The following is a 243,793-nucleotide window of genomic DNA, read 5'->3' on the forward strand; positions in this document are numbered from 1 at the left end:
GCCTTCACTCTCAGGCCAGGGGCCCCAAAGACAATATTTCATACAGCCAAAGTTCCAGAACTGAATAGGATCTCCCTCTAGTTGAGTCTCCTCACTGTACAGTTGTACAGGGACTGAGGCCCAAGGAGGTTCCAACTTACTCAAGGTCACCCAGGTGGTCAGTGTCAGAGGCTGGATTCAGCCCCAGGATGGTAACTATGAGTGGACCACTGACCAAAAACACACCCACTCTGTACTCCCGCCACTTGAGAAGTGGAGCCATTCGTGATCCCACATGCACATAACTCAGCAGGACTGAAGCAGATCCAGGCCCCATGTCTGTGGGCCTAGGAACCGAACTGTAGTCTGCTTCTTAAACATGATGCTGTTAACCCCAGTGCAAACAATCCACATGCTCTCTGATCAGAAGTTAAAATGAATTTGAGTGGGGCAGCTAGGTGGCACAATGGATAGAGCACCAGCTCTGGAGTCAGGAGGACCTGAGTTCAAATCTAGCCTCAGACACTTGGCACTTACTAGCTGTGTGACCCTGGGCAAGTCACTTAACCCCATTTGCCTCAACAAAAACAAAACAAAAATGAATTTGAGCAGCGGCTTGCTGCTTGGGAACAAACACTTCCCGATGGACATGGAGTTAGCCTGACTGTGAGAAGATAATGGGGTTTTAGGGACTCAGACCACCCCCTCCCCCCCACTCCCCACACACACATAGGAACTCTGGCTGGTTTTGTAGGGCCAGCCCAGAGTCAGGAGAATTTCAAAGGAAATGTAGATCAACCTTCCTAACTAATTAAAGGAAGTTAACTAACTTAAAAGCACCTTCAAGTCATGTCAATCAATGGACTTGAATCCTACCAGCCAATTAGCTTAGAGCTGTGTGTAGGGACTGCCTCTCTTCTGGATCGCAGGTAGCTTCGGCTCTCACAGGCACAGGATCTTCCTCTTTTTGGCCTGAGTCTCGTAGGTGAAGGGGCTCTTTTGTTCTCTTTCTCTTAGATCCTAGCTAGGCTTTCCTATCTTTCAGAGGCACATGTTCTCGCTTTACTAATATCTAATATACTTTAATAAATGCTTAGTGACCAAAACTTGTGCAGTAGACTCTAATTTCTAAGTAACAAATATATTAGAAGCCCCAGCTAATTTTCCCTACACTTGGGACAGGAATAGGCAACCACATTTAATTTTACATGTCACATGGCACAGAATTGCCAGCTCGGGACAGACTCTTGAGGCATTCTTTCCAAAACCACAGTCCAATCTCTCAGTTCCTGTCGGACAGCCAGCATCTGCGCTCAGCCCCTGTGGGACTTTATTGTTTAGTTTAGTTTTTTTTTTTGGTAACAACAACCTTCAAGATAAAAAAAAAACCACACACAATGATAACAGCTATCCTGCTCCCAGGCCAACTTTTCAGCTTTGTTTCACATTAGCCCCTTTCACGTACCTACCCTACAGGCCGCTCAAATGCTTTCTTCTTGTTCCTCACACCAAGCACCCCCGTCTCCCATCACTGTACTTTTGCACAGACTGTATGCAGACCCCTCCTCCTTCTTCACTTTTGCCTCATAGGTTTCCCAAATTCATTTAAAATTCAGCTCACATGTAACCTGTAGTAATAATAATAACTACCATTTATGTATTGATTTAAAGTTTTCATAGCATGTGCTACCTCATATAATCCTCACAATAACCTGATGATGTTATACTATTATTCTACCCACTTTAGAGATGAAACTGAAGCTGGAGAGTATTATTATTATTATTCCCATTTTATGGATGAGGAAACTGAAGCTGGGAGCAGTTAGATGACTTATTTAGCCTAGTGTCTCACAGTTAATAAGTGTCTGAGACAGTATTTGAACTCGTGTTTTTCCTGACCCCACTTCCACTGAACCACTTTCGTTGCCTTCTGTGTGTGATATTTAAAATCTAAATGTGTGGTCGCCTTAAATTAGAAGCTTTAGCACCAGTCTTTGTGCATTAAGCATTTATTAAAGCATACTAGGTATTAGTAAAAAGGAAAACACGTGGAGTTCAGAAAGTTAAGAAAAGGCCTATCTAGCCTAGAGTTCCAGCCTGGTCTGGTTCTTCCTCAAGTCCTCCATCACAAGCCTGCTTCAACCACGAACTGCCCTAGCCAACTGAGTGTGGAAGCTTTTTATAGGTCTGGAGCAGAGGCGGTTCTTACTCATTTCTTCAAGCTGATTGGTTTGTGTCATCCAAATCCATTGGTTCACTGTACTTGAAGGTCGTCTCATGTTGAGTTCAAAATCCTTAGCTTTTGAGAACAATACCCTTTTTTTTTTGGTGAGGCAATTGGGGTTAAGTGACTTGCCCAGGGTCATACAGCTAGTAAGTGTCAAGTGTCTGAGGTAAAATTTGAACTCAGGTCCTCCTGAATCCAGGGCCTGTGCTCTATCCACTGTGCCACCTAGCTGCCTCAAGAACAATACCTTCTTTTTTTTTTGTGAGACAATTGGGGTTAAGTGACTTGCTCAGGGTCACACAGCTAGTTAAGTGTCAAGTGTCTGAGGCTGGATTTGAACTCAGGTCCTCCTGACTCCAGGGCCAGTGCTCTATCCACTGTGCCACCTAGCTGCCCCAAGAACAATACCTTCTTAAGGGCCAGCCAGGTGTGTTTACAATCTAATTAACTTTAAGTAGGTTAATCAGCAAAGTCAATCACTCTCACTTAATTCTACCACTTTAATCTCCAGGTGGGCCTTTGAGTATCTGCCAAATCCCATTATTTTCTCACATGTGGAAGTCCTTTCCCAACTCATACAGACAGACTCCCAGGCTGCTCCTCCCTGATCTCTTCACAGAGCCCCTTGCAGCAGGACTGTCTCTGTGTTGTACCTGCCTGTGTTTGCACATGTTGTCTTCCCTCCATAAACACAAGGGCCAGCCCACTTTGGTCTAGCTCAGTGCCTGGCAGAGTCAGTGCTTAACTTAGTAAGAACTTTGTGCTGGACAAAGCCTTGTTGACAGTCCCAGGGGCTTTTCTCAAGAAGAGAAACAGAGTGTAGGAGAAAAGATCAAGAGGGTAAAGAATAGATAGTATTGGAGGGCAGCTAGGTGGTGCAGTGGATAAAGCACTGGCTCAGGAGTACCTGAGTTCAAAACCGGCCTCAGACACTTGACACTTACTAGCTGTGTGACCCTGGGCAAGTCACTTAACCCCCATTGCCCCGCAAAAAAAAAAAAAAAAGGATAGTATTAGGTAGGGTAGGATATGCAGGTAAATGGCAGCCCATTGCAGCTGTCAGTATTTCTAGATATATGTGTGTGCACATCCACATATAATACACACGTATGTATACACACATATAAGTATAGATGATGTTGTTCATTCAGTCATGTCCAACTCTTTGTGACCCTATGGACCACAGCACACCAATACCGTCCATGGGATTTTCTTGGCAAAGATACTGGAGTGGTTTGCCATTTTCTTCTTCAGTGGATTAAGGCAAATTGAGGTTGTGACTTGCCCAAGGTCACACAGCTAGTAAGTGTCTGAGGCTGGATTTGAACTCAGGTCTTCCTGACTCTAGGCTCAGTGCTCTATCTGATGAACCACCTAGCTGCCCAATATTTAGCAAAGACAGAACCAAATATTATACCTGGAAGCAGCTGGGTGGTACAATAACTAGAGCATGGGACCTACTTAGGAAGACCTGAATTCATATACAAGCTCAGACACTAGCTTTAGTGTGATCCTGGGCAAATCACTTTGCCTCTGTCTGCCTCAGTGTCCTCATCTGTAAAATGGGGATCATAGTTGTTCCTATCTCCCAGGGCTGCTGTGAGGATCAAATGAGAGAGTATTTGTCCCAGTGCTATTATTATTATGATGCTTGTCCACAAATTACTGAAGGACCCAGCAGATGGACCCCAATCTTTAGATGGACACACTGTAGATGTTTTATGGAAGGACATGGACAAGATGGAGTGGAGAAGAAGATGTGGATGAGTGGTAATCTGTACAAGATCACACTTGTCACTTAGGGTCTTGCAGTGGAAAGAGGGCTTGACAGTTACAAGAGCTGGGTCTTAATCCTGCCCTGCTACTTCCTGTCTATGTGCCCTTGGGTAAGTCATTTAATGTCTTGGGCTTCATCTTCCTCACCTGTCAGATGGAATGGGTGGGGGGGGCAGATGACTTCGAAGGTGTCTAGTAGCCCTAAGTCGATGACCCTGTAACCTTTAGGCAAATGCCATTCGAACGTTCAGGCAGACTTTAAATCAAGTGTAATGGGGATCTGGCATGTGCTCAGACCTCATCAGTGATCTTGGCTGATGTAGGAACTCCAAGTGGAGAACGTGGGAAACTCACAATTGTAAGGACAGGGATGACACCTCTGTGGGAAGACAAGGCTCTGTTTAGAAAACATTCTCTCCCCATCACATGGGGAAGGAGAGGTGTTGATTGCCCTCAGAGGCATCCCAAAGGGCCTGTCAGCTTTGGCTCCTGCCCCTGTGCCCCATTCACATCTCAGGGAGCTCTCAGCATCCAGTGAAAGCCTGTGGTAGGGCCTTCTTTCCCTCTGAGCACACAGGACCCCCAGGAAGTGAGCCTCAGATCTCGAGCTTCTGGTTTGTTCTCTTTCCATTCTGGGTGATACAAGTGGAGCCTCACAACCTAGTGGGGTCAAAGTAGGTGATGAGGGCCTTCTGGCATCCTGGCATTCTAGATCCTAGGTTCTAGGCTAAGTGTTGCAGACAACCTAGCACGGATGCCCAGGGGAGGAGGGAGTGATCTTTAGGAAAGACTTTCCAAATCCATGTCCGCAAAGGCTAAAATGAAGACTCATCTGGCTCCTTTTGGTTGTGAATGTGCTGGGACAAATGCAATGTAGGAACTGAACCTTCTCCCCAAGAGACTTAGGTGGCTTAGGGAAGAGTATGCCTTGAGGGCATTAGGCGACTCTGTTTGTACTTGCTATGTCTTTGAAGCAAATTTCCCTTTACAAAAGCTACTTCTTGTCAAGTGGTTAAATGGAACTGGGAGTGATGGTCACTGCCTGCCCCCTGACAATGGGGAGAACACAGCTGGTGGGTACTGAAGGGCAGATGCAGCCAGGCTGGATCTGGGAGAGGAACCAGGTTGTACTTGTAATATAACTTAGCACCAATTTCGGAAATAAAATTGCAGAATGTTTGAGCTAGAAGAGGCTTTAAGAACCTCCTAGTTCAACCCTTCCATTTCACACATGGGAAAACTGAGGTCCAAATAGCTGTCCTCAAGTATTCTATACCTGGAAACTTCAAGGCTGGAAAATGCGGGCAGCCTCACTAGATGGTAACTATGACGCCATTGGTGGCAAAGCAATAAGACTGCCCGAGCCAGACTCTCCCCACAGAAGCACCTGGCCTCCTTCAGCTGCCCTGAGATACTTTGATCCCCTGAGCTGTCCTAGTACACAGAGTGAAGATGCATTCACAAGTCCTACCCGTGAAGCCACCAAGGGTTTTGTGTGATGCGTTGTCTCTTACAAGATCATCATGGGGGCAGCTAGGTGGCACAGTGGATAAAGCACCGGTCCTGGATTCAGGAGGACCTGAGTTCAAATTTGGCTTCAGACACTTGACACTTACTAGCTGTGTGACCCTGGGCAAGTCACTTAACCCCCATTGCCCTGCAAAAAAAAAAAAATAATAATAACAAGATCATCATGGACTCCACTTTCCTGCCTTGGCCTGAACACTTCTGTGCGGAAGGCTCTCTGGGGACATCTCTTGCATCCATCTCTTGCCTTTCCCTGGTCTGGTTTAGAGGGGTCAGTCCTGGTCCCAGTGTTGGGGAAGTTGTTGAGACATCCTAGTTTGGAGGTATCGCTTGCCATCTCAGCCAATACGACTAACTTGCTGTTCCCTGTAAGTGATGTTGCATCTCCTAGGTCTGTACCTTTTCAAAGGCTGCCCTCCATTCCTGCCTGGAGTGCTGTCCCTCCCAGCCATCACCATTTAGAATCATGTGCTCCCTTCAAACACTTGCACATGGTCTTTCCTGATGCCCCCAACTGTTAGTGTCTTCTCCTCCCCTCCCCCCAAATTACTTTGTATTCACATGGTATATAGTTTGTATCACTCAGCTGTGGGACCATATCTTCTGGTAGACAGTACCAGTAAGATCCTTGAAAGCAAATAGATTGACCTTTTCCTTTGACCTCAAAGGGCAGAACCGGGAGCCATAAGTAGAATTTGAGGAGAAGCAGATTTAGGTTGGATTTACAAGAAAACATTTTACCAGTGGGAGCTTTACAAAAATGGGAGGGGTCCCCTCAGGAGGCCAACCCCGGGGGTCTTCAGGCAAAGGCTGGATGCTCGCTTGTCATGGAGGTTGTGGAGGGAACAAGTCTGAGATAAGAACAACTCTGAGATTCTGTGATTCTCTGTCTAGGGTGTTTTATAAGTATTTATTTAGCTTTTATGCATGGCTAACCTTGGGTTAGGTAAGTACTTTGGGCAGGGCACAAAATAAATGTAATATAATCTTAAATGTAAAAAAATGTCAGCTTCCCCCACCATAGGATGGGACAAGTATTGGTTCTGGCATCTGGCATTTGGGTTCAAATCTTGTCTTTGTTGCTTACTGCTTGCGTGACCGTAACCAAATCATTTACCCTCCCTGGGCCTCAGTTTTCTCATCTGTCAAATGGAGGGGGGGTTGGATTTCTAACTTTAGATATCCGATCTTATCTGCCCTCCTTCCCCATTTTGGTTCACAGACATTGCATTATGGTCTTTGACCCAGAAGAGACCTTAGAGGTCACAGCACATCTTTATTTCACGGAAAAGGGAATTCAGGACCAGAGCAATGAAGAAAACTGCCTGGGATCACACAGGTGGTAGGTGGTGATATCAGAAATGGGCCTAGTTGACTTTCTTTCTTTCTTTCTTTTCTTCCTTCCTTCCTTCCTTCCTTCCTTCCTTCCTTCCTTCCTTCCTTCCTTCCTTCCTTCCTTCCTTCCTTCCTTCCTTCCTTTCTTTCTTTCTTTCTTTTTAGGTAATTGGGGTTAATTGACTTGCCCAGGGTCACACAGCTAGTAAGTGTCAAGTTTCTGAGGCCTGATTTGAACTCAGGTCCTCTTGACTCCAGGGCTGGTGCTCTATCCACTGTGCTACCTAGTCCCCCTCCCCCCAAGTTGACTTTCAATCTAGGGCTTGTTCCTCTTGGAAGGCATCCCTTCTTTCCTGTGACATGATCCCCTTCTCTCCTTCCGATTCACCCTCCCCTTTGTAAAATAGGTCCCTGGCATATGCAGTACACAGCTTGGGTGAGGTGGGACAGAATGTTCTCATTGAGGATGCCGGGGCACAAGGTGCTACCACAGGAGTTACCTTGAAATGAGCCCTGGGCGTCATATCTGATTAAACTTTCAAATGCAGACCCCCTTCATAGCATAGTTTTCTAGGGGAGGGAATCCAAGCCCCTTATGTCCTATGGACCAGAAAGCTCAACAGGAATTCTATGGCTCAGTGAGAATAGGCCCCAAGGAAGTCAGGAACAAGGGCATGGTCTATCTGTATTTCTTCATTTGCCTCCTCCAGTCATCTGACTCCACATTGAATTTTTAGAACAGAAATCAGTGTTCCACGGCTTACCTCTGAACCCTGTAACCTAAGGGAAGACTAAGACACAGCTCCTGATGCTACCTGATGCCGCCAAGAATGAATCCCACCCTAAGTATCAGTATTCATAGCCATGGAAGGAAAATGTCAATATGGGATAGGGATTCTCCAGGTGTGATTTACATATCCTTGTGCCCAGTGTCAGAAAAACCAGAATTCAAAACCAGCCTCAGACATATAATATCTATGTGACCCTGGGCAAATCATTTAACCTCTATTTGCCTCAGTTTCCTCTCCTGCAAAATGGAGGTAATAACAGAAACTACCTGACAGAGTTGTCGTGGGGATCAAATGAGATATTGTAAAGTTCTCAGCACAGTGCATGGGGCATAGCAGGTACTAAATAAGTGCTTATTCCTGCTTCACTTCCCATTGTTTTCATCGAGTTCCAAAACACAGATCCCATAGAAATGTGATTTTGAACTACATTCCATGGAAATTTTAAACCTGTGTCAAAAGCACAATTCAATTCAGTAAGCATTTTATTTAGAACTTGCTGTGCTGAGCACAGACAAAAATAAAATAGTCTTTGTCCACAAAGAAATTACTTTTGTTTGTTTGGGGGCAGGGCAATGAGGGTTAAGTGACTTGCCCAGGGTCACATAGCTAGTTAAATGTCAAGTGTCTGATGCTGGATTTGAACTCAGGTACTCCTGAATCCAGGGCTGGTGCTTTATCCACTATGCCACTCAGCTGCCCCCAAAGAAATTACCTTTGATCATGTACACAGCTAAGCCTATATAATAAAGTATATTCTACAAAGATTTTTTTTTCAAAAGAGGCCAGGTCATGGTTATTTTCTTTTTAAAACTATCTTCTTTATTATGCACCTAGTGATAAACAAACACAGACAGTCCAAAGAAGAAGAACAAAAATACTCATGTAAAAACTGAACTTATGTGGAGAAAAAATATATTAAACTTAACAAAGTAATAACAAAATTCTCCTGTTTGAATTCCCTTCTGAACTTTTCCCCTGTGTATTTTTGATTCATTGATACTTTAGAGGGGACTAACCAACCTCTACAAATACATCAAAAGAAGCCCTTGTAACAAGCAAATAAAATCTGGTAAAACAAATCCACACATTAAGGCTAGAGCTGAAGCTACTCCATCTCTCTCTTTTTTTTTTTTTGTGAGGCAACTGGGGTTAAGTGACTTGCTCAGGGTCACGCAGCTAGTAAGTGTTAAGTGTCCGAGGCTAGATTTGAAACTCAGGTTCTCCTGACTCCAGGGCCAGTGCTCTATCCACTGCACCACCTAGCTGCCCCACACTCCATCTCATTTTAGCCTTGACATCTTAGTTAGATGAGAACATATCTCTGTTAGCCAATCAGTCAAAGACTTCAGACTTAGTGGGAAGATTTTTGAAAGCTACTGGATGAAGTGAAATAAGACAAGAGAGGAAGCCTGTTCCAATTGGCTAAGGAATTTCATCACACCCTCTGGGTCTGGTATAAAAACTCCTATTTAGCTGGAATTGGGAAATTACAAGGAGTGACAAATGAAGAGATGGTATTCCAGCTATACCTCCTGAGAAGAAGATGAGAGCACTTCAGGCTGGCCTTGGTCTCCCTGCCCCCATCCCTACCTTTTGGCTAGAGGAGAGCCTTGGACTCTTGGAGTTCCCACTTAGCAGCATTCCCAGAAGAATCAATGGTGGTGTCTATATAGGGACCCAAAGACACACTGGATGTAGATTCATGGTTCCACAAGGACCAAAGCAAAGCAATTACACTGTGTTCAAGGAAGACTTTCTGAGCATCCCAGGTATGGGGGGAAAAGGACTTTTAGCAATCAGGATGTGAGTTGCCTCTTTGCTACATGTTGCCCACCAAGCTAGAGCCCTCTTTTCCCTGACATTCTATATGTGTTTGTGGGAGAAGGGTTGGGAAGAGTATGTTTTGTATCATCTATTATTGTATGTTTATTTAATTGTTTCAGTTGTGTCTGACTCTCAGTCTATGTTGGTATCATCTATTACCCCTCCAGATTTTATGAACTTAGTCTTTTGGGGGCCATTGGTTCAATGGGTGGTGATTTGTTAGAATAATATCTTAATCTCCTTACAAAATTCCAATCATGAGATGCATCACCCACATGCCAGTCTCCACTAATCCTTCTCAGGTTTAGGTTTATGGGGAATATTTTCTGGTAGGTACATCCCTATTGCTTCAAGTCCCAAACACAGTCTAAAACGGGATCTCTAAAGTTAAACTGGGATTAGGCATTCGGTTATTACTGGGCTAATAAAAAAACTAAATAAACAACAGTATCAAATCTAAAATCATTTAACCAGAACAGAATAGGAATTTTAAAAAAATTAGACACATTCTCAGCAAATATTTCAGTACTTTCCCATTTTTCTCTTTGCCAATATGATTAGAATAGGAAGTCCCCACTCTTGTCTATTCCCTCCAGACTCTTACCTGAAAAATGGGTAAAAAAGCATAATATCTTGGTAGCCTTGAGCATGCACTTCTCCTAGCTCTTGGTTGGCAGCTCTCTGCAGGCTCTCTGCCACTGGCAGCCCTGGAAGATTCTTTGGCTTGGCTAGCCCATCCTATTCTAGCTTGACTGGCAGCCTACTCAGCTAGTCTTAGTCAACCTTTGGCTCCATTTCTGTTTGGCTCCATGATTCAGAATCCTTTCTTTATTCACTGACTATTCTAATTCACTAATGCAGCATCCCTTCAGAAATTTGAAGTCATAGTATTCTGACATAATGCACAACTCTTGGGGCCTGGGGCCTCATGGGAAATGTAGCTTCCAATAAGTTGTTGGGGTTTTTTTTTTTTTTTTTTTTTTTTTTTGCTCATTGTGTACCATGCTCGGAAATACAGGTTTCCCTTTACCTGACCTCTATTATGTGCATAATTGTGAATTGTTCCATGTGACATAGCCTGTCATTGAGATCAGTACTTCTATATAAAATCTAATAGGTAGAAGACAGGCATATAAGAGGTTGGGAAGACATAGGGATAGGTACTGAGAAAATGTGTATGGTGATACCCTAAGGAAATCAAAGACAGGGGAAAAAAATCTCATATAAGCCAAAATATTTATAGCAGCATTTTTTTAGGAGAAAGAAAGATGAAAAAGTGGGTGCTCATTGATCTGGGAGTAGCTGAACAAACTGTAGCATATTAATTTAATGGAATACTCTTGTGCCTTAAGGAATGATGCATGTGGGGAAGTGAGAGAAAATTGCTAAGATTTGTTCAACCAATGAAGTGAGATGAGTAGAACCAAGAGAACAATACACACAATGATCACCAAAATGGAAAGAATACAATGTTAACATACTTCAGAATTCAAGTTAATCAGTTAACAAGAAGTTAATTAAGCATTTACTATGCTAGGAATACAAAGAAAGACAAAAACCTGTTGAAGAATTTACATTCTAACAGGGGAGAGAGCATGTAAATGGCTTTGTACATACAAGATAGATACAGTGTAGATAGGTGGTAATCCCAGAAGAATGACACTAGGAAAGGGAGTGGTGGGAGAGAGCCCAGGAAAGGTCCCCTGGGGAAGATGAGATTGGAGCTGAGCCAAGGAAGCTGGCCTGCAAAGGTTGGGAGGAAGAGCATTGCCAGGCATGGGGGCAAAAGGCACAGAGATGGGAAGAGGATTGTGTTTGAAGATCAGCAAGGCTGGATTTTAAAGCACACAGAGGGAAGTAAAGTGTAAAAAGCCAAGAAAGAAAGGAAGGGGCAAAGTTATGAAGGGTTTTAAACAGAGGATTTTATATTTGTTCCTGGAGGTAATAGGGAATGACTTCAGGGAGAGACTAGAGGGGAGGGATGGAACCAGAAGAATTTTACAATAGTCCAGGCATGAGATGATGAGGGCCAGGGGAGTGGCCATGTGAATGGAGAGAAGGGGAAGCAAATGAGAGAGGTCTTAAAAATAGAAACTTATAAGACTTGTTGCAGATTGGAGTCAGAAGCACCTGAGTTCAAATCTAAACTCAGGTACTTCCTAGCTGTGTGACTTTGGTCAAGTCACTTAACCCTGCTTGCCCCAGTCTCCTCATCTGTAAAATGAGCTGGAGAAGGAAATGGGAAACTACTCCAGTATCTCTGTCCAGAAAACCCCAAATGGAGTCACAAGAGTTGGACATGACTGAAATGACTAAGCAACAACAATATAGCTAAAAAAACCCTTATTAGATAGAAGATAAATGACTTGCCCAAGGACCAGTTTTGATTCCAGAGACCAGATGATGAAATATACCTCCCCCTCTCAGTAGAGAGGTGGTGGACTATAGGTATAGTGAGTCATATATTGTCAAACTTGACCAATGTGCTTTTGCTCAATTGGAATTCTTTATTACAAAGGAAGATTCTAAACTCAGTATTTGACAAAAAACTTCTGGAAAAATTGTAAGATAGCATGGCAGAAACTAGGCATAGACCAACATCTTACACCCTATACCACAATAAAGTCAAAATGGGTACAAGATATAGACATAAAAGGGTGATACCATAGATAAATTAGGAGAGGAAGGAGTAGTTTACCTCTCAGATCTATGGAGAAAAAAATAATTTATGTCCAAACAAGAGATAGAGAATATTATGAAATGCAAGGTGGATGAATTTGATTACATTAAATTAAAAAGCTTTTATACAAACAGAAGCAATGCAGCCAAAATTAGTAGGGAGGCAAAAAGTTGGGAAACAATTTTTACAGCCAGTATTTCTGATAAAGGCCTCATTTCTAAAATATATCAAGAACTAAATCAAATTTATAAGAATCCAAGTCATTCCCCAACTGAGAAATGGTCAAAGGATATGAACAGGCAGTTTTCTGATGAAGAAATCAAAGCTATCTATTGGCATATGAAAAAAATGCTCTAAATCACTATTGATTAGAGAAATGCAAATTAAAACAACTCTGAGGTACTACCTCACACCTATCTGATTGGCTAATATGACAAAAAAAGAAAATAAGAAATGTTGGAGAAGCTGTAGAAAAATTGGAACACTAATGCATTGTTGGTGGAGCTGTGAACTGATCCAGCCATTCTGGAGAGAAATTTGGAACTATGCCCAAAGGGATATGGTACTGTTCATACCCTTTGACCCAATGGAACCACTGTATTGCAAAGAGATCATAGAAGAGGGAAAAGGAGCCACATGTGCAAAAATATTTATAGCAGCTCTCTTTGTCGTGGCAAAGAATTGGAAATGGAGGGGATACCCATCAACTGGGGAATGGCTGAACAAGTTGTGGTATATGAATGTAATGGAATACTCTTCTGCTTTATGAAATGATGAGCAGGAGGAGTTCAGAGAAACCTGGAAGTACTTACATGAACTGATGCTGACTGAGAGGAGCAGAACTAGGAGAACACTGTACACAGTAACAGCAACATTGTGCGATGAACAATGGTGATAGACTTGGCTCTTCTCAGCAGTGCAATGATCCAAAACAATTTCAAAGAACTCATAATAGAAAATGTTCCCAACATCCAGAAAAAAATAACTGTGGACTATGAATGCAGATTGAATCATACTGTTTCTACTTTTGTGCTGGTTTTTTTCCCTTCTTTTTTGATGTTTTTCCCTTGTGCTCTGATTCTTCTTTCACATCAGATTGCTTTCTGTCTTGGGGAGGAGGGAGGGAGGGAGAAAAATTTGTAACTAAAAATCCTATGAAAACAAATGTTGAAAATTATCCTTACATGTAACTGGAAAATAATAAAATACTTTTATTTAAAAAAACAAAGGAAGATTCTAATGGGGTGAGGCTTAGTTATTGGGAAATGACAGAAATATGGTTTTTTTTTGGACTGGGCAATGAAGGTTAAGTTACTTGCCCATGGTCACACAGGTAGTGTCAAGTGTCTGAGGCCGGATTTGAACTCAGGTTCTCCTGAATCCAGGGCCGGTGCTTTATCCACTGCATCACCAAGCTGCCCCCAGAAATGTTTTTTTTTAATGCAATAATAAACCTTAAAAATTAAAAGCAATTGAATACCAGGGATATTCAGCGGCATGTTCAAAGTCACCCAGGATATCATAAGCATAGCTAAGACTAAAACTCAAGTATCTTGGTGCCTGGGCAGGAGGTGGGACAGTGAATAGAGTGCTGAACTTGGAGACAGGAAGACTCATCTTCCTGAGTTCAAATCTGGCCTCAGAGACTTCCTAGCTGTGTGATTCTGGGCAGGTCCTAGTTTTCTCGTCTATAAAATGGTTTGGAGAAGGAAATGGCAAACCTCTGCAGTATCGCTGCAAAGAAAACCCCAAATGGGGCCATGAAGAGTCAGACAGGGCTGAAAATGGCTAAACAACAGCTCAGTGCCCAGTGCTTTCTCCACAATCCCATGCTGCAGATGGCTACCTCTCTCAGAGCTGATGACCCTGAAAACATAACAGGTAATTATAGGTTCAGAGGGCTAGAAGCCCCCCTCAGAGGCCATCTCTGATTTTACAGTTGAAGATTGAAACTATTATCCACTCTTATAAAGGCTTCATGCTGGAGGACTCTTGCCTTAGGGTTTACTGTTTTTAATCTCTTTTCTTCTTTAGGAAAGGGAACAAGATTGAAATTTAAAATATGTCGATGTATTGGTATCAGGAAAAACTGCCAAGATTATAGAAGACCTTCTGTGATTCCTGGAGGGTACTGTGATAGAGGCTCATTGGGCAGGACTCAGCCCTGAAGGTCCTGCTAAAGAGAGATGCTAAAGGTTGCCAAGGGAGCTACAAATGGCCAGACAACCACCAAACCAGCATACCTGCAACTAGAGTGGAGACTCACCCTAGCTGACCCTCTAGGAAACCTGAGCCCCAACTGCCCTACTGTGCTATATTCTAAATACCTCTAGACAAGTGACAGGTGTCATCTCTGCACAAACTTGCAATCAGGCCTGATGGGACTCTCTACCTACTAGGCTGATAAAAGTCACTTGGTGCCCAGAGTCAGGTGTTGTACTTGGGGCCAGGAAGGCCTCCATTTATATCCTACCTCTGACAACTTACCAGCTATGTGGTGATGGGCAATTTGATGGTGATGAAGATGGTCTTTTTTTGGGGGGTGGGGCAATGAGGGTTAATTGACTTGCCCAGGGTCACACAGCTAGTAAGTGTCAAGTGTCTGAAGATGGTGCTTTAATGTCATTGAGTCTCAGTTTCTTCATCTTAGAAATGGGGATGATAATACCTCCCAGGGTTGTTGTAGGGCTGAACTCAGATAATGAGTGTGAACTGCTTGACAAGCTCGAAGTTAGACATACATAGAGTGAGATAATTAATAATGGCAATAATAATCATAATAACTAGCATTTTCATTGAATAAGAATATCTTTTATTGAGAATATTTAAATGAGAAAAATAGCACTTAATGTTTGTGATTGGAACTCAGGGTAGAATGGAATTTTTTTCACTTCATAGTATTTTATTTTTTCCCAATTACATGTAAAGATAGTTTTGAACATTCATTTTTATAAGATTTTGAGTTCCAGATTTTTCTCCCTCCCTTCCTTCCCTCCTCCCTCCCCAAGAAAGCAATCAATCCAATATAGGTTATTCATGTACAATCATGAATAACTAGCATAGAGCTTTTAGGTTTGCAAAATTCTTTACAAACATCTTATTTGATGCTCACAAAACCCCTGAGAGATAGGTCCTATTATCATCCCCATTTTGCAGATGAGAAAACTGTGGCAGACAGGTTAAATGACTTGTCCTGTATCACACAGCTAGTAAATGTCTGAGGTCAGACTTGGACTCAGGTCTTCCTGACTCCAGGTCCACCATTCTATCCATTTAGCTACCTGCCTGTCTAGTTATAGACAGACAGACAGATGGCAATAGATAATTATAGATTTAGCAATTGCTAGTTTGATAGGAAGTTAGAAAGAGAAGAGAGCGAGAAATAGAGAGAGAGAGAGAGAGAGAGAGAGAGAGAGAGAGAGAGAGAGAGAGAGAGAGAGAGAGAGAAAGAGAGAGAGAGAGAATGAGCTCTACATAGAAGAGGGACAATTAGGTAGTGTAGTGGATAGAGTTCTTGGCCTGGAGTCAAGGAAGAGGACTTGAGTTCAAGTATGTCCTCAGACACTTACTAGCTACATGACCCTATTTGCCCAGTTTCCTCATCTGCAAAGTGAGCAGGAGAAGGAAATGGCAAACTACGGCAGTATCTTTGCCAAGAAAATCTCAAAATGAGGTCATGAAGTTGGACCCAATTGAAAGGACTGAACAACAACAAATATAGAAATATAGAATAGCTCATTAAAAAGTTTATAATATATACGTATATCTATACATAGAGTTATTCATAGCTCTATATTTACTTTTGTGTGTGTGAGGCAATTGGGGTTAAGTGACTTACCCAGGGTCACACAGCTAGTAAGTGTTAAATGTCTGAGGTCGGATCTGAACTCAGGTCCTCCTGAATCCAGGGCCGGGGCTCTATCCACTGCGCCACCTAGCTGCCCCTCTATATTTACTTTCAAGGAAAAGGAACTGATGGTAGACAAGGCATCCTTTGGAGCATGCTGATACTTCCTTGAGGAAGCATAGCACCCAATCATTACATGCCCTGACATTCAGAAAGAGTATTTCCAGTCTATCAGGTAGTTAGACCTGAGACAGACCTGGGTCTTTAAAAATTCCTCCCCAGAATTCAGAACCAATGGCTAAAGCCTTCTTCCTCCAATTCCCACCCTCTCCCAAATACCTTGTATCTCATTATCTGACAAGAGTGAATCAGCCTTGGTATTTACATCTCATCAGTACCCTCTGCCCCTCTGACTGGAGAGTAGCTCCAAAACCTTTCATCTTCCTTTTGTATGTTTTCTTTCCTTATTGGATTGTAAGCTCCCTGAAGTCAGGGATTGTCTTTCTTTTGATTTGTATTTGTATTCCCACTCTTAACACAGTGCCTGGCACATACCGGGCTTAACAAATCACTGTTGACTGACTACATTTACTTTGTACTTATAAATCGTACATACAATTGTACATTTGTATTTTATGTTGTATGATTATATGTGTACCTTTTCTTTTCCAATTAGAGTGTAAGCTCCTTGGGGGTAGCTAGGTGGCGCAGTGGATAGAGCACCGACCCTGGAGTCAGGAGGACCTGAGTTCAAATCCAGCCTCAGACACTTGACACTTACTAGCTGTGTGACCTTGGGCAAGTCAACCCCAATTGCCTCACTTAAAAAAAAAAAAGAGTAAGCTCCTTGAGGGCAGGGTGGCCTTGTTTCACTTTTGTCTTTATGTCCTTTTTATCTAGTTCTGCACCTGGAACAAAATAGGGGCTTAATGAATGCTTTCTACTAATTGAATAAACACTTTCATCAGGAAAGCTAGAGGCAGGGGGCACCTGGAAAAGGACCGATTCCTACAAACCTTGGTTTGTCCTGAGAATCTTATGGCCATCCAACTTTACCTTGACCTTGTTGACCCTCAAGAGAGGACCTGTACACCTTGTATCTGCTCACCGTCCTTCCTGCCCCCTCCACCCAGGACTCTCTGTCCATGCCTCCAGAGAAGAACAGACAAAACCTCCAGTACATATCTCGAGGGCATGAACGAGCAGTTATGATCCAGTTGTGCCACAGTGGGTGAGCAGGCCCATTATGTTAGAGATTTTAAGGCCCCATAGTTGGACACCCAAGACTTTTGGTGACTCTGGCACCATCTTGTATATATGTGAGGCATATATGGCCAACTGCCTGCAAGACACCTCTTCTCTGATGCCCCACAGACATCTCAGACTCAACATATCCAGAACTGTGTCGTCTTTTCCTTTAAATCTACCGTTCCTCCTAACTTCTGCCTCCTCCCTCTGGGGAGAGCACCACCATCCTTCTACTCTCCCAAATTCTCAATCTCATCAAAGTTATCTTTTAATTCGAGGTCTTTGTTACACTTCTCCCTCCTGGCCCCACCTCTACCTTTCAGACCACCCCTTCTCCTCTTGATGGATCTTCATCCAGGCCATGTCCATTAACTAGAAGTGTCCCCTAAGGTACTGTCCTGACCCCTCTCCTCTTCTCCCTCTAAATCATTTTACTTGGTTATCTCATCAGCTCCCATGGTTACAATGATTTCTATGTAGATGATTTTCAGATTTATTTGTCCAGCCCAAGCTTTTCTCCTGACTTCTGGTCTAGTATCTCCTCCCAGAAGCAGCTGGGTGGTTCAGCAGGAAGTCAGGAAGGCCTGAGTTCTAATTCAGCCTTGCACAATGACTAGTTGGGCAGGTCTATTAATCTCTTTCTGTCTCAGTTTGCTCAACTGTAAATAAAGATAATAATAATATCACCTGCCAGGGTTGTTGTGAGACTCCAATGAGATAATATTTGTAAAATGTTTTAGGGGCAGTGAGATGGCGCAGTGGATAGAGCACCAGCCCTGGATTCAGTAGTACCTGAGTTCAAATCCGGCCTCAGACACTTAATACTTACTAGCTATGTGACCCTGGGCAAGTCACTTAACCCCAATTGCCTCACTAAAAAAAAAAATGTTTTGGAAACTCTAAAAAGTGCTTTATAAATGCTTACTATAATAAGAGAGCCTCAAGCTTCCCTTGATGAGTTCCCATGACTCAATACAGTACTCCTGATGTGGTCTTACCCATCTATTTTCATCTGGCAGATCGGTGCTCAGGTTCAAATGATAAGGCACTGGAAATAGCCACAGTCTAACTTACAGCTACCAGGCATGAGGGATTTATTCCAAGAGCCTCTGTTTCCACACTAGTCTGGATCATTTGGAGCAGTGGTGATTGGTCACTTCTGGAGAAGGTCCCATTCAGAATGGAGTGTGCTCATGCACACTTAGACCAGTAAGTAAAGGCAGTCTCCTGTCAGGCTGTTCTATCAAATGACATTATCGAGTTTGCAAATCTCCCAGTTGATGTGAGTTCTCATCCATGTGAATACACATTGCAACCCATCCATGCTTGTCCATCTTGGGCAACTGTTGTCCATGCCCTTTGCTATATTCACCACTAAGGGTCATCTTAATATGTGAGAGAAATGGTTTTCAAGTGTTTTAGTCTCAGGACTCCTTTATATTCTTCTTTTTGTGTGTGTGTGAGGCAATTGGGGTTAAGTGACTTGCTCAGGGTCACACAGCTAGTAAGTGTTAAGTGTCTGAGGCTGGATTTGAACTCAGGTCCTCCTGACTCCAGGGCCAGTGCTCTATCCACTGTGCCACCTAGCTGTCCCGGGACTCCTTTATATATATATAAAGAGTCAGACAGGGCTGAAAATTTTTTTTGCAGAGCAATTGGGGTTAAGCAACTTGCCCAGGGTCACACAGCTAGTAAGTGTTAAGTGTCTGAGGCTGAATTTGAACTCAGGTCCTCCTAAATCCAGACCAGTGCTCTTATCCACTGTGCCACCTAGCTGCCCCACTCCTTTATATTCTTGAAAATTATTGAGGATCCCAAAGAGCCTTTTTAAAAAAATGTCTATTATAGCTACCAATATTTCCTGTGTTAGCAATTTAAAATGGTAAAAGTTTAAAATAGTTATTTATTTTGAAATAACAATAAATCCACTTTGTGTAATATAAATAATATATTTTATTTTTAAAACCCTAAATTTTTTCAAAACTAAAAATCTTAGGTAGAAGAGTAGAATTGTTTACACATCTTTGCAAATTTCTTTCCTATTTGGCTGAATAGAAGACACTTGAATTCTAATATCTGTTTCTGCATTGAATCTGTTGCATTGGGATGTTATGGTTGAAGCATATGAAGAAAATTCACCTTCACACAGTTATGTCATTAGGAAAGGAAAGGACATTTTAATAGAAAAATAATTGCTTAGTATATTAACAAAAAGAGTTTTGACCTTGGAGACCTCTTGAAAGAGTTCAGAATCCCTCAAGGGTCCTTGAACCACACTTTGAGAACCTCTGTGCTAGCAGCTTTACCTTTTTGTAGATGGGGACAAATGCAATAGTGGGAAGAACATTGAACTTGGAATACTAAGACCTGAGTTTGAATCCTGAATCATGGTCTTGCTTATTGTTACCTAGATGACACTGGGCAAGTCATTCTTTTTAATTTTTGCAAGTCTTTCTTTGGGGCCTCAGTTTCCTCATTTGTAAAATGGGGAGGTTGGGTCGAATGACCTCTAAGGTCCCTTACAGTTTTAGATCTATGGTCCTTCTGGCTTTCCTGTCTTCTTTCAAGTCTCAGCTAATGACCCACTTTCTGCAAGGACTTTCCCAGTCCTCTTTTTAAAAAAAAAATTTATTTTTAATTTAGGGAAATAACACAAGCATTTCTATAACATAGTAGAATAATAAAAAGATGATTGCACTTGAAACTGCAAATCTATTTTGAACAATTTCCTATTTTCCTTTTAAATATATACTAAATTTATCATGTAAGTTTCTTTTTTTTCTTCCCTCCCTCCCCTGCTCCAGAGATGGCTACTATTGGACAAAACCACACACACATGTGTATCCATGTGTATTGTGCATGTATGCACATGCGTGTATATGTGTGTGCACATATATGTAACACACACATATATATGTAACACCATTCTATACATCCTATTTATCAGTTCTTTTTCTGGATGCAGATAGCATCTTCCTTCATATTTCCTTTGTCATTAATTTGGGTACTTATAATAGTTTAAATGACTGTGTTGCTCAAAGTTGTTCTTACAACACTATTGCTGTTACTATATACAACATTCTCTTGGTTCTGCTCATTCTGCTCTTTATTATTTTGTGCAAGTCTATCCATGTTTTTCCTAAAATCGACAAGCTCATCATTTTTTATACCACAGTAGTATTCCATCATGATCATATACCACAACTTGTTCAGCCGTTCCGCAATTGAAGGGCATTCCTGCAGTTTCCAGTTCTTTGCCACTACAAAGAGAGCTGCTATAAATATTTTAGAATTTATAGGTTCTTTTCCTTTTCCCCTAATCATCACGGGAAATAGTCCTAGTAGTGATATTGCTGGGTCAAAGAGTATAGACAAGTTAATAACTCTTTGGGCATAATTCCAGATTGCTCTCCAAAATGGTTGGATCAGTTCACAGTTCCAACCAACAGTGAATTCGTGTCCCAAAATTTTTCCACAGCCCTGCCAACATTTGTTACTTTCCCCTTGAACCATTTTAGCCAATCTGATAGGTGTAAAATGATATCTCAAGGTTGTTTTAATTTGCATTTTTCTAATCAGTAATGATTGATAGCATTTTTATATGACTATAAATTATTTTGTTTTCTTCATTGGAAAACTGCTGCTATATTCTTTGACCCTTTATTAATCAGGGAATTACTTGTATTCTTATAAATTTGAGAAAGTTCTTAATATATTTGAGATGTGAAACCTTTATCTGAGAAACTGCCTCTAAAATCCCCAACCCCCCCCATTTCCTTTTTTCCTTCTGATCTTGGCTATATTTGTTTTATTTGTACAAAACTTTTTAATTTAATGTAATCAAAATTATCCATTTTATACCACACTCTGCTCTCTCTCTTGTTTACTCATAAATTACCTATCCATAAGTCTGATAAGTAGTATGTTCTTCAGATGTTCTTATCTCTCTCTAAAGGTCATGAATCCATTGATAGATGGTATATGATATTGGTCTATGCAGAATTTCTCCCAGACTGCTTTCCAGCTTTCCCAATTTTACCAAATAATGAATTCTTATCCCCCAAACTTAAGTCTTTATCCCTGTCAAACACAAGATTACTATATTTATTTGTGGCCATAAATTGTATGTCTACTCTGTTCCATTGATCTACCTTTATATTTCCTATCCAGTACCAGATAGTCCCAATAATCAATGTCTTATATTATAGTTGAAGTTCTGGTACTGCCAAATCTCCTTCCTTTACATTTTCCCCATTATTTCTTTTGATATTATTGACTTTTTGCTTTTCCAAATGTTGTTATTATTATTTTTTCTAATTTAGTAAAAAAATTTTCTTTGGTAATTTAATTGGAATGGCATTGAATATACAAATTGGTTTAGGTAAAATTGTCATTTTTATTATATAAGCCTTCCCTTCCCATGAACAATGAACATATCTCCAATTATTTAAATTTGATTTTATTTACATAAAAACTTTTTTTATAATTTTGTTTATATAGTTCCTGAGTTTGTTTTGGCAGGTGTACTCCCAGATATTTTTTACTGTCTAGAGGGTTTTTTGGGGTTTTTTTTGGTGAGGCAATTGGGGTTAAGTGACTTGCCCAGGGTCACACAGCTAGTAAGTGTCAAGTGTCTGAGACTGGATTTGAACTTAGGTCTTCCTGACCAGAGTTATTTTAAATGGGACATCTCTAATCTCTTCTTGCAGAGTTTTGTTTGTGATATATAGGAATGTTGATGATTTATGTGTATTTACTTAATATCCTGATACTTTGCTAAAATTATTAATTGTTTCACCTAACTTTTTTAGTTGAGTCTTTGGGGTTTTCCAAGTATATCATCATATTATCTGCAAAAAGAGATAGTTTTATCACCTCATTTCCCATTCTGATTCCTTCTATTTCTTTTTCTTTTCTTATTGCTAATACTAGGATATCCAATACAATAATAAATAATATTTGTGAAAGTGGGCATCCTTATTTCACACCTGATTTTACTGGGAAGGCTTCTAGCCTATCTCCATTACAAATAATGCTTGCTGATAGTTTTAGATAAATATGTTTTTATCAGTTTAAGAAAAAAATCCAGTTAATACCTATGCTTTCAAGTGTTTTTTTTTAATAGAAATGAGTGTTGAACTTTATCAAAAGCTTTTTCTGCATCTATTTAGATTTAATCATGATTTTTAAAACTTTCATTATTTATCTGATCAAAATAGTTTTCCTTATGCTAAACTAACTGTGCATTTCTGGTATAAATTCCACTTAGTCATAATGTCAACTCTTTGTAATATATTGTTATAATCTTTTAGCCAGTATTTTATTTAGGATTTTTGTATCCATATTCATTAATGAAATTTATCTATAATTTTCTTTCTCTGTTTTAACTCTTCCTGATTTAGGCATCAATATCATTATCTTTGTGAGGCATTTGGGGTTAAGTGACTTGCCCAGGGTCACACAGCTAGTAAGTGTCAAGTGTCTGAGGCTGGATCTGAACTCAGGTACTCCTGACTCCAGGGTGAGTGATTTATCCACTGTGCCATCTAGCTGCCCTTCCAATTAGTTTTTTTTTTTAAGTTTTATAATCTTTATTGACTTTTTTTTAATGGTTCTGGTTTTGTGTTCCAATTAGTTTTTAATCTGTGTTTCCATGGCCCCTTGTTAAATGTAATTTTTATTGCATTGTAATCTGAAAAGGATAGTTTTAATTTTTCTGCTTTTAATTATAAAATTTTTGTCCTAATATATGAACCACTGAGAAAAAGGTATATTCCTTTCTATTTCCATTCAGTTCTTTCCAGATATCTATTATATCTAGCTTATCTAAAATTCCATTCACTTCCTTGACTTCTTTCTTACTGATTTTTTTTGTTAGATTTATCTAGTTCTTAAATCAAATTTATAAGAATGCAAGTCATTCCCCAATTGAGAAATAGTCAAAGGATATGAACAGGCAGTTTTCTGATGAAGAAATCAAAGCTATCTATTGGCATATGAAAAAATACTCTAAATTACTATTGATGAGAGAAATGCAAATTAAAACAATTCTAAGATACCACCTGACACCTATCAGATTGGCTACTATTACCAAAAAAAATAATAATAATAAATGTTGGAGAAGCTGTGGAAAAATTGGAATGCTAATGCATTGTTTGTGGAGCTGTGAACTGATCCAACCATTCTGGAGAACAATTTGGAACTATACCCAAAGGGCTATGGGACTGTGCATACCCTTTGACCCCATGATACCACTACTAGGTCTGTATCCCAAAGAGATCAAAGAAGAGGGGAAAAGACCCACATATGCAAAAATATTTATAGCAGCTCTCTTTGTGGAAATGGAGGGGATGCCCGTCAACTGGGGAATGGCTGAACAAGTTGTGGCATATGAATGTAATGGAATACTATTGTGCTGTAAGAAATGAGGTGCAAGAGGATTTCAGAGAAACCTGGAAGGACTTACATGAACTGATGCTGAGTGAGATGAGCAGGATCAGAAGAACATTGTACACAGTAACAGCAACATTGTATGATGTGGTAGACTTGGCTCTTCTCAGCAGTGCAATTATCCAAAAAAATTTCAAAGTACTCATGATAGAAAATGTTCTCCACATCCAGAAAAAAGAACTGTGGATCCTGAATGCAGGATATGGTTTCTACTTTGGGGCTGTTTTTTTCTTTTTTTGAGGTTTTCCCCTTGTGTTCTGATTCTTCTTTCACAATATGACTAATGCAGAAATATGTTTAATGTAATTGTACGTATATAACCTCTATCAGATTGCTTTTCATCTTGGGGAGGGGGGAAGGAAGGGAGGGTGGGAGAAAAAAAATTGGAACTAAAAATACTATGAAAGCAAATGTTGTAAACTATAGTTACATGTAACTGGAAAATAATAAAACACTTGAAAAAAAGATTTATCTAGTTCTGCAAAGGGAAGATTAAAGTCTCTAACTATTCTAACACTACTATATAGCTCTACCTGTAATTCATTTAACTTTTAAAATTGTATATGCCATAGTATTTGGTCCATATATGGGTTCAGTGATGATATTGTTTCATTGTCTGTGGTACCTTTTATCAAAATGTAATTACCCTGGGGCAGCTAGGTGGCACAGTGGATAGAGTACCAGCCCTGGATTCAGGAGAACCTGAGTTCAAATTTGGCCTCAGACACTTGACACTTACTAGCTGTGTGACCCTGGGCAAGTCACTTAACCATAATTGCCTCACTAAAAAAATGTAATTACCCTGTTTATTTCTTAATTAAGTTAATTTTAGTCATAACTAAATCATGATTGATACCCCTGCCTTTTTTTTTTGCATTAGCTGAAGTATAATAAATTCTACACCAACCCTCCTTTTTAACTGTATTTCTCATTCTTAAATGTGTTTCTTATAAATATATTGTTGGATTCTGATTTTTAATCCATTCTGCTATCCATTTACCTTTGATGGGTGAGTTCGTCCCATTCACATTCAGAGTTATAATTACTATTTGTGAATTTTCCTCTAACCTATTTTTATTCACTAATGCCCTTCTCAGCCTCTCTTTTTCACTCTAGCCTTGCTACCTTACCCTCCTATTCCTTATCCTCTCCAGCCCTCTAAAAGTCTCCCCATTAACCTATCCCTTAATCCTCTTGTTTCTTTATAAATTTAGAAGACTTTTATGCCCTTTTAGATGTATGTTATTCTCTTTTTGATGAGAATAAGGTTCCAGCACTTCAAAGTCTCCACCCCCACCTGATTCTTCTGTACCAGTTTTTCCTATCATGCCCCATTTGTATGAGGTAATTTCTCCTTTTTACTTTTTCCTTCCTAATTTTGTTAAGAATTCCAGTCCTCGGGGCAGCTCGGTGGCACAGTGGATAGAGCACCGGCCCTGGAGTCAGGAGGACCTGAGTTCAAATTTGGCCTCAGACACTTAACACTTACCAGCTGTGTGACCCTGGGCAAGTCACTTAACCCCAATTGCCTCACTTAAAAAAAAAAAAAAGAATTCCAGTCCTCTTTAATCTTCATGCCTTCCCTCCAGTTTTTCCTGTCTATATTTCATTTGTACATAGTTGTTTGGATTAATAGACTCTGAGTTCCTTGAGAGCAGAGACAATATTTTCACCTTTCTTTATACATCCAGAGCTTAGTATGGTGCCTGGCACATAGTAGGCATCTAGTAAATGCTTGTTGACTGACTGACTGATCCAATGACATTTTCAAGATTCCTAGAGAGAACATGGACTATCCCTGAGTCAGGCAGAGTCAGGATTTGAACTCAGGATTTATGATTGGAAATCCTGTTTTCTCTGCATGCCACCATGTTACTGAACCATAAATATGTGTAAAATGACAGGTGAGCCAGACAGTATCTTTCCTTCTAGTTCAGCAGTTTGTGAGTTCTGTGTGGAGTGGGGAAAATACAACACATTGCAGCCATGAAAATTAATGTAATCTTTTTTAGTAAGACACAGTGTCCTTTGCCCCTGGTGTAGAAGACAGCAGTTGTATTGTGGCCTTTGAATTCTCTCTGAGGCCCCAAACTAATCCCAACTCCACCGACCTTCTGTATGAACATAACACATCCCACATGTCTTGAGTTCTGGTTTTTTTCCCTCTTGAGACCCCATTCTATAGTTGTTCAGCTCATCCCCTCCCAAGATAAGACTGACACATTCTTTTATTTTCTTTCTTTCTTTCTTTCTTTCTTTCTTTCTTTCTTTCTTTCTTTCTTTCTATCTATTCATTCATTCATTTATTCATTCATTCATTTATTTTTGTGGTGTAATGAGGGTTAAGTGACTTGCCCAGGGTCACACAGCTAGTAAGTGTCAAGTGTCTGAGACTGGATTTGAACTCAGGATCTCCTGAATCCAGGGCCGGTGCTTTATCTACTGCGCCATCTATCTGCCCCCCAGACTGGTACACTCTAGTCCCCACTGCCTCCCCAATTCCTCCCTAGCTCCTGTCTGCCTCGTAATTTCCTCTCAGATACCATGCAAGGCCATCTCAGAAGAAAAAAACATGCTGCAAACCGACTGGGTACCTATCTATTGGCACCCATATCCAGCCTTGAAGTGGTCAGTGAATTCTCTTCCTGTTCAGAATGATGGATGGTGGCTAGAGCTCACATCCTGCTAATTAGTAAAAGCAAAATATATTGATTTAGAACCTCTGAAGGATTAAATATGAATACCACTGAAAGGGCAATGGAGAAATTCAAGGTTGAAGTGAACTGCCTGAGAAATAAAAACCTATAAAGAATCGTGATAAATAAAGGATGTCAAATGAGCAGTCAACGAACCTTTTGTTAAGTCCTTATTAAATCTGCACTGTGCTAGGTGATGGTGATGGAAAGGTAAAACCACAGTTTTTTTTTTTTTTTTTTTTTAGTGAGGCAATTGGGGTTAAGTGACTTGCCCAGGGTCACACAGCTAGTAAGTGTTAAGTGTCTGAGGCCGGATTTGAACCCAGGTACTCCTGGCTCCAGGGCCGGTGCTCTATCCACTGCGCCACCTAGCTGCCCCTAAAACCACAGTTCTTAACCTCAGGTTTCTAAAAGTCTAATGGGGGACACATGTAAACATCTAAAATATGTATAAGAAGTGTACATACAGTTGTAATGGGGCCATGGTTTCCTGTTTCCCTGGAATAGGGATTACTTTTCTCTAAAAGGAAACAAAACTGCTGTTCCTGGAATTTGATTGGTTTCTGCCTGCCTTGATGTCCCGCCCACATAAAATCACTTAACATCTTTTTGCCTCAGTTTCCTCATCTGTAAAATAACAACAATAATAACACCTACCTCCAGAGAGTGTTTTAGGGATCAATGTTGATAATCCAGAGCCTTCTCTCTGTTAATTACTTCCTATTTATCCTGTATATAGCTTGCTTTGTATTTATTTGTTTGCCTGTTGTCTCCCCCATTCGATTGTAAGCTCCTTGAGGACAGGGACTATATTCTGTCTCTTTTCATATCCCTAGAGTTTAGCACAGTTTGTGGTACATAATAGGTACTTAATAAATCTTGTTGATTGATTGATTTGTAAACCATTTTTCGAACCCTAAAATTTTACATAAATGTTAACTTGTTATTATATCTATCAGAATTCCTAAATCTTTCAGTTGTTTGTCTTTTTAATATTATTACTATTCTATATCTGATTGCTTAACACCTCAGGGAGGAGGGAGGAATAGAATTTGGAACTCAAAACTTTAAATAAAAATGTTTATTAAAAATCTTATTGTTATTATAGGCATTGTTCTGCTTTTTTTCATTTTGTGCCACTTCATACAAATATTCCCAGGTCTTTCTGAAATTATCATTTCTTGCAATACAAGGGTACTTCATCACATATGTATCCCATGACTTGTTCTGCCATTCATCAATTGATTCCAGCCCTCCCTCTCCCCAGTCTTGCTTTTAAGGCTCTGTGACTCAGGCTCTCAACCCCCGGAGTCATCCTTAATGTCCCTCCCCGACCCCCAAACCCGAGGAAGCAAGGCACCCCAGGGCTGAGTTTTGTGTTACATAGAAGGCACATGTTTTATTTATGAGATCAAATTAAGATGCAGAGTCATGGACCAACCCATTAGGACCTGCTAACAGTGCTAAAAAACTGGGACTGTCTGGTTACCTAGGAGACCTCCGCCCTGGCTGCCGCAGTTTGGGGGAGAAGAAAGGAACAGAATGACAAAAAAGACCCAATCAATGTGGCTGCTTTCCCAGGTTATTATATTCCCAACCAAACCCTTTCAGGCAGTTACCAGGAGCAGTAGATAGAGTGCTGGGCTTGACAGGAAGACCAGATTTCAAAGCCGGTCTCACTACCGGTATGAACCTGGGCAAGTCATTTTACATCTGTGTGCCCCAGTTTCTTCCACTGTGAAATGGGAATGATAATAGCACCTACTTAAAATGAGATATTTGTGAAGTGCTTGGCACATCAGAAAGAACCGAATGCTCTTTTCTTTCCTTTCTTCAAGGTGTACAAATTGGAATCTTGTTCCCCCTAGATTTATAGAGGTAGGTATTGTTATTATCCCTATCTTACTGATGAGGAAAATGTGGACTACAGAGATGAAGTGACAGTGGTCACTTCAACCTGTTTGCCTCAGTTTCCTCCTCGATAATGCCTCCCAGGGTTGTTGTGAGGATCACATGAGATAGTAATTGTAAAGAACTTAGTAAAGTGCTTGGCATGGAGCAAGAGCTATAGAAATGTTCACTATTATTATTATCTAGAATTTGAACCCAGGGCCTCTGCATACCTGGCTCTCTTTCATTGCCCCACGTCATCTCACACATCTTTCCATAACCTCAAATGAGGAAAAGACATGGAGGAGCCTTACTCCTTCTCCCAGTATGACAGTGGGACCTTGGACTGAATGCTTTCCAAGGAGTGTTTGATGGGCTGAGGATAATTTTATTAATTTCTTGATGCTCCCACCCAATAGTGGTGCCTGATTTTATTAACCCAATTTAGAGTTGAGTGCTTTACCATCCAAGCCCACTAGAGGGCTCTCCATAAAGCAGTGTGGCATTTCCCCCAGTGGAGTGGATAGAAGTGTCAGAAGCAGGGATGGAGAAAGAAAGGTTAGCAGGTGGGACAATCCAGTTGGAATGGGGGTGGTTGGTTCTAATGACCCCTTCTGTTGTGGGAGAGGAATCTGGGGACTAACCAAAGTTGTGGAAGTCAAGGAGAGTGGGGATTTGGGAGGCCAGGGTGTTAAGAGGAGAGGCAATGTCAATAAAGCACCTACTGTGTGCTAGGTGCTGTGCTAAGTGCCAGGGAGACATAGATAGGCACAAGAACATCCCTGCTCTCTTACAGTCTAATGGAGGAAGAAAAGAAGCTGAAAAGGGGAGGACACCCCAAGCAGGGCATGATGAAATCCTGCAGCTAGAATGGAAAATGATCTGGGTAGAATTTGAGCTTCTCATGATGAGGACATCCAGGAGATCAGTGGGTGGAAAATGATGAGGAGAATTCACTGGGCTCCATCCTTAAGTGGTAGCAGATTTGGGAGGAGCTGTCCAATGTGCCTGCACTACTGAAGGGAAGTGAGTATAGGAGGCAGAACTCTTTGGAATAAGCCCGGTATGGAATCTATGCAGGAGGAGTGAGCTCTCCCTCTTGTCATCCCTCACCTCACTGAAAACTCTCTTTGGGCAATGAGAGAAGGGGTAGTTGATAGGGCATCGGACTTAGAATCAAGAAAATCTGAGTTCAATTCTTGCTTTAGTCACTCAGTAGCTGTGCTACCTGGGGAAAGTCACTTGATCTTTGTCTGCCTCAGTTTCCCCATTGCTAAAAAGGGGATAAACAAGAGGAGCTACCTCCCAGGATTGATGTGAGGCTCCAATGAGGTCATTATAAAGTGCCATACAAGGGGGGGGGGCAGCTAGGTGGCACAGTGGATAGAGCACTGGCCCTGGATTCAGGAGGACCTGAGTTCAAATCCAACCTCAGACACTTAACACTTACTAGCTGTGTGACCCTGGGCAAGTCACTTAACCCCAATTGCCTCACCAAAAATAAATAAATAAATAAAGCTTTAAAAAAGTGCCATACAAGGGTTAGATATTATCACTGGGGTGGCAGAAGGAGGGTCTGAAAATGGCAGTGCGGAGCAAGGGGTGTCACTTCCCTCTCCTGGTCCTTTGTTTCAAGATTCTGTGCAGCCAGCCTTGGAGAAGGGCCAAGAGCTGTGTTTTCCAGAAAAGCTAAGTCACAGTGAGTCCCAGAAGGTGGAATGAGAGAGGAAGAGATCTGGGATGAAGGAGTTTGTTAACAATAAAAAAGAGGGAGGGGCTCCCGTGGGCAGAATGGAAAAGGAAGGCAGAGCAAGGTAGCACCTGGGGAGGCCTAGGGGCGAGTTTACTTTAGAAAAGAAGGTGGGGGCAGGGATTGTGGCTAACTTGTATTGCCTTCACTGTTGATCCCTCCCTCTATCCCTCCCCCACTGATCCACAATGTCCCACTAGTAAAACGAGTCCCCAGAACAGATGGCATGTTAAGAGCAGTGTAGCCTAGAGAGAAGGGAGGCCCTAGGAAAGAAACATAACAGCCACAGTATGGGGGTAAAGGGGCGGGGCAGCTCAGGGGCCAGACTGGGAAGGGGGAAGGAAAGCCTGCTGCTTACCAAATTTTTAGAACATGGGTCAGTCCCATCATTGTTCAATAATTTTTTTTTTTTGGTTGTGTCCAACTCTTCATGACCCCATTTGGGGTTTTCTTGGCAAAATTACGGGAGCGGTTTGCCATTTCCTTCTCCAGACCATTTTATAGATAAGAAAATTGAGGCAAACAGGGTTAAGTGATTTGCCCAGGGTCACAAAGCTAGTAAGTTTCTGAGGCTGGATTTGAACTCGGGAAGATGAATCTTCCAGACTTCAGGCCCAGAGCTCTGTGCACTAATGGCACCACCTAGCTCCCTCAAAGCCACATAGGCTCAATCCTAATTCTAGCTCTAGTTAGAATGACCTCTATAAGCTTCACTTTCTTCATCTGTAAATGGGTATAATAACACTTACGCTCCCAGGCTTGTCCTAAAGCCCTCATAGAAGTGCTCTATTATAGGCTAAAGTATTCTGTGTCTCTTTCAGAATTCAAATATACTGACAGTCATTATTACCATTAATATCTTAGCAGGGTTATGAGACTGCTTTCAGCTGAGTATATGACCTGGTCCCATCCTACCTTTTCAGTCTTCTTCATTACTCCTGAAAGGGGCCTAATCGCTGGTCCTCAGCCACAATGCTCCATCTCTTCTCTGTGCCTTGGCCTGCCTGCCCCCACCCCCATGCCTAGAGTGGTCTTCCTCTTCACCTTCCTGGTTTTATCCAAGACTCAGTTCAGGTTTGAAATCCTGGTCCCCTCCCTCTCCTCCCCAACCCACACCAATTGACTTGTGCCTTCCCCTCCAGTGTTTCTTTGTTGTATCTGCTTTTCTTGTGTATAGAATATGCCTGTACATGTGCATTGCTTCTTGAGGGCAAGGACTGGTTGTTTGTTCTTGGGGTCCTGACTGGGAGTGTCTGAGAAGCCAGAAGCACTGGGGTGTAGGGCAGAGGACAAAGTTTAAATCACCTTCATCAAGTCATGGAGCATTTGTGTGTGTGTGTGGGGGGGGCAACGAGGATTAAGTGACTTGCCCAGGATCACACAGTCAAGTATCTGAGGCTGGATTTGAACTCAGGTACTCCTGAATCCATGACCAGTGCTCTATCCACTGCACCACCTAGCTGCCCCACTGAGTATTTCTTCTTTTCTTTTCTTTTCTTTCTTTTCTTTCTTTTTTTGGCAGGGCAATGGGGGTTAAGTGACTTGCCCAGGGTCACACAGCTAGTAAATGTCAAGTGTCTGAGGTCGGATTTGAACTCAGGTACTCCTGAATCCATGGCAGGTGCTTATCCACTGCGCCACCTAGCCGCCCCCCGAGCATTTCTTAAATGTCTGCTAAGGGCTGTGCACCTAGGTGGTGTAACGGACAGAGTCCCAGGCCTGGAGTCTGGAAGACTCATCTTCCTGAATTAAATTTTGACCTCAGACATTTCCTAAAAGTGTGACCCTGGGCAAGTCACTTCACCCTGTTTGCCTCAGTTGTCCTCATCTGTAAAATGAACTGGAGAAGGAAAACAGCAAACCATTCCAGTGTCATTGCCATAAAATCCCCCTCAAGACTGAACAACAATTAGTGGCAGGCTTAGTTCTAGACACAGTTGGGATTTATACAACACTCTCAAGTTTGCAAAGCAATTTTTTCCCCCACCAGGACCCTGCAAGGTATCTTCATTTTGCATGTGAAGGGATTAACCTAGACCAGTAGGGAACAGCTTGGGGAGAATCTTTATGGAAGTGTCCTGGCATTTTAATAACGGTCACTGCTTCTAGCAACAAAAGAATCAAGCATATGGGACTACCAGGAGACATCAGGAACCCTTTATATTTCCATAACATCCCCAAATCATGTGCTACCCCAAGCACGTACCTGCTATCCGTGTAAAAACGTTGACTAGTTTTCCTTTTTCCCAAGCTCCGACTTCAAATTAGACCTGGTGTGCTGAGGAAGCCAAAGGAAGGGGTTAATGACCTCTTCCTTCTAGCATACCCCTCATCATTTGAGACAGGAACCATCAGTGTACCAGGAACAACATGGTTTTCTATCTCAGTTTCGTGGACGTTTTCTTGGGTGTTAAAATAAAGTCAATAATTTTAATACAATCATGATCCTGAGTGTGGTCAGGATTCTCATGGAGAATTGTCAGGGAGAAAAGTGGCTGGGTGGAGAGCTCTACATTAGGTTTGGATAGTAGAGAGATTTCTAATCCTGCAAGACAGAGACTATTGGCTGATATCAGATGTCCTAAAAACTTGAAACCTGAGAACAAGATACTTTGTGGCATTTGAAGAAGGAGGTGAGAAAAATGGTATGAGCTTTTGAAGACTGGAAATCTAGGGAGCAAAGGAGTAGGTCATCTACATATTGGAGAGGGTGGAGCCTATAGGAAACTAAAGGTCAGCAAAACTGCTTTTAAAATTTGTGAAAAGTAGCAGAGGCTTTCTGAGGCAGAACTGTCCAAGTGTATTGCAAGCCCTCCCAGGTAAAAATAAAGTAAAAAGTAGAAACTGACAATAGTGATATTTATAACACTGTATCATTAACCACGGGGCAGCTAGGTGTTACAGTGGTTGGAACACTGAATCTAGAGTCAGGATGACCTAAATTCAAATCCTGCCTCAGATAAGTACTAGCTGAGTGACCCTGGGCAAGTCACTTCACCTTGTTGGCCTCAGTTACTTCATCTATAAAATAAGCTGTAGAAGGAGATGGCAAACTATTCCAGTACCTTTGCCAAGAAAACCCCAAATGGGGTCACTAAGACTCCGAAAAGACTAAACCAATCATTTACCATTTCTTAGGTGAGGTAGAGTCGCTCTCCCGGGTCACTTATAAAGAGAATGTATATTTGTTATAACAAAAGAGGATACTTATCACTTGTTACAAAAGAAAGAATGTGTCTTTGTTAGCCAAATACTTTGGCTTTTAACAGGTGTTTAAAAAATGTTTTGTTTGGATTTGACTTTCTGTTGTTGCCCAAAACAATGAGTAAGTGACCAGGTTACTTTGATGTTTGAATTTTTAAAAATTTAAACAAGGATTGCATTGATATTTAAATATTTAGCTTACAAGTTACAGTGTTTACTTTTTCTAAGGAAGTTTGATAAAGATAGGATACTTGATTACACTCAATTCTGGGGCTGAGAGACCCCATAGGGATTTGAAAATCAATAGATAGCCTTGGGGCTCAGAAGCATCCTAAGGTACATAAGCAATTTGCATTTTAAGGTCTTTTAACTTTGCAAAGAAAGGAAGCCCAGAAGAACTAAAACACAGGCTAATCTCATTATCTACAAGCAGTCAGGTTTTTGTTTATTTGTTTTCCTCCAGGACTGGGGAAGGAGAAGGGGAGTAGAGACCTCTAGAGAAGGTCACTATCTGAGTTATCTACACGATGTGTGTCTGTTGCCCCTAAATAAATTGTTGTTCAATCATTTCAGTCTGGTTGACTCTTCATAACCTCATTTGGGGTTTCCTTGGCAGAAACAGTGAAGGGGTTTGCCATTTCCTTCTCCAGCTCATTTTGCAGATAAGGAAACTGAGGCCAACTGGGATAAGGGACTTGCCCAGGGTCACACAGCTAGTAAATGTCTGAGGTCAGATTTGAACTCAAGAAGAGTCTATCTGTCTCTAGGCCTGGCACTTTATCCATTGTGCCACCTACCTGCCTATAATGTGAATACAAGGTAGATTTAGAAGGGAGTGACCCAGTACAAGGGATGACCAGGAAAGGTGACCTTTGAGCTGAAACTTGAAGGAAACCAGGATCCCAAAAGGTGAAGATGGAGTGGATTCCAGTTATGGGAGACAGGAAGAAAACAAGCATTTATTAAGAAGCTATTATGGGGGCAGCTATGTGGCGCAGTGGATAAAGCACCGGCCCTGGATTCAGGAGTACCTGAGTTCAAATCCGGCCTCAGACACTTGACACTTACTAGCTGTGTGACCCTGGGCAAGTCACTTAACCCCCATTGCCCCTCCAAGAAGAAGAAGAAGAAGAAGAAGAAGAAGAAGAAGAAGAAGAAGAAGAAGAAGAAGAAGAAGAAGAAGAAGAAGAAGAAGAAGAAGAAGAAGAAGAAGAAGAAGAAGAAGAAGAAGCAGCAGCAGCTATTATGTGTGGAGAAGGAGATGGCAAACCAATCGGGTCAAGAAAACCCCAAATAGTGTCGCAAAGAGTCAGGCAGGACTGAAAAATGTATAAACAACACTGTGCTAAGCACTTTTATAAATATTATATTTGATTTTTCACAACAACCCTTACAGGTCCTATTATTATTATTATCCCACTTTTGCTGTTGTTCAGTCATTTCAGACTCTTTATGACCCCTTTTGGGGGGTTCTCTTGGCAGAATGGTTTGTCATTTCCTTCTTTTATAGATAAGGAACTGAGGCAAACAGGGTTAAGTGACTTTCCCAGGATCACGCAGCTAGTAAGTGTCTGAGGCTGGATTTGAACTCATGAAGACCAATCTTCCTGATTCCAAGTCCAGTGCTCTATCCACTGTACTGCCACCTAGATACCCATTTTACAGATAAGGAACTGAGTCAAACAGAGGGTCAAACAGCTAGTAAGTTTCTGAGGCTGGATTTGAACTCAGATATTCTTGACTTCATGCCCAATATTCTGTTCAGTGTACCACCTAGTTTCCAAGGCAAAGGCAATAGAAACTATCTTTACATGTAATTGGAAAAAATAAGATACTATTAAGATGGAAAAATAAATAAATAAACCTGTTGAATAAAAAAAAAAAGATGACTGGTGGTAACCCGGGATGCAGTGAATGACTTTGGTGTCTTCCATGTCTGACCAAACTCTAAGCCTTCAGCCACTTTTGTGGCCATTGGAACAAATTGTTTTCATCCACCCATTGCACTGGGGAAAGTCCTCACATGCTCCGAGTAGACATCTCCCGGACTCACCAAGGGGTTTGAGGGCTTTCAAATATAAATACCCATCTCGGGCACTTGAAACTCTTTATGTTGTAGCTCTTTCCTTTGCTGTTATTGTTCAATCATGTCTGACTCTTTGTGACTCTGTGGACCATATTGTCCTTGGGGGTTTTCTCAGCAAAGATACTAGAATGGTATGCCATTTCCTTCTCCAGTTCATTTTACAGATGAGGAAACTGAGGCAAACAGGGTTAAGTGACTTGCCCAAGGTCACATAGCTAAAAAATGTCCAAGGTCAAACCTGGTTTAGATTTCTGCCAACAGTGACTGGGGTGTGACTGCTACACATATTACAGCTTTTTGGAGGCACTGTGCCACCTAGCTGCCCCTAGTCTCTCTCTATTCTATTCTCTATTCATCCTCCACTCAGCTGTTAGTGATTTTCCTAAAGGACAAGCCTTCCCATGTCACTCTACTACTCAAGCAATGCTAAGGGTTCCCTATGACTTCCATTACATTTTTTTGTGTGTGAGGCATTTGGGATTAAGTGACTTGCCCAGGGTCACACAGCTAGTAAGGGTCAAGTGTCTGAGGCCAGATTTGAACTCAGGTCCTCCTGAATCCAGGGCTGGTGCTCTATCCCCTGTGCCACCTAGCTGCCCCTTCCCTATGACTTCCAATGTCAAATATCAAGTCCTTGGTTTGGCCTTTAAAGCTTTTTCACAGTCTGGCCCTTTCCTACCTTCCCTATACTCATACACTTTGCTCCCCATGATCCAGACACATCGGCTTGTTTCTTGAACTTGATGCTCCTCCTCCCATTCCAGTGCCGTTGCAGGCTCTGTCCCTCATGCATAGAATCCTTCCCCCTTCAGGCTTTTGGGATCCCTGAGTTTCCATCCAGACTCAGTTCTGTAAGAATACTATTGTGGGCCCTTCTCCTTCCTCCCCTCCTCAGCGGCTTTCCTCTGAGCTCATCTTCCATTTCCTCTGGTATGTAATGAAGGTATTTATGTCAAGTATCCCTCACTAGGAAGTGGGCTCTTTGAGTATAGTATGGTGTTTCTGTATTTCTTCATATTCCCAGGGCATGGACTGTTTTGTTGCTTCTCCTTCCTTCTAGAAGAGGACCTGACATCAGGGTGATGTCATGACTTGCACTGAATTGCGTTTATGTGAGGGAGGGCTGTGCAAGGTCACCAACCTCACTCTCTTCTCCAAAGCAATCTGGGTCTAGTGGCAAGATATATATATCAGAATGACTGGATATGGCCCCGAAGTCTGAGGCAACCAGGGTTAAGTGACTTGCCCAGAGTGTCGCGAAAATTTCTACATCTGACAAGGAACAGAAACAGCAAAATCTCCAAGCCATAGAAAATAGGTTTATTGAGAGAGGGCCTATCTCACAATAAAGCTGGTCTTGGGTCTAAGACCCAAAGACCCCGAGTATAGGGATCCCAGTGAGCTTTGAACTCTATCCACTGTACCACCCGGCTGCCCCCAGGGGTTAATACAGTTCCTGGAAACATATTAAGTACTTAATATGTGCTAGTTAACTGATGGGCTGCTAGGTGGTACAGTGTATAAAGTGCAAGGCCTACGGTCAGCAAGACCTGAGTTCCAATTTGACTTTGGACTTTTACTAGCTATGTGACCCTGGGCACTTGACCCTGTTTGCCTCAGTTTCCTTCCCTATAAAATGGGCTGGAGAAGGAAATAGCAAATTACTCCAGTATCTTTGCTGAGAAAACCCCATGGACAATATGGTCCACAGGGTCACAAAGAGTCAGATATGATTGAACAACAACAACACAGAAAGGAGCTGCAACATAAAGTGTCTCAAGTGCCCAAGATAGGTGTTTACATTTGATCCAAGAGGCAACAGTGGGTCAGGTCAATAGAATCTATTGGTTGGGGAGTGTCATGGTCAGACCTGCCTATATAGTACAAGGAGATCATTGACCACCCCTTGGACCCCAACCCAAAACAACAAAAAGACTCCATATGTACCCAAATGTTTATAATAGCACTTTTTGTGAAAGTAAAGACTTGGGAACAAAGTAGATGCCCATTGATTAGGGCATGAGGAAACAAATTGTGGTACATGAATATGATCTAATATCATCGAGTTTTAAGAACAATGAATAGAATAATAAATAATAATAGCTAGCGGGGGAAGCTAGGTGGTGCAGTAGATAAAGTACCTGACCTGGATTCAGGAGGACCTGAGTTCAAATCCAGCCTCATACACTTGACATTTACTAACTGTGTGACCCTGGGCAAGTCACTTAACCCTCATTGCCCTGTAATAATAATAATAAGAATAATAATAAGAAGAAGAATAAGAATCTGATTAATAAAGAGAAACATAGAAAAACTTACATGAACTGATACGAAGTAAAGGCAAGAACAAAGAAATACACATTGGCCACAACCATGTAAATAGAAAGAACAGCTACAAAATAATCAAAAGTGAATGTTGAAAAAAAAAAAAGGAAAAAAAAGGAAAGGAAAAGAAATTTAAAACACAGAGTTGAAAGTGTAGGGTCCAGATTTAATATGGGGAGAGTTAATTGGGTGGCTCACCATAATATTGGGGTTCAGAAAATAATGAGGGACCTCTAGGTCCAAAGTTTCCTCCCTTCCAAACTGCCTTTTTAAGTTATTTCTCCCAGGCTAATAAGAAAGGAGATTAACAGCCTCTTTTCCACAAACAAATCAGGTTTTATTAATGGGAATAAAATATATAACAAAGGTGAAGTTAATAAAGCCAGGGATTAGGGAATAGGGGAAGAGAAAAATGGATAAGCTCCCTGGCTCTAGCAAAGACTGACTCAATCCTCAAACTTGCTTCCAGCTCATCTAATTCGAAGAGGTGGCCTTATTTCTATTAACTCACCACCTGGGGTCTGTAGTTTCTATGGGAGTCAGCTGTGCAGCTCCTCTCCGGTCCCCTCTCAGAAACTCACCAACAGGAAAAGAGAGCTCCCAGCCTCAGCGTTCTCTTTTCTGCCTTTTCTCTCCCTCCCCCAAAAGAGAGGTCCTTCAAGTTGCAAGGCTAAGATTGGTCCCCCTGCTGACATCAGCAGTATAAGTCACTCAGGAAAGGTCAGGTGTGGCCTATATCTAATCATCCCAAGTAGGTACTTAGTCGGTTTCTCTAACAATACTAAATCAATCAGCTGGGAGATAGAAAAAGATACCTTCCCCCCTCCAACTCCTTGGCAGAGGTAGGAGTTCCTCTGATACAAAATATTGCATAAGATGTCATTTAAAAATGTATCAATTTTGCTGGTTTTTCCTTCTCCTCTTCCTCTTTTCCTCTAAAAATAAATTCTTTGTTATATGGGATGTCAAGGAGGGATATCAAAGGAAATTTAGATGAAGTAGAAAATAAGAGATATCAACAAAAATTATTTTTAAAATGCAAGTTTAAAAATGAAACACAAAACACAAAATTATTTTTTGAGACATTAGAATATGCAAGCCTTCAAAGATGTTCATCTACATCTGTGCTCCCAAATCTTCTTTTCTCTTCTGAATTCCTTTCCATGGACAGCAGTGATAAAAATACCACCTGAGCCTCTTTTTTTTTTTTTTTTTTTTTTTTGCTCTCCAACTCCACAATCCTTAGTATTATTTTCTAAGTTTCTTTTAGGCAATTTTATTATAGAGCGAATAACATCTAGGACAGAGCTTTGGAGGACCCCAAACAACCTAGCTATCATTTATATAAAAATACATGCGTATATACATTATATCTTATTTGATCCTCATAAGAATACTGTGAATTGGGTACTATTAGTATTCCCATTTTATAGATGAGGTAACTGAGGCTCAGTGACTTTCCCAGGGTTACAAAGCTAGTAAATGTCAGAGGCAGGATTTGAAATCAAGTCTTCTTCTTCTTCTTCTTCTTCTTCTTCTTCTTCTTCTTCTTCTTCTTCTTCTTCTTCTTCTTCTTCTCCTCAGGGCAATGAGAGTTAAGTGACTTGCCCAGGGTCACACAGCTAGTAAAGTGTCAGGTGTCTGAGGCCGGTGTCTCAGGTCCTCCTGAATCCAAAGCCAGTGCTTTATCCACTTTGCCACCTAACTGCCCTGAAATCAAATCTTCTTGACCTAAGTCCACAAGGACAATCATGGATGCCTAGGAAGTCAGCTACCATTGTTGTTATGGGAGAAAAATGTGCCCTCAGTTTCAAACAGCTGAGGAACTTTCATGATACAGTGGTACAGCTAGTATACCAAATGGGCAGCCTGTAAATAATACAGCCTGTATTATAACTCACTTTAATTAATATAGCAGCTTTAAGCAACCCATGTCAGAGTCATGAACTCATCCAAGAGACTCAGGATCTGTTATTAAATCCTACCCTCAGGCCCATGCCTGGGGTCCAACACAGGGGGATGCTCCAAACATTACACCTCTGACCAGCTAGGGAGTTTTCTCCTCCAGAAATCTTTTTAAAATGAGCCATTTTTTTCTAAGGCAATGCAAATATGACCCTGGCAGACAAGGCATTTCCTGGCCCTTTCAGATCTTGGGATCCTAGGATTGTATAATCAGCAGGTTCTCAGATTCAGGAGCATGTTTTTCCCCCTTGTTTTTCCTTAGTTTGGGGCCAGGGCTACTGAAACAATAGGTCTGGGGGGAAGTGTGAACTTCCTTTCCTGTTTGCAACTGGCCCATTTCCCTCTGAAATTCAGTGATAGCCCAAAAGCATCAATCCACTGATCCTATCACAGTTGGAAGAGCTGAGCTTCATAAGGGGAGGGAGCAGGCATTTCTTTCCAGCTCAACCTGCTGCCATAGCAGGACTTCTTTGTTACCTTGATGCCTAAGAAGGGGGAATAGGGGAGCAGAATGACTGCCTAAGAATGAAAGTAGGGGCAGCTAGGTGGCGCAGTGCATAGAGCACTGGCCCTGGAGTCAGGAATACCTGAGTTCATATCCAGCCTCAGACACTTAACACTTACTAGCTGTGTGACCCTGGGCAAGTCACTTAACCCCAATTGCCTCACTAAAAAAAAAAAAGAAAGAAAGAAAGAAAGAAAGAAAGAAAGAAAGAAAGAAAGAAAGAAAGAAAGAAAGAAAGAAAGAAAGTAACTTGGAAAGGTTAAATCATTTTAACTATGATACAACTGAAGAATTTAAAGCTGGTCCAGTCCTTAATAACCACTCAAGAGAATTCTACAGGATGGCTTCCCTAACCCCTCTTGTTTGTGTGTGTGAGGCAATTGGGGTTAAGTGACTTGCCCAGGGTCACACAGCTAGTGTCAAGTGTCTGAAGCCAGATTTGAACTCAGGTCCTCCTGACTCCAGGGCTGGTGCTCTAACCACTGTGCCACCTAGTTGCCCCCAATAACCCCTCTTAATTCCAATGCTGTCCCTCTTTTCATTATTTCCTATCTATCCTATATATAATTCGCTTTGTATATATCTGTTTGCATGTTGTCTTCCCCATTAGATTGTAAGCTCCTTGAGGGCAGGGATTTATTTATTTTTTGCCTCTTTTAGTATCCCCAGCTCTTAGCACAGTGTCTGGCACAGATTAGGCACTTAAATGATTATTTAATCCAATTAATTAATTACTTGATTAATTGAATTGAATTGATTTATTGAATTGAATTGATTTATTGAATTGAATTGAAAATAGCAATGTCTATCTTCTGTGTGTGTATTTAAAAACAGTATTTTATTTTTTCCAAGAGCCATGACTTTAGAGTCAAAAGACTTGGGTTCAGATTTCACCCCTACCACTTACTGCCTGGGTGATCTTAGGCAAGTCATTTAACTTCTGTCTAAATACAAGTTTGACCTATATTGTGTTGTTTAATAGTTTCAGTCATGTCCAACTCTTCATGACTCCATTTGGGGTTTTCTTGGCAAGGATACTGGAGTGGTTTGCCATTTCCTTCTCCGGCTCATTTTACAGATGAGGAAACTGAGACAAACAAGGTGAAGTGACTTGCCTTGAGTCACACAGCTTCTAAGTGTCTAAGGCTGGATTTGAACTCAGGAAGGTGAGTCTTTCTGATTCCAGACCTGGGGCTCTATCCACTTGCTGCCACATATGGCACCTATATCAACACTTCAAGAATGTGGCCCAGACACAAGCCCAGGGGCAATGTGGGATTTGTTTCTACTATTTGCTCTTTGCAGTTTGCTTATAGCTTTAGAGAGCTCTTGTCAAGGCATTCCAGCCCACCTTCTCTATTGAACATTACATTTAGAAATCTTCTGAGAAAGTATGGAGGTAGCAGACAAGGGTTTTAGCAGGAAGAATGAGTTCTTGCCCCATCTTTTCAGTTTCAGAGTAGTAGAAAGTGCACTGCTTTTGAATCAGAATACCTCTCATCAGGGCCTCAGGTTGCTACCTGTTAGAGGCCTTAGGCACTCTCCACACCTCACTTTGCTACTTTTTACTGCAGGGTTATAAGGGACTCTGAGGGGCTGAGAAGGGGGTCTGTCTTTCTTTTAGGTGACTTTTGGGGGGGGCAGGGCAATGAGGGTTAAGTGACTTGCCTAGGGTCACACAGCTAGTAAGTGTCAAGTGTCTGAGGCCGGATTTGAACTCAAGTCCTCCTGAATCCAGGGCCAGTGCTTTATCCATTGCGCCACCTAACTGCCCCCTGTCTTTCTTTTAAATAAGTTATTTTATTGTGTTTTATTTTATTTTAAAACTCTATCTTTCATTTATTTTTTTTCTTTTAAAATTTTCAATCAACAGGCATTAATTCTCTCTGTCTCTTTCTTTCTCTGTCTCTGTCTCCCTTCCTCTCCTCTCTTTCAGAGTGAAAAAAGAATAAAGGAAATTCTTGTAACACCTATGAATGGTTAAGCAAAACACATTTCTGAATTGGTCCAAAATACATGTCTCATTCTGCATCTTAAGTCCAACACCTCTGGCTATTTAAAAAAAGCATATAATGAAGTCAACATGTTAGTTTCAAAGCTATCCTGCTTGTCAGTCTCCCTCAACTCCCTTCTCTTCTTGCTAGTGTCCTTTTTAATGCTTCAATGACCTCTTCTCTTCTCTTTTTTTGGTATCCCTATCAGTTGACCCCTTTTGCCCACCAAACCCCACACTCCAAAACCATTTTTTAAAAAAATCATCCATTGTGGCAAAAAAAAAGGTGTAATTATGCAAAACAAAAACTGTTGGTGACTTCCTAAAATGTGTATCTCATTCCGCTTCTCAAGTCTGTCATCTCTCTGTCAGTGTTTAGCACAGTGCCTGGCACTTTGTAGTTATTATCATCTTTTTTTCCTTTCTTTTTCTTTTTCTTTTTTTTTTTTTGCGCAGGGCAATGAAGGTTAAGTGACTTGCCCAGGGTCACACAGCGAGTAAGTATCAAGTATCCAAGGCCGGATTTGAACTAAGGTACTCCTGAATCCAGGGCTGGTGCTTTATCTACTGCACCACCTAGCTGCCCTCTATTATTCTCTTTATCCAGATGATTCACATGCCCAGCTCTATTTTCTCTTGAACTTCAATCCCTCATCAACTGCTACATCATTTATCTGATAAACATTTAAATCTGATAAACCTACAGCCAAGGTCAGCTAGGTAGCCCAGTGGATAGAGCACCGGCCCTGGAGTCAGGAGGACCTGAGTTCAAATCCAGCCTCAGACACTTAATACTTACTAGCTGTGTGACCCTGGGCAAGTCACTTAACCCCAATTGCCTCACACACACAAAAAAGAACCCACAGCCAAGGAACAGCTGAGTGGTGCAGTGGTTACAGTGCCAGCCCTGACTCAGGAGGACCTGAGTTCAAATCCAGCCTCAGACACTAGCTGTGTAACCCTGGGTAAGTCACTTAATCCTGTTTGCCTCAGTTTCCTCATCTGTAAAAGGAGAAGTAAAGGGTAAATCACCATAGTATCTTTCCCAAGAAAACCCCAAATGGAATCATGAGGAGACAGATACGACTGAAATGACTGAACAACCACAAAAACTATGTGGCAGGCATTGTGCTAAGAGCTAGGGATACAAAAAGAAGCAAAATCCAATCTCTACCCACCTCTTCCCTCAAACACCTTACAGTCTAATGGGGAAGATAACGTGCAAATAAATACATATAAAGCTTTGAAAAGAGGGAACCTAGTGGAATAAAGAGGGGCTATGGACATTCCCAACTGCATTTTGGATATTTCAAGCTTGATGTCAGATGGACATCTCAAATTCAATGTGTCCAAAACAGAATTTTTTATCTTTCCATCCAAACCCATCCTTATATCAAATTTCCCCTATTTCTACTGAGAACACCATTCTCTTTCTCATTTCCCAGAATTAAAATCTTGTCATTCTTCTGGACCTCTCACCCTCCTTCCTCCTACATATTCAATTAGTTGCCAAATCTTGTCATCTCTTACATTTGTCTCCTCTCCACTCCTAGAGCTGCTATTTTAGTTCTAACTCTCATCACCTCTTGCCTGGATTATGACTATATTCTAATTGGTCTCCCTGCCCCACTCCAATCCATCTTCCAATTGACAAAGTGGTTTTCCTTAAACTCTGATCATGTCAATCCCCTCTTTTGGGGTGGGCCTAAAACCAGCACCCTGATCAAATTTGATTCTGGAACAAATAAGGCATTTACAAGTCATTGTAGTTAACAAAATGAGGTTTACTATACATGAAATGATGAGGGATATAACCTAACAACATAGAATACAATGGCACTTGGGTTTTGTAGGTCAGCCCCCTGGGCAGGGTATGGTCCTGCTTAGTATGAAGACTTCTGTAGTCTTGGGACACATCAAATCAGAAAGGAGAACTTTTTATGTGCTTAGGTGACCAGGAAGCTATGTCAAGGGAGGCAGGACCCAATCAGGTCCTTGGGACAGCCTTGGCTGCCTTTTAGGGAAAACCAATCCCTATTTTGATGAAGTTGGAACCCTGGTCCTATCACACTCCTCCTAATAAACTCTAGTGGGTCCCTATTGCCTTTAGCATAAAATATAATCTCTGGGGCAGCTAGGTGGCGCAGTGGATAAAGCACCAGCCCTGGATTCAGGAGGACCTGAGTTCAAATCCAGCCTCAGACATTTGACACTTACTAGATGTGTGACCCTGGGCAAGTCACTTAACCCCAATTACCTCACCAAAAACCAAAACACAAACCAAAAATATAATTTCCTCTGTTTTTTAAAGATCTCCAATTTGGCCCCAGCCTATCTTTCCACCCTCACTATACATTACTTTCCTTCTCACACTATATAGTGCAACCAAAACTGGTCTCTTCTAGTCTTTATATTCCTATCTCTATATCTTTGCATAGTCCATCCTTCATGCCTAGCATACACTCACTCCTCACCACCACCTTGTAGAACCCTGTACTTTCTATAAGAAAAGACTCAAATGTAAGCTTCTTCATGAAGTCTTTCCAGATTTCCACCCAGTGTTAGTGCTCTCCCACCCTCCTCCCTATCTTTTCTTTCTTTCTTTTCTTTTCTTCTTTTTTTTTTTTTTTGGTGAGACAATTGGGGTCACACAACTAGTAAGTGTTAAGTGTCTGAGGCCAGATTTGAACTCAGGTCCTCCTGACTCCAGGGATGGTGCTCTATCCACTGCACCACCTAGCTGCCCCTCTTTTATTTCTTTAATATTTGTTCTCATTTGTTCTTTTTTTTTCTTTTTCAGGGCAGTGGGGGGTAAGTGACTTGCCCAAGGTCACACAGCTAGTAAGTGTCAAGTGTCTGAGGCTGGATTTGAACTCAGGAACTCCTGAATCCAGGGCCAGTGCTTTATCCACTGAGCCACCTAGCCGCCCCTTCTCATTCGTTCTTAACTCTCAAAATGTAATTTGTTGTAGAAAAAGGTCTGTGGAAGTTTCCTTTTCCTCCTTCATATTTTCATCAAGAATATCCTTTAAGGGGCAGCTAGGTGGCGCAGTGGATAAAGGACTGGCCCTGGATTCAGGAGGACTTGAGTTCAAATCCGGCTTCAGACACTTGACACTTAACTAGCTGTGTGACCCTGGGCAAGTCACTTAACCCTCATTGCCCCACCCCACCCCCCAAAAAGAATATCCTTTAAGTCAATGTAGAACATTCTCATGAAGATTTTATAGAAATAAAATAAAACTATGGCTCAGTAGTTGCTAAAGCCTTTTGGGTCATTTTTTGGGGTGGGGTAATAATTCCATTTGTGATCTTTTCATTCTTTGGGATTTATTCCCTCTTTTGATACCTTAAAAAATTGACCCAGAATTAAAAAAAAATATACAGCGTCCCACACAGATTAGATAATTCTCTAAGGTTTGCAAAATGCTTCAGATGATGACGATGGTGTTAAATGCTAATGACTAAAAGTCACATAGTGCTTACTATTTGCCAGGTACTATGCTAAGTGCTTTACAATTCTTATCCCATTTGATCCTCAAAACAACCCTCTCTTATTCTTCCTGATCCAACTGTGGACCAACTGTCCATGGTGTTTTTTTGGCAAAGATACTGGAGTGGTTTGCCATCTCCTTCTCCAGTTCATTTTATAGAAAAGGAAACTGAGGCAAACAGGGTTACGTGACTTGGTTAGAATCACAGAGCTAATAAGTGACTGAGGCCAAATTTGAACTAAGGTCTTCCTGACTCCAGACCCGGTGCCACTGTGCCACCTTGCTACTCCTCAAAAATAAAAAAATTTTAAAAAAAGAATACTGTACTCAAAATGTAGTTGTTTCTGTGGCAGCTTTTACTTCCAATGCTGACTTTGCTCATTGCCCAATCCTTCCTCCTTCCTCTCCTTTTTCTCCCCACTCTCCTTTCAGGGGGCAAAAAAGCTTCTTACTTCCTACTTGTGTTATCAAAGAGAGGCTCCCCAGTCACTCTTACCTTCGCATGAACCCTAGAATTAACTGCCTGGGGGTGGTTATCAGTTCTTATCCTCCTAGAAAGCTGAATGCCCCTATAGCTTCTTTTATCTCCCAACCAGACTGTGAGGCCCCTGGGTGGAGAGGGCTGTGCCTTTGCACCATCCTGTTTCAGCACTGGGGGAACCACATGGAGGTCATATACCATCTGCCTCATAAATACTTGATTGATTGATCCCAGCTTCTGCCCTCTCATTTTCCCCAGGAAGGAGCTGAAGTCATATGCCTGGGCCTGCCAAGGTTTGATGAATTCTTCACAGTCTCTCAGCCTGGTGGGTGTGACTGGCATGAGAGATAAGGCACAAGAATCACCCCCCAGTGAGGGAGCCAATAAAAACCACCCTCAGCTCTTTAGACCTCATGGCTTGGTCTTGTTCCAGCTCTGAGAGAAGTCCCTGGGCCCCCTGTCACAACTTGGTCAATATTGCCCAGGAGAGAGACACTGAATAATGCAGCTCATTCCTTCCCCACAAGCCCCCAAGGCCGGGTCAGGTCTCCAGGCCATTGAGCAGCTATGCTTCCCTAGGAAAATGGGGAGGTGCCAGATTAAGAACAGGAAGATCTGGGTTCAAATCCCAGCCAATCACTTTCATTCTCTGAGCCTCAGTTTCTTCCTCTGTAAAACAAATGAGTTGGACTGGGTGATCACTAAGTTACCTCCCACCACCCACTTCTGTGATCCTAAGATCTCTTTCTGGAGTTTTTTGTACTCTTAGCAAAAAGCACAGGAGTCCCCAGTGCTGCAAGTCAGCTGGACTAGGATGTCCCTATATTCATTTTTGTCAGGGTCTACATGTGTGATGACAGGACTATTCTAGCAACTAGAGTCTGTCCATCCATCTATACATCCACCGTCCATCCAGCCATCCAGCCATCCATCCACCATCGATCCATCTATTCCTCATTCTTTCTCCCCCTACCTCCCTCTACCCTTTTATCAATCAATAAATATTTATCGAGACTAGACATTTATCAAGGCCAGACACTGGCCTCCCTACCTAAAACACAGGGACAGAAGTGAATGTTCAGGGCAGCTAGGTGGCGCAGTGGATAGAGCACCAGCCCTGGAGTCAGGAGTACCTGAGTTCAAATCCGGCCTCACTTAACACTTACTAGCTGTGTGACCCTGGGCAAGTCTCTTAACCCCAATTGCCTCACTAAAAAAAAAAAAGTGAATGTTCTCTGACCTCAAGGTGCTTACATTTGTTTGTTTGTTTGTTTTTTGGTGGGGCAATTGGGGTTAAGTGACTCGCCCCAGGGTCATACAACTAGTAAGTGTTAAGTGTCTGAGGCCGGATTTGAAGTCAGATCCTCCTGAATCCAGGGCCGGTGCTCTATCCACCGCACCACCTAGCTGCCCCAAGGTGCTTACATTTGAATGCAGGAGACTTGTGTATGAAATACATATAGGTCATTGGGGGAGGGGATATCACTAGCAATTGGAGGGTCAGAAAAGGTTCCTTGTAGAAAGTGGTGATTGAATTGAATCTTGAAGGAAAGTAGGGATTCTAAGCAGTGGAGAAGAGGTAGGAGAGCATTCTAGGCCTGGAGAACAGTAGTATAAAAGTACTGCTCTACATAGAAATAAAGACAGGTAGGTGGCTCAGTGTATAGAGCACCAGGACTGGAGTCAGGAAAACCTGAGTTCAAATTTGGCCTCAGGCACTTACTAGCTGTGTGACCCTGGGCAAGTCACTTAACCCATTTGCCTCAGTTTCCTCATATGTAAAACGAGTTGGAGAAGGAAATGGCAAGCACTCCAGTATCTTTGCCAAGAAAACCCCATGGACAGCATTGGGTCCTGAAAAGTCAGACGCAACTGAAAGACTAAACAATAACAACAACAACAATGTGGAGACAATGTGTTGTGAATGAGAAATAGTCAGAAGGCCAGTTTGGCTGGACCACGGGATACATGATGGTGAGAAACAAGTCATAGGGTTGGGAAGGTAGTAAAGGTTGTGAAGGGGTTTAAATGCTAAACAGATGAGGCTATATTGAGTCCAAGAGGTGATAAGGAACCACTGCAGTTTATTAAATAGGAGATTAATATGGCCAGACCTATGCTCTAGGAAAATTACTTTGTTACCTTTGTAGAGGATGGAGTAGATTAGAGAGAGAGGGAGGCAATGAAACCAATTAGGAGGTGATTGCAGGAGTACAGGAGAGAGGTTGCTGTTCATCCTTCATTTTCTTTTTTTTTTCCTTTTTCCTTTTTTTCCTTTTTTTGTGGGGCAATGAGGGTTAAGTGACTTGCCCAGGGTCACACAGCTAGTAAGTATCAAGTGTCTGAGGTCAGATTTGAACTCAGGTCTGCCTGAATCCAGGGCCGGTGCTTTATCCACTGCACCACCTAGCTGCCCCCCATCTTTCATTTTCAACATTTGTTTTCATAGGATTTTTAGTTCCAAATTTTTCTCCCACTCTCCCTTCCCTCTCCCCTCCCCAAGATGGAAAGCAATCTGATACAGGTTATATATGTACAATCACATTAAAAATATTGCTGTATTAGTCATATTTCCCATCCTTCATTTTCAAAGAGGATCAAGGATATCATGGGATGATGTCTCTTGACTCATGGGTGAATTAGATTTAAGTGAGGCAGAATCGTACAAAATAGGGTCTCATTCCTTCTTCCAGAGTCATCAAAGTCCAGTGGTAAGACTGAAGTCAAGATGATTAGTGATGACCCAGGATGCAGTGGATCACCTGGAATCTTCCACATCTGACCAAGCTCTGAGTGCTCCTAATACCTGCTTCAGTCACTTCATGGCCACTGGAACAAATTGTTCTCATCTGCCCATTCTACCTAGGAAGTTTTCACATGCTTAGGGTGGCCATCCCCCTAATTCACCATAGGGTTTGAGGGCTGTTGGTCACCCTCCACCTGATTTAGCTCATCTGCTGAGATGGTTTTTACCTGGGTGTGGCTGCTTCACATGCTCCAGCTCTTTAGAGCCACAGGTGAGAGTTGGGTGGCAGGTGGACACCAGAGGTGAATGAGCAGCCCTGAAAGGGCTCAGCAAGCCCTCACACCAGAGATGCTAGTTCTCCTGAATACCCCATACACCCCCAGCAGAGGGGTGATAGGGCTTGACCTAGGGTGGTGGCTGTGTGAGCAGAGAGAAGAGAACAGATGAGAGAGACATGGTGGTGTTTGCAGCAAAAACGTTTGGCAACTGATGAGATACATGAAAGGAGAAGAAGAAGTGGAAGGTGGCAATGATGCTGTGAACCTGGGTGATTGGCCAGGTAGTGGTGCTCAGTAGGGAAACTCAGAAGAGGAGTGGGGCTGGGGGGGGGGTGTGTGTGGAGGGAAGATCATGAGTTCTGTTTTGGACACATTGAGCTGGAGATAATAACAATAATAGTTGTTTTGTAGTGCTTATTTATATAAATGTGTTGTATATAAGCCCTATGTGAAGCATCTGATGCTTTATAATTATCATTTCATTTGATCCTCACAACAACCCTGGGAGATAAGTTCTATTATTACCCTCTGTTTTACAGATGAGGACATTGAGGCAAACTTGTGACTTGCCCAGGGTCACACAACTAGTAAGTGTCAGAGGCTGGATTTGAACTCAGATCTTCCTGACTCCAGGCTGGAGCTCTATCCACTGCTCTATCCACTTTGCTACTCCAGGATATCCAGTTGGAAATGCTCAGTTTGCAGAGATTGATAAAGGATGAGGGCTCAGTAGAGAGATAAGGACCGAGGACTGGCAATATTGATTTGAGATGCATCTGCCCAGAGAGAGTCATTGACCTCCTGGGAGATGATGAGGTCTTGCAGAGGATGGAGAGGGAGAGAGAGAGAGAGAGAGAGAGAGAGAGAGAGAGAGAGAGAGAGAGAGAGAGAGAGAGAGAGAGAGAGAGGAGGGTGGAGCTCTGATCAGCAGCACATTGTCAGCATCCTCAGTAGAGTCCTGGAAGGGCCACTAGGTGGGGCGGTGGAAAGAAATCCAGGCCTGGATTCTGATTGTGCTGCAATCTACAAGATTAGCTCCTTGGAACACGATCATCATGAAGCTACTGGAATTGGGGCTGGGGGACTTTGCTACTACTTTCATACATAAAATGCAATAGGCACACATGCTTCCTTCACTTGGAACATAAACTCTTACATGAGTCTGTACAAGTAGGACTCTTCCAAAGTGGCTAATTAGCTTGTATTGCAATATCTAAATCAGCCACCAGATGGCACCCTACTCAATCCGTACCTTGGGACCTGCCATTATTGTTCAGTAGGGGGTTTTCTTGGTAAGGATCCTAGAGTAATTTGCTATTTCCTTCTCCAGAAGTTAAGTGACTTGTGACTTGCCCAGGGACATACTACTAGTATCTGAAGCTGTATTTGAACTTACGTCTTCCTAATTCCAGACCCAGTGCTCTATCCACTGATCCATCTAGCTGCCCTCTAGATTTGTCATATTTGTTACTTTTTAGCCACCAGGAAGACCTGGGTTCAAAATTATCCTCATACATTATTCTCAGGGTGACAACAGGCAGGTCACTTAACCTCTATCTGCCTCAGTTTCCTCATCTGTAAAATAATGGTAATGGTAGCACCTACCTCCTGGGTTGTAAAGATCAGTGCAATGATATTTGTAAAGCACTTTGCAAAATTTAAAGTGCTATATAAATGCTAGCTATTATTAGCAGTACTGATAACCTAAAAAGCTTAGGAAGGCTTCCCCCCATTCCTAACATAAATCAACTGGCATGTACAGCTTTCTGATGGGTTTCAATCTCATTAGGGAGCCACTAGGTGATATGGTGGATAGAGCATCAGGTCTGGAATCAGGAAGACTCATCTTCCTGAGTTCAAATCTAGCCCCAGGCACTTACTAGCTATGTGACCCTAGACAAGTCACTTTACCCTGTTTTGTTTCAGTTTCTTCACTTGTAAAATGAGCTGGAGATAGAAATGGAAGAACACTCCAATATTTTTGCCAAGAAAACCCCAAATGGGGTCACAAAGAGCTGGACACAATAGAAAATGACCAAACAACAACAATATCATCAAGGAAGTGAGAAATTGCTCAGATGCTAGACCATGAAACCCCCCAAGATGTTTAGTAGTGTCATGGAGTTTAGCCTTCCAATAGGGAAGGTCACCATATGCTGGGGATTCATAGGAAAGTGTAAGGAGGATCTTGCCTATTCAAAGAGAATTTCAGATGGTGCCTCCCCTTGTAATCACTTTCCTGTCTGACATGCACTATCCTCATGACAATATCACTAAGTGACAAGTGACAATCTCATATTTATCCACTCCTCCCAAAATGGAATTAGTCTTTTCTCTACAGAAACCACATTGGTGATCATCTTTCTTCTTTAAGAAATAACCTGGGGCAGCTAGGTGGCGCAGTGGATACAGCACCAGCCCTGGATTCAGGAGGACCTGAGTTCAAATCCAGCCTCAGACACTTGACACTTACTAGCTGTGTGACCCTCAGCAAGTCACTTGACCCCAATTGTCACTTGACCAAAAAAAAGAAAGAAAGAAAGAAAGAAATAACCTGTTGGAGGGGCAGCTAGGTGGCGCAGTGGATAGAGCCCTGGCCCTGGAGTCAGGAGGATCTGAGTTCAAATCTGGCCTCAGACACTTAATACTTACTAGTTAAGTGACACTTAACCCCAATTGCCTCACACACACAAAAGAACCTGTTGAGGGGCAGCTAGGTGGCACAATGGATAAAGCACTGGCCCTGGATTCAGGAGGACCCGAGTTCAAATCCAGGCTCAGACACTTGACACTTACTAGCTGGGTGACCCTGAGCAAGTCACTTAACCTCATTGCCCTGCAAAAAAAGAAAGAAAGAAAGAAAGAAAGAAAGAAAGAAAGAACCTGTTGAAGAGGTCTTCTCTATCTAAAAGACCAGTTCTAGACTCCAATTTAGGGATTCTTTTATTGGGGAACTCCTGACCTTGGGATTTTTCAAACTAGGTAACCTTTAAAGTGGGTTCCTCATTGAGGCCAAATGAACCTATATATATCTACTTCTGCTGGAAATCTCTCAGTACTCTAGCTGCTACCATCTCTTGATCTGGGAAGATCCACTCTTGGGTTCTCTCTTCTCAAACCATGTGCAAACACACACAATTCTCTGTGTTGCTCTGCCCCAGTTCCCATTCCTTGTGGGGATTGGGAGTGGTCTGTCAGAGGGGGTGGCTACTCTAACATCTTCCTGGGTCCCAGTCAGCCAATCATCAAGAGTTCCCTGTGACATCTCAGCAAAGAGCCACAAGGCCTGCACACAACCCACAGAAAAGTGTCCCCTCAGATGCCTCCAAACAAGAGTTATTCCCTGTAACCTCCGTGGCTTGTTTGGGGGACTCTAGCTCCATGTGTGTTCTATGGTGTTTGTCAGGAGCAGGCTTCCTGGTCGTCTCCATCTGGAATGGACTCTTCTATTCTCCATCCAGTGGCACTGGGGCCTTTCTGATTCACTCAGAGCACTTCTTTGTACTTCATTAAGTGGTCACCTGATGTAGTTAACAATCTCCTGATTCGGCCCCATTTCCTGACTCAGTGCATTTTTATTGGCTATCATACCTGGCTGGAATTTTCTCTTTTCTTATCTCTGACTCCTGCTTTTCCTGGCTTCCTTCAATTCTCAGCTAAAGCATAGCTTCTGGAAGAAGTCTTTTCCAGTCCTTCTTAAGCTTAATACCTTTCCTCTGGGATTGTCTCTAATTTATTTCGTATATATCTCGTTTGTAAATAGTTGTTTGCTTGTTGTCTCTGTGGTCTCCTTGAAAACAGCCACTGTGTTTGCCTTTTCTTTTGTCTCCTCAGCAGTTAACACAGTGCCTAGGACACAGTAGGTCCTTAATAGGTGATTATTGACTAAGTGATTTGCACACAGACAGTGACAGAAACAGGATTCACACTCAGGTCTTTTGGCTTCTAGGAACTGACTGACTGTGCTCACTTCTTTTTTTTGTGTGAGGCAATTGGGGTTAAGTGACTTGCCCAGGCTCACACAGCTAGTAATTGTTAAGTGTCTAAGGCCAGATTTGAACTCAGGTCCTCCTGAATCCAGGGCCGGTGCTCTATCCACTGAGCCACCCAGCTGCCCTGTGCTCACTTCTATGAAAGATCATCTCCATTTTACCAGAATCTTAGAATTTGTTCCTCCAGCATCTCTTGAAATTGTTTCTAGTCAATGGGGGAAAAAATTGCTAGAGGTATTAAAAACAAAGCAAAATCCTTCTAACTCCATCCTTGGCTCTAATTGGTTCCAGGTGGTCACACCCTATGTGAAAACTTTCCTGGGCCCACTAAATGTCAGTGTTCATTTCCTTCTCAAATTATAGCATACTTCATTAGCTGGACAATGGGGAGGAACATGGCGGGTGTAAGTTGCGACAGAATAGAAATAAAGAATTCCACAGGAGAAGTGACCATAAAGAAGGTTGATGAAGAAATGCATGACCAGGAAAAAAGGGATAACTGATAGCCAGCCAGCTAAGTATCCACTCAAAATCAAAAGAATGCAAGAAAGGACCAGAAAGTGGCATGTTGTATGTGGCCCCCTTGTGGCAAACTGGTGGGAACACATGGATGAGAGTCTCCAAGGATGGACCAACTTTGGTGGGTCAGTGGAGGGTGACCTCTCATTCATGCCCTGCTGCCTCTGGAGGCAGCCCAGCCCACTGCTGGAAAAAAGGGCTTATATACTATAAACATATAAAAATTTTATTAATGCTTTTTGTTTCTATATCACAGTCAAAGAATTACAGAATTTCAGAGCTAGGAGGAGCCCCCTAGAATCAAAATGGTGGGAACTGCCATCTACCTACCTCCAAGGCCCCCCTCTTCTTTGCTCAGTAAGTTAAGTGCCAGGCTCACAGTCTTTCTCTCTTCTCCACCTCCACTCATCATACTAGGGGATTTCAATATAGATATAGATAGATAGATAGATAGATAGATAGATAGATAGATAGATAGATAGATAGATAGATAGATAGATAGATAGATAAATAGATAGATAGATATAGATATATATAGATACTTCTTCAAACAACCCTCACCTCCCACTTCCTTAAGTTACTCATTCCCAAGACCTGCTCCTCAACCCCACCTCAACTACATGAGGAAACCCATAAATGTTCCACTTTCACATTCATGAATGCTGAAATTCCTTTATCTGCTCACAATCTGTTACTGTTCCACCTTCCCCATGGCCCTACAAGAGCTAACCTTGTCCTTTGACCTAATTGTGACAAACACTCCTTCCACCTCTCAGTTCACAGGTTATCACCCCTGCATTGGCTGTACTCACCTCCCTTTCCCGTATTGATCTCTTGAAAAACCAGTTCACCTTTACCCTATAATCTTTTCTCGAGTTCCTTGCCCTCTGGTCCACAGTTGTGGACCCTGAACTGGCTCCTGTGGTATTGACCAAAACTGGAGAAAAGCAAACACTGTATTGAATGGATTCTCTACAGATTTATGTTACACAATTTCACCTGAGCACGGGGCCTGGAGTCAGGAAGACTCATCTTTGTGAGTTCAAATCTGACTTCAGACACTTATTGTGTGACCCTGGGCAAGTCACTTGACCCTGTTTGCCTCGATTTTCTCATCTATAAAATGAGCTGGAGAAGGAAATGGCAAAGCACTCCTGTATCTCTGCCAAGAAAACCCCAAATGGGGTCAGAAAGAGAAGGACATGACTGAAACGACTGAACAACAACATGCTTCTCGTTATCTCTAGGATCAAATATAAAATCCTGTTTGGCTTTTAAAACCCTCCATAAGCTGGTCCTTTCCGACCTTTTCAGTTTTCTTACCCCTTACACTCATCCTCTCTATGATCCAGTGACATTGTCCTAGCTGTTTCTTATCTTCCATTTTCTGATCCTGAGTGTTTTCTCTGGCCTGGAATCCTCTCCTTCCTCATCTCTGCCTCTCGGCTTCCCTGAGTTCCTTCAGGTCATACTTCAAACCATGTAGTTTGGAGGCAGTTGGGGTTAAGTGACTTGCCCAAGATCACACAGTTAGTAAGTGTCTGAGGATGGATTTGAACTCAGGTCCTCCTGAATCCAGGGCTGGTGCTCTATCCACTGTGCCACCTAGCTGCCCCTGACTAGTCAAAATTTTAAAAAAGACTGCACTATCAATACCCAGCTACCAATCATCTTGCTTTTCCTCGAACATCTTCTAAGAGGTGGAACCTACCACCCGAGGCAGCCCATCTCACTTCTGGATGCTCGCTTTGTTGGCAAGGTTTCACTGACAGTCTTCTGACTTCTCTGCCTTCCAAATGCTCCCTGAGAATGCTGCTGCCCTGCACCCCTTCTTTCTGATTGGCCAGTCTCTGGCCAAGACTATCATTTCATCAGCCTTGCAGGCTCCCCTCTTCCCTCTCTGGTCTCTCTACCTCATTTTGTGTTCTCCATGACCCATCATGTCCTCACCCCCAAGCTCCTTTTGGGTTTGGCTTCCACATTGGGATATAATCTCCTTTAAGGGACAGACTGCTTTTTTAGTTGTATTTGTCTCTCCAGTGCTTTTTCACAGTGCATGGCACATGTTCACTATGAGTGAACACTTAATAAATATTTTATCTACCCATCTACCTATCTACCTCCCTATGTATTTATCTATCTATCTATCTATCTATCTATCTATCTATCTATCTATCTATCTATCTATCTATCTATCTATCCCTACATCCATCTACCTATCCATCCATCCATCCATCCACCCATTCACCCATTCTCTCTCTTTCTACCTCTCTCTTCCCCTCCCCCCCTCCCTAAAACTCTCCCTTTCCAACTCCTACCCATTCCTCTTAGTTCTGCCCTGTGGGGCGAAGCAGAGAAATCTCATCCCTCTACCATGACACTCATCAAGTGCTTGAAGGAAGCTCTCGGCCCCTCTTGAGTTTTTTCTCCTCCAGGTAGAGCAACCCTCATCCAGCCTCAGAGGCCCCTTGATCCCCCTTGGGTTCTGAACCATTAGCAAATAGTCTCACCCTCCTCCCCTCCCCGGAGACTTCCTTGGCAAAAGAGGCTGATGTTGGTGTGTTTTCACTGCCTTTCCCCAGGACTCCCATCTATAGTGCCCTGAGGGAACCTGAGCCAGTGAGGCGTCAGGCAGTTCCACAGTCCCTGATGGCTCTGGCTCTGCTGCTTCAAGTCCTTAGCACTCCAAAGAGGTGTGGGTGTCTCAGAAATGGTGATCTGCAGGATAGGAGCCTTCCCCGCCTCTTGCTCTGTTTATTTACTGTGTTGCTGTTACTATTATTTCCCATGATGCCATGGAGTCAGGGCTCTTGTGTCCAGAGTCAAGCTCTTTTACTTGCTACCTGCGTGACCTTGAGTGAGTCCCTTAACCTTGGTCTCCTTACTTGTAAAATGAGAGCCCTGGCCTTAGTTGACCTCTTAGGCCCCTTCCAGTTCTAAATTTATGATTCTTGGCAGTTTCTCAGGCTTGAGGCAGCATCTGAGTGAACCCTGGGCTGGGGTGAAGGCTGAGATGATTACAAATTGTCATCCCCATGCTTAGGGACGCCGTTGCAGGCAGTACATCGCTGCATAAGGATGCAAGGCATTCTGGGAGTGGTACCTGAGACCATCATGGAGGGCTTCTTCTCTGTCCTACTCTATGGAACATCACACTGTCATGGAATTATGGATTCAGAGCAGGAAGGAGCCTTGGAGATCATCTCATTCAACCTCCTATTTTTACAAATGAGGAAGCTGAGGGGCAGCTAGATGGTGCAATGGATAGAGCACTGGCCCTGGATTCAGGAGGACCTGAGTTCAAATCCGGCCTCAGACACTTGACACTTACTAGCTGTGTGACCCTGGGCAAGTCACTTAACCCCAATTGCCTCACCAAAAAAAAAAATTCAAACAAATGAGGAAGTTGAAGCTCAGGGAGGTTATTAAACTGTGAACTCCAGGAAAGCACTAATTTCTTTGTTTCTGCTTGTCTTTGTATCACAGTACCTGGTACTGTGACATCTAATAAATGCTTTTTCACTCACTAACTGGTTAAGGGACAGGCAGTAGCAGAAACTGGATTCTTTTTTTTTTTTAGTGAGGCAATTGGGGTTAAGTGACTTGCCTAAGGTCACACAGCTAGTAAGTGTTAAGTGTCTGAAGCCAGACTTGAACTCAGGTACTCCTGACTCCAGGGCTGGTGCTCTATCCACTGCGCCACCTAGCTGCCCCAGAAACAGGATTCTAACCCAGGTCCTTTGATTCCACATCTAACAGTTATTCCTTTGTACCACAAGGCTACCTGACTTTTTCTTCTCTTTCCTTCCTTATCTCCCTCTCTTCTCTGGTGGGGCCTTTCCCCACCCTTCTAATTGCTAATACCATCTCATTCCCCTCCAAATCACCTTCTGTCTATTTTGTTGTTGTTATTATTTAGTCATTTTTCAGTTGTTTCTGACTGTCTGTGACCCCATTTGGGGTTTTCTTGGCAAAGATACTTCAGTGGTTTGCTATTTCCTTCTCCAGTTCATTTTACAGATGAGGAGAGTCAGGCAATCCGGGTTAAGTGACTTGCCTAGGGTCACACAGCTAGTGTCTGAGGCTGGATTTGAACTCATGAAGATGAGTCTTTCTGACTCCAAACTCAGTGCTCTATCCACTATCCTTGTGGACTGTTTCCCCCTTATCTTCATATCACCAGTGGCTGGCACATAGTAGGCACTAAATAAATGCTTATTGATTTAACTGGTCTATGTGGTCTTGGTATCAGAAGTTTCAGATGTCAGGCTTGGTTTCAGCAGCTTGACACTTCATAGAGAAATAGATGAAATGCCGGTGACACACTGCGGCTGATTTCTTCTTTAAATTCTGCTATTGCAGTAGGAAATTCTGAGCCTGATATTACACACTTGCCTGGTTGGGGGTAGGATTGAGGCTACCCCAAGGAGTAGCCTCAGGGCTGGGCTAGTTCGATTGGTGATTTGGAAGCCTAGAGTGAGGTTGAGTGAAACCAGATGGGGGAGAGCCCAGCAGCTGCTGCCTGGGTGGCATCTGGAAGTGGGTTCCAGGGTATTGGGGAATGAGACAGTTGATGCCAGAGAATGTGAATGTGATTCTGGGACTTGGTGTGAGAACCAGAGGGAATGTGAGTGGGGAGGAGAGCTTGACCAGCTCAGGGCATGTTGGGAGCCCCCTGAGAGAGAGCAGGGAAGAGAGACTAGAGGACCAAGGTGACAAAGGGCTTACAATCTTTTGTTGTTGTTGTTGTTGTTTATGGAATAGAATTTTATTTTCCAAAATATATGTAAAAACAGATTTTAACATCAATTTAAAAACAAAAACTTTATGTTCCAACTTCTCTTCCTCCTCCATTCCCACCCGCCACCCCCAAGAACTCAAGCATTTCAAAATAACTTATACATGAGTAGTCATGGAAAACATTCCCACATTAGCTAGGTTGTGAGAGAAAACAGTCAAACCCCTCCCAAAACTTCAGATTGAGGAATTGTCAAAGAGAAAAAAAATGGGAAAAAATGTATTTCCATCTGTTTTCAGATACTATCAGTTCTTTCTCTGTAGATGGGTTGCCATTTTCATAAGCCCTTCAGGGTTATATTGGATCATTGCCTTGCTGAAAATAACCACATGCTTCCCAGCAGATCATCTTACACTATTGCTGTTATTTTGTATACAGTACATTTCACTCTGCTTCAGTTCATGTAGGTCTTTCCAGGTTTTTCTGATAGTATCCTGTTCATCAAAACCTGTATATAGTACCTTAAACTTGACAGAGAATTTTCTTCATAATAGCCCAGAAAGATAGGTACCGTACATTTTGCCATTATAATCAATCATCATAACTATTTCTCTCCATCCTATTCCCTTCCCATGATATTTACTCTATTTTCTATCTTCTTTTAACCTATTCCTCCTCAAAAGTGTTTTACTTCTAACTGTCTCCTCCCCTGCTCTGCACTCCCTTTTTTTTCACCCTTCCTTCCTTATCCTCTTCCCCTCCTACTTTGCTGTAGGGTTAAATAAATTATTCCTCCCAATTGGGTGTGAATGTTATTCCCTCCGGGAGCCTACTCTGATGAGATTAAGGTCTTTGAGCTAATTCTGTGTTCCAATTTTCTTCCTCCCTCCCTCCCTCCTCAACTCTCCATATGAAATCAAGCAATTCAATACGTCATACTTGTGCAGTAATGCAGAACGTCTTCACCTTCCTCGAAAGTGTTTTGCTTTTTACTGCTCTCTCCCCCAATCTGCCCTTCCCTCCTTTCCCTCCCTCCCCACCACCTTATCTCCTTCTCCTCCCTCAGGGCAAAAATATATTACTCTATCTACTTGAGTATGTTAGTCCTTCTTTGAGCCAATTCTGATGATATTAAAGTTCACTCACTCCCCAATTCCTTTCCCCTCTTCCCCTCCCCTCCATAAGCTATTTTTCTTGTTTCATTCATGTGAACTACCTCTCCCCAGACCATCTCTCCCCTTCCCCCTCTTCCAGTCTATTCCTCCTACACCTTAACCCTATTTTAAAGATTTCATCATGGGTTAGTTAGGTGGCACAGTGGACAATGCACCAGCCCTGGACCCAGGAGGCCCCCAAAAGGGTTTACAATCTCTTTGCCATCTACCCGCCCATAAGCAGTGTAGGACAGAATAGAGTGAGTAGTGATGACAAGCTGTAGGATCAGAGCTGAAGGGTGGAGAACTGAGCTCCTCCTGGTTTCTGATTCAAAAAACAAGTTCCTGAGGGACACAGGTGTCTGGAGGGCACTGGGTGATGGGCCAGTGGGTTGGATTAGGCAGCTAAGAGGAGTGCTGGCTTTGAATTCTGTCTCAGGTGCTTAGTGGCTGTGGGACCCTAGGAATGTCAAATGAGTCCTCAACCTCAGTTTCCCTATCTGTAAAATGGGGCTAATAATGGCTAAGGATCACTAAGAGATAGTACTATGTGAAAAGCTTTGCAAACTTTAAAGTGTTTTATAAATGTTTGCTCTCGCCATCATCATCGCCCTTATTTAATTCTGTGACTTTGGACAAATCCATTGAGCCTATTTCTTCATTTGTAAAAGGGAGACAGTCATAATTCCACCACCAGTCTCGCTGGATTATTACAAAAAGAATCATATTAAGTGTCTTCTATGAGCCAGGCCCTATGCTAGCCAAGGGCGAGTAAAATTCAGAGGAAAGAGAGCAGGTAAACATCCTTGTCCCCTGAGAAATGTTGTACACATGTGACTTGTCTATATTCTTCTCTACTATTCACTGATACTCAGCTTTTTTTCCCCCTCTTCTTCCTTCTCCACTGAGGACAGCTCGGTAGCACAATGGGTAGTGCTCTGGATCTAGTAGGATTCAGACACTACTAGCTATGTGACTCTGGACAAGACATTTAACCTCTGTCAGCCTCAGTTTCCTCACCCGTAAAATGGGCATAAAAATGGCACTTACCTCCCAGGATGATTGTGAGGATGAGATAATATATGTAAAGCACTTGGCACAGTGTCTGGTAAGCACTAGAAAGCACTTCATAAATGCTTCATGTTTCCTTCCACCTTGGGTCTTTGGTCTGCCAGTGGCAGCCAGGGAAACTGCTTGATTCCAATGGTGCCGATCAGAAAACAGCATCACTTCACTCTATCTCTAATTCCAATACCTTCTTCAACAAGCAAACTGCAGGTCTTTTTCAAGGCAAAGTGTCATATTTATTGTATATGTTCTGGTGCAGTAGGAGCTGTGGGTGGAAGAGGGCTGATTCTCACCCAAATATTCCCTGCCATGCCCCTTCACTGTCTACCTTGGCCCCCCCACACCCCTGAGTTGTAGTTCACCGAGGCTACCCTTTCACCCATAGCCATTGACTTTGCTCTCCTGGCCTGTGGGGATTGAGGTTCAAGAAGAACATGAAGGGGGCAGCTAGGTGGCACAGTGGATAAAGCACCGCCCTGGATTCAGGAGGATCTGAGTTCAAATCCAGCCTCAGACATTTGACACTTACTAGCTGTGTGACCCTGGGCAAGTCACTTAACCCTCATTGTCTCACCAAAAAGAAAGAGGAGGAGGAGGAGGAGGAGAAGAACAGGAGGCCAAGACTTTACCACTACTTATTATGGTATTTTTATTTCTTAACCATTTAACATATATGCTGCTACTGCTTTTATTACATTCCTATCTTTTTTTTTTAATTTATAGGCAGCTAGGTGGTGTAATGGATAGAGTGCTAGACTTGCAGTCAGGAAAAATTGAGTTCAAATGCAGCCTCAGATACTTATAAGCTGTGTGACTGAAGACAAAATAAGTCACTTAACCCTGTTTTACCTCAGTTTCCCCATATGAGCTGGAGAAGGAAATGGCAAACCACTCCAGTGTCTCTGCCAAGAAAACCCCCAGTGGGATCACAAAGAGTCAGACATGACTGAACCACAACAGTCTTTTTTTTTGTATATCACTAAAGAAATTTCCGTGTTGTCCCCTAACCCCATTTTCCCTGAGCCCTGTAGTTTTTATTGCTTGGGTTTGGTTTTGGTTTTTTCATTTTCTTTCATTTTTTCTTTTATTCAAGTTTTCTTATACAAAATCACTAACATGGTAATATTTTAGATAATTGCACATGTATGCCCCATATCTGATTGCTTACCACCTTAGGGAGGAGTGAGGGGAAGGAGGGATAAAATTTGGAATTCAAAACTATAAATAAAAATGTTTGCTATTTTTTTTAAAAAAGAAACGTCCCTTCCCTTTTCTGGCTCTCAGCATCTTCCTCTGTAAAATGAGAGATCAGATTAGGCGTCCTCAAAGTTCCCTTCCAGTTCTAACTCCTACGACTATGACATAAAGGGAAAGGAGGAAGAATTTGAAGGAGGAAGGATTCCCGTGAGAAAAATGATCAATGTAGCAGTATGCATGATTCCAGACTCAGTAAATTATCTATTCTGCCTGGGACAGAGGATTCCAGCCTATAGTGGGAGATGCACTCAGAGAAGCAGCTAGGTCATCTGACTGCAGATTCTCTGACCTCACACATTTTCTGTTTTCTCTGTCTCTCCTGCTTTGAAACCCGAGTGAGTTCAGGATTGCATGCTTCCATCCCCCTCCAGGACTGTGTGATGGGTTCTAAATAGTCTATTTGGGAAGTAATAGCATATTTTGGGCTGTTGCTTGTCATATGTAATTTAGAACAGTGCTTTTTAAGAAATTTGTATATCCTGTTCAAGAAGAACTTACTATTTAGAAGTGTACATTCCTAGTTAGTTATACCTACATAAAAAGCAGGATGTGGACTCATGGGCAGAGCAAAGCTTTGGGGGGACCTGCATGTTCTTGGTTGGCAATGTTTAATGTTGAGTCCTTGCAAGGATCCACAAAGCTAATTGCCCCACCAACCCACTCTCATAGAGTTGAACATTGAGTGGCAAATAAAGCTATGTCAAATGCTTATATAACAATAACAAATGACACTTAAGGTTTGCAAAACATGTGGTGTACATTATCTCAGAGGATCATAAAACCTCTGTCACTCTGGGCCCCCAGGATCAAGACTCTAGGAGAGGTTGAGAACTCATATATTGACCTAGTCAGCAATTCTAATTCCTGAGTAAGCACCACTAAGAATAAAGTAATCAATGGTCAATGAACTTGGCAATATACTGATGGATACTGGATTAGACAATGAATTGTTGGAACCTGGTCTTGGTAGAAAAGGGACTAGCAGATTTTAACTAGACTATTAGTATGTGGGTTAAAGAAACGGCAAATCACTCCAGTATCTTTGCCAAGAAAACCCCAAATGGAGTCATGAAGAGTCGGACACTGCCGAAACAGCTCAACAACAACAAATGTGCATTAATGGATTCTGGCCTAGGTTGGATGGTCAGCCTGCAGATTCCAAAGGTGGGAGGGAACTAGCCTTTAGCTAGTTATTCAGGCTTAAGGTGCTGGGTCTCTCTTGGACATAAGACCTGTTTTGACTGGTCAGTGAATTGTTTTAGGTGACCAGAATTAAATAAGGGCTCAGAGGACCAACTGTTTGGGGTGTGCCAGTGATCATAGGATCATTGACTTGGAATTGTAAGTTACCCAAGAGGACATCTAGTACAATTCTCTCATTTTACATATGAAGCAACTGAGGACCAGAGACATTAAGTGAGTTGCCCATGCTCAAGTGACAAAAGTAGGATTCAAATCCAGGTCTTCTGGACTCTTTCCATTGCAACACTCACTCAACGTTTTCCAAAGTAAGTCTCATTGAGACTTAGATTTATGACCCCTGTCTTGGTAGGTGGGAGCTTGGGAGATCTGGCTAAGCTAATTGCTCAGGCTAACTTTCCTATATTCCAAAGAACAAGAGGGTTTGAGGGGGTGGAGTCTTCCTCAAATAGGTCAAGTACTAGTCTCCATTAGAAGAGCTTCATACCTTATACCTCCAGAAGTTCAATGGTTCTTTCTCCCTTCCTTCTCTGTATCACATTCTTCCAACTTTTTGCCATGTTAGGATTTCCGTCTATGGATTCTCTGTTTCGTTTTTGTTTTTTGCGGGGCAATGAAGCTTATTAAGTGACTTGCCCAGGGTCACACAGCTAGTAAGTATCAAGTGTCTGAGACCAGATTTGAACTCAGCTCCTCCTGAATCCAGGGCCAGTGCTTTATCCACTGCACCACTTAGCTACCCCAATTCTCTGGTTTTTGTTTTCTCTCCGAAGCCTTTCTACCATTCTTTTTTGGTAAAACTTCATTATTCTTGACAAACTGGAAATTAGGGATGTGTTACCCATGTCCTTCCACCTTCTCCTCTTGAAGGGAGATCAGTCTATGCTTTGTGTACATAGAGCTGTTGTTTGACCTTGGAAGAAACAGAATCATGGTGCACTCTTTGCAGGTCATTGCAAATTCTTCCTTTTTCTCAAAAGAAGGAAGCACAGAAGGGCAGGACAGCTTTTTTCCCCATATAAATATTTTATTATTTTCTAGTTACATGTAGAGATAGTTTGCAACATTTGTTTTTATAAGATTTCTAGTTTCAATTTTTTCTCCCTCCCTCCCCTCCCTCCCCCTCCTCAAGACAGCAATTAATCTGATATAGGTTATATGTGTACAATCACATTAAACATATTTTTGCATTAGTCAAATCAGACCAAAAAGGAAAAACCTCAAAAATAAAAACCCCCAAAATAGAAATAGTATGGTTCAACCTGCATCTAGATTCCATAGTTCTTTTTTTTCTGGATTTGGAGAGCATTTTCCATCATGAGTCCTTTGGAACTATCTTGGATCATTGTATTGCTGAGAAGAGTCAAGTCTATCATAGTTGATCAGCACATAATGTTGATGATACTGTGTACAATGTTCTCCTGGTTCTGCTCATCTCACTCAGCATCAGTTCATGTAAGTCCTTCCAGGTTTCTCTGGAATCCTCCTGCTCATCGTTTCTTACACACAATAGTATTCTATTACATTCATATACCGCAACTTGTTCAGCCATTCCCCAATGGATAGACATCCCCTCAATTTCCAATTCCTTGCCAACACAAAAAGAGCAGCTATAAATATTTTTGTACATGTGGGTCCTTTTTTCTTTTTATGATCTCTTTGGGAAAAAGACCTAATAGTGGTATTGCTGGGTCAAAGGTTATGCACAGCTTTATAGCCCTTTGGGTACAGTTCCAAATTGCTCTCCAGAATGGCTGGATCAGTTCACAGCTCCAGCAACAATGCATTAGTGTTCCAATTTTTCCACAGCTTCTCCAACATTTATTATTTTCCTTTTTTGACATATTATCCAATCTGATAGATGTCAAGTGGTACCTCAGAGTTGTTTTAATTGCATTTCTCTAATCAATAGTGATTTAGAGTGTTTTTTCATATGGCAATAGGTAGCTTTGATTTCTTCATCTGAAAACTGCCTGTTCATATCCTTTGACCATTTCTCAATTAGGGAATGACTTATATAAATTTAAATTATAAATTTGATTATTTCTCGATATATTTTTAAAATGAGGCCTTTGTCAGAAATGCTGGTTATAAAAATTGTTTCCCAGATTTCTGCCTCCCTTCTAATTTTGGATGCATTGCTTCTGTTTGTACAAAACCTTTTTAATTTAATGTAATCAAAATTATCCATTTTGCATTTCATAATATTCTCTATATCTTCTTTGGTCATAAATTATTCTCCTTTCCAAAGATCTGAGAGGTAAACTATTCCTTCCTCTCCTAATTTACCTATGGTATCTTTTTTTTTTTTTTAGTGAGGCAATTGAGGTTAAGTGACTTGCCCAGGGTCACACAGCTAGTAAGTGTTAAGTGTCTGAGGCCAGATTTGAACTCAGGTACTCCTGAATCCAGGGCCGGTGCTTTATCCACTGTGCCACCTAGCTGCCCCATGGTATCACCTTTTATGTCTAAATCATGTACCCATTTTGACCTTATTTTAGTATAAGGTGTAAGATGTTGTTCTATGCCTAGTTTCTGCTATACTATCTTCCAGTTTGCCCAGCAGTTTTTGTCAAATACTGAGTTCCTATCCCAGAAGCTGGAGTCTTTGGGTTTATCAAACAGTAGATTACTAAAGTCATTTACTACTGTACCTCCTGTGCCTAACCTATTCCATTGATCCACCACTCTATTTCTTAGCCAGTACCAAATAGTTTTGATGACTGCCACTTTATAGTAAAGCTTCAGATTTGGTACAGCTAGCCCACCTTCCTGTGCATTTTTTCATTAGTTCCCTTGATATTCTTGACCTTTTGTTTTTCCAGATGAATTTTGTTATTACTTTTCCTAACTCTATAAAATAATTTTTAGGTAGTCTGATTGGTATGGCACTGAATAAGTAAATTAATTCAGGCAGAATTGTCATTTTTATTATATTAGCTCAGCCTATCCATGAGCAATTGACATTTTTCCAATTATTTAGATCTGATTTGATTTGTGTGTAAAGTGTTTTGTAATTGTGTTCATAGAGTTCCTGGGTTTGTCTTGGCAAGTAGACTCCCAAGTATTGTCTACCATTACTTTAAATGGAATTTCTCTTTCTATATCTTGCTGCTGGACTTTGTTGGTCATGTATAGAAATGCTGATGATTTATATGGATTTAATTTATATCCTGCAACTTTGCTAAAGTTGTTAATTGTTTCAAGTGATTTTTTAGTTGATTCTCTAGGATTCTCTAAGTATACCATCATATCATATGGCAGGACTGCTTTGAAAGTGATGTGTTGGAATTTGTTACATAGGTAAAAAAAAAAAAACCCAATGTGCATGGGACAGATTAATTGTTTTGTATATAATCCTTTTTATGTCCTACTTTGCATATGAACATGCTTATTTTTTGTATTTGTTAAATTCACAATAAAAGTTTTAATTTAATTTTTTAAAAGTTTCCCTTGCTCTACACTTGTAAAGAAGTTTTGTTTTTTTAAATCTATCTTTCTGATAGAACAGTATCGGTAAAGAGAGTTATCACATATTTTACCTGTGATGGTAGATTGGCCAATGAGGACCCATCCTGGGAGCTTGCCCATGGGACCTACATGGTAGGGTGAACCATATAGTAACCACAACTGAGGGAACAGGACAGCCATCCAAACAGCAGGAAAATTAGAGGATAACTCATCCATCATCTGAGAACCACAGAGTTCTGGATGTTTCCCTCCCCAGGGCTTCCCCCCAACAGTTTGGAGACTCATTCTCCCAGAGTCTTACCATCTTTGTTAAATAGGGCCAGGGGAGTGACTGGCAGACTTCGTGACCCTGCTTCCAGAAATCCATGATGATGCATCATGGGAGGGTCCTGCTCTTCACTTCAGAGCATGAACAGCTATTCACTAATTGTTGCCTACCCATGTGCTCTAGGATAATATCTTAGACTATAAATTTCAAAGAAAGTACTGACCATAAACAGCTAGGTAGCACAGAGAGTAGAGCATTCACTGGTCTTAGAATCAGAAGGACCCGAGTTCAAATCCAGCCCCAGACACTTCCTACCTATGTGACCCTGGGCAAGTCACTTAACTTCTGCCTCAGTTTCTACATTTGTAAAATGGAGATAACAACACCTACTTTCTGGGATTTTTGCGATTCTCAAATGGAGATATTTGTGACATGCTTAGAAGAGTGCCTGATACACAGTCAGCATTATATGAATGTGAGTTATTATTATTATTAATTATTATCATCATCAGATATTATGACCTGCTTTGGAGGAGAGGATTTTTTTCTTTTATTTTTGGTGAGGCAATTCGGGTTAAGTGACTTGCCCAGGGTCACATAGCTAGTAAGTGTTAAGTGTCTGAGACCAGATTTGAACTCAGGTCCTCCTGACTCCAGGTCCATTGCTCTATCCACTGTGCCACTTAGCTGCCCCAGGAGAGGATTTTTTCAGTTGCAAGTCCCCAATACCAATGAAACCAGAGAGCCAATCCCTATGGTCTTATTGTTATTATGAAATGCTGTTAATATTTTCCTCCACTGAAGTCTTACCCTGATGCCTCCCTGTGATATGGAGATGACCCTACATTCCTGAAGGCTAGGGCAGCTCTAGCACGTCCTACCAAGCAGGAAAAGGTTTCCTGGCAATGAACTTTGTGTCTGTCTCCTAAGAACCGGCTTCTCCCCGGCAAGTTAGCTACCAGGTGATTAATTTTGGGGACCACGGCGGCTCCTGAAAGATCACTTATTAAGGGGTTTAGAAGGCTTGATTTGTGTTGGGAGAGGGAGTTTCTGGAGAAATAAAGAGAGACAGTGAGGTGGTGTAGTATATAGTGTATATATTTGTATATATAGTATATATATTTGAGTCAGGAACACCTGAGTTCAAATCTGGCCTCAGACAGTTACCAGGTGCTCAGTTATGGGAAAGTCACTTTAACTCTGTCTGCCTCAGTTTCCTCAACTGTAAAATGGGGGTAACAATAGCACTTACCTTCAAGGGTCGTTGTGAGGATCAACAAGAATATATCTGCCAAACACCTGGCATATGGTAGGTGCTTAGTAAATGCCATCCCCTTTCCCCTTCAATTTATTAAGAATGAACATTTCATTAAAAAATTATAGGGTTGGGGCAGCTGGATGGTGCAGTGGATAGAGCACTGGCCCTGGATTCAGGAGTACCTGAGTTCGATTCTGGCCTCAGACACTTGATGCTTACTAGCTGTGTGACCCTGGGCAAGTCACTTAACCCCAACTGCCTCACACAAAAAAAAAATTATAGGGTTTTTTTATTTTTTCATTTCATTTCAATTAGCATTTAGTTCAAGGCCTTATGCCAGGTGTTAGGGATACAAAATCAAAATGAGACATTCCCAGCCTTCAAGGAGATTATATTCTGTTTTTTAAAAAGTTAATTTTTTTTTTTTTGGTGAGGCAATTGGGGTTAAGTGACTTGTCCAGGGTCACACAGCTAGTAAGTGTTAAGTGTCTGAGGCTGGATTTGAACTCAGGTCCTCCTGAATCCAGGGCCAGTGCTCTATCCACTGCGCCACCTAGCTGCCCCATAAAAGTTCATTTTTATCATAAACTTGACAATTGTAAAAATGGTTGTTGTTTGTTCTTTGTTTCTGAAGAGAACCAATGACATCGGGGCTGATGTTTTAACTTGGATTAAGGCAGATTTGCACACAGTCATCAACCTCACTCTCTCTTCAAAGTCCAGTGGCAGGACAAAAGTCAGGATGACTGGTGATGGCCTACGATGCAGTGATGACCTTGGCTGACCAAGCTCTAAGCACCCCACAGCACCAGCTTCAACCACCTTCATGGCTGAATGAATTGGAATACATTGTTCTCATTTGCCCATTCGACTGGAGAAAGACTTCATGTGCTTAGGGAAGACATCCCCAAACTCACTGATGGGTTTGACGCCTGTTGGTTACCCTCAACCAACCTTGGTCCATCTGCCAAGAGGGTTTTACCAGGGTGTGACCACTGCACATGCTACACCTTCTTGGAGCCACAGGCGAAGAGTTGGGTGAATCAGGCAGACACCAAAGGTGGATGAGCAGCCCTGAAAAGGACCTGGCAGCCCTTGAACCAGAGGTGCTAGTCCTCCCTGGACACCCCAAAATGAGGATAATAATAGCACCTACCTCCCAGGGTTGTTGTGAAGATCGAAACATCTTACCACAGGGACTGGCACGTAGGTGGTACTAGACACATTTATTCATTTATTCATTCATTCATTCATTCATTTATTCATTTATTTATTTATTTATTTGTTTGTTTGTTTATTTGTTTATTTACTTACTTACTTACTTATTTATTTATTTATTTGTGGTGCAATGAGGGTTAAGTGACTTGCCCAGGGTCACACAGCTAATAAGCGTCAAGTGTCTGAGGCCAGATTTGAACTCAGGTCCTCCTGACTCCAGGGCCGGTGCTCTATCCACTGCGCCACCTAGCTGCCCAGAGGCACTACATAAATGTTAGCTATTATCATTATTATTGATATAGTTTGTTTTTATATCATCAAATAGCAAAGAAAAAAGAAGAAAAGCAGTTCAACAATGCCAAGCAACAAATCAGCTGCCGATAGCATACACAGTTCTCCACGCTGCCTCTGAAGAACAGAGGAAGGTTCCATTTTTCACCTCTTCTTGGGGTCACATTTGGCCCTTCTAATCACACGGCATTCAGATTTGTTTTGGTCTCTGTTATTCTTTCCATTTCCATTGTGGCGGTCACTGTATTTGTTGTTTTCTTTATTCCGCTTACGTCACAAGGAGATTGCCTTCTCCTGGACAATACAACATATACCCATATATATATTTGGTGGTAAATTGAAGGAAGAGAGCATTGCATTTTTTATTTAGTGAGAGGGAGCAGGGAAGGCTTCAAGAAGGAGATGGTGCCTGGACTGAGAAAACTGAGGATTCCGAGAGGCAGAGGTGAGGAGGAGGTTCATTCCAAACCTGAGGGATGTCTGGGGCAAGTGCAGAGAGGTGACAGATATGGTCCTGGTACCCAAACCAGAAAGAGACAGAGCAGAGAAAGAGAACACTAAATTCATGAATGAATATTAAGGCAAGCTTTTTAAATATTAAAATCTTTTCAAGGAGAATACAATAATATGCTTGGAAAATAATTAACTGTGACCCAGTCAGATTCATACCAGAGTTGGGAGGAAGATCCATAGATCAAGATGAGAGATTTAGAGCTACCAGGGTAATTATAGAGATTATCTCATTCAATCCCCTCATTTCACATGAGGAGAAGCTGAGACACAGGACTCAAGGTTATACCAGTATTACCACTGCATGTATAGTACAGCTAGGATTTGAACCCACGTTCTCTGATTACAAATTAATTGCTCTTTCCCATTAGGAAAGCATTAGCATCATTAATCATATAAACCACAAAAAAATAATAATGACAACATGCTTATTTCAGTACATGCTGAAAAGCTTTTGCCAAATGCTACCCTCATTCATGTTCCAAGCCAGAGGCATGGAAGGGCCCTTCTTTAGTATGATGAAAAGCACATTTTAAAAACTAAGAACTGGCATTATTTATGTAACCCTGCCCCAGGCATGTTGCCATGGAGACCAGTGAGCTGGAAGATGTGTGCCCATGAGATAAAAGTGTTTTGGCCAAAATGGCAACTTGGAAACTTTTAAAAGAGCCCAGTAAAGCTCTAAAAGGGCAACAGAGAAGTGGGCTACACAATTGCATGCACACACACACATATACACATACACATAAACGCATACACATATACATACACACACACACACACACACACAGAGCCAGAAACTTGCAGGAGTACAGAAGTCAGTGCAAGCTCTGGCAAACTGGACCTGAAGTCAGAGGGATCAAGGCCTAGCCTGTCAGAATAACAGCGGGGGACAGGTTACTACAAAGGGGAAATAGGGTTCAAGACCCTTCAAGAGCTCTGAAACCATCCTTCCTCTCAGAGGTACAGTAGGAGAGAGGTCTAATGCCCACCCTCAGCCTAAATATCAGGGGACCTTCCAGGAGGCCTGAGACCATCAAGACCTCTTGAAGGGGAGGGGCTTGTTAGGACCATATCAAGGGATGGAGTTGACCCATGTTTGAGGATTGTGTAAGAAGAAGAGGGAGATAGGGCCACGGCCAGCACCCATATTGGGCCACCAGGAAGTCAAAGCAGAGGGCAGGGATTGTGATAGAGGGCAGGGTTTTGCCTTGGCCACCACATGTAGAACTGCAGTGGGATTGGCATTCAGACCACAGAAAGGACAGGATCAAAGAGGATCTATGCGCCCCATCCATGAGTGTGGGAGGGGAAAAGAGCCTAGCACACAGGAATCAAGGGTGGAGATATGAATCAACAGAAGAAAACTCTGAATATAATGATGAAATTGGTAGGTTGGTAGGAATCCCAGACGTAAACCTAGAAGAAGAGAGTAATTTCACAGTAAGTACAAATAGAGCCTTTGAGGAAAGAATGGGTTGGTACGCCAAGAGTGGCTAAAAGAAATAAAGCAAGAGATAAAAGAAAGAAAGAAAGAATGGAACTGGATTGGCAGTAGGAAATTTCATTGGCGTATGGAATTTCCAAATGAGGAAACTCCCTCTAACAATGCAGGTTGACACCTGTGGAACTTATAGGCTTAGAGAGTTGCTCATGGCACTGAGAAGTGACGCAGCCCTTATGTGTCCGTGGTGGAGCTCAAACACAGGTCTTCCAAATCTACTGCCTCTTACTCCCAAGAAGTGGATTCTATGAAAAATGGAAAGGAGCAAACAGAAAACAATCAATCCACTACCACACTTGTCTCTTAACTGGACAATATCCCTTCTAAAATATGGTGCCCAGAGTTGATAACGATACTCCAGCTGCTGTGTGATGAGAATGGCATACCATGAGCTCGATCATTCCATCCCTCAATCTGGACATTGTATTTCTAGCAAGACAGCCCTTTATTCCACCTCCCAGCCCATCCCCATCCCTTACATACAGATCACACATTATTATCACTGTTGGTATGCCCTTGTTTATAGGTTAGTTTGCCTTCATCTTTCGTCTTTTTCATGTATATATATGCGCTCTTCCCAACCGAATTGTCGACAGGAAAGTCAGGCATAATTTCTATTTTTGTTGTTGCTCAAAGGTGGCAGATCAGGTTAGAAAGGTTGGCTGGGGCCAAACAGACACACAGTCTAGGGTTCTAAGTGAAAGGGTTTTGACTTTATCCAAGAGATACAAGGGTGGTTTTTGATCAGGGGAATGGCATATTGAAAGTGTCCAAGTTAATTTGATGGCATAAGAAGGGAAAAGGCAGGCTGTCAGGAAGTTCATTTGACAGCAGACCTCATCTTTACAGAGACTGCAATGTGTAGAGACAACAAACTCCCACTGTGCTCATTGTCTGCTGCCTGTATAAAAAGCCATTTGATTCAGTGAAGATAAATGTCTCTTAGAGGATCTTCTTTAAGGTTTTTCCCATTCATGGGGCAAAATAGTACAAGTTTTCTCAAAAGATGTGGCCACAGAGATCATTTTGTTTAGTCAGTCTGAGATCATCATTATCAACCAAGACACGAAACGGCGATGAGGGAGGCTTGCCAGGGTCGTTTGCCACCCACGTGAAGGAGGGGGTCTGGGGGACAATTCAAGTGCAAGAGGGATGAGATGCATGGGAACACATGTGACTGAGGTATAACTCACAGCTCTGGAACTTCAGGGTCCCATTGAGTCCTTTCTTTCCCATGGAGTTCTCCCAAGGCTCACTCCTGGGCACAACATCTCTGCTAGGCTCCCCAGGGTTTGTGTATCTCTGAACCTCAAATCTCCATTGCCAGGGGTAGCTTCCTTTTGATCTCTCCTTTGCTGACAGAGCTCATTGTCCTTGAAGCTTTTTCCGGCCTCGAGTCACTGCTTCTCTGTATCTGAGTCTGCATCTGTGTCTCTGTTCTTTCAGGTGGGCCTTGAACTCTCCAGCTGCTGGGTGGCGTGTCTCCAGAGGACTGTCAATAAATGTTTAACAACTGGCTTCTCTCTCCAGCAAAATACATACTGGACACACTTTTAAGCTTAATCTTCATCACTGACATTTTCTCCATAATTTTAAATGTATGTTTTATAATATATATGTAGCATATTATATCTAATATTTATATATACAATAAAAGGAAATATAAAATATAATTGGCAACATAAGAAACCAAGCCCCGATTTGTAGTGTTTGCTGATTTCTAAGGTGTAAATGCTCACACTGAAAATTTAATGAACAATCACTAGGTAGGTGTTGTCTCTGGTATCTCCTTGGTGTCTCCCTCTGGGTGAGCAGCTCTGATGCTATATGTCATGGTTAAGATGGAGGGGGAGGGGGGCAGCTAGGTGGCACAGTAGATAGAGCACTGGCCCTGGATTCAGGAGGATCTGAGTTCAAATCTTGCTTCAGACACTTAACACTTACTAGCTGTGTGACCCTAGGCAAGTCACTTAACCCGAATTGCCTCACCAAAAAAAAAAAAAAAAGATGGAGGGAGGAGGGAGGAAGAAGGATAACATTCCCCTTATCACCCCCAAAAGTCAAAGAAAGAGTGAAGCTCTTCCTTTACTGTTGGCTCCAGCCTCAATTGATGAACTCCGATTCTTTGCCGAGCTTAGCTTGTTGTTATTGTTGTTCATCCTTCATTCTCAAAAAGGGCCAATGATAAACAAAAGTTAAGAACTATCTTTACATGTAACTGGAAAAAAAATTTTAAATTTTAAAAAAGGACCAATGACACAAGGAAGGTGATGCCTTGACTTGCAAGTGAATTGGATTTAAGGGAGGCAGAGCCATGCAAAGTCATCAGCTCCACTCTCTCCTCCAGAGTCATCGAAGTCCAGTGGCAAGACATAGGTCAAGATGGCCCACATTAGCCCAGGATGCAGGATGGGAAACTCTGGCCTTTTTAAGCTAAGGTCTGAAGCAACACCCATTCAGTAGTCAAAAGCTACGTAGGAATTGAGGCATAAGATGGCCTAGTTTGCCTTCACAAAAGAATCCTGGACATAGCTATTTGAAAGCCCCAAGGAGTTTGGCCAATTTTATTTTATTTTCTCCACCTCTCACACTCCCTCGGTTAATCCTGTCACTGCTTCTGCCCTGATCAGATAGGGTCTCTTCATACTTCCTAATGGAATGATTGGTTCTTTTTTTTTTTTTTTTGGTGGGGCAATGAGGGTTAAGTGACTTGCCCAGGGTCACACAGCTAGTAAGTGTCAAGTGTCTGAGGCCGGATTTGAACTCAGGTACTCCTGAATCCAGGGCCGGTGCTTTATCCACTGCGCCACATAGCTGCCCCTGGAATGATTGGTTCTTAACACTGTTAGCATCTCAACACCCTGTTATTTGTGATCACATCCCAAGACTCTATCAACTGGGGGGACTCAAGTTCTCTCCATCCTCCCCTATCCCATATAACCCATATACGAAGTAATTTCCAAGACTCTGAGTAGAGCCGTTGGGCAGTAGATTGTTCACAGTAGCAGTAGTGATTTTCATTTGATTGTTAGTCCCTAAGCAAGAAGAGTTAGGGTGTAAATATGGTCATCAGAGAGCCATAAGACCAGAGAAGAAGGTGGGTTGGTCAAATGGCAAGATTAAGGGATAAATGCCGGATAACCCTTGTATGCCATTGAAATTCATGCAATGTGAAAGTGCTTAGAGGAAGGCCAGCAGCACATTGAGGAGGATTCAGTCATACAGGATGAGAAGGAAGATAGATTGTATTCTACACCATTGGAAGGAGGAGCCATAGTAACAACACCACAGGTCCACTGAGGTAATTGAATGACAATTGATTAATGTAATTGGATGACAGTATGCCAAATGAATGGGGAGGGGGGGCAGCTGGGTAGTGCAGTGGATAAAGCACCCGCCCTGGATTCAGGAGGACCTGAGTTCAAATCCAGCCTCAGACACTTGACACTTACTAGCTGTGTGACCCTGGGCAAGTCACTTAACCCTCATTGCCCCGCAAAACACACAAACCAACCCCCGAAACCAAACAAATGGGGAGGGGAGGAATGAGGCAAAAAGACCGGTGAGGAGGCTCATGGAGGTAATCCAGGCATGAGGCTATATATGATAGAAGTGGTAAGAATGGAAAGAGATAGATGTGAAAATGAGAGAAGGAAGGAACAATCAGAAAGGAAGGAAGAGAGAAAAGGAGGGAAGGAACAAAGAAGGAATGGAAGAAGAAAAGGAGGGTAGGGAGAAGGGATGGAAGAAATAAGAAGGAAGGAGGAAGGAAGGAAGAAAGAAAAAGGAGTGAGAGAAAACTAGAGGAAGAAAGACAGGAGAAGTATTTTGAAGGCTGTATTGGAGGAGGAAGAGAAAGGAATCCAAGATGATTGGTATTTCCAATACAAAGTAAAACAAAACAATCCCTGCCTTAGAAGTGTTCATATTCTATTGGGGGAATGCAACATGTAAATAGAAGAGTATAGACATGCTTATTGAAGAAGGGAGAGACCAATAAAAACTAGGGGTATATGGTGTCAGGAAAATCTTTCTGTCAGAGATGGCATCTAACCTGAACCTTAATGGACCATAGCTCTAGCGATGGAATCTAGAGATTCTAATAAGTTGTGGTGAGAAGAAAGTGCATTTCAGGCATGATGCAAAGGCATGGGGGCAGGAGATGGGATGCAATGCTTGGGGAATAGCTGGGCCAATCGATTGGGATGTAGAATACATGAGAGGGAATAATCATGAAATAAGCCTTGAAAGGTAGGCTAAATATCTTAAATGCCAAACTAAGGAGTTTGTCTTTTATTCCAGAAGCTTACAGAGAGCCAGTAAAGCTTCCTGAGCAGGGTAGTGACACTGAGAGGATGGCTTGATGAGGGGAGAACCTGAGAAAGGGGCATCCTATTAGAAGGTTGTTGCAATAATTCAGGGGAGGCTGTGTGACCCTGGGCAAGTCACTTAACCCTCATTGCCTGCAAAAAAAATAATTCAGGGGAGGAGTGATGAGAGTCTGAACTAGGGCTGTAGCTGTGTGAGGGGAGAGAAAATGATGGTGGTTCAAGATGTTGTTGAGGTAGAATACACAAGAATTGGCAGCTGTTGCATGGATGGATTGGGGGAGAGGGAGGAGCCAAAGATGACTTGGAGATTGCAAAACTGGATAACTAGAAGGATGGTAGTGTCCATTGGCTTGGTTAACAGAGATTGGGAAGACAAGAGTGAGAATTGGTTTAGAGTGGAGGAGGAAGTGGAGATGGGGTGGGAATAAGTCAAGACTTTGGTGTTGTACAGATTGTATTTGATATTGTTTGTCCTTCATTCTCAAAGAGGAGCATGATAACAGGGTGATTTCTTGCAGGGAATTAGATTTAAGTGAGCAAAGTCACCAACCTCAGTCTCTCTTCCAGAGCCAGATGGGTCCAGTGGCAAGACATTTATCAGAATGACTGGAGATGATCCCACATATTGGGGTTAAGTGACTTGCCTAGGGTCACACAGCTAGTAAATGTCTGAGGTGAGATTTAAACTCAGGTCCTCCTCACTCCAGGGGTAGTGTTATATCTACCGTGCCACCTAGCTTCCCTGATTGAATCTGAGGTGGCAGAAGAGAGTCAAGGGAAACATCCAACCATTCATTTGGAAATATGGAGCTGGTGCTCCAGAAAGAGGTCAGGGCTTGGGGGCAGCTAGGTGATGCAGAGGATAGAGCACTGGCCCTGGATTTAGGAGTACCTGAGTTCAAATCCGGCCTCAGACACTTAACACTTACTAGCTGTGTGACTCTGGGCAAGTCACTTAAACCCAATTGCCTCATTAAAAATTTAATTTAATTTAATTTTAAAAAAAAGAGGTCAGGGCTTGAAAAGAATCTAGAACATATCTCTAAAGCTTCCAACTGATATAAGCTGTGTATACTCTCCAGAAGTCTGGGTCATATCAAAGTCATACAAATTAACACAGTCCCTTAGGACCAAGAAGAAGTAATAAATCATAGTTAACAGTTACAGCAACTTGAATTCACCACTTCCAGGTACTAGGTTAAGGTGTTCATTGCCTTAGGTCTCCTCACCATGATACTGGTAAAGATTCAACTGGTCAGCATTCATTTTATTTCATCTTATTTTCTATAGTATAAGATGTCTTATATGTGTTTGGTGAGGTTGCTATGTACATCTTTATGTCACACATAGTAGGTACTCAATAAATGCCAATTTGAATGGACTCAACACCTTCTCCACTCCCTCAGTTGCTTCTCCCTCCTGATTGGCAGGCTAGAGGGTAGAATAATAAACTTCTCCCAGAGTCTTCCTTTATAGTGACAAGATCAGAACTTGCCAGCTAATCTTTTATTTTCCATCAGCACGACATCATAGCCCCTTGTGCCTCACCCTCCTTTCAACTATCTTTTGTCTTACCTACCCCATTAGATTGTAAGCACCTTGAGGGCAAGAACAATCTTTCTTCTCCATTTTTTGTATCTCCAGTGCTTAGCACAGTGCCTGACACATGGTAGGTGCTTATTAAATTGGATATAATTGTGGAAATTTATTTTGATTTGGGGACCCTACCTTTGGGCTGAGATTAAAAAACCTTAGGCCCTCAGGATCTGTTCTATGTGAAGGGCTGGTGCTCCCCCCCCCCCATTCAGCTGAGCCAAAAAGCCCTGTGGGCTGTACAAGACGCCAGGTCAGACAGCTGGGAGGAGGGAGCCCCAGCTCCCTCCGCCCTGAGCAGATCTATCTGAGAGATCCTGGGCTCGTCCAGCATGGGGCCCTGGGTATGGTATGCACAAAACACTTGAGTGTCCCCATCCCCCCAGCTACAGCCCTGGCTGGTGGATTAGCTTGGGGTGTGTGGTGGCGCAGGAAGCCCCAAGATTTGAGTGAAGAGAAGGAAGATATATATAGACCTGGGAGTTAGACAGCAGGGGACTGACAAGATTAGAAGAACATGGGGAAGCCGAAGGACAAGATTAAGGGGGCCTGACAAGATTAAGAGGACTGAGGAAGGAGAGCTAAGATCAAGAAGGGACAGAGGCTGATACATAGCAGGGGGCTTTTCAGTGAGGAGAAGGCTAAAAAAGTTCCAGGCACAGCAGGTGGAAAGAAAGAGACGCGCCAGAACTCAGTCAGGTTGTACATTTTATTTCCCTGTATTCTTAATTTTAAATAGTATCTCATAAATAAACTCTGCTTTGATTATTTAGTTAAGAGGCTTCTTAATCTTTTGCTTGTCAATTTGGGGAGTGGAGCAGTGTGGTGGAACTTTATAAATGGCCCATATTAAATTAATAGCAGTCAGATAGTCAGTTAGTCAAAAGTCCCCAGATTAGTCCTCCAGTTAGATTAGGCCCCCCAAATTAGGCAAGTCAGTCAGAATATTTCTACATAATAGTATAACCAATCAAGTAAGAAGCATTTATTAAGTGCCTGCTGTATTCCAGATACTGTACTAGGTTCTGGAGATGTAAAGACAAGAGTGAAACAATCCTTGCCCTAGAGGGGATTATATTCTATTAGCAGAGACATGTCCACATGTGATTATGTATAAAATATGGAAGTGGACCTGTAATTTCACTGGTATCAGAAACTTCCAGGTGTGGAAACTACCTTTAACAATGCAAGTAGGGGGGCGGCTAGGTGGCCCAGTGGATAGAGCACCGGCCCTGGAGTCAGGAGGACCTGAGTTCAAATCCGGCCTCAGACACTTAACACTTACTAGCTGTGTGACCCTGGGCAAGTCACTTAACCCCAATTGCCTCACTAAAATAATAATAATAATAATAATAATAATTTTTAAAAAAACAATGCAAGTAGGCTCCTTCTCCACAATTTATAGCCTTAGAGAGTCTCAAGGGCCTAAGAGTTTAAATGACTTGCCATCAGTCACATAGACATGTATCAGAGACAGAACTTGAACCCAGGTCTTCTGGGCTCCAAGACTGTCTCTCTATCTACTATATCATGTTGCCCCTTACACATGCTATGTATATATACCAGGGTGGTATAGTGGATAGAGAACAGTCCTCAGAGCCAGAAAGAACTGGGTTCAAATGTTGTTTCTGGCACATAGTGACTGTGTGGCCCTGGGTAAGTCACTTAATTTCTTAGTGCTCTAGGCCAAAGCTTCTGAAACCATGGGTTGCAAAAAATGTGCAGTGTTTGATTTGCATGCCTATTTTACATACCTATTGCCCCAGGGTATGTACAAATTTCTCAGGTGAAAGGGGTTCATGAGGGAAAAAAGTTTAAGAAGCCTTGCTCTAAGGGGCAGCAAGGTGGTGCAGTGGATAAAGCACTGGCCCTGGATTCAGGAGAACCTGAGTTCAAATTCAGCCTCAGAAGAAGAAGGAAGAAGAAGAAGAAGAAGAAGAAGAAGAAGAAAGAAGAAACTGGTAAAGAAACTCATTTGTGATTTCCCAGAAGCTCCCCATACAAGTGCTTTAGGAATGTCACTGGCAGAGGTGTGGAGGATATATTGGAGAGGGGAGAGACTTGAGGAAGGGACACCAATTAGAAAGCCACTGCAATAGTGAGAAGTGATTGGAGCTTGCTCAAAGGGAGTGGCCTAATGAGTGGAGACTGGAGGGATGGAATCAAGAGATATTGGGGGCCTGAATCAGCCTATGACAATTTGCTCAAACTATGCAGTGAGGGAGAGAGTAAGGAGCCTGGAAGAACAGAGGTATCTTCAATAAAAATAGGGAGATCATGAAGAGAGGTAGAAAGATAATAAAGTTTTATTCCGGACATGTAGAGATTGAGATTCTCCAGCACATCGAATGTGAAATGTTCAATAGGCATGGAAGCTGATGAGGTCATTAAGAGATAAAGTGGAAGGGGCAGCTAGGTGGCGCAGTGGATAGGGCACCAGCCCTGGAATCAGGAGGACCTGAGGTTGAGTCTGGCCTCGGATACTTGACACTTGCTGGCTGTGTGACCCTGGGCAAGTCACTTGACCCCAATTGCCTCACTAAAAATATATATATATAAAGTGGAGACAGAGAAGAGAAGAGGGCCCAGGTCAGAACCCAGGTCAGAATGCCTATATGGCATTATGGAGTAGTGAGTGGAAAGAGTGCTGGGTTTAGTGTCAAGAAGACCCAGGTTCAAACCCTACCTCTGACTTTGATTACTTCATGAGCATGGGTAAGTCACTTTACTTTTGTGTATCCCATATTTAAATCATAGGTAGCCTAAAACTTGGTCAGGCAATAGAGACACCAAGGTTATCCTAGGGCCATCACCAGTCATCTTGACTTTTGTCTTGTCACTAGACTTCAATGACTATGGAAGAGAGAGTGAAGCTGACAACTTTGAGCAGCTCTGCTTCACTTAAATTCAATTCACACCCAAGTCTAGACATCATCTGTGATGTCACAGGTCCTATTCAAAAATGAAGAACAAACAACAACAGACAGAACTTAAGGAAGGCATCTCCTATACTTGAAGTTCCCTATGCCACAAGACATTATTAAGTTTTCGGAGACCTGTGTTCTGATTGTGAATCTACCATTAGCTAGCTTTGTGTCCCAGGACAAGTCACTTAACCTTTAGATTTACTAAAGTTCCCTAGGTGTCAGGTTTCTCTTCTGTAAAATTCAAAAGCTGGACCAAGTCAATCAATTAGCAACCATTTATTATGTACCTACTGGGTGCCAGGCACTGGGCTAGGGGCTGGAGATGCAAATACAATAAAGAAACGATCTCTACAAATAAGGGTTAGAGTGAGGCTGACGACTTTGCAAAGCTCTGCCTCACTTAAATCCAATTCATGAGCAAGTCAAGACATCACCCTCATGATGTCATTGGTTCTCTTCCAGAATGAAGGACAAATAACAACAACTAACAAGTAGTTTACATTCTAACCAGGGACAAGCACAGGTTTAAATATATGCAGAATAAATATAAAAGGAATAAAAAGTAATTAAATAGAAGCTAGTTGGAAAGGGAAGGCACCAGAAGTTTGGGAAGAGGTAGGTTAGGAAAGGTTTTATGTAGAAGATGGACTTTGAGCTGCATCTTTTTTTTTTTTTTAGGGGCAATGAGGGTTAAGTGACTTGCCCAGGATCACACAGCTAATGTCAAGTGTCTGAGGCCAGATGTGAACTCAGGTCCTCCTGAATCCAGGGCCAGTGCTTTATTCACTGCACCACCTAGCTTCTCCCTTGAATTGCATCTTAAAGGAAGAAGGGAATTCTCTGAGGCTGAGGTAAGGAGGGATTCCTGCCATGGTCAGATCTATGCTTAAGAAAAATCACTTTGGCAACAGTACATAGGAATGGAGAAAAACTTGAGGCAGTTGTAATTATCTAGGTGAGAGGTCATCTGGACCTGAACTAAGGTAGTGGCTACTGTAGAGATGTGCTGAGGTAGAAACATCACAATTTGGCAGCTGATTGGATATGTAGAGTAAGGGGAAATGGGGTTATCAATCTGAGAGAATGAAAGAAATGACAGAAATAGGGAAGTTTGGAAGACGAGTGATTTGGAGAAAAGGCGATGAATTCTGTTTTGGCCATGTTGAATTCGAGATAGGACCTCCACTTTGAAATGTCCAAAGGAAGGTGAATTAAAGCTCAAAGAGAGACTGAGGATGGATATGTATAGGTAGTGATAATAACATTCGTTTTAGCCATCGTACTGGTTTTGTAAGGATCAATGAGACAATAGGTAAAGCTTTTGGTAAGCTTTAAAGTTATAAATGTCAACAGCTATTATTAAATCCCTTCCCTGTTCTACATCTTGTGGTGTGAGTGATGGACTATTTTCCTTATCTCTAAAACAGCGTTAAAATAATACCTGTAGTTCCTGTCAGGGCCATTGTGAAGATCACATCACACAATACATGCAAAGCTAGTGTGAAATAAATTCCAGCTAATGTTATGCATATGTATATACATACACACATACATACACATATATGCATACATTTATGCATACATTCCACTGATTTGCCATCTGTCTTAGTGAGGGAGTGATCACACCAATAAAATATCATTATTTTCCTCTTACAGAACAATAAATTAACACTAGAAGGACCACAATTTAGGAATATTGGAAGATACAGGCCAACAGTGCTTTTTAAAATCTATGAAGCAAAGAAAATAGAGATAGTAGGAAGAACATTTTTATTTCAAAATAATATTATATTATTTTTGCATCAATTATCTGTTCTTTCTAACTTTATTATGCACCTACTATGTGTCAGGCAGTTAGGCAACCCAGTCCTCTTTGCCAGGCCTGGAGTCAGCAAGACAACTTCCTGAGTTCAAATTTGGCTTCAGACACTTAGTAGCTGTGTGGCCCTGGGCAAGTCATTTCATTCTCTTTGCTGCAGTTTCCTCATCTGTAAAATGAACTGGAGAAGGAAATGACAAGCCAACCACTCCAGTACCTCTGCCAAGAAAATCCCAAATGGGGTCTTGAAGAATTGGACCCACTGAATAACAACACATATTGTTATTTGTGCTAGGCATTGGAAATTCAAAGTAGAAAAAAAATAGTTTCTGCCCTCAAGGAATTTGTAATCTACCAGGGAAGACAGTTTATATAAGCATATATGAGCTTATATAAGATCATAGAGCTGGAGCTGGAGAGGATTACTAAAGCCACCTAATGGAGGTCATCTTCATAAATAGATATTAAGTGACCATATATAGGAAGTTAAGTGATTTTCCCAAGGTCACACAAGTTGTGACCGAGCAGAGATTTTAAGCCAGGCCCTCTAACTCCAATACTCTTTCCCTTGGACATCCAATATATAAACAAAATTATTTCAAGGTAATTTAGTGGAAACACCAGGATTTGGCGAAGGGGCTATTTAGGAAAACTCTCCCTTTGGAAGTGGGAATTCTAAGAGGTTGTGGGGAGGTGGAAGGGCAGCAGAGATGAGAGTGTGTGAGGGCACACCCTCAGAGAAGTCAAGTAACTTGTATCACACTGTTAGTAAGGATGGAAAAAGCCACTGGATTTGTAGTCGGGATTCAAATCCCACCTAAGACACCAAACTGGCTGTGGGTCCCTTGGCAAGTCACTGAACCTTCTGAGTGCCTCAGTTTCCTTATTTGTAAAATAAAGGGGTTGGTTTCAATGACCTTTCAGTTCCTCAGCAGCTGCTAATCTAGAATGCTGTGATATTGTCACTGCCACAAGTGTGTGTGTGTGTGTGTGTGTGTGTCTATGTGCTGTGTGCGTGCGCTTGTGTGTTTGTGCGTGTGTGCGTGCCCACATATATGGGGAGGGGAGAGGAGGGGAGGCCCGCCCTCTCCTCACACCTCTCTCCAGCAGGCGCTTGCATCCGCCCGCAGTTTGACAGCTAGTGGGTGCAGGCGGCCGGGGGCTGGACGAGGGCCCCCCGAGGTGCCGAGGCTGAGACGCTGGCTGGCTCTGTGCCGCGTGCCAGCAGCGCCCCTGGCTCTCACCCGCCCGTGCGTCCTGCCCAATCGCTGGCTCGGCCGCCGCCGCCCCAGGTCCCCGGGGGCAGAGCAGCCTCTGCCGCTGTCCTGGGAACCTGCCGCGGCTGCGCTGACGGCGTGCCCTGCTAATGGCTGAGCCGCTGGGCTGCTCAGTGTGGCTGTAGCGGACGGACGCACTGCCGAACGGAGCTAGCGACGTGCCCGGAGCCCCGAAGCCCTCAGCCGCCGCCTCCTAGCGCGCTGCGCCCAGCCCAGCCCAGCCCAGCCCAGCCCAGCCTAGCTCAGGCCGGGCCAGGCCAGGCCAGTCTTGGCCGCGGCAGCCTCTCCTCTTCTCGCCTCGCCTCGCCACGCCGTGCCCCCCGCCATGGTGTCCTGGATCATCTCCAGGCTGGTGGTGTAAGTAGCCTTCCTTCCTCCCCGGCTCTCCCCTCTGGCTCCTCTCGTATTCCGCGCGCCCTGCCCCTGCCCCTGCCCGGCCCTGCTGTGCCGTGCCTCTGCTATTAATACCCGGAGGGACCGCTAAATTTAGGAGGGGAGGTACAGTAAGGAGCGGGGCTGTGGGCACCGGGACACGGGAAAAGGCAGAAGCAAGGAGGGGCACGCGGGTACTGCATTGGGGAAGCAGGGGCAGAGGCGCGCCCTATTTCTGCAGGGTCATTTAAAAGGGCTCCCTGCTGGTTGAGGAGGGGACACTGGGGGAGACCACCGGGTGGAGAAGGTGAATGGATTTCTTTGCCCTGGGGTGGGTGGCAAGAGCCTTCCTCCTCGTTTGAGGGTTGTTTCCCTCCACTTCCTTCACCCGGGTCTTTGTCTTCCTAGGCTGGGCTTTTTGTTTGCTGTCTTTATTGAGGATGGCGGGGGTCGGGGAAAGGGGGAGTGGGCAGCAGTTCGTCTTCTTTAAGAGAAATATCCCGATGGGTTTGTCCAGTCCTGCCAACAAGCTTTGTCACGAGAAATTGACAGACAGGGGCTTGAAACTGACTAGGGGGCGCTGCCCGGTGGGGTCTGCCTGGAGACTGGGTGGGGGAGACGGCGGCGGAGGCGGGGCTCTCCTTGTGTGGTGGATTTTTTTCTCCCCTGTTGTTGTTGGGTGTTGTTTTTTTTTTAATGACCTCCTTTATGTCTCACAAAATGGCAAATCTTAGTTTCCCCTGTCTCCGTCTTCATTCTAATGACCCCCTCACATTGTGGGGGAATCCTATAGGAGGGCCCCCTGTTTGAAGCGCCCTCGTTGTGATAGGAGCTGGGTGGGGTGGAGGGGTGACGGCGCTACTTCGGGTGTCTGCAGGAATGTGTCGGACGGGAGTGTCTTTTCCAGTGACAGAGACAGACAATGACAATTGGGACCTCGAGAGTGGTGTGACTAGCGAGGAAGGGGATGGGAATGGGGAGGAAGAACCTGTGGGAATACCCTGAAGGGTGTGTTCCCTCTCATCTTCCCCCACACCCAGGCTTCAGAGGTGGGGAGTGGGTGGCTAGGTCACCTCTTCTAGGCAACACTCATTCATAGATTATTTCTCTTGGGAAATAGCCTTGGTGGGTCTGGATCTGGCATTTTGTCTTGTAGATCTCCGCCTGGGTACAATTCTCCCTCCCGCACAGTTGCAGCCCTGATCTTAAGTCTGCCTTTTGGAATTGAAGAAGTAAGCCCTGGGAAGGCCTCCGGGCTTTTTCTTTGTCTGAGGGAAATGTACATGGGCTCTCTGATACAATATCATTCATTACCTGTATCTTCCATCGTCTTTCTAATGCTTTCGTTCTACCCTAATAGACCTTCCTTCCCTCCCTCCACCCCCCCCCTCCCTTTTCTCTCGAGATCTACACAAGGGTAGCTTGTCTGATTCGATGTCTGGAAGGGCAGGCCACCACTGCTTAGCGTCTGCCATTTTTCTAGGCTTTCCAGACCAAGATGGGTTGGTCTCTTTCACTTTAAACCCCCAAGTCATTTGATCTGGGTGCATCTGCAGCTGTTGCTAACTGCTGTTAGGTTTGTGTGTTATTCCGAGGAGGCATGTTAAATATTTAGACGATTTCATATGGACTGGAGAGCTCTGCATGAATAATACAGGGAAGCACAGCTCTGGGACGTTTAAAAAAGAGGGTCGGATTTGAGCTCCTTCTGATGCTCTGTGGCATCCTTCCCCACCCCGCTAAGAATGCTTCTGTGATCTTATCTGCCAGTAACTTCAGGGGGATAGGGATCCCCTGGAACGGAAAGGAGGGCATTTGATCTCTGAAGTATTTCGGTTTTGGTAGCAGAGAGGGATGAGGGTTATGTTCCCAGCCTTCTCACCGCCCCCCCCCCCCCCCAGAGGACAAGCTGGAAATATGGAAAAGGTGTATGAGGTAAAGAATCACAGGATTTTAGAACTGGGAGGGACCTCACCACCAATCTAGTCTAACCCTACACCCAACAACAAGACAAGGTGAAAGCTTAAAATGGCACCAGGACTTTTGGGATGCCATACAACAGAGTACTGATCATCTAGCTTCTGCTTGGAAACCTCGGGTGAGAGAATATTCACTCCCCCCAGAAGCAATTCATTTCGATTTGACATCCCTCTGGTTTTTTCCTGACATCAAGGGTCAATTTATTCATTGCCCCATATTTTGCCTTCTGGGATGGATAGAACAAATCTAATCTCCCTTAAGTGTGACAGCCTTTCAGATATTTAAACAAAGCTTGTCTCGTGTGCTCCCAGAATCTTCTCTTTTACAGGATAAACATGTTGTTGTCCAGTCGTCTTTGACTCTTTCTTTTTTTTTTTTCTTTTTCTGTTTTGTTTTTTTTTAGTGAGGCAATTGGGGTTAAGTGACTTGCCCAGGGTCACACAGCTAGTAAGTATTGTCTGAGGCCGGATTTGAACTCAGGTACTCCTGACTCCAGGGCCGGTGCTCTATCCACTGCGCCACCTAGCTGCCCCATCTTTGACTCTTTCTGATCCTATTTGGGGTTTTGTTGGCAGAGATACTGGGGTGGTTTGCCATTTCCTTCTCCAGCTCATTTGACAGATGAGGAAACTGAGGCAATCAGGGTGAGGCAATCACACAGTTTCTGAGGTAAAATTTGAATTCAGGTTTTCCTGACTCCATTACTGTATTCCATCCACTGCAGCCCCTAACCATCTTCAGGATAAACATACCTAGCTCCTTAATGGAACTCAGCAGTCCCTATTGGGTGCAGTGGGAGAGCAGGTGTTGGGAGCTATGTGCCATTGGCCTCTGTGTGCCTCAGTTTTCTCAGCTAGAATGGAGACAACAGTAACACCTACCTCCCAAGGTTGTTGTGAAGATCAAATGAGATAACAATCATAAAAAGTGCTTAGCACAGTGCATGGCACTTGATAAACAATTAATAAATAAATGCCTCTTCCCTTCGTGATCTTAGTTACCCTACTCTGAACACTCTAGTTTATTAATACCTTTTTAAAAATTTAATTTAATTTTTTTTTTTTGTGGAGTAGTGAGGGTTAAGTGACTTGCCCAGGGTCACACAGCTAGTAAGAATCAAGTATCTGAGGCCAGATTTTAACTCAGGTCCTGCTGAATCCAGGACTGGTGCTTTATCCACTGCACCACCTAGCTGCCTCCTACCAATACCTTTTTATAACTGTGGTGCCCAGAACTGACCACAATATTCTGGGTATTGGCTGCAGATCTCTCACCTCCTTATTCTAGGAAGCTTCTATTGCCTCTCACTGCAACCCCAGTTTGCTTTTTTGGTTGCAGCACCACACAGCGGACTCTTAGCAACCTTTAAAAATAATAATAACTCACAATTCCATTATGCTTTTAAGGTGCCCCACCTGTGGTCCTCACAACAGTACTATGAGGGAGCTAGTGTAATTACCGTTACATCATTTTATAAATAGGGAAACTGAGATTCAGAGTCCAGCTAGGAAGTTACTGAGACACTGGTGAAGATTGGTCTCAGATGCTGCTCAGTCAGTCAGTCAGTCAGTCAATAAACATTTATTAAGAGCCTACTATTGCCAGGTTTTGTACTAAGCATTGAGGATATAAAAACAAGCAAAACACAGCCTAGGGTTTCTTCTGCTCTGCTGGGCTGCTTCTTATGGATTTGGAGAAGGGTTTATGAAGTTTTCTGTTGCTGTTCAAAATAAAGATCAAACAGCAACCTGGGATTTCATCGGTAGAGGAAATTCTTAGTAAGAAAACTCCCTTTACCAATTCAAGTCAGTTCCTTCTCTACAACCTAAAGTCTTTGAGTTGCCCAGAGTGCTAAGAGATTAAGTGGTTTGACCAGTCTTGATCGATCGAATCGGGTTTTGAGCTCAGATCTCCTTTGCTTTGAGGCAATTGTCCAGCTGTTATATGTCATGTTGCCTCTCTTCAAAATAACATAGTTAAATTATTCATTGGAAGACCTATGCTCACCAAAGTTGACAGTGGTTTTTCAGGATATCTTGCATGAAATCCAGATAGAAGCAGGACTTCTTATAGATGGAGTTTCTTCAGAGAGTTGTCCCTTCTACATCATTACTTTCCCCATCGAGGTTTGGATGGATCACAGGTCGGCATAAGAAATTAAATGGGAATTTTAGGGGAGTTTTGCAGAAGCTGCAGATGACACGGGAAGGCCAAAAGATGACAGAGAAAAAGTTTAGAAACTCAGACATAAATAAAACATATGTATAGTACTATATAATAGCAACATATTTTATCTTTTTTGTTTGTTTGGGGGGTTTCTGTAGGGCAATGAAGGTTAAGTGACTTGCCCAGGGTCACACACCTAGTGTCAAGTGTCTGAGGCCGGATCTGAACTCAGATCCTCCTGAATCAAGGGCCAGTTCTTTATCCACTGCGTCACATAGCTGCCCCCTATTTTAACTTTTAATATCAAAATAATTCAGACAATTCTTCTCTGCTACAAAGGGAGAGCCAAAAATTTTATGCACATTTTCCAGATTGCAGAGGCAGCTCCTTGCTCTTGCAATCTGGAAGGGATAACTTTACTCTTATTTGCTGAAGACCCACTGCCCTAAGGGCCTCTGTCAACAGGGAGGTAGTGGATGATGGGTGTGGAAGATGCGCCCACTTTCCAACATGAACGATATGTTGCTTTGCTTTGTTTGACTACACATACTTGTTACAAGGGAGATGGTCATCGGGAAATGACAATGATTTTTAAAAGGATGAATGAAAACATTTAAGAAGAAGAAGAAAAGAGTGCCTATAATAAGATTCAGGGGCACTCTTACCGTCAGTCAAATAATCCATACAGGAAAAATTAAGTGGGTGAAGAATGCATACTGCCCATGTTATGACATCAATTAACCAACAAGCATTTATTTATCACCTCCTATGTGCCACACACTTTCTAGACAGTGGGGAATCCAAATACAAAAGTAAGGCAGTCCCTGCCCTCAAGCAGCTTATAGTCTATCAGGAGAAACATGTGCACACATATATATACATACCACATATGTGCATTGAACAGGCAGCCCACTGAGCTGGTACATCAGCGTGCGTATATTGGACCTCACTGCAGAGTGAGCGTGAGCTGGGCCCAGAAGTGGGTAGAAGGAGGAGACTGAGTTGGTTACCTTGAAATTGTTCTATGCTTTCAATGATGCCATGCTACTCTCTGTGATAGCACCAATATTCCCTTAGGGGAATGGCACCATGATATGATAAATAAGAGGGCTGGATTTGTGGTCACAAAGACCTAGACTCCAGTCTTGCCTTTGAAAGTGACCATGGGCAGTGGTCTCTCTTTTGAGGGAGGGCCTCTACCATCACAGGTCTCAGGGCAGCTGGTCATCAGCACTCTGATCACTCAACCTCCAGGGTCTCAGGTTTTGTGACTGTGAATCACAGATGAGTTGTCAATATGCATGGGGGAGGGAGTTTCCATACCAGATAGTCTCTACATGGATAAAGTCTCAGGTCTGGGCCCCAAACAAAAATAAAAACACAGGTCTGACCCAGACCTGGGAATTCAACTAAGGGGTAAATTTTCTTTTCTTTTCCTTCTTTTTTTTTTTAGTGAGGCAATTGGGGTTAAGTGACTTGCCCAGGGTCACACAGCTAGTAAGTGTTAAGTGTCTGAGACCAGATTTGAACTCAGGTACTCCCGACTCCAGGGCCGGTGTTCTATCCACTGCACCACCTAGCTGCCCCGGGGTAAATTTTCTTAAGTGCAGATCTGACCATGTGATTCCCCTACTCAATTCCAGGGACTTCCTATAGCCTCTAGGATAAAGTATAAATTCCCCTTTTAAAGTCCTTTACAACCTGGTCCCAACCCATCTTTCCAGTCTCATTTGGACTGTCTAGCCAAATTAGCCTTCTCTCTGTTCCTCATAGAGGGCACTCCATTTCCTGTCTCCAAGCCTTTCCTTGGCTATCCAACATGCCAGGAATGCCCTTCATCCTTACCTCCATCTCCCAGAGTCCCTTTCTTCCTGTAAGACACAGCTCAAGCACACAGATTTTCCTGATTTCTCCAACCACTAGTGCCCTGCCTCTTAAACTACCTTGTACTTGACTACTTTGCATTTATTACAAATCCAGATATATTTGTATTTATTCTCTTTATTTTTATGCTGCAAATATTTATATATGCTTGTTACCTCCTTTCTATTGCCCTTTTAGAATATGGGGTCTTTAGAGTAGGAGATATTTTATTCTTTGTAATTATATTCCCAGTAACTGGGAATGGGAGTCTGGTATGTAGTTGGTGTTTAATAAATGCTTGTTGGGGGCAGCCAGGTGATACAGTGGATAAAGCACCAGCCCTGGATTCAGGAGGACCTGAGTTCAAATCCAGCCTCAGACACTTGACACTTACTAGCTGTGTGACCCTAGACAAGTCACTTAAACCTCATTGCCCCACAAAAAAATGAATGAATGAATGAATGAATGAATGAATGCTTGTTGACTGATAGAGAATGCCTACATTGGAAACATTATGGTCTGAGAGCATGGGGTACTGAGTGCTTCATGGCTTAATCATGTTCACACAACACAGCTTGTACTAGCATAGGCAAGGCTTGAACCCAGGTCTTTCTGGCTTGGAATCATTTCGTAATGAAACCTGGATGCAGGTTATGGAAATCCATGATGTCAGAAGAAACCCAAATGCAGCTGACCCAATGGGCAACTGATTGACAAAGATTGACAAAGAGGGTGGATATACAGGCCAGAGGTATCGTAGACAATATCTTCAAGGGCAGCAGTGATGGGAAAAGGAGGTGGGAGGGTCATGTCATGAGAATGAAAGATCTCAGAGAGGTCTGAATTTTGCATGGGCATCCATAAAATATTGAAAGAATTGGTGCACTGTGGGTAGATCCTTTGTAGAGGATTTATGGAAGGCCATAGGCTAAAATCACAGTTTGAGGAGGGATAACCAGCTTCCCTTCTTGGTGCCAAGGTCAATAAGGTATTCATATGTATATATGTCCCACCTCCCACACTTGGTGTCATAGAAGACCTAGATCTAGATTAGAACTAGACTTAGACCTCTGAGGCCTAGATTGGACCTCAGAGGACCTGGGTTCATCACCTTCTCTCAAATTAATTCGTGTGTGGAAGGCAGCATGGTAAGAGCTCTAATTCAGTCAAAAAAACTGAATTTTAATCTTGGGTCTCTCATTTAACACCTATATGACCTTGGACAAGTCACTTAAATTCTTGGCCTCAGTTTCTGGTGACCTCTGAAGTTCTTTTCAGCAATGTTGCTGTGATGCTGTGACCTTGGATATGTCCTTTACCTCTTGGTGCAATGAAAAAGGGTAAAAGTTTAGAGTCTGAGAACTTGGGTTTGAATCCTGGCTTTGCCTTTTATTGCCTGTGTGACCCTGGGCAAGTGACTTCCCCTCTTCAATTTCTCCATTTGTAAAAATGAGCAGGCTCAGAGTGCCACGGGTCTAAGATTCCTTTAGCTCCCTCCTCTCTATGGAATTATCAAGGGCATGAACAGATGAAAAGAGAGATTAAGAGGAGAGAGGGTTTTCTATTGCCAGGGGGAAGGAATGAATGAATCAGTGAAACACTCTGATCCTTTGAAGACTTCCTTGAGCCTCCATTTCCGAATCTATACAGTAAAAGAGTTGAACTAAATGACTTCAAAGGTCCCCTTCCAGGTTTAAATCCTACAATTCCTCATTTCCCTACTAACTACCGTCCTTACATCTGCTATGACTCCATCTAAGCTGTCTCTAAAGTTGTTTCTATCTTCAGCCTAGAGTACCATCCCCCGGAAGAAAAGAACCCCTTTATTTTGTCTGTCCTAAACTTATCTTTAAGAGTCAAGGGGAAGGTATACTGCTCTTTAGTAATTTCTTTTTAACCGTATGCTGCCCCAATCTGTTCTCCTTGTCTAAGTAAATTGCTAACATATCTAAGAATTTTAAAGGTTCATAGATCTTAAAATGCAAAGGAGATTATGAGGCCCTGTCCTTTGAGGGGAGAGGAACGGATCCCCTACTTCTTCAGCAATAACACAGCCCCTGATACTGTGTAGGAAGCAAATTTGTTTTGTTTAGGAGAGACCAGATAAGCTCTCACTGGACAGACATACACAGGGACAGAGAAACCAATGGCCAGTGAGTTGGACTTTAAGTCCTAGCAAAATTCTAAAGTGGCTAATTAAGGAGATTTCTGGAAAAAATAGAAAAGAAATCAGTGATCACAAAACCAATGTAGCTTTGTGTCCAGCCAAATCAACAGGTGCCAATTACATGCCTACTATGTGCCAGGTACTTTGCTAAATGTTTCAGCAAAAACGAGTCATTCTAGATTAACCTTATTTCCTTTTTATCAAGATCACCCAATTACTGATTGGGGAAATGTTATAGAGGGAGTTTGCTTAGATTTTAGATATTTGGTAAAATGTCTCATGTCTTTCTTGCAGAAAAGATAGAGACACATGGGTGAGATGATGGTGCAATTAGCTGTATTTGGAAGTGGTTAAATGGACAGACACAAAGAGTAGTTAAGGTCCCCATATTATTTTGGCAGGAGGTCTCCAATGGACAGCTCCGGGGGACTTCTGCTTGGCTCTGTGTGCCACATTGTTTTTAACAATGATTTGGATGAAGTCATAGATGGCATGCTCATCAGATTTGCAGATGACAGCAGCTGGGAGGGATAGCTAACAAACTGGAACAGACTCAGGATCAAAAGGGATCTTGATAGGCCAGAACATTGGGTTGAATCTGATAAACTGAAATTGAATAGAGTTAACACGAGTTGGTTCAAGAAATGGATTTCACAAATCGAGCATTTATTAAGCACCTACTTTGTGCTAAGTACTAAAAATACAAAGCAAGGCAACCCCACCCCCCCAAAAAAAAAACCCACAACCTATCAGTGCCTGTCCTCAATGAGCTTATAATCTAATAGGGGAGAAAACATGCTAACAACAATGTACAAACAAAATAATCTTAGAGGAAAAGCACTAGGGTTATTTCAGATCAGGAAAAGGCTTTTTGCAGAAGATGGGATTTTAGCTGGGATCTGAAAGGAGTCAAGGAAGCTGAGAGGTAGAGATAAAACAGGACCAAATTCCAGTTGTGGGGTAGGGGCAGCCAATGAATGGAGGATGACATGGTCAGAGCTACACTTTAGGAAGATCAGTTTGATAGATGAGTGGTGGATGGGCTTGAGTGGAGAGAGACTTGGGGCAGAGAGAACCAGCTCTTGTAATAGTCCAGGCATGAAGTGATGAGGTCCTTCACATAAAGGAGGTATGATGAAACCTCAGTTTGCCTGAAAAAGATTTGGGGTTTTTATTGGCCTACAAGTTGGATATGAGTCAACAGTGGGATTGCTAAGAATGTGAATTTGATCTGGGGCTGCATTAAGTGGCTTAGCTTCCAGGAATAAAGAGGTCTCTGTTTTCTGCCTTGATCTGTACTCATCAGGAATATCGTGTTTAGCTGTGTGCCCCACAGTTTCTGAAGGACATTCATAAATTGGAGTGCATCCAATGGAGGCAACCTTGGTGAAAAAGGCCCTTGAGCCCATGTTGTATGGGGATCCGCTACAAATACTGGTGATGTTTGGCCTTGAGAAGGTAGCTAGGCAGCACAGTGGATAGGTTGCCTGTCCTGGAGTCAGGAAGACTCATCTTCCCAAGTTCAAATCTGACCTCTGACACTTACTAGCTTTTTGACCCTGGGTAAGTCACTTTGCCTTGTCTGCCTCCGTTTCCCCATCTGTAAAATGAACTGGAGAAGGAAATGGCAAACTACTCCAGTATCTTTGTCAAGAAAACCCCCAAATGGGGTCACAGAGAGTCGGACAGTACTGAAAAGTGACTTAACAACAACATTTTTGAGAAGTTATGATAGTTCATGACAAATAGACATCAAGTTTTTTTAAAAAGCTATCATATAGCAAAGGGATTAACCTTGTTCTTTGTGGCTTTAGAGGGAATAATTAGAGGTAATGAGTGGAATTTCCAATAAGACAGATTTGCCTTTGTTACAAAAAAACTTCCTACCAGTTAAATCTATCTCATAGTGGAAGACCCTGCCTCTGAAAGTAGTGATTTCCCTGCTGGAGCAATTCAAGCAGAGTCTGGACGACTGTTGATAAACACCAATTCAAACCCCAGGAAGAGAAGTAGCCTAAATCATACCAGTAAGTGGCAAATCCAATCATACAGGGTAAAAGCAAGGAAAGATGAAACATCAGTAATACCCAGGGCTGAGAGCCATAGCATATCACTGCCTACCATCAACTCTAATGAAGGTTTTGATTTTGACCATATGCAATTTAAGCTATTGAAGTTTCCGTGATATTTACAAATTAAACAATAAAAGAGCTAGATGACTACTTGTTGATCATATTGTGCTAGGGATTATTTGGCCAGAGTTGGGGGAAGGGGTTGGGCTGGACTAGTTGGTTAACTCTGAAATTCCAAACCCAATTATTGTCATGGATCATGACACAAAGCAAGAAAGTCTCATGATGCACCTGGAAGACTTGTGGCCATTATGCAAAACACTTTGAGGTTTGCGGACTTGAAACAAACCTGAATGAACCCCCCTTTTTTAAAATAACAATTAAATTTTTTCAGTATCTTAGAATTAACCTATGAAGACATTAATATAACATGGCCAATAAAACATTTTTTGCAGAAAGTGAATAACCCTAGAGGGATGGAAATTTCAGAAAGGCATATTTGACTTCCTATAAGGGAAAGCTTTTTAAAAATTAGAGCTACTCAGAAAGAACTGTAACAGTTGGCTTTGGAAAAGACAGTGTTCCTTCTCATTGGAAGCCTTCAAGCATAGGATTATGATTTGTATGTATGTTATAGAAAGGGTTCATTTTCAGATCTGAGTTGTATTAGGGTGATACTGATGTCTCTTCCAACTGAAACTCTGTGATTCTGTAATTCTAGCTTATATGACCCGGGGTAAGTCAATTTTCTTCTCTCACCTCAGTTTCCTGATCCAAACTGAAAAGAGGGTGGTATGTTACATAATCTTTAGGGCATTTTATGATTACTTTACATGATCTTACTATCATAGAAGTATATGTCGTTGAAATTCAAATGACAAGCTGCTAATTGCAGGCAACTGTCTTTCTTTGATTTTTGCAACACATAGGAACTCAGTTTCCTCATTTGTTTTTTTGTTGTTGTTGTTTTTGGGTTTTTTTGGTGGGGCAATTGGGGTTAAGTGACTTGCCCAAGGTCACACAGCTAGTAAGTGTTAAGTGTCTGAGGCCAGATTTGAACTCAGGAACTCCTGAATCCAGGGCTGGTGCTTTATCCACCTCGCCACCTAGCCGCCCCATCAGTTTCCTCATTTGTAAAATGGGAGGGGAAAGAAAAGTTAAATTCAGCTTTGTCATCTGTAAAATGAAGGGGAGCTAGATGAAATCTGAGGTCTCTTCCAGTTCTAAGTTGTTGATCCTAGATCTTAGTAAAGCATTTGACAGAGTATTTTGTGCTTTTCTTCTAATGCCTCTGTTTTGTATACTTTTCTTCTTTCTGCATTTAGTTTCCTGAACCATGAACTTAACATGAATCTCCATTTTTCCTGATGAAATTTGTTGCTGTCAGTTGTTTGTTTCAGCCCTACTCTGTCCTAAGAGGAAATTGAGCACCAAGAGACAATAAATCTGAGCCAAGAGTTTGATCCAAGATGGCAGCCACACCCCCCCTTCTTTCTTGTTGGTCTTTTTCTGACCTCTTGTCCTCATCAGGTTTAGATAGGATTGGAGTCAAGTCAACAAACCAACCGGATTTTTTTTGGGGGGGGGCAGGGCAATGAGGGTCAAGTGACTTGCCCAGGGTCACACACCTAGTAAGTGTCAAGTGTCTGAGACTGGATTTGAACTCAGGTCCTTCTGAATCCAGGGCTGGTGCTTTATCCACTGCAACACCTAGATGCCCTAGTTATAGGTTTTATTGAGCTACTTCAACAACCTGCATGGGGAGAATTAGAGAGGCAATATCGAGCACAGTCTATGAAATTCAGATCAGGTTAGAACTTTTTTTGTGTGTGTTCTCTTCCCCCTTTAGAGTGTAAACTCCTTGAAGGGAGGGACTATCTGTTGCCTTTCTTTAGTTTCTATATCATATAAGTCTTTCATAAATGTTTATTGATTGACCCTGGAGATCACTGAGATTTTTTTTAAAATTTTATTAAGAATATATTTGGCACAGTGGATAGAGCACTGGCCCTGGATTCAGGAGGACCTGAGTTCAAGTCTGGCCTGAGACCCTTGACATTTACTAGCTGTGTGACCCTGGGCAAGTCACTTAACCCCAATTGCCTCACAAAAAAAAGGATATATTGAGGTGCAGCTAGGTGGTGCAGTGTATAGAGCACCGGTTCTGGAGTCAGGAGGACCTGAGTTCAAATACAGCCTCAGACACTTGACACTTACTAGCTATGTGACCCTGGGCAATTGCCTCACCAAAAAAAAAAAAAAGAAAAGAAAAGAATGCATTGATATAGTTTTGTTTCTCCATTGCCTCAGTTTCTCACTGTATCTTAGTCATGCCCTACAACAAATAATCTTTTTTTAAAAATTCAGAAAAACAGGTCAACATATAGAAAATATATTACATATTTAGTTTTCCAACCTTTGAACCCACCCCTGCTCAGTAAAGGGGGTAACTTTCTCATATCTCTTCTTTGGTGCTGAACTTGTTTCGTATAACAAGACAGCTAAGTGGCACAGTGACTAGAGGAAAACGCTTGCTTGCTCTATGGCCCTGGGCAAGTTACTTAGCCAGTGTTTTCATCAGTTTCTCCTGAAAAATGGAGTCATTATTATCTACTTCCCAGGGTTGTTGTGAGTATCAAATGAGATAATATTTATAAAAACTTCTTAGCAGGGGGCAGCTAGGTGGTGCAGTGGATAGAGCACCAGCCCTGGATTCAGGAGGACCTCAGTTCAAATATGCCCTCAGACACTTGACACTTACTAGCTGTGTGACCCTGGGCAAGTCACTTAACCCCCATAGTCCTGCAAAAAAACCCAAAAAACAAACAAAAAAAACTTCTTAGCATAGTGCCCAGCACATAGTAGGTGCTTTATAAATGATTTTTCCTTTATCCCTTCACAACATTCAGTTTCAATTGTTTTGTGGTGGTTGTTCTTTCCATTTACATTGTTGCAATTACTGTGTATCTTGTTTTCCAGTCTCTGCTGCCTTCTCTCTGAATCAGTTCATATAAGTATCTCTAGGCTTCTCTGTAGTTATGTTGTTTCTTCCAGCACAAGATTATTCTACCATGTTCCTATAGCACCAACTGTATAGCTATTCTCTAATCAACCGGCATTTACTTTGTTTCAGCTCTTCACTGCCACAGAAATGGTTTTATAAGTATACTATTGCACATGGAGCCTTTCTTTTTATCAGTAACCTTCTTGGGATATATGCCTAGCAGTAGAATCTCAAGATTGAATTAGATGGGACCTTTTAGTCACTTTATTTTATTTGCATAATTCCAAATTGCTTTCTAGAATGATTTGGACCAATTCACGGCTTTATTAACATGTATTAGTGTGCCTGTTTTTTCCATAATCCCTCCAACATCGACAATATCAGTCTTTTGTCCCCTTCACTGTTTTGGTTTGGATTTTTCTAACTATGAGTGATTGAGAGCATTCTTTCATGTGGTTATTAATAGTTTGCAGTTCTTCTTTTTAGAACTATTTGTTCACATTCTTCAGTGATTTTTCCTTTGGGGCAATTTGCTTTTTAATTTTAGCACCTTTCAAATAGGTCAAAACTAGGTTTGAAATAGTCTGAGGTGGGATAACAGTGTGTGCATAAGGTCTGACTGTCCATAAGGTTTTGGAGGAAGAAACAGTCTCTGCTGTGTTCCTTCTTGGGAGTAATGGAAGGCTTAGAACATCTGTCATAAGAACAGATGATTGCCTCAGTCACCTTGAGAAGAAATTTGGCAGAGCTATTCCGGTAACAGATAGAACTCAGGAAAGGGAACAGCTAAAGAGATAGAATAGTAACATAAGCTCTTGAAGAGTAGAAATCATTTCTTTTATTTTTCTTTTCTCCTCCCTCCCTCCTTCCCTCCTTTCTTCCTTCCCTCCCTTCTTTTTTCTCTTTCCTTCCTTCCTTCTTTCTTTCTTTCTTTCTTTCTTTCTTTCTTTCTTTCTTTCTTTCTTTCTTTCTTTCTTTCTTTCTTTCTTTCTTTCTTTCTTTCTTTCTTCCTTCCTTCCTTCCTTCCTTCCTTCCTTCCTTCCTTCCTTCCATTCTTTCTTTCTTCCTTCCTTCCTTCTTTCTTTTTTGGTATTTGTATCCCTAGCATGAAGCACAGTGCCTGACACAAAGCAGGTGCCTTATACCTGCTTGTTGGTTGATTGACTGAAACTATTGCTCATGGCAAGGAGAATTCAAGTTCATTGGTGCTTTTTTTTTTTTAACAACTAGGAGTCAATCAGAAACTCCTTTTCATTTTAATCCTTAGTAATCTTTCTAAACCATGCCAATAATATTTAACAATCAGTTAAATATTTAACAATCAGTGATCCCCCCCAAAAAAGTGCACAGGACTCACTTTTAAGTTTAAACGGTATCATTAGCATTTTCTTCTTCACTTTCTAAAGTATAGGCAGTCAACACAACAATAAATCAAACCTTGATTTGTAGAATTTGCCCTATTTCCCAGGTGTAAATGTTCACACTGAAAATTTAACCATCAGCTAGCTGGTTAGATCTGGCTCCAGCATGCCCTGGCTTCTACCACTGTACTGAGTAATGGGGATATAGAGACAAAAACAAGACTGTTCCCATTCTGAAGCTTACATTTTAGTAGGGGAAAGAACGTGTGTGTGTGTGTGTGTGTGTGTGTGTTTCCCTGGGTCATTTTCAGTCATGTCTGACTCTCCATGACTCCATCTGGTTTTTGGGTTTTGGTGTGTTTTTTTGGGGCAAAGATACTGGAGTGATTTGCCATTTCCTTTTCCAGCTCATTTTATTTTACAGATGAGGAAATTGAAGCAAACAAGGTGAAGTGACATGCCCAGGGTCACATAGATAGTCAGTGTCTGAAGCCAGATTTGAATTTAGCAAGATGAGTCTTCCTGCCTATAGGCCCTGAACTCTAACCACTGTAGTACCTAAATCTCTCTCTCTCTCTCTCTCTCTCTCTCTCTCTCTCTCTCTCTCTCTCTCTCTCTCTCTTTCACACACACACACACACACACACACACACACACACACACACACACTAAAGCAAGTGGTATGAAATGGAAATCCATGTCTTTGTGCAGAATTCTCTTTTTGCATTCTTCTATATGTATAGAAATGCTGGGGGCAGCAAGATGGCACAGTGGATAAAGCACCAGCCCTGGATTCAGGAGGACCTGAGTTCAAATCCGACCTTAGACACTTGCCCCTTACTAGCTGTGTGACCCTGGGCAAGTCACTTAACCCTTATTGCCCTAAAAAAAAAAGAAAAGAAAAAGAAATGCTCTTTTCGGTTGTAAGTTCAGAATAAAAAACATTTTAAAAGTCATTTCACATGTAAGAAAACTGAGACCTGCAAGGGTTATCTTGCTCAAAGTCATCTAAGTAATAAATAGTAGAACCAGAATTTGAACCTGGGTCCCCCATCACCAGCACTATTTCTACACACTTGGAGTCCAAATCTGATCTATCTTTGTATCCCCAGTTCCTAGGGTGGTGCCTCTCCTGCAACTGACTCTTAACACATATTTGTTGAGTAAATAAATGATCTGGTTAACTTACCTTAGTCCTGTCCATTCTGTTGCACAAGACTTGGGGATTTTCTGCTTCAAAGCCATCATAAATCCTTGGTAGGAGACTAGACTGAATGGCAAAATTAGTTTCTTGAAATTGGAATGGGTGGGCCCGCGGCATGGAAAATGCAGACAATTGATGGTTCACACTGATTAAGGTTTTAGTGGCATAGCAGTGTCTCTGTGGCAGAATAGAAAGAACATGGCTAGGAGGCCTAGGATCTGGGTTCTGGGGTGCTTCCCAGGATCATTTGAATGAAGTGAGGATGCTGTGTGTGTGTGTGGGGGGCCTGGTTACTGTCTTTGGGTATTTTAAGGCTTATGCCTTGGAAAAGGGATGTGTTCAGTATGACTTCTGAGAGCAGAATGAGGAACAATGGATGGAGAATGCAATGATTATAACCAGCATAGGCTTTTTGTAAGGGGAAATATATCCCAACAATGTGAGCTCCCCCAAGGTCAAGGTTGGCTGGGTGGGTTTTCTTTGGAATCAGGGGCTTCTCCCCCTTGAGGTCTTCAGCAAAGTCTAGATGATGCTGGTCAGGCATTTTGCACAAGGGCCACTTGCAGGTCCTTGACAGTGGGTGCTGTTTCATTGCTTGCATTTGTGTGGCTTGCTAGATGAATGACTGACAATTTAGACTTCTTGGTCCCTTCCAGCTCAGAGATGGAGATTCAGTCCAGCTTTGCCACTTAGTGATTGGGAGAGTTTGGTCAAATTCCTTTTTTTTGGGGGGGGGGTGTCTGTTGACCTCTGTGTAAAATGAAGGGACTAGCTTCTCTCTAAGGCCCTCCCCAGCTCCCAGATTCTATCTTACTTTTTCCCCTGACTGGCCCCATAAGTTACATGTCTATTTATAAATGGGAGGCTTCCAGAAGTATTTGCAAGACAGTGAAAATACCAACTCAAGTTTCCCTGCTATTCAGCTGCCCTGTTGCTTTGTTAACTAATCCTGCTTTTTTGTCTCCTCCCTGCTGTGTCTTTGAACTTCAATGGAAAGGTCTCACCTGCTTATTATTAGGTCATCCTGGGCTTCGTTCTGAAATGAGCTCATTTCTTCCTTTATGAGAAATCAGTATATGTTTGGGGAGCTGGAATAGAGAGAAGGAAACCAAGTTCCCTATAACCTCCAAGTGGGATTCTCAGTGTGGGCGTCCTTAGTGTTCTATCTCTAGGTCTTTTCTAAGACAGGGATATTGGTGACACCTGACCAGGAGTTAATCCCAGCCAAGAACCTCTCTTGCATTTCAGGTTGGGTAGTGATGAGCTGAACATAACAGAGTTTTCTGAGGCTTCTTGCCATCCATGGATTTCCCTCTCCGGTTCAGAAAAATCCTTGGCCCATAGATTTAGAATTAAAAGAGCTGGAAAGGGGGGCAGCTAGATGGCACAGTGGTTAAGCACCGGCCCTGGATTCAGGAATACCTGAGTTCAAATACAGCCTCAGACACTTGACACTTACTAGCTGTGGGGCCCTGGGCAAGTCACTTAACCCCCATTGCCTGCAAAAAAAAAAAAAAAAGAGTTGGAAAGGACCTTATAAGTCATCTAGTTCAATTCTTCCATTTTACATATGAGGAAACTGGGGACCAAAAGAGTTAAAGAATGAACTGAGTGGGGCAGCTAGGTGGCGCAGTGGATAGAGCACTGGCCCTGGATTCAGGAGGACCTGAGTTCAAATCCGACCTCAGACACTTAACACTTACTAGCTGTGTGACCCTGGGCAAGTCACTTAATCCTAATTGCCTCACTAAAACAAAACAAAACCAAAAACCAAAAGAATGAACTGAGGGAGATTAGGGCCATGGACCCAGTAGTGTGTATTTCCAGACCCCAAGTGGGCTGAAGGAAGGATAATTGTGCTTACTGGCTATTGATCTAGCTTTTTGAATAGTGGACCTGTGCATTTGTGGAAACATTCTCTGTTTATCTGGATTGTTCAGTATGAACAAGGGTTTTCCTGGAACTCTAGACAGGAATGTGGGAAAACAGGTTGAGATCACGTGGAAAGGGAATGACACATGATATACAATTTATACACATTTATAATAAATACTAACAAACTGGCAGTGAATTAAACATGGGCTAAATCTCCAAATGACTATATCCATGTGGATAAAACCAACCCCCCCCCCCGCTATAATATGCATTTTGTTTTCTTTGTAATGCTGGGTTAGATTTTTTTAGTGTATTGATTTATTTTGTTTTGACACAAGAGACAATTTAACCTCCCTGCACCCTTCCTCTCCACTAAGACATAGTACCTAGAAACAGTTATCTAGGCAGTAGCGATTGATAGCACTCATCACTTTTTAGTAATTGTCAACATAAAGGAAAGATGTGCCCCTGACTTTCATGGGAAAGTGTTCATTTTACCAGTTGTATTTGTGCTGAGCCTCTCACTTTAGAATTTGTTTATTGTGCTCATTATATTATAGATTTTAACAAAATCAAACAAGGAAAAAAACTCTACTACATTTGGTTTTCCTTCCTCCCTTCCTTCTTTCCTTATTTTCTTCCTTCCTTTCTTTCTCCCTTCTTCCCTTCCTTCCTTCCTTCCTTTCCTTCCCTTCCCTACCCTCCCTCCCTCCTTCTTTCCTTCCTTCCTTCTTTCCTTCCTCCCTTCCTTCCTTTTTCCCTTCCTCCCTCCCTCTCTTCCTTCCTTTCTTCCTTTCTCCCTCCCTCCCCTTTCCCCTTTTTTTCCTGCCTTCCTGCCCTCCTGTTTTCCAAAATAGAGTTAATTCAACAACTATTAAGCACATACTATGTGCTGAGCACTGTGCTGAAGAAGCAAAGATAAAACAGGAAAAAGTCCTTGCCTCCATCAGCTGGTAAACAATAAATAAATTGAATTTTAGGTCTGGAAAAATTTTTTAATAGATCATGCAATCAACTTTCTTGATTTCATGCAGGGTACTCCCTAAGTCATCACAAATCAAATCAATAAAGGCAAGACCAGGAGTATTAACACTTCTCTGATTTAGTTAACAGACGATCATTATTGTCAGTTTTAAACAGCAACTTGACTAAATCTCTTATGCATGCAGTCAGTCTGATGTTTCTTTTTCTTCTCCTAATTGAAACACTCAACTTGTCCTAAGAAACATGCAATTTATTGGTTAGCACAGAGAATTTCATTAACCTAGGGTCTTTTCCCCACCACCCCCTTTCTTTCTTCTTAGGAGAATCATAGTTCTTCCTTTTTCCTTTGTATGTTCTCTCTATTTACCAATTTTCCATTAATTGCCAAATCTGATGGTCTTTTCTCACTCATCATCCTTCTTTCTTCTTTTTTTTTCATTTTTTCTTTTCTTTTTTTCTTTTTTTTTTTTTTGCAGGGCAATGGGGGTTAAGTGACTTGCCCAGAGTCACACAGCTAGTAAGTGTCAAGTGTCTGAGGTCAAATTTGAACTCAGGTTCTTCTGAATCCAGGGCTGGTGCTTTATCCACTGTGCCACCTAGCTGCCCCCATTCCTCATTCTTCTTGACCTCTCTGCAGCCTCTGACACTCAGTTCCCCTTTTCTCCTTGATATCTTTCTAGGTTTTCATGAAGCTGCTCTCCTTGGTCTCCTACCTACCATTCTGGATATGCTTTTTTCTTTTTCTTTTTCTTTTTTTTTTTTTGGTGAGGCAATTGGGGTTAAGTAATTTGCCCAGGGTCACACAGCTAGTAAATGTCAAGGGTCTGAGGCCGGATTTGAACTCAGGTCCTCCTGAATCCAGAGCCAGTGCCTTATCCACTGCGCCACCTAGCTGCCCTTCTACCTACCATTCTGACCATTTTTTCCCCCAGTCTCCTTTGCAGGATCTTCATCCAGGCTGTGCAAGATATAACCCTTGGATGTCCCCCAAGGCCCCGCCCTGGGTCCTTTTCTCTTCTTGCTCTCTACTATTCCTTCATCTTGTCTCCCAGTTGCTGTGTCTTCCTTTAAGTCCCAGCTAAAATCCCATGTTCCAAAAGAAGCCTTTCCTGGTCCCCCTCAATGCTGATGAAGGCCTTCCCTCTGAGATTAGCTCTAATTTACTTGGCATATAACTTGTATGCTTATCGTTTTTTGCGTGTTGTCTCCTTTATTAGACTGTGAATTCCTGGTGGCGAGGCATTATTTTTTTTGCCTTTCTTTGTTTCACCTGTGCCTAGTACATAGTAGGAGCTTAACTAATGTTTATTGACCTGTATTTCACTACTGGACACTCATTTACTGTAGGCAACTAGGTGACATAGTGGATACAGTGCTGGATATGGAGTTAGGAAGATAAGTTCAAATTTGATCTCAGACCCTAACTGTATAACCTTGGGTAAATCACTTAACCTCTGTTTGCCTCAGTTTCCTCAGCTGTAAATTGGGGATAATAATAGCACCTACCTTATAGGGTTGTTGTGGGCATCACTCATCAATGTCTGGCACATGGTAAATATTTAATAAATGTTGTTATTGTTATTATTATTGTTGTTGTTCTCTTCTCTCAGGTCGTCTCTTGTTCTTTTTAGATTCCTTTCAGCCCCTTCCCTCCCTTCTTCCCCCAACTTTTCTTCTTTCCATTTCTCCCTCCCTTCTTTTCCCAAATAGCCATCTTTCTTGGATGTTCCCTCCTCTCCTTTTCTGCCCATTTGTGAGCTATGAAGCCTAGCTAATAAATATGAATTATGCTAGCATTATATGTGCATCAAGGAAAAGGAAAAGCCATAAGTCTCAATGTAAGGGAAACATGATCGCTAGGCAGTCATTAACTTCTAAAAGGCCTGGGAGTGCCAAGTCCTCCCTTTTAGAATCTCTGCTCGTCTCCTCATCCTCCTCCAATCAATTCTGTTCTCTCTCAATCAGGAGTCGTCACAAGAGCCACAGCTCTTAGTCTGATGCATTGTTCCTGTTTTAATTACTGGCATTACAAGAATATTCTTTTCCCGCTTTTCATTGCACCAACATAGCATGTCAACATTGATATTGATCATTATTGATGACAAGAATACTAGCTAGCATTTGCATGGTTCCTTAAGGTGTGCAGAGCATTTTACATAGGTTACTTCATGGGATCCTCACAACAACCCGGGAAAGTAGGGGGTATTATCATTCCCATGGTAGGACACATTGAGGTTAAGTGACTTGCCCAGCCTCACATGGTTAGTAAATGTCTGAAGCAGGATTTGAATTCGAGTCTTCTTGACCCCCAAGGCCAACATGCAACCCACTGTACCACTAAACTGCCTCACTACATTAACTGTATCATGCCATTTCTGTGGAAGAAATGGGGCATTGATTTTCATTTGTACTGATCCTAAGACAAATCCTGGAACCTGCTTTCTTTAAGATTTTTTTTTCCTTTCCTTTTCTTTTTTTTTCCTTTTTTTTGAGGGGCAATGGGGGTTAAGTGACTTGCCCAGGCTCACACAGCTAGTAAGTGTCAAGTGTCTGAGGCCGGATTTGAACTCAGGTACTCCTGAATCCAGGGCCAGTGCTTTATCCACTGTGCCATCTAGCTGCCCCTGCTTTCTTGATATTAAGCAGCTGGGTGGTTCAGTAGATGGAACACTATACCTAGAATACAGGAGTGGTTTTTTGTTTTTGTTTTTGTTTCTGTTGTTCAGTCATGTCCAATTCTTTGTGACCCCATTTGGGGTTTACTTGCCAAAGATACTGGGTTGTGGTTTGCCATTTTCTTCTCCGGCTCACTTTATAGATGAGAAAACTGAGGCAAGCAAGACTTGCCCAGGGTCATACCACTAGTAAATGTCGGAAACCTGAGTTCAAATCTAGCCTCGAACACTTGTTGGCTATGCAATCCTAAATTACTTAACCTTGTTTTCCTCATCTGTAAAATGGGGATTATAATAACACCTACCTCCCAGGGTTGTTGTAAGGATCAAATGAGAATATTTTCAAAAGGCTTCGTAAGCCTTAAAATGCTGTAGGAATGCTAGCTGTTATTATATTATCTTGACTTTTCACCACGTGCCTCTTACTCACAAAACAGGTGGAGAGCATGGCTGTTCGAGTTGTGTAATACCTGCCTTTATTTTGTTTGTTTTTCAAATTTAAGGATTGAATCAAAGACTGAAGCAGCCTTCTTTGGTATTGTTTTCTTGCCTTCCTTAACTTATTATTATCATCCTCATCATTATAGTTTACATTTCTTTCACACTTTTAAATTATATATATTGGGGCAGCTAGGTGGTGCAGTGGATAGAGCACCGGCCCTGGAGTCAGGAGTACCTGAGTTCAAATTCGGCCTCAGACTCTTAACACTTACTAGCTGTGTGACCCTGGGCAAGTCACTTAACCCCAATTGCCTCACTTAAAAAAAAAGTATATATATTTTCTTATGTGAGCCTCATAATAACCCTGATTTAAATGGTATTTATTTCTGTTTTATAGGAGGGGAAATGGAGATTTAAACAGATAAAGTCAGTCAATAAGCATGTATTAAGTACCAGCTATGAGCCAGCCAACCATGCAGAGAAGTAGGATACCAAAAGAGACAAAAGAGATTCCCTGACCTCAAGGAGCTTACAATATAATGAGGCACAAAAACCAAGGGAGATCTGGAAAGGCTTCTGGTAGAAGGTGGAGTTTTGGCTGGGACTTGCAGGAAGGGAGGAAGGGAAGGGACAAACAAGCATCTATTAAGTGGCTTCTAGGAGTCAGGCACTGGGCTAAGTGCTTTACAAATCTCATTTCACTGGAAGGAAGCCAGGAGGCTGACACAGGTAGGGAGAGTGGTTTGCCCAAAGTGATTCTGCTGGTGGTCGTCAGAACTAGGCTTCAAACCCAGTTGTTTGGTTTCCACTTCTTTCCATTCCACCAGGGCTTGTTTGACCCTGAGTCCATGAACTTATTGTTTTTGATAGTTTGACAACTGTATTCCGATAGAATTGGTTTCCTTGGTAATGCTATGCATTTAAAAACCTGATTTTGACAATGGGTCCATAAGCTTCTCAGGGCTCCTGGGGTGGGGGTGGGGGGACTCTATTTCACAAAAATGGTGAAGGAAGCCTGAAGGATACCAGGCTGGTTTTTATCACCAGCTCTATTGGTGTACTATAGCTTTTCAGGAGCATTCATTCAAAATGGCTTCTTTTACAGCATCTTATAACCATGTAATTACATTTTTCTCACATGTATAATTCTTGCTTTAGAAGGATCAGATAAAGGGGCAGCTAGGTGGCACAGTGGATAGAGCATTGGCCCTGGAGTCAGGAGGACCTGAGTTCAAATCCGACCTCATACACTAGCTGTGTAACCCTGGGCAAGTCACTTAACCCCAGTTGCCTCACCAAGAAAAAAAAAACTAAATAAATAAAAAAGAAGGATCAGATAAGATAATGGAGGTGATGGGCTCTGTAACTGTCCTGTTACTATATCATTGTGCATTATTAATTCCTGGAAAGGGGGAGTTGCCGCATTTCAGTTGGCTAGCCTTCCTGGTGTGTCCTTGACCAGACACTCATCTTAGGGCTTCTAAGTCGGCATAAAAGCCTTATGGCATTTCCACAACTTTAAGGATTTTGACTTTTGAAGACTTCTTTGTGGACTTCCAACTTTTTCCCCATTTTTGGATGCTAAGGGGGGTGTAAGGTTTTGTCAAAGAATTTTTATCTGAGCAACCAGCCTGTAATTTACCTGGGCCATATCTCATCATTCCTGTTTGATACAGTCAACAATTTGGTTGAATGGACATTTAGCAAATACCTACAATGTGCAAGGCTTTGTATCAGGAGCTCCAGCTACATAGACCAAAACAAAAGAGAGGGACTGCCTTGTAGGAGCTTCCATTCCACTCCCTTGGACATCAAAGGGGAGGGGAATCTAGCTCATGCAAAGAAAAGGGAAAGCAAAGTATCCACAAGTAATAAAAGAGAATCAGGAGAGGAAGTACCAATAATTAGGGGAATTGGAAATGTCTCACTTAGGAGGGATTCTTTTTTGGGGGGCGGGGAGGAAGGGCAATGAGGATTAAGTGATTTGCCCAAGATCACACAGCTAGTAAGTGTCAAGTGTCTGAGGCTGGATTTGAACTCAAGTCCTCCTGAATCCAGGGCTGGTGCATTATCCACTGCACCACCTAGCTGCTCCCAGGAGAGATTCTAAGACACAGAGATGGACAGGGCAAGGAGGCAAGGAGGGAAGTACTGATGAGGAAATTGAGGCACAGAAAGGATAAGGCTTGCTTAAAGTCACACAATAGTGAAAGACTAGAACCCAGGTAACTGTAACTCTTTCCCCCAGTGTTTGTGGCTTATATACACAGGCTAAAGACTACCCCACAGAAGGAGAGCTAGAGGAGACACTGATGCTGGGGGGGGGGGGCGGGGTTTGCAGCCTATCTATGGGCAGAGGAATGTCAGGGTTTGAGGCCATCAGTTTCTGATCTGGAAAATGGGTCTGAACTGTGTCTTCTGCTTATAGATTTAGATCTGTAAGGGACCTTAGAGGTCATCTAGACTGAGTAACCCCTTATTTTTACAGAGGAGGCAATCGAGGCCCTGAGAAATTAAGTCACACAGGTGGCACAACAGCGATTTTCTAGGCTTATCATTCTATTTACTTATCTCTCCATAGACAGTGTTCTCTTCACATAGAAAGCCCCTTCTTTGAATTCCTATAGTATTGTGGGAATCTCTTCTGTATTACAAACTCTTGCCCAGATTTTTCTTTATAGGGTTAGAGAAATTTATGGTTAGGGAGTGGGCTGTTGGGAAGGAAGAATGAGGCCAGGGGAATTTATTCTTCTTATGTAGTGTTTTCCAAATAGCTAAGGAGAAGAGAACACAAGAACAGTAGCTTTTTGCTCTTGAAAACTGTGTCCTGAGCTCTTCCACTGTTGGTGGAGTTGTAAAAACATCCAACCATTCTGAAGAGCAATTTGGAACTATGGCCAAAAGGCTACAGAACTGTGCATACCCTTTGACCCAGCAACACCACTGCTAGGTTTATATCCCAAAGACATTCCCCAAAAGAGAAAAACACCTATCTGTACAAAAATATTTATAGCAGTTCTTTTTGTGGTGGCTACGAATTGGACATCAAAGGAATGCCCATCAATTGGGGAATGGCTAAACAAGCTGTGGTATATAATGGTGATGGAATATTATTGTGCTATAAAAATGACATGTGGGGGGCAGCTAGGTGGCACAGTGGATAGAGCACCAGCTCTGGATTCAGGAGGACCTGAATTCAAATCCAACCTCAGACACTTAACACTTACTAGCTGTGTGACCCTGGGCAAGTCACTGAACCCCCATTGCCTCACCAAAAAAAAAAAAAAATTACATGTGGAATGATTTCAGAAAGGCCTGGGAAGATTTGTATGAACTGATGTATAATGAAGAGAGCAGGACCAAGAGAACAATGTGCACAGAGACAGCAATATGGCTTGATGAAGACCTGTGAAAGTCTTAACTATTCTCAACAATACAACGATCCAAGACAATCCCAAAGGACTATTAACGAAACATACATACTATCCAGCTCCAAAGAAAGAACCGATATTAATGAAAAGGCGAACTGAAGCAGGCTATTTTTACTTCCTTTCATCTTTTTCTTTTACTCCAGTTTTCTTGTACAAAATGACTAACACGGTGATGTTTTCTCTAATTGCCCATGTCTGATTGCTCACCCCCTCAGGGAGGCAGAGATGAGGGAGGAAAGGAGGGATAAAAACCGGAACTCAAACCTATAAATGAAAATGTTTATTACGGGGGAATAAAGGAAAAGAAAACTGTGTCCTGGTTATCTACATGGTCATGGCTTAGAAAATTAGAAAAGAATTATCATTTAATTGTTCATAGTGACTTACCCAATAGACATTGATGAAGTAGAGGGACTTTATGGAGGGGATTGTAGGCTTTTTTTTGGCGAAGAAAACCCCAAATGGGGCCAATCAAAGTCAGAAAAGACTGAAATGACTCAGCAGCAATAGTAGACAAAAAGAGATGGGTCCCTTTCTAGCCCCACTGGGATTTTTAGAGGTGGTGGTGTTGTTATTTGCAGGGCGATGAGGGTTAAGTGACTTGCCCAGGGTCACACAGCTAGTAAGTGTCAAGTGTCTGAGGCCAGATTTGAACTCAGGTCCTCCAGAATCCAGGGCCGGTGCTCTATCCACTGCACCACCTAGCTGCCCCCATTTTAATTATTTTTTTTTAAAAAATATTTGGAATGGGAAGCTAACTCCCTGTTCTCGGTAGCTTTATCATTCATCATGGACAAGTAATTTTGCCACTCAAAGACTCCGCTTTTTTATCTATAAGATGGGGATAATAATCCTTGTGCTGCCTACTTCTCAGAGTTGTTAAAATGCTCTATAAACGTGAGGGGTTTTATTATTGGAAAATTGTTTTTCTCCTCTCGTTCAGTGGAATTCAGTTAGCCAGTGGTCCCATGACAAGTAGCTATCTTGCTAATATTTCTGATCACATTCTGAGTACCATTGTGCATATGAATAAAATAACTGGGTTGGGGTTTTTTTGGTAATTTAATAGAAGTATTAGGATGTGAGTTCTTGTCCCATAGGCTCACTGAAAACATCCTTGATTAAACTCCTGTAGTAGAGAAGGATAATGGGATGATATGTGTCTTTTGTATTCTAGGTCTCTATATTTTGGAAGTTTTTCATTCCATGCAGCTTGGAAATTATGAGCACTTGAATGGTGACACCTTCTAGTAATGTTGTTCTTAAGTTTTAGTAGATCGATGCAATGTCTTAGACAGAGTGGGCAAAAGTCCCATCCATGACCATATTCCAATTCCAATATACTTTATTGATTGAGTTCTCTGGGATATTTTGAGGTTTGTATTAGTAGTATGGGATTTGTGGTCTGTCAGTTTATGAACTATAGCAAACTTCTGCTATATAATTTTAGCCACCAGGACATGCTTTTGCTAGCTATTCTGTAGGGGTTAAATTTTTGTAGCATTTCTTTTCATAAATTGCATTGATCACTACGTTTGGGCTCCATATAGATAAACCCTCTGTAATTTCCAGTGGTGGTGCCCTACCAGGACGACAATCCATCTACACAATCATTTGACCAGATTACCAAGTGGTGTGGTTAGGATATAATCCTGTCTGGAGGCAGATTAAGCAGCAGGTGCAGGCCAGGCATGCAACAAGCATTCAGTAAATTCTTACTGAATTGAATTCAACGGGTGGAGGAGGAAGCTGGAGGAGGACTACATGGTGGAGCATGCCAACGGAGAATGTATTCTAAGGCTTTGCACCCTCTGTGGCTTGAGCCCAGTCATAGAACTCTTGAGCTTCCCTGTCTGAATACCCCCTTTGGAGTAAGGAAACCTCTGGCCTAGGGGGAGGTGTTGTGACTTGATAAAGTAAACTAATGATGGGAACTTGAACTAGAATTCAGATCCCTTGGCACACCCTCAAATGCCCTGAGTGCCAGGCTGAACAGCAACAATAACAACAACTATCATTTATGTCGCTCTTTAAGGTTTGGAAAGCACAACTCTGGGAGGTAAGTACTGTTATTAACCCAATCTTAGAGAGGAGGAAGCTGGGGCTGAGAGAGGTTCAGTGATTTTCCCAAGGTCACACAGCTGGTGTCTCAGGTTGGATTTGAACTCAGGGTATCCTGACTCCAATTTTGAACTGCCTGACTTGTCATAGCCCAGTTGTGCTACTTCTGGGGAGCCACTGTTGGTGTGGAGATAGCAGACATGGCTGACTGAGAGAGGGTCTATTGTTTCACAGCTCTGTGTGGTAGCTAATTGGTGATTAGCAGGAGAGCTGGGTCAGGTGGTGGAAGTTTGCCGACACCTTCTCAGGATCATAAGATAATGGCCGAGGGACAGCTAGATGGCGCAGTGGATAGAGCACCGGCCCTGGAGTCAGGAAGACCTGAGTTCAAATCCGCCCTCAAACACTTAACACTTACTAGCTGTGTGACCCTGGGCAAGTCACTTAACCCCAATTGCCTCACTAAAAAATAAATAAATAAGATAATGGCTGAAGGAGACCTGAGAGGCCATTGAGGCCAACCCTCTCTTTTTCAGCTGAGGAAACTGAGGGCTACAGAGGATAAATGACTTTCCTAGGGTCACTCAGCTGCTTGTTGTTGCAGCAGGATGCTAGCTATATGGTACAGTGGATAGAACCCTGGCCCTGGAGTCAGGAAGGCCCGAGGTCAAATATGGCCTAGCGGTGTGACACTGGGCAAGTCACTTCACTCAGTTTCCTCATCTGTAGCTGGAGAAAAAAAAATGTCAAAACAGTCCAGGATCTTGTCCAAGACACCCAACCCAAGTGGGGTAAGGAAGAGTTGAACACACCTGAACAACAACTTTTTAATTCCAAGTCCAGGTGTGTACACTTTGCTCCCTGAAGGTGTGGTGACTAGTTAAATCATAAAGCAGAACTTTAGAGCTAGAAAGGACCATTAGAGATCTGGTTATTTCATTTTACAAATGAGGAAACTGAGGCCCATCACTTTTATTGTTGATAAGCCTGAAATCCTGCAACAAATCCCAAGGACACATCCCTGGTGCCCAGAGTGGTCCCCTTTCTCCCTCTTGGAATCCTTGGCTCCCCTCAGGCTTATCTCCTGTGCTTCCTCCTCCACAAGGCCTCCTCTGATCTTCCACAGTCCTTCTGACCCTGAAAGACTTACTCTAATGACCTATGTATATGCCATGAGCTGGAGAGGACATTGAGTCCAATAGAGGACAGCTTGGATAGAGTACTGGATCTGTAGCCAGGGGGACCTGATTTCAAATTTGGCCTTAGACACTACCTAAATGTATGACCTTGAGCTAGTCACTTAACTTTGGTTTGCCTCAGTTTCTTCATCTGCAAAATGGGGATAATAATAGCACCTACCTCCTAGGGTTGTTGTAAGGATCCAATGACATAGTAATTGAAAAATGCTCAGCACAGTGCCTGACACATAGTAAGTGTTACATACATATTAGCTGGGCAGCTAGGTGGCGCAGTAGATAGAGCACTGGCCCTGGAGTCAGGAGTACCTGAGCTCAAATCCAGCCTCAGACACTTAACACACACTTACTAGCTGTGTGACCCTGGGCAAGTCACTTAACCCCAATTGCCTCACTAAAAAAACCCCCATACATATTAGCTATTATTATTATTATTATTAATTATGACTATTGTTCAGTCATTTTCAGTTGTTTTCTACTATTCATCACCCCATTGGGGGTTTTCTTGGCAGAAATACTGGAGTGGTTTGCCATTTCCTCTTCTAACTCATTAGTCAGATGAGGAAACTGAGGCAAAGAGGGTTAAGTGACTTTTCCAGGGTCACACAGCTAGTAAGGCTAGCTTTAAACTCAGGTCCTCCTGACTCCAAGGCTAGCCCTCAGTCTGCTGTGACTCTAGCTTCCCCATTACTATGACGACAGAGAGGTTAACAGAAGAGAACAGAAGGAAGACCAGAAGGAAAAATAGACATGTAGTACACCTTCAAAACCTCCATGTTGAATTTATTATATACTTTTCTTTCTTTCTTTCTTTCTTTCTTTCTTTCTTTCTTTCTTTCTTTCTTTCTTTCTTTCTTTCTTTCTTTCTTTCTTTCTTTTTGCGGGGCAATGAGGGTTATGTGACTTGCCCAGGGTCACACAGCTAGTAAGTGTCAAGTGTCTGAGGCTGGATTTGAACTCAGGTCCTCCTGAATCCAAGGCCAGTGTTTTATTCACTTCACCACCTAGTTGGCTGGAATTTATTATATACTTGAAAGGAAAAGTAAGCTGTATGTAATGGAGATTCACAGTTTTGTGTATGAGATTCAGTTTTCAATAATCCTCTTTTTCTATTCTTCTCTACACATGGAAGTGCTTGTTTCATTTGGTGTTTGTTAATTTCAGAACAAAAATTAAAAAAATTTAGGTTGCTACGTAAAAAATGACCAGGAAAATAGCATAATGACTTATCTGTGGGTCACAGCACTAGTGGGAAGTAGGTTTTCCTGACTCTGATGGCAGGGTGACACCCTACTTTGCCAAATGGGATGAATGTGGCTTGAGCCCAATCTGTGCTGGACATACTCCACACCCAGGTAAGCATCTCCATTTCAGGCCTCCATCGCCTTGCCACCTGAGATGGGCCAAGCCAACCCAGACCAAAGCAGTGGCTTGGAGAGATGAGGAGAAAGAGCACTGAGCTGGGAGTCAGGGGACTTTGAGTTTTAATCCATCCCTGCTATGCTGGATACGCTGGGGTAATCCCCCTTCATCTTGCTGGACTTCCATGTTCTCCTTTGAACTCTGAGAGTTATAACAATAGCTTGTATTTCTTTCAGGCTTCCATGGTGACATCCATCTTAGAAAAATAATGAAATGAGATAGCAGGCAGAACTAGAGAGAGTATATGCATCAGGACTGACTGTAAGAGAATTAATAATAATAACCATATGTAGCAATTAAAAAGGTTGGAGAGACAGTTTCTGAGTAATTTAATCATTTTATTCATAAGGCCAGTACACTATTAATAAAAGGATGGTCATTTGGCCATCTCTCTCAGACCAGATATAATCATGGTGACCAACTCAGAGTTTATATGTTTTTTTGGAAGAGGAGTGGCAATTGACTCTGATTGATTAGCACAATGGAAGGGGAGCTGCACTAAAATGGGGGGACATGGGGCAATGGATAGAGCACCAACCCTGGAGTCAGGAAGATCTGAGTTCAAATCCAGTCTCAGACGCTTGCTTGACACATTAGCTGTGTGACCCGACTTAACCCTGATTGCCCTGTAAAAAAAAAAAGAAAAGAAAAAAAATGAGGGGATATCATGTCACTCTTTTTTTTTTTTTTTTTTTGCTGTGGGGCAATGAGGGTTAAGTGACTTGCCCAGGGTCATACAGCTAGTAAGTGTCAAGTATCTGAGGCTGGATTTGAACTCAGGTATTCCTGAATCTAGGGCCGGTGCTTTATCCACTGTGCCACCTAGCTGCTCCCCCCCCCCTCCCATGTCACTCTTGAACATGGAAATTATCTCTATACTCAGGGCACCATTCCCAGCCTTGGGATATCTTCACAAAGGGATCTGTCTCTACCTAAGCTTGATTGAATGGAATTCACCTGAGATTAGAGATTCTTTGTAGGATTGGGTTGGGTTGGGTCAGATAGAGGAGAAGTTTAGCTCAAGCTTCAGACTGAGGTCTTGAAAATAGAAAAGAAAGGGGGAGCCCAATCTCCCCAAATCACTAGTTATTAATAGTCATTTCTCTCCCATAGTAATAGCCAACGTCTATTATAGTGCAATAAGTTCTGATAAAAAAATGCTTCCCATTCAGAAACTCCATTTCAGGAGGTGGGAGCAGGCATCTTCCTTGGTCCTCTGGAAATGTGGTTGGTCATTGTATTAATCAGAATTTTTATGTCTCTCACAGTTATTTGTCTTTATGGTTTCGGTTGTTGTGAGGCTAAGGTGAGAGAATATAGGGAAAGCCAACTTTGGACCTTAAAATGCTGCAGAAATGGGCCAGTGATTGTTAAAGATGTCCCTTGGGTGTCCCTGGGGGATCCAGCTATAACAGCCTGGACTGGGGAATCTGAGTCCTCAGAGGAGGGTCAGCTCCTGAGAGAGGGGCTGAGCTGTGGGTTGGGAGCTTCTTTCTGGGTGGCTGCTGTGGGTGGGTCAGAACGAGGCTCCCCCAGGCAGGGAGGGAAGTGCCTCTAGAATTCATGTTTAGAATGCAATTATACACCCATGACCTCCTTGTCCCTCCATTCCCCCAGGCTCGCCTCTCCCTGCAGTGGCCACACCCTTGGCAGGCTCTGGGGAGCCTGTAGCTCCCCTGGCCAGATGCCCAGGCCAACTCAGAGCTCAAGGTAGAAGCAGCCTCACCGGTCTTAAGTGGCTGTACTTTAGAGAAGTTGGAGCCAGAAGGGATGATAGAGGCCAGTGGCCTCAACCTACAGGGGAAGAAGGTGAGGCCATTGGGCCAAGGCCACACAGCTGCTTAGTTGGCAGGCCTCTCAGTCCTGAACTTCATGTGATCTGTCGTCTTCAGTTAACCAAAGGGCCCCGATGTAGAAGAGATATTTGACTTTATTCCTCATGGCCAAAGGCCAGAGCAGGGAAGATACAGAAAAGCAGACCAGCTCAGAGCAAAGAAGAGCTGGCCATTTCACAGATGAGAAAACTGAGGAAGACAAAGGCACTTGCCCAGGGTCGCATAGTTAGTATGTGTTTGAGGTAGGATTTGAACCCAGGGCATTCTGACTTTGAACCCAGTGATCCAGCCACTATACCACCTCGCTCCACCTTTTATCAGTAACTTAGATAAAGGCAGAAATGATCTGCTTATGCAGCCACGATGCACAGTGGACAGAACACTGGAGTCTGAAGGACCTGAGTTCAGATCCCGCTTGTGACCTCAGGCAAATCACTTCAGCTCTGTTTGCCTCAGCTCTGAAATGAGGATAATAATAGCACCTGCCTCCCAGGGTGGTTGTGAGGATCAACAGAGATTAAGTAGTATGACCATGGGCAAGTCATTTATCTCCCTGTTCCTCAGTTTCTCAGCTGTAAAATGAGAAGGCTGAAGTACCACAAACATTTTAGCTGTTATCATGAAATTTAGCTATTTTTACATATCATATTATTATTGCTTATGACACAAAGCAAAGATTTAAGTTGGATCCAAGGGAAAATTGTCTTAACAATGAGAGCCATCCCCAAATGAAATGGGTTGACATGGGAGGCAATGGGTTCTCCTTCACCGGAGGCTTCCAGTAAAGATTGGAGGACCACCTACCACACATCTTGTAGGAGGGAGTCTTTTTGGGGGGGGGGGGCGGGGCAATGGGGGTTAAGTGACTTGCCCAGGGTCACACAGCTAGTAAGTGTCAAGTGTCTGAGGCCGGATTTGAACTCAGGTACTCCTGACTCCAGGGCCGGTGCTCTATCCACTGCGCCACCTAGCCACCCCCGAGAGAGTCTTTTCAAGGGGGACTGGACTTGGTGGACCGTGAGGGTGTGTCCAACTCTAAAAATTCAGTGAAATTCAGGAGCCTTCATGAATGCCAGCCCCGGGACTGAAAAGAGGAGAGTTGGTGCTGAGGTATGAAGGAGAGCTGTGCTAGCCCCAACCCAAGTGAACAGAGTGCTTCAAGTGATGGAGAACTCGCCTCGGCTCCATCTCATTCTCATAAGAACCTTGTGATCATCATGCCCATTCCACAGATCAGGAAATGAGGCTCTGCAGAGGGGAAGCCACAGGGATAGTGAGGGAGTCAGGACTAGAACCCAGATGTTTTAGATTCCAAGCATTGGTTTTCTTCTCAAAGTTACATTGGGAAACCTTCTGTCTTCCCTGCACTTCCAAACCTGAGGAGGTGAGCTAAGCTCTGAGATCATCAAGCACAGTCCTCCTGGTCCCAACTCTAGACGGACCTCCAGGGGCATGATTAATACTCATCATCTCTCTGGTGACTTTGTCACCTAGCTTAATGAGACTCTGAGTAGGGAGGTGATTTCCTCTTGGTGCCAACTTTACCTCCCCCTCTGATTTGATATTATGTATGGTTTTGAGGTATAGCCGATGAATTGGATTTCAGACCCACTGACTTTCCTAAATTAGTACTAATATTCCTATTTATATCATGAGTGGATCTGCAGTATGGTATTCCTTTTTTTTTTTTTTAGTGAGGCAATTGGGGTTAAGTGACTTGCCCAGGGTCACACAGCTAGTAAGTGTTAAGTGTTTGAGGCCAGATTTGAACTCAGGTACTCCTGACTCCAGGGCCGGTGCTCTATCCACTGCACCACCTAGCTGCCTCTGGATCTGCAGTATGGTACGGTAGGAAGAGGACTGAATTTAGAATAGGAGGACCTGGGCTCAAATCCTACCTCTGATACTTACGCTTGTGTGACCTTGGGCAAGCCAATTTGAGGCTCAATTTCCTATAAAACGAGGGACTTGAACCAGATATGCTCCAAGATTCCTTCCAGCTTCAATCGGTGATTCAGCCAATTGTCACTGGAGGCCTTCCATTACCCATCCCAGCCTTCTTCTAAATTCTCATGCAAATCACCTTCTTCCCTTTCATCTGCTCCTGTCAGAAATCCTATAGCTCTTCTTACTTGCACCTCTTAATCAATCAATATTTATGAGACCCGTTCCCTGTCCTGAAAGGGTTTACAGTGTAGATGGGGAGACAGGACCCAAGGCGATGACTTACACTGTGGTAAGTGCCGAGTAAGTGGTAACAGACTGAAGAGGTCAATGATAATGTATTCTGTGTAAGAATGGAGAGATGCAGTATGATGTAATGGAGAGTGAGCCATTCTTCGAAGTCCAGGAGCCCTGGGATGAAGCCTTACCTCTGACATGTATTGTATGTGCTATCCTGGGCATTATGCTGGGTAAATTACTGAAGGACCACGAGTACTGGTTAAGTAATTGATTGAGGCAATACTCTAACCCAAGGAAATCACAGGTCAGTACAAAAAAAAATCTCTGAAAGATAGAAAAACAAACTATCACCAATTCTAGGATTGAGAGTCTAGAAGAGTTTTCTCACCCTGTCATTTTAGGGTTCCAAATTCCATAGGTAGTCTACAAAGTATATTTTTCTCATTCCTGACTCATTTCTTTGTCCCAGCAAGTAGCCAGGAACTCATTCAGCACCTGGTTCTTCCCTTAGGTGAATCTCAGCTTTTTCTCCTTCATCTAACCTCTGGAGGCCCAGTTCTCTCACCTGTTGTTTGTCCTTTGTTCCCAAAGAGGACTATGACATTGGGGTGATGTCATGATTTGCACTGAGTTGGATTTAAGTGAGGGAGCACTGTGCAAGGTCATCAACCTGACTCTCTCCTCCAGAGCCATCTGGGCCCAGTGGCAACTTTCATCACCTATAAAAATGAGGAAGTTTCATTAAATCACCTGTGAAGTGCCTTCTCTCCCTCAATCAGAGGTTTGGGGTTTGAAAGAACATGGTTTTCTAATATTTTGATATTTGTATTTCTTTTCAAAATTTATTTTATTTTCAATTCACAGAATAAAACATCATTTACATAACATAGTACAATAAAAAAGATGATCACATATGAAACTGAAAATCTACCACATACAATTTGCTATTCTCGTCAAATAGACAACAAAGTTATGTACATTTCTTTTATTTTCCTTTTTTTTTCTTCCCTCCCACCCTAGCAATGGCTACCATTAGGCATAAATAGATATATATATATATATATATAAATATATATATATATATATATATATATATATATAAATAGATATATACATGTCTGTATGTGTGTGTGTGTGTGTATATATATATATATATATGTGTGTGTGTGTGTATATATATATATATATATATACACACACATATATATGTGTAAAATTATTCTACTTATCTATTTATCAGTTCTTTCTGTGATGTTTAAAATCTAACTGTGATGTCTAAAAAATCCAATGTGTGGTCACCTTAAATTAGAAGCTTTAGCACCAGTATTTGGGCATTAAGCATTTATTAAAGCATACCAGGTATTCATGTGGAGTTCAGAAAGTTAAGAAAAGGTCTATCTAAGCTAGAGTTCCAGCCTGGTCTGGTTCTTCCTCAAGTCCTCCACCACAAGCCTGCCTCAACCACAAAATGCCTCTTGAACTCAGTGTGGAAGCTTTTTTTTTTTTTTGGTGGGACAATAAGGGTTAAGTGACTTGCCCAAGGTCACACAGCTAGTAAATGTCAAGTGTCTGAGACCAGATTTAAACTCAGGTCCTCCTGAATCCAGGGCCAGTGCTTTATCCACTGTGCCACCTAGCTGCCCTCAGTGTGGAAGCTTTTTATAGGACCAGAGCATAGGCGGTCCTTACACACTGCTTCAAGCTTGATTGGTTAGCATCATCCAAATCCATTGGTTCACTGGACTTGAAGATGGTCTCAAGTTGAGTTCAAAGTCCTTAGCTTCTGAGAACAATACCTTCTTAAGGGCCAGCCAGGTGTGGTTACAATCTAATTAACGTGAAGTAGGCTAATCAGCAAAGTCAATCACTCTCACTTAATTCAATCAGTTTAGATTAATCTCCAGGTGGGCCTTTGAGTATCTGCCAAATCACATTATTTTCTCACATTTCTCTCCATGCAGATAGCATCTTTCTTCATGCGTCCGTTATTTTTAATTTGTGTATTTATAATAGTCAAAATGACTTAGTGACTCAAAGTCTTTCTTAAAACAATACTGCCATTCCTAAATACAATGTTATCTCTCTGTTCTGCTCACTTTGCTCTTCATCATTTTGTGCAAGTCTTTCCATGCCTTTCTTAGATCATTGAGCTCACCATTTCTTATAGCATATTTCTTATTCTTGATATTTGTATTTCAACAAAATTGGTGGTTTTTGTAATCCTGTGTATTTTATGTAATGTTTTTTTTGTTTTGTTTTTTTGGTGAGGCAATTGGGGTTATGTGACTTGCCTAGGGTCACACAGCTAGTAAGTGTTAAGTGTCTGAGGCCAGATTTGAACTTAGGACCTCCTGACTCCAGGGCCAGTGCTCTATCCACTGCGCCATATAGCTGCCCCTATGTAATGTTTTTAAAAACCTGATTCTGAGAAGGCATTCATAAACTTCAGCTGACTTGCCCAAGGGGTCCATGGCACAGAAATGATTAAGCACCCTGTTCTAGATGATAGGATCTGTGAGGGACCTTCAGGCTCGGACATTCTTTGATCTTTGATCATTTCTAGCCTGCTAACATTAAAGTCAGGGAGGGTAGCTGCCCTGATGTTTCCCAAATGATTCCACAGTGCACCCATCAGAGATACACTCCTGAACCAGATCTCGGAGGGCATTTCTTATGTTTTACTTGGCTATATTGTTTCTGATTCAGTATAATTTGGTGAGAAACTATTTTGGATTTATTCCTGGAATCCCTGTCTCCACAGGGAGTCCTGCTATTCTGAAGTCATCCCCTTATGAGGGTGCCTGGAAGACAACAGTGTGAAGTGATTAAGGCTGGGAAACAGAGCCATAGCTAGGATTCTTTTCTGCCCAGGGCAAATTTAGTTTGGAAGGCACAGTGGAGTAGAGGATGGCTTGCCTAAGGAAGGGGTCATGCCCCAAAAGGAAGCATCTTCTTTCCCCCATTCTGGCCTGTACCCCCATAGTGCAGCTAACTGTACTAGCCTCCAGAAGGAAGACTAGCATGGTGGTGGGGAAAGATAGGTACCAGAAGTAGAATACATGTTGATACGAGTCTGACGGTGGTAGTACAAGGCAAAGCAAGGGAGCAGGGTGTTGCATTGTAAGCCATAGAGAGAACTTGTCCCCCACGCCAGTACCCAGGGACAAAGTCCTTGCTACCCCACCCTAGTTCCTGTCTTGCTAAGAAATGTCATAAGATCATAGATTTGGATTTAGAAGGGACATCAGAGGTCATCAAATCCACCTCCCTCATTCTACAAATAGGAAAACTGAAACTTAGAGAAAGGTCAAGTGATTTGTCAAGGGTCACCACACCACCTGTTCATTCTTTGAAGCCACTGCCAGCACCTGATAGAAAGGGAAATTGTCCATCTGAGAAAGGCTGAGCAGAGAGTCTAAAGAGAGAGTTTCTTGGACATTGTCTGCTTTGTGTAACTACAAGGTTAACCAAGGTTTTGCCTCAGTTTCCTCCTCTGTAAAATGAACTGGAGAAGGAAATGGCAAAGTCCTCCAGTATCTTTTGCCAAGAAGTCCCCAAAATGGGGTGGGTCAGGAAGAATCAGATACAATTGAACAATTAAGCAAATGAGGCCAGGATAATAACTTCTAAGTGTCCGAGTACTTCATCACAGGCTAAAGAGCCGCAAACTGAACAGCCTTATTGACAAGGGTGGGGAAGGAGTGCCCTAGGAGAGGCTTCATTTCCTTTCATTTCCCTGGGAGCCTTTTCTCTTGGCTTTTTCCTAGGGCTGTGGTGCACGGAGATACATCTGTCTCCCCTGGCTTGGCGGGCAGTCAGATCTTGGCTGCTAATAGCTTTATGGGAATTGTCTCTGAATTGGGCATGGGGGCATGGTGGGGAATAGGAACATCAGTGGAATAATTCTGACCCTTGGGAAGCTAGAGCAGTAGGTATGCTTCTATTGTGAAGGCACTTTGAATTTTAACCCTTCCCGTACTTCTCTTAACACCCTACCCCTTCTACCCTGGCACCCCTCTCATATCAAGGGGTGTAGATTTTGAGGTAGAAGAGACTTTAAAGTTGGTCAAGTTGAACCCCCTCATCCTACAGATAAGGAAACTGAGGCCCAGAGACATGAAAACAAATTTTACAAGGTTGTTTTTGTTGTTTCGTCGATTAGTTGTGTCTAACATAAAAAGGTTGTTGTTGTTTAGTCATTTCAGTCACGTCTGACTCTTTGGGGCCACATTTGGGGGGTTTCTTAGCAAATATACTAGAGTGATTTGCCATTTCCTTCTCCAGTTCATTTGACAGATGAGGAAACTGAGGCAGAGGTTAAGTGACTTTCCCAGAGTCACATAGCAAGTAAGTATCTGAGGCCAGATTCAAACCTCAGGTCCTCTTGACTCCAGGGTTTTCTTTTGTGGTAGCAAAAAAACTGTATACAGAGGGGAGGTGTGCTTGATCCTGGCCAGGATTTAGAACCACAGGCTGGGATAGGGTACATTAGGTCAATGTTCCTGTGTCTCTCACAGACCCCAGACCAGGTAGGTTGGCTGCTGTGATCCCTTGCAATTTGGGGAGTATGGATTTTTCTTTGACAAATATTTATGATGTGCTCACTGTTCTGTGCCAATTCATTGGGCTGAATGAGGAAGAAACAAATGAATAAAATACAGTCTTTACCCTCTAAAGGCTTAATGTTTTTAGGGGCAGCTAGGTGGCTCAGTGGATAGAGCACCAGCCCTGTAGTCAGGAGTATCTGAGTTCAAATCCGGCCTTAGACACTTAACACTGTGTGACCCTGGGCAAGTCACTTAACACCAATTGCCTCACTAAAAAAAAAAAAAAGACTTAATGTTTTTTAGAAGGAGAGATTAAGAGATGTCTGCAGCTATCACAAAATAAAACACCCAGGGGAGGTACAAAATAGATATCCAGGAAGCGAGCCAGATGTTAGATTTAGAGCTGAAAGGGACCCCAGGACCACCTAGTCCAATCCCCCCATTTTACAGAGGCAGAATGTTGTGACTTTCCCCTCATCACACTGGCAGTAAGCATCAGATGAGGGGCTCGAATCCAGGTCCTATGCCTTCAGACCTATTCTCCTTCCACTCTTGTGCTGCCTTCTGTACTTCCAGCCTTGGGGAGAAGGGAGAGAGGGGGAGAGATCAGGCAAGACTTCCTGGAGGAGGTGGCATTGAGCTTGTGTCCTGAACAATTAGGTAGGATTTCAATAGGTGTTGTAGGAAGTGGAGGAGTAGGAAGATGCTGAGCTGGAAGTCAGGGTAGCTTCCAGAGGCCAGTTTCCTTGTTAAAGCCTGGCAGCATTAAGAATCTTAGATCTTAGATCTAGAATAGGAAAGGACCCAGATGCCACCTGGCCCAATCCCCAGCATTTTACAAAGGAGGAACCTGAGGCCCAAGGAAGTTAAGAGACTTGCCCAGGGTCATACAGTTATTAAACATCAGAGACAGAATTTGAACTCAGGTCCTCTTACCCCAAGAAGCATGGGTTGTTGGTTTTTTAAAAAATATTTCCCATATTTAATTTTTGTTTTGTTTTGGTTTTCAGGGCAATAAGGGTTAAGTGACTTGCCCAGGGTCACACAGCTAGTAAGTGTCAGGTGTCTGAGATTGGATTTGAACTCAGGTCCTCCTGAATCCACTGAGCCACCTAGTTGTCCCCTTTGCTCTGGAGTTTTAAGGGGGAGGGGTCAGAAATCTCTCTCAAGAAGTGGCATATGGGTACCCATCCCCATCTACATCAAGTCCTGTTCTTTGTGCGGTCACCAACATTGGGTGACATAGTCCTGTCTAGGCTGACATTTCACTGTGATGAGAATTTCCACTTGTGGCAGCTGGCTACCTGTGCCCTCCAAGTGTAGCTTGTAGGGAGAGAGGTTGGGGGGGAGAAGACGAAGTGGGGTAGGTTGGGGGGAGAATAGAAGAGAGAGGAAGGTAATTTCAGGGAAGAGAGAAAGAAAGGAGGCAATTTCATGGTCCAGGGAAGTAAGAGGCGCTGACTAGAAGGAAAATTTTAAAAGGGGACAGAGAGAAAAGAATAGAACAGGAGGTTCTCCTAATGAGCTGACATTTCACTTACGTGAAAATTGTTCATTATTTTTTTCTGTAAAGGAAAACCAGCCTATTTCAGAGACTTGATTCTGGGGCTTTGGCTGCTAGGAGGCAACACGGCAGCCTAGGAGTCAGAAGGACCTTGATTCAAACCTCCCACTGACACGTGTGGGCTGTGTGTCCCTGAGCAAGTCAAATGCCTTAGGTTTATCAATCGCAGACCAAGTATCAATGTCTATTGGTGGAGGAACTTTCTTGGCTTCAGAGTTCCTTATATGGCTGAATTCACTGGTCTGCTTTCCAGTGCTCTTCCCCTATATTATGCTGACTCTCAGTCTTTGGAGACTAGAAGGAGTGTAGATGAAGCACTTCATGATGTCAGGAATAATGATGGTGATTACTGGGTACTTATCTGTGAAACGTTTCATGGCTCCTAATACACAAAGATATTGAGTCTCCCAGAAGTTCAGTAATTTGCCCAAGGGAATAAGTGAGTCAGTGCAATCTGGGAATAAAACCCTCTGCCTCCTCTCCCCTCTGGCGGCTGTTGTTAATGGAGCTGTTGACTTCTCTGGGCTTTTGTTTCTCTCTTTCAAGCTCTTTTTATTTTGTATTTCTAATTTGTTTATTTGGGGAACCAAAATCATCCCTTGGTAATTGCTGCCCACTTATAGAAGCGAAGGTTTAGCCTCCTACTTTACTGGATCTCCCTCTTCACCCCAGTAATCAAACCCCAGGACATTGTCCCCCACTCCCACCCCCTTTCTCTCCTCCTTTGCTCCAATCTCAGATGATGAGGTGGCTCTGCTCACCAAGGTCAGTTCCTCTGCTTTCTTTGTTTGTTGTGAATGTAACAATGATTAAACAAGCAAACAAACAAACAAACAACAACAACAAAAAAAAACCTGAACCCTACAAACATTTCAGTGTACAAAGATGAATGAAAAAGAAGCTGATTTAAGTAACTGCATTTTTGCCTTGTTCAGTTTGTTTTTTTGTGGGGCAATGAGGGTTAAGTGACTTGTCCAAGATCACACAGCTAGTTCAGTTTTTCTTTCTTTCTTATTGTTGGATTCTTTTTTTTTTTTTGCATATTTATCATTACTTACTTATTTACCACCTCCACCCCAACCCACTTCCCCAGGAGAAACCTTCCCTTGAAGCAAATACATAGACAATCCAACACATTGGCCGGTTTGAGAATGCATATCTCATTCTGCCTCACTGTCAAGGCATAATAGCTGGGTTCCATTTTGAAGTACTGTTGTTTTCTGCTATGTTTGGAGTCCTGATGAGGTCTTTCAATGCTGAATTTCTTCAACATTGTTGCTATTGTCATTGAGTTAATTGTTTTCTTGATTCTGCTCAGTTCATACACATTCAATTTTTCTGAATTTATCATATTCTTCATTTCTTATGGTACAGTAATATTCCATTGCAGTCATGTTCTGTCATTCCTCAATTAATGGTCACCAACTTGGTTTCCATTTCTTTCCTACTACAAAAAGTGCTACTATAAAAATTCATATATTCATGGGTCCTTTCCCTCCATCCTTAATCTCTTTGGGACTTGTGCCTAATAGCAGTATTGTTGGATCAAAGGGTCTATACCTTTAAGTGATTTTTTTTAGTCCAGTTACAAATTGTTTTCCAGAATTGTTGACCCAATTCACAGCTCCCTTAATAATGCATTAGTGTGCCTGTCCTTCCACAGCCCCTCCAACAATTGCCATTTCCTTCTTTTGTAATTTTTGCCAATCTGATATGTGTGAGATGGAACTTCAGAGTTGTTTTAACTTTCTCTAATTATTAGTGATTTTTTTTCATGTAGTTGTAAATAGTTTTCACTTCTTTATTTGAGAACTGACAGTTTGTGTTTTTTTAACTTTTGCTATGGAATGGCTCTAGTTTGTATATATTTGTATCACTTCTTTATATATCTTGGATATTAGATCTTTATCAGAGAAATTTGTCATGAAGTTTTTCCTCAATTGTCACCCTTCTAGGATATTAACTGTATTTATTTTGTTTGTGCAAAAGCTTTTCAATGTTACACAATTAAATCTGTCTACTTATCTTTTAAAATTAACTTGTTTAGGTAAGAATTCTCCCAGTGGTCATAGTTCTGAAAGGCAACTCTTTCCCTTTTCTTCTTCTTTTTTTTTTTTAAGTGAGGCAATTGGGGTTAAGTGACTTGCCTAGGGTCACACAGCTAGTAAGTGTTAAGTGTCTGAGGTCAGATTTGAACTCAGGTCCTCCTGACTCCAGGGCCGGTGCTCTATCCACTGCGCCATCTAGCTGCCCCCCCTTCTATTTTTTATGTTATGACCTTTTATATTTAGTTCATGCATGTATTTAGAGATTATTGTGATATATGGATGTGGTATATGCGGTATATGTATATTAATCTCAACCTAATTTCTTCCAGTTTTCCCAGGGTTTGGTTTGGTTTTATTTTGTTTCATTAAAAAGGGAGTCGTTATGCTGGTCCAACTTTATCTATTTGTGCCCTTGATCTCATCCCATCCTCTCTTCTTCAGGAGATTGCCTTCCCCCATTTGTCTCCCCACCCCCCATGCCAATCTTTAGTTTTTTCCTATCTACTGGCCGATTCCTCAGTCCTTATAAACATGTCCAAGTCTCCCAAGTCTTTAAAAAAATCCCTTTCACTTGACCTATCTTCACCTCAAGCTATTGTCCTAGTCTCCCTTCTCTTTAATGATCAAGCTCATGGAAGAAGCTATTTCTCAGCTGCTCACTAACTCTTCACCTTCCATTATCCTATATAACTAGTCCATTACTAAGTCTTGTCATATACAACTCCATGGCATCTCTCACACCCATCCCTTTCTCTCCACTCACAAGTATCTCTCCACTGGGCAGATGGCATGCATTGGTTCAAATATCACAGCTTAGGGGCAGCTAGGTGGCACAGTGGATAAAGCACTGGCCCTGCATTCAGGAGGACCTGAGTTCAGATTTGGCCTCAGACACTTGACACTAGCTGTGTGACACTGAGCAAGTCACTTAATCCTCATTGTCCCACCCCCCAAAAAAGGAAATTATCCTTAGCAAATTCCACCTTTAAATTTTTAATAAAATACTCTGTTGCCATTAATAGGATCTTTGTTGGTCCTAACACTGGCAGCAACTGAAAGATTAGATTGTTTATAAGAAAACAGTTTTCTCTCCCTCTTCCCCCTTTTCCCACTGCACCATGGAAGGCATGAGTTTTCTGTTTCATTTTTTTTTAACAAACATTTATTTTATTTTCCATTTACATGTAAGGGTAGTTTTCAACATTCATTTTCATAAGATTTAGAGTTCCAAATTTTTCTTCCTCCCTCCCTTTCCTCCCCCCTCCACAAGATCACAATCAGGTTATATATGTACAATCCACAAGTGTTCTTTTTATCAGTTCTTTCTATAGCAGTGCATAGTAAGCTTCCTCATTAGTTCCTTGGGATTGTCTTGGATCCTTGTACTGCTGAGAGTAGCTAAGTCATTCACAATTACTCATTGAACAATACTGCTGTCACTAGGCACAATGTCCTCTCAGCTCTGCTCACTTCACCATACATCAATGTTCATTAATCTTTCCAGGTTTTTTGGGGATCATCCTGTTTGTCATTTCCTGTAGCACAAGACCATTCCACTACAATCATATAACACAGCTTTTTCCATCATTTCTCAACTGATGGACATTCCCTTGATTCTCAATTCTTAGCCTCCACCAAGAGTTGCTATAAATATTTTTTGTACAATTTCTCCCCCCTTTTCTCTTTTTCATGATTACTATTGTTAACTGTTTCCCTTCCATCTTATTCCCTTCCCCGTGATTTTTATTCTATTATCCATCTTCTTTCATCCTACCACTCTTCAAAGGGGATTTGCTTCTGTCTGTCCCCTCCCCTACTCTGCCCTTCCTTCTTTTGCCCCTCTCTCTTTATCCCTTTCCCCTCCTATTTTCCTGCAGGGTCATAGAGATTACTCTACCCAATTGAGTGTGTACATTAGTCCCTCCTTGAGCCAATTCTAATGAGATTGAGGTCTTTGAGCCAATTTTGATGAGTGTTAGGCTCATTTACTGCCAGATTAAATAGATTACTCCACCCAGTTGGATGTGTCTATTAGTCCCTCCTTGAGGCAGTTCTGATGAGTTTAAGATCTTTGAGCTTTTTCTAATGAGTGTAAAATTCATTTACTGCCCTGCTCCTCTCCCATCTCTTCCCCCACTCCATAAGTCTTTTCCTGTCACTTTCATGTAGGATTTCGCTTCTGCCCTTCCCTCTCCCCCAATGAATTCTTTTCACCCCTCAATTTAACTCTAAAGATGTTATCATCTAGCTAAGTGACAGTGGACAAATCATCACCCCTGGACTCAGGGGGATCCCAGCCAAAACCTGGCCTCAGACACAAGATAGTCGCCCACTGTACAACCCCAGGTATGTCCCCCAGCTCCAATTTTTTTTTTTATGGTTCTCTAGGGTCTTGTATTTGAAAGTCAAATTTGCCATTCAGTTGAGGTCTTTTCATCACAAATATCTGAAAGTGAGGCAGCTAGGTGGCCCAGTGGATAGAGCACCAGTCCTGGGTTCAGGAGTACCTGAGTTCAAATCCGGCCTCAGACACTTAACACTTACTAGCTGTGTGACCCTGGGCAAGTCACTTAACCCCAATTGCCTTGCTGAAAAAAAAAGAAAGAAAGAAAAAAAACCCAAATATCTGAAAGTCTTCTTTTTCATTAAAGTCCCATTTTTTCCGCTGAAAGATAATGCTGAGTTTTGCTGGGTAGGTGATTCTTGGTTGTAATCCCATTTCCTTTGCCCTTTGGAATATCATATTCTATACCCTCTGGTCCTTTAATGTAGAAGCTGCTAGATCTTGTGCTATCCTGACTGAGGCTCCACAGTGCTTGAATTCTTTCTTTTTGGCAGCTTGTGATATTTTCTCCTTGACCTGAGAGCTCTGGAATTTGGCTATAATATTCCTAGGAGTTTTCTTTTGGGGATCTCTTTCTGGAGGTGATCGGTGGATTCTTTCAATTTCTATTTTAGCTTCTTCTTCTAGAATTTCAGGGCAATTTCCCCTGAGAATATCTTGGAAGATGGTGTCTAAGTTCTTTCCTTGATCATGGTTTTCAGGTAGACCAATAATTTTCAAATTATCTCTCCTGGACCTATTTTCCAGGTCAGCAGTTTTTCCCAGAAGATATTTCACATTGCCCTCTATTTTTTGATTCATTTGGATTTGCTTTATTGTGTCTTGGTTTCTCATAAAGTCACTGGCTTCTATTTGTTCAATCCTAATTCTTAGGCAATTATTTTCATCAGAGAGCTTTTGTACCTCCTTTTCCATTTGACTTTTCAAGCTGTTGGCTTTTTTCTCATGTCTTTCCTGCATCACCCTCATTTCTCTTTCCATTTTTTCCTCTACCGCTCTAATTTTATCTTCAAAGTCCTTTTTGAGCACCTCTATGGCCTGAGACCAATTTGTATTTTTCTTGGAAGCTTTAGATATAGGGGCCCTGATGTTGACATCTTCCTCTGAGGGTGCCCCTTGGTCTTCCTTGTTACTGAAGAAACTTTCTATGGTCTTCACCTTTCTCTGTCGGCTCATCTAGCCTTTCTTTTACTAGACTTTTAGCTCCTTAAAGTGAGGCACTGTTTCCAGGCTGCAGTATCCCAAGCTTAAGATGTCCCAGGTGGTATGATTTAAGGAGAATCAGGTTCTTCCTTCGCCAGGCCTGTTTCCTGGTCCTAGATGACCCCAGACCAACTTGCCAATCAACCAGCTTTGTGTGTTGTGGTTGTTAGCTCCGACGAGCCTATGCCCCTCCCCCACCTGGGCCACTTCTACTCAAGCCTACCTCCTGGTTCTCAGTAGGGGTGTAAAACCCAAGTTCTGCCTTAGCACTAGCATAGACCCCTGTAGTCTCTCCCCTGCCCAAGGCTCAGCCCATTCACCAGACTGTGAGCTTAGTTCCAGACAACACTGGTGCTTCAGCTGATTCAGAGGCCCTGGGAGTCTCCTCTGGTGAGGACTTCCTGGGAGTGGTTCTGTGTCAGGATGACTGTGGGGTTGGGCCAGATTCCCGTATCAGCACAGCAGCTCCCTCCTTCTGACCTTCCAAGCTGTTCTTGGTTAGAAGATGATTTCAGCACATTCTTCTGTGAGTATTGCTCTTTCTGTTTCATTTTGAGAGGTGATGTTGTCTACTTCCATCACAGAGTGGGATAACTCAGGCAAGAATTTAAAATTGGGCTAATTAGATGAAGCTGGACAGCTCTTTCCCTTCTCAGGAATCAGTCTTCACTGTGGGGAGCTTCATGGTTTTGGTGGAAGTTGGGAGTGGGTGTCAGATAATTGAAACCTGCTTTCAAATGTAAGTTTTAAATAGTTTGCAAAGCTAAATATAAAATAAGTTTTGGATTATCTGTACCCCACCCCCATCCTCAGATAATGAATATAGGCATGCTCTGCCTGATGTTAAAACAAAGTCTAGGGAGGCAGCTAGTTGGCTCAGTGGATAAAGCATTGGTCCTGGATTCAGGAAGACCTGAGTTCAAGTCTGGCCTTAGACACTTAACACTCACTAGCTGTGTGACCCTAGGCAAGTCACTTAACCCTCATTGCCCCACCCCACCCCCAAAAAAATCTAGGGAAAAAATCCCATTAGGTGAAACTGTGTGCCAGGGCTATAAACTAGTGAACATGGTTACAGTGGGGTTTGTTGCAAGACAATCTTTGGTTGGGGAAATGTTTCCTCACCTTACAGCTATAGTTACATAATTCTTTGTCTATGCAGAATTCCTACTTGGGCAGATATATACAAAAACTCTGATTCTAGGTTAGAAATACCTGGTACTTTGGATATTTCATATTGTCAGGTTTGTCTTTAGGCAGATGTAATAGACTTAAGTAATTTCTAGACCATGGGGGACTTGCAGGGTGGGAATTCTCTCCACCAACACAATTATCAGCTTCTCTCTGTCTTAGTAGATAAGTTCTAGGAAGTTGCCAGACTATGGATGACTTGCCCAAAATTAGGGAGCTAGTCAGCATAAAGGCAGAATTTGAAACTATTTGAAACATAATTTGGAGTCCAATCTCCACTGCTGCTTCCATTAAATAGTAAAAGTTTCTATAAATAAAGATAGATGTGCATGACACTGTGCCCCATCTCAGGTTCCCACTTGACTAGTAAATACTAAGAATGGAAGATGAAGACGTTTCTCCCATCAAAAGACCTAGCCTTGGGGGCAGCTAGGTGGTGCAGTGGATAAAGCACTGGCCCTGAATTCAGGAGGACCTGAGTTCAAATCTGGCCTCAGACACTTGACACTTATTAGCTGTGTGACCCTGGGCAAGTCACTTAACCCCCATTGCCCTGCCAAAAAAAAAAAAAGACCTAGCCCCTGGGTTCAGTTTTTCCTTAACTCCCTCACCCACTTTGTCCACTCTAGTCCCTCCCATAAGGATGGCCCCAGGACAGAAAGAAACCTTACTACAGCCTGAAGGATTCTGGGCCTGAGCAAGGTTGAGGTGTCTATCACATGTAGCTCATGTTACATAGTTTGCTCTGAGGTTATTTTGTCTCTATTTTGTTTGTACCATGTTGTTGGCACATTATCTTCCCCATCAGACTGTGGACAAGGACCGGGTGTTTTTGTTTGTTGGTTTGGTTTTTATTTTTTGTCTTTCATTGTGTCTTCGACACTTAGCACGGTGCCTGGCCCATCAAAGGCATTGAATTGATGCTTGCTCACTTGAATTGACTAGATTTGAGGGACCCTGCAGCCTGTTGCTGGTGTGTAGGCTGTCATTCCCCTTTGGCCTGCCGGCCTCCTCCATTTCACCTTGACCTTGGAGTTACCATGCTTCTGGCTTGTGTACTCCACTTACATTTCCTTTTTCTTTCCTTTTTTAAATTCTGAAACTAACAAACGCCAAATAAAATTAGTGTTTCCATATAGAAAGAACAGGAAAATATTGTAAATGAAACCACAAATCTCTATTATATATAGCTTGCTAGTCTCTAATCATATAGATACATGTGTGTATATATATATATATATATACACACACACACACATATACATGTATAATACATACACACACAGATGATCCTAGCCAGAAAGGGCCAAGAAATTATTCAATATGTCACTTTCAGAGCTGACCCATTTGTCTGTACTTCTTTCTAGATTTCCTTTTTTTCTCATCTGTGTATTAAAAAATACTTCAATGATACACCTTTCTTTTCTTTTTCTCCTTTTCCTCCTTCTCCTCCTCTCCCTCCTCCTCCTTCTCCTCCTCCTCCTCCTTCTCCTTCTCCTTCTTCTGGCAAACCTATAACTACCTCCTTTTCTTCCCCTAACATTTGAAAAGAAAAAAGGAAGTCCTCATAACAAGTAAGCAAAACAAATTCCCAAATTGTTCATGTCTTACTCTATACCCTGAGTCTGTCACCTCTCTCTCTATCAGGAGGTGGGTGACAGGCTTCACCATTAGATCACTCCCACCATCTATTGTCTTCCCTCTCCACATGTGCTGCTGAACAAAGGTGGAGAAAATCACCCAATTGTTCTTACTGGGTCCACTCCAAATTTATGTTAAATAACCTCAAGTGGGTCCTCACTGCTGCTGGGCAATCCCTTTATACCTCCCTTATCAACTCATGATCCCACTCTCTACAGTGACTCTTCCAAGCCTTTTCATTCCTCCTCAAAACTTCCATGCCCCCCCTCCCACATCCTTTCAGCTGAGAACCTTGCCTCAGATTTTACTGAAAAAAAAACTGAGGCTATTCACTGGGAGCTCCCTCTTTGCTTGTTCTCCTCATTCCATGTCACTAAGAGTGCCATCTGCAACTATCTCATTGATCCCTATCTCACATGTAGAAGGAGTCCTTCTTCTTGCTTACCATCTCAGGGAGTGGGGAGGGGAGGGAGGAAGAGATAGAGCTTGGAACTCAAAACTTAAAAAAAAACCCCAAATGTTAAAAATTGTTTTTACATGTAATTGGGGAAAATAGATTGTTTTAAAAGAAAGAAAGGTGTCTGTTGGTACTCAATGTTTCCATTTGCTCTCCTCTTAACTCTTTTTTTGTTTTTGTTTTGTTTTTTTGGTGAGGCAATTGGGGTTAAGTGACTTGCCCAGGGTCACACAACTAGTAAGTGTCAAGTATCTGAGTCCGGATTTGAACTCAGGTCTTCCTGACTCCAGGACCGGTGTTTTATCCACCATGCCACCTAGTTGCCTCCTCTTAATCTCTATTCTCTTCAGTCTCTCTGTAGCTTTTGACACTGTTGATCACCTTTTCCTTGATACTGTCTTCTCTCTATGTTTTCAAAACACTAGTTCTCCTTGTATCTGTCTGACCACTCAGTCTCCCTTGCTAGATCTTTATCCAGGTCACATCTACCAACCATGGGTGTCCCTCAGGGCTCTATCCTTGGCCCTCTTCTCCCTCTATACTATTCTACTTGGTGATCTCATTGGCTCCCGTGGATTTAATTATCATCTCTATACTGATGATGCTGAAGTCTACTTTTCCAACCCTAAACTCTGCTGACCTACAATCTCACTTCTCCAACTGCCTATTTGACATCTGGAACTGTTATGTTTGGTAGATATCTTAAACTCATCATGACCAAAACGGAACTACCAAACCTTTCCTACCAAACCCTACCCCCCCCCCCCCCCCCGCCTTAACTTCCTTATTCCTGTCAAGGCCACCACCATCCTCCCAATCACCCAAGTGTCATCCTGGTCAAAACCATGATGACATTGCTGCCATCTTCTCTACCATCATGGCTGGTGTCCACTTGGTTCTTGTCCTAGGAGTCTGGCTTCTCTCTTTCTTTTCTCCTTCCTGTAACATGAATTCTGTTGGATCTCTCCAGGTTTCCCGGACATCCAAGCCTTCCTTTTGCCTTTTCCCAGTTGGTATCCTTTTTTTAGGTGACTCTATTCCTGCCTATTTCACTTTTTGTATTAACTCTTTTCTGAAGTCTATCCCTCACTCTGATTTATTTATTTTTTTGCTCATTTTTGTGGAGCAATGAGGATTAAGTGACTTGCCCAAGTTCACACAGCTAGTCAATGTCAAGTGTCTGAGGCCAGATTTGAACTATCCCTTACTCTGTAGGGATATCATCTCTCATATCATCTATCAGGCTATTGTCAGAGGTCCATCATCCCTGCTTCCCTGTGCTTTCTGATGGTTCCTTTTTTAGCTCTTTCCAGTTTCACACCTTGGGCATCATCTGCTTATACTTGTCTGGGATGAAGGTTCCCAATCTGACATCATGATGACTGACTTCACAACATTCCCATTCAGGGTGTAGTTAGTAGCAAGTACATTGGATGATCTCATTTTTGAGCAAAGATTCCAAGGAGGTCAAGGACAGAAAAGTACTATCTCTATCACAGCAGACACAGCCCTATTTTCCAGGGTAGCAAAAAACTGGAAACAAAGTAGGTACCCATTGGTTGGGAAATGACTGAAAAAAATCTAGATTAGGAATGTAATGAGATATCATTATGTTGGAAGAATTGGCAAATATGAGATCATGGGAAAACTCATATGGGGAGGGAGGTGCAATAAGTAGAGGGAGATGAAATAAGTAGAGCCAAGAGAATAATATACGCACAATGATGACAAAATGTAAATGAAAAGACTGAAAGGCAGCTGAATTCTGACTCATTGCAATGACCCATCTTTGTCTAGGAGAATAGAGAGCAAAAAGTACTTCCTATCTCTCTGTAGAGAGGTCAGAGTCTATGGGTGCAGAATGTTCTAAATATTCTCAAACACGTATGCCCTAGGAGTTGTTTTTTTGTTGTTGTTACAAAGGATAATACAGGGTGATATTGGGAAATGACTGTTTGTAAGAATAATAAGCATCAATAAAACTTTTGTTTTCACGTACTGGATTTGGAGACAAGAGAGACCTGGGTTTGAATTTCACCTCTGACACTTAGCTCTTTGGGTATAGGCTAGTCACTTTTCCTTCTCAGCCTCACTTTCCTTGAGAAGAACAATACTAGTGGAAACTTCTGTACAGAATTCTTCGACAGATCAAGCAAGATGACATGATAATATGATGACATGCACAAAGTGCTTTAGAAACCATATAAGGCTAGATCAATGTCAGTTATTATTAATATATACCTTCATTTTAAAGACTTTGTCTTCCATGACGTCTTTCCCAATCCCTTCAGATAAGAAGGATTTTTCCCTCTTTGAACTTTACAAAATACTTTGTGCCTCTCTTAAAAGTCTATGTTTGGGGGGCAGCTAGGTGGCACAGTGGATAGAGCACTGACCCTGGAGTCAGGAGTACCTGAGTTCAAATCCATCCTCAGACACTTAACATTTACTAGCTGTGTGACCCTGGGCAAGTCACTTAACCCCAATTGCCTCACTTAAAAAAAAAAGTCTATGTTCAGGGGACAGCTAGGTGGCACAGTGGATAAAGCACTGGCCCTGGATTCAGGAGGACCTGAGTTCAAATTCAGTCTCAGACACTTGACACTTATTAGCTGTGTGACCCTGAGCAAGTCACTTAACCCTCATTGCCACCCCCCCAAAAAGTCTGTGTTCTTCATTATTATTGTTATGTCATTATTGCACATTTTTATATGTATCATCTTATCCCCATCTCACCATCTGCTCTTTGTCTCTCTGTCTCTCTGTATTTCTCTCTCTCTCTCTCTCTCTCTCTGTCTCTTTATCACACACACACACACACACACACACACACACACACACACCTTCTTTCTACTTTATAATTGTTTTTTCATTCATTCTCCTCTAGTAGATTACTTTGATGAGGGCCAAGATCATATCTTATTCTCTTTATCTACCCCAGTGATTAGCAGTAGACTTTGTACTCTGTGTGTGTATTTTAAATTTAGTCTGCACCTGATTTTTATTGGCATAGGGAAATTCTAGCACAAGAACTTCCTCCACCTATGGCGCTTAGCCAGGGTATATGGAGTGTTCAGGAAGGACTAGCACGTCTGGTATGAGAGCAGCTGAGCCCTTTTCAGGGCTGTTCATCCACCTTTGGTGTCCACCTTTCACCCAACTCTCACGTGTAGCTCCAAGAATTTGTAGCATGTGAAGGTAAAAACATCTGGGCAGAGGGACTGAAGGTAACCAACAGGCCTCAAACCCATTGGTGAGTTGGGGGCAGGGTGTCTATTCCAAGCATGTGAAGCCTTCACCCAGCACAATGGGAAGATGAGAACAATTTGTTCCAACAGCCATGAAGGCGGCTGAAGCAGGAGTCATGGAGTACGTAGAGCTTGGTCAGACGTCGAAGATGCCAAGATCTTCCACTACCTGCCAGGCATCCTGACTTTTGTCCTGATTCTGGAAGAGTGAGGCTGATGACTATGCAATTCCACCTTACTTAAATCCAATTCATGAGCAAGTCAAGAATCACCCCCTGATATCATTGGTCTTCTTCAAAACAAAGGACAAACAACAAGCATTTATTAAGCACCTATTATGTGCTAGCCTGGCTGCTAAGCTCAGGGGATCCAAAGAAAGACAAGAGACAGTGCCCACCCTCAAAGAGCTTACACTCTAATGAGGGAGACAACATGAAAACAATCCTGTACTGACAAGCTATATACAGGATAAATTGAAGATAACCAACAGAAGGACGACACTAAGCATTAAGGAAGATCAGGAAAGATTTTATCTGTCCCCTGAAGGAAGCTGGGATGGGGAGATGAGAAGGGAGAGAAATCCAGGCATCGGAGACAGTAAAAGAAAATGCCTGGAGATGGGAGATAAGAGTTTTGTGTGAGGCCAGTGTCATCGGGTCACAGAGTATGTGGAGGGGAATAAGGTGTAAGAAGACTAGAATGGTAGAAGGGGACTAGGTTGGAGGGTCTTGAAACCATAAAAAGAAGTTTATATTTGATCCTGGAGGTCATAGGAAACCACTGGAGTTGATTGAATGGGGGGGAGGCAGGACATGGTCAATCACTTTGACAGCTGAGGGGAGGAGAGACTGAAGTGGGGAATGACTTGAGGAAGGGAGACAAAACAGCTGGTTATTAGTGATGTGCACCTGATTCGAGTGCTGGCAATGCTAGAGGGGAAAAAGCAGTACATGAGATGAGATAGCACAGAAGGGAATGGTTGGGTGGGGGGGATGGAGAGATGAATGAGAGACAACACCCATGGACTTCTATTATACTTTAAACATACCAAAGTTTCACATGGATTTTAACACAGTCACAACTAATCATTGTGCTAGGGCAGATCTAATCCTAGGTCTTGCCTGACCCCAAGTTCAGGCCTGTGCCCTGCTCCATGCTATTGTCCACTTACACTTTGGCTTAAAAAAAGACCTGAATGGGCAGCCTCCGATTTAGGATTGAATGGTTATTTTCCAAAAGTTCCTCTGTAAGTCAATCGCTTGGCACACAGAATACATTTCCCTTTAGGAACAATGTTGTCTGGGGTGGTTGGGTCCCCAGCCAACCCAAAAAATGCCTGGATAACCCATACTATTCCTGAAGCAGAAAAAGGCCATAAGCAGCCACTGCCAAATAGCACAGTGTTTCCCTGGGGAAATGCTTTCAGAGGGCCAGCCCTGGCAACTGACCACAAACCTGCCCCTTTCCAAGCAATGGGAGGAGGGACTGTGAGAGGACCAGGACACTGATAGAAGTTCCCAGGAAGGGGCCCCTGGGGGAGAAGGAGAGCCCAGGAACTGGGGATAAGGACCATTGGGATGCCAGGATCCTGCCCCTGCCCTAGCCTCTGAGTATTTCTTGGTCCAGCAGGGTTCCTTGGTAACCAACTAACTGCCTTTCTTTTCTTTTTCTTCTCCTTGTGAGGTCTGTGGTGATTGGCTCACCTCCTTCCCTTTCCAATTCTGTTATTATAATGCCCCTTTACAGGGTTTCTTTCCTTTTGTGGCCCCGTGAAGGAAAGAAAGTAACTCTGTGTGTGTGTGTGTGTGTGTTTGTGTCTGTGTGTCTGTGTGTGTTTGTTGGGGAGGGTGTTTTAGATTTTACTGCTATTTTTAAAAAAGTGGAGGGGAGATCAGAGAGAAGTACTATAACACTTAACCATGAGCTGAAGCTTTGCTTAAATCTAGAGAAACTATCTATCCAGCATTCCTTGGATCGACCAGTCTAGCAACCCTGTTAAATGAGGAAACGAGGTTAGTCTGGCATGACTGGTTCTTTTTTCCCCTGCCCCCAACAAAATATATTTAATCAAACAACATAGTCAAAGAAATGACAAGAAAAGATCTGCCATCCTATAGATTAGGGCACACATGTAGAATAAAGACTACACGTGCTGGGAATGTGTGAGAGGCATGAAACATCCACAAAGAGGCCCAGGCCAGAAGCCATAGTGCCCCCTCCAATACTGCAAGGCTTCTGGGGTCCTCTGGAAGAGGACATCACCCATTCATACTGTCACAGCAGAAAATTAGTAATCTACTAGGTGGGAAGAAGTTCTTACCAATGCCCAACTAATCTTAAAAAGTTAGTTTCATCACACTATTCTCTTGTACTGGTTTAGTACAAAATCACTCACATTTATATTGGATGTCTCAGAAGTCTAAGACATATATAGTATACTATGCATTATATAGTATGTGATGACATACTATATATGTCTAAGCATATTATGTCCGTTCTATATAACATATATACAATATGTCTAAGTCACTCTGCATACATAGTGTTTTAGAGTAGCAAAGCACTTTATTCACAACTACTCTGTGGACTAGGGAGATAGGTGTGCATGTTTTGAAGATGAAATAACTGAGGCTCAGAGAAGTTGCTGCTGTTTTAATTTAGTCATTTTTCATTCGTGTCTGACTCTTCATGACTCCATTTGGGGTTTTCTTGGCAGAGATACTGGAGTGGTTTGCCATTTCCTTCTCCAGCTCATTTTACAGGTGAGGAAACGGGGGTGAGTGCTTTGCCCAGGATCATGCAGCTAGGTAAGTGTCTGAAGCAGGATTTGAACTCAGGAAGATGAGTCTTCCTGACTCCAGGCTCTGCATTTTATCAATTGCAGCACCACCTAGCTGCCATTAAGTGTCAGAAGCAGTAATCAAACCCCACTCTCTTATTACAAGTCCAACACCCTAACCTCAATTCTCCAGCACATTGTTGAAAGCAATTACAACTGTTTTAAATCCCCTCTCTTCCCTCCCCACCCCAATACACATGTCGTATCTGTCATGCTATAGGCAACTGTTGATTGATAAACATATATTCAGACCTATAATTCTATCACTTTTTTGAATACTTTGGAAGAAGTTTTGTGTAGGTCTGGCAAGGATTCTACCCTTTACTCATACATGTTATCTTCCTTCTAGTTTCTGACTTTTCCCTCTCCCGTGGCAAAGGGAGAAAAAAAGAAACATTACAGCTACAACAGTTATCTCTATAATAAGCCCACAAACTTTCCATGACTTTTTTCCCCCAGTCAGAAGAAGGTAATTTGTCCCTTGACCCTATTTTAATATAGAACTGAAATGGTTCTTCCTAATTCTCCTTCAAGTTGCGAGCTGTCCGCTGGGTATAACTTGTTGAAACAATTATCTAAGCATCTTATACATTTGTCTCTTAGCTAAGTTCCCCTAACTACACTTAGCAACCTGCAGTTTAAAGCCTACCTCAGGACTGATACATAAAAAGGGCATCACCCAAACTTTAAAAAAAAAAAAAAACCACACAGAACTTTCAGGCTCTGACAATTTTTTTTTTTTAAGATTCCAGGGGAATGTATGTACCCTGGAACTCTTTCTGAAATGTAGCTCAAAAATGTGCCTCATATACCTTGGAGGGTCTCATTAGGAAGAATTGCCAGGTATGCTTGAAAATCCATGGCTGATGACTGAGGGGAGAAAGGCTTTCCCCTGAAATACATTGGGAAACTGCCTAAGGAGATTTTCAGAAGTCACTCAGAAGCCTAAGCATTTTGGTGAATCAGGACTCTCTTTGCAAGGCATAAGGAACCTAGAAAAAAATGAAGTGACAGGAGAACTCAATAACTTTGAGCTTGTAAACCAGCCCCCCAATTTAGGAGTTAGACCCTACCTTATTTGGTTTTCAAGAGAGAAAAAAACCCACAAGGGGGAAAATGAAGCAAGTTGTTAAAGATACAGGCTTTTGGTTCCCACCTTTGAAATTGAAATCAATCAACATTTATTAAGTACCTACTGAATGCCAGGCACTGTGCCAAGCCCTGGGGATACAAAGAGGCAAAGGGCTGTCCCTGACCTCAAGGAGCTCACAATCTAATTGGGGAGACAAACATAGACAAAGCAAGCTATGTACAGGATAAAGAGGAAATATTAACAGAAAGAAAACACTAGAATTAAGAGGGGTTCGGGACAGCTTCCTGTAGAAGGTGGGATTTTAGTTGGGACTTAAATGAGTGTTGCTGAGGGTTTTGTAGTTGTTGTTCATCCTTCATTCTTGTTAAAGGCAGAATCTCTGGAAAGACTCAGAGAGAGAGAGAGAGAGAGAGAGAGAGAGAGAGAGAGAGAGAGAGAGAGAGAGAGAGAGAGAGAGGAGAGCGAGCACTGAGCATAAGTGGCTAGAATACTCTTTTGTCCTTCTACAGGACTAGATGAAGACCTGGTGGTTGGTAGTGCCTCCCTTTACCCAGCTTCTCTTTCCTTTCATCTGCTTCCTGTTTACCCCACAGTCCTGTTTGTTCTGAGTGGGGATCCCAGGCTTAAGCTGGTTTAGTGTTGGCTGAGAAGCCCAAGTATCCCCTAGATGGGCCCCAGTTCCTCTTGATACTGTGCTATCAAGAGCTACTCTTTACTATCTCTTTAAGAGGCAGAGAAGCTCTTACTATATAATAAGCAGGGCAGCTAGGCTGGTTCAGTGGATAGAGCACGGGGCCTGGAGTCAGGAATACCTGAGTTCAAATTTGGCCTCAGGTACTTCCTAGCTATGTGACCATAGGCAAGTCACTTAATCATTTGCTTCAGTTTCTTCATCTGTAAAATGAGCTAGAGAAGGAAATGGTAAACCACTCCAGCATCTTTGCAAAAAAACCAAAACTACAAACAAACCAATGGGGTCAGACATGACTGAACAACAAAATCTATTTATTTTCATGTTGACTCTTCCATTAGAATGTTAACTCCTTGAGGACAGGACTATTTGCCTTTTATTATATCCGCAGTACCTGACACATGATAAACACTTTAATAAATGCCTAAATGCTTGTTGTCTGACTGATGCAACAGCTTTAGCGGTTGCCATGGTGATTCTCATGGGCCCATCTCAATGGTCAATGAGATCCCTTCCAATTCTAAAATTCCATGGTTTTAGCTGTAAGTCTAAGCTCTATTATGGTAAAATGTGAACTCGAGCAAAAAGAAAGTTTCCTTCTATCATTTGGGGGTAAGATTGGGTCAATAGTACCAGGTACAATGAGGCAATTGTGACTCATGCCATTGGGAGTCATCAAGTTGAGGCTGAGCTTGTCAGCGAGGTTACTGATGGGCCATTCTTTTTCAGGTCCCGGTTGGGCTAGTTGTACACTGGGCTCCCTTCTTTTATGTGATCCAGGATTTGGAATTCACCAAGTCTAGGGATTGGGTGCCAAGGCCTGATTTTCTGGGCATCAGACTTGAGTCTAGTTGCTTGAGAAAGCTCTGGTACATTAGTGGCTGCCTCTGGAAAACTAGGCTGTAGACAGACAGATGTCAGTTATTCTTACTATTACTGTTGTTATTGTTGCTTGTGGGCAATTATGGCCAGGTTAACATAGGTTAAGGCACAGTCTGCATCAAATTGTAGAATAGGAGATATAGCATTGGCCTTGGAATCAGGGAGACCTGAGTTCAAATTGTACCTCTGATGCTTACTAGCTCTGGGACTTGAAACAAATCAGGTTGAGTTAATAAACATCTGTTCATCCCTTGCTATGTGTCAGGCTAAATGCTATGGGCTACAGATAAAAGAAAAAGAAAATAGTTCCTGCCCTCAAAGAGCTTACATTCTAATGGGGAAGATAGATACAAAACATAAGAGAGCTGGAAAGAAGGAAGGGAAGGTACTTGGGGAAGAGGAGATGGTATCAGAGTACAGAAAGTCCTAACAGAGAGGGAGAGGAATGAAAGATGGCTGACCTGAACCATTCCTCAAAATGGAGGTCCTGGAAGGAACTTACCAATAGGAGAAAGGGACTGCAGAGTTGGAGGAATGTTTCAAGATGGGAAGGCCACAGGTGATGAAGGAACTTCCAAGGGGAAAAGGCAGCTGGGGCATGTTGGCAAAGTCCAGAGGGTCAGAATTTCTCTGTGCCTCAGTTTCCTCATCTGAACAATCAAGGGATTTGACTAGAGGACTCCTAAATCCTCTAATCCTTCCAGCTCTAAACCAATGATTCTTTAATCCTTTAAGAATGGAAATTGGGAGCAGCTAGGTGGCACAGTGGATAAAGTACCCGCCCTGGATTCAGGAGGACCTGAGTTCAAATCCAGCCTCAAGACACTTGACACTTACTAGCTGTGTGACCCTGGGGAAGTCACTTAACCCTCATTGTCCCACTCAGAAAAAAAAAGAATGGGAAGTCAGTCATATCAATAATATTAGGAATAACCAATAACAGTCAACAGTTACAAAGCCCTTTCCCAAATGTTCTCCCACAGAACCCTCACAGCCATTGAATCAGGTAGGTAGTGGGAATATAGCTATCCTCTTTTTAAAGATGGGAAGACTGAGGCTCAGCAATCACATGAGATCAAATAAGAGATGTTTTTCTCACTTCTCAAGCCTTAAAGTTCTATATCAATGTAGTTGCATAAACTAATACTAGGGTATTTTGAACTCTAAATTGAGTTTTCCACTATACAATACTGGTGGCCACTACCCCCACCCCACCCAGGAAGCAGAAGATCAGATCAGATTTCAATGGATTGAGCACTAGACTTAAGAAGATATGGGGGGCAGCTAGGTGGCACAGTAGATAGAGCACCGGCCCTGGATTCAGGAGGACCCGAGTTCAAATCCAGCCTCAGACACTTGACACTTACTAGCTGTGTGACCCTGGGCAAGTCACTTAGCCCCAAATGCCTCACTAAAAACAAACAAACAAACAAAAAAACAAACAAACAAAAAGAAGATATGGGTTCAAATTCTACCTGTAAAGATATTTATTAACTAACTGGTGGTCTAATCTGTGGACTTTTGAATGGCTGGCTATCTGACTGCTATTAATTTCCTAAGCCAGTCTGTTAGGGCCGTTTAAAATTCCCCCACACTGTTCCTCCCAAATTGATAAGCAAACAGCCTCTTTTAATTAAATAATCAAAGCAGGGTTGATTTATATGAAACAATTCAGAAATAAGATTACAAGAAAATAAGATGTACGACCTGAAACCTCAGCCAATGAACTCTCCACTTTCTGCCAGCGCATCTCTCTCACCTAAGGGTATGCTGGCCACTGCCTCTGTAGCCGGCAACTGCACCTCGCTCAGACAGGTTCACCTTCACTCCTTTTCAACTTTCTCAGTCCTCTCCCTTTCACTCTTTAACTTCTCTCTACCTTCAAACTGAAAAGCCCTCTGCTTCACTGTTCCACTCCTTCTAACTCCAAGCCCCCTTCACTTTGTCGACCCCCTGAAAAGCCCCTTAGCGTCCTCGTTCCTTGGGCGTCTCTCTACCTTCTTGCTAGCTCTTTCTCCATCTTCAGCGTCAGCCCCTTCTGAACCCCCAGCGTCTCTTTTTATTAACCTTCTCTCTCAGGTGAAACTCGGGTTGGCTGCCCCAGGGCCAGCCAAGCCCCGTGCTGCGCATGCTGAAAGCTGGGGGCTGGGCAAAGCAAACTCCGGCCTTTCTCCAGTTTTTCATGCCCACAGCTTAGCCCAGTTCAGAGGCCCCCCCACAGCTGAAACAGAGGGGGAGGGGCAGCTCTGCTGGGGAGCCTGAGGCTAATTTTAACACCTACACACCTTAGGCAGTTCCTAGGTGGTCAAATCACTCACCCTCTCTGTGCCTCAGTTTCCTCTTCTATAAAATGAGAGGGTTGGACTCAGTGGCCTTTAAGGCCCCCTCCCATTTAAAAATCTATAATAAGTGGATAAAGTGCTGACCCTGGATTCAGGAGGACCTGAATTCAAATCCGGCCTCAGACACTTGACACTTATTAGCTGTGTGACCCTGGACAAGTCACTTAACCCTCATTGCCCCTCCCCTCCCCAAATCTATACTAATATGATCCAGGGGCAGCTAGGTGTCGCAGTGGATAGAGCAACAGCCCTGGATTCAGGAGTACCTGAGTTCAAATCCGGCCTCAGACACTTAACACTTACTAGCTGTGTGACCCTGGGCAAGTCACTTAACCCCAATTACCCTGCAAAAAAAAGCAAATAATAATAATAATAATAATATGATCCATATCAAAGGCAAGAGAATTTAGGGGTTCACAGGGATTGAAGTTCACATATAGGTTGGCCTAGGGTAAGGCCTGAGAAATAAACTACCCATAGAGAGGTGGTTGCCAGGGCCCTTGTATATCTTGCCATATCCCATAGTGCTTCTCTCTGAATCAGGCTCACCTTATATGAACTTACCCACTCATCCCACCTCCCTCCTGGTCCCTGACAGAGATGAAACACCAGCATTCCAGATCCCCAAGGAGAATCGTCACCAGGAGCAGCAGGCTGAGAGAAGGACATCCCTACCCCATCCCTTCCACCCCCAGGTAGCCACCTGGCATTCCTATTAATAGGAGACTACAGATGATTTTAGGCATAACCCAAATCTTTCCCTCCAGAGACAGTGAAAGTAAATGTCCCAGCCACACTGACCTACTTGGTTCTCCCTGGACACAATACTCCCATCTCCTGACTCTGCCTTTGCCCAGGCTGTCCTCCATGCCTGGAATGTTCTTCCCCCTCACCTCAGTCTTTTAGAGCTTCTAGCTTCCTTCCAAGCCCCTGCTCAGATGCCACCTCCAACAGGAAGCCTTCCCTGATCTTCAAGAGTTATGAGAACTGGGGCAGCTAGGTGGTGCAGTGGATAGAGCACAGGCCTTGGAGTCAGGAGTACCTGAGTTCAAATCCGGCCTCAAACACTTAACACTTACTAGCTATGTGACCCTGGGCAAGTCACTTAACCCCAATTGCCTCACTAAAAAAAAAAAAAAGAGTTATGAGAACTGCCCTCTCTCCAACCCACCCCCCCCCCCGCCCTCCAATTACTTTGCACATATTTCCTATTTGCTTCTTCTTTCCTTGTAACAGAATGTCGGCTCCCTGAGGTCCCCATGTGGAGGAGCCTCTAATAGTGACTGTGATACTTGAAAACCCCAGCTCAGAAGGGACTGTTCTCTGCCTTGTTTGTGTTAAACAATGCTCTCACCCAGCGTTGATGAAGCCGAGGGCCCAGAGGTTCTGATCTCGTGGAAACCAAAACTCAGGGGGTTGGCCATGTCTCTGTCCCCGTCACCTGAGCTGTGTACACAGTCAGTATTCCCCCAGTTCAGGTCTCTTCAGCTAGCTTAGCTGAGCATTGGTGTCTGCCCTTGAAACCTCCTGACTTGAGTTTCCAAGGGACAAACTCCCTCAATTAATTTTTGCTCAATATATTTAGGAACCCAGGGCATCTGGCTGAGACGGTCTGCTCCTCTCTCTCCATTTACTGGCGTATTAGACTCTGAAATGTGCCCAACATTTTTCCTCCTTGGAGGGGACAGAAGTGGCCTTGTTTTTCATGGAATCATAGATTTAGCACTGGAAGGGCCCTGAGTCCACTGGGTCTAACGTTATCACTTTACAAATGAGGAAACAGAGGCGCAAAGAGTTTAAATGACTTGCTGGGGGCGGGAAGTGGGGTCACATAGCTAATAAGTTTCTGAAGCTCAATTTGAACTCAGGTCTTTCTGACTCTCAGGCTGGTGTTCTATCCACGGTATCACCTAGACCCCTTTTCAGTGATCTCCCCCAGAGACCTTATATTAAATGTTACCAAAGTATGGCTGCTAGGATCCTCCAAGCATGCTGGAGACCAAAGGCCTTGGGGTTTTCACACGTGTTGAAATAATACACCTTATACTTTGAGCTGTTTTGAAGACTAGTCCAAGCTTGTTGTCACAAATAATTTGTGTTGCACACATTTGAAGAGCAGGTGTCTCATTGAAACTGGTCGGGTTGGTCTAACCATTTCATCCCAGTAGGATGTGAGTTCCTGATGGACAGGGATTATCTTTTTTATTTGTGTCTCCAGTGCCTGGTACACAGAAGGTGCTTAATGATGGAGGCCAATCAATAAACATTTATTAAGTGCCTACTACCTACCAGGCACTGCTAAGAACTTTACAGAAAATTTCTGCCAGGAGCACTAATTGGTGAAATGATTTGTCCAGGGTCTCACAGCCAGGATGTGTCAGAGGAAAGACTTGAATCCAGGACTTCCTGGTTCTCAAGCTGACTCTAGATCCACCATGCTCGGTTGCCTTTCTATAACATACAACCAAATTATATGGGGTATTCAGGGGGACTAGCGTGTCTGGTGTGAGGGCTGCTGAGCCCTTTTAGGGGCTGCTCATCCACCTCTGGTGTTCATCTCACCCCCAACTCTCACCTGTTGCTCTAAGAAGCGGAGCATCAGCAACACCCCAGTAAACTATCTTGGCAGATGAGCTAAACCAGGTTGAAAGTAACCAACAAGCCTCAGAACTGTCAGTGAGTTGGGGGGATATCTACCCCCAGCATGTGAAGACTTCCCCCATCAGAATAGATGGATGAGAGCAATTTATTCCAAAGTCCACGAAGGCGGCTGAAACAGACACTGTGGAGCTTAGAGCTTAGTCACACATCAAAAATGCCAAGGTCACATCTACTGCATCCCGGGCCATCACCAGTTGTTCTGATTTTTGGCTTGCCAATGTATTTTGATGATTCTGGAAGAAAGAGTGAGGCTGCTGACTTTGTGCAACTGCCTCACTTAAATCCAATTCAAGCCCAAGTGAAGACATCACCCGTGATGTCATTGGTCGTCTTGGAAGGATGAACAACGGTACGTGGACAATGGAAGAACAGGAGAATACTAAATGGAGGGGAGGTCACACAGAGGACTTTTTGGAGGGGCTTTTAATGGCAGATGAGGATTTGGGGGCAGAGGTGAGGAGAGATCACTCTGTGGGCATGCACTTTGCCACTGCCAACCTTATAGGGTAGTTGTGTGTAAGGTGCTTTGTGAAGTCTCCATCCCTATAGAAATGTTAATAATGCAGACTGTAAGTCCCTGAGCTTCCCCACCCTGAACCAGGGCAAGAAGGAAAGATAAATAGTGGAAGAGAAATCTGAGACCTTTAAAAGCATGGAGCCCATAGAGAAGGGAGTGGTGCAGCCATAAGAAAAGGGCTGTTGGGGCAGCTAGTTGGAGCAGTGGATAAAGCACTAGCCCTGGATTCAGGAGGACCTAAGTTCAAATCTGGCCTCAGACACTTGACACTTACTAGCTGTGTGGCCCTGGGCAAGTCACTTAACCCTTATTGCCCCACGAAAAAAAGAAAGGAAGAAAAAAAAGAAAAAGGCTGTTTATAGCTGGCACTCTACCAGCAATGGGAGAAAGCTCCAGAAAGAGAGGAAGTGGGAATCATAGGCAAGAACCTCAGAGACCATCTATTCCAATGCCTTCATTTCACCAATCAGGAAACTGAGACACATTGAAGTCAAATGATTTGTCCAGAAGCCATCTAGTCTAACTCCTTCATTTCATAGATGAGGAAATTGAGATCAAGTGACTTAGCTAAGGTTACATAGGTAGTATGGATTTGAATCCAGGTCCTCTGACTCATGAGGCATCTAAGTGGTATAGCAAGCAGATAGAGTGCCAGGCCTGGAGTCAGGAAGACTTCAGTCAAAAGATAAGAACAGGTAGTTTTCTGATGAAGAAATCAAAGCTATCTATTGTCATATGAAAAAATGCTCTAAATCACTTTTGATTAGAGAGATGCAAATTAAACAACTCTGAGGTACCACCTGACACCTATCAGATTGGCTAATATGTTGGAGAAGCTGTGGAAAAATTGGAACACTAATGCATTGTTGGTGGAGCTGTGAACTGATCCAACCATTCTGGAGAGCAGTTTGGAACTATGCCCAAAGGGCTATAAAGCTTTGCATACCCTTTGACCCAGCAATACCACTATTAGCTGGTGGCAAGGAATTGGAAATTGAGGGGTTGCCCATCAATTGGGGAATGGCTGAACAAGTTGTGGTATATGAATGTAATGGAATACTATTGTGCTGTAAGAAACGATGAGCAGGAGGAGTTCAGAGAAACCTGGAAGGAATTACATGAACTAATGATGAGTGAGATGAGCAAAACCAGGAGAACATTGTACACAGTATCAACAACATTGTGTGTTGATCAACTGTAATAGACTTGATTCTTCTCAGCAATACAATAGTCCAAGATAGTTCCAAAGGACTCATGATGGAAAATGCTCTCCAAATCCAGAAAAAAAAAGAACTGTTGAATCTGGATGCAGATCAAACCATACTATTTCTATTGTTTTTGTTGTTGTTGTTCTTTTTTGAGGTTTTTCTTTTTTGCTCTGATTCTTCTCTCATAACATGTCTAATGCAGAAATATATCAGATTACTTGCTGTCTTGGGGAGGGAGGGAGGGAGAAAAATTTGACAAAAAATATTATAAAAACACATGTTGAAAACTATATCTAAATGTAACTGGAAAATAATAAAATATTTATATGGGAAAAATCTGCCCTCAAACTCTTCCTAGCTATATGACCCTGGGCAAGTCACATAAGCCTGTTTGCCTCAGTTTCCTCATCTATAAAATGAACTGGATAAGGAAATGGCAAATCACTCCAGCATCTTTGCCAAGAAAACACCAAATGGGATCGTGAAGAATTGGACATGACTGAAACAACTGAACATCATCCTCTGACTCCAGTCACACTGACTTTCCACCATATCCTTCCCACCCCCTCCTGCATGGTCAAGCCACATGTAAACTACCTTCACACTTTCTTTGCTAAAATCTTTTACATTCCAGATTCAATGCCAGATTTGGTAGCCCCTGGATCCCCTTTTAAAAGGCAGATTTGAATCAAAAGGTCCTTACTCCATTAACAACAGCAAGCCACCTTCCCAAGCCATTGCCCCATCCTTCCCTAAGACCGAATGCTCTTGGCAGAGCTTAACATCTCATGGGTGTGTGGGCATGTGTGTGAGGGGAAGGTTATGATGGAGGAGGGTGGGTTGGAACACATAGCCTTGGGAATCTTTTAACAAGAAAAATAGTGCCAAAAATACTAAAGCAGGCAAATTCCCAACACCTCACTGGAGAGGAAATGAGATAATAGTTGTGAAAATGAGGAAAGTGCAAGAGCCAAGATGAAATGGACTGAAATCGATTCAAGATGCTCAGGTGACTATTTCAAGTTATCTCATTATCCAAGAGATCCAAGTGTTCATTCATTGGGTCTGTTTACTCTTCTCTTCCCAAATCCAGTTATTTAAGGAGGCCACATTTGTTTTGATTCAGAACACTGCCGTTAAGAAACTGTCTTGGGGGCAGCTAGGTGGCGCAGTGGATAAAGCACCGGCCCTGGATTCACGAGTTCCTGAGTTCAAATCCGGCTTCAGACACTTGACACTTACTAGCTGTGTGACCCTGGGCAAGTCACTTAACCCCCATTGCCCCACAATAAATAAATAAATAAATAAATAAATAAATAGATAGATAAATAGATAAATAAAAAGAAAGAAAGAAAGAAACTGTCTTACTTGTCTCACCCCATTGCCATTTGCCTGCCCAACTAAGGCTATTTCAATTATCTTAATGAACAGGCAGTTTCCTCTTTAGTTTAAGTTGTTTCTGTTCAGACATGGGTTGGACAAAGTGGCCTTTGAAATCCCTCCCAAAAGGGAGATTCAGGGAACTGTTAAAATGTAATTCTCTGTTTTCTATGCTATGATGTGAGAGGTCCAAAATAACAATAATAACAATTTGTTGTCCAGTTTTTTCTCAATTGTGTCCAACTCCACTTTGGGGTTTTCTTAGCAAAAGTATTGGAGTGTTGGGGTGGCTAGGTAGCGCAGTGGATGGAGCACCGGCCCTGGATTCAGGAGTTCCTGAGTTCAAATCCGGCCTCAGACACTTGACACTTTACTGGCTGTGTGACCCTGGGCAAGTCGCTTAACCCCCATTGCCCCCTCCCCCAAAAAAAGTATTGGAGTGTTTTGGGGAAACTGGGGCAAACGGCATAAAGCAACTTGCCCTGGGTCACACAGCTAGTAATAGTCGGAGGCTGGATTTGAACTCAGGAAAATGAGTCTAGCATTTATATAGGACTTTAAGATTTGCAAAGTGCTTTACCAATACATCATTTTATCCTCATGACAATGCTGAGAAGAAGGTGCTATTATTATCCCCGTCTTACACATGAGGATACTGAAGCAGAGAGAGGTTAAGTGGCTTACCCATGGTAGGGTAGGTAGGATGGATTTGAACTTAGGTCTCCCTGACTCCAGGTCCAGCACTCTATCCACTGAGAACCAGAATGTATCATTACATCCTTCAAGGAGGGCACAGACTAGGCATTAAACTTCGTACCTCCTTGCTTCCGTTTTCTCATCTCCCAGTCATTTTTCAAAACTTAATTTACATTTTTTACTTAACAAAAAATCTATTTTTTCTCCCTCCCACCTTGCCTCCTACTGGGGAAAGAAAAAAGTCAGGTCTTCCTTATTCTCACACTCTCTCCACTGCACCACCAAACTGCCTCATCCATGATCCATAAATAATTTTCTTGGACTCTGTTTTGGTTATTACGTTCGACTGTGGGTGTGCTTGGCATTCACAGATAAGATAATCAAGCTACCCTGAGAAGGCAGTCACCCACAGTGGAGAGTGGCGTGGAATGAAGATGACCCGAGTTCAAATTCTATCTCAGACACTGACTTTGTGGCAATAGCGAAGTCAGCTTCTATTGAATGTCAGTTTTTTCAGCTGTAAAATGAGGATGAGGTTTACCTTTGTTGGCAGAAAGGGCCCTGGCTGTGGAGTCAGAGGACCTGGGTTCAAATCCTGATTCTGACACTAGCTACTTACCTTGGGCAAATCACTTAATGTCATTGGCCCTGAGTCTCCTTATGTATAAAATGAGGAGATTGGCCTCTGAGGATGGGTACATTGATGGGTGGTTGGGTAGACGTTTGGGTAGGTGGGTGGATAGATGGGTGAGTGGATGGATAGATGGATGGGTGAGTGGATAGAGGGATGGGTAGATGGATAGATAGATGAGTGAGTGGATAGATGATGGGTGGGTAGATAGATAATGGACAGGTGGATGGATAGCTGGATGAGTGAGTGGATAGATGTTTGGGTAGGTGGATAGATGGATGGCTGGATGGATAGATGGATGGCTGGATGGATAGATGGATGGGTGGATGGATAGATGAATGGGTGAGTGGATAGATGGATGGGTGGATGGATAGATGAATGGGTGAGTGGATAGATGGATGGCTGGATGGATAGATGGATGGGTGCATGGATAGATGAATGGGTGAGTGGATAGATGGATGGGTGGATGGATAGCTGGTTGAGTGAGTAGATAGATGTTTGGGTAGGTGGATAGATGGATGGCTGGATGGATAGATGGATGGGTGCATGGATAGATGAATGGGTGAGTGGATAGATGGATGGGTGGATGGATAGCTGGTTGAGTGAGTGGATAGATGTTTGGGTAGGTGGATAGATGGATGGCTGGATGGATAGATGGATGGGTGAGTGGATAGATGGATGGGTGGATGGATAGATGAATGGGTGAGTGGATAGATGGATGGGTGCATGGATAGATGAATGGGTGAGTGGATAGATGGATGGGTGCATGGATAGATGAATGGGTGAGTGGATAGATGGATGGGTGGATGGATAGATGAATGGGTGAGTGGATAGATGGATGGGTGCATGGATAGATGAATGGGTGAGTGGATAGATGGATGGGTGGATGGATAGCTGGTTGAGTGAGTGGATAGATGTTTGGGTAGGTGGATAGATGGATGGGTGGATGGATAGATGGATGGCTGGATGGATAGATGGATGGGTGCATGGATAGATGAATGGGTGAGTGGATAGATGGATGGGTGGATGGATAGATGAATGGGTGAGTGGATAGATGGATGGGTGCATGGATAGATGAATGGGTGAGTGGATAGATGGATGGGTGCATGGATAGATGAATGGGTGAGTGGATAGATGGATGGGTGGATGGATAGATGAATGGGTGAGTGGATAGATGGATGGGTGCATGGATAGATGAATGGGTGAGTGGATAGATGGATGGGTGGATGGATAGCTGGTTGAGTGAGTGGATAGATGTTTGGGTAGGTGGATAGATGGATGGGTGGATGGATAGATGGATGGCTGGATGGATAGATGGATGGGTGCATGGATAGATGAATGGGTGAGTGGATAGATGGATGGGTGCATGGATAGATGAATGGGTGAGTGGATAGATGGATGGGTGGATGGATAGATAGATGAGTGAGTGGATAGATGATGGGTGGGTAGATAGATAATGGACAGGTGGATGGATAGCTGGATGAGTGAGTGGATAGATGTTTGGGTAGGTGGATAGATGGATGGCTGGATGGATAGATGGATGGCTGGATGGATAGATGGATGGGTGCATGGATAGATGAATGGGTGAGTGGATAGATGGATGGGTGGATGGATAGATGAATGGGTGAGTGGATAGATGGATGGGTGGATGGATAGCTGGATGAGTGAGTGGATAGATGTTTGGGTAGGTGGATAGATGGATGGCTGGATGGATAGATGGATGGCTGGATGGATAGATGGATGGGTGCATGGATAGATGAATGGGTGAGTGGATAGATGGATGGGTGGATGGATAGATGAATGGGTGAGTGGATAGATGGATGGGTGGATGGATAGCTGGTTGAGTGAGTGGATAGATGTTTGGGTAGGTGGATAGATGGATGGGTGGATGGATAGATGGATGGCTGGATGGATAGATGAATGGGTGCATGGATAGATGAATGGGTGAGTGGATAGATGGATGGGTGGATGGATAGCTGGTTGAGTGAGTGGATAGATGTTTGGGTAGGTGGATAGATGGATGGGTGGATGGATAGATGGATGGCTGGATGGATAGATGGATGGGTGCATGGATAGATGAATGGGTGAGTGGATAGATGGATGGGTGGATGGATAGATGAATGGGTGAGTGGATAGATGGATGGGTGGATGGATAGCTGGTTGAGTGAGTGGATAGATGTTTGGGTAGGTGGATAGATGGATGGGTGGATGGATAGATGGATGGCTGGATGGATAGATGGATGGGTGCATGGATAGATGAATGGGTGAGTGGATAGATGGATGGGTGCATGGATAGATGAATGGGTGAGTGGATAGATGGATGGGTGGATGGATAGATGAATGGGTGAGTGGATAGATGGATGGGTGGATGGATAGATGAATGGGTGAGTGGATAGATGGATGGCTGGATGGATAGATGGATGGGTGCATGGATAGATGAATGGGTGAGTGGATAGATGGATGGGTGCATGGATAGATGAATGGGTGAGTGGATAGATGGATGGGTGGATGGATAGATGAATGGGTGAGTGGATAGATGGATGGGTGCATGGATAGATGAATGGGTGAGTGGATAGATGGATGGGTGGATGGATAGATGAATGGGTGAGTGGGTAGATGGATGGCTGGATGGATAGATGGATGGGTGCATGGATAGATGAATGGGTGAGTGGATAGATGGATGGGTGGATGGATAGCTGGTTGAGTGAGTAGATAGATGTTTGGGTAGGTGGATAGATGGATGGGTGGATGGATAGATGGATGGCTGGATGGATAGATGGATGGGTGCATGGATAGATGAATGGGTGAGTGGATAGATGGATGGGTGGATGGATAGATGAATGGGTGAGTGGATAGATGGATGGGTGCATGGATAGATGAATGGGTGAGTGGATAGATGGATGGGTGGATGGATAGCTGGTTGAGTGAGTGGATAGATGTTTGGGTAGGTGGATAGATGGATGGGTGGATGGACAGATGAATGGGTGGGTGGATAGATAGATTGAACCAGAAATTGAACCCAGGTTTTCTAACTCCAATTCTCCTCAAACATTAATGTGGCATTTCTGCTTCCCTTTCTTCTCTCACCCCTGAAATAGAGAAATCCCAAGGGCTTTCCATGTATATCAATATTCTCAAAATTCTGTAAACAAAAGACCTTGTCACTTCTGCCGTGAACACATGCTGTCAAAACAGAGATAACTCGTGGGAAGAAGTCCCATGTGAGGCTGCATAAATAGTGTGAAAGAATAACAGGGAAATGAGGCCAAGGCTGGGGCCCTTCTGTTCAGACATCCCTATCTGGACTTGAACTCACTGGCTTTGCTCTGGCCTCCCCTGGTTCTCATGGAATGCTGTCGTTTATGAAATTTCAGAAAGATCAAATTCATTTGTTTGTTGGTATTAGTAGTAGACTTTCCACTGGCCCTTGTTCATCCAGGCTGGCCTCCTGGAGTCAGGGAAGAGGCTGAAAAAACACTGACAAAGATGAGGTGTTCTCTGCTTCTACCAGAGAGCTAGGATCCGCAGAGTGCTTTGGAGCCTTGAGGGGCTGTGGGTTCTGCTGAATCAGCATACTGGGACCCAGCCTCCATTGTGGTCTCCATCCTGATGTGACATGGCTCCACTCAATGGATGAGAGTGCCCTTCTCTTTGCCTCTCCTGGCTCCTCATTCTCCTTGGCCTTTGACACACTTCACCAGACCTTTTTTGGAATTTATGTTAAAATAATAATAATAATAACAATAATAATAACAATAAAATAATAATAATAACAATATGTTAAAATAATAATAACAATAACAAAATAAAATAATAATAACAATAACTCACATTTTATAGGATCATGGGGTCACAAAAGTCACCGTGCCATGGATCCTCACAACAACCCTGTATGATATATATATGCATATATATTTATATGTTATAATTATGCCCATTCTTTAAGATTAGGAAACTGAGGGTCAGAAAAATTAAGGTCATATAAGTAATAAATGCTTGAGGCAGAATATGAGCCTGAGTCTTCCTGACCCCTCAACTCAAGCACTGTCTTCACCACACCATGCAGATTACATTGAAAAGAGCACTGGCCTTAAGGCAGAGGATCTGGGTTCAAATCCCACTTCTGATGCTTACTATCTGTGTGACCACTTCACCTGCCTGTGGCTCAGTTTCCTCAGCTGTAAAAGAGAGGATTGGACTTGAGAGCCTCGGAGGTACCTCCCAGCCCAAATTTAGGATCCTAGTAGTTTGCCTGAGGTCACACAGATGACAAGAGGCAAAGGTGGGATTTGAACTCAGGCCTCTTGACTCCAAATCCAGTGCTCTGTCTCTGCTTCACTCTGAAGTATCAAAAGAGCAAGAGGGAAAGTCTGAAGATCAAGTATCCAAATCACATTGATGTTTAGCCAACTTAAGGCAACTTTTGACATTAAGCACCTACTATGTGCAAAGCACTCACACTAGACACTATTATTATTATTGTCTCATTATTAAGATTTCTATTATTAAGTCCCTCCTATGTGCAAAGTACTTGTAGTATACTATTATTATTAAGTCTTATTATTAGAACTTTTGTTAATATTTTTTGTGAGGTAATTGGGGTTAAGTGACTTGCCCAGGGTCACACAGTTAGTGTCAAGTGTCTGAGGCTGGATTTGAACTCAGGTCCTCCTGAATCCAGGGCCGGTGCTCTATCCACTGCACTACCCAGATGCCCAGGACTTGTGTTATTAAGCATCTACTATGTGTAAAGCACTTATACTAGACTCTTATTATTATTATTATCTTATTATTAAGATTTCTCTTATTAAGTCCTTCCTATGTGCAAAGCACTTGCAGTAAACGATCATTATTGTCTTATTAGGATTTTTGTTATTAATTGCCTACTATTTACTAGGTGGTATAGTGGATAGATCACTAAGTTTGGAATCAGGAAGACTCATCTTCATGAGTTCAAATCTAGCCTCAGACATTTACCAGATCCTGGGTGAGTCACTTATTCCTGTTTCCTTCACTTTCTTTATCTATAAAATGAGCTGGAGAAGGAAATGGCAAACCACTCCAGTATCTTTGCCAAGAAAACCTCTAAATGGGGTCATGAAGAGTCAGACGTGACTGAAAAATGACAACACCAACATGTGCAAAGCACTTATATTACAGGGATACAAGAAATATACTTTACTATTGGTTGCAGGATACTGTATTTATAAAGATAAGGATAATACAAGGAAATTTGAGGAAGGAAAGATCAATGGTGGCGAGGAAAGATCACGAAGGTTTTTAGGGAGGAAGTGGTATTTGTGCTCAACCTCGAAGGAAGATTGAAATGAACAGGGAAGATGTTCCTGGCATGGGCAAATGACAGAACCGGCCGTGGTGCTGAATTCCACATCCATGAATGGGATGCCTCCCAACCCATCTTCCCTCCTCTGCTCTCTCACCCCTCAAAGCCATCCTTCATCAGACTGCCAGGCAGAATGTCTCTCTGTAAAGATCTAATCTTGCCACTCCTGTGTTTAAAATTCGGTTTCCTAACCAAGCCAAGTCCATAGAATCCTACATCCAGAGCTAGAAGGGACCTCTGAGACCATATAGTCCAGTTTTCTCATTTTTCCAGTGAGCAAATTGAAGCTGAAGGAGGTTAAAGGGACTTGCCCAGGACCTCACAACTAGAAGGCATCAGAAGTGGAATTTGAATCCGGGTCCTCTGCCTCCAGAGCCAGGCTCTTTCTAGGACACCATCTACCCTCCCTGAGATAATCTTGGGCACCATCTTGGTTATTAAACCATTCCAGGGTCAGCGTGTGTCCCATAGACGTACCCTACACTTTCCTGGTTTTATGCCTTTTGCTCATCTTTAAAGACCTGCTCAAATCCTACCTCCTCCATGAAGCCTTCCATGATTACTCTTCTTAAAATCTTTTGCCACCCTCCCTATTTCCCAACTCTCAAACAAACTTATCAAGCCTTTTTTATGTTGAATTCATCTGTGTACCTACCACATCTCTTTACCAGACTGTAAACTTTGGGAGGGCAGGCACCATGTATGATCTGAACTTTGTATTTCTCCCCAGGATCTGTACTCTTCTCTGTACACAAATGGTACATAATTATTGAATTGAGTCAATTCAATAAACATTTATTAAATACCTACTGTGTGCCAGGAACCCTGCAAGGGGCTGGGAATGCTTGCTCAGGTCTGTGATCTCATTCGTCAGCTATGTGGATTACAATCTCTTTAGCCATCTCTCCTCCTGGGCAACCCTTGTCTGGGTCTTTTTGTAAACCCTCCATCTCCATGGTCCTCACTTTCCTCATCTATAAAATGTTGGGTTCAGCCAGATGGCCTGAGGTCCCTTTACTAGCTCTGGATGGATGCTGTTGGGTGTCTCCCTTCCAGCCTTGCTCCGTCTGTCTTGGAGAAGGAGTGCTAACAGCTTCTAAGGTGGGAGGGGTGGGGTGAGCATTCCAGCTGGTGACACATGGGGAGGGCAGCTTGGCTATTCCACTGAGTGAAGGCATTTGTTAGCTGTGACTTCTGGTTAGGGTTCTTTTGCCGTGCCTTGGCAGCAGATGCTAGTGAGCCCTGGGGACTTGGGTCACAGCAGCAGCAACTGCCTGGGATTAACTGGGTCTGTCTTGACCATCAGCTGGTTACGATCACTCTAATTTTGTATTTTCACCGGCCTACTGCTGCTTCCCCTCCTTGATATGCTCTCTCCCACCTCCATGCCTGTTCCTCAAGCCTGTAATGCTCTTCTTCCCAACTGTCCTTTTCCTGCCTCCTGGAACCTCTAGAACATTTCAGATTCAGCTCAAGTGCCATAGGAGGCCTTTGCTAATCTCTCTGCTGCTGACACCCCATTAATCAAGAATCAATCAGCAAGTATTGATTAAACACCTACTGTGTGCCGAGGCAGCTAGGTGGTGCAGTGGATAGAGTGCCTGGCCCTGAAGTCAGGAAGACTCATCTTTCCGAGTCTGAATCTAGCCTCAGACACCTACTAGCTGTGTGACCCTGGGCAAGTCATTTCACCCTGTTTGCCTCGGTTTCCTCATCTGCAAAACAAACTGGAGGAAATGGCCACACACTCCAGTGTCTTTGCTGAGAAAACTCCAAATGGGGTCACAAAAGTCAGATGCTCCTAAAAATGACTCAACAACAACCAAGTGCCAGCCACCGTGCCATGTAAATGCATTTTGTATATACTTAACTGGGGATGTGTTGTCCACCCTGGTGCAATATCAATTCCTTGAGAGCAAAGGCTTAGGGGCAGCTAGGTGGCGCAGTGGATAGAGCACCAGCCCTGGAGTCAGGAAGACCGGAGTTCAAATCCAGCCTCAGACACTTAACACATACTAGCTGTGTGACCTTGGGCAAGTCACTTAACCCCAATTGCCTCACTTAATTAAAAAAAAAAAGAGAGAGCAGAGACTTAGATTTTTGCCTTTGCAGCCTATCATCCATCACAGCTAACGGCTAACATCTATGGAGAACTTTACAATTTGTAAAGCACTTTACATTTGTCATTTCGCTGGGTCCTCCAAACATCCCTTTGGAATAGGTGCTATTATTATCCAGAAAAGGAAACTGAGGCAGAGAGAGGACATGAATCTTGCCCAAGGCCACACAGCTGGTAAGGGTCTGAGGCAGGATTGGAACTCAAATTTCTTGACCCCAAGTCTAGCACTGGACCTAGAGCGTGGCACACACAGGTGCTTGTTGACTAGATCACCACTGACCTACTGGGCTCCCCTGTACCCCACAAGTTTCTAAAGACAATATCTTGGGCATCATGACACTGTGAAGCACTTGGCAAACCTTAGAGCCCCTTACATAAAATGTGAGCTTTTGTTGGTGGTGGTCCTGGTTCCTGCTCTCCCCTGGGAAGGAGAGTGGAAGGAAGGGGAGGGTAGGGGAGGGAAATATCATCTGTGGGGGAGAACCATCAAAATTCACCTGGATTCTCTTTTGTTTCTCTCTCTCCCTCCCAGGCTCCTATTTGGCACTCTCTATCCTGCATATTATTCTTACAAGGCAGTAAAGTCAAAGGACATTAAAGAATACGTAAGTAGCCCTGGGTTTTAGCTGGGTTTTCTGGGGGTGCTGTGGGCCAGGTGCTGGCAGAGCTTAGAGTGGGGGAGGAAGGGGAAGAACCATCTGCCACCAGTCAGTGCCAGGGAAGAGGGAGCAAACCTCTTACTAACTGTGTGACCTTGGGTAATAAATGACTTCCCTTTGCTGGCCTCGGTTCCCTCCCCTGTGTGATGGGAGGGAGGCCACTACCGAACTTCACAATCCTTGCCCACTGGTTCCTCAGTGGACCAGAGGCTGCTGGGTGTGGGGCTGCCCCACTATCCCTTCAGGATATTCGTTCACTTTTGCCCAGCTCCTGGCTCTGGGGCAGAGCCTGGGCACTGGTATAAACAGATCCCTCCTGGGAAAGGCCAGGCTTAGAGCTGGAGGGCCACCCCTTGTCTCCATCACCTGTAGGCCCCTTCGGTAAGTGGGGAGGGAAGGGAAATGAGAAAGGGGTGAGAGATCTTCCCCGCCTGAAGCTTCTATTGTTATCAGGACCCTTCTGATGAGGAAACAACCAATGCAGGGCTTCCCTTGGTCTGCCATTGATAGCCTAGAGCAGAGTCACTGACCTAGGAATTTCTGGGACCTCTCAGATCAACCACCAGTCACACTGGCTCTCCCACAGGCTTAGTAGAGTCTGCTGCCATATTCTTATGACACTTACTGACTTTGGGACCCTGGGCTTCTCTGACCCTCAGTTTCCTCATCCTCATCCATGAATGGGGATAATAGTAATACCTTCCTCACCTGGCTCTTATGAGGATCAAATGAGATATATTATATAAAGGGCATTGTAAACCTTTTTTTAATTTAATTTTTTAATTTATGGAATAAAACAAGCATTTCCATAATATAATTTAATTTAAGAAGATAATTGCACATGACATTGCAAATCTACTATATATAACTGGCTATTCATTTTGAATAAATGATAAAATTATTGTATAAATTTCTTTTTTTTTTCTTCCCTTTCCCCTCAACCTCCCCCTCCCCCCAACCTAGAGATGGCCATCATTAGAAAGAAATAGGTAGGGGGCAGCTAGGTGGTTAGATGGATAAACAGCCCTGGATTCAGAAGGACCTGAGTTCAAATCCAGCCTCAGACACTTGACATTTACTAGCTGTGTGAGCCTGGGCAAGTCATTTAACCCTCATTGCTCCCCCTCCCAAAAAGAGAGAAACAAATAGGCATGTATATGTAAAATTATTCTATACATATTTCTATTTATCAGTTCTTTCCCTGGATGCATTGTAAACCTTAAAGTATTATTCATATTCCTAACTAATATTTAATTTGTAATTTAATATGTAATTAATACTTGTAACTATTTAAAGTAGTGCTTTAAAGTTTGCAAAGTGATTTACAAATATCTCGTTTATTGTCACTATTGTTAGTTATTGTCATCACCACCACCACCACCATCTCCTTAGACAGTGTAATAGAGAATACTTTTCTTGGAGTCCAGAAGACTTCGATTCAAATCTCCCCTCAGATATTCCTCAGGCAGCTAGCTGGTGACCCTGGGTGAGGTGACTATATCACAGGTTCAGTTTTCTTATCTGTAAAATGGGGGTGAGGGCTGTTGTGAGGCTCCAGTGAGGAGGCTTGCCGTGTTCAATGTAAAGCCCTTTTCAAAGCTTAGAGCTCAGTCAGAGCTCAGCTTGGTGCTTCCTGTCTCCCAATGTGCCAGGCAGAGAGTGGAGGAGGGATTATACTAGGAAGGATGGCTCTTTTTGTTCCCCTAAATTTCTCTGCTAGGCTGTCAAGGTGCCTATGTTTTAATATTAATTTAAATTAGTTTAATTAATTTAAATTAGTTTTAATTAATTGTCATATTTATTTAATATTAATTTCTTGCATCCTGAAGGCTTTGTTTAAAGGCCTCACCTCTTAGTGTGTTAAGGAATCCTAGGAGAGATAACACCTTAAGCAAACATCTGAGGTTATTAATGATCGCCTTACCTGGATTCATTTTTCTACAGTGACAGCTAGCCCGATGAAATCCAGACATATTTTTATAAAGATTAAAATATGACATAACTGGCCTGTATCTAGTTCAGGGCCCCCACCCTGCCTGGGGTTGTTTCCTCTCAGTTTCAGAGACATCTATTCAGAGACTGAGAATGTTGTGATCCCATTGTTTATTAGGTGCAGAACCAAAGGCAAGTAGACTAGACCCTCCTGTCTAGGGAGACATTCTCCCATTTTCCTCCTTGATCTCCAGGTCAGACAAACAGGGGAAATCCCAACCAGACCTAAACTCTAGGAATAGAGGAAAGGGTTGTTGGTTCTTGGTCCTAGATTTGTGATCTAGGAGGGAAACCAGCTTCCCCAGCTCACCCTCCTAGTAGGAGTCACCTCAGCTAGCAGCTGGGGCAGGCAGCTTTGGATCTTTTCTCCTTATAAATGGACCGACTTTCCCAGGGAGCTTTCCCAGCTCCTGGCTTCCCAGGAGTCTTACTCTATGATGCCTTAGCTTCAGGGTGGCCCCAATCATCCCCTCACCATCTCCTACCCCCAGCTGCCCCTTCCTCTCTCCCCAAAAATCTGAAGGACAGGAGGAGAACCCCATGCCCTTACAGAAAGGGTCCCTTTATCCTGTGGTGTGGCTTGTAATTGGGACTGAATGAAGTGTGTGAGGGGTAACAAATTTTTCATGCCAGGATTATTAGAATTTGCTTCGCCAGTCTCATCTCTCTCCATGAATGATCTCCTGGGACCCAAGAAAAGACAATTCAAGGAGATAAACAGGGCAAGCAGGGGCACAGGTTACCCCTCTGTGATGAAACAGGGCATCCCAAGCCCTGCCTCTACTTGCCTTGGGTAGCTCTTTGATACCAGCATCTGAGGATCCACAAGAGACGACTGTGTATTCCGAACCAGCTTCTCCACCTCGTCTTGGCCTTTTCTCCCTCCTTCTCATAGAATGTAAGCTCTTTGAGGGCAGAGACTGTATTACTTTGGTCCTTGTACTGCCAGAGCCTCACACAGATTGGGTGCTTCAAAAATGCTTGTTAATTGAAATGTAATATCCTTAAATGTTGGGTTGCTTCATATTTTTATATTTGTGCCCCCAGTGGAAGGGAAATTAAGTAGAATGTCTGGCACATAGTAGGTGCTTCCTAAATGCTTGTTGATTGAATTTAAGTTCTATGAGAGTTGAAGTTGTTTCAGTCTTTGTATCCCAGCACCTAGCTCAGTGCCTGGCATGTATTAGGTGCTTAATAAATGTTCATTGAATATAAACTCCTTGAGAATAAAGATCTTTCATTTTTAAAAATTGTATCCCTAGTACCTAGCACAGTGTTTGACACATAGTAGGTACTTAATAAATGCTTGTTGGTTGAATGTAATTTTTATGAGAGTAGGAGTTGTTTCAGTCTTTGTATTTGTGTCCCCAGTGCCTAGCTCAATGCTTAGCACATGGTAAGCACTTAATAAATGCTTGTTGATTGAATGTAATTTTTATGAGTGGTAGTTATTTCCCCAGTGCCTAGCTCAGTGTTTGGCACATAGTAGGCACTTAATAAATGTTCATTGATGGATTGATCTGTAAAAGGGGTTAAAACCTTTAATATTCTCAGTACATCCTGCTTTCTTCCCCTTATTTGTTAGCTGTGAAGTAACTGAAGCACGGGGCCTTTTTGAGGATGGGTCTCATGGCGGGCAGGATATGGGTCCTACCTAGGATAGGTCCCATTCACCCTCATCCATGTGGGTGAACAGACTTTGATGCAGGATTCCCACTCATCCCAACTTGTAAGCCAGGATGCTGGGTGTTAATTGGCAATGAGAAACATAGCTGCCAGGTAGGCTGGCTCTCTGTGTTGACTGGTCAGTGCATCCTCTTCCCAGGAGGGAAATTGACTTGAAGATTGAGATGAGAAAGGAAATCTTTTAAATGTGGAATCAGACCATTGGGAATTGCAACATCTTAAGTGATTTTCCAGTTGTGCTAGCTCAATTCACCCCTGCCTACTGAAGGCATGTGAACTAAATGAACTAGATATTGTTTTAACGAATATTTTTTAACATTCTACGCATTTTGATGGACACTTAGGGATAGGCCAAAGGGATCAAAACCCCATAGGTAGATATATTTATAAAATGATTGTCAAATAATAAAATCAAATTACGCAAATATATTATGTGATGACATACTATATGAATAAAATTATAATGTATAAGTGATTATAAAATTTTAAATCTTTACATAGAATTATGCATCATTTCCCCTCACACACTTTCCATTCCAATTAAGCTTGGCTGCTAGATACTCCCCACTATTTAAAATTTCACCTCCTGCCTCTGTGTCTTTGGCACCCTACTTTTTTCTCACCTCCTAGTTGAGGCAAGTCAACAAGAAACTAGAATTTATTAAGTGCTTACAACCGAGTTCTAGGCATAGGGCTAAGGGCTGGAATCACTAACACCTTCAAAGGTTGTCCTGCTTTCTCCCGAATTGTTTGTGCTCTCTTTAAATCACTTGTATATGCTTTGCATTAACTTCTCTGTGCTCCTGTTGTATCCCTTTCCCTTCCCAGTAGACTGTAAGCTCCTTGAGGGCAGGGGTTGTTTTGGTTTTTGCTTTGGCATCTGACACACCCAATGTTGGTGCTTGGTCTGTAACAGATGCCTAATAAATGTGGTTCAATTAATACTTGTGCATGTTAATGGATGATAAAACTTTAATACAGTAAGCACTCCAAGGTGGTGGTTGCTGGGAAAAACTAAATATCACTTGCTTTTTTTTTTTTTTTGAGGCAATTGGGGTTAAGTGACTTGCCCAGGGTCACACAGCTAGCAAGTGTAAAGTGTCTGAGGACGGATTTGAACTCAGGTCCTCCTGACTCCAGGGCCGGTGCTCTATCCATTGCGCCACCTAGCTGCCCCTATCACTTGCTTTCTTTGAGGCATTAATGCCCTTCAGACCTGCCACCTGGTAAAGGGATTATCATTGTCCTGCTTGGCCTCAGGGGGGCAGAACCAGGGGCAGGACAGGTGCAAAGAAGCAACTTTAGCTTTGATATCTTTGCCTCAGAGTGGAAAGGGTGGCCTCAAGGTGAACAGCTCCCTCTGGCAGAGATCTGGGGCCAGAGGAGGCTGCTTGTTTTGTAGTCAATACAGGAGATTCAGAAAGGGGTTGGAGTAGATGACTCTGAGGACCCTCCCAGCTCTGAGTTTTTGGTAATGGATAAGTAGTTATTTCATGTGACTTATATTTACTTTGTGTGTATTAAATACATTACGTACCTTGCAGTTATACTTTAATTTTATGTATATGTTTTTTCTTTCCTTTTCCTTCTTCTTTCCCCTCCCCTTCCCTTCCTTCCCCTTCCCTTTGCAACTTCATAGTCCTACCAGGAATTCTGTATCATGACCTCTTTGTTAACCTGGTGAACCTGGATCCCTGTTCAGAATATTTGTAAATGCACAAAATACATAGTATTATGTATACCATAGAATATCTATAACAAAGAAAACAACTATATTGAATAAGTTATCAAAATATCTATCATCTATCATCTATATCTGTCTGTCTATCATCTATATCTATCTATCATCTATACCTATCATCTATATCTGTCTATAATCTATATCTATCATCTACATCTGTCTATCATCTATATCTATCTGTCTATAATCTATATCTATCTGTCATCTACATCTGTCTATCTATCATCTATATCTATCATCTACATCTGTCTATCATCTTTATCTATCTGTCTATCTATAATCTATATCTATCTGTCATCTACATCTGTCTATCTATCATCTATATCTATCATCTATATCTGTCTATAATCTATATCTATCATCTACATCTGTCTATCATCTTTATCTATCTGTCTATCTATAATCTATATCTATCTGTCATCTACATCTGTCTATCTATCATCTATGTCTATCATCTATATCTATCTATCATCTATATCTGTCTATAATCTATATCTATCATCTACATCTGTCTATCATCTATATCTATCTGTCTATCTATAATCTATATCTATCTGTCATCTACATCTGTCTATCTATCATCTATATCTATCTGTCTATCTATAATCTATATCTATCTGTTCATCTGTCATCTATATCTGTCTATCATCTACATCTATCTATCTGTCTGTCTGTCTGTCTGTCTGTCTGTCTATCTATCTATCTCTTCCATATATCTTTTTTTAAGTTCAGGGGCTCCACATGACCAGCCCTTGTCTGGATAAAATGAAAGGTTAAGTGACATTCTCCAGGTCAGGCAGCCAGTATGTTTCAGAGGGAGAATCTGAACCCAAGTCTTCTGAGGCCAGCTCACCTTGCACTGCCCCTGTTGGTTCTGCTGGTAGAATATAACGTCCTTGAGGGCAGGGGTTGTTTAATTTTTGTCTTTGTATCCTAATTTACCCAGCCCATCATAGTCACCTGATCAATTAATTAGTTGTTAATTAGTTGATCATTTTAAGGCAACTGGTGGCACAATGGATAAAACGTGGGTCCTAGAGTCAGGAGGACTCACCTTTGTGAGTTCAAATTTGGCAGTCACTTCACCCTGTTGGCCTCAGTTTCCTCATCTGTAAAATGGAGATATTAGTAACTGTAGTACTTGCCTTGTAGGGTTGTTGTGAGGCTCAAATATAGGGGTGAGTCATTTCTCCCTCAGTCACAGTTTTCACATCTGTAAAATGGGAGAGTTGCACTAGATCACCTTCCTGTTTAAAAACCTGGGGGCGTTCCACCGTATGTAGCAGGAGCTCCTGGTCTTTTCTGTGTGATGGCCCCCTTTGATGATAGTCTGTGGAAGCCCATGGACCCCTTCTCAGAACTGTTTTTAAATGCATAGAATAAAATACACAGGGTTACAAAGGAAACCAACTACATTGAAACAGCTATCAAAATATTAAATAAATGTTAAGCATTCAATAATATTTTTAATGAATTAAATAAAACACAGGATTAAAAAGGAAATGAATTATATTGAAACACTTAAAATGTTAAACATATGTTAAATATAAAAAAAAATTGAGGGGGGCGGGCAATGAGGGTTAAGTGACTTGCCCAGGGTCACACAGCTAGTAAGTATCAAGTGTCTGAGGCCAGATTTGAACTCAGGTCCCCCTGAACCCAGGGCTGGTGCTTTATCCACTGTGCCACCTAGCTGCCCCCTAAATATCAAATTTAAAATTAAATGTTCTAAATAACACAAATTTTTTTAAATTGATGTCAAAATTTGTTTTTACATGTAATTTGGAAAGAAAATAAAATTCTAAATTCTAAAGAAAAAAAAATGTTCTAAACGTATAAAACAAGTTACAAAGGAAACTATATTGAAATACCATCACCAAAATGTTAAATCATTGTTAAATTACTATTACATTAAAATTTAAATAAGGCTTTAAATGCATAAATGTTTTAAGTAAATAAAAACAGAATTACAAAGGAAACAGCTTAAACTCAAATACAGTTATCAAAATATTTTTAAAAACAAGTTTTAAGCCCTCAGCTTAAGCACCCCTGGTCTATGGAATAAAATCCAAGGTCCTTGGCCCAGCATTCTGGCTCTGTCTTTGATCCTGGGATACCTGCCACCTGGGTAAATCTGTGCCAGTGTGTTGGGGGGGGGGGATCTGCTCCTTAAGGGAGTAGCTAGGTGATGCTGTGGATAGCGCAGACTTGGAGTCAGGAAGACCCAAGTTCAAATCCGACCTCAGACACTTGCTAGCTGCGTGACTCTGGGCAGGTCACTTCACCCTGTTTGCCTCAGTTTCCTTATCTGTAAAATGAACTGGAAGAGGAAATGGCAAACCTTTCTTAGTATCTCTGCCAAGAAAACCCCAAAGAGGGTCACAAGAGGACTGAACAACAACGCCTGCTCCTTAGACCTGGGTCCTCATTGGCCAGTGTCTGCCCCGCCCCTCCCTGCGCCCTCCCACCCCCACCCCCCCACCTCTCTCCCCATACCCTTGCCTCATCCATTTCCCCAGGTTGGTGGCTAAAGAATGAGCCGGGCCTGGCGTCTTTGCCATCAGCCGCAGGCATCGATTGTAAGCGTGTGACATCTCACCCAGAGCCCTGCCGAGTGAGTCAGTAATTGGGGACGCAGAGGCCTATTAAATGATGTCCTTTTCATGAGGGCTGACATTTGGGCCATTATTAGCTAAGTCACCCCTTCATTAGCGATGCTGCCTGCTGTGTCCCTGAGCTGACGCTGTCCCTGGTGTTTGCAACGTCCACATCTCCTGACTTTTTCCAAAGGGTCTCATCCTCCCTGGGAAGGAATGCTCGGCTTAACTGCTGAGTAATTTCCTTGATGCTCATTTGTTCACATAACAACTACTTCCCGAGCTCACACTGGCGACCGACTCTCCATGACCCCATTTGGCGTTTTCTTGGCAAAGATGCTGGAGTGGTTTGTCATTTCCTTCTCCAGCTCATTTTACAGATGAGGAAACTGAGACAAACAGGGTGAAGTGACTTGCCCAGGGTCACACAGCTAGGAAGTACCGAATTTCAACTCAGATCTTCCTGATTTCAGGCCCAATGCTCCACCCATTTTACCATTCAGATTCTAGACTTTAGAGTAAGAGTAGGTACCTATCCTTGAGTACATTTTAATATCCTGTAGTAATATCTCTATGTGTGTAATCAGTATCTTAAGGTTTGCGAAAGTGGGAGATATCTTATTTTATTGGCGTCTCCTAGCAACCTTGGGAAGCCATATTGCATATTTCATCATTCCCCTTTTAATAATAATAATAACAGCAACAACGGCAACAATAGGTAGTGTTTATATAGTGCTTTAAGGTTTACAAAGTGTTTTATACATATTAACTCCCTTGATTTTTACTACCCTGTAAGGTAGTTGCTATTATTACTCCTATTTTACAGATGAGTAAACAAACCGAGGAACAGAGAGGTTAAGTGACTTGCCTAGAGTGACACAGATAGCAAGGATCTGAAGCAGGATTTGAACTCAGGTCTTCCTGATCCCCAAGTCCCACACCCTATTCATTATGCCTTTTTTGCTGTTGTTGTTCAATCGTGTTTGACTCTTTATGACTCTTTGGACTGCAGCATGCCAATACTGTCCTTGGGGTTTTCTTGGCAGAGATACTCTAGTGATTTGCCATTTCCTTATCTAGCTCATTTCACAGATAAGGAAACTGAGGCAAACAGAGTTAAGTGACTTGCCCAGGATCATGCAGTTAGTAAGTGTATGAGGCCAGATTTGAACTCAGGTCCTTCTGACTCCAGGCCCCCAGGTTTCTATCCATTGAACCACCTAGCTGCTTCCATTTTTAGGTGAGGAACCAGCTGCAGAGAGGTGAGTTAAGTGACTTGCCCACAGTCACACAACTAGTAAGAGACAGGATTGGAATCCAGGTTTTTCTGACTCCTGATGTAGCTGCACTCCAGCCATACAGTCATGGGAGGCCTTAGGCTTGGTGCTATAGGAGTACAGAGAAGAATAAGACCATCTTCCCCTTCAAGAATCAACAGTCCGATAGGAGGGGAAAGTCAAGTCCACCAATAATGCACATTCAAAGTAGCACATGGAAAGTGTCTTTGGGCTTAAAAAAAAAAAAGATTAAATAACACATATTTGAATAAGGTCAGAGACAGAGAGAAATTCTCCATACATATTCAAAGATGAAAAGCAGGAGTTTTGTGGTAGCAAGGAAGTAGACATAAAATGAGTGCCCATGATTTGGGCAATAGTAAAACTAATTGTGGTTTGTAAATGTAATGGACATGACTCATCTCCAATTCCCCCTTCTATGGAAGGCCTTTCCTGGCTCCCCCTTCCCTCAGTGACTTGGGGTTTCTCTTCTGAGGTTATCTGGCTTCTACTTTGCACGTTTCTTGTATTTGTTTATTTCTATACATGTTTTCTCCCCCATTAGAATGTAAGTTACCTGAAGGCAGGGACTGGCTTTGCTTTTTTCATTTATCTCCAGTGCTTAGCAAAGTGCCTAATACATAGTAAGCACTTAATAAATTCATGGTGATTGACTGGATTATTGCTATGCTGTTCGATATGATGAACATAAGAAATTCTGAGAAACCTGGGAAGAATTATGTGAACTGATGCAGAATGAAGTAAGCAAAACTAGAAAAATACCATCCACAAAGCCTACCACAATGTAAAAGAAGGGGGAAATTCAATACAACAAATTGAATAGGGGGTAGCTAGGTGGATAAAGCACTGGCCCTGGATTCAGGAGGACCTGAGTTCAAATCCGGATCAGACACTTGACACTTACTAGCTGTATGACCCTGGGCAAGTCATTTAATCTTCATTGTCAAGCAAAAAAAAAAAAGTCACCTAACAAATTGAATAATATGTGATTATAATGACCAAGTTTGGCCCTGGAAGAGAGAATTCTTTTCCCTCCATCCCCAACCCCTTTTACTTCTAGTGTCTTCCTTCTGTTAATTCTTTCTGATTTAGCCTGTATAAAGATTGCTTTTTAATATATTTGTTTGCACGTTGTCTCTCCCATTAGACTGTAAGCTTCTTGAGGGCAGGGACTATCTTTTGCCTCTTTTTATATCCCCAGCACTTAGCTCAGTGCCTGGCACATAGTAGGACCTTAATACATGCTGATTCATTAACTGGAGGCATGAGACCTCCATGAGTATGGAATTTTGTGTGTGCTGTCAAGCACCACTGATGCTTTGGTTGACTTTATTGAACTGTTGTTTTAAGTTAAAAACATTTTTTAATGTTACAATGGAAAGTTTGATGATGGGGAAAGTGGGGACATATTTGGAAATCAATCTGCTAGAAAGGTGAAAGACATCAATAAAATCTTTCCCTGGGGCAGCTAGGTGGTGCAGTGGATAGAGCACTGGCCCTGGAGTCAGGACCTGAGTTCAAATCCGGCCTCAGACACCTAACACTTACTAGCTGTGTGACCCTGGGCAAGTCACTTAACCCCAATTGCCTCACTAAATAAATTAAAGCTTTCCCCAATCCCCAAAGGGAAAGGCAAACATAGCACCCCAAAAGCTTCCTGTAGGTATCTAATGTCATAATCTTTTGCTCATAAGCCACCATTTTCCTTCTGAATCTCCACCAGCCAGTTCCACATACATGACCATAATGTGAAAGGGATATTTACTTAGAGTATAATTAAAGGTAGATCCCAAGAATTAAAATGAAGCAGCAAATATATCTGTGGCCCATTTCCCCAAATCACCCTTCCTACCACATGTAGATCCATTGGAGTTCAAAAGAAAACAGAGGCCTTCCTGCTGAACAGGGAAGGCCTCGTGAAGAAATGAACTTTGAAGAGGGGCATTGAAGGATGGGTTTTAATAAATGGTGATGTAAGGGGAGTGGGCATCCCTGGTGAAAGGGATGGCATGATCAGAGGCAAGAAGGTGTCCAGTTTAGAGCTGGAAAGAACCTTAGAAGTTTTTGGGGTTTTTTTTTAGTGAGGCAATTGGGGTTAAGTGACTTGCCCAGGGTCACACAGCTAATAAGTGTTAAGTGTCTGAGGCTGGATTTGAACTCAGGTACTCCTGACTCCAGGGCCAGTGCTCTATCCACTGCGCCACCTAGCTGCCCTGACCTTAGAAGTTTTTTGTTTTTGTTTTTGTTTTTTTGCAGGGCAGTGAGGGTTAAGTGACTTGCCCATGGTCGCACAGCTAGTGTCAAGTGTCTGAGGCCAGCTTTGAACTCAGGTCCTCCTGAATCCAGGGCCGGTGCTTTATCCACTGCACCACCTAGCTGCCCCAACCTTAGAAGTTTTAAACTCCTTACTTTACACATGGGGAGACTGAGGCTCAGAGAAGCTAAGTGATTTGTCCAGAGTCATATAGCATCTGAGACAGAATTTGAATCCAGATTTTCTTGACTCCAAGCCCAGTTCTTTATCCACTTAACATGCTGCTTCTTGAGGGAGTAGTAATAATAATGATAATAGAATTCATATAGTGCTTTATGCTTTACAAATGTATTCTCATTTGATGCACACAAGAACCCTGCAAGGTAGGTGCTCTTATTATCCCCATTTTATGGACCAGGAAACTGAGGTAGACAGAAGTTAAGTGACTTGAACAGAGTCACAAAGCTAGTAAATGTCTGATGCTGAATTTGAATCCAGGTCTTCCTGACTGCAAGGATGCTTTTTAGCCACTGTACCACCCTGCTATAGGGGATAAAACTAGAAAAATAGACCAGGATTGGATTGTGGAAGGCACTGAATACCAAACTGAGGCATTTAAATTTTATCCTAAAGACCACCTAATACCATCAAAGATTTCTAAATAAAGTTACATTTACATAGTACTTTAAGGTTTGTACTTACATTAATTCATTTGTTCCTCACAGTAACCCTGTAATGTAGGAATTATTGTTATCCTCATATAGATGAGAAAACCAAGGCCCAGCAGAGTTAAATGACTTGCTTAGGGTCATAGAACAAGTAAGTTAGTAAGCTTAGTAAGGAAAAGCATCAGGATTTGAACTCAGGTCCTTCTGACTACAACTCTAGTACCCTCTATTACACCCTGTTGCTTCTCACAGTCATGAGATGTTAATTACACTTAGTTACTCTTTTGAGTAACATGTTACTAAGTAACATCCTCTTTTTACAGATGAGGAAGCAGGCTCTGAAAGGGTAGATTATGTACCTGGTTCTATAGGAAGCACCAGATGTGATATTAAAAAGCAGGTCTTCCTGATTCCAATTTCTTCAGTCCATAGACATGTATAAGATGTATTTGGACCAGGGCAGGAGGGGTGGGGAACAGGAGGAAGAGACACCATTAAAGGAACCTATTAAAATATTTTCAGACCCTTCCCCTCTAAGGCAGTGAAAATCTTGGAACTCCTTTGTAGAAAGTTGTAGGGTTAAGGGTCTGATTTATAAGGATAAAAGGAACCAGGTATGAGAGGTTGGGGAGCCAAGTCCAGCATCTGAGAGAAGAGGTGTCCCAGTTCTGTCCACAAGGGCCCCTGCAGTGAGGCCAATGTACCAGTCAGCAGTTCAACCTGGTTACTTTGATTGTAGGTTAGCACCCCGGCTCTGGGCCTAGGGTTCCTCCTGGGAGTCTGCAGGGGTTCCAGGAATGTTGTCAAGCCCAGGCATGAGGTCCTGTAATCTCAATTCTCCCCAGCTTCCACCTAGGTTTCCAAGTGGACTATGGAAACACGCTAGGTTTTTTTTTCCTAGGCACTGCAAACCAAGACAGACCCAGATCTGCCTTTAGAGAGGAGTGTGAGGAATAGGAAGGGGGAGCCGATCTTAGCCTGGAAGACTGCTTGAGCTTATGGCTGGCCTGACGCTGTGGGAGGTTGGACAAGTCCTTCCCTCCTCTTCTCATCAGACTGGTTGTTTTCTCTCCCGACAGGTAAAATGGATGATGTACTGGATTATATTTGCACTTTTTACAACAGCAGAGACATTCACGGATATCTTTCTTTGCTGGTGAGTGATGGCTCCAATGGGGGAATGGGGAGGAGTGGTGATTAAGAACATTTTTCTGGTAACACCAGAAGCAAACATTGATCGTGCTGCTGGGAAGTTTGGGAGAGGGAAGGAAGAGGACATTGGACCAAACATAGGCTTATGGACTAAGAGATGGAAAGGACCTCAGGTCTAACCCCATCATTTTACAGGGGATGAAACTGAGGCACTCATTTGCCCTTGACTTGCTCAAGGTCACATAGCTAGTACACGTCTGAGGTGAACTTTGAACCCACGTTTACTCGGTTCCACGTCCAGTGCCCCCTACCCTGCATGACAATACAGCGACTCTTACCCAGCAGCCTCTGTGTGAAGTTCTTCCAGGGTGCTGAGAAACAACGAAATTCAAGTCTGTGGTTCTGGTCTCAGACAACTTTGCTTCCAAGACAGTCTATTTCCACCAAGGTTCTTCCTTGCCTTATATTTCAGTCCCACTTGGGGACATATAGATGTCAGCCCCTCTCTCCCCTGTGTCAGAGAGGTGAGGGTCTACTAGGACAGAACGTTGCATACCTTTTCAGATATGGTCACAGTACTGGATGTTTTTGTTTGTTATTTTTTGCTGCAAGGAAGGATTCACTCTTGTGTTGGAGAGAGGCCCTGGATCCTCTTATTACCTCTACCTGAGGACTGGGCTTGAGTTTCCAAGTGGACTATGGAAACACTGGCTTTTTCCTAAGTTCTGAAAACTAAGACAGAATCAGATCTGCCCAAAGTCTTCACAACACTTGAGGTGGGAGAGGATGAAATAGGAGAAATGTCCTTTTTTTTTTTTAATCAATTTTTATTCAATGAACAAAAACTGATTTTCTCTTCCTCTCTGCTCCCCTCATCCCCATTGGGGAAAATAAGGAAGAAAAACCAAACCCTTGTAACAGATATACAATACAACAATAAACACATAAACAAACAATCACAAAGAATTTTTTTAAAAACTTGTAACAAATACACATTAAACAATTAAACAACATAAATAAACAATCAAATAAACAATTTTTTTAAAACCCTTGTAACAAATATATATATATATGGTCAGGCAAAACAGATCACTTCATTGACCATGTCCAAGAAACCCGTGTCTCTGCCCCCTGAATCCATCTTCCTGCTGGGGGGATGTGGGGAGCAGGCTTCATGTTCAGTCTTTGGGAATCAGGGCTGGTCACCACATTGATCCGAGTTCTTAAGACTTTCTCTCTCTCTCTCTCTCTCTCTCTCTCTCTCTCTTTTTCCGGGGCAATGAGGGTTAAGTGACTTGCTTGCCCAGGGTCACATAGCTAATAAGTGTCAAGTGTCTGAGACTGAATTTGAATTCAGGTCCTCCTGAATCCAGAGCTGGTGCTTTATCCACTGCACCACCTAGCTGCCCATTCTTAAGACCTTCAAAGTTGTTTGTCTTTACTCTTTGTTATGGTAGAAATTGTTCTCCGGGCTCTGCTCACTTCATTCTGCCTTTTGTCATTTCTTATAGTACAGTAGTATGCCTTTACATTCATACACCATAATGTTCAGCCATTCCCCAATTGATAGGGACTCCCTCAGTTTCCAGGGTTTTGCTACTTCAGAAAGAGCTGCTAGAAATATTTTTGTATGTATGGGCCCATTTCCTCTTTGAGCTCTTTGGGATGTCTGTCTGTTGGAGATAATCACTAGGTGGGCAGCTGAATAGAGCACTGGCCCTGAAGTTGGGAGGATCTGAGTTCAAATTTGACCTCAGACACTCACTAGCTGTGTGACGCTGGGCAAGTCACTTAACTCCTCATTCCCTTAAACATCAGAGGCCATCTCCAGTTGTTCTGATCTATACCTTGCCACTGGACCCAAATGGCTCTGAAGGAGAGAGTGAGGTTTGTGACCTTGCACTGCCCTCCCTCACTTAAATCCAATTCATTTGGGGGGAGGGGGGAGGCAATTGGGGTTAAGTGACTTGCCCAGGGTTACACAGCTAGGAAATGTCAAGTGTCTGAGGCTAGATTTGAACTCAGGTCCTCCTGAATCCAGGGCCAGTGTTCTATCCACTGTGCCACCTAGCTGCCCCTACTTAAATCCAGTTTATGCAAGTCATGAATCCCCCCAATTCCATAGTCCTCTTCTAGAACAAAGGACAAATGACAAGAGCAGCAGCACTAGGTCAGAGTAGGTGCATACTTCAGTAACTACTGAGGAAAAGCCATCAGTCGATAGAAGGCATGAGTTGGCCTCAAATGTGAGCTGGGAAAAGCACTTGACCTCTGTCTGTTTCAGTTTCCTCACCTCTAAAAGGGAGCTCATAATACCTTCCAGGGTTGTTATGAGGATCAAATGAGAGAACATTTGTAAAGCCCTTAGCACAATGCCCAGCACATAGTAGGTGCTCAATAAATGCTTATTTCTATCATTCCTTCCTTCATAATTGCAAATTGCTTTCCGGGATGGATAAACTCATTTGCACTCCACCAACTGTGTATCCATGTGCCTATCTTTCCTTAGCCCCTCCAGCACTGGGTCTAGATGTCCTCTGAAAAGCTGACATCTCTTGCCTCTTATTGGCACTAGGAATGTCTCATAATTAAAAATAAAGCTTCCTCATTCTGGAAGGGTGAGTGTGTAAACCACTGGACATGGGGAGCCTGCTCAAAATGCAAGGAGGCAGTGGAATCTCAGGGTATTTTTGAAAATCAGCAAAGTATTTGGAGCAATGATTCATAATCTTTCTGGAGAGAGCACCAGATTCAGAGTAAGAAGACAAGGGTTCAAATCCTATCTCTTCCACTTATAGGAGATCACTTAGTTCCTCTGAGCCTCAGTTTCCTTATCTATAAAATGGGGAGATGGAGGTGGTGGAATTAATTGACCTCCAAGGATTGTTCTAGCTCTGACCTTGCTAGGAAGAGGGAGTGGGGAGCTGTTATCTGTGTCATCCTTGGCTTCCTGGTTTCTTGGAGGTGGTGGGCCTGGGCAAAGGCCATTGGCAACTTAAGCTCAGTCCTTAAACTGAGGGATGGGCTTGCCTTGGGAGGCTCAGGTTCTTTGTTACTTCATCCCTGGAAACTTCCCCTCTGTGGCCCTGACTGTTCAGATCAGCTGTTGTCTATCTGCCTGCACATCTCTCCCATGGCTGAAAGAATAGCAAACTGTTACCTGGAACAGTTGGGCTGGCAGTGCCCAGAGGCAGGGTTTTCTCTTCAGAGGCACTTCTCCTGACCTTGATGTTTTTTTTGTGGTGGGTTAGACAAGGAGTCTATATGGAGGGGGGCTTTATTTCCAAGCCAGATCTCTTCCCTGGCAGGGGTGCCTTGGGGTTTTCACCTTGGTGTTCTTGGAGAGAGAGAAAAGAGGAGTGTGTTGGGGGGGGGGAAGTGTATGTGGTGTGTGAAGTATGTGAGTATGTATGTGTGTGATGTGTGAGTATGTATGTTATACGTTTTGCATGGTGTTCATTGTGTGTTTGGATATGTGAGTATGTGTGTATGCACTGTCTGAGTGAGTGTGATGTTTGAGTGTGTTAGTATGTATGTATTGTGTGTGTTGTGTTTGTATATGGTATGTGTATAGTCTGTATGTGTTGTATGTGTGTATGTGTGTGAGTATGTAGTTATGTTTGTGTGTTTGTATGTTATGCAAGGTGTCACAGGGGAAAAGGTGAGGGTCCTTAGGTATTCCTCTGTGAAGAATTACACTCTTTAACACAGTTCAATTAGAATTAAAATGGTCTTTTATTTGACACTAGAGAAAGTTACCAAGTTAAAGACTTCACCCCGGGGGTAGAAGGTGATTTAGAAACATCCTCCTCCCAGAACAGAAGGAGGGCAAAAGCTTTATAGAGAGTAGATAGGGTGATCACCTGAAAAAGGAAAGTTCCTTGGAGGGGGGGGGGGGGGAGCTTGGATGCTTGTCATATTCCTGAGAGTCAGGGGGATTTTTCGATTTGAAATGATGGTCCTGACCTCGGGGTTATCTCTGTTTCCTAGCTCTGGTCAGGTAGTAGCCACACCTAACTGACTTTCCTGCTATAGAATTTTATCTCCCCTTACTTCTTAGGTGTGTCTGTCCTGATATCTAGTTAGTCAATGTAAACTTTAATAGTCCCTTGATTCCTCCATATGTCTGTCCTGTTGTCTGGTCATCTTTGGTTTTGCTTCTCACAGGAGAAACTTCTTCTGATTTATCCTAAGCCCATGTCACATGATGTGCGTTGTGTGTTTAGATATGTGAGTAAGAATGTATGTATTGTGTGTGTGGTGTTTGTATATGGTGCTGTGGGGACCAATTTTTAATTGGGAAGTGTTAGCTAAGTGGCTCACCACAATATTGGGGCAAAGAAGGAGACCGGCAGCCTCTCTCAAAACAGAACAGGATTTATTTTAACAAGAACGAACTTAAAAAAAAATGCAAACAGGATCAGTAGGATCAAAGGAAAGGAAATTATACAACCTGAAAAAATACCACTGACCAGGAATCAGCTGAGAATACACAGCCCCGCTCCTGTCGCCTTCCAGCTAGAATGCCGAATTCTCCCCATTCCCAGAAACCCCACACAGCCCCCAACCAATTGTCTGGCCGCTCTGACAGTCACATGACTGCCCTCACTAGGTTTCCAATCATTATAATTTTGCCAGGCTCATGTAGGCATCGGCGAGTGGTGATGATGTGAGGTGCCAGAGCCATGGCAACAGCTACAACCAGTGAGTGGAACACTGTGCGGTTTGTGGAGCCCCAGGCCAGTGCACACCAAGGCATAAAAACCTCAAATAACAATTAATTCTTTACAATGCATAGATATGTTGTAGATGTGTACATGTGTGTAAGTATATTTGTTGTGTATATGGTGTGTGTGAGGGTATGCTATGTGTGAATGTATGTGAGTGTGCTGTTTGTAGTATCTGTGTGTTGGCATGTATGAGTATGTATGTATGTGTATGAATATGTGGTTTCTGACTGCAGATCACAACAGAGAGGATCTGGATAGCTGTTGGTTCTAACCTACATAAAAGAACATGGATCTCATTCATACAATCATAGCTTTAGAACTGGAAGGGAGGGGCAGCTAGGTGGCACAGTGGATAAAGCACCAGCCCTGGATTCAGGAGGACCTGAATTCAAATCCAGCCTCAGACACTTGACATTTACTAGCTTTGTGACCCTGGGCAAGTCACTTAACCCTCATTGCCCAGGAAAAAAAAAGAACTGGAAGGAATATTAGAGGCCCTCTAGTCTATCCCCTCCATTTCACAGATGAGGAAACCGAGGCACACAGAATCTAACATAGGTAGTGAGTGGTATAGCCAGGAATTTGAACCTGTCTTTCCATTATTCCATGCTGCCTCAATTTAATTCAATCCAACAAATTAAAGACACTAGAAATACAGAAACAAAGCTCAGTCAATTAAGCATTTATTAGGCACTTACTGTATTACATTAGCTGTGTGACCCTGGGCAAGTCCCTCAGTTCTTCATCTGTAAAATGGGGACACACTGGAGAAGGAAATGGAAAACCCCTTCAGTATCTCTGTCAAAAAAAACCCCTGTGGATTTTGTCTCACATAGAGTCAGACACAACTGAACAACAGCAATTTTAGAGCTGAGGAAACTGAGGCAAAAGTGAAGTGACTTGCCCATGGTCATACATCTTGTAAGTGGCTGAGGCCAGATTTAAACTCAGGTCTTCCTGACTGTAGGCCCAGCACTCTATGTACTGAGCCACCTGGTTGCAGGAAGGGGAATGATGTATAATGAGACTGGAAAGTAAGCTAGAATCCAGTTGTGAAGGATTTAAAAAGTGTTATCCTGGGAGCAACAGGAAGCCATTGTATAAGCAGACCTCAGAGTATCGAACTTGTCTTGGGGTTTATTGAACTCACCAGTAAGGAATCCCCACCCAGGCAGTAGAGACTCCCCCCAAAGGATGAAAGGACAAAGCTTAAACCATAAAGAAGTGGGGAGGCTTCAGGCAAAAGGAAATTGGGAAGGGATGTTCCAAGAGCTGGCTGATTAGATAATGTACCTTGGCCAAACCTATTGCTGAAATCCGGGAATCTTTGAAGTGGCCCAGAACAGCTTCTACACAGAACCACTCAGGATGTTCTTGTGGAGGGGCCACTGGGGCAGGGAGCTCAGGGAGAAGGTCTTTTCATTGGCAAGCTAATGAGACCTGTGAAAGGCCTTAGCTTAAAAGGGCCAAGGTCTCCCACTGCATCCAGGGCCCCCTCTGGTCATCCTGGATGGCCCTGGAGGAGAGAGTGAAGCTGGCGAGCCTTCACAGCCCTCCTCACTTACACCCAATTCACTGCAAGTCATGACATCACCCCGACGTCATGGTCCTCTTTGAGAATAAAGGCCAAACAACAGCAGTAATGCTTAACAGGTGATGGAGACAGTTCTGCTCAGCTCACCGAGACTGAGGGAGCTGTGCTCAGTCTGAAGTCCATGAGAGTCACGGGCAGACCCGTACTTTGGCAGCCACAAAGGATGGATCAGAACAGTCCCGGCCTCCAGGATAAACTTACATTCTATTGGGACCAGACCACATAAATTCAAGGTCATTAAAGGAGAATGAGAGCATGACCACTTGGAGGGAATCAGGGAAGACCTCCTGGAGGGGGTGGTCCCAGAGGCAAGCCTTGAAGGAAGATCAGAATAGAGAGGAGGAATCGAGGGTGGATTTTTACTGGATGAAGACCTGTCTTGATCTGGGCATGGGGGAAAGGATTGAGTAAATTCATGGACATACTGTGTCCCAGTTATAGAGGGCTTCATGGGGAAAGTCCTTGTGGCATTGGCCACAGACTAGAGTGCCTGATGGGGAAATCGTGTGAAATCAGGCTGGGAAGGTGGTTCGGAGCCAGCTTTTCATCAGGGAAACCCCAGCCATCAGGGAGACAATGTGAGACTTGCTCTGAAGGAAGATCTCTTGAGTTTTGATTGCAAAGCATTTCCAAGGGATCTGAAAGAAAAGGGAAGTCAGGGGTGGCAGGAGAGAGGTGGGAAGATGCAGTCTGCAGATTGATCTTGTGTCTGCGCTGGGAGCTTCCCCTGCCCTCCCCGTGGGAGGGACAGGACAGAGGATGCCAGAGATGGCTTTTTAACAGAATGCCTCTTTTCTTAACCATCTCCAGGTTCCCCTTCTATTATGAACTAAAAATAGCCTTCGTGGCCTGGTTGCTGTCTCCTTACACAAAGGGCTCCAGCCTCCTCTACAGGAAGTTTGTGCATCCTACGCTATCATCAAAAGAAAAGGTAATTGTGGTGCCCCCCCACCCCATGCCCTTCCTACCCCCAGTTTTCCTTCTTGTAAGAGGCCCATGATGGGGTAGTGGGGGGTAAAGTGGAGAGAAGAACGAAATACATTGGAGAAATACTGATGTTACAGTGAAAGGGTCCTGCAAGAGCTTCTCTGACCACCAACCTACCCCCTCGAGGTGGCTCCCCCTCCTTTGGCTCTCCCTAACCTCCCCTCCTCCCCAGTCCAGGAGTTCTTCTGACCTGTCTTGAACTAACATCATTGGACATCATAGACTTTGAGCTAGAAGCGACCTTAGAGATCTCTAGTCCATGTCCTCCAATTTAGAGATGAAGTCGCAAGCTCAAGGAGGTTAACAGACTTGCCCATGATCATTTAGCTAGAGGTGAGATTTGAACCCAGGTCCTCTGACTCTAGGGCTGCTAGGTGGTACCATAGTGCACAGAGCACTGGGCTTGGAAGGAAGACTCCTTTTCATGAGTTCAAATCTAGCCTCAGACAGTTACTAGCTGTGTGACCCTGGGCAAATCACTTACCCCTGTTTGCCTCAGTTTCCTCATCTGTAAAATGAGCTGGAAAAGGAAATGACAAGCCAACCATTCCAGTATTTTTGCTAGGAAAACCCAAATGGGATCATGAAGAGATTGAAATGACTCAAACCCCACCCCCCAACACCACCTCTGACTTTAAGGCAGGGGATAGAGTGTTGGACTTGGAGTCAGGAAGACCTGAGTTCAACTTTGTCAAATGAGGTTACTTTTGTAAAGTGCTTAGCACAGTGACTGGCATATAGTTAGGTGCATAATAAATGTTTGTTTCCCCAAAGAATAGCCTGGTGGTGCAGTGGATAGAGATCTGTGCTTGGAGTCAGGAAGACCAGAGGTGAAATCTGGCCTCAGACACTTACTAGGTGGGTGACCCTGGGCAAGTCACTTAACCTCTCTTAGCCTGATTTTCCTCATCTGTAAAATGGGGTTAACAATAACATCTCCCTCCTAGAGTTGTGAGGATCAAATGAGATATTTGGAAAGAGGTTTGGAAACCTAAAGCACTATCTAAATGCTAGTTACTAGTACGAGGAGGTGGAGGAAGATTCTTTAACTCTTAAATAAACAAACAAAAACAGACCACTTACCTCTGTAGGTTGCCAATCTCCAGAAGAGGGATTCTTCATCTTTCTGGTTTCATGGAACCCTTTGGCAATCTGGTAAAGCCTGGGGACCCTTTCTCAGGATAATTTTTTTGTTGTTTTGTTTGTTTGTTTGTTTTGTTTTTTTGTGGGGCAATGAGAGTTAAGTGAATTGCCCAGGATCATGCCGCTAGTAAGTGTCAAGTGTCTGAGGCTGTATTTGAACTCAGTTCTCCTGAATCCAGGGTTGGTGCTTTATCCACTGTGCCACCTAGCTGCCCCCTCTCAGGATAATTTGTTTGTTTGTTTGTTTTTTAGCGAGGCAATTGGGGTTAAGTGACTTGCCCAGGGTCACACAGCTAGTAAGTGTTAAGTGTCTGAGGCCAGATTTGAACTCAGGTACTCCTGACTCCAGGGCCGGTGCTCTATCCACTGCGCCACCTAGCTGCCCCCTCTCAGGATAATTTTTAAAGAAATCATAAGTGAAGAAGCCGCTACATTTCACTTATAGGCTAATGAAAATAAAGTTGTAATTTTCTTTCCTGTCCAAGTCCATGGACCTCCCTGAGATCTGCCTTGTTGGAAAATTGGAGACAACTGCCTCGTAATTTGTCAGTGTTGCATAGAGATGTTTGTTTGTTTTGTGTGTTTGGCTCCTGGCTGCTCATTTAAAACACCCCTATCCAGAAGGGAGAGAGTCAGCTGATTATTACATTTCCCATGTGATCATTTACACTTTGGAAATGGACAGATGGTACACATGGAGGCTTAATTCTTTGATTGATTATTTAGACTTAAGAAAGTTATGGAAAAAAATGTTAATAATGCAGGTTTAACTTAAAAGCATGTCATGCATACATTCTCTCACCCCCACCCCCTGACAGCCCCTCATTGACCATTTACCAGCACACTCCTACTTCTGTCCCTCTTCTGCCATTTTCTTTCCTTCACACTCCAAATTCAATTCATTTCAACATATATATGTGTGTGTGTACGTATATATACATACATATGCATATGTATGTATGTATATACAAAAACACACATCTGTTGACTTTATATATTTCTATATCCATATCTATCTCTCTATATATATCTACACCTATCTCCATCCATCCATCTATGTATATATGTATGTATGCATGTATGTATCTATCTACATATCTATATATCATCTATCTATCTATCTAACCCCTACAATGCAATAAAAAAAATAACCCCAGACCCTGCCCCTGGGAGCTGCCATTCTACTGGAATGTAGGTTGGTGATTACACCACCAACGGATAATCTATTTACAGACATGAACACAATGTATTATTTTGTATCTAGTTTCTATCTAGTTTTCTCTGTACCAGTTGTTCTGCCTCTAGTAGACTAGAAGCTGCTTGAGGGCAGGGCTGTTTCATTTTTGTATTTCTACTCCCAGCACCTACCACAGTGCCTGGTACACAGCAGGTGCTTAATGAGTGCTTGCCCAATTGAATTGAACAAAGGGGCATAAATTATAGGATTTAGGATGAAGCTCAATCTATTTTGTTTTAATTTCAATTCAGGGAATAAAACAAGCATTTCCATAACAGTAAACCCCCCCCAAAAAAATAAATTAAGATGGTTGCATATGAAACTGCAAACCTATTTTACAGAGCAGGAAACTGAGGTCTAGGGATGCCAGGTGATGGCTGGTGAGCCACAGAGCCAGGTCATCTGGCTTCAGATCCAGCATTATTTCCCCTATCCCGGCCAGGACTCCAGTCCAGGCTATGGCACAGCCCCTGAGAAGTGGGGGTGGAGGGGGAGGAGAAAGGATTTAACACTCAGCTCAGTGTGTCTTTTGTTTCACAGGAAATTGATGACTGCCTGGTCCAAGCCAAAGACCGGAGCTATGATGCCCTTGTGCACTTTGGGAAGCGGGGGCTGAACGTCGCAGCCACGGCAGCGGTGATGGCTGCTTCCAAGGTAAACCCAGAGCTGAGCTGGGCAGATCTGCCCTGCCTTCCCTGCCCTGCCCTCCCCAGCTTCCTAAACCTCTCACCTCCAACCATTGGCTCAGGGTTCTTTGGCCACGGCCACAGAGAGCCAGGCACATCCCTGACCACTTGAGGAGTGGACCTAGGGCAGAGAAGCCCTCAGCTGGGGGGTCCAAGAGAGTGGGCGGAAAGAGGGAGGGGGCTGCCTTTCTTTCCCGAGCTGGGCTCTCTTTCCCGGCAGGTTTCACCAAAGAAAACAACAACAAAAATAGACAGATGTTGAGACTGTGAGAGGGAATAAATATGTGATCCCAATACCAAGCGATTGAGCAACGAAGAAGGACATTTGAAAAACCCAAATAAATCAGTCCTGGGCCTAGAAGTTTGGCGGGGGGGGGGGGGGGGGGGGGGCGGGGCGGTGTAGCTGTTGGAGGGAAGTAGGAGACTGCTTTTGGTGGGAGGGGGGAAGAGGGCATTTAAGCAGCTTCTTTTTCTCTCTTCTCCAAAGTCAGGTCCCTCTGGACCTTGTAGAATAATACTCTGTATTCAATAATATTCATTGGATTCTGTAAGGGATAGAGTTTGGGACTTGGAGTCTGGAAGAACTGAGTTCTAATCCCACTTTGGACTACTTCCTAGCTGTGTGACCCTAGATGCTGATCTCCAGTTTTCTCTTCTATAAAATGGAGATAATAATAGCACCTGCCTCGCAGAGTTATGAGGATCAAATGAGATGATGTATGTTAGGCTTGACTTTTTAACATTATTTTTATTGATGTTCTTTGTTTTTCTATCATATTAATTTTTTAACACATTCCTTCCCCCTCTCCTATCCAACAAGCCATCCTTCCGTTAACAAAGATGAAAAAAACAGGAAAGAAACTAACCAAGACATTAACTGTTTCTGACATCCAGGCGTAGTATATACAACATTACATACTCATTGCCCCGCCCTTACAGCCCCCCCACTTCTGCATATTTTCTCATCCCTCCTCCAAGTCCATTGTCAGTCATTATAATGATATATCAGTTATTTTGTTTTGTTTTTTTGTTTTTGTTTTTTTGCAGGGCAATGAGGGTTAAGTGACTTGCCCGGGGTCACACAGCTAGTAAGTGTCAAGTGTCTGAGGCCAGATTTGAACTCAGGTCCTCCTGAATCCAGGGCTAGTGCTTTATCCACTGTGCCACCTAGCTGCCCCCATATCAGTTATTAATATTATTAATATTAATGTTATTAGTAGTATTGCCATCAGCACTATCATCAGATAAGAGACCTCAAGGTCATCGCATCTACCCCTCTCCATTTTATAGACGTGAAAGCTGAAGCTGAGAGATGTTGCCCAGGGTCACACTGCTAGTAAGCCTCTAAGGCAAGATTTTGTCAGGGGGGAAATCGGGGGTGGGGGTAGGGGTGGGGGTGCGGGTGTCCTTAGGAATTCCTCTTTAAAGAATTACACCCTCTCATACACAAATCCAATTAAAATAGAATAACCTTTGATTTAGGTGCAAGAGAAAAAGACTAAGAGAGTTCTCTCAAGGGGAGATAGGTTAGAGACATAATTCTCTGAGATACCTATCTCCTCGAACAGGAGAAAAGCAAAAGCTTTTATAGATGGTAGATGGGTTGGACAGATTAGATGACCACCTGACAATGGAAAGTTCCCTGTGGGGTGTCGGGAAAGGCTTGAATGAGGACTTCTGGAGTTATCTCTGTCCCTTGGCACCCATCAGGCAGAAGCCACACCTAATGGGCTTATCTCCCTTACTTGTTAGGTGTGTCCATCCTGATAGCTTAGCCTCTCAAGGAGAGTTGCCCCAGACCCAAGTCCTTTAATTTAGCTAGCCAGTTTAAACTTTAATAGTCTCAAATTCCTTTATATGTCCCAACCCCATAACAATTTGAACCCAGATTTTCCTGGCTCCAAGGCCAGCACTCTATCCACTATTCCATGGTACCTCTCTATTTCTTTTGCTTCCTTTAATCTCTTTGTTATGTTGCTGTTTTCAACATTTACACAGCAATTTTAAATCCCTTTTCAACTATTTTCTTTTTTGTTGTTGTTTTTGTTTTTGTTTTGTTTTGTTTTTTAGTGAGGCAATTGGGGTTAAGTGACTTGCCCAGGGTCACACAGCTAGTAAGTGTTAAGTGTCTGAGGCCAGATTTGAACTCAGGTACTCCTGACTCCAGGGCCGGTGCTCTATCCACTGCACCACCTAGCTGCCCCTTATTTTCTTTTTTTTTAATTATAAAAGTATTTTGTTATTTTCCAGTTACATATAGAGATAGTTTTCAACATTTGGGGGGAGGTGCTGAGGCAATTGGGGTTAAGTGATTTGCCCAGGGTCACACAGCTAGTAAGTGTCAGGGGTCTGAGATCAGATTTAAACTCAGTTCCTCCTGAATCCAGGGCCAGTACTCTATTCACTGCACCACCTAGCTGCCCCTCGCCACCTAGCTTCTCCTACAACATTTGGGTTTTTTTGTTTTTTGTTTTTTGGGGGGGTTTGCAGGGCAATGGGGGTTAAGTGACTTGCCCAGGGTCACACAGCTAGTAAGTGTCAAGTGTCTGAGGCCGGATTTGAACTCAGGTACTCCTGAATCCAGGGTGGGTGCTTTATCCATTGCGCCACCTAGCTGCCCCCCAACATTTGTTTTTATAAGATTTCTAGTTTCAAATTTTTCTCCCTCGCTCCCCTCCCTCCTCCCCTCCCCAAGACATATGTATGTACAATATATGTGCAATATATGTACATATATGTACAATAACATTAAACATATTTCTGCATTAATCATGTTATAAGAGAAGAATCAGAGCAAAAAGGAAAAACCTCAAAAAAGAAAAACAACAGCACCAAAAATAAAAGAAATAGTATGGTTCAATCTGCATCCATATTCCACAGTTCTTTTTTTTTTCTTCTGGATTTGGAGAGCATTTTCTATCATGAGTTCTTTGGAACTATCTTGTACTGTTGTATTGCTGAGAAGAAATGTTTTCAACTATTTTCAGTGAAATACAATTCCCATCATTCAATCATTCAAGCAGGTGTGAACCTTAAAGGTCATCTTAGTCTAGTCATCTCATCTTATAAATCAGGAAACTGAGGCGCACGGAGGTTTAATAACTTGTTCAAGGTCACATGGGTAATGAGTGACTGACCAGGTCTTCTGACTCCAAATCCAGCAGTCTTTCCACAGTGGATAATCTGTCACAGGGAAATCGGTTGTGGGGGGTATGGGGATCCTTAAATATTCCTCTTTAAAGAATTACACCTAGGGGCAACTAGGTGGCACAGTGGATAAAGCACTGGCCCTGGATTCAGGAGGACCTGAGTTCAAATCCAGCCTCAGACACTTGACACTTACAAGCTGTGTGACCCTGGGCAAGTCACTTAAACCTCATTGCCCTGGGGGGGAAAAAAAAGAGAATTACACCCTCTCACACACAAATCCAATTAGAATAAAATAATCTTTTATTTAGGCATTAGAGAAAGGAGACTAAGAGAGAACTTCTCTCAAGGGGAGATGGTTCAGAGATGTTCTCTGAGATACTTATCTCCTCCAACAGGAGAAAGGCAAAAGCTTTTATATTGTTATTCTAATTTTTACTTTCATTTCTAATACCCACCAAGAATCTTTATTTTGTTTTGGTTTTTGGTTTTTGTGGGGCAATGGGGGTTAAGCGACTTGCCCAGGGTCACACAGCTAGTAAGTGTCAAGTGTCTGAGGCTGGATTTGAACTCAGGTCCTCCTGACTCCAGGGTCGGTGCTCTATCCACTCACTGTGCCACCTAGCTGCCCCATGGCAAAAGCTTTTATAGATGGTAGATGGAGTAACTGGATGGGATGACTACCTGACAATGGAAAGTTCCCTTTTGGGGGTGGGGAAAGGCTTGAATGAGAGGTGGTGGTCCCAACTTCTGAAGTTATCTCCGTCCCTTGGCACCCATCAGGCAGAAGCCATGCCTAATGGGCTTATCTCCCTTACTTGTTAGGTGTGTCCTTCCTGATAGCTTAGCTTCTCAAGGAAAGTTACCCCAGACCCATGTCCTTTAATAGTCCCAAATTCCTTGATATGTCCCAACCCCATAACATAATCAATCTATTTTTCCTCACTCCTAATGCTTGTATGAAGGTCGGGGGATTTTTCCAGCCTGGCTGATGCCAGTCATTGAGATGTTAGGTGCTGATTTCATTGGGGGGGGGGGTGGCACAGAAATGAGTGCCTAGTAGAAGGTAAGCTTCTTGTTGGCAGTAGTAATTTGTCTTCATTTCATCTTTGTACGCCCAGTGCCTAGCAAAGAGTGCCCAGCCCATAATGGGCTTTGTTGGCATTCTTACTGAATTGAGTTGAGTTGAATTGAATTAAGTTAAATTCAGTTGAGTTGAATTAAATTGAGTGGAGTGGAATTAAATTCAGTTGAGTGGAATTGAATTCAGTTGAATTGAGTTGAGCTGAACTCAATTGAGTTGAGTTGAGTGGAGTTGAGTTGAATTGAATTGAGTTGAGTTGAGTTGAATTCAACTGAGTCGAGTTGAATTCAGTCGAGTTGAGTTGAATTCAGTTGAACTGAATTGAGTTGTCAGCTTGTAGTGTACAAAGGAGAATATTCAAGGAAGGGAAGACTTGGTGAGAGTAAGAAGGCAGAACTCTGAAACTGCTTAGAGAAGATGGGATTACAACTTTGGAGCCTGGACCTGCAGTAGACAGTAGGCTAAAGAAATTTCAAGAGCCAGCTCAGCTCAGGAGGCTTGAGTGAGGTCTGGCTAGTTGGTAAGTAGGGAGGAGAGGATTATTCAGGGGATTTCTGAAATGAGGGGAGGCTGCATGAGGCAGAGATGCTAGAATTATCCCAGCTCCAGAGTCAGGAGACCTGAGTTCAAATCTTCCTCTGATGCTTATGGCCTATGTGATGTTGGACAAGCCAGTTCACCTCTTCTGCAAAAACCAGAGATTGAACTAGATGACCTCTGAGGTCCTGATGGCCCTAGATTGATTTATGATTGTATGATCAGAATCCAGGCTCCGATATTGGATGGGAGACTGTAGGGAGTGTGTAATTTAAGATTCTAAATGTGGATTCTAATCTGTTCCCCCAGTTTGGGGGAAACTGACTAAAAATCACTGATAAAACGAGTTTAGGTTTTTAAGGGTTTATTGGAAAATAGAAAGAAAAAGATTGAGAACAGAATTCTAACAGTCTGGCATTCCTATCTTTCCTCAAATTTCCTGTGAAGTCCTCTGCCGCCACCACCATCAAGTCCGGAAGCCAAAAGGGCCCGCGCTCTCTTCGCAGGCTCCCTTTCCTCCTTCCTTTCTCCTCCCAGACCATAGGAGGCTCCTCAAGTTGATTGGCTGGTAGCCTTGGTAGACAGCACCCATGAGCAAACGTCATTTCCTGACGCCAAGGAAAAGCCACAATGCCTCTGAGGCATTTTCCTCATGGTGGAGCTTTTCCACAGCAAGTCTCTAGTAGGTGGCGTCATTTCAATCATTATAGGAGAACAGCTGTTGCCTCAAGCCCAGGGCTTAGACACAGAAAAGACCAGACTTCTTCAGGAACTCAGTTAAGGGAACTAAGCAACTGAGAGAGCTCAGGCTGGGCCCAGTACTGGAAATAAGACAAACTATCCCAACAGGGAGATAGGAAGATTTGAACCCAGAGCCTCTCATATACAGTCAGTGTTCTTTCCATAGTACCCAGTTGCCTCAACTGTAATCTAATAATCACGCACTTCAAAATAGCTGATCACCCAGGTTGAGATGGGGAAGAAGGATTTCTTAGGAAGAATGAATAGGAAAATGATTCAAAATCTGGAGTCTTTAGGGAAGAAACCCTTTGCAGATGCTGATAGTATGAGTTGTTAAGAACATCAGCAATGGGAACCCATGTAGAGAGTCTTCTGTTTGGGGATTTCCCTGGGCCCCAGGTTTGTCACACTCTACTGAAGGGGAAGGGGTAGCACACAGAGCACTTTGCCTGGGTTCAGGAAGACTCATCATCCTGAGTTCAAATCCAGCTTCAGACACTTCCTAGCTGTGTGATCCTGGGCAAGTCACTTAAACCTATCTGCCTCAGTTTCCTCATATGTAAAAATGAGCCGGAGAAGAAAATGGTAAACCACTCCAATATCCAAGAAAACTCCAAATGGGGTCATGAAGAATTAGACATGACTGAAAAATGACTCAACAGCAACAACAAAAATGAAAGGTGAAACAAATAGAGATTAGAACTTAGAATTTGAAAATTTCAAGTCCATGAGCCTAACCTTCCAAAATAAATATCCAGAAAACCAGTGTCATCCTTCTGACCTTCCCCTTCCATTTCCTCTGCCCCCCTCATATGACTAATCAAAATTGCTATTCTTTGCTAATTTTTATGTGAAATATAAATTTTTTCATTTTCATCTTTTCATCTTCATTTTTGCAAGAGTGGCAGTGTGGTATAGTGGATAGAGAGCTGTATTTGGGGTCCAGAAGACTGGGCTCAAGCCCTTCCTCTGACTTACACTAGCTATGTAACTCTGTATTTAGAAGAATCTCTCAGTGTTTCTTTCAGGCAACTAGTTCTCTAATCATTACCTTACAGATAAGTTGCTAGCTAGGCGTCTGTGGAGGGGTTTTCCTCACCAGGGAAATCACAGATCTAGACCCTGCCAGAATGTAGTTACTATTTATTCAAAGATTACTCACTTCCCCAGGCTACTTCTTTCTTATCTGGGTTTGCTTACACTTCTTTTGAAAGTAACTTTTGCAGGGGTCATCCTTTTCCAGGTCTGCTTCAAACTTGAACCCCCCGACGGTCTTGGTAGAACCTTGGCCAACAACAGCACCTAGTGAGCCACCACCAGTCCCTCAGAGAGACTCCAGGGAACAGCTCTCCCATCCCCTGGAGGATGATCCTTTAGGTGGAGTAACCCTCCAGCCCTCGACTACTCTTGGGCCTAGGCTTCTCTCCAATCCAGGCCACAGTCCCAAAGGAACGTCACACTCTAAGAAAAAACTCCATCATGGGAACAAAACATGGCGGAAGCTTCCCAAGGCTCAGAAACACCGAGTTCTGACATAGCTTGATGTTAACCTCCTGTCAAGTCAAACAAAAGTAGTGGTGGATGGAGGCTTTCTGCTGAATTCAAGCATAGATTACAAAATCTTCTGTACTGTGTGCCTCAGATAGGTCTTTGAAGAGAGAAAAACATATCTTTTCTTCTAAAAATAACCTAATACTCTCCTTTTTCTGTAAAGCAGCTAAATGTGGAACTGGGGGAGTGGGAGAAGCAAGTGCGTGCATACACACACACACACACACACACACACACACACACAGGGACTGAGTCAGGCCACAGCATAGACCAGAGGTAACCATGGCAATAACTGCACATGCCAGCTGAGGATTAGATGGAAAAGAATAATCAGACCATTCCCCACCCCATGAGCAACCCAATGGGCTAGGATCACATATGTAGCCTTTGAAGCCTTCCTGCACATCTCTCAGGGCACAATGCCAGCCCCACAGTCGCTTTAGCTCTGTGACTGAACCAGTGTATGATTGGCTATATACCTTTCTTCCTAAAGAAAGACCCTCTCAACCCAGCTTAATGCCCCCGAGAATGTAAATGTGGGAGAGAGCAGAAATGAGAGTGGAGCAACTGGGACTTTGTCTCATGGTGCTGGTATCAGGGAAGTGCTTTCTATCTACAGGAGACCTCCTGCTTCCCAGCTCCATGCCTCACAGTCCTCTGGCTCCATGCCAGGTGGCACCTTTTAGAAGGCTCCTGCCCCTCTCCTAGGGATTCTTTGCTTTCTGCCAACTGCCTCTACTCCTTCCAGGGGTTAGGACTTAGGGGTTTGTAGTTGTACATGCCTGAATCTTTGGGGTATTGACTGCCCCCCTACCTTGATGCACTAAAAAAATCCCCTCCCACTGCTTTTCAACCAATATTTTCAAAATGTTTTTATTGATATCTTTTGTTTTCACATCACCTGAAATTTCCCTTGTATCTCTCTTTTTCCTCTACCAGAGAACCATCCCATATAACAGAGATTTTCACTCAATTTTTTTAATAGTACAAAGAACAACTCATGCAACTCCTGGAGAAATTGTCTAGACATAGTGCCCTGACCTGTTTTCAAAGCTTGACACCCCTTCTTCTCTCCTGCCCCCACATCACCCATCCATAACCCAGATACACCCTGACAAAAACCACTACTTCCCCACCCTGAGTAAGAGTGGAACTAGACACAGCCAGAGCTTTTTGAATACCTGTCTCATTGAACTGAGTTTTGAGGGAAAGTAAAGAGGGTAAAAGACTTCACAGAGGAATTCCCACCCTTCATCTGATTGTCATCATTCTTAGATCGTGTTTGATGATCTTCTTGATGAGAGTGTTGGCCCATTTCCTTGACAGTGAGAGTAGAGGATGCTCTCCTATGGACTTGATTTCTCTGTTTCTGTGGCTCCCATCACTTCCTACACCCTCCATCTCCAAGCCTTTGGGTGCATCCTGAAGAAGACAATTCAAATCCTGAAGGAGTAGGGAGGGAGCCCAATATCTGCCTTTTTATGGCCATCTTTTTGTTGTTGAGTTTGCCTTTCTTCTGCTCACTGGATTCAGCTGGGTTGGTTCTTGCTCTCAAAGGGACAGAGTCTTCTTTTATTTCCATGTTCATCCATTCTTATGGGTCTGTCTGTCAAAGGTAAAGTATTGGGCCTGAGAAAGGGCTTGCCAATGTTTTTTTAGCCCACTTTTTTCTTCTTAGCTGTGATTTCAATCAGCAGCCAGGTGGCCCCATCTTGTTTTCAGGGGTCAAGAATCATGGGATCTTAGAATTGAAAGAGATCTTGGTGACCATCTAGTCCAAGAATGAGAAACCCCAGTCCGCCATCTCCAACATGAGATCATGTCACCTTCTCTTGAAATCTCCAGTGAAGGGAAACCCACTAGCTCCCAAAGCAGCTCCTTCCACTCTTATCCAAAACCATGATTATCCAAAACGCGCTCATTGTTAGGACATTTTTCTTGACACAAATCTAAACCAGCCTCTTTGCCACTTCCCCTAAGGGCTCTTAATTCAGCTCTCTGGAACAGAGGAAGACAAAGGCATCCCTCTTTCACACAAGTCATTCAGATACACAAAGATCCATGTTAGGTCCCCATCAAGTCTTATCTCCTTTGCTCTAAAAATCCTTGTTTCCTTTGGTCAAACCTCATCTGGTAGCACAGAGGCCCTTGAAGTTCTTCAAGATTCTGGATGTTCTCCTGTTTATTACTGTCATTCAAAATCATATTGCCGGGGCAGCTAGATGACGCAGTGGATAAGCACCGGCCCTGGATTCAGGAGTACCTGAGTTCAGATCCGGCCTCAGACACTTACTAGCTGTGTGACCCTGGGCAAGTCACTTAACCCCAATTGCCTCACCCAAAAAAAAAAAATCATATTGCCCACAATCCTGAGGGTGACAAAATACTCTAGGACCATGTCCTTCTTAATCCTAGAAGCTATGTTTCAATACAGCCCAAGATTCCATCAGGCTCCCCCATCACACTTGGTGACTCACATTGAGCTTGCAGATCACCAGAACCCCTAGATCTTTTTCAAATAAGCTGCTGTGAAGCCCTGCTTCTACTAAACTTGAACCTATGGAATTGGGGTTTTGAACCTATGCAGAAGACTTGAAATGGAATAGGGATAAATATTATCTTAGATTTGGCCCAATGTCCTCGCTTGTCAAGGTCTGTTTGAATCCCAGCTCTGCTGTCTGGGGTGTTAGCTGTCCTTCCTAATTTAGTGTCGTCTGATGATGATCACTCAAGCCTTCCTCCTAGTCATTGAGAAAAATGTCAAATAGCACAGTCCCAAAACTTTTTGTCACTTGGAAGAGGATCATCCCTTTGTTGTGATGGGTTTTATGACTGGGTACCTTTCCTTGTGTCCAGCCTTCTTCTCCTTAGCATCAGCTCTGCTATCTCCACCTGGGGAAGGTAAGCAAGCTGACTTCTTTCCTTCCATTCATCCATTCTTCCATATATGGAAAGAACGAAGTTTCAGTGGTCACCAATTAGAAGCTCCGGTCTGTTTACACTTCTGACAGCTGCTATCGAATTGCCTTGCCCGTACTCACTAATAAATACTTAATGAATTGAATAGATCCTGTTCTTCTGTAAGACTGTAATCTTGAGATCAGAGATAATGCCTGCTCTTCCTCTTGTTCTAGGGCTCTGCATCCAACAGATGGTCAATAAACAATGTTTACTAAATCAAAAAATAATAAAACTTACTTGTCTCCTTCAAATCATGTGTTAAACTACTTTGCTTTATCTCCTACTTCATCAACTTTCTTTGACGGTGATTCTCTCACACTAGAACTACTCCCAATAGATTTATTTGACATCATTCTAGAAATGCTAGTAATAGCAATAAGAGAAGGGAAAGAAATTCAAGACATAAACACTACCTTATCCTATAGACCCTTTGTGGTTCTGCGCAAAGTACAGCTATTAACTGAGATCCATTCCATGAGTTGTGTGTGGAAACCCATCTCATTTAATACTCACACTTCATACTAAAGTTCATGCTTCTTATACAACATCTCTGACCTTGTAGCATTTACTTTTATTACTTTATTTAAATAGGTCTACTAGACATTTCCTTCTTTCTTTCTTTCCTTCTCTCTTTTTTCCTTCCTTCTTTCTTTCCCTTCTTTCTTTTCTTTTCCTTTCCTTTTATCCTCCTTTCTTCCTTCTTTCTTTCCTTCCTTCTTCCTTGCCTTCCTTTCTTCTTCCTTTTTTCTTTCTATTTGTTTGTTTATTTATTTATACTGGTCCATTTAGTTCTTCTTTTTTTTTTTTTTAAGTGGGGCAGTTGGGGTTAAGTGACTTGCCCAGGGTCACACAGCTAGTAAGTGTTAAGTGTCTGAGGCCGGATCTGAACTCAGGTACTCCTGACTCCAGGGCCGGTGCTCTATCCAGTATGCCACCTAGCTGCCCCCATTTAGTTCGTCTTATGTACATTGACTAGAGTTAGGATAAACTGCTACCAGGTCCACTCATAGTGTCTTGGATACATCCCTTTGTTCTAAGCAAGTCGGCTTCTAGTAGCTGTGCCTAACAGACAGGGAGAGGAACATGTTTTCCCACTTAATTGTGGCTTTTCAAAATAGAAAATGTGATTCTGCATTTAGCCAAACAAAAACATTCAGGAATGAAGCCAATCATTCTAAAGAACAAATGATTAAAATGGCCATCTCCTTAGAATTAGGTTTCTTTTTTTCATTTTTCCTTTAATTATTGACAGTCATTCTTATTTCCATCCCAGGCTCAAGGACACAGCTTTTTTTTAACTCATGGAAAATTTCATTTCAAGTTTTATTGATGCTTTTTTGTTTTAGCAGACATTGCCAGACATAGGCCTTCCCTCACACTCACCATCTTCCCTCTACCCACCCCCAAGCCTTCCCTTGTAACAGAGGAAAACAAGCAAAACCGACTCAGTATAGCACCTCATTGGTGCCACATTCCATACTCATAGTCTCCTAACTCTCCAACCAAAGGAGGGAGGGTAACTTTCATCATCTCTTCTCCAGGGCCACGACTGATCATTACAATGACTATTGTGCAGCCTTCTGCGTTGTGGGAACATTCTTTTAGTTTCTATTATTGTAAACATCCCCAGTGCATAGTTATGTTTACAATACTTTAAGTTTCAGAGCAGTTTGTGGTCAAAATCCCTCGTCTCTCTTCTTTCTTACAAGAGACCTGACTACCTTCTCACAACCAAAGGATGGGACTTCTTCTTCTGTCCTTTCTAAGGTCAGCTAGGTAGTACAGTGGTTGGAGCACCCTGGAATCAGTCCTGAGCTACTTACTAGCTTTGTGACCCAGGGCAAGTCACTTAACCTCTGTTTGTCTCAGTTCTCTCACCTGCAAAATGAAGATAACAATACTTACCTCCCAGGTTTGTTGTGAGGATCCAATAAGATAATATTTGGGGGTGGCTAGGTGGCACAGTGGATAGAGCACTGACCCTGGATTCAGGAGGACCTGAGTTCAAATCTGACCTCAGACACTTAGCACTTAGTAGCTGTGTGACCCTGGGCAAGTCACTTAACCCCAATTGCCCCACAAAAAAAAAGAAAGAAAGAAATATTTAATAAAAAAATTAAAAAAAAAATAAAAGGGGGGCAGCTAGGTGGTTCAGTGGATAAAGTACTGTCCCTGGATTCAGGAGGACCTGAGTTCAAATCTGACCTCAGACACTTGACACTTACTAGCTATGTGACCCTGGGCAAGTCACTTAACCCTCATTGCCCTGCAAAAAATAAAAAAAAAATTTTTAATAAATAAATAAGATAATATTTATAAAGTGCTTAGCACAGTGCCTGGCACATTGTTAGCTATTATTATTAACCTTGGTTCAGTTCCTGTCCTTTCCTCCAACCCCTACCTCCAGAATCAGGGGCAAGTTCAAAGAAGGAAGAGGAAAAATAATGCCTTCTCTCTAGTTCCCCACCCTATCCACATGGTTGCCTTAAAAAAATTAGTTACATAGCCATATGGGTACCATTAGCATGAACCCCCATGATTGTCTTTTCTCCAATCACAGAATTCCTCAGTCCATATTAATAATGTGTTCCAAGTTACTGTTTCCCTTATGCCCAACTATTAGGGTGCCATGTGGAAGTGAAATGAACATTCTATTCTAATGTGAAATGAAATTAAATGAACATGTGGAAGTGAAATGAACATTCTAAGCCAATGTTACCATAGCAACCCATGCTCTAACCACAGGGTTTAAGTACAAACCACTTTTGGTTACAAACTACCTTCCAAAATGGCTTGAAGTTACAAAAATTATAGTTTATACTCCAGTGTAACTTTCAGTAGCTTATTTAAATAGACTTAAGCAGGAGTTCAAAGAGCTAGAAAGCGGTTTCAGTTCACAGTTTGGCTGTTTGCAACATGCGTCTTGTGTTAATCTTCTCACAGTGATTCAATATGGAAAGTCCCTTTTCTCAGTCCCATTTTCAGATGGCTAAATGAATACACAAAACCTACTCTGAGAGTAGAATCAGGACCAAGATCTCACAGCTGAGTTTCTAGTTCAGTTGTTAGTTCTCTGAATTCTTCTTGTCTCTCTTCATAGAATTCTTTGAATTCATGGAGACCATATCTGGCCTGTGACAGAGAATGTCCTCTGGTGGCTCTAGAAGACCAATTAAGTGGAGGATGGAACACAACTAGTTGACCTCAAAAAAGGGTTGTTTCATCAAGGAAACGTAACGTTTCTTGAGGAAACAAAGCGGGGAACTGTAACGATTGGAATGACGCCACCTGCTGGAGACTTACTGTAGAAGAGTTCCGCCCATGAAGCGAAGGTCTTTGAGGGCAAGACCAGGAGTCTTTTCTTTGGCGTCAGGAAGTGACGCGGGCTAGTGGGAGGAGGAAGGAAGAGACTGACGCTTGGTCTCACTTTCTTTCCTGGGGACTCTGGCGGAGAAGGGAGCTAGAAATGTGCTCTCCCTTTAATAGATAGATGAATGTAGGTCTTTCTCTCTCTCTCTTTACCAAATTCTTATTCTCCTTAATAAATACTTAAAAGTCTAACTCTTGCTAAAGCTTATAATTTATTGGCGACCACTCATTAGATATTTTAGACAGACTAGCTAGAATTTTAGCCCTTAACAGGGTAGAGGTAAACAAGGTGTGCAAATCACTTGTTTTGGAAAACCTAAGCAGTAAAGCTGACCAATTATTGTTTCGGGCAATGGACCTGAAAACAAGGATGTGATGTGGGGAGGTATTTACACCCTAAGGTAACATAGAACAGTAGAAAAAAATGCTGGGTTTGGAATCAGAAGATCTGGGTTCAAATTCCAGGGTATTATTTAATCTCTCCCCAGGGATTTAATCCTCTTCTGTAAAAAGAGGGGGCTGGACTAAATAAATGGCTTTGAAGGCCCTTCCAGCTCCAGTTCTAAGAACTTCTTATTTTTGGCCACATTCCTCAGAGTAAGTTCATTTTTAGTTCAGTTCAGGTAAGGTAAATGGCATGCTATGGAAGTGAGGAAGGGAGGGGTGAAGGAAAGGAAAGGAAGGATTTAATTAAGTACAGTTGCCAGGCAGTGTGCTAACGGCTGAGGACAGAAATATAAGAGAAAGAGGAGGCTACATTCTATATGCAGAAATGTACATATAAATAGGTATATTTAAGAGTAAATGGAAAGTAATCTCAGAAGGGAAGGCACTAAGCAGCTGGGGAACCTGGGAAGGCTTCCTGAAAGTGGCATTTGAGCTCTTTAAGTATAAAAAGTTATAACTAATATAACTCTTTCATACTGCATAGAAATGAGTGAATAAATGAAAAAAATTTTACTAAGTACTTACTACATACTATGCTACTAGGTGACAGCCTAGAGTCAAGAAGACTCATCTTCCTGAGTTCAAATCTGGCCTCAGACACCAACTAGCTGTGTGACCCTGGACAACACACTTAACCCTGTTTGCCTCAGTTTCCTCATCTGTAAAATGAGCTGGAGAAGGAAATGTCAAACCCCTCCAGTATCTTTGCCAAGAAAATCCCAAGTGGGGTCATGAAAAGTCAGACATGACCTAAACGACTAAATAAAAACAGTAACATGCGCTGCGCGCTAAGTGTTGGAGATACAATAGAAAAGCAAGGCAATCCCTGGTGTCCTGAGTTTCCAACTTAGTTTGCTCTCTAAATCTTGTTGCCTCTGTCCATGGTCACATTCATGGAGCCCCTGTGTGGCCATCTGGCAGAGAAAGCCCTCTGGGAATGTCTGACCTATTTACACAACAGGGCTCTAGGAAGACTATTTTAAGGGGAGGCATGGACTTTTCTTTTCGCTTTATTTTGGTGCTTTATGTAATGCTTTAAGGTTTGCAAAGCCCTGTGTTTTCTCTTTTATTCCTTACAACCCTGTGTGGCAGGCGCTGCTAGCAGTCCCCATTTTGGAGTTAAAAACAGACACCAAGAGGTGAATCTGTTTGGCCCAAAGTCACACAGCTGGGAAGTGTGAACCTGGGACAAGTCACTGAATCCCAAAGGGCTTTCAAGAACTCACCTAAGATCATCATCAGGCCTTCTACTCAGGTCTTTCTGACTCCAAGACCAGGACCCTCCCCACTATGCCGTGATGCCTTCCCTTATAATACTACAGTGCACTGATTCTTCCATAAGCCTAGCCCTGTGTCCCCTAGGCATGTCACCTAGGGGAAGAAGAAGAGACTTGAGTAAACAGTAATCTTGGAGTCAAGTCATAAACAAGCACAGACTCTTGATAATTGCACAGCCAATCCCTTCAATAGATTCCTCAGTGGCTTCTTCCACTCCCTTGAGTGATGGGGAGAAATCAGAGCTGATAGAAGCAGAGGGAAGTAGTGATCTCAAGAGGTTGTACAGAGCAAGAATATACATGGTGTGACAAATGTTGAGTGAGATACTTAAGGGAGCTGGGGACATTCTTATTGAGAGATGAAGGTTCTAGAGGACAGCGGGCTCACCTACTGGGTAAGTCAATAGTCTAGCCCAGGGTGGCAATTCACTGGGCCCTGGAATATCTGATTAAATATAAACATTGAGGGTTATCAAGGTTATTGGAAGAGTAGTCCATTGTCAGAGTGACAAAAAGCAAACCCCCAATTCAGGTTAGATATCTGGGCTGCAAGGGGCTAAAATTCTAGCTAGTCTGTCTAAAATATCTAATGAGTGGTCGCCAATAAATTATAAGCTTTAGCAAAAGTTTAGACTTTTAAACATTTTTTAAGGAGAATAAGAATTTGGTAAAGAGAGAGAGAAAGGCCTAGATTTAGCTATCTCCGGGAGCTACAGTTCTCCTGCTCCACCCTCCATGAGAGTGGGGAGCTACAGTTCTGCTCCACTCTCCATGAGAGTCCTGGCGAAAGAGAGACAGAGCATCAGCCTTGCCCCCTCTTCCTCCCACAAGCAAACATCACTTCCTGATGCCAAAGAAAAGCCGCATGGCCTTGCCCTCAGAGGCCTTCTCCTTCCAATCATTACAGGGCCTTGGGACCTGGGCCGTACCCTCTGCCATTCTTCACAGGGAGAGGAAGTCACTAAGCTCTTAGACACTCAGCCAGGCTAGGAGTGGAGCTCAAAGAACAATAATACATAAAGCTGGGTCCATCATACCCACATTTCAACACTAAGCTGCCTTTTTACTTGAGACCAAACAGTTACTTTCTTTTTTTTGTGTTTTTTTTTTTAGTGAGGCAATTAGGGTTAAGTGACTTGCCCAGGGTCACACAGTTAGTAAGTGTCAAGTGTCTGAGGTCAGACTTGAACTCAGGTCCTCCTGAATCCAGGGCTGGTGCTCTATCCACTGCACCACCTAGCTGCCCCTAAACAGTTACTTTCTGAAGAGAACAATCTGCTAGAGTTGAAGTCTGGAAACCTGGATTAGAGTTTGAATACTTCCTGGCTGTGTGACCTTGGGCAAGTCACAGAACTTTTTATTATTTTATTTTTTTAATTATAAAAGTATTTTATTATTTTCCAGTTACATGTAGAGATAGTTTTCAACATTTGTTTTTATGAGATTTCTAGTTCCAAATTTTTCTCCCTCCCTCCTCCCCAAGACAGAAAACAATCTGATATGGGTTATGTATGTACAATCACATTAAACATGTTTCTGCATTAGTCGTGTTGTGAAAGAAGAATCAGAACAAAAGGGAAAAACTTCAAAAAAGAAAAAACACACACACACACACACAAAGTAGAAACAGTATGGTTTGGGGGCAGCTAGGTGGTGCAGTGGATAGAGCACCGGCCCTGGAGTCAGGAGGACCTGAGTTCAAATCCGGCCTCGGACACTTAACATGTACTAGCTGTGTGACCCTGGGCAAGTCACTTAACCCCAATTGCCTCACCAAAAAAAGAAACAATATGGTTCAATCTGCATTCAGAATCCATAGTTCTTTTTTCTGGATGTGGAGAGCATTTTCCATCAAGAGTCCTTTGGAACTGTCTGTCACAGAACTTCTGATGCTCAGTTTCCTTACCTGGTACAATAGAGACAATAATATTTGAACTATGGGTTTCATGGGGTTTTTCAGGCAGCTGCTTTGTAAATCTTACAGAGCTCTATAAACATGAATTGTCATTATCCTTTTTCTTTCTGTTGCTTATAACTGTCTCAGACACTTCCCAATGCCAGTTCAGCAACATTGCACAACCAGAAATGACTGGAGCTGACTGCATTTCCTTTTGGAAATCCGAAATGGTAGAATTTGATGAGCCCTTCCATGCCAAACTGGGCTGACGCTTTCCAGGACTCATTGCTATCTTCCTTATTGAGATCCTATGTTTCCCTCTGCTCTATAATGTGACGTCGTCCTCAGTAGCTATGGCATCCACACTGGTGACTTTGCCATCAGACCTCACAGTCCTTTGTCCTCTTTTCCTGCACTGACCTCCCTCCCTACTTAATTCAGTTTAATAAGCACTTATTAAAGACTTACCATGTGCTATCTCCCACACCCCATATCCAAGCTGTTACCAAGACCTGCCAACATCTCCCAAATACTCCCCCTTCTCTCCTGTGACAATGCCACCCCCCTGCAAGCCCTCATCACCTCACTCTTGGACTATTATAAGAGCCTGTTTGGGGGTTGAAGGGGTCTGCTTGCCTCAAGTCTATCCCCACTCCAATCCATCCTCCATTCGGCCATTCAAGTAATTGTCCAAAAGCTCAGATCTGACCATGTCACCCATCTATTCAATAAACTCCAGTGGCCCCCATTGTCTTCAGGAGGAAACACAGAATCCTTTGGCATTCGAAGCCCTTCATAACCTTCCCCCTCCCACCTTTGCAGTCTTCTCATGCCTTATGCCCCAACACATGCTCTTGGATCTAGTGGCTTCCCGACTGTTCCACCAACAAGACCCTCCATCTCTGGACTGTGGGTGTATTCCCCATGCCTGGAATGGTCTTCCTTCTCTGCTCTGACCACTGACCTCCCTGGCTTCCTTTAAGTTTCACCGCAAATCTGATCTTCTACAGGAAAGCCTTTCCTAACCCTTTCCCCTTTTAATTCTTTCCTATTGATCTTGCATCTAGCTTGTTTTGTTTACATATGTTTGTTTGCTTGTTGTCTCCCCCATTAGATTGTAAGATCCCTGAGGGCAAGGACTCTCTTTTGCCTCTTTTTGTGTCCCCAATGCTTAGTACAGTACTTGGCACATAATAAGCACTTAATAAATGTTGATTGATTGATTGGTTGGTTGGATGATAGATTGCTGGGCATTCTGTAAGGTGCTAGAGGTACAGAGACAAAAATGAAATGGTCTTTGACATCAGGGGCCTTACGTTCTCTGGTGGTGGTGGGCATGACAATAAGATCACAAATAAGTGACAAAATATATGTAGAGCAATTGTTGGGGGTGGGGTTGGGAGTGTGAAGAGAGAAGTAAGGAATCTAGAGATGGAGAAAAGCCTCACCCAACACAGCTACTTCCTAGAGCTCATCCCAGGCCTTTGTTCTACCTTCCAAATCTCAAACTTGATGCTTCTTTCTGACCCTAGTCTAGTTCCTTTCTGCCCTTTCAATTTATTTCCCCATTTCTGGGTAATCAGTTAATCAACAAGCATTTTTTTCAGCATTGACTATGTTCCAGACACAATGCTAAAGCCAAAATAACATTCCTTACCCCTCAAGGAGCGTGTACTCTCCTAAATTCTCCTGATTAACCCATTTCTGTTCCCCTTGAAGCTCGGTAAATTCCCTGACCAGCCAGGGCTTCTTGGTCAGACACTGTGACATTGCCCCCCACAGGCACCTTGGAATCCTCGGGCCTCTTGAACTGCACCCACTGTGCCTGTTTGAAGCCACAGCCTCGCCACTGTGGCAGAATCTGAAGACCCCAGGAAGTAGGCCTTGGAGAACCATGGGTAGACATGACAAAGAGGCAGATTTAGAGTTGATGGTGGGAGAAAATTCCTAACAATTAGATGGGCTGCCTGGGAGGAAGGGATAGTGAGTTCTTCTCCCTAAAGGTCTTAAGGCAGAGGTTAAACATCTTCCTGTTGGGAATATTACAGAGAGGATTCTTGCTCAGGTCAGGGCTGGACTTGGTGGCTACTGAGGCTCCTTTTAAAGCTGAGTTGCTATGATCCCATCAGCCATGATGGGCCTGGCCTCTGACAGTGTCTACAAATCTCTCAGAACTGGATATTCTCATCATAGTCTTCTCTTCCAGTCACACCCCCTCATCCATACTCATTAGCCAGACATCCAAAGCCCTTCACAATCTGGCCCCAACCTTCCCAGTGTTATCACCCACCATGCTTAAATTCACTTTTTCTGCAGAAGGCTCTGGTGATCCAGTGGAATGAGAGTCCTGTACTTAGCACTGTGCCTGGCACATAGTAGGCGCTTTATAAATGCGTATTAGCCATTCGTCCATTAAATCTGGAGGCAGAGGTCTTGGATTAAAATCCTGATGTTGTGTGACCTTGGGCAAAGCACTCTCGGATATCCATACCCTAAAATATAAAACATGAAGTTGGACCACATGGCTTCTAAGGTCCCTTCCAGCTCAAAGTCTATCATCCTCTGATCATGGATCTCCTAGTGACCCAGGCTCCCAACCCTGAAGACCCCTTTAATTCATTTCTCTTCCTTACTGCCTATCCTCAGAGTATCTTTTAAGCTCCCCATTTTCATTGGTCTAAAATCCATCCCTTCTTTTCAAATAACCATTTTAAGACTGAGGTTAAGATGTATTTTCTGATTTCAGAGAAGAAATAAGGGCACCTGCCCACACCACATTCCCCGGCTTTGTCACAGTGCCTAAAATTCCTTTATTGGGAAACAGTTGTTCACGTGACCACTAGAGATAGCTAAAAAGGCAGATATACCTTTGGGAAGAGAAACATATGGAACAAAACGCAAATTCGGATGTAAATGGCTGCTGTCCAGTCCTTTCCTGAGAGCAAATTTTAGAAGGAATGGAAGGGGGTGGGATATGGTAACACATGGGTCCTAAAAGAAGGGAAAGAATCATCACCAAGCTGGGAAGAGGGAGGAGGAAAAGGAAAGCAGGAAAAAGGGGAAGCTTATTCCTGTATTAGGGCATATGAACAGTTTCTCTGCCTCTAACACAGAACTGAATGACCAGAATATAGTAAGTATGTAGTAAAGTCTTGTAGAATGGAAACTTCCTCTGCTTAAACTTTGCAGAGACAGATAATCTTAGTTAGTGAAGGCTGGGGGAGGAGGAATCTCCTGAGCTCAGGAGTACTGAGGTGCATCAGGCTCTAGCCAATCAGGTGTCTGCACTAAATGTGGCATCAATATAGTGAGGTCTCTGGGGTGGGAGGGACAGGAGCTGCCAAGCTACCTAAGGAAGGACAAGATGGCTCAGGTAAGAAAAGGAGCAGGCCAGGGGTTCTGGACCAATCAGTAGCGGGTTCTCCCAGTGAGTAGCCACTGCATTTCTATCCTGGGAGAGATAGGGAGAATCCAGTCTTAAAACAACAACAAGGGGGCAGCTGGGTGGTGCAGTGGATAAAGCACCGGCCCTGCATTCAGGAGCTGAGTTCAAATCTAGCCTCAGACACTTGACACTTACTAGCTGTGTGACCCTGGGCAAGTCACTTAACCCCAATTGCCTCACCAAAAAACAAACAAACAAAACAACAACAACAACATATTGACTACCTGCTCTGGCCCCTACCACCCACATTATTCAGGTCTTTAATTTCCTTATGCCTAGACTGCTATAAACAGCCTTCTTCCTTCTCTTCCTCCAAGATCTAGCCATTCCAATCCATCCTGCTTACCAATTTCTGCCTAAACCCTTATTTTATCATATCACTTCACTGCACCAGTTTTCAATGGCTCCCCATTACCCATAGGGTAAAGTTCAAATTCCTTAGCTTGTCCTTCAGGGCCCCAAACTTTCAATGCGGTCATCTGCTTCTCTCCTAAACAAACTCTTTTCCAGTCATCTGGAATATTCTTTCTCTTTTCCCACTTCTTCTCATACCACCACCACCCCCTTTCCCAAAGTGCCTTTCTTCCCCTTGTCTCTCCAAATCCTAGTGAACTCATAGTCCAGGTTCTCCAAGAAACCTTTCTAGCCAGTCTAGTCCATGATAACTTTTTCTCCTATGTGCCTTTATTGCACTAATTATGACTTAGCCTCTGAAGGAACCTTAGAGATGCAACCTCTTCATTTTACAAATCAGAAAACCGAGACCCACTTTAAATGATGTGGCCAAGGTCCCCACTGATAGTCAGTGGAAGACCTGGAATTCAAGCCCTGGTCCCCCTTACTCCAAACCCAATGTTCTTTCTTCTGTCTTGTTTTGTTATTTCACATTTCATGCCTATGTGAAGCCTGTCTCCCCTCCTAGACTATAAGCTTCTTAAGGGAAGTGGCTTTTTTATTTCCTACAATGCCATGTACCCATAAGCACTCAGATGTTTGTCGAGAGGTCAGTGTGGCCCCTTCCAGCCCCATTTTGTAGAAACAATGCCAATGACTGTTTCTTTTCCCCTCTGTCAGGTTGCCCGGCTTTTTCATTTTGTCTCATATTTGGACCCCAGAGAAGGGCAGGTAACCTCACCAAGAAGTGTGACTAACCCTAGACTGACCAGCCTAGTCAGCTGCCTCTGCCCATGAGCACATGGTTTCAATCCGGACAAGGCACCTCTCTTGTCCTGATGCCCATGTGTGAGTGTGTGTGTGCTAATAGAATTTTGGCGGGGCAGCTAGGTGGCGCAGTGGATGGAGCACCGGCCCTGGAGTCAGGAGTACCTGAGTTCAAATCCGGCCTCAGACACTTAACATTTACTAGCTGTGTGACCCTGGGCAAGTCACTTAACCCCAATTGCCTCACTAAAAAAAAAAAAAATTGGGGGGACAGAAAGCTGAAATCCTTTCTGATCATCCCTCCAAGGCCCTCCCTCCAAGGTCCTCCCTCCACCTCCTGATTTGGTACCATCTAACACCCAATTAACTCTTGAGGGGCTTGATGCCTGATGAATGAACTAAATTTGGCCCTTAGCTCTGTCCTGATAAACTTTCAGTAGTATTCCCTTTGTCTTTGGAAACCAGTTTCTTTTATAAACCAGGCCTTGGTCATCCTCCAGCATGGATTTGGAGCATGCTGGGTACCAACACAGAGCATGTGTTAGAATCAGGTTAATGATCAGTGCATTTGGGAAGGAGATACTAACCTCTTTTCTTGGAATCTGCCTTGGAAGATGGGGCGATTGCTGGGTGTTTGGTTTTCAGTGGCCTGTCTTGCTAAGAGCCTTCATTATTATTTTTTATCAATGAGTTGCATCAGTTGCCGTTTCTATTTTAGATTAAATTTAGAGAGAATCTTAGGGATCACTGACCCTAACCCCCTCATCTAACAGGTGGGAAAACTGAGGCTGAGAGAGATTAAATAGCCTGCCCAGGGTCACAGAACTAGGAAGTATCTGAGCAGAATTTGAACCCAACTCTGACTCCAAGTCCAGTGTTATATTTGTCACACTGTCCTGCCTCTCCATTCCTAGAAGTCATAGAATTTTAGTGCTGATAAGGGACTGTTGGGCAGTTAGGTGGCACAGTGGATGGAACACTGAACCTGAAGTCAGGAAGACTCATCTTCCTGAGTTCAAATCTGTCTTCAGACACTAGCTTTGTGACCCTAGGCAAGTCACTCAACCCCTTTTGCCTCAGTTTCCTCATCTGTAAAATGAGCTGGAAAAGGAAATGGCAAACTGTTCCAGTATCTTTGCCAAGAAAACCCCCAAAAGGGGTCATGAATGGTCAGACATGACTGAAACAACTCAACAACAACAACAACAACAAAAGGACTGTTACAATTCACTGATTAGGGGTAGAGGGTGGTAGAAAGAGTGCTGGGCTTGGAGAACCGTGATTAGAATTCTGGCTCTACTGCTTACTAGTTGTGTGACCTTGGACAAGTCACTGAACATCTGGCTGCTATTCTAGAAAAGGGGAATGATGATGCCAGCAGTGGCCATGGTTGTGAGTACCCAGTCAGTGAAAGTACTTTTTTATGTCTCTCATTTGAGTCTCACAACAATCCTATGATCTAGGCCTTATAAGTATTATTATGCCCATTTTACAAGTGAGGAGACTGAGGCACACAAAATAAAGTGATCAGAATGAATGAATGGTGGCAGTGTGCCAAGCACTGTGCTAAGTGCTAGGGATACAAATACAAAGGTGAATATAATCCCTGCCTGCCCAAAGTCACACAGCTAGTAAGTGTTAAGTGTCTGAGGTCAGATTTGAACTTAGGTCCTCCTGAATCCAGGGCTGGATTGGCTAAATAGCCTGCAGAGGAGGGCTACCAGGATGATGAGGACACTCGAATCCATGTCACAGGACTGTTGGAAGAATGGGGCACTCATGTCTTCAGGCGTCCACAGGACTGTCACATGGAAGAAGGATCAGCTTTGGTCTGTTTGGTCCCTGGGGAAGTTGTAAAGAGGAAAATTTAGGCCTGATATAAGGAAGAAGTCATATTTCACTCTATCCTGAGGTGGAATGTGCTGTCTTAGGAGGTCTTTAGAGAGAACGGATCATTACTTGCTGAGAATGTTATAAAAAGGATTCTCCTCTAAATAAGGACTATACTAGCTGTCTGTTGCGATTCTGTGATATTCCTGGGATCACATAAGTAGAAAGGATCAGAGGACCCTGCTATTTTTTGTATCTCCAGAGGTTACTTAGCATAGTGCTTGGCACAAAGGAAACTCTAGGGGGTTGTTGATTGACTGGCTGATTGACTTCAAGTCTCACACGCAATCTATACTACAGGACCTCCTTCCATTTGTAATCAATCAACCAGTCGTTATCGAGTACTTTGCTATGCATGCCTGATACTGATTCGACAAGATACAGTTGCCTCCCTTTTACTGTTTATAATATGATTGAGGAGGGGGTAGCCAGGTGGCGCAGTGGATAGAGCACCAGCCCTGGATTCAGGAGGACCTGAGTTCAAATCCGACCTCAGACACTTAACACGTACTAGCTGTGTGACTTTGGGCAAGTCACTTAACCCCAATTGCCTCACAAAAACAAAAACAATATATAGTTGGGGAGATAAAACATACATATCTGAGGCATTTGTTTTGAATCTGGCAGTTAGGTGGAGTCAGTGGAGTCAGGAGTCAGGAAGACGTGAATTTGAATTCAGTCTAGACACTTAACCAGCTGTGTAATACTGGGAAAAGTCACTTAACCTTTGTCTTCCTCAGTTTCCTCATCTGTAAAATGGGAAAAATGATAACACCTACCTGCCAGGGATGTTGGGAAGAGAAAATGAGATGTTTGTAAATACCTTTTGCCAACCTTAAAGCCATTTATAAAAGATAACTGTTATTATTGTGTCGTGAAATGATATATATACACCTATACATGTGTCTATATATACATATATTTTTATAGCACTTTGTAAGCCCTAAAGCTTACAAGTACCTTCCTTAATGAGATTCCAAATCTATTGAGGTATCCATGCCCCATTTTTGATGAAAGAAGTATTTCACAGTGTATCAAGTGCTGGGCTTAGAATCAAGAAGACCTGGGTTCAAATCTTGCCTCACTCACTTCCTAACTGTATGACCTTGGGCAAGTCTCTCAATTTCTCTTGGCCTCAATTTCTTCATCTATAAAATGAGATAATAATATTAGCAACTACTCATTTTACAGGGTTGTGAGGATCAAATGAGAAAATATATGTAAAGTTTTTGCAAGCTTTAAAGCATTATATGAACATCGACTATTATTATTAAATTATTCCATGCTTTGGTGTCCTCCTATAAATAGACCGGAGGCTTCCAAACCGATTGGAACCTTTCTATGATCATTCAAGCTCATTATTATGGGCACTACTGTTGAGGGATGTATTCCAATGATGTTTTCATTGTCTATGGAAGAATATTTGTTCCTACTACAAATTTCTCTAAACTATTTTCTTTGGAGACTTTTTTTGTGTCTGTTTTGGGTAGATTTCTGCCTCCCTCTCGATGGTCAGAGGGTCAGATGTTGCTTCTTTTTGGTTGAAATATTCTTGTTTTGTTGTTTGTTTGGTTTTTTGTGGGGCAATAAGGGTTAAGTGATTTGACCAGGGTCACAGAGCTAGTAAGTGTCAAGTGTCTGAGGTCGGATTTGAACTCAGTTCCTCCTGAATCCAGGGCCAGTGTTTTATCCACTGCGTCACCTAGCTGCCCCCTGTTTGAAGTATTCTTACCTCTACTAGTGTCTGTTCAGCTCAACAGACAATTCGGAATACAAAGAATGAAAATGACATAGTTCCTTCCCTTAAGAAGGTTGAAATCTAGTAAGGCAGATAAGATATATAGATATAGATATAGATATAGATATAGATATAGATATAGATATAGATATAGATATAGATATAGATATAGATATAGATATAGATATAGATATAGATATAGATATAGATATAGATATAGATATAGATAGATATATCAAGAATCATGTCATGGATGTCAGAAGCTCCGTCTTCTCTGTTCTTCAACTCATATCACGGAGATGTCATCTATTACTATTTCTTCCTTTTACTCTTGTTTTATATGAAGTAACCCCCTTTCCTTGCCAAGGTGAACTCCTCTATTGCAGAAGAGATCTGATTCCATCCTATCTTCAGCAGATTGCCTCCTGTATTATCTCTGTCCTCTCCCTAATTGTCAGTCAGTTATTCTCTACTGACTGCTTCCTTACTGCCTACAAACATGTCCTTGGCTCCTCCATCCTCAAAAATCCCTCCCTGTTAGCTATCTTCCCATCTCTCTTCTCCCTTTTGTGGCCAAATACTCTGGGAAGGCCCTCTACAATTGATGCTTCCAATTCTTTGCTTCTCATTCTCTCTCTAACTCATTGCAATGTGGCTTCTGATTTCATCATTCAACCACATCTACTCTCCAAAGTGACTACAATCTCTTAAGAGCCAAACGCAATGGTCTTTTCTCAGTCCTCACCCTTCTTGATCTCTCTGCAGACTTTGACAATGTTCACCGCCCTGTTCTCCTCGGGAGTCTCTTCTCTCCAGGTTTTTGGGATGCTGCTCTCTCCTGGTTCTCCTCCTACCTCTCAGAGTGCTCTTTCTCTCCTTTATTGGATCTTCCTTCATATCTTGCCCACTACCATTGGAGGTACCCCTAAACTCTGGACTAGACCCTTTTCTCTTCTTTTTTTTTTTTTTTTTGGTGAGGCAATTGGGGTTAAGTGACTTGCCCAAGGTCACACAGCTAGTAAGTGTTAAGTGTCTGAGGCTGGCTTTGAACTCAGGTCCTCCTGACTCCAGGGCCAGTGCTCTATCCACTGCGCCACCTAGCTGCCCCCCTTTTCTCTTCTTTTATACTATTTCACTTGGCGATCTCATCAGTCCCCATGATGTTTCAATTACCATCTCTATGACTATCAGATCTACTTGTTCAGCCCTAACCTCTCTCTTAAACTCTGGTCTCACATCTTCAACTGTCTTTTAGATGTCTCATACAGGTTGTCCTGTAGATGTCTTAAACTCAACATATCCAACACTGAACTTGTTATCTTTCCCCCCTATTACTGTGGAAGGCACACCTATCGTCCTGATCCCCCAGGTTTATAATGCAGGTGCTGAAATCCTTATTCTTTCTTACTCTCCCCCACCCCAAACAATCAGTCATGAAGTCCTGTCATTTCTACCTTTACAACATCTATCATATTGGCCCCTGTACTACTCTGACACTGCTAGCCTCCTGGTGCAGGCCCTTATCATCTCACACCTTAACTATGGAAATATCATGCTGGTGGGCATCTCTGACTCAAATCTTTCTTCATTCTAGTCCATCATCAACCATCAAAGAATCTTCCTAAAAGAAAGTTCTGACCATGTCACTGCTCTATTCAGTAACCACCAGTGGCTCCCTATTGCCTCTGGATTAAATATAAAATCCTCTGTTTGACATTCAGAGGACTTCGCCACCAGCCCCCTCCCACCTTACACCTTATTTCCCTCCCCCAGTTCTGTGAATCTAGGGACACCTTACTCTTCCTCAGAGGACGTGCCATCTCCTGTTTCCAGGTGTGTTCCCTGGATGTCCCCCATGCCTGGAATACTCTCCTCCCTCATCGCCCCTCCTGTCTTCCCAGGCTGCCTTCACCTCTCAGTGAAAGCCCCACCTTGTAGCTGAAGCCTTTCCCAGTCCTCCCTAATCTTAGTGCCTCCACTCTCAGATTATCCCCAGCTGACTCTCTCTGCCTTTTATCTGTTGCCCCCCATTAAACTGTAAGATTCCTGAAAGAAGGGACTGCCTTTTGCCTTTCTTTGTATCCCCAGGTCTTAGCATAGGGCTTGGCGAATAGTAGGTACTTAATAAATGCTAATTGACTGACTACTGTTTAAGTGTTGTGAGATAACCGCCTTATCTATCTATAATTGTATAGTTTTAGAGGCTCAGCAAAGTTAATTGACTTAGTATTGACAGAGCTAGTAAGTATCAAAGATGAGATTTGAACCCAGGCTTTCCTAACTCCAAGAAATCCTATGCCAGCTGCCTCTTACAAATTATGTCATGATAAATATGCAAGAGAGATCAAAGAAGGGGGGAGCTAGGTGGCGCAGTGGATAGAGCACCGGCCCTGGATTCAGGAGGACCTGAGTTCAAATTTGACCTCAGACACTTAACAATTACTTGCTGTGTGACCCTGGGCAAGTCACTTAACCCCAATTGCCTCACCAAAAATAATAATAATAATAATTTTTTTAAAAGAGAGAGATCAAAGAGCTCCTCTAGTTGGCTATGGGCTGGAAAGACAGGTAAGCAGGCTTATTAAAAATGTGTGTAAAGCAAAAGTAGATAGGCCTTGGGGCAGCTAGGTGGTGCAGTGGATAAAGCACCATCCCTGGATTCAGGAGGGCTGAGTTCAAATCCAACCTCAAACACTTGATACCTACTAGCTGTGTGACCCGGGGCAAGTCACTTAGCCCTCATTTCTCTACCCCCACCCCCCAAAAAAGTAAATAGGCCTTGAATGAGGGCTGTTGAGAGAACCTTGCTCTTGGAAGCCTTTTTCCTCTTTTCCTACTCTTAGTTGAGGTCTGGATAACTGTGATTGAAGAATGAGTGGCATCCAGCTAAATATGTGCTTACGTATTTAAATGTTAGTGGCAGCTAGGTGGCACCATAGTGCATAGAGTGCCAGACCTGGAGTCAGGGAGAGTCATCTTCACGAGTTCAAATCTGACCCCAGACAATTACTGGGTGTGTGGCCCTGGACAAGTCACTTCACCCTGTCTGCCTCAGTTTCCTCATCTGTCAAATGAGCTGGAGAAGGAAATGGCAACCCCCTGCAGTATGTCTGCCAAAGAAAATCCCAATGGGGAGAGTCAGACAAAACAGAACAACAAAATGTAAATTGCATCTCCCCCATTAGAATGTGAGAGAGAAGGGGGCTTTTCTGCCTTTCTTTGTGTCCCCATTGCTTCACACTGTGCCTGGGACATAGTGAGTACTTAATAAGTAATGGTAATGATAGGTAACATTTACATGGTGTCTACTGAGTCCTAGAGAGCTAAGTGCTTGACAGATATTGTCTCATCTTCCCTCACAACATCCATGAGAGATTTGTGCTTTTTAGATCCCCATTTTACAGATGAGGAAAATGAGGCAGTAGCGGTTAAATGATTTGCCCAAGGGCATATGTGTACTAAGTATCTGAAGTTAGATTCGAACCCAGGTCTTTCTGACTTCTGGCCCAGTAAAATCCATCTAGCTGCTTCAAAGTGGTCTCTTGGGGCAGCTAGGTGGCGCAGTGGATAAAACACTGGCCCTGGAGTCAGGAGGACCTGAATTCAAATCCAGATTCAGACACTTGACACTAGCTGTGTTACTCTGGGCAAGTCACTTAACCCCCATTGCCCCACCAAAAAAAAAAGTATTCTCTCTTTCTGAGTTGTTTTTTGTTTGTTTGTTTATTTATTTTGGTGAGGCGATGGGGGTTAAATGACTTGCCCAGAGTAACACAGCTAGTGTCAAGTGTCTGAATCTGGATTTGAACTCAGGTCCTTCTGACTCCAGAGCCGGTGCTCTATCCACTGTGCCACCTAGCTACCCCCCAATCTCTCTTTTTCTTTTTTTTCTTTTTTTAACGACAAACATTTATTTTATTTTTTCCAGTTACATGTAAGGATAGTTTTCAACATTTATTTTCATAAGATTTAGAGTTCCAAATTTTTCTCCCTCCCTCCACAAGATCGCAACCAGGTTATATATGTACAATCCACAAGTGTTCTTTTTATCAGTTCTTTCTATGGGGGTGCATAGTAAGCTTCCTCATTAGTTCTTTGGGATTGTCTTGGATCATTGCACTGCTGAGAGTAGTTAAGTCATTCATAATTGCTCATTGAACAATACTGTTGTCACTATGCAGCTCTGCTCACTTCACCATACATCAATGTTCATTAGTCTTTCAAGGTTTTTCAGGAATCATCCTGTTTGTCATTTCTGGTAGCACAAGTCCATTCCACTACAATCATATAACACAGCTTTTTCCATCATTCCTCAATTGATGGACATTCCCTTGATTCTCAATTCTTAGCCTCCACCAAGAATTGCTATAAATATTTTTTGTACAATTTTTCCCCCTTTTCTCTTTTTCATGATTACTATTATTAACTGTTTCCCTTCCATCCTATTACCTTGCCCATGATATTGATTCTATTATCCATCTTCTTTCATCCTACCACTCTTCAAAGGGGATTTGCTTCTGTCTGTCCCCTCCCCCACTCTGCCCTTCCTTCTTTTGCCCCTCTCTCTTTATCCCTTTCCCCTCCTATTTTCCTGCAGGGTTAGAGAGATTACTCCACCCAATTGAATGTGTACATTATTCCCTCCTTGAGCCAATTCTAATGAGATTGAGGTCTTTGAGCTAATTCTGATGAGTGTTGGGCTCCTTTGCTGCCCAGCCCAATCTCTCTTAATATTAGTGCCTTTCTTCTGAGTTTATCTCCAGTTTATCCTGTGTTTTTCTTGTATATGGAAAGGTATCAGGAGGAGGAAGGGAATAAACATTTGTGGATCACCGACTATGTGCCAGGCACTAAGTTAAATGTCATTTCATCACAACAACCCTGCAAAGTAGGTGATGTTATTATCCCCATTTGACAGTTAAGGAAACTGAGGAAAACAATGATTATGCTGACCATACAACTAACAAGTATTGAGGTCAGATTTGAACTTGGGTCTGTCTGACTCCAAGCCTGCCTATCTATCCATTAAGGCCACCAGCTGCCTCTAAACTTCATGCATGCAATAAAGCACTCGATTGTGCCGTATGGACAAATGATAAACCTAGTTAATAAAGTGTTAATTGTACCATATAGACAATAGGATTTCAGAGGAGATCAGTGTGTGCTGTAATTGTCTTCTTGGAGAGAGTGAGCCATGATCTGGAGCCCAAGGGGTAGATAGGAACTGAAGAGGAGAGAAAAGAATCTTGGCAAGAAGAAGAAAGCCCAAAGAACAAATGTGAATGAGTGGGATCAAAAAGAGGATGGCCCAAGTGGGGCCTATGCTTCATGTTTGGAAATAATGGATAACAAGACTGATTAGATAGGAAGCAAGTAGAACAATCCAGAATCCATTGAAGAATCGATAGGGAGCCACAATAGACTTTAGAGCAGGAGAGTGATATGCTGAAAGTGGTATTTCAGGAACATCATACTGACAAGTGTGTTTAGGATGGACTTGGGGGTTGGGGGGAAGGCAAGAGGTGACTGCCCAGGGGTTATTGCAGGAACCCAAGTTGGAGATGGTGAGGGTTTCAGTTGGGATGGTAACAGTGGAAATGAAAAGGAAGGGGTAAACACGGGGAACATAACAGCTAATTCAATCTTTAAAAAACCCAAATATTCAAAAAAACCATGGCACCTCAGCAGCTAGCAACTTCAAGATCCAGAGAAGTCCAGGAGGCCCTAGGATGGTGATAGGACTCAAGGATCAGCAAAATTTAGAAAGTCTTTAAAGAAGAAAGCCAAAGACAGGAATCCCTTTGATCACTTCCCAGAAGAATCAGATGCTCCTGGCATCTTGCAGAGGTCAGCAAGGCCCGAAGCCCAGGACAGGATCCCCAGATGATCTCAGGTTGCCCTGCTGTTCAGAGCTGCCAGAGCTTGTGCTAACATCCAGGGAGAGCAGCTGATTCTTAATATCAGGAAGAAGTCTGATGCCACCAGAGCAGAGACAGGAGGATGGCTGTCCCCCAGGTGTCTTTCCTGCCCCCTCAGGAAGGAAATTGGCACCAAAGGCACATTTTCTGAGAAGCTTAACTGCTGCTGCCCATGCAAGGATGGACAAGAGAATTTTAGGGATGGAGGAGACCTCAGGAGCTGTCTGGAAATCCAGAGAACAACCCTGGCTTCTCATCTCTAAAATGAAGAGGGATTGGGTATTACATGCACTGTGCTAAAAACTGAGAATTGGAAAGCCAAGACAGTGCCTGCCGTCAAGGAGCTTGGGTCCCAGTGCGAGAGACCCCCAGCCAAGGCGGGCAGTGAGGAGAGGGGCAGCCACAGGGATGATGAGTTGGCCCACTGGTGAGTAGTGACACATCCTGATAAAGGCATTAGGAGAAGACCGTGTTTTTAAAAAGTTTGGCTAGGAAGTTAAGAAGGAAAATGAACAACCGCTTGGAGAAGCATCAAGGTTGAACGAAAGTTTTGTTTTCAAGTTAAGGAAAACATATGAAAAAGAAAATGATTAAGGAGTAAACTTGTAGGTTTCATTGGTATAGGGATCTCCAGAATAAGAAATTTCCATTCGGGGCAGCTAGGTGGCGCAGTGGATAAAGCACTGGCCCTGGATTCAGGAGGACATGAGTTCAAAGCCAGCCTCAGACACTTGACACTTATTAGCTGTGTGACCCCGAGCAAGTCACTTAACCCCCATTGCCCCACAAAAAAAAAGAAAAGGAAAGGAAAGAAATCTCCATCCACCGACAAAGGCTGGTACCTCATCTGCCAGGGTCTGAGAGGTTAAGTTGCCCAAGGTCATGCTGTTCATGTGTGTCATAGGGAGGATTTGAACCTGGGTCTTCCTGTCTCCAGAACTGGTTCTCCAGGCATTGACAGGTCTCCATAAAGAGGAAAATCTGTATGCAAATGACCCCAAACCCTGCAAGGGATGTACAAGGAAGGAGTGACAAAAAAGGGCTCTGTTTATATGTTAGTGGTTGTTTTTTAAACTTTAAATATTTATAAATGTTAGTTTAATTGATCTTGTTACTGTTTAAAGTTAAGCTTATGATAAATTACTTGTATTTTTTTAAAAAGATGGGGGGAGACACGGGCATGTTTGAAGGCAAAGAGAAGGGAGCCAAGAACAGGAGAGATTGAAGGGGAAAGAAACAGGATGTATGTGTGAGGGGCTGATGGTGATGAGTGGGGGAGCCCAGTTTTTTGGGGGGAGGGCAAGAGGAGATGGAATTGAGGAGTGCTGGATTTCAAGAGATAAAGGATGTATCCTCCTCTGAAATGGCAGTAAGAAAGGGCCAATGCAGAAAATGGAGTATTGAGGTAAAGGTGAGAGGAGAGATCTTAGGGTCATAAACTTAAGGCAAGAAAGGACCCAAGAGGCTACCGAATCCATCTCCTTCAGTTTACAGATAAGGAGACTGAGGATGAGAGAAATTACATGACTTGTTCAGGGTCATGCAGCTAGTAACTGTCTGAGGTGGGATTTGAACTCTGGTTTTCCTGAGCTAGGTGGCACAGTGGATAGAGCACTGAGCCTGGGGTCAGTGACACCTCACCCTGTTTGCCTCAGTTTTCTCATCTGTAAAATGATCTGGAGAAGGAAATGGCAAGCCATTCCACTACCTTTGCCAAATGGGATCACAAAGAGTCAGACACGACTGAAACAAACAACATCTTCCTGACTCTAAGCCCAAGGAGCTGTCTACTGTGCCACCTAGCTGCAGTCTCAAATTATAAATAAAATAGTCAGCGTCAAACATTAATAAAGCAATAATAGCTGTCTTTTATATACTGCTTCAAGGTTTGCAAAGCATGTTGCATGTATCACCTTATTTAATTCTCATCCCATTTAATACATAAGGCAATTGAGGCTAAGAGAGCCTAAGCAACTTGTCCAGGCTTAGGCAGCTATGAAGGGAGGCAGGATTCCCACTCAGGTCTTCTTGACTCCAAGTCCAGCACTGACTTAGTGGGATAGTATTTGTGGAGCACTTAGCACCATGCTTGACGCATGGTAGGAGCTTGATTAATGCTCGTTTCCTTCCCCTTTCCTATCCATTATCCCTCGATGTAAAGGATGAAGTCCTCCACCGAGTGAGAAGTGATAAGGGGAGACCTAGACCAGCCACTGGGGCCATGGAATGCAAAGAAGAGGAGGCTTGGTTAGCCAAGCTGGAGTTAGCCCAAATGAGTTGGGTCCAAACGTTTTCCTCTAGCGCCACCCAGTGGGATCTTCTGTTAGAAGCAGAGGCTATTGACTCTTGGAGCTCAGCCAGGGTTGGGGACCCACACAGTGGAACCAAAGAAGGTCTGGGGTCCAAAGGTTTCGGTGGTGGAAAGGATATCACTGAAGTAGACATACCGAGATTTAGAACAGGGAGGGAACCCTTGGGGAACAGACCATGTGGGGAATGTGGGATGGGTTAAGTGAGAAGAGGGCTTAGTGAGGGCAAAGAGTGGGTTCAGTGGATATAGTTTAGGAAATAAGAGAGATGACTGTTAAAGAGTATTAGCTGGGGGCAGCTAGGTGGCGCAGTGGATAGAGCACCGGCCCTGGAGTCTGGAGTACCTGAGTTCAAATCCAGCCTCAGACACTTAACACTTACTAGCTGTGTGACCCTGGGCAAGTCACTTAACCCCAATTGCCTCATTAAAAAAAAAAAGAGTATTAGCTGAAGAAGAGAGCAAAAAAATGGAGACCCCAGAAATAGATCATCTGATCCTCAATTTAGAGCTGGAAGAGACCTTAAAACCCCTTTATTTTACAGATGAGGAAACTGAGGCACAAAGAAGACACAGCTCATGGGGTGGAATTTGAACCCATCTCTTCAGTGTCCCATCCATTATACCCATGTAGATGATGTGGGAGTAGATATCAGTGAAGTCAAGGAAAACCAAAAATATATTGAATGATCTTTAATATGTTGTTAAAGTGACCAAGGATTATGTCAGGGAATGAGGTATGGTGGAAGTCCAGTGCTGAAGTCACCTAAGGAAATGGAAATAGGTCTGGGGCATGGGGGATGCTGTAGTTGGGGAAGGGTGATCGGAGATAATGGCAGCTAAAATGTGATAATGGCTCTCCCATGATGAGGAGCAGTCTGGTATAGGGGATAGCCTATTGAACTTGGAGTCAGGAAGACCTGAGTCCAAATGCCACCCCAGCTACTTACCAGCTAAATGGCACACAAGAATCAATCTTATGACATGCCTCCCTTCCTCAAACCCATGGCTTATGGGGGAGGCGAAGGCCAAGCTGCAAGGTTTAATCAGGTGGTTTTTTATCCTGATCACTTGCCAGGGTGGGGGTGGGGGGCAGAATCCTGAGGGGGATAAATGAACATATAGTGGGGCATAGAGGACTGGTGGTCCTAATCCCCATCCCCTGCCTTATTTCAGCTGGGTGAGACTGGGATCCATTTTTCTAAGCATGCTCTCTTAAAATAGTGCCCAATGGATCTAATCTTCTTTCTCATAAACACTTGTGGCTGACCCCCACTCCCACCCAATCTATTTTCTGTGTCCCAGCATCACCTGGTCTGCAGCTTGATCCTGGGAGTAACCCAGGAGATGGAGACAAAAGCAATCTGGGAAGCCCAAAGAGATTATTAGTCCATTCTAGCCAGAGCCATCCCTGCCCCTTCTCAAGGAGGTGTGTCGCATGTCCTAAAATTGACTCATATGTGTCATTTATTTTACACTTCGTACTTCTCTCTTTGTGGGTATTTTTTTTAAGTGAGGCAATTGGGGTTAAGTGACTTGCCCAGGGTCACACAGCTAGTAAGTGTTAAGTGTCTGAGACCGGATTTGAACTCAGGTCCTCCTGACTCCAGGGCCCGTGCTCTATCCACTGCACCACCTAGCTGCCCCATGGGTGTTTTTTAAAAGGGGAGAAAGGATCAATTCCAGAAACTGTGGACTGACTTGAGAGTGACACCCAGGAAAATTCCAGAACAGAGTTTTAAAGATGGTTTGGGAACATTTAGACAAGAAAACAAGTAAGATCAGTATGAGTCTATAAGCCATCCCAAGCTATGCTGATGTCCTTTCCTGGAAGGGTTGCTAGACTGATAAATCAGGGAAATTCATTGGGCAGTATATTTCAGCAGAGTATTCAATCAAGTGTCTTATGGTGTCCTTTGGATGAGTAGGAAAAATACAGTTGAGGGTATTTGTAACTGATTGTTCCCAAGCACCCAAGGAATATGGATTAATGAATCAATATCAGACTAGAGGGAGGTCTCGATGCTCCTGTCCCTAGACTGTATTCTGTTAAACATTTAAAATAACTGGAAAGCATTAGGTGGCATGCAAATTTGAGAGAGTGAGTGAATATAAGACAGCAAAATTGAGAGTGAGGAAGAAGAAAGAGGGCATGTGCTAGTCAAATCCAACCATCACCCTCACCTTGACCACCACCTGTCGGGACTTGAAGGATACAGTCCAGGATCCTAAGGTTCTTACCTGGGAGTGAGGAGCAGGAGGTGAGGGGGCTCTCTATCCTACCTCCCCTCCCCAGACCACTGACCTTAATTCCAGTCCAGCCCCTGCAGAGGGAATCAACTTGTGTGCAGAAGGAGCCATCCATCTCTACCAACAGCCACTGATGGGGCAGGCAAGCCAGCCTGGTAGAAGTGGCAAAGCACCCTGAGAGAGAGATAGGAGATCCTGAGCCCAAGAGCCCCAGGAAGAGCAGTGCCCGCTCCCCTGACACTCCAGCAGCTCTCACATCCATGACCTCTTCCCAAATGGCTTGGCCAATTTATAGACTTACACCTGGGTTGAGGAGACATAGAATAAATGAGGGGAGGTACAGAATTGAAGGATGAATGGATGGGGAGCAAGTCCAATGTTGGGAGAGAGGAGTACAAAGTTAGGAGATGGATGAAGGTGTCCATAGGGGAGCACAATCACTAAGTTGTGATTAGAACATTCTAGAAACAAGTGAACTGCTTGTTCCTGATAATTCATGATGCCTTCTCTGAGCCTTCTCTGCCATTCCCTGGCAGATGGCATCTTTTCCCTCTCTTGGAATCCTATTGTACCTGGGGTCTTCTGCCTCCCGCCATATTGGACTCTCCCTTCTCCCATTGGTGAGTTCCTTCCTGTGACCTCCATCTCAGAGATGGGCTAGGCGGGCCAAACCTCATTCCCTTCAGGGCTGTGCTTCTGACTCTGTCCCCTCTGAGGTCCTTCTGCCCCACCACTTCTCATTTTCCAGCTCTCTTCATGTGTTGTCTTCCCTCATTAGAGTGTAAGCTCCGTGAGGACAGGTGCTATCTTTCTTTTTTGCTTGTATTCGAATCCCCGGGGCTCAGCACGGTGTCTGGCACATGGCAAGGGCAATAAATGTGTGTTGCCTATATGCTCTTTAGAATATGCACACGGCCTTATAGAATAATCTACAGATTATTTGTGTGTTTTTCTGTGAGAGGCAGCATGGTACAGGGGATAGTGAGCTGACCCTGAAGTTGGGGAGATATGGGTTAAAGTCCCATCTCTGACACATACTGGCTGTGTGACCTTGGGCAAACATCTTCACTCCTCGGTGCCCAAGGCAAATTCTCCCAGACCCTAAATTGTGGCTCTGCATGAGTAGGAGAGCCTTCATGAGGAATTCTCTATTCCACTGAAGCCACTAGTCTGATTCAAAAGAAGACTCTCACCCACTAGAGTGTGAGCTCTTTGAAGGCAGGGCAGATGTTGTGTTAGATGCTTCTTCTCTCCCCTCCTCTTAGCACAGTGAAGAAGGAGGTGGATAACTTCTGGACTAACATATAGAGCCCTGGACTTGGAATCAAGAAGTCCTGGGTTCAGATCCTGCCTTGGTCATTTACTGTGTGAACCTGAGCAAGTCACTGAAGCACTCTCAGCCTCAAGTTTCCTTATCTATAAAATGGGGATGATAATAGCACTTACTTCACAGGGTTGTTGTGAGGATCAAACTGACATCTGTAAATTGCTTTGCAAACCTTAAAGTGCTATGTAAATGCTAGCTTTTATTATTGTTACTATCGTCCTTTTTTTTTTTTTTTGCAGGGCAATGGGGGCTAAGTGACTCGCCCAGGGTCACACAGCTAGTAAGTGTCATGTGTCTGAGGCCAGATTTGAACCCAGGTACTCCTGAGTCCAGGGCCGGTGCTTTACCACTGCGCCACCTAGCTGCTCCCACTATCGTCCTTTTAAAATATATTCAATCACTCATGGACTGTTGGGAAAGGATTTTTTTTTTAATCATCTGGTTCCTACCAGGTTATTTTCTAAAATCACTACAACTTTTTGATGTATCTGTGGCCTCACTGATGTGAAGCCTCCCTGCAGTGATAAAAATACAACAGCTCCTCCTTTGGGACCCTGGTTTAGGTCTTGCAATTAATCTACCTTTGGGGTGTGTGTGTGTGTGTGTGTGTGTGTGTGTGTGTGTGTAGGGGGGATTAGGGTTTTGTTCCCTTGATAGTGGGAGGATAACAATAGGGCAGCTAGTTGTCACAGTGGATAAAGTGCTGGGCTTGAAGTCAGGAAGACTTGAGTTCAAATTCAATCTCAGACACTTACTAGCAGTGTGACCCTGGCCAAGTCACTTAACCCTGATTTGCCTCTGTTTTCTCATCTGTAAAAAGAGCTGGAGAAGGAAATAACAAACCGCTGTCTTCGACAAGAAAACCCCAAATCAGGTCACGAAGAGTCAGGCATGATTGAACAACCATGCAGTGCCAGGAGTCTGTGATTTTACAACTCCCCTCCCCCTCTAAAATCCTTCCATCCTTGGTAGCCTCTTCTTTTTATTTTAATTTTTTTAATTTGATTTCTTTTTTGGTTGCATTTTGAGTTCCGAGCTACCTCTCGGTAAGATATTTTCCCTTTCCATGGGGAGGTCTCTGCCTTCACCCATCACAGAAAGAACCCAGATCTCATCACCACTTAGCTCTTCCAAGGTCCTCCCGTGGTGGTCCTCTGGCCAGGACCTCTGACCCTGGGTATATTGCTTGACTCAGGGACCTGACTGCTCCTTCCTTCTTGCTTCTGTGTTGAACCCAGGGACAAGGTGCCTTATCTGAAAGGCTCAGAAGCTTCAGCATGCAAGACCTCAGTACCATCCGCGGCGATGGGGCCCCTGTCCCCTCTGGATCACCTCCCTCAGCAACTGTGCGGACCAGCAGCAAACACAGCCAGCCCAAGATGTCCAGAAGTGCATCAGAAAGTGCTGGAAGTTCAGGTAGGTGAAACTCTTCCTCTTTTCTCCTAAAACGTGTTCCTTCATCTCGTTGGACGGAGGCTAAAATGGTAGGTGGAGGAAAGGAGCTGTCCAAAGCTCAGAGTCAGCCTTGGCTCCAGCCCAGCGGGCTTGCTCTCCAAATAAGCCACCTTAGTGGACACCAGATGAGGCATCCACTCAGAAGGCGAGGAGGCAGGGGCCGTCATTAGAAGGGAAATCACATCCAGAAGTCCTCTGGAAATGCTGCGGGCTAGAAAGGACTAAGTCTTGGCCTGGGGCTGTCTTCTTGATGGACAGAGGGGAAGTAGAAGCAGCTTGGATGAAACTGAGAGGTCAGGAGAGGAGAGACTGGGAAGTAAGGCCGGCCTCTAGCCAAAATGGGGCTTAGCTGGCCATGAGTGGCTCCAGTGTTCCCCTCTCACTTTGGTAATCTTAGCTCTGTCCCCTAGGACCCCACTCCAAGGACTGTCTACCCTTGGACCGGACACCCAGGGACTCAGTACCCTTATTCACTGCCCACTGAGAGAGTGTTCTTACCATTTCCCTGCATCCCAGCTGAAATTCACCTTCCCTTATCACATCCTCTCTGTACTAGAAATGTCAGCTCAACTGATAAACTGATTCCAGCTGTTGGGAGACAACCCATTCCCCGCTGATTAACCAGGACCTCCTGGGAGCAATGTGCCCACCCTAGTCTAAGTCATCAGTGACGCTCATGGTGGGGATTTTAGGCAGTGTTTTCTACTCCAATGAGGAAGAATATGCTGGGGGGAGGGGTCCTAGTGTGTCCTCTCTCCAACCCCGTCCCACCACCACCACCACCACCACCAAGGATCAGATCAGGCTCTGTGAGTATGAGTGAGGTGGGGATTTCACTTGTGGGAGTCTCTTTTTCTTAGAAACACAACCCTAATGCCTTTGGAATCTTCTCTGACCCTGCCTTCTATTGTGGCAAAATCCTCGGTAACTTATCTCTGTCTCAGAGTCTTTGTCTCTTTCTCCTTCTCTCCCTCTGTGCAAACACACACACACACACACACACACACACACACACATATACACACAGAGCCAGATACACATCCTTCTCTCTCTCTCTCTCTCTTTCATATATATGTATGTATGTATATATATATATATATATATATAATGTATATACAATCCTCACACTTAGCTATATTATATGCTAATATTTACACCTAAGGAAACTGAGGCACACACATATCTACTTATATATTTCTTATTTTGGTTTGATTTTTGGTCTAAAAATGTGATTTCATCTATGAGGGGACCTCCTAGTGTATAAATTCCCTCCGCCATTGCAGATGGGCAATTTGCCAGCAAATGATGATTGTAGAGAGTTGCCAGGGCAATGAAGAGGTACAGTGACTTGGCCACAGTCATATGTCATCATCAGGACTTGAACTCAGATCTTTTAGACCCCAAGGCCATCCCTCTATCTGCTGTACAGCCTCTCAGTTCCTTATTTACTACTCTCCTTGAGGGCAGAGGAAGGGGATAAACATTTCTATAGTACCGCTTATGTGCCAGACACTTCACAAAGATTTCCTCATTTGATCCTCACAACAACCTCGGGAAGTAGGCCCCATTATTATCCCTATTTTATAGATGATGAAGCTGAATCAGACAGAGGTCAAGTGACATAGCCAGAGTCACAGAGCTAGTAAGTGTCTGATGCTGGATTTGAACTCGGGTCTTCCCACCTCCAGCCTCAGTACTCTATCCACTGAACCACCAGCTGTCTAGAGACTGGGACATATTTTATCTTTGTGTATCCAAACATACCACTCCATCAGTACCTTTCACACAGATACTTAATAAATGTTTCTCTTTGTTGATGTTGGCAGATTACTGGAGCACACCCAGTAATAATAATAACAGAAACAGCATTTATATTGCACTTTAAGGACGTAAAGAGCTTTCCACGTGTCTCTTGTGATCTTCCCAGTGTGAAAGAAGTACAATTACAAGTAGCTAGCTGGCACAGTGAATGGAGTGTTAGACCAAGAGTCTGGAAGCTCTAAGTTCAAATCCAGCCACAGAAACCTACAAGCTATGTGACTCTGGGCAAATTACAGAATCTCTTTGTGCCTCAGTTTCTTTAGGTGTAAAATTGGGGATAATAATAACATGTCCTCTCTAGTTTTGTTGTGATGATTAAATGAGATAATATTTATAAAGCACTTGGTCACCCTTAGAGCATTATATAAATTATTGTTATTACTACCACTACTACTACTACTACTACTACTGCTGCTGCTGCTTACTATTATCCCATTTACAGATGGGAAAACTAAGGCAAAGAGAGGTTAAGTGACTTGCCCAGGGTCACACAGCTAGGAAGTATCTGATTTAGCTGGATTTTAACTCGGACCTTTCTGACCCTAGGCCTAACCAGCTACAGATTATCCTAATGATTACCCTCTTCCAGGCAAACAGAGATCCTCTCAACTCTCCACTAATGCTTACAAAATCATAAATAGTGGTTAACATTTCTAGAACACTTTAAAGTATCCAAAGCTCTTTCCAAATATTCTCTCATTTAGTCCTCACAACAATCCTGTGAGGAAGGTGCTAATATTAGTCCCATTGTATAGATGAGTAAACTGAGGTACTTAGCACTCGGATGAGTTACCCTGGGGGTCACACTGATAATAAATGTCTGATGTAGGATTCGAACCCAGGTCTTTAAGTCCAGTCTCCGATGTATACTAAGTATGCTCTGTCACTTGTGGCTTCCCTATGTCAAGATACTTCCCAGAGGCCTAGAGAAAGCCACTTTTGGCAACTCTGAGTAGCAGTCTGGCATCCTGGGAATTTTCTCAGCCGGGGCTGGTGGCAACTGTCCCACCTTGCCCAGGAAGGGGGACCATACAAGGACAGAATTGCTTGTAGTGGCAGCCGCCCAAAATAAACAGTCTCTGGACTGTCAGGCCCTCTCCACAGGCCTGGGCTGGGAACAGACAATGAGGCCTCACCCGGGTGGAAGGGCTCCCAGAGGTAATCAGAGGTGTTGGGATCTGAGCTGAACGGCTCTTGCACTGGCTGCATCCTGAGCTGGGGCGACAAAGAGGGCTGTAGAGCTAGAGTCCTGAGGGGTCTTGGGCCACAGACTCCCTGACCCGAGCTTCCAAAAAGTAGCCCAGTAAGAGGAACCTGGTTTTTCATCATGACATCAAATGTCAAGCCTGGTTTCTTCCTCCAATATTCTTTATGCATACCAAACAGGCAGCAACACTATTTGACAGGAAAGCTAGGGAAGGCTGGGTTAGCCCTTTTTAAAATCACTTTTTTAAAAATATCTATTTTTAATTTTAAAAGTATGTATTACTGGGGCAGCTACTCGGCACAGTGGATAAAGCACTGGCCCTGGATTCAGAAGTACCTGATTTCAAATCCAGCCTCAGACACTTGACACTTACTAGCTGTGTGACCCTGGGCAAGTCACTTAACCCTGATTGCCTCAGTTTTCTCATCTGTAAAATGAGCCAGGGAAGGAAATGGCAAACCACTCCAGTATCTTTGGCAAGAAAATCCCAAATGATAAAGAACCAGACATGACTGAAATGACTGAACAACAAATTGTCTCTCCTTCCTCCCTCCCCCAGGCCCAATTTAAAAGAAATAAAAAACAAAACCCTTGTAGCAGATATGCATGGTCAAGCAAACCAGTTTTCCACATTAGCCATGTCCAAAAATGTATATCACACCCTCCACCCTGAGTCCACCACCTCTCTGGAAGCATGATAATCATTGCACTGATCAGAATTCTTAAGACTCTCAAAGTTGTTTGTCCTCACAATGTTGCTGTGATATAGTCTCCTGGTTCTGCTTACTTCACTCTGCATTGGTTCATACAAGTCTTTCCCAGGTTTCTCTGAATCCATCCCCTTCATCATTTCTTATAGCACAATGATATTCTATCACATTCATATTCCATAATTTGTTCAACCATTCGCCAATGGATGGGGACCACCTGAGTGACCAGTTCTTTGCCACTACAAAAAGAGCTGCTATAAATATCTCTGTACACCTGGCTTCTCTTCCTCTTTGATTTCTTGCGGGTATAGTCTATTAGTGGCAAGGAGGATGAAGACTGGGGAGAGTTTTTTTTTAGCTGGTGGATTGGGGAGACCAGGGCTCTTGAGTGACTTCTCCCCAGTCCTTCCCCCTTTTTCCACCTGCGAATGAAGTCCAAGGTCAGCCTGGGGGAAAGGAGCAGGTTGGCAAGCAGAGGAGGGGCTCCGCTTTAGGAAGAGGCAGGCTAGGGTTCTTCTCCTGGAAGAAGAGCTGTTAAAGAGCTAAAAAAAAAATCCTAGAGCAGGGTAAAAAGCCTGGGAGAGGCTTTCCTGTCCTTTAAGGCCCAACTCCAGTCCTACCTTTTCCATAAAACTAGAACTGATTTTGGGCTCCTCTGAGCTCCCCAAACATAGGATCACAGATTTAAAGCTGAAAGGGGCCTCAAAGGCCATCAAGTTTACAGAAGAAGAAACTGAGGCCCAAAGAGATGGACCAACTTGTCCAAGGTCAAAAGATCATGGATCGGGGGCAGCTGGGTGGCGCAGTGGATAAAGCATCAGCCCTGGATTCAGAAGGACCTGAGTTCAAATCCGGCCTCAGACACTTGACACTTACTAGCTGTGTGACCCTGGGCAAGTCACTTAACCCTCATTGCCCCAAAAGAAAAAGAAAAAAAGATCATAGATCTTGATGCAGGAAGGACGATAGGGGGTCATCTAGTCCAATCCCCTCGTTTTACAGAGAAGGAAACTGAGACGCAAGGACTGGACCACACACAGTGAATTCTAACACTGGAATCCAAACCAGGTCTTTGGATTTGCAGTTCAGCTCTCTTTCCATGGCCCAGGGCTTCCTCTTTATTCTGAGGGTGGAGTGCCTGAGAAAGAAGGGCCTCATCCTCATTGGGGCCGGGCAGGGGATGCCGGGAGGTGGGGCAAGGGGACTAGGTGGGCAGAGGAAGGCTAAGTGAGCACCAGGACCCTGGCTTTATCAAGCAGTGTCTTGGAGAGGGAGGGAGAGGGGAGGCGGGCCCACCCCCAGCAATGAGTGCCTGCCAGAGCTGGCTAGGGCTCCGGGTGATTTTTAGACATACATGGTACTGAGCGACCCAACAGCCTTGCTCCTTCCTGACTCATCCTTCCAGCTGAGAGAGCCGAAAGAGCGAGTCAGAGACAAACGAATGCCCTCACCACCCCCCTTAGGATTTGAGTTTTCAGTGTTTCTCTCTGGTGTCCTCCTGCTTCGGCTGGGTGCATTCAGGGAGGAACTCTAGGGCTGTTGTTGCCAAGTTTTGCTGATGGGGGCAGTTAGGTGGCCAAAGGATAGAGCAGCGGCCCTGGAGTCAGGAGAACCTGAGTTCAAATCCAGCCTCAGACACTTACTAGCTGTATGACCTTGGTCAAGTCACTTAACCCTGATTACCTAAAAAACAAAACAAGACCCCAAGTGATTCACTGTGGCCTCCATGGGGCTGATGACCCCTGGAAAAGCATCTCTTACAGTAGAATTTGGGCAGATTCAGAGACTTTAGTGACTCTTGGGCTGCTGGGGCCAAGGCCATCCTTGTAAAATCCCTTTGGTTCTCCAAAGGATCCTCATGGAGTCACCTCTCAATTACCCATGAATAGGATAGGGATGGGGATGCAAACTGGATTTCAGTGATCTAGGGAACTCCCAGATAAAGAAACTCCCTCCACCAAGGCCAACTGGCACCCTCTCTGCAGCTCACAGTCTTAGCAACGCTTCCAGTACTGAGAGTCTCTGGTCACAGAGCCAGAATGGGTAAGGGGTGAAACTTGAACCCAGGTAATGTATAAATGTTATCTGCAGTTATTACTGTCATTTAGTATCACGAGCACTGGTGGCAGGCTCCTCTAGGACACCCCCATTTTTCCAGGGGCTTCTCCAGGCTGCAGAGCTGAGTTTTCCACCCTGGGATGACCCCAGATGAATCCCAGCTCAGCAGGTAGATTGCACAGAGGGTAGGCTCTACTGTGACAGTTCCCCTTCATTGCTTTCTCCCTTTGACGTGTGGCTTAGGGGGCCTCGAAGGAGTGGTAAGATAAGGAAGGACTCTGCCAGTTGTCCTGCACCCTTGAAATAGAAGCCACCGGGGGCGGCTAGGTGGCGCAGTGGATAGAGCACCGGCCCTGGATTCAGGAGTACCTGAGTTCAGATCCGGCCTCAGACACTTGACTTACTAGCTGTGTGACCCTGGGCAAGTCACTTAACTCCCATTGTCCAGCAAAAAAAAAAAAAAAAAAAAGAAAAGAAAAAGAAATAGAAGCCACCTCCCAGAAAGTGGCAGCTATGGTAAAGCTGACCCAGGGCGTTGTCACAGAAATGACCTCCGAACAAGCCGAGTATAATCCAAAACTTGTTTTTACCTGGCCCTGGAATGCGTATTAGCAAGCTTTTCCTTCCACTGAATCTAAATCTGATTCTCTGCTGCTTACACCCGTTCTGCCCCCTGGGGCCAAGCAACACAAACTTACTTCCCCTTACATTTGATAGTTCTGGGGCAGGGGATGAAGGGCTGTCCTGAGACTGGAGATCAGAGATTTGGAGCTGGGTGATACCTTAGAGGATAACTAGTAAAACCTACCCATTTTATGGATGAGCAGACTGAGCCCTCAAATCCTACAGCTAGTAATAGGGGTGGGATTTGAGGCCAGGTCCTCTGCCTCAGAATCTACTGTACCTTGCTGCCTCTGTGTCTTCTCGTAGTTAAAGGTTCTAGGGCTTAGGCCATCCCCCAACTGGCCCAGGATGGGGACTCCGTAGGTAAAAGTTTGGCAAGAACCACATAGGGGAACATGGGGTTCAAGCTTGGGGGTGCAGTTGGCTTGAAAGTGAGATCATCTTCTGGGGCAGCCCTAATGTATTCCTGACTCCATTCCCTGTGTGACCTAGCTGCTGCAAAGAAATATGTGTGCATGTGGGACACTGGAGGACCTGGGGTCCCAAAGGGTTTAAGATTTTTTTGTTTGTTTTGATTTGGTTTTTTTTTGGGGGGGGGGCAATAAGGGTTAAGTGACTTGCCCAAGGTCACACAGTTAGTACGTGTCAAGTGTCTGAGGCCAGATTTGAACTCAGGTCCTCCTGACTCCAGGAACGGTGCTCTATCCACTGCACCACCTAGCTGCCCCCAGGGTTTTGGGTTTTTAACCTCAGCCATTTCCACCCTCACTTGCAGAATCTCTTTCATGTGAAGCCTTTCAAATATTTGAAGACAAAAATCATGACTGATCCCACTCTCAGTCTTCTTTCCTCCGAGGTAAACACCAGGCATTCTTTCATCTATTGCTCCTATGGTATAAAGTCAAGGGCCCTCCCCATCCTGGCTGCCCCCACCCCAGACTTTCTGGGACTCTCTCTCCCAGTGCTTTCTAGATTCCTTTGGGCAGTGTGACTTCAACGATTTATAGGCTCATTGATTTAGAGCCCCAAGGGACCATCAAGGCCAGTGAGTCCAACCCTCTGACTTCCTAAGAAAGAAGACAGGATTCCCAGAGCCTACTTTGGGTGGTACTGGATGATTGGGTTTATATAGCTCTCATTTCTGGCAAAAGATTTTACAGGAATTTCAAGGAGGACAGGACCTATAGCCACCGTGTCTGTGTGTCTCTCTCATGCCCCTATTCTTCTGAGGAAACTGAACCCCCTTCCAACAAAAGATTGAATGACTTGTCCAATTATTCATGAGAAGCAGAAGTAGGATTTGAACCCAGGTCTTTTGGTTCCCAATCGATCCCTCTTGCCATTCTGTGCCCTCATCTGTCCCCCCCCCCCAGCATCACTGATGGCCACCTTGTTCTGTCTCCTTGGCAGTGTGTACCTGCTGCTCCTCATGCAGGACTCGGAAAGGTGAGTGGGAGGGACCTGGGGTCCCATCCTCTCTGCTGTGTGGTGACCTGATGGATGTGACATTCTAACCCTGAACTTTGGACCCCAATAACGGGGCCCTTTCAGCTTTGTGGTTCTTGTGTTGTGCTTTGTGGGGGGAAGAGGAATCTGGTTCTTCCATAGTTCCCATTCTATCCCTTTGGGTCTTGGTGGAGGTAGTCTTACAGGGAGGGAACTCCCTGGCGTGTCTAAAATGTCCAGAGGTGGGCATGGAGACTCTGGTAAGTCATGGGGGGTTGAGACTAGAGGAACAAGGGGGCTTACAGCTCTCCAAGCCTCACTGATGCCATAGAGAATGTCCGCTAGAGCCCCAAGGGCATTGGGAGTCTGTGGGCTAGAGCTCCAATTTCTCTTTAGAGGGAGCAAACCCCAAATTTTTCAAAGCCTCCATTCTGAATGGGATTGGAAAACCCCAAGTCCAAGCCTCCTCCTGCTTCTGGGCAGCCCAGTGTAAGTAGTGACCTCCTATCAGCACAACATCCCAACAGATGCATCCCAGAACCTAGGGTCCTCCTCTCCATCCCCTCTGCCATGCTCCGATGCTCACCATGTGACCCTAACAGTATGGAGCAGTGAGGTGGCCGAGCTAATGAACAACTTGGCTCCCTGCCTCTCCCCTCCCCTTTAATCTCCTCCCTGCACCAGCCCTGCACCACAGCTGGACTAATTGGCACCTTCTAGATGCTTGAGATGGCTTACTGCCACAGGAGAACAGATGGAGGAAAGGGTGGGGCTGGTGATGCTGCCAACCTGAGCGGTGAAGGCTGCAGATGCATAGTTCTAGGGGCATGAGCTTTCCAAGGGGACAGAGACTCCCCTCCTTTCTCTTCTGTTGCTCCTTTCCCACCCCCTTCCCCTTGTCCCCTGCCTTCCTCTCTCTCCTTCCTCACCTACCCCTACCCCAATTGTCTCCTTAGTGGTTTAAGAATCTGCGACATTCTACTTGTACACAAGAAACTTTGTGGATCCTGGATCTTTCAGGTTATGGAGAATAATGGTTTTCTCTGATAGACATTCTTTTTGATGGATGAAAACTTCCTCCACCAATGCAGATCTGTAACTCATCTGTTACTTCTATAACCTTAGAGAATTTTCTGGGATAAATGAGAGCCTAAGTGACTTTCATTCAAGAAGCATTTACCTTTAATATTTATTAACATTTTTTATATCTCTTACATTTCTATATATCTATATATCCGTATCTAGATATACCCTTTCCCCTACCCAAAAAACTATCCCTTAGAACAAAGAATAAAAAAGAAAGGAGGAAAGAGAAAAAAAAACAGTTCATTGCAATTAACCAACTCATTAACTGAGTCTAATGATAGATAAAGTGTTCCACACCTATGGTCTCCCACTTCTGCAAAGAAGGGAAAGGATTCTATTTTCATGTCTCTTCTCCTAGACATCTAAGAGGCGCCACATGTAGAGTGTTGAACTCAGAGTCAGGAAGACCTGAATTCAAATCCACGCTGAGATACATATTAGCTATGTGACCTTGGGCAAGTCACTTAACCTTTGCCTCAATTTCCTCAACTATGAAATGGAGGTAGTAATAGTACCTATCTCCCAGGGTTGTTGTGAGAATCAAATAAGATATTTGTAAAGTGCTTTGCAAACATGAAAGCACTATATAAACGCTGGCCTTTATCATCGTTATTATTATCTTCATCAGGGTCAAGCTTAATTCTTAAAATAACACAACATTCAGTTATATTTTCTTAGTTCTTTTCATTTACATTGTTGTAGTTATCGTTTCCCCAGTTTCTTCCCTTTGCCTCAGTTTATGTGTCTTCCTATGCTTCTCTGAATTCTTCATGGTCATCATTTCTTATGGTGCACTAAAATTCTATAACATCCTACTGTAATTTGTTTAAAGTCACCTTCCAATAGGCTATCTCTTTTCACATTTGCTACCACAAAAAAAGTGATGCTATGTCTATTTTAGTTTGACAAGCATTTATTGTTGCTGTTCAGTTGTTTTTTCGGTCATGTATGACTCTTTGTTACCCTATTTGGGGTTTTCTTGCAAAGGTACTGGAGTCATTTGCCATTTTCTTCTCAATCTCATTTTACAAGTGAGGAAACTGAGGCAAACTGGGTTAAATGACTTGCCATGGATCACACAGCTAGTCTGAGGTCAGATTTGAACTCAAGAAGATAAGTCTTCCTGTCTCCTTCCCTGATACCCCATGGGCATTTATTAAGTACCTACAATGTGCCAGATACTGTGCTTGGGTCACACAGCTAGTACATGTCAGAGGGAGGAGTTGAACCCAGATCTTCCTGACTTCAAGGCCAGCTGTCTTGTATCTCTTCAAGTTAAATTACTCCATATTGTTTGAACTTTGCCCCATACTGGGGTAGTCAAATCTTCCAGTGAAGATTGGGCACGAGTGAGGCTGCCCCTCAGATTATTTCAACAGAAGTTGGGGCAAATGACACTAGCAGCCCAATGTGGCTCAAATTCAGGGTATTAAGCTGATAAGGGAAGCTGTGATGGTAGAGAGGGTAGTCAAGGAGACACTAGCTGTGCAACCATTGGTGGTTTTCTACAACTACTAAGTTTCTTAGGCAGGATTTGAACTCAAATCTATCCAGAACTTTATCCACTCCAGCCATCTAACTATCTTATTATGGGTAGTACCTTTTGATTAGAATCTGTCCCCTGCTGGAGTCCCCTCTGACCTGAGTGAAACTCTTGTATTGGTATGCACATGAACCACCAGGGGGCAGTGAAAAGAGCAATGGGTTTGAAGTAAGAAGACTTGGGTTCAAATCTCAAATAGCTTTGCTATTTACTCCCTTCTTTGCCTTGGGCAAGTTGCTTAACCTCTCCTGGCCTCAGCTTTCCCATCTGTGAAGTGAGGGGGTTCCATTAGATGACGTTTAGGGTTCCCTCTATAAGTCATGGAACTTCTGCCTCGGTTTCCTCACTTTTTCCTATTTAAATGTTTAGCTTCCTTCAAGGCTCAGCTTGTCTCACCTCCCATAGGAAACCTTTCCTGGTCTCCATACTTGCTGGCACTCTCTCCCTCCTCAAACTATCTTGTATTTACTTCTCATTGTATGTATTATTTCCCTTGTAGACGGTAAGCCTCTTGAGGGCAGGGACTAACCTTTTGGTTTTTTTGAAATTCAATCCCCAGTGCCTGGCACAATGAATGCCTTGCACTAGTAGGTACTTAATAAAAGGTTGAATTAAGTTGAGTGGCCTCTGAGATCTGTTTGAAGGGCTTTAAAAAGCCCTCCACAACTTATCTCCTTCCCTTATTTCCAATCTTCTTACACCTTGCTTCCCAACAAGTACTTTAGGATCTGTTGACTCTGGCTTCCCTCTTGTTTCTTGAACACAACACTCCTGACGGAGCATTTCCTCTGGCTGTCCCCCACATCAGAAAAACTCTCTCTTTACCTCTATCTCCCGGCTTTCTTGGATTCTTTCAAGACTCAATCCAAAGCCACTTTATAAATGAGGCCTTTCTGCTAGTGCTTTCCCTCTGAGAAGACCTCCCATTTACTCTGTATATCTTGTTTGTGTATAGTTATTTTCCATTGGATTATGAGCTCCTGGAGGGCAGGAGCTGTTTTTGCCCTTTCTTTGTACACCTTGTAATTAGCACAGTGCCTGAGATACAATAAGAGCCCAATAAAAGCTTGTTGACAATGCTGATGATGCCTATCCCTCTTCTCTCTAAATGCTGTGATGTTCTTTGAGCTCTGAGGTTTTTTCTAGCTCTAACATCTGGTGATTCTGATTCTCTTATTTCAAAAGGTCATGGTAGGGGCGGTTAGGTGGCCCAGTGGATAAAGCACTGGCCCTGGATTCAGGAGGACCTGAGTTCAAATCTGGCTTCAGATATATGACACTAGCTGTGTGACCCTGGGCAAGTCACTTAACCCTCCTTGCCCCGCCCCCCCCAAAAAAGGAGAAAAAAAAGGTCATGGTAACAGGACCAGCCTGAGAACCTGGCACAGCCAGTGATAGCCTTGGCACCGTGTCTTAGAGGGAGTCACAAAAAGTTATCTCTTAAAGAATGATATCTTTTAATGATTCAGATGTCCTGGGTATGCCAACTGTAGGGAAATCCTAAAGTTTGCACGGTTGGTAACAATTGATAACTTGTAACAATAAGTAATGACTTACTCAGATGCCCATTTCCCAGATAACTCAGAGAGTCAGCAGGCATCTATTTAGCACTTACTACATTCCAGGCACTGTGCCCTGGGGATACAAAGAAGGCAGAAATGTGATCCTTACCCTCAAGAAGAGTATATTCTAATGGGGGAGACAACAGGCTACATACAAGAAACAAACAAAGTAGGTGAAAGGTAATCTCAGAGGGAAGGCACTAGCACCTTGTGGGGGGTGGGAGGAATCAGGAAAGGCCTTTTGAAGCACATAGGATTTAAATTGAATCTTGGAGAATGCCAGGGAAACCAGGAGGCAGGATTGAGGGGATAAAGCATTCCAGGAATGGGTCACAGCCATTGCAAAGGCTCAGAGATAGGAGATGGGATATAATGTTTGAGTAGCTCAACCTCTCTTTTGCCCTGCCTCCCTCGATAACATATCCTGCTCATGCCTCTCAATTCTTTCTCTGCCTTGATTTACCTCTTTGCCTCAGCATCTCACTATGTAGGTGACCCTGTATCTTCCTTTCCTTTTCCTTTTTCTCCTAACAAGTCCTCCACCCATACACAATTTCAAACTGAAATATATGTATTTGTTAAATATAACTTCATTTTCTTTCTTGTGAGTTTAAAAAGCAAGCAATTGGAACGCATTTCTGCATCTAAAAATAGATTAATCAACCCTTCCCCTAAAAAAGGGGAGGGTGCTTTTTATTTATGTGGATTTTACTTAGATAATTTTTTTGTCCTTTAGTCACCTCCTCATAATAGAAAGAAAAGGAAAAGTTCCCTGGTACTAAAGTATGTTTATGATTTATTCTAACAGTGTATTCTTTTCTTTTCTCTATGTAAATATTACGGGATTTTGATGTAAGTGCTCTGGATTTGCACGACTTTGACTCATTTACCACTGTGTGTACGGGCTGGTTTTCCACTAACTAGTCATGGATGGATTTGTGTTTGCTGACTTGGGGACATTCTAGGGGGTGGGAAGTACCCCAGGGGAGGGAGTGGGAAGGCCAAGGAGAGCATGATGCTTCCCTGGGAGCTAATGGGTCTGAAAAGGGAAGATGGGTTTGGGGCCTGTTGCTTGTCTGCCTGACATGTTTGCTAACAAGGGTAAAATTTTCCTGAGCTCACAATAAGAAGGTACAAAACTGAAATACTTAGGTATAGACAGCAAAGTTTTAAGTTAATTGGCAGGGTAAGGGGGCAGCCCCTTTGGACTCTGATGTTACTGTCACTAACCCAGGGCTTGGGATTTTAGATTGTATCTCATAATAGTATCATAGGCACACTCGATTTGTAGGCAGACGACCTGAATTCAAATCCTGCCTTGGTTACTTACTGTGTGACTTTGGGCAAGTCATATCCCCTCTTTAAGCTTCAATTTCCTCATCTGTAAAAGGAAAGGATTGAATCAAGTGATCTCCCCCTGCCCTTCTCTCTCTCTCTCTCTCTCTCTCTCTCTCTCTCTCTCTCTCTCTCTCTCTCTCTCTCTCTCTGTCTCTCTTTCTCTATCTCTCTGTCTCTATCTCTCCATCTATCTTCCCCTCTCCTTCTCTCCCTTTACTTGTTTCTCTCCTTCCTTCTCTCTCTCCTTTCTCTCTCTCCATCTTTCCATCCCCCCTCCCTTTCTCCTCTTCCTCCTCTTTCTCCTTCTCCTCTTCCTCTTCCTTCTTCTTCTTTTCTCTGTCTTTCTTCTCTCTCCATCTTTCCATCTCCCCCTTCTTCCCTCTTTCTCTCTCTCCCTTTCTCCATCTTTCCAATTCCCCCTTCTCTCCCTTATCCCCTCCTTTCTCTCTTTCCCCATCATTCCATCTTCTCCCCTCTTTTCCTTCTCCTCCTGTTATCTCCCTCCCTCCTTCTCTCTCTCTCTCTTCCTCTCTTTCCACCTCCCTCCCACCCCCATAGTAAAGTGACTTGACAAAGTCACACCCCTTGTGAATTGACTGTAAATCAGTGTTTCTCCATCCAAATCGTCCAGGAAATAACTAAATTCTCTGACTTTGGGGAAGAGGGAAACCAAGGAGCCAAAGGTCAGTACAAGGTTGCCAGGACAAGCCATTGGGATACACTAATGTGCCCAGATGTTCTTTCCAGCCCTCCCAAACTGCCTGGTTACTTTGCTCCACCCCTAGAGAGCTTTGAGGCTTGGTTAACACTATTGTGCTTTCATGCTGCCACCTATTGGCTGCATCTTGGAAGAGCATCAGTAAGCAGCAAACATCAAACTGAGAATTGTGTCCAAGTTCTTAATGTTACCTTCCCTTGATACATGCTATTTCATTCATTCAGTTATTTCCCCGTGGCTCATGTTATTACAATATAGCAACATCTATCTTAATAAAGAGGATGTAAGTCCCAGAGACTTTGTTACACAAGAAGTAGAAACAATATATAGCATATATAGGAATTTATTATACATTGCTGGTGGTCAGAAAAATGAGGGTCATTACAAAAATATCATTCACAGGATCACATATTTAAAGCTGTAAGGGACCTTAGGGGCTGTCCAATCTAACCTCCATTTTACAGATGAGGAAACTGAGGAAAATAGAGGTTAAGTGACACACAGGTCACACAGGGAATAAAAGAGCACAGATGGAAGTTGAACTTGGGTATTCTGATTACAAACCTCTTCCCTTTCCTTCACTGTTCCCTGATTTTTGATGTCCAAACTAGTATAAAACAATCGTTTTCATGGAGTTACTTATATCATACACTACTCAACAGGAGCTGGGGATCAAATGGTCAAGCATCAAGGCTATCAAATCATCAAACATATGTGTCATAGACAAATCAGCTTCACATGATCCTTGAATCTTTTTTTTTTTTTAGTGAGACAATTGGGGTTAAGTGACTTGCCCAGGGTCACACAGCTAGTAAGTGTTAAGTGTCTGAGGCCGGATTTGAACTCAGGTACTCCTGACTCCAGGGCCAGTGCTCCGTCGACTGCGCCACCCAGCTGCCCCGAATCTTTCTCATTACAAAGAAGCTTCTTTCCCAGGAAATCTATTAATATAATGTAACCTTGGAGCAGCTAGGTGGTGCAATGGATAAAGCACCGGTCCTGGAGTCAGGAGGACCTGAGTTCAAATCTGACCTCAGACACTTAACACTTACTAGCTGTGTGACCCTGGGCAAGTCACTTAACCCCAATTGCCCCGAAAAGAAAAAAAGAAAAAAAATAGAATGTAACCTTGTTGAGGGCAGAGGCCATTTGGTTTTTCTCTTTGTATCCTTATCAGCACAGTCCCTGGGACACAGTAGGGCCATTGATTTAGAGCTGGCTGGGACCTTAAATAAGAAAACAAATGTGGACAAGGTAAGTGACTTGCCTACAATAACTTGGTCGGGGGCAGAATTTAAGCCCAGATGTTCCTTATACTTAAGTCCCTGCCCACTAGGCAATCTTGCCTCTCTAAATTAATTACCCTAGATGGGACTTGAACCCATAAGCTTTGACTTAGGAGGCCAGAGCCTGAGTCATTTGATAAGCTTTTTTCCACTTGTTGGGTTGAGCTTACTGAATTCTAGATTCAGCAGGTAATTTGTCACTGAATACTGTCACGTAGTGAAAACTTCAATTTTTGTTGCAGGGAATATCATTTACCTTTTTTTTTTTTTTGCAGGTCAATGAGGGTTAAGTGACTTTCCCAGGGTCACACAGCTAGTAAGTATCAAGTGTCTGAGGCTGGATTTGAACTCAGGTACTCCTGAATCCAAGGCCAGTGCTTTATCCACTGTGCCACCTAGCTGACCCCGGGAATATCATTTATATCTGAAAGGAGGAGCCACAATAATTATTTAAAAGGTCACTCATATCACAAGACCTTGGTCACACACTCACACACACACACACACACACACACAAAAGATGATGTGTATGTGTGTTGAGTGACCCAACACCAACCCATATCCCTATATCACTTCTGGGCAAATCACTTAATTCAATTCAACAAGCATTTATTTATTTTTTAAATCATAAAAGTATTTTATGGGGGCAGCTAGACGGCACAGTGGATAAAGCACTGGCCCTGGATTCAGAAGGAGCTGAGTTCAAATCCGGCCTCAGACACTTGACACTTACTAGCTGTGTGACCCTGGGCAAGTCATTTAACCCTCATTGCCCCGCAGAAAGGTATTTTATTATTTTCTAGTTATATGTAGAGAGAGTTTTCAACATTTATTTTTATAAGATTTTTCGTTCCAAATTTTTTTCCCTCCCTGCTTTCCCAAGACAGCAAGCAATCTGATATAGGTTATATATGACAATCACATTAAACGTATTTCTTCATTAGTCATATTATGAAAGAAGAATCAGAACAAAAGGGAAAAACCTAAAAACAAAAAAAACAAAAAAAAAGTTGAAACAGTATGGTTCAATCTGCATCTAGATTCCACAGTTCTTTTTTCTGAATATGGAATGCATTTTCCATCATGAGTCCTTTGGAATTATCTTGGACCATTGTACTGCTGAGAAGAATTAAGTCTATCACAGTTGATCATCACACAATGTTCAACAAGCATTTATTAAGAGCCTACTATGGGCCAGGCAGACAGCTAGGTGGCAAAGTGAATAGTGCCAGTCCTGGAGTCAGGAGGACCTGAGTTCAAATCCAGGCTTAGACACTTACTAGCTATTTGACCCTTGACCCTGTTTGCCTCAGTTTCCTCATCTGTAAAATGAGCTGGAGAAAGAAATGGCAAAGCACCTCAGTATCTTTGCAAATAAAATCCCACAGAGTATCTGACACTGCTGAAATGACTCAACAACTATGGGCACAGGCACTGTGCCAGGTGCTGGAGATAGAAGACAAACAAAAAACCCTGCCTCCAAGGTGCTTACATTCCATTGAGGGAGACATCTTCTACAGAGATAAGTAAATACATATCATTTGAGGAGGATGCACCACTAACAACTTGGGAAATTAGGAAATGCTTCCCATAGGAGATGAAAGATGAACCTTGAAGGACGCTAAGGGAGTGCATTCCATGCAAAAGCCAGGAGGTGGGAGATGGAATGTCCAAATCGGGTAACAATATAAGTGGGCACTTTTTGTTTAACCGGAACCCATTTAGGAAGGCTAAATGCCAAGCCAAAGAATTGGCATTTTGTCTTGTTGAACTTTCTTATTTACAGATGAGAAAACTGAGGACCTGTCAAGTGACTCGGTTTCCTTATCTGTAAAGTGAGTGGGGGTATGCAGTGGTCTCCGGGGTCCCGGCTATAATGACCTCCAGCTCTCTAAGGGGCATGTCAAACTGCTAACCATGGCTGGAATATTGTGTGGCATGTGTGGTTTAATCCTGTGTGGTCTCACTCACTCCTGTGCACGAGGATGCTGCTGATCTGACCTGTCCTCACTGTACTTTGTCTTCCTCTGCGTAGATTTTAAATGGACTCTAAGTGGTTGAGGGAGAGGTCAATGAGGGGGGTGTGAAGTTGTGGAAGCCAAGCCCACACCGGGACAAGGACCCATTGGTATTTTCCGACGAAGAAGAGGAGGACCTGATGGATTACATGTACAAGTTTAAAGCTCCCCGGAAGACGGAGATACCTCTGGAGGTACCTGGTGTCTGGCATCTCTGTGGAAGAGATCACAAGTATCTCAAATGAGTCTCAGGGTGAAGGTTGTAGAATATGCTCTGCCCCATATCCTGATGGGTTGTTGACTAGGGCCATTTTTTTCCTTGGACCAGACCAGTGATTTACAACGCAGATCAACACCAAATCTGCAAGAGAGTTACCTAGGGTACACAGAAGTTAGTTGCTTATTCAGAGTCTCAGAGTGACTTGCTTAAAGTCATGAAGATAATAAATCCCTCTTACTTAACTTATGGATTTGGAAACTGCCCCATTCTTCAAATACTCCCAGCCCAGGTCAGCCTAGGTCACCAGCCTGCCCCTCTGGACTGGAGTGATACTGATTGGTGAGCTCCCTCCTCCATAAGCCAACATTCCTACCCACCCTTGCTCTGTTCCCTGGAACTTCAGGCTCCCACATTTGGCTACAATCCATCTCCTCTTCCCATTCTACAGCTACCTCCTTGGCTCTAGTCCCAGGTCCCATTAAGCACAGGGCCTCCCATGTTCCGGGGGGGCTCATTTCCCTCCAACAGTTCCCACATAGTTTACTTTTCCATATTGGAAGGTGCCATCTCCCAGGGCAGGGTTAAATCTAGAATCTCAGTCTCAATCTCAATCTCAATCTCTCTCTCTCTCTCTCTCTCTCTCTCTCTCACACACACACACACACACACACACACTCACTCACCAACAAGTCCTTCAAGGCAAAGGGCTATTGATAGCTCTTAACTAGGTTATGTGTTTGGGTGGAGTGAGGGACAAAGAGAGAAGGAAGGCATACCCCAAAATAAATCATTTTAGAAAATCTGCCAGATTCAGTGATGTGAAGGCATGGAAAGGTTCCGCTAAGGAAGAAGTCTGGCCCTGGTGAGGGGCAGGGGAAAAGGGCAGAAGGTGCAAACTTTTGTCCAGTGTTCTACTGAAGGGAGGGATAAGGATAAGGAAAGGATCCCAGGTTTGCAAATTGGAGGAAACTCTGCTAGAGAAAAGAAGCCCCTTCCCTCTAACTCAGTCTTGGATGGTTTCCTGGAGAGCTAAGAGTTTAACCAACTTGTCCAGGGTCACCCAGCCAGTATGGGTCAGATATCAACCCAGGTACTCCTGGCTTTGAGGTCAACTCTCTGCCTTTCAGAGTTTTCCTATGCACTAAAAAACTAAAGAGAGTTGTAGAGAGGAAAGACTCACAGCTCTAGAGGCCCCCCTCACTCATACAACCCAATTCAACAAAGATTGATCAAGTGCAAGGCGCGAGGATAATGCCCATTCCCTGTCCTCACAGAGCGAACAGTCTAGTCTGAATAATAATTGATAGTAATGCTTTCCTTCAAGCAAAGGGCTTTGCATACATGAGAAGGACTATCATTTCAGAGCTTGAAGAGGCCTTAGCAAGCATACAGATAAGCAATTCTCAACCTGTCTGTCCTTGGGCCTCTTAAAAATGATCAAGAACCCTTCACACCCTTAACACTATTGAGGACCCCAAGCTTTTGTTGATGTGACTTATAATTATTAATACTGTAGTAGAAGTCAAAGTGGGTAAAGTGGAAAAAAATTCTGTCTTGCTTTATAATTCCCCCCCACCACTTGGGTGTGTGTGCCTGGGAACTCTGGGATGGTGTGGAAGAGCTTACTACCTGAGAAAGGATGAGTCCTTCCAATGAAGTTAGAGTCTCTCTATGCTGGTGAGAGCCTCTTCAAGAATGGGATTATGTTTCTGTTCTGTGGTCATAAATATATTAGGCACTTTTCGTTTAACCCATTTACCTCAGTTTCCTCATCTGTAAAAGGGGATATTAATAGCATCTTCCTCCCAGAGTTGTTGTGAAGATCAAGAGGTATAATTGTAAAGCACCTAGCATGGTGACTGGCACATAGTAAATGCTATATAAATGTTAGCTGTTTGTTGTTGTTAATTATTATTATTGTTCTTGTTGTTGCTGTTAAGAGAGCTGCCTGACTTCTGCCCTGGGCAGACTGCATCTAGGATACTAGATTCCATTCTGAACGCCATAATTTAGAAAGGACACTGGGGCACCTAGGTGACATGGTAGATAGGGCACCAGCCCTGGAATCAGGAGGACCTGAGTTCAATTCTGATCTCAGACACTTACTAGCTTGGTGACCCTGGGCAAGTCACTTAAGCCTGATTAGCCCAAAAAGCAAAAAAACAACAGAAAGGACATTGATAAGCTGGATAGGGAACAAGATTTGGAAGGGCCCTGCATCTTTGCTATATAAGGATCATTTGAAATAACTGGGCAGGAGTGAGGGTGGGGGTGAGGGCATACCCTGGAGAAGTTTTCATCTTGTATTTGAAGGCTGACATGGGCAAGAGATGAGACTTGTTCTGATTGGGCCCCAAAGGGCAGAACCAGGAGTAATCATGGGTAGAAATTGCCAGTGGTTAGAATTTTCTGTAATGATGCACTTCTTGACAAGTAGAGCTATGCAGAAGGGGTGGGCTCCTCTTGTGGAGATGGGTTGTCTTGAAGCAGATGGTGGTAGATGGCCATCATTGACTGAGAATGTCATAGAAGGCATTGCTAGATCTGCAGGCAGGAAGACCAGAATTCAAATCCAGCCTCAGATGCTTACTAGGCATGTGATTCTGGGCAAGTCACTTAATCACTGTCTGCCTCAGTTTCCTCATCTGTAAAATGGGGGTAAAACACCCCCCACCTCCCAGGGTTGTGGTGAAGATCACATAAGATATTATATGAAAAGTGCTTTGCAAACCTTAAAGCCCTATATAAATGCTAGCTCTCATTGTTGTTCATTTGTGAGTCAAACTAGATGACCCTTCCAACTCTGAGATGCTATGACTTCTGGCCAGATGCTCAACAAATATATCTTTGGTTCCTATAGAAGTTGAAAGGTAGCTCTAATCTTGTGACTCATGTATGGTGGGTCAGGAGCATCCTTCCCTTGGAAATACCACTTATTTTTTATTGGGGGGGGGGAATCTAGAACTATAATTTCATCAACACAAGAACTTCTCTGTATAAAGACTCCCTTCACTGATGCGGCCCAGACACTCATAAATTCTGGAGAGTTGCCTCGTGATTTTCCCATGATCATATGGCCAGAATGTGTCAAGAGATGGTCCTTGAACTTAGGACTTCCTAGTTCTGAGGCCAGCCTTCCCTCTGACTGCTCCGCCATGTTGCATTTCATTCCTTTGATTATTACTCTTGTCTGGATCTTCAATTTCCTATGTGGTGAGATCTCCTTGGTGTATCAACTTCTTCTACCACTATGCAGAGCCATTTCATCATTTTGAGCAAATGAATGAATGACTTTTTTCTTTCTTTTGGTCATACCAACAGGCACCGCCTAGGATCCTTCGATCTCGCTTCAGGAAGAAATGTACCTCATCCCCTGCCACTGAAACCATATGAGTGAGGAGCCAACAGCACCGGGATCCACAGCACGCCTCTTCTCTGCCTTAAAGAGCTATTCACTTAATAACATAGAAATCTGGGAGCTGGGTGTGCTTTGAGTGGGCAGCATTGTAGTCATGGCCTCTCTCTCTCTCTCTCTCTCTCTCTCTCTCTCTCTCTCTCTCTCTCTGTTTCTCTCTCTTTCTCTTCTTCCTCTTTTTAAAAAATTAATTTTCATGGGAGAAGGGGCTCAGGGTGGGCTGGTAGAGGGTGGCCTCCAAGTCCCCTGAGACTGGCAGTATTCACAGCTCAGTAGTCATCAACATGAGAGAAAAGCATCATTGCAGAAGTCGTCTCTGCTGTGTTTCTGAAATACAGAAATGTTTGGGGTATAAGTTTGCAATTGATCAGTTAGTTGTTTACCTAGTTTTTATTCCCATAAATGCAAGTGATAGCAATTAAAACAATATATCCCTCCCTCTTGATAAGAATACTTTGGATCATCACGTATTTTATATTTTGTGGCATTTCCGAATTAAAAGAGATAGACTTGCAGGGGCCAGCAATGGCTTAAAGTTATGTATAGAGACTGAATGAAAAAAAAAAAAAGGTGGTGGTGTTTTATTTTTTAAAGCAACAAACCCACTGAAATTTTTGTTCCTGTATAGAATTTGTAAAAGCTTCCAGGTACAACTTGAGCAAGTATCTGTCAAGTGTTTCACTATGTGAGTGAGGATAGGAAAAAAAAAAAAGAGATGGAATGAAGAGAGATCTGGTAGTCACCCCTATTTGTAGTTTTTTTCATTCCCAGTGAGCCTTAGATTTTTCCAGATGTCCCCCTGAGATGTAACAGTGGGGTGAACACCAGGCATTAAGGAGAGTGTTGGAGGACGCATGGTCTCTGCATTGGATTCAGGCCTGGGAAGCCTTGAATCCTGGCTCGGGCCTTGACAATTGTGCTTGATGTGACCACTGGCAGGACCTTGCAAAGCTTCCTGGGGAATGTGACCATGCACCTACCTCGCAGGGATGTTAGATGGACTCACAGATGGGCTGAGCTTAGTAGATGAAAAGTTCTAGGTCACAGTAATGAATCCTCATCATCTTCCCTGCACTGACCCATGCTGAAACCATTCTCACCAGAGATGGGAAGGGTGAAGGCGGCTACCAGTGAAAAACCTTGTGTCTCGTGAAAAGAAAAGCTAGAATCCTATTTCTGACTTTTAAAGAGAGACTTTCCAACACACCCTAGACATGTCTGCAATTATCTGTGATAATGGGAGCAGGAAAGACTTTGGATGGCAAAACCTGTTCCTAGAAAACCCAATTTATGTATCGCTTTCCATTGAATTCTGAGTATTGCTTTCATCTATTCATAGTGGCTTTTAGGAGAAACTTCTCCCGAACTTATGAACTCACCCCG

The 243,793-nt window shown here is 43.1% G+C and overlaps 1 protein-coding gene across 2 annotated transcripts; it reads left to right on the forward strand.

Moving 5' to 3' along the window:
* The first annotated feature begins 83,297 nt into the window (after nt 1-83,297).
* REEP1 (receptor accessory protein 1) lies at nt 83,298-242,964 on the forward strand. Of its 2 annotated transcripts, XM_043983683.1 has the most exons (9): nt 83,298-83,849; nt 158,964-159,036; nt 172,406-172,482; nt 179,613-179,733; nt 182,710-182,823; nt 221,142-221,319; nt 229,189-229,224; nt 238,812-238,969; nt 242,317-242,964. In XM_043983683.1, the coding sequence occupies exons 1-9, from the start codon at nt 83,818-83,820 to the stop codon at nt 242,386-242,388; spliced, it is 861 nt and encodes a 286-aa protein (XP_043839618.1). In that variant the 5' UTR covers nt 83,298-83,817; the 3' UTR covers nt 242,389-242,964. The 2 variants fall into 2 exon arrangements, with proteins under 2 accessions (XP_043839618.1, XP_043839617.1); XM_043983682.1 differs by lacking the exons at nt 229,189-229,224; nt 238,812-238,969 and having other exon boundaries at nt 83,312-83,849.
* Nucleotides 242,965-243,793: the final 829 nt, after the last annotated feature.

The sequence above is a fragment of the Dromiciops gliroides genome, chromosome 2, assembly GCF_019393635.1.
Source record: "Dromiciops gliroides isolate mDroGli1 chromosome 2, mDroGli1.pri, whole genome shotgun sequence".
Lineage (NCBI taxonomy): Eukaryota > Metazoa > Chordata > Mammalia > Microbiotheria > Microbiotheriidae > Dromiciops > Dromiciops gliroides.

Bases quoted from the DNA above. Each gene is read 5' to 3' on its own strand.
- REEP1 (XM_043983683.1), top strand. From the start codon at position 83,818: ATGGTGTCCTGGATCATCTCCAGGCTGGTGGT. The intron at 159,037-172,405 runs GTAAGTAGCCCT...CTCTCCCGACAG, and splicing joins CAAAGGACATTAAAGAATAC to GTAAAATGGATGATGTACTG. The intron at 229,225-238,811 runs GTGAGTGGGAGG...ATGGACTCTAAG, and splicing joins CTCATGCAGGACTCGGAAAG to TGGTTGAGGGAGAGGTCAAT.